Source organism: Pieris brassicae, chromosome 11 (assembly GCF_905147105.1).
Source record: "Pieris brassicae chromosome 11, ilPieBrab1.1, whole genome shotgun sequence".
Taxonomy (NCBI): Eukaryota; Metazoa; Arthropoda; class Insecta; order Lepidoptera; family Pieridae; genus Pieris; species Pieris brassicae.
The window spans coordinates 14214111-14438467 of record NC_059675.1 but is presented as its reverse complement, the minus strand read 5'-3'; the positions used below and the strand labels follow the sequence as shown (position 1 = coordinate 14438467).

General features: G+C 35.2%; 19 protein-coding genes and 1 long non-coding RNA gene across 33 annotated transcripts; 9 read left to right on the top strand and 11 right to left on the bottom strand.

Moving 5' to 3' along the window:
* Positions 1 to 10807: 10807 nt before the first annotated feature.
* Positions 10808 to 17439, top strand: LOC123716147 (4-coumarate--CoA ligase 1). Its single transcript, XM_045671727.1, has 9 exons — positions 10808 to 11444; positions 11534 to 11741; positions 11874 to 12192; positions 12293 to 12476; positions 12626 to 12771; positions 14519 to 14645; positions 15614 to 15841; positions 16048 to 16218; positions 17295 to 17439. The coding sequence occupies exons 1-9, from the start codon at positions 11322 to 11324 to the stop codon at positions 17421 to 17423; spliced, it is 1635 nt and encodes a 544-aa protein (XP_045527683.1). The 5' UTR covers positions 10808 to 11321; the 3' UTR covers positions 17424 to 17439.
* Positions 17440 to 17528: 89 nt separating this feature from the next.
* On the bottom strand, positions 17529 to 19470 carry LOC123716148 (3'(2'),5'-bisphosphate nucleotidase 1). Of its 2 annotated transcripts, XM_045671728.1 has the most exons (6): positions 19162 to 19470; positions 18978 to 19091; positions 18752 to 18896; positions 18528 to 18632; positions 17993 to 18276; positions 17529 to 17835 (listed from the first exon to the last, which is right to left on the bottom strand). In XM_045671728.1, the coding sequence occupies exons 1-6, from the start codon at positions 19279 to 19281 to the stop codon at positions 17575 to 17577; spliced, it is 1029 nt and encodes a 342-aa protein (XP_045527684.1). In that variant the 5' UTR covers positions 19282 to 19470; the 3' UTR covers positions 17529 to 17574. The 2 variants fall into 2 exon arrangements, with proteins under 2 accessions (XP_045527684.1, XP_045527686.1); XM_045671730.1 differs by lacking the exon at positions 18528 to 18632 and having other exon boundaries at positions 19162 to 19467.
* A 1418-nt stretch (positions 19471 to 20888) lies between these two features.
* On the top strand, positions 20889 to 23835 carry LOC123716280. The gene is made up of 2 exons (XR_006754550.1): positions 20889 to 21071; positions 23350 to 23835. It is a non-coding gene; the product is annotated as an uncharacterized LOC123716280 (long non-coding RNA).
* On the bottom strand, positions 21091 to 26497 carry LOC123716279 (protein suppressor of hairy wing). Its single transcript, XM_045671941.1, has 10 exons — positions 26110 to 26497; positions 25474 to 25761; positions 25156 to 25306; positions 24930 to 25039; positions 24455 to 24642; positions 24168 to 24289; positions 23557 to 23765; positions 23134 to 23310; positions 22894 to 23016; positions 21091 to 21972 (listed from the first exon to the last, which is right to left on the bottom strand). The coding sequence occupies exons 1-10, from the start codon at positions 26329 to 26331 to the stop codon at positions 21772 to 21774; spliced, it is 1791 nt and encodes a 596-aa protein (XP_045527897.1). The 5' UTR covers positions 26332 to 26497; the 3' UTR covers positions 21091 to 21771.
* A 254-nt stretch (positions 26498 to 26751) lies between these two features.
* Positions 26752 to 29214, top strand: LOC123716224 (TRAF3-interacting protein 1). Its single transcript, XM_045671857.1, has 6 exons — positions 26752 to 27099; positions 27275 to 27392; positions 27461 to 28434; positions 28517 to 28666; positions 28748 to 28959; positions 29058 to 29214. The coding sequence occupies exons 1-6, from the start codon at positions 26965 to 26967 to the stop codon at positions 29212 to 29214; spliced, it is 1746 nt and encodes a 581-aa protein (XP_045527813.1). The 5' UTR covers positions 26752 to 26964.
* A 2782-nt stretch (positions 29215 to 31996) lies between these two features.
* On the bottom strand, positions 31997 to 34964 carry LOC123716366 (DNA-directed RNA polymerases I and III subunit RPAC1). Its single transcript, XM_045672076.1, has 6 exons — positions 34430 to 34964; positions 33915 to 34215; positions 33719 to 33838; positions 33445 to 33627; positions 32311 to 32538; positions 31997 to 32130 (listed from the first exon to the last, which is right to left on the bottom strand). The coding sequence occupies exons 1-6, from the start codon at positions 34481 to 34483 to the stop codon at positions 32021 to 32023; spliced, it is 996 nt and encodes a 331-aa protein (XP_045528032.1). The 5' UTR covers positions 34484 to 34964; the 3' UTR covers positions 31997 to 32020.
* A 9868-nt stretch (positions 34965 to 44832) lies between these two features.
* Positions 44833 to 51604, top strand: LOC123716639 (integumentary mucin C.1). The gene is made up of 7 exons (XM_045672482.1): positions 44833 to 44917; positions 48323 to 48497; positions 49374 to 49654; positions 49801 to 49974; positions 50222 to 50410; positions 51159 to 51337; positions 51516 to 51604. The coding sequence occupies exons 1-7, from the start codon at positions 44866 to 44868 to the stop codon at positions 51525 to 51527; spliced, it is 1062 nt and encodes a 353-aa protein (XP_045528438.1). The 5' UTR covers positions 44833 to 44865; the 3' UTR covers positions 51528 to 51604.
* Positions 46388 to 47119, bottom strand: LOC123716642 (NADH dehydrogenase [ubiquinone] 1 alpha subcomplex subunit 8-like). The gene has a single exon (XM_045672484.1). It carries the CDS (start codon positions 47062 to 47064, stop codon positions 46522 to 46524), a length of 543 nt encoding a protein of 180 aa, XP_045528440.1. The 5' UTR covers positions 47065 to 47119; the 3' UTR covers positions 46388 to 46521.
* Positions 51605 to 51780: 176 nt separating the features above from the next.
* On the bottom strand, positions 51781 to 52553 carry LOC123716643 (40S ribosomal protein S29). The gene is made up of 3 exons (XM_045672485.1): positions 52393 to 52553; positions 52219 to 52318; positions 51781 to 51826 (listed from the first exon to the last, which is right to left on the bottom strand). Exons 1-3 carry the CDS (start codon positions 52452 to 52454, stop codon positions 51818 to 51820), a joined length of 171 nt encoding a protein of 56 aa, XP_045528441.1. The 5' UTR covers positions 52455 to 52553; the 3' UTR covers positions 51781 to 51817.
* Positions 52554 to 52859: 306 nt separating this feature from the next.
* Positions 52860 to 57596, top strand: LOC123716637. The gene is made up of 6 exons (XM_045672479.1): positions 52860 to 53111; positions 53180 to 53388; positions 53698 to 53986; positions 54398 to 54591; positions 55824 to 56041; positions 56228 to 57596. Exons 1-6 carry the CDS (start codon positions 52990 to 52992, stop codon positions 57206 to 57208), a joined length of 2013 nt encoding a protein of 670 aa, XP_045528435.1. The 5' UTR covers positions 52860 to 52989; the 3' UTR covers positions 57209 to 57596.
* On the bottom strand, positions 54608 to 55755 carry LOC123716641 (transmembrane emp24 domain-containing protein 1-like). Its single transcript, XM_045672483.1, has one exon. It carries the CDS (start codon positions 55595 to 55597, stop codon positions 54887 to 54889), a length of 711 nt encoding a protein of 236 aa, XP_045528439.1. The 5' UTR covers positions 55598 to 55755; the 3' UTR covers positions 54608 to 54886.
* A 104-nt stretch (positions 57597 to 57700) lies between the features above and the next one.
* LOC123716638 (presenilin homolog) lies at positions 57701 to 63296 on the bottom strand. Of its 2 annotated transcripts, none has more exons than XM_045672480.1 (9): positions 62924 to 63296; positions 61763 to 61974; positions 61419 to 61628; positions 60715 to 60935; positions 60543 to 60641; positions 60294 to 60398; positions 59630 to 59800; positions 59422 to 59534; positions 57701 to 59349 (listed from the first exon to the last, which is right to left on the bottom strand). In XM_045672480.1, exons 1-9 carry the CDS (start codon positions 63068 to 63070, stop codon positions 59194 to 59196), a joined length of 1434 nt encoding a protein of 477 aa, XP_045528436.1. In that variant the 5' UTR covers positions 63071 to 63296; the 3' UTR covers positions 57701 to 59193. The 2 variants fall into 2 exon arrangements, with proteins under 2 accessions (XP_045528436.1, XP_045528437.1); XM_045672481.1 differs by having other exon boundaries at positions 60318 to 60398.
* A 942-nt stretch (positions 63297 to 64238) lies between these two features.
* Positions 64239 to 65706, top strand: LOC123716221 (transcription initiation factor IIA subunit 2). Its single transcript, XM_045671855.1, has 4 exons — positions 64239 to 64430; positions 64506 to 64633; positions 64896 to 65002; positions 65384 to 65706. The coding sequence occupies exons 1-4, from the start codon at positions 64359 to 64361 to the stop codon at positions 65401 to 65403; spliced, it is 327 nt and encodes a 108-aa protein (XP_045527811.1). The 5' UTR covers positions 64239 to 64358; the 3' UTR covers positions 65404 to 65706.
* A 17147-nt stretch (positions 65707 to 82853) lies between these two features.
* LOC123716519 lies at positions 82854 to 87188 on the bottom strand. 5 transcript variants are annotated; one of them, XM_045672296.1, is made up of 5 exons: positions 84994 to 87188; positions 84599 to 84828; positions 84330 to 84524; positions 83946 to 84132; positions 82854 to 83579 (listed from the first exon to the last, which is right to left on the bottom strand). In XM_045672296.1, exon 1 carries the CDS (start codon positions 86439 to 86441, stop codon positions 85218 to 85220), a length of 1224 nt encoding a protein of 407 aa, XP_045528252.1. In that variant the 5' UTR covers positions 86442 to 87188; the 3' UTR covers positions 82854 to 83579; positions 83946 to 84132; positions 84330 to 84524; positions 84599 to 84828; positions 84994 to 85217. The 5 variants fall into 5 exon arrangements, with proteins under 5 accessions (XP_045528252.1, XP_045528247.1, XP_045528250.1 ...); XM_045672291.1 differs by having other exon boundaries at positions 84599 to 87188; XM_045672294.1 differs by having other exon boundaries at positions 84351 to 84524; positions 84599 to 87188.
* A 1642-nt stretch (positions 87189 to 88830) lies between these two features.
* On the bottom strand, positions 88831 to 110934 carry LOC123716724 (proteasome activator complex subunit 4A-like). 5 transcript variants are annotated; one of them, XM_045672589.1, is made up of 25 exons: positions 110492 to 110934; positions 109407 to 109547; positions 109191 to 109307; positions 108734 to 108859; positions 107727 to 107771; positions 107180 to 107387; positions 106559 to 106712; positions 105874 to 105957; positions 105510 to 105687; positions 103922 to 105346; positions 103421 to 103595; positions 102531 to 102812; positions 101455 to 101717; positions 100760 to 101002; positions 99269 to 99513; positions 99047 to 99174; positions 97898 to 98086; positions 97625 to 97820; positions 94542 to 94738; positions 93677 to 93795; positions 92772 to 92905; positions 91275 to 91414; positions 90559 to 90730; positions 90071 to 90441; positions 88831 to 89999 (listed from the first exon to the last, which is right to left on the bottom strand). In XM_045672589.1, exons 1-25 carry the CDS (start codon positions 110719 to 110721, stop codon positions 89625 to 89627), a joined length of 5937 nt encoding a protein of 1978 aa, XP_045528545.1. In that variant the 5' UTR covers positions 110722 to 110934; the 3' UTR covers positions 88831 to 89624. The 5 variants fall into 5 exon arrangements, with proteins under 5 accessions (XP_045528545.1, XP_045528546.1, XP_045528547.1 ...); XM_045672590.1 differs by lacking the exon at positions 105874 to 105957; XM_045672591.1 differs by lacking the exon at positions 108734 to 108859.
* An 803-nt stretch (positions 110935 to 111737) lies between these two features.
* Positions 111738 to 125746, bottom strand: LOC123716149 (helicase SKI2W). The gene is made up of 21 exons (XM_045671731.1): positions 125617 to 125746; positions 125366 to 125539; positions 124867 to 125125; positions 124553 to 124720; positions 123950 to 124245; positions 123482 to 123594; positions 122894 to 123125; positions 122304 to 122487; positions 121638 to 121775; positions 120447 to 120561; positions 120187 to 120313; positions 118798 to 118902; positions 118207 to 118363; positions 117669 to 117813; positions 116086 to 116408; positions 115257 to 115385; positions 114022 to 114154; positions 113654 to 113828; positions 112341 to 112784; positions 112106 to 112258; positions 111738 to 111914 (listed from the first exon to the last, which is right to left on the bottom strand). Exons 1-21 carry the CDS (start codon positions 125653 to 125655, stop codon positions 111768 to 111770), a joined length of 3756 nt encoding a protein of 1251 aa, XP_045527687.1. The 5' UTR covers positions 125656 to 125746; the 3' UTR covers positions 111738 to 111767.
* Positions 125747 to 133030: 7284 nt separating this feature from the next.
* LOC123715956 (senecionine N-oxygenase-like) lies at positions 133031 to 151599 on the top strand. Its single transcript, XM_045671353.1, has 8 exons — positions 133031 to 133186; positions 137207 to 137418; positions 145045 to 145183; positions 147648 to 147819; positions 148511 to 148783; positions 149869 to 150029; positions 150568 to 150711; positions 151084 to 151599. Exons 1-8 carry the CDS (start codon positions 133115 to 133117, stop codon positions 151297 to 151299), a joined length of 1389 nt encoding a protein of 462 aa, XP_045527309.1. The 5' UTR covers positions 133031 to 133114; the 3' UTR covers positions 151300 to 151599.
* A 97-nt stretch (positions 151600 to 151696) lies between these two features.
* Positions 151697 to 157773, bottom strand: LOC123715958 (senecionine N-oxygenase-like). Of its 4 annotated transcripts, XM_045671356.1 has the most exons (9): positions 157004 to 157324; positions 156699 to 156790; positions 156403 to 156605; positions 156033 to 156171; positions 155388 to 155559; positions 154174 to 154449; positions 153802 to 153965; positions 152744 to 152887; positions 151699 to 152243 (listed from the first exon to the last, which is right to left on the bottom strand). In XM_045671356.1, the coding sequence occupies exons 2-9, from the start codon at positions 156699 to 156701 to the stop codon at positions 152055 to 152057; spliced, it is 1290 nt and encodes a 429-aa protein (XP_045527312.1). In that variant the 5' UTR covers positions 156702 to 156790; positions 157004 to 157324; the 3' UTR covers positions 151699 to 152054. The 4 variants fall into 4 exon arrangements, with proteins under 4 accessions (XP_045527310.1, XP_045527312.1, XP_045527311.1 ...); XM_045671354.1 differs by lacking the exons at positions 156699 to 156790; positions 157004 to 157324 and adding an exon at positions 157576 to 157773 and having other exon boundaries at positions 151697 to 152243; XM_045671355.1 differs by lacking the exon at positions 156699 to 156790 and having other exon boundaries at positions 151700 to 152243; positions 157004 to 157322.
* Positions 157774 to 194901: 37128 nt separating this feature from the next.
* LOC123716597 (zinc finger and SCAN domain-containing protein 31-like) lies at positions 194902 to 203920 on the top strand. The gene is made up of 5 exons (XM_045672421.1): positions 194902 to 195026; positions 198910 to 199624; positions 200995 to 201189; positions 202268 to 202516; positions 202704 to 203920. The coding sequence occupies exons 2-5, from the start codon at positions 198983 to 198985 to the stop codon at positions 202878 to 202880; spliced, it is 1263 nt and encodes a 420-aa protein (XP_045528377.1). The 5' UTR covers positions 194902 to 195026; positions 198910 to 198982; the 3' UTR covers positions 202881 to 203920.
* Positions 203921 to 205720: 1800 nt separating this feature from the next.
* Positions 205721 to 217224, top strand: LOC123716596 (nose resistant to fluoxetine protein 6-like). The gene is made up of 13 exons (XM_045672420.1): positions 205721 to 206012; positions 207450 to 207673; positions 209443 to 209654; positions 210671 to 210738; positions 210807 to 210988; positions 211804 to 211955; positions 212426 to 212594; positions 213593 to 213786; positions 214156 to 214297; positions 215451 to 215634; positions 216126 to 216268; positions 216602 to 216711; positions 217007 to 217224. Exons 1-13 carry the CDS (start codon positions 205724 to 205726, stop codon positions 217104 to 217106), a joined length of 2169 nt encoding a protein of 722 aa, XP_045528376.1. The 5' UTR covers positions 205721 to 205723; the 3' UTR covers positions 217107 to 217224.
* The last annotated feature ends 7133 nt before the right edge of the window (positions 217225 to 224357 follow it).

Here is a 224357-nt window from a genome sequence, read left to right as displayed (position 1 = left end):
ATGAGATCTATTCCAGTTACTGACGTAGACCCGATCGCGTTACGTTTGTCATGAACCCCTCGTTCGCGAAACTATATTGTTTTTACAGATTACTTTTATGTTTATGCAAGATTGTGAATCTAAAGATAATTGAGCATATATCTTTCGATTAGACTTTAAAGTGAGAAGCGCGAGAGAGCGGCGACGGGCCGCCGGGCGCCGGACGTTGCGTTGAAGCGTGTAACAATTTGCAAACAATGTTAATTTGGCAGAGGTCAACACGTTATTAGTGGAAAGTGTTGTCACAGCGGGTGACAGCCGCGTGACGTGTGACACTGCGTAGACGGGTGGCCGCGGTTGGGCGGAAGGCAATGGGCGGGCGGCGCGCGCCTCCACCAAACATCACTTGATCAATAATTCGCTAACAAAATTCGCAATTTACGTATTATGTAATTAGGCACTTATTGCAAAGTAAATAGTTGTAATCGACGTATATAATACACTTGTTTTGAATGAAATTAGGTTGCTTATAATTTATAATATAATATTACTGTATTTACTCTAAAGTTTGAGGATATGATAGGAATTAGTTAGAATACAGTATTAACAATTTACTTAATAGACTGAAATCTTAATTTTGGTGTTAATATATGGTTTTTGCAGCACTCCCGATTTAAGTAAAGTAGAAATATCTTCGTCAGGGATTTCGCGTTTAATTGTTTTCAATTTTAGTTCATAACCAGACGATGTTTAGACAAACATACAAAGACAACAACGGAAAGAAATACAGAAGTAAGGAAAACAACAAAAATTAATAGATGCTTTAAAATATTCTCAAAAACAAAAATGGAACTGGGCGGGTCATATTGCACGCATGGACGAAGAAAAATTGGACACCAAGAGTGACGAATGGCGGACAAATGAAAGACCAAAAGGATTGATGAAATAAAAAGAAAAGCTGGTGAAATCTGGATCACCAATGCAAAAGATAGACAGATGTAGAGCAAAATTGAGGAGACTTTTACCCGTAGAGGGGTCCATAATGATTTATGATTTTGATTCTTTTAATTTATTTATCATTTCAAAAGTATAAACATTGTAATTATTAATTATGATTGGAATTTAAATTTAACGATTATTAATAGTGATATTTTAATTTTTAATACATGCACAGACTATGTAATAATTAATCATATGATATACTTGTTTAAAATATATTATTAATTATGGAAATAAAGAGGCTATAATAATATTAATAAAAAAACCGTCAAACTAGACTGATATGACAAGACACACGAACTAACTGTCACCGTTTGTGTGTAATCTTGCTTTATCTACGTATGTAGTACGTATACACAATAAATCATTTTGGGATTTAATATTTACGTAAGCGTCTTAATGATTATTAAGTATGGTTATTAGCTTATCTTCCTTTGCTTAATCCCATAAGAATGTTTTAAACTAAGATTTAAATTTCAATCGAAACACAGTATTATTTTAAATTGTTTATTTTAACTCTATATAGCTACACCATGTTATGTTTCGTAGTAAATATTATATTTTATGTTGATTAAAAATACTTCTGAATCCCTTTTTAAGCGTGGTATACAAACAATTAATTGCAAAGTGGTTAATTGTTGTTTAGTTCGACACAATTGGGTTAGGCAGTATCAATTGGATTACAGGAAACCCTTCGAGGTAAACCTTCGTACTCACGACACACCGCAACATCGGAAAGTACCGAATTACTCAGTTTACTACATCGACTTTTCCACGGATTTACTTGTCTCAAAATAGCTACAATAGGAGATCGTGAGGCGATACCTATCAATTCATCTAAATAAGAGATTCAACTGCTGTCGAATTTCCTCACCAGCTGAACGCCTCGTCTTATACAATACTCTCTACCTCTTTTAAGGCTTTAAGTTTATAAACGAAGCAACAGTAAAAGATATGCAATTTTATTAATTTACTATGAAAACATTACATTTATATTTTATACTATAAATGTTGATGTCTGATATGTGTTGAATTTCGTGTCCAGCTCCTGTACAATATCTACCACGAGCTGTCTATGTATAGTTAATTTGCGAATAGGTAAGAATTATTTCCCCTACAACATGCCCATGGTGTCGCATGTGTCGTTGTCGTGAACGGTTGGTATATGTGAGCACTGGTTGGCACACTTGAATTCCTGTATCACCTTGCTCTACTGTGTATTTGGAAATTAATTTCCCTGTAATGTTTTTTTTTTATAAAATAGGTGGCAAACGGGCAGGAGGCTCACCTGATCTAAAGTGTTAGTGCGTACTCCTATTTCGCCCCACCTACTGCTGAAAGACAGACGAGTGGAACCGGATGAAGGAGGCCTATGTCAAAAACAAACCTGACAGTGCAAGCATTTAGAAATCATAATTTCTAAATGTTACCTAATATTAAAAGTTATTTTTTAGGATCTATGTAAAGGAAACTTTAATGTTCATAAGTGTTGAGAAATAAAGGCTACTGGCCTATTAATTCTGCCGATAGAGACTAAACGTTAGTTTTTTTGTATTATTATAATTATTTCCATGACACGTGGAGCATGGAGTAAAGATATCATTCCGTCATTTAATTTATTTGTTTAAAATATATATATTTTAATATTTTAAAGAATTTTTAACTTATAGTTTATGAACGAAGCAACAGTAATAGATATGCAATTTTATTATTTTCTTAGAAAATATACAAATTATATATATGTATGTATGTATACCTTAAAGCAATGACAACGGCGAGAATAACAAATCTACCACAAGTCTTGTTCAGTTCGGTTTTTTCACATTTACTAAAGAACAATTGCGGAAAGGAATTTCCACTGAAACGAATGACCACATTCTTCTTTAGATAACTGCCTTATCAAAATTAAATCTTTATTAAAAGTGCTTTTCGACGACGGAACAAATATTCGTAATTTCGGTGAATTTATTGTTTTATAAGTTTTTTACCACCAAAACTTACCCGTGAAATTGAACGTTAGGTTGTCGCCCGTGAACGTGTGGCGAAAATCCAAATCAGAAGCCCGTCTCGCGCTGATCTGGCCCTGCGCCTCCATCAGCTCAGGTGACTTCCACACGCATATATAATACACGGAGAGCAGAATCGCAGCGAAGGAAACGGAGAAGAGATAAGCAAATACAGTGAGAACCCGGACCACAGTACTTGCACTTTTCTCCCGATAGTCTTTCCCCGGAGCCGAGCCGCTGACTCCGGCGAGACCACCCACAACATGCTCCTCGACGACTCCGTCTACCCCGTTCTGTCGGTTTGACATCTCGCTACCTATTCATTTCCACTTTGGCACTCTTAAAGTTACGCGCGACATCCCCATAATAGAGATACAAGACACATCAGGTGGCGGCGTGTGTTGATTCGCGGATGAGCAGAGCGAGTGCGGCGGCCGAGTGACCACGTAACATTCAATGCGCGGAGCTCCCGATCTAAACCGATTAACTATACTCCACACGCGTCATGGTTACAACGATATATATTCTCAATTTTATATGTTCCTAAAGATGCCGGCCATCATTTGCATTTCATTCATACCGCGGAAATGTCGAAATAGAATGTAGTTTAAAAGTAATAATTGTTTTTATTATGTTCTCTGTTTATGTTAACTACTTTCTTGATGTTACCTAAGTAAATTTTAATAAACAATGTTATAAGGAATAAAATGAGACGAAAAGCAGGCAATTGATCTCCATCTAGTTACCTCAATCCAGTAGATATATTTAACTAAATCGTAAATCGGACAGACTTGTTGTTTTTCTTGCTAGTAATTTTTGTGTAAGATTATTTATATTCTTGACACGTTATTTGATCCAATTGTATCCAAGTATAAGGCGTCGTCCGCGTCACAATATTATTATACTTAAATTGTATTACCGATATAAGGTGTTTATCTTCGAGACAGCCGAAATCCTTCAAACTAGAATCCATTTCAAAATAACAGGATAAGTTCTATAAGGGAACAAATGCGCCGTACAAAATACCGGAAAGAGAAATCCTCGTAATTAATTTATTAAATAAATTATTTAGTTCTGTATTAAATATATTCTTAGTTTAATTTTCATTTAAGTTATAGAACAGAATTAAATGCGTACGTAAGAGACGAAACATGAAAACGATGAAGCCCACAAATTGTTCTTAAAATGTTTACATTTTTATTTAATGGCAGCTTAATGAAACCGCAAAAACGAAGCAATTGTGCTTCAACGTGAAATGCCAATTTATCGTCTATAATTAACTAAACGGAAGTCTGATACGATGAAAGTTTTAATTTTAAATAAAAAAATATTTGAACACTGACCTACTTATTTTCTGCCGGATTTAAGACACATTTATTGTATATTAATCACGATTATTTTGTTAATCAATCACGCGTATCGTGAATGTGAAATACTAAACCGATTAGAGGTCCAAATCGATTTTAAGACTATGTTCGGTTCAGACAGAGATCGTAATGCTTAAAGAGAAACAACTATAATAGGTCGGCTCTATAAATCTTATCACATTTACGATGGTATATTAACATAATATATTCCACGAAAGCAATTAATTGCGATATTGCTGTAGATTAAATGTTTACCAAATTCAATATGCAAATCAAATGAGCATTGGGAGTTGGGACGTAGGTCATCCATTATAGATAATTGGATCGCATTATCGGAATTGAAATACAAGTAGGAGGTACTGCCATGTTTATATTGTACGGTAATCAATCATGAAACCGGATAGTATGTGTACGCCAATAAGTGGATTTTAAATGGGAATATCTACGTAAAAATTATATAAAAATCGATTTAATATCATTTTTTTACTCAATGAAATACTGGCCTTGTCCCAAAATTGTTTTTGACACTACACTTTGTGCTTTTTCTTATATTCTTTCAAAGGATGGCGATCATAGTGTAGATATCTTATTTTTAGATTCCCCGCTTCTGAACAATGGCTTTGAAATTGCGAGACGATAGTGTACTTTGCTCATGTAAAAAAATTAGGCGCTTTTTCCTTATATATTAAGAAAAATGGTTCTTGAAGAATAATTTCTATAAATGTTTGTTAATTTAACCTTCATAGTTGAAACTTAATGTTAAGTATGACTCCAGTATATATATATCCTAAAACTACTTAGCTGTTTCGAATTTGAATTTTACCCTAACCCCATCGAAGTGGCGAGTTGGACTTTTTCTATAAATAAGTGCAATAAATAAGTAGATCCACGGTTTCAGAGTGGATTAGTATCGATTATATTAAACATAGAATATTATTTTAAGCTTCGATTCTTCCTAAATCTTCCCTTCAGTGGAAAATTAAAAATGTATTGTGCTTGCATTAAATATATAAACTCTTTTGCGAAGATACGGGGACCTTATATATATACGACAACGCTCGCTCGCACCGTTATGGCGACGTGGAAGCGTACAACCAAGAAGTTGTGATGTGTCGTATAGATTGAGCAGCTCGGAGTCCTGACCTGAATACAATTGAAAATGTCTGACATGTTCGAGGGAAAAGACGAGTAAGATCAGTGCCACCTGTCACAAAAGATGAGGGAGTTAAAAAGTCATTCCAGAAAACGTGGAAATGTATTCCTCTATTAAAAATATAATGGAACGGAAGTATAGTCGTTATTTTAATCATCATTAGTATTATTTTTTATTCGAAATAGAGAAAAACTATTCTTGTCTGCCAACCACTTCATATTGTTATAAAAAAATTCAGAATTCACGCGCATTACTTTTCACGATAATAAGTAAACAGACTACGTCAGACAATGCAATTTCATGTAATTAACTAAATTCGACTAATTGTAGTTTTATAGTTTATCAATGACGCATAGACAGTAGAATACCGCCAAGTGGTTTCCCGGCATATCGATGATGGGTGAATATAGATAATAAACAATACCTGAAATTGCTTAAAGATAGATTATTTTATGGAAGCGGGGGCAAGCGGGCAGAAGGCTTTCCTGACGTCAAACCGCCGTTCGTGGACACTCTCAATGTCACATGCTCGCAGGTGTGTAATCGGCCTTTTAAGAATTGGTACACTCTTTCCTGGAAAAACCTTAGTCAAATCGGTTTGGTCATACTTTAGTAGGTAGCTGGTTCCTCATAGTGATGGTGCGACAAAAATAACGGTCAGTGCAAGCGATGGCACGGGGTGAAGTAGCGTCCTGCCTTGCTGAGCACACCAAACGTCTTGGAGGCCTTTCCTCCAAATGACCGGGAAGTTGAACGTCGTTTAATGTCAACGCCCAGTAATCCAATTCCGGCTTTAAGTAGTGTCTTCGAAGAGAGTCGACAAAGGATGTTAGCAAACGCGTTTCTTCTTGGGGTTCAATTAGACTAGATTAAGTCGACCCCTACCCATCTATGTGTATAGTAAAGGAAGGTTACCAGCTGAGCTATCACGGCGACAGCCTTTATGACAATCGCTAACCAGCTGGCTTTCAATTTTACTGCCTATCTGTGGTATTAATAAAACATTAATTTCAAAAAAAAAATCAAAGAAATTGCTGATGAAGACTTTGGCGGTACGATCAAAGTTTGCAGCGCCACTGGATTGTTTTTGATATGTTAGAACCCAATAAATTAGAAAGTCAAAATTGATACAGTTTAATACAGTTGATGACGATTTCTAACTTTTTAACCTTTACTAATTTCAGTGTTCACGTTCCTGATTTAGGCACATAGTTGTATATTATATGAGGAATTTAATCGCCTTTGTGTAAACGTTTGTGCATCTGCAATCTATCAGTTGGCAGTCGTTAATCCTGTAAGTATGTCTATAATGCAGTTCGCGCTTTGTTACTAATTTCTGACTTATTTAAATATACATTGGTGGTATTAATATCCTACATTCATAAAAACATATATATCATATAAAAATACTACGATAATGCACACATTTTAATTCTGTTATTATGAAAAAAATGTGTTTATTCAATATAAGTAACATATATAATATATGCGTTACAATTTCTAATATTTGTGACCCCTTTTAAGTAAAAAAATACCTATGTCAGGGTTCCCAGCACTTCCATAACAAACTTAATTATACATTTCTTAAAATATATTTTATTAATTTTGTTTTTGATGTTTTAACTGTTTTCAACACGCGTGAGTGCATGAGTGAGTGTGTGGGTGCATGTGAGTGAATGAGTAAGTGTATGGGTGCAAGTGAGTGAGTGAGTGAGTGAGGGAGTGCATAAGTGAGTGAATGAATGAAATGTGTAAAGTCTATGTATTAGGTCTCAGAAGCATCTCCAACACTGCGTAAGGTGTGTTCATAAGCCAGTCCTTTAATCGTATTTTTAGATAGTGAGCGGGTAGATGTTAAGCAGCCTATTTAATTTATTATACATATAGTTTGCTTGCATATTGTGTCTGACGAAGTCAGTCTTTACGGTCTGACCGACGACAACATCCCTATTTCTTTTTAGGAACAGACTACTATCATACGGGAGTGCTCTGTGTTCTTTTAAAATTACACTTAGGGCATACAGTTTCCTAACGGAAAGTTATTGGCAGAGCTAATATAGCTCTTCCGATGAGAATCTGTATGGCCTGAATAGCATTACCTTTAAAAGAGCCACATGTCGTCGCTCAAATTCCAAAACAAATGTTTTACTGGCCGCTCCCCATATGTTTCTACAATATGTTAGAACGGACTAAGCGAGTGAAATCTAAATTCTTTTCAGTATTAAATTTGATGTTACGAGTTGAATTTTTTTTTGCATGGCATATTGGATACATGTAATAATTTTTGGTACCTAGTTGGTGCCCCTGTAGCGACATTTGTCTAAACATTTTTTAATAGGCGTTTGATAAATTAATTACTGTAACTTTTTCCCTAACTTTATATTTCTATGAAACAAACCCCGAATATAACTTTAAATTTTTATCTTTTATAATACAACTAAACATGGTCAATACGGTCTTTGTGCAAGGCAGTGCCTATTCAAGTTAGTAACAACTAGATTTTGTAGGGCTACGTATCTAATGGCTACATATCGATTACGCATTTTATCTCGTGAGCGGTGAAGCCGTTAGGTATTAGCCACGGTTGTAGCGCTTCCTGAAGGTATAATAGTTACGGTAGCTTACCAAACGTGACCTCGAGGTTAAAGAATGTCCTTTTAGATTGACACACTGATCTAGTTTTAAATGCGCGCCGCACTGCAGTTTGCAAAACATAATATACCTACTACAGTTAATTGCCTCATTGGTGGCATGTACGTCCGCAGTTAATGAGCCAATGTGATTGTCGTCAAGAAATTAAAGGCTATATCAGTCTTGCTTGCTTTGTTTGTCGGATATCCATAACATCGTCGTAGTAAGAGTTCAGGAGTAGGTTTGAGTGCCTCTGAACATACTCGTATATGTTCAGAGACACACAATTGATCGTGGACACGATAAAAGCGGGTATCCTGTAAAATAACATAAATAAGAAATAATGCAGCTTTGAGGGAATAGTCTTTATAGTGACAGTGGTCAAATTAATTTACACGATTATTTTCTAAACTTCGCCACTGCTTACTCCAAAGATTGTGTAAGAGACTCAATGTCGTCGTGTGTGTATAAAGCAGACCATGTCCTCTAAAACTGCCCATAATTTGAAGTCTAAAGGATTGAGGTCTGGGCTAGATGAGGGCCAGTCTTCAGTGCCTATAAAGTCCGGAACGTTGGTATCAAGCCAGGCTCCTGATCCTGATCCGGATCCTGCTGGAAAGTCCATTGTATATTTTAAAAAAAGTGTATTACTAAGAGGTTTCACAACATGATCCATGATTGTATCTTGATACACTTTGGATGAAGTTTTCACTCCTGTTTCACAAAAATGTAGTTTTATGACGCCCCACCAAACCATCACTGACGCAGGATGATGACCAGATACGTTTTCGACCACTTGAGCCGCTTCTTTAGAACTGCGAGCGTACAATTTATCATTTTTCTTTTTGTAGTGCTCTTCAATCGTGAATTTTTTAACAGTAAAGAGGATATTTCTGTTTTTTTCACCTGCGTATCGCGACATTAGGCGTTTTGATCGATCTATTTTATTTGATCCACGTTAAAAGATTGATTTAGAGCATGTCCTGTATATCGACAGTAAGCACCGAGCTTCAGGTCTTGTTTTATTATACGCGTCAGAGTTCTAGCGGGAATCTTCATTTCTTGCTATAAGATTTTTTGCGTTCCTAATGGGGATTCGACGATTCCTGGCTTTAACAGAATTAACAGCGTTTGTAGTTCTAACAGCACGCGGCCGCCCCGATTTTCAGGGTGTCGACAGACGACGTGTTGTTCTATCTCTCGATAGTACTAGTAGTAGGCTGATACCATGCTTATAAAATGTCTGGAATATGACTCCATACACACTTTGGCCAAGGCAATAACTGCAATCCTATTTTCTTTCACACGCCATTCCCTATTGTAATTTGATAATGCACACAAATAAATATGTGAAATGGCGCAAAATCGAAAGAAGTTTTTAAAACAATATACTTGTTCCAAAGTCAAAATAATTAAAAAAAGAATAGTTTTTATATAACAGTATTTATGGCCAGTAGCCGTCTTCAATGAGACCGCTACAAAACTAGAAAAAATGCTTCACACACTAGACGGGGAATGTCAAAAAGTCGGCTATACATGAACACTACAAAAACAAGATTCTTATCCAATAGTATGTGCGAGCTAATCAGAGTAGACAGTAAACCTAACGAATATGTTAACAACTATGTATATATAGGAAAACAAGTATCTTTCGACAAGAACAGCAGTGAAAACGAAGGAAATTCTGAAAGGAAACTATAGCATACAACACAAGAAGATAATCATGGATTCAAATATACCTTGTCTGATATACACAAGTCAAACGTGGGTTTACAGCTAGAAAACAACAAGATAAATCATGTCTTGCTAGCATGCAATGGAAAGAAGCATCTTAAAGTTGAGGAGAATAAACAAAACTTACATATGAACTTCTGAGGCTTAAATGGAAATGAGCAGGTCATATCGCTAGAGTGCGGGATAAAAGGTGGACACTTGAATTAACAAAACGGATAGGTCCACCTACTGGAAAGGGATGTATGGGACGTCAAAAGAATAGATGGACAGATGACATTTCAGAACTAGCGGGGAAAAACTGGATGAATGTTGATCAAGACAAAGAGAAATCGAAAAAAAAAGGAGAAGCCTTTGCCATACAAAAACTAGACCACTAAAAAAATAATCTAACTTATATTTTTTTAAACTAATACAAATATTAAGGAATGTAAACTAACTACTTGTTGTGTGGATTAATTAATAAAGCTTTAATAATAATAATAATTTATGGCCAGACTAGTTAGATATACAGGTACATAAATGTAGGAACGTGTCATTCTCGGTCGAGTTGTAATTAGAAGGTTACCAATAACAAAAAAAATAAGCAAAATGTTTTTTTGTACTTATGGTATGGTTATATAAAAACAGAATCTAATCTAAAAGATAATTTGCTACAGGTATTGAAGTAAATTATCTTTTTGTACTTGGTTGTTGTCTTACGAGACACCTAAACCATAATAAACGTATAAGTATTGGTAGGTATATTATAAAAAATCGCGGGAAACGGTTGACGAAGATACTTGAATACATATATATATACATATTTCTTGAATATTCTACATCATCTTCAGTCTTCCTCGTTCCTACCACAACACAAAGCACCTACACAGTAGTACACTAAATACCTTGGAAGTTCTACTATAACAAGTTGTTAATCTTCTTTTATCCTTGTCTGTCGATAATAACGTCATCACTTATAGGTTATTACAACATCAGCTGATCCTGAGCTGATTTAGGCTCACCGGCGCGCGGCGATCGGCTCGCTCTTATTTATACAGTACACTATACTAAACACTTTGTCCCTTGAATAACCAAAACAACCTAGTCGTACAAACCATCCAAATATTTAATGTACATAGTTACTGATGTATACATAATAACATCGTTTTATTGGTCCGAGATGTGTATTAATAATTTATAAACTTAGTATAATATTCTAAGTGTCGTTATAATTCCATTTTATTATTTTGTTGCTATATGGTTATGTGTACGTGTTCTTTTTTTAATTAGATTTCTTTTCTTGTTTCGTTGAAATTAATAATTTATATTATTATCTACTTATAAAATTATCAAATATTAATCGCGTCATAAGCTGTACTACCTATTTAGATAAAGAAAAAATAGTAATTTATTTTGCAAAAGTATTTCTGAATACATATTACACATTGGCGATTTTCTAACTAAATTTAAAAAATGGTAATAACGGTGCATAAAAACATTGTGTCTGGACCAGAAGAGGAACCTATACCAGCGCATTTATCCTATGGACAGTTTCTATACGATAAATTTAAAAGTGGTGGAAATAAAACAGCTCTAGTAAGTTGTAAAGATTTTTTTTTAAATTAACAAAAATAGCATCTTTTATGTGACATGTGAGTGTAAAAAGGTGTATAATTATTTTTCAGGTGTGTGGTGAGACTGACAGATCTGTGACCTACAGAGATATTCTGCAGAAAAGTGTTAATTTAGCTGTAGCACTTCAAGGCCTTGGTCTGAAAAAGGGTGATGTTGTTTCACTCAGTTGTGAAAACCGCTTTGAGTTTACAGCAACATCCCTTGCTGTAATATTCTGTGGAGGAGTGCTATCTACTCTTAATGTTACATACTCACCAGGTATGGTATTGATGATTGTTATCTTAGCTGATCCACCCAACAAAATAGGTCATAAATTCTGTTTAACTGGGAAAATAAAATTATTTTATAGATTTCTAAAAATGAGACAATTTAGATTCTAAAAAATTTCAGGTGAGATAAGCCATATACTAGAAATAACAAAACCAAAGTTTATATTCACCTCACCGATAACAGCACAAAATATATATGACTGTAGTAAGGACCTGAAATATGTTCAAAAGCTTATCCTGTTTGGGGAATATGACGTTGTACCTGCACTGTTCTATGATGAATTAATTAAAAACCATGTCAATGTTGAGGACTTTACCCTAGTGGATGTTAATGGCGCTGAAGACACTGTGGCCATTATGTGTTCTTCAGGTACTACAGGATTGCCTAAAGGTGTGATGTTGACGCATGTTAACTTCCTAACACTATCATCTCATATGAGGTAAATATTTAATTACATGTTAAATTACATAAAGTTTTTGGAATTCAAGTTTTATATGTAACCATATAAAACACATATTATTTTATATATACTTTTTCAGATACTATTTAAATACATCTCAAGAAAGAAAGGGTCATATTGTCAAAAGAGGACTATCCTTAATACCATGGTTCCATGCTTATGGATTCATAACAACCCTGGCAGTTCTAGCACTGCATGTTGAAGTGGTATTCTTAATGAGATTTGAAGAGGAACAGTTTTTGGCAACTATAGAAAAGTATAAGGTATATTTAAAAACATATTAAGATTTCATATACAAACTATATTACTAAATTTATTTTCTTATGAAACTGAAAATATAAAATACAATTCCCATACACAAAACCTATAAGGTATAAATCTTGATCGACCTTTTAATGTATATTTTTTTTAGATAAACATGACAACAATAGTGCCACCATTAGCCGTGTTCTTAGCAAAACATCCTCTAGTCACTAATTATGACCTGAGATCACTCAACGAAGTGTGGTGTGGAGCGGCCCCACTTTCTAGAGAAATACAGATTGCTATCAGTGAGAGGTTTGATATTAATATTTTTTTCATTTATGAACAACATATACATATTGATTTACATTCAGTATTTAAATATGAAAATACCAATGGCAATAGTTCCAATGGTAAATGATATGTATGTATGTGTGGACTCAGTATCCGCACTTAGACTCTCAGTAGGTCCATTGTGCGTAAAGTCCTGGCTAACTAAGCCAGCCTAACTCCAAAAGCACAGAAGCCTCCTGGGTACTTCGCAGGCTTCACGGAGCGACCTCACTATTTCTGCACGTTGTTAAGCCACAGCCTCGCATTCTAGGACTAAGTGGGTAACTGATTCCTCTGTGCTGAAACAGCCTCTGCACAGGGGCTGTCCGTCGCACCTAATCCCTACCTTTTGACCACCGTTGATGTTGGAGTTCAGTAGATCTTTGAAGGGCTAAGGAAGTAGCGGATACGGAGCAGCAGGCCTCATCTCCGAACCTCTCCTCGCAAGCTCATCGGCAGCATCGTTGCCAGGAGATCCACTGTGTCCCTTAACCCACTGCAGGGTAACTCTGTTTGTCAGGGTTATTGCCTTCAGTGCATCGTGACATTCCAATATCGATTTACTGTTTGTCTTTTTGCTTACTAACGCCATCAGCACAGACGCACTTTCGGATACGAACTTAATACAAAAGTTATTAATTCTTAACCGCTGCACGGCTCTGGCTGCTTCGGTTAGAGCGACTCATTCGCATTGAAAGATCGAGCTGTATGTGCCCAAGGGTAGGTGTATGTTGATGTTGAGATCAAAAGAGTCTGTTCTCTGTTTTTGAGCCATCGGTATATATGCGCAGCTCATTCAGGGGTGATCTATCACATTTCTCTTCTCTCATTTGCACATGGTATCTTCTATTGAGCATGTTCTGATTTGCGATCCTATCACATGGAGCGGCTAGAGGTTGGTACTCTATCGCCTTGTTGAGAATCGCTGTGTGTGTGCTGTAGTGGTTTTTGCCTCATAGATCCAATACCATCAGCCTGACGGCAGCCAGTGCCGCCTCCTGCTGTATGTATAGGCCCAGGGGTATAACTTGCAGGGCTATCTCTGATGGTAAATGATATAATGAGTAATAGTATTATGGCTGCTAGTACAAATATAGAACCTACATTGCGATGTTTGTCACCGTCATCAGTCTCCATCACTTATATTCCTTCAAGTTGGTAACTGCATTCACATACTTGTATAATCATCTTAAATATTAAAGCTTTTCCACCAGTGCTTAGTTTACATTCCTTAATATTAGTTTATATAAAAGTCTCCTCCATATTTTTCCATTTATCTTTGTCTTGAGCTACATCCAGTTTTTCCCCATCTTTTCTTTTGTCGTCTTATACATCTCTTTCCAATAGGTCCAGTCCATTTTGTTATTTCTAGGGTCCGTCTTTTATCCCGCGCTCCTCATCATTTAGCTTATATAATTTAGCAATATGACCTGCCCATCTCCATTTAAATCCTTAGAGCGTGTACAAGTGCATATGTAAGTTTTGTTTTTTTACGAATGTCAACATTTCTTGTTTTATTTACTCTCCTCGACTTTAAGATGCTTCTTCTTTTCTTCTCTGCATGCTGGCAAGAAAGGATGACAGGGTTTTCTTGTTGTTTTCTTGCTGACGAACATTTATTTTTGCTTTTTTTTCCATTTGAATGGATGTGGGATTCAGCTTTAATAATTTAATAGCCGTAAGTATAGATCAGATAGAATATTGTATTAATTAGTTTTATAACTTATAGAACAGGTATAGACTTCATAAGACAAGGCTATGGGCTCACGGAAGTGACGATGGCGTGTTGTGTGGACGTCATAGGAAAAGCCAAGATTGGGTCATGCGGGACACCCGCGCCGGGAATGAAGATCAAGGTATTATATTAATTTGTGGTATATTCCAAACTTATATATATATTAAATCTCGGAGTGTCAACATTTACGATTAAAGACACTAGATGGCGTTGTCTGTCTAGCCATTTAGGCGTGTATCGGCTTGACTTATGTAAATGATATATTTGTATAAGGGAGCGATCAAGTATTACGTCACGCAATTTTTGTTGATTCTTGACGATTCGTTTTCTGTACCCATTAGTAAAAATAAAATATGTTTATTATGGAATATAAGATACAGGTATCACTTATTCCACGTCATTCAATTTGTACCGCAGACATCCCTACTCATCGGCAAAGAAGACAGAGGGTGTAGGCCGAGAGAAAAAGCTGGCGTAAAAAACACTCGGTACTCTTTTAAAATAGCAAATCATGAAACAACACTTATTTTAAAACAAATATCGCAATTTTATTAGAAGTAGCCTATCCAGAACTAGTCAGAGGCCCTTTTAACTAGATAATCGTTAACTTTATAGTAAGCCTTTTTACACAGCTTTTATTTAATACATTTATTAAAACGTTTCATGACCACCCTGTGTCTCTTTATACCTAAAAGTTAGTTATGTGGTGCAAAGTACCGAAAAGTCAAAAGTAATATAAACAATAACTCGCAATTCAATTCCCGCCTCTCATCGTAACGTCCCGGAGGTCCTGAGTTCAGTTCTGACAGCTGTTTACTTCAAAGCTCAAACATGTTGAACATATTTACAACGTAATTTTTTTTGTTTAAGAGTATCGTAGAATCAATAAATAAGATTAATAGTATTTAATAGAATTGTGATGTATGTAAGTGACGACACTGGCTATGGTTCAAAATTTAATCAAAGCTATTTCCTGTTTTCAAAGACGTCTTTTATTTACACATTAAAGGCCAGTTTTACTAAAATTTTACAGGCGTTAATTTTTGCACTTGTTAGTTAGTAGATTTATAATTTTTTTTTAACTTTCAGGTTATAGATATAGATTCCAACAAACCTTTAGGTCCAAATAAAGAGGGTGAGGTCTGGATCAAATCTCCTCTTCGAATGAAAGGTTACTTGGGAGATCCCGAGGCTGGTGATGCTCTGCTGGATAAGGAGGGTTACATCAGGACTGGAGATATTGGATACTATGATGAAGAAGGCTACATCTATATCGTGGATCGATTGAAGGAACTTATTAAATATAAAGGTTTTCAGGTACTGATATAAACATGTGACTAATTGAGACACAGACATTTATTATAAGAGACCTTTATTTTTTTTTTAAATCAACTCGAAAAAAGTCCTTGCGCTCTTGGATCTTTTTACATTGTTAAGAATATCTAAAAAAATCTTTATTTTGAAACATTTAGATCTCAGTCTTAGATTCCTCTCTTTTTATCTAAATGTCACTTATTAACCAGGTGGCTCCGGCTGAGCTAGAAGCCTTATTGCTACGCATGGAGGGTATAGCAGATTGTGGAGTAGTTGGACTCCCAGATGAAGTAGCTGGAGAGTTGCCCATCGCCTTTGTGCTCTTACAACCCGGAGCCAAGCTGACAGAAACCCAGATCACCGAATACGTCGCGTCAAAGGTATACATACATACATACATACATTATTCTAAAAGGATCTTCATAACTTTGCATAAATCAATGTCGAGTCGAAATTCAATGGTAGCTAGTGGCTAATCCCAGAAAATGTATGAAAACACAATCTTTTTGTAGTGTTATACACTGTATATATTTTATTATGTAAGTAATACACGGCCAATCAAAAAGAAAATATTGATACTTAATATTTATAAATAAATTAATGTATTTAATTTCAAACTGAAACACTTATGAACATTAGAAAAAAGTTAAATTAATCGTAAATTTACATTTACTACCTGTTCGCAAGTCAAGGGCGTGGAGCGGGCAAGAAACTTTCCGCCACGCTTTGTAATCGCTAAGTTTTGCGTCACTTAAATTGTTTGAACTGGAGCAAATCAATCCCAAGGATTAGGGTCATTTAAGTATTTATAAAAAGCTTTATTGATTACGTATATATTGAATTTATTAAGTGATAATTTTCTAATTTCCCTTGGGAGTTTGTTATAAAAACGAATACAATTTCCATATAAGGAGTGGTTTATCTTCTGGAGCCAAATTACACATTATTACATTACTTCATACACTCTAAATTAGTTCTATTTCGAGTATTATACTGTTGAAAGTCGCCATTTGTTCCACCAGTCATTCTAAGACAAAGACAGATTTCTTTCTAATTGTAACAACATTTGCAATATAATAACTTTTTAAAGATAGTTCTGTTCCCAGATTTAACTTTTTTTTGGTTACAATTATAAGGCATGCTTAAGGCTTTATGAATTATACATTAAGTAAATAATGCTTTATTTGTATAATACATAAGACTAAGCAACAAGTATCACATATTATTATCTTAATAAACCGATAAAGAGTAGATAATGTATCTGGATATAGGTATTGTATTTGTGATTATATCTACATATTGGATCTCAATGTTTAATATCACACCATATCTTTATCGATTGCTCATATTTCGTCACGATTTACTATTTATTTCACATTTCATTTGATAAATTTCATGTTATGTATGTAGGTAGTCGAGTCAGGGTGACTATTATATTATTTCAATTTTTTTGTAGGTATCGCCGGCGAAACGTTTGCGTGGCGGAGTTATATTTGTCGACGAAATACCTAAAAATCCGTCCGGGAAGATATTGAGACGAGAATTGAGGAAGCAATTACAGTCTGATAAAAAGAGCAAACTATAGTGTCATAAAATATGACCTACACAATTGTTACATATATTCAGAAAAAATGTGAATGTGGTGTGAATTAACATCGTAATATATTTATATTGAAATAAAACTATTGAATCTATATACAAACAATATATTTCTCCAAAAAATAATTCAATAAATATTAAGCAGAAAGCTTATCTTTCAACTCTTGTGGTATTCTCTGAATTGCATAGCTATGTAATTCATCATTGACAGCTGCAAGCACACCAGTTTTGTTTGGTCTTGATTCAGATGCTCCATATTTATAGAAATTACCAAGTATATCAGTCAACTTTCCCCCTGCTGCATTAAGGACAGCCTCAGGCGCACATGTATCCCATTTCTTACATCCGGGGCTAGCAAACACATAAATAGATGCTTTTCCTTCCAATAATTGTAACACCTGAAAAACCAGGAAATTGAATTTAATGATGTCTATAAAATGTAATTCATAAGCTTCAGTAGATGAAGTAAATTAGCTTGAGATAAGAAGTTATTTTAACTAACAAAAATTTCAAATGAGGGTGATTGTATTTGCATTAGCAAGTAAACGCAATTACCTTGTATCCTGCTCCACCAACTCTAAGAACTTGTGCCGCTTTCATAACTTGGAGTGCATTTTCAACAACAGGATTTGAATGGCTTCTTGTAGTTGTAATGATCAAAGATTCTGGAGGGTTTCCAGGAGTAAATCCACCAACACCTACATCCTTTAACCCCCAAATAGTGCGGCCCAATTTATTTTCACTTCCAACAGCCTTAAAATAGGGCTGATGAATAACACCTGCTATTGGTTTCTCATTTACAGAAATACCAATCAGAACAGTCACATGTTCAAGAAAACCTAAAACAAATAAGAAAATATTAATATATATGAATACACTTACATTCTTATTATGCATGCCATATCATACAAAGCCATAAATTTATTATACCAATAGTTTTTAGTCGAGATCATGCACCAAACATTAGCATTCCGAAGTATTTGTTAATTTACATAGATGTGGTGTTATTTAAAACATTTATATACATTCTACATTAAGAAACCATGATAACACTACCTAGACTAGTAATTGTAAATGCTTTTCCATTTACCATATTTTGAGTGTAGTAAACTTAAATACCATTTCATACTAATAAATGGATGAGTTAAGTACATTTTCCACCTTTCCCAAGGATCTCTCTTCAACATTAGAGCACCTAAAATGTTTTGTGTGAAATATATAGTTTCTTTTTCATTATTTTAAAGTTAAAATATTATAAAAATATACCAAAGCAAATAACTATCCCTAATGGGCCTTATTTATCAAATTAGTTACCTTGTGTGTATTCAGCAGTTCCATCAAGAGGATCAACCCAAACTACTATATCTTCTTCCTTTATTCCTTTCAAACTAGCTGGACACTCCAAGTTTAATATTTCCTTGTCAGCATCTGTTTCCAGGAACTCATGTGAGGACTGAATCTGAAAAAAAATTCATTTGGGTAATTATTTGTAATACAATCCTTGGAAACTTGATAATACTGTAATGCAGTAGATAATTACCTCATTTCCATCTTCTTCACCAATTATTCTTACTTTAGGATACTGCTCAGAAAGAGAGGCAATAATACATCTCTGAGCAGAGCGATCAGCTTCTGTTTGATAGTCATCTTTACCCTAAAAAAATTAAAACTTATAACCTTCGTCAAAGCATAAAAATTAAAGCAGACACGTCTAAATATTTTACCTTTTCCACAATGCCAAGTTCGCCTTTACTCATTATATCTCTAACAATTTTACCAGCTCTGTTGGCAACAGAAACTGATGAAGCTAACAATCTCACTATAAGTGGAGCGGTTTGCGACATTTTCACAATAAACTATAACAAATAACTCAAAAAGGTCAGAAAAGGTTACAGCTGGATGAAATATACAAACTGTAAAAAGTGCAGTAGTCGTGGTCACCGTGATGTTAAGTGTTAACTAAAATTTTATTAGACTTGTTTGCTATTAAATTGTAGTCTTTTCGGTCGCTCGCTGTCACCACAATGTCAATGCCACTAACATAGAGTACGCTATAAGTATATGTAGAATGGTAGCAGTCACGTCACATTTAGTATTTATTATCTTACTACAACGTAGTTTTACTTTAAAACTTCTCTTTGTAAAGCTATTATTAATAATAAACATTGCTAGTATAATATTACAGTATTTGATAATAAACATTGTAGTCTTGAACTAGACTCTGCGTAAAGCTCTCTGCAAATTCCCGACAAAACTACACGAAACTTCTAAAAACTACCGAATACCGGAGTGTAGAGAATAATCATCTATATTCGTGTATCTTATAGATAATGTTATAGTAGTGGAGCCCACGATGCTTAATAGGGATTTATTTGAGGGTAGTAGAGACCTATTGAGATGTGAAGCTTAGATAATAAAAAGAAAAAAATGTTATATAATGTATATTGAATAGCTTTTCATCGGTGGGGGAGCAGCTATAGATATTCTAAAATGTAAAAAAAAAACTGTGCCATGGATATACTCGAGCGAGTCAGACATTGATAGCATTCATGTCCTACGTAATTTTATTAATATACGTATGTTAATCTGAATGTTTGCATGATGGGGGTGGTCGTATGTTAGGGTTGAAAATGAAAAAAAAATAATCGAATGCGTCTCATTTATTAATCCGACGATTTGGTTCTGACGCAAACTCGCGGATCGTCGTGGATCAAACGCAACTAGCAGGGCCTTAGACTTGAACCCTGCGGAGTTATCATTTATTTTGCGTTTTTAAAAGAAAGTAAGCCTCTACCGAAAAGGCGCATTTAATAGGTATTCTGAACAGGTATTATACATGGCAATGAGTGGCTCTAATTTATTTCTAGGACGAAAATACCGATTCGGACTTATGATTAATTACACGTAACCTGTGACCAGTATTGTGAATCGAACTAGATTCAAACGTTTACAGATACTTGCTGCGAGGAGAGAGTGCGAGTGAGACTCCTCAACAGTAAGCAGAAATGCATTACCTGTATGGCTTTTGCGGCGGCAATACCCGGGAAGATTTGCATCGCCCGATTTAAATCCATTAGTTTTTTTCTTTGGATCTATTTTATAATTTATGAAAGAGAGAACAATATCGAACAAGGCAATTACGACAAAAACTCCAATTTGCTAAGGTGCAAGTTATTAACAATAGACGTGCATTCCGTAGGTTGCGTGGAAATTTTATTAGACGATGCAGATTAAGTATTATTGTCAGAGGCAGGCTTTTGAGCATTTATTATAAAATGTTTTGTTTTATTTTAACAATTATTACATAATCTTTGTTTTGTTGAAAGGAAATTAGAGCCACTGATGGCCATGTCTAATACCTTTTTAGAATCCCTATCCTCCCTCCCCTTTCTTTACGTCACTTGCAAATTGTCAAATTAGTGAATAATACACTTTTTGACATGTAATTAACTCGCCCTACTTAAATCTAACGCGCTCGAGAATATCTGATGATTATTTTTTTTACAAATATGATGCTTTATCCTTGACGGGCGGCCATATATTTGGCGGAGGTACTTCACTGGGTACAAGATAGCCTCCTGTATATTAATCTGCCGCGTTGTAGTACTCTCGAAATCGGTATATAAACAACAAGGTAATTAAAACCAGTGATATCTTATGTAAAAATCCACTTTATTTCGTAGAACAATAATATATATTTATTTACGATAGCCCAAGAGTTTGGTTAAACACGTTTATAACAGAACCCTCTCTAACTTCTAATAGTGACCCCGATCTCAATAAAGAACTTTTGTACCACGCGATCTCAAGCAACCACGCGGTCGTAGAGAACGAGAGAAATTACTCCATATTAGAGCTAAGTGACATTCCCTGTGTAACTTAAACATATAACGTTTCATTTTTAAAACATATAAAAAATCTGCACATAAAACTGATCTTTTCAACTTAATATGCACAATGCATGTAATGGAATGATTATCCGTGCCACCGAGCACCGAGATAATAATTTCTAAAAAATTATATAAAAACTGTATTAAAACTAAGCTAAGGCACATTTCAACAATACATTCTTATGCTAAACAATCGATTCATATTTTACACATTTTAAATAGCAAACCCAAAAACATTATTCTTGATTCCTCTCTATGATTAATAAAAAAATCTAATATAAAATTAATCCGAACCCTTCGTAATACATTGTTTTATTTATTTGACAAACTTCTTTTAAAAGTTATAACAGGACTCGCTCAATAATTTGCTTTTGTAAAAATAAATATAACTATATTAATATTACGTTCTTTTTATATATATATTGTCTGAAATGGCAAGGATTTTCACACATTGTCACTGACTTGCTGCAGTATGTGCATAATAACCTGATCGATGGTGTGTGTGCCGAGCATTTTAGCAATATTCTTGTCTTCAACCACGTAGATAAACAGATGCTTCGTGTTTTCCCGCAGGCACTGAACTCGAGACCACTTTTCGCGATCGGCCGGGCGTGCCCCACAGTTTTCTATCACCTTCTCTAATATCTATAACAGTTTAATGAATTCTTAAGTTTTTTTATATAATTGGGGGGGAAAACAAGCATACAGGACGTTCAAAAAAGGGCAGTCACGGCAACCCAAAAGAGCCATCTTTAGTGGGTGTGTTGCCGGCTTTTGAGGGAGGACTACACTTGCCAATAGATGGAATAGATTGAGGTCATATCTCAAAGGGAAAATGCCTTGAAAAACGAACTGCGGAAGACTTCCAGCCATCAAGATAATGCTGATTAAATTTTGAATTGATACGGCTCTTACGGTGTTGTAACGAGGCAGGAGGGATCTACCCAAACGATTCTTCAGAACGCTCACCTTAGTACATTGTTTGAAATGTCTCTGCGTAGAGAGGGAGAATTGGGGATTGACAATTCGACGAGCCCTTCGCTGAATTTGGTCAAAAGGAAGCTGGTATTCGGGAGCACCGGCCCAGAGATGTGAGCACTATTCTATATGAGTTCGTCCTCGAGCCTCGTAGAGCTGCCTACGTTTGTACCTCGAGTGAAAATATTGCTTAGCCATACCCGAAACACACCGTTTCAGAAGTCAGTTTGGCTTCTTCTTCCAGATGATTGCGTAATTGGACCTCTTTCGATATGCCGACCCCAAGCATACTGAGGCTGCGTGAAGTACTAAGGAGAGCGCTTTCAAATTTAAGACACGACAAAAAGATCTTTGTTGGCAGAAAACGAACAAACGTAACTCTTTGTAGGGTTAATCTTCACAAGATTTTGCTACTACCCACACAGAAACGTTTCAATTTGCAAAAAAAATGTTTACCGAGGGATATATAATATTATTAATTGTTGTAATACATCCCTCGGTCTCCAGACTCCTATATCTGTCGTTGATCATTTTTCATCATCGTTTTGTATGACAAGAATAATAATAAGAAATAAAAAAATAACTTACATCTTCAATAGGCTTATCTGGCCAACCGAATGCCTCGAGCAACTCTTGATCAATAAGTTTGGACAGCAGCTCTTTGAGATTTTCAACTAATTCCTCTTCACTCAGCAGTGTGTTTGGTTCATTCTGTAACATTTGTGATATATGGGATAATTGTATCATTAAAAAGATTTATTATAATATTGAAAAAAAAATATATTTCTATAAATAATTGGCCAACTATTGTGGTCAGATTTTTCACACCTTCGGTATTTCAATCTCCATTTGATCGTTTATATCCTGCAGCCCTCCGTACAGTACCCCAGTGCCGTAGTCCTCGATGATGCGGTCAGACTCAGCATCTAACATGTTCAGGATCGCATCCAGCTCGGACTTCGACACGCGGGGCGTGGTCACACGAGGCGTAGTGACGTAAGACCCCTGGTTATATTAATCATATATATATTATACGTGTTCCAGGCTAAACGGGTAGATTCAGACCAGAACATCTAGAAAAATTATTTACGGAGGCGTTAATAACATTAATAAAATCTATTACATAAGGAAAAGAAAAAAATAGCAAAATACCCAAAAATCATGAGTGTCTCTGGCTGATCACCAACTTGTCAGTAATCAAAAATGATCAAGAGAGGCAAGCAAGGGGGCAAAGCAACGGACAATACTTACGAGCACACTCCGTACATGCATCAAGCGCTGCATGAAGACGTCCGCGTGGTGCTTCCTCACGTGTCGAAGTAAATGCTCACCCCTGACGTACGCCCTCGCGTTCACGCAGTACATGCAGCGACGGGGACGGTCCAGAGCGTGCGTCGGCACGTGGCGACGCATGTTGATTTCCTTCTCAAAGGGTTTGCCGCACACCTCGCACTTGAACGCTAAAGACAAAATTACAGTTTGTGCTTTTTAATTATATAATAATGTTAGACTAATAAAAGCCGACCGAATCACGTGTGTATGTCACTGAAGTCCTGTTAAACGGCTGGACCGATTTTTGTATGCGTTTGAGCGGCGACCTGGATGTCTAAGATTCTCAAATCAGTCCGGCAGATGGCCCTGCTTTCATACTTTGTTAATATCTTAATCGCTTGAAATGTCATGCAGGAAAACGTCCGTCGGATCCGCTAGTTATTTGTAGAATGCAATTTTGAATATGTAGAAAAGATACTACAGATGTTGAGTGAAAACTATATGCCGATGAAAATCAGTATATTCAAATAGTAAGCGCAAAAAGTTTCTTTATAAAGTTGAGCATATTTTTTAATAAATTAAATAAGTACCTTGGAGGTGTTCTTTTATATGAATGGATTGATGTTCTTCATCTTCAAATTTTTTTTCAGTGCAGTCTTCGAACGGGCATGAAAGATCATTTGGATCATGCTGTCCCTCGTGAATTGTCGCCCTTTAATAAACATAATTAATATATGAATTTTGCAAAGTTGGAAAGTCTCAGATTAACAGCTATATAAATTTTTCAAATAAGCAATATTCAATTTTTACCGACTCATGGAATATGTGATACAAATGTCAAGTTGTACAAAGATATATACAAATGAAAGAAACTTACTCTTCCCTGGTCTTGAAGCGTTTTGAGCAAATATTGCAAACAAATTCCATATGTTGATTAAGGTGCCTCAAAAGCTGGGCTTTCTGTATAAACGAGTTGGAACAGATACTGCACTTGTAGGGTTTATCCTCGACGTGTGTCAACGTATGTCGGCGCATCACCTCAATCGTGTATGTGCTGTAGCCACACTGCAAATGCCAGTTTATAGGAAAGTATAATAATTAAAAAGAACTTAAACGAAAAAGCTAATATGGAAGTATATATACAAAGAAATGTCTCCAGAAAACCTTTAACCAGAAAAGTTAGCCAAAAGTGGTAATCGACAACTAGTCCTTAGCTTTAAAAAACTTACCATTAATCAACATCCACAGCAGCAAATAAAACGTAAAGGCTAATCAATATCAAGTAGAGTAAATGTAAGGCTGTATAAAAAATGTTTTTAAGTAAGTATAAAAATCACAAAAAGACCACTCACCACTTCACAAGCATATTTCTTATCACCATGAATCTCAAGATGCTTTGTCAAAGAGCCTCTAGACTTTGTTAACTTCCCACAGTGATCACATTCATATTGTAAAGGCTTAGCTAAAAGAAGATGGGTAGTTTCATTATTTATGGTCCAAGTTTATATTGTATATCTACATTACTATTAGTGTATAATTTAAAGGTTTTAAAAATATATACCTATAAATTTAACTTACGTAAATGCATTCTTTGTGAGTGAAGAATTAGTTTTGAGAAATTCTTTGTAGAAAAATCACACATCTTGCACTGAAATCTTTTGTTCATGATATGTTGTAGCCGAAGGTGTACCAAAAGATTATCTTTCCTTGAAAATTTTGCAGAACATATCTAGAAATTATAAGTTTATAAGTACAAATATATATATATATATATATAAATATCTTTGGTAACATTATTGAATATATACCATATTTAAAGATTTATTTAGGTGGTCTACAACAGATTACCAAATATTCAGCCAATGGCACCCAGCCTCTTTAATATGTTTTACTTACACCGCAAGAAAATTCCCGAAGCTTTCGGCCATCACAACCTTTTTGCAACATGTGACGAGTTACATGTGCTCTTCGTACAAAAGTCTGAGTACAGAACTGACATGAATATGTGCCTGAGTTATGTTTCTTGTCTAAATGATCTTGTAAAATTTCTTTATTTGGGCAAATGACAGAGCAGTGTTCACAGCAAACCCCATCAGGACCTTCATAATGCTCATTTTCAACATGTTTTTTATAGCTCTTCTTAAAAACAAATACTTTAGTGCATTTGGGACAGTGTAATTTAGGCTGAAACAAATATAAACAGCTCTTTCAGTTTAACTTTGATTAAACTAGAACTAAATTTCTATATTATAAATTTAAAAAGTTATAAATCATATGAACAATCATCAATTATTAGATGTGTGTGACTAGTTGCAGAGTTAAAAATATCATTGTCTATTACTTTCCAATTATACACATTGACTCCCAACTAAAATAATATCAAGAAGTAAAAATAACAATAAGTTGTCATAATTTTTCCTATGTAATATATAAATAAATAAATGATTTCAGGTTGTATTCGATATTAGATAGAAGTTTTGTATTAATTTGTTCCTTAACTTATTTTTTAATTCTTCACGTAATATTTCCTACCTTCTCTTCGTGTAAAGTATCATTCCCACAGCTATTGACATGCGCAATCAAATATTGCCTCTTCTTAAAGGATTTCTTACAATAGGAGCAAATATATTCCATAACTTCTTTGCTCAGATTTTCTGACACTTCGATGTCTTTCTCAAAAACTAAATTTTTCCTTGAGTTTAATGGCTGAGATAATTTATGACGTGGCCGTCCTCTTTTGCGTTTAGGAGGCATTTTTTTAGAAAAATATAAAAGCACTCCTAAAATAACTTGATATTCTATTTGAACAAACTTACACTTTAGTCTTTGATAATACTTTCATTCAGGCGCTATTTGCTTAATTATAGCCATGCTATACTATCCTTGCTTAAAATTTTAAATGGAGTAACCGCACAGAGTATATATTATAATAGTATGATAGAGTTAACAGACTAGAGAGGTATGGCTAACGACTGTGACACGACGATCAAAATCGAAAGACGACAACGCTAGCTAATAGCTATTTGGCTCTTAACGTCAATGAGTTACATTTAAGAGAGAATGAGACGGCTAATTTTCACTAATGTTTTTGTTTGCATGGTGGTGCGAACCTTATTGAAAAATTGTTAGGCTGTAATTATTACAAGGATTACTCTTTATCTTAATAATCTTATCTAACATATCTTATTCTGAGTTGATGTTTAAGGTGAAGTATTTGGTACATGTTTCCGTTTCCATGGTGATCGAGATTGTAAACAAACAATACTTTAGTGCCGTACTTAACCGTATTAACTAGTGTAAATAAATACTTATGTAACATTTTTGCTTTTATTAAAATACTTACAAAATAATAATCAGTGCTCAGTGATAGCTAGAATAACATGAATCATGGAAAAAGAATTAGATTTAAGCATTATAAAAGCTACTCAATTGTCTCTTGGAAAATACGTAAAACGTCCTCCACTATCCGATAAACTATTAAAAAAACCACCCTTTCGTTTCTTACACGATATTGTGACTTCAGTAAGTACTACATACAAAATATAACCTTTGTAATAATTACTTCCATCATTTATTTCTTCATGTTTCCTTTTTACGGAAGCTTCTAGAATTTGAACTTTTATTTAATGTGTAAATATGGACACTTAAGTTTTCACAAGATTAGAATTTTAATAGTTGAATTTAAAATTATTCACAGGTATTAAAATCAACAGGATTTTTTGAAGGTTTATTTGAAGACCATGAACTTAAATCTGACAATGTTAAAGACCGAGAAGCAAAAATTACTTTTTTGAATAAAGTTATTTATGTAATCAGTAAGTGTTTTTGACATAAGTAAGTAAGCATTAAGTCAGTAAGTCAAACGATTATTTCTGTTTTTAAGGTAAAACTGTTGGTAAAGAATTGAACGTAAAGCCTTCAAAGATAGTTGCTGGACAAGAACCTGAAAAAACAAATGAGCTATTGCAATGCTTGGCAGAAGCTTTAGATAAAAAACTTACATCAGAAGATGCTGTCAGAAGTTCTCGAGAAGCCACTACATCAAAAGATACTGTCAGAAGTTCTCGAAAAGCCACTGATGACAAAAAAAATGTTTCTAAAGAGAAAGAAATATCTAAGTCAAAAACAAAAACCGAGAAAAATGGGACCACATCTAATAAACGTATTAAAATAAAAGAAAATAATACAAAACAAAAACCAGATTCATCTAAAAACATTTCACAACAAATCTTAACCGATGCTAAAGATGTCAAGGGAAAGAAACATAAAGTTTTGCATGACAATAATATCAAAGAGAATATTAATGAAATAGTTCCGCGCAACGATAATCATTATAATATTAGTCCTTTTAAAGAAACTCTGCCTTTAGCCGAAACTCTACAAAATGATAATATAGATGCAATTAGTGATAAAAATAGCAGCAATGAGGGGCAAGAAAACGTTAATAGTGAATTCATAGAATTTCCAGAATCTGATATTTCTATCTACCCTAAGACCAAAAAAGAAATTCAATCGGGAGAAAATGGCGTTAATAGTAATAATTATGAGCCTGTTAATCCCGAAAAAAATGAAGTTGAGAAAATATCAGATCGTAGTTTTAATGAAAATTCAGGAGTCACAGATTATTCTGATATAAAAGGCAAAGGGGAACCAGAAAGTTATAAAAATATGGAAATTTCTAATTCCAGTATAGAAAATTATATTACCAGTAATAGACCTTCTAGTGTCAGACCTTCATCGACCCGTCCAGGTGCACCTAAAGTGCGTGATAAACAAGATTACAGGAATCTACCAGATGCTGAAAACATTGTTATTGGAAAAGTTAATATTATTTCAGAAAATATACTGCAGGAAGAGGTAGTTATAAAAGTGTTACATTTACTCTGCTGATTTTCTACACCTTTATTATTTAATTGGTTAAGCTATGACTTTATTATAGGACGAGGAATCTACATTGGTTATTGAAAATTATACTGATGATATAAAATCTCATCACACGCATGACTATGTCTTAGACCAACACGGACATTTAGTTCAACAGATTTTAGATTCACAAAAAGAATTTACTCAAGTTAATAAAACTGAAATTGTAAGTCTTGGTCATTTTATAAATACTTTTGCATTGCTTTACTTATATCGACTTAATACATGTTACATTTTTACCGTACAGGACTGGACAAGTGGATCACAGAAAACTAGAGATGATTTCAGTAGAGAGGTAGAACAAATACGTTTTAATGTTCAAGCTCTGTCTCGTGTCGCAAATCCATTGGGGAAAATTCTTGACCATATACAAGAAGACGTTGAAGTCATGCGCCAAGAATTGTCTCAGTGGTTACTGATTTTTAACGAAACGACAAAAAAGTTGTTAATACAGAAAGCGTTAGTATTTTTATACATTCATATACCTATTAATGACTTAGGATTAATAGGTTAACGTTTACCTAGATTTTGTAATACAATTTCATTTCATTTTTCAGATTGAATGAGGAGATAATAGCGCCGCTACGCATAAAGACAACACAGTTGGACATGGACATTTCAGAAAAATATAAAAAAATTGACAATATGAAAATAATTGTTTATAAAAATAATACAAAAATTGACAAGTTGCTAGCGAATGAGCATATTAAATAAAGTACTAAAATAATGAAATAAAATAATTATAACAATTGAAATTGTTGATATACACTTAATAGTTGAGGTACACTTTAGACAAATATGATACAAATATGATACGTTATCTTAAATAATTTTATTTTAATAATAATTTATATCTAATGCAAGTTATTATTTATGATTTTTAATTTTTATATTGTTAAAGACACCGAAACTTGTATTATAACAGCTTTAAGGGTTTTTTTTTCATTATCTTATGATAAAACTATTAAATATTTAGTAGGTCTAGGTATCTTATATTATTATGAACATATGAACTGTGTGGGTGTGTTTCAAAAGACACATATTTCATGCATAGTTAAACACCCAGTTCCGGATACGAACTCACCGGTACTCGAGGTGATGAGAACTTAGAGAAACTGATCGTGGTCGCTGACACAAACTTCAAAAAGATCACGTGGCCCTTTAGTTTCCAGATAGATCTATCAAGTGAAAGACTCGTCGTCTTCAAACCTGTAATAAGAGAGGCGCTGGACAGACAAACAGATAGTTCGCCCCAGATATTTCTTTGTCCTCGTTGCTTAGTCATGAGCTACCGACTGAAGAGAGTTAATTAAAATCTATATGATATTCTGAACATCCTTATTGGTGTAGTAAAAAAGGATAAACCTGACTAAGAACGCACCAACAATATCGCATGGCAAGCCACGTTATGTCGTAGAAGAAACAAATCCGGCGATTCCGATTCCGATTCCGAAACTATACATTTCTCTTAGACGCGTAAATGAAGAAAAAAAAATGCGGTTCTCACTATATTCGACTTTTGTAATTGTACATTTTTCAATTGTGTTCTACGTTGTACACAATACACAGTTTGAAAGTCTCTCGTAATGGAGCGTTGGAACTTCTTCCTCGTCGAAACTCAACGAAAGGAGTGCGTCATACTATTTATGTACATCGATGTTTATTTTAGATCGCAGTTTTCCATTAATATTAATTTTATATAAAATTTAAATAGTGGGAAATTTCTGTCATTAAAAATGGGATCTCTCAAGAAAAAGAGCTATAATTTCTGGTCATCTCAGACGAATCTTGAAAATACCTGTAAGGGGGTAGCCCTTATAACTAACTATGGAACTTTTTGTCATAAATTGTTGTTTTTAAATAATATGCTCAGTTATGCTGTGCACCGTGTGCACTGGAATTGTGGTCTGTGTACTGTTGTTGTTAGTTTATACTCATACTCTAGTCTAGTCTGAACTCTACTCCTTCATCTGTGCTGTTGTTTTTCATTACTTTGCAATCACGTATCATTGGTATATTATTTAAAGATATTAATGTCCACACTATTTTAGATATGTGATATATTTGTTATTGCATTATTATGATTTAAACCTGATTATACTTCTCAAGTTAATGTGATATAGTAAATATTGAAATAGCATTTTATCAGTATAAATCAAAAAATACTATGGGTAGCTTAGATAAAGGTGTTTTGACGGGATTTATATGCAGATTGTGTTCAGAAATGCATCGTGTAGTGCTTCATATATATGGAGAGGAAGGCATACGATTATGCATTTCCGAAAAAATTAATCGATATCTGTCAATAAACGTTAGTAGACGTTTTATATAATTTATTTACTTTAAAATATGTTAATTACTAGTGACTTGAATTGTTTTTATTTTAGGTATCTCGTTCAGATCCTTTACCTAAAACAATATGCAAGAATTGCTTGGAACGTTTAGAGAACCAACATAGACTTGTCATGCGTATCGAACAAGCAGCAAATATGCTTAAAGGCCAGAGAAGGGCCAGAGTTAGCAGAGGCTGCTATGTGAGTGTCTGTGATGAGTCAAATGACCCCTCTCACTCTCCACCTTCAGAGTAGGTCCCTATATCTCTTATATTATCAGACTTTATATTTTATTCTAAACAGGAATGTAGATATTTGAAGATAAAGAACTTTAAATTATTGTAAAAAAATTACTAATGATTATTTTTTCAATTACATGTTATTGTTATCTACTTCTTATTAAGTTATGTGTATGTTACAAAGGTTTTTCATTTCTTTTAATGACTAGGTGATATAAAGTAGGCAATATGAATGGCTTTTCAATCTTATACAGAATAAGTAAGTAAAAATAATTATATCCCATGCACCATAAGCGATAATTACAAGACTTATAACAGTACAGAAGAGAGTTATTACATAAAGATACTATAATTTTATGTTGCTGGCCAATATGTTAATTTTCCACATAAGTATACAGCAGTAGAGGACTGCATTTAAAAAGGCAGCCGTATAGTTAAACTATAAGATAATAAAATTGAGTAGGAATAATAATGAATAAAACCAAGGATAATGTCATAAACACATCTCTGTAAACAGTGAATAACAAGAAAAATGCTGAACAGGTAATAATCATAACTATCAGTAAACACAGCTGGAGGAGACCAATACCCAAGATGGGTTTAGAACCATATACTAAATACCTAACTTCATGCTGAACTTTACTTATACTTTTGTACATTGTAGTTTATATAATTTTTTATTCAAATCCATTTGTAAATATCTGTTTTTTCATATAAGGTTGGATATATTCTTTTTTTTAAACTATGAAATTAAACCATTCTAATAATGTATTATTAAATTAATTGAAAGCCAGCGTTTAGTATAAGTTACATTAATCATTGATATAAGCTATTTTGTGCGATATTAAGTATTAGGTATAAATATGATTTTACTATAATTAGGATATTCAGATGCATGAATATAATGAAATAAAAACTACGAAATCAATCGATTTTTTTCTTTAATAATTAAAAATTTGATAATTCATCCAATATTGTTTTACATTTGTCTCTCAGTATTTTAATTGATTCAGTGAAGATTACATGAGGTGCCATTGCTCCAACAGACTCAACATTGACTGAAAAAGAAAATAGTAATAACTAAATATAATAGGGGCAATTAATAAGGTCAAAAAACTTTAAAATATTGTAGTATCAAGTATTGTGAAAAATACCATACCAATTTTTATTTTTAACTAAAAATTTGCTTATAAAAGCCAATTAAGTAGTAATAACTATATTTAAAGTTTAATACTTACATATGAAATGATCCCTAATTCTGCTTAATATTACAGAATTTTTAATAGAGTCATATCTGTACACATTTCTACTACAACTATCATATCGAGCATCCTTTACAAATGCACAACCATTAGAATCAATTCCTATCACTCCAGGTGAAAAACAACTTTGTAGTAGTGTTGCATCGCCACCATTCACCTCCTGTGTTAAGGTTATTTCTGGAAGAAGTCTGTAGGTTGCTGTAGCTAAAAAAAAGTTCAGGTCTATTCATTTTTAACATTTTCATAATTTAATTATGATTTCTGTTTTTAAATTTTATTAATTTAACAGATCTATCCTATCAAATTAGCAGGGATTTATTTTTATATTATGATCAACTACCAAATAGTTTGTAATAAATAAAATAGATATAATGACTTATTCCTATCATAGTATCAGACATTGAGCTGAAAGTAATGATTTTACATTGTATGTGCATATGTAGTTTTTGTATGTTCATATGTTAAGTTGAAGGGTTGTAGTCTTTTACTCCTGCGGTGACTAGCCATATTAGGAGAGGTGGAGGGGAAAAAATTTGATGACAATGGCACAAAATAAATTAGGGTGGAGGAGGCCTTCTCCCAGACAGGGGCAGCATCTTAGTTAAAACTGTAAAATTATCATTTTTTTTATCAAACGTATGTCTTAGATATGGAATAAAGGCTTATTATTATTATTCTTCATAGCTAAAACTTATTAAAATTACTGAAAACAATGTGGGAAACGACTAGTATTTAGAATAGATACATAGGCTGCATTTCATATATCTACTTACAAAGCAGCAATACTACTAATTAAGTGAGTGATTGATTACTATACTATACTAAATAATTAAATTAGTAAAAGAAATGCAACTATGGGGTGTGCAATTAGTTAATGAAAGGACCATTGATTAATTAAGATAAAAGATACACATAATGAGCCAAGAAAACTGAAGATAAAACATAGTATAACTGTAGATGGCGACATAGTTTTTTAAAACAATGGTTTTCATATTTAAAAAAATATATATATTCATTACAATAAATATCTATAAACAATAAAATAATGTCAGTCTTTTTCTTCTGTTCCCAGCAGGTTGATGATTATAGAAAAATAATGAAATTACTAACCAACTGGAGAGAACTTAGCGTGATCCCTTCCAATTCCTTTAATCGCAACAAGATTAAGATCTAACTCATGGCCTGGTCTCATTTTTGATATCAATATATCCCCATGTACAGGCCCAACATCATTGTCTTTGTGAACAGAACCTTGATTTCCTATAGAAAGCCATTTCATTTGTGATGAATATACTAAAACAAATAACAAATACTTAGTTGTTATACTGATGTAATTTGTCTATATAAAGATAAATATGTCTATAAAGCTTTAGATAAATTTTACCACTATGATTTTCATATAAATCTTCGGGCCTGAATGAATCTTTTGTTTGTGTCTTATTGAGAGTGCATTTTACTTTCAATGAAAATTCTAATGTATCAAACTCAGTCCCCTCAGTTGCACCTAGAATGAAAGCAAAAATATCAAATATTAAACCTTGTGTGAACATGCATTCATTAATAATAAAACAACAAATTACCTTCAGGACGATATTCAAATAATCTTGGGTCAGCTTTTAGAGGTATTAAGCCTAATCTATGGGCTAATATTTCATCTTGAATTATTGATGTGTTATTTTTAATCATCACTTTTTCTATAGCCATACTAGGCACTTCGCTTAGCATAATTCTACGGAAAGCATTTGCAAATGCTGGCTGTATACCAATTAAATCAAATTCCATTTCCAGATTGTCCATTTTTACAATGACAATACGAAACCTTTCTTTAAACTTCCTGAAGTCCCATTTATCATCAGCTAATCCATAATCTTCAGCAGCGTTCTGCAATTCAATATTAACAAAGTGTTGTTTTTTTACAAATAGTAGTTTAAGGATATGAATATATAAAAAAATTGATATAAATAGAAGATAACTCTGTAGCATTTATCTTCTATCGCGGCACACTTAGTTTTAATTAATTTGTAAAAGAGATGAGATAAGAGCCAATGCTAGCAAATTTAAAAATCTCCAATATTGTTAATGAACATAACCTAACCTTAACACGAAATTCTTCTAGGAATACCCGGGGCTTTTCATCTAACTTTGGCATTTTGGACGTCTATAAAATTATTTTATTTAAGGTAAAATTTCAACAGGAGAGACACACAAACACTTTAAATAAGGTCAGAAATTCAAAACAACATTCCTCGTTCATGTGGAAAACATTAAAAAAAATCTAAATATTTTAGTTGTTTTTTAATATTCATTCGCCATACGGCTAAGCTAAAGTCTTTCGCCTTTACCAATTACCAAGACTATATGGAGCTTGAGCCAAATGCCAAACGAATTTGTATGATCACGAGACAAAGTGAAGTCATTTTCGCCCAAATTTCTTTGATGGTAGTGGGTCATCTCTATTGTGAAATTACTCTATCTCAAGCCCATGATCATATAAGACGATATTGTCCTTGTGCAATGACTACAATGTTCTGTGGTACGGTCTTGTTGCACGACACAAGGTATACATTAAAAAATTCACAATATTTTGAATACTGAATTACTTCACTTTGCATTGGCCATTGTAGGATTTCACAAGTTTGAACATCAAAAATATTTCTCAACACCACTTTTTATCTGGCTTCAGCAACAGAAGCTTAAAGACAATATGCATTTCCGAAACATAGACAAAAAAGCATAAATAATATTGTCATTATATTTACTGGTTTAGTCTACACACATTTAAATACCTAGGTAACACTGAAAGTGTTTAGAAAATGAAAACGGCTTAATGTAGAAAGTTGCCAATACTTTTATTGTTTTTCGAAGTAATCCGTTCATCTCTACACATCGTCGCATTCGATGGAACCACTGAGAAAAGCAGTGGGCCCATTCTTCCTTAGGGGTCTCTTCTATGGCATTTTTGTACGCTTTCACTGCATCTTCAGGGCTCATAAAGTGAAAAACTCGAATTTTATTTTTAGTTCTTGGGGATAAATGAAATTCGCGGGACGCCAGGTCAGGACTGTATGGCGGTTGTCTCATTATCTCGACACCGTCCGACCTTAAACCCGTGAACGCTGGGGTCCCACAAGGCTGTGTTTTATCCCCGACCCTGATTCTTCTGCATATCAATTATATGTTGCAACTTAGCAACATTAATTGCTATGCGGATGGCAGCACTGGGGTTACTCTTTATACTGGCCGGGCAGTTGTCGATGAGTACCGAAACAAACTTGTGTCTGAAGTCGAAACTCTACTACGTGGAGTTTCGGACTGGGGTAAACTAAACCTAGTTCAAGAATATACATATTTGCGCTTTTTCCGCAAAAAACAGCACCTTTGCGCTATTCCTTTTTTCAAAGACTCTTCTTAAAGCCACAGCCAGCATCGGAAAACTTGTACTATATATAGCTATTTTATGGCAAATTTTATTTTATTTTAGTGGGAGTGCCATGCTGTTGCTTTCGGGCTTCAGCCAAACGGGCAGGCACGACCGGGGCAGTACCACTGTCTCACAGAAAACCGGCGTGAAGTGATGCAATAGGTTCATCTTATTGTACTCGCGTTTCGTGCGGTGAGTGAGACTCCCGGAGCCCATCAATTCCCCCCCCCCCCCCCAGAATATGAAGATGCAGTTTAAACAGAGATTACCCCAGGGGGGTACCACACGTTTCCGCTGTGGAGAATCACCCTCTGAGCGTCCATCATCGGAACAATTAGTATTCGGTGGTGGATGCACAGGCTGCCCTTCGTATTCTGGGGTGGGCAAAAACTGCGCAAAAAACTTTAACTTTAGGTTTCGATCTCGGGGCAAACGGAAGAATTTACCGAAGGCATCCCCTTCCACGCTCTCAGTGGACTTTACCAATGTTAGGGGGCTCAACTCTAATCTTAACGCGGTTCACTTTCACCTCGAAACTGCGAAGCCGGCCTTATTCTTCCTTACTGAGACTCAGATATCCTCCCCGGCTGATACTTCCTACCTCTCCTACCCGGGGTACAAATTGGAATATTCATTTGTGCCGCGGGAGTTTGCGTGTACGTCAGAGAGGATATCTGTTCTCGTCGCCTCGGGTCGCTTGAAGGAAGGGACCTATCTAGCCTCTGGCTGCGCGTAGACTGCGATGACCATCCGCGATTCTACGCATGCCTGTATAGGTCCCATAGCGGAAATACCGAAACTGACCGACTCATTGAGCACATCCAAATGGCTACAGATTCCCTGCTCGAAGGGGTTCCTACCGCTGAAATCGTGATACTTGACGATTTTAACGCTCACCATGCCGATTGGCTGGGCTCGGAAACCACCGATCACGTGGGAAGATCCTTTCACGACTTTGCTTTAGCTTACGACCTGTCACAAATGGTCCCTGCGATTACGCGAATACCAGATATGGATGGTCATAAACCCTCTTTGTTGGACCATCTGCTGACCTCACATCCGGAGACCTATCAAGTCTCTGTTGACCCGCCATTAGGTTCATCGGATCATTGTGTGGTCCGGAGTACTGTGCCTACTACGCGCCCTCCTCGGCCCCGTTTTTCGGGTTGTCGCCGTATTTGGCACTATCGGTCAGCAGATTGGGATGGGGTGCGGTCTTTCTTTGCGTCCTACCCTTGGGTGCCTATGTGCTTTTTGTCGGATTCTCCTGACCGAATCTGGAGGAGCTCCAGATTCCGTCGCTGCCTCTGTCGCCGAAGTGGTTCTGCAGGGCATGGAACTATTTATTCCATTTTCTGCGGCGCCGATCGGTGGCAAGTCACAGCCCTGGTTTAAGCGTTATTGCAAGGCAGCATCGCGTCGAAAGCGAGAATGCTTTAATGCATGGGCGGAAGCGGCAATATCTCGTGATGCTAATACCAGCGAACATAAAAAAGCATATAACTCATCCTCCAGGTCCTTCAAACGGGAAATCGCTAAGGCAAAGTCAGAGCACATCGCCAGATTTGGCGAGAGTTTGGCCCAACTCCCTTCGGGGACTCGAGCCTTCTGGTCTCTCGCCAAAGCTGTACAAGGGAATTTTTGTCAGCCATCCATTCCACCGCTGCACAGGGAGGATGACTCGCTCGCCCACACTGCGAAGGAGAAGGCCGACCTCTTGGGCTGTCTCTTCGCGTCCAACTCGACTTTGGATGACCGAGGGGGATCACCACCGACGATTTCGCGGTGTGATTATTCAATGCCGGAAATCACATTCCGGCAACGTGCTGTTCGCAAGGCACTATCTTCCTTAGACATTCATAAGTCGAGCGGGCCGGATGGTATCCCTCCAATTGTGCTGCGTACTTGTGCTCCTGAGTTGGCTCCGGTCCTGACGCGCCTATTCCGGTACCTGTACTCGCTCGGCACTGTCCCGAAGTGCTGGAAGACCGCTTCGATACATCCGATCCCTAAAAAAGGCGATCGCTCTGATCCGTCCAACTATCGTCCAATAGCTATAACCTCCTTGTTCTCCAAAATAATGGAATCCATTATTAATTTCCAGCTCTTGACTTATCTAGAGGGCGACCAGCTAATTAGCGATTATCAGTACGGCTCGTCGTGGTCGTTCGGCTGGTGACCTTCTAGTATATCTTACACATAGATGGGCAGAGGCAATTGAGTCCAAGGGGGAGTCGCTAGCGGTTAGTTTGGACATAGCGAAAGCCTTCGATCGGGTGTGGCACAGAGCACTGCTCTCGAAGCTTCCAGCCTACGGGCTTCGGGCCTACGGGCAGCTTTCTGGCCGATCGGAGCATCAAGGTCGTCGTCGACGGAGCATGTTCCGACCTTAAACCCGTGAATGCTGGGGTCCCACAAGGCTGTGTTCTATCCCCGACCCTGTTTCTTCTGCATATCAATGACATGTTGCAACTTAGCAACATTCATTGCTATGCGGACGACAGCACTGGGGATACTCTTTACACTGGCCGGGCAGGTATTTCTCGGGTAGTTGTCGATGAGTACCGGAACAAACTTGTGTCTGAAGTCGAAACTCTTCTACGTGGAGTCTCGTACTGGGGTAGACTAAACCTAGTCCAATTTAACCCCAAGAAGACACAAGTTTGCGCGTTTTCCGCGAAAAAAATACCCTTTGTGTGCTACTCCTCTTTTCGAAAACACTCTTCTTGAAGCCACAGCCAGCATCGGAATACTTGGCGTTGACAAATCGAACGACGTTCAGTTTCGTGGTCATTTGGAGGGAAAGGCTAAATTAGCCTCCAAAAAGCTTGGTGTGCTCAGCAAGGCGAGACGGTACTTCATTCCGGGCCACCGCTTGCAACTCTATAAAGCGCAAATACGGCCCCACATGGAATACTGTTCTCACCTCTGGGCGGGGGCTCCCCAGTACCAGCTCCTTCCACTTGACCGTATCCAACGAAGAGCGGTTCGAATCGTTGTTCGGATTAATACCTGCAGCTGAGTTTCATCATCGGACGTCGAGGCAGAATACAAAATTCCACCCGTATCACCTCGACGTCCGCCGTTCCACGACTGAGCGTTTTTCAAGGCAATTTTTGCCGCGCACCACCGCTATGTGGAACCAGCTGCCCACTGAAGTATTTCCGAACCAATTCGACTTAGGGTCCTTCAAGAAAAGAGCGTACAAATTCTTAAAAGGCCGGCAACGCACTCGCGAGCCCTCTGGCATTGAGAGTGTCCATGGGCGGCGGTATCACTTAACATCAGGTGAGCCTCCTGCCCGTTTGCCCCCTATTTTATATAAAAAAAAATCTAATTATGCTCGCGAGTTTGCGTGATATCCAAATAATCAGATTATTAGATTGATGATTAGATGATTATTTATCTTATTTTAGGTTCACTTAACGTCCTTCTAGAAAATCTGACGCGCTCGATTAAGTTTTTTTCTCATTTTCATCCCTTACGTACGACTACCTGGGGGTAGATGGCATGATGGGTCATGCAAACAATCAGATTAACATACGTACATTATTAATAATACACAGAACATGGATGCTATCAATATCTGACACGCTCGAGTATGTCCATAGCACAGTAATTAAAAAAAAATTGGTAATCTATAGCCCCACCCCCTACCAATAAAAAGGTATACATGATGTAACACTTTTTTCTTATTATTATCTAAGCTTCGCAACACAATAGGTCTCTATAACGCTCGAGTGAATCCTCAATAAGCATCGTGGTCTCCTCTTACTACATGTTGCGGAGGAATTTAAAAACTTTGATATCTCATAAGATATTCATTGAAATCAAAATATGAAGTCGATAGGAAATATTATTCAAAATTAGATAAAAAATATAATGGATAACCCTTTTTGGATAATTAGATTTGTATTAATAAAAATAAAGCATTATTTTGCTTTCAGCTGATATTGTTACCAAGGGCTCGTAGCGAATCGAGTTTAAAGATAAAGGTAGCAGACCTAAAGTTATATTACTAAACGAAACTATACAATACGTGATACGTCCATGATGACGTCATTGCAGGTCGTTGATAACAAATCACCGGGTAAGCGTATGTTGCAACCGTAGGTAAGCTGAGCGGCGCTTACGCCGGTGTCACTTCGCATAGCGGCGCGTAATCCGAGTAGGACGGTTGGGAGCTCGTTGATCCAGCTTCTTGCGGTCTGTAGTCTTGCTTTTAATGCGGCTTTAAGGACACGGTGCCATCGTTCGATGATACCGTTACACTGTGCGTGGTATGAAGTTGTACGCGTTTTTTCGATTCCTAGTAAGCGAGAAAGAGATGCAAATACTCTGCTTTCAAATTGGCGTCCTTGGTCCGTTGTTATTGTTACAGGACAACCGAAACGGGAAATCCAACCTTCGTATACCGCTTTGGCGACGTCTTCAGCTGATATTTCGCATAATGGGTATGCTTCGGGCCATCTTGTTGCTCTGTCGATCATTGTCACGAGGTATCGATGACCGCTGGCCGCGGTAGGTAGCGGACCAACGATATCGATGTGAACGTGTTCGAATCGTTCGGTTGGTGAAAAAATTGATAATTGACTTGATGTGTGGCGTTGTATTTTGGCGCGCTGACACTGTAGGCATACTTTTGCCCACTTGCCGACGTCTGCGTTCATTGAAGGCCAGAAGTAACGTTGCGTAATTAATTTTTTCGTAGTTTTTATTCCAGGGTGGCTAACGTTATGTACTGCGTTGAATGCGGTACGTCGATATTCTTCTGGTAGGTACGGACGTAACTGTGAGGTTGAAGTTTCGCAGTGTAATTTGATGTTTGAGACGGGCAGGTTGACTTTCTTGAAACATAAGTTGCTCTGTAGACTGAGTGCTTTAATGGTATCGCTATCGCGTTCTTGAGCTTCTGCAAGTAGATTGTAGTCGATCGGCGATGGACAGGTGATTGCTTCGACACGTGATAATGCATCTGCGGCTGCATTTTGAGATCCACTGACGTGTCGTATATCAGTGGTAAATTCGCTGATATAAAGTAGCTGTCGGGTGCGTCTCGGTGATTCGCTGTTTGTATTTGTTTTTGTGTAAGCGAAAGTTAGCGGCTTGTGGTCGGTGAATATTATTATTTCTCGTCCCTCGAACATTTTGCGGAAATGTTTGACAGCCATGTAGATGGCGAGTAGCTCTCGATCGTAGGTACTGTAGCGAGTCTGTGTGTCGGTGAATTTCTTCGAGAAATAGCCGAGTGGTTGCCATGAGTTGTTGATAAATTGGTTGAGTGCGGCACCAGCTGTTTTGTCGCTAGCGTCGCTGAATATAGCAAGTGTCGCCTGGTGAGACGGATGAGCAAGTAAAGCGGCGTTTTTTATGCTCTCTTTACATGCTTCATAAGCTTGCGTTGATTCAGTGGTCCAGTCGATCTTAGTTTTGTCACGCTTCTTGACGTTGTGCAGGTAGGTATTTAACGGCGCTTGTATGGTGGCGGCATCTTTGATATTTTCACGGTAAAAGTTTATCATACCGAGAAAACGTCGTAGTTCTTCTACGGTTTGTGGTTTTGGAAAATCTGTAATAGCTTGTACCTTCTCTTGGGGTGGCTGTATTCCTTCCGCTGTGACTTGGTGACCGAGGAATTTCACAGTTGGCTGGCCGAAAACACATTTTGATGGGTTGATGGTGATGCCGTATTCTTCTAGTCGCTGTAATACGATGCGTAGATGTTTTCGGTGCTCTTCCTCGTCGATTGATGCTATGAGTAGATCATCAACGAAAGGGAATACGAAGTCGAGTTCGCGCAGTACTTCGTGAATAAAGCGTTGGAAAGTCTGTCCGGCGTTCTTTAAACCAGGACACATGCGCGGAAACTCGAAAAGACCAAAAGGTGTGATGATGGCGGTTTTCTCCACATCTTGCTCGCTGACTGGCAGTTGTTGGTACGCGCGATTGAGCTCGAGTGTGGAGAAAATTTTCTTCCCTGCGAGTTGGTATGTGAAGTCACGTATGCGTGGTATGGGATACCGATCGGGCTTGGTTATGGCGTTGAGTCTTCGGTAATCGCCACACACGCGTAGGTCTCCATTCTTCTTTGGCACGACGTGAAGAGGTGATGCCCAAGGGCTTTTGCTTGGTCTGCATAACCCTTGATCGATCATGTTTTGGAATTCCTTCCTGACCATTTCGTAACGATGCGGTGCAATGGGGCGTGGCTTGCAGTGAAGGGGCGGTCCATTTGTTTCAATGAAGTGTTCAACCGAATGTTTGGGACTAAGCTTCATTGAAGTGATTCTGGTTGTGCCTGGGAAATCTGCTAGAATGCTGTGGTAATTTTGCTCAATGTCAATACTACGAACTGTAGGTATGTCTGCAGTACTGAGTTGAGCGTTTGTTACCAGCTTTGTTTTCCCGTCGATCAGTCTTCTCTTTTTTACGTTGACAATGAGGTGGTGGTGCTGCAAGAAATCTGCTCCCAAGATTGCCTTAGACACATCTGCTACGACGAATTTCCATGTATATGGTCTTCGGAGGTTAAGATCGAGTTGGAGTGACTTCTCTCCGTATGTTGGAATGACCGTGTTGTTGGCGGCGTAGAGTTGAAATGGCAGTGGTTTTTCGCGTGAGCCTTTTGCCTTTGGTAGCACGGAGATATTGGCTCCTGTGTCGACCAAAAAGGTAAGTTTCGTTACCCTGTCGGTAACGAAAAGGCGGTGTGATGATTCGGTAACGCCGGTTCCCGCCGCGGCCAGCGTTACTTTTAGTTTTCCGACTGATTTATGGGCTTGAAACTGCATGGTGGTGCGCATTTCTTCGCGTCCATACCATAGCGATGATGGTAATAGCAGTACGGCATTGGAGATTTTTTCCGGCTTCGATCTTCCATCTGCGACTCTCGTCGGTTTTCGTTGCGCTTTGTTGATGCGTTCCACGAGCGTGATTGTAAATGGTAGCGAGAACGACTGTTGCGGTAGTTGTCGCGCGGTTGTACTCGTAGCTCGGCAACTTCCAAAGACAACCTTCTTATTTCACCGATGAGGGTGTCGATGGTTGGTTGTTGTTCTGGAGGTGGCACACGGAGTGACAGTGAGATACCGGAGACTTCTTGGCTCCACGGTTGTGATGAAACTTGACGCTCTGCACCGGAATTTTCTGTGTTCGTCATCTTCAATTTTCTTGGTGTTCTTCTCGGGGTCACCACTTTAGGGAGTTTTTCTTTAGGTTGTTTGGTTTAGTTTGGTTAAATAAAACTTCCTAATAATTCGTTGAGAAGAGGTGAAGATGGAATGTGGAATGTGTTTAATTTTTAAAAACTGTAGATTTATATACAAAAATTATCCTACCTGGCCACTAGTGGTAACATGTGGTACCAAGATGCGAAGGGTGCGAAGACAATAAAATCGAGGCGCGGCATACAAAGCTTATAGTAATTATTATTCATACTTATATGATATTTTAAGCGTAAATTTACAATACGGCAAAACGCATGTATCGTTTATTACATCACAAAATATGTAGTTATGCTATATTCGTGAAATTTATGCTTATCGATAAACTGCATACACAATAGATCTTACTTTTATTGTATACAACTTCTTGTCCTTAGCCACTGGAACCTTCAAGCTGGCGTGTCAGTGTTTCGACCGATCGACTTTACCTGACTTCAGGTTACAGAAACAGCAGCACCTTCCTCCACAATGGATTGTCTGAAAGATAATGTTCGTAAAACACAAACAACATATCAGTTTTAATTTCTATTAACACAGTATGAACTACCGCAACTTTTTTGCAAGCAATAAAAATTTTCAATTGATGCTATACATTATAATGCCTTTAGAATTAGTTTAACGTAACTTTTCACAACATGATTTGAACCATGACCACCTACGACCTAAACCTTCATAAATCTCATAATTCGACCGACGCGTGAGTTATATAATGTAACATTATTTAACTTACATATATATATTTTAATTAATAATTGGAAGCGCAAACCAATTGGTAGCAATTATTGAAGCCAAAATGAGCCATTTAGTATTTCCCACATCCATAAATTCTAATATAACATTCTTGTTCCCGATAATGCCCAATATGTCAACTACACTTATATTCTTTATAGGTAATAGTAATGTCAGAAATTAAGAACTCCTAGGTTTGCTATTTATTAATCAAGAGTCGCCACCCCCAGTTAATTTTAGTTAGTAGCTCATGTTTTACCCGATTAAGTTGACAACCAGCTTCAAACAACCACAAAGATTGTCATTTAACATACATTTGAAAATCCCTGCAACATCCGCCACCGAACTTAACTCGTGTAAAGTAAAAGTAGTCGCCAACTCTATTGTCTTCGCGGATCTTTTGTTTAGATGTACTATTATATTAAGGAAACAATTTCGTTTACTTCTTCGTTTTGTTTTCTTCGTTCTAGACTTCCGAGCGTTTCACTTCTATCTCACCGAACACTGTCTACAGCAGAAATAAACCTAAGTTCCATTTAAGATCACCAACGGTATCATGTGAATAATAAATATAAATTATTTATTATTTGTGCTAAAAACATTGGACATAATTCTTAAATATGTAATGGATTGTAATAATCGAAGACTAAATAATAATAAACAGACAAGTAATTATAATATCATTTTGATATTCAGATTTAAAAGTGTATAAAACCTAAATGATTCATAACGCTTTCCTTTTAAAGCGAAGGTCGCTACTATTAAAATGGCCTTAAAAGTTTGAATAACGATAAAAAAAAACTTTACATTTAATATTAACGTATTAAACAACATAATTACTACAGTGGATTATCAAGTACACTAAAACATTTGTATTAAGAGCTTAGGATAAACTCCTTGCTCTGGCAGGTAAACTAAATACGCCTTGTAAACCCATTTGTATTGGTGCATAAGCTTCTAGCGCGTAGTCTAAATACTTCACCTGGCTCTATAAAGAGTGCGATAACTTTGAGGCAATAAATGCAGCGAAAGTGTTTGTCCGCCAAATGATAATCTGTATCAACAGTCCAAGTACTTATGCAACGCTTTCGGCGCCATTCGCCAGTCTTCGCCTGTCAGTTAAGTTGATGGTAATGCGTTCAAGTGTTAGTGTTCAAAATGATTATTAAGGCTGCATCACTTTTTTTATTGCTCGGATGTATCGAAACGGGTAAGTTTATGTAACGGCTAGCTTAATTGATATTGCTTAAAACTTGGTTTACTGGTACTAATTTAATATATTAATATTTTAATGTTTTGGGTTGCTTTTAAAATCGAAATTATTGCAAATATTTGCGAGTTCTACCATAGATGCAAGTTATTATTAAGTAAGGTGCTGCAATATTGCCTGCGCATTTCAGAATTAATCCGACAAAACTATATTTGTTAAGCACAGTTACAAAACTATTTAATTAATAAACTATTTCATTACTGTTTTTATATAATGAACTTAGTATGGAAATATCGTTTACATAGGTATGCATACATCCCTCGTACATACTTTTGCTTAAAATTTCCTAGACGAGCCAAATATTTCACATTATATTTTTGTTTAAAATATTTTTTTTCTCTATTATTAAACTCCAAATAAAAATAACGTCCTGTTTGCTACTATTATTTCATGGGGTAGAATTCAGTGTTGTCCTAATGGCTTCAGCGTGCGATTGTCATCCCTCAGGTTGTAGGCTCAGTCCCCGAATGTGCATCAATGGACTTAGTCTATGTGCGTATTTTATATTCACTCGAACGGTACAGTAAAACATTGTGAGGAAACCGGAAACCCTAGACACAAATAGTAGAAGGCGTGTGTCAGGCACAGGAGGCTGATCACCTTCTTGCCTATTAGATTAACAAATGATCATGAAACAAATACAGAAATCTGAAGAGCAGACCTAAAAATGGTTGTAGCGCCACTGGTTTTATCTTATGTGTTAAGACTAAAAGACAATTGTAGGTAGGTATTGCCATACATTTTTGTCATAGATTAGTAACATTCAAGTCTCGCCTCTGAATGTTACAAAGTACCATTACATTTTATAGTTATAGTCGGGTTTTTATTACTGTTCCATTTGTTAAGGTACAATATTTCAAACAACTTAATGACAGTAAAAGATTTTAATAATATAAACATATTAACACACACCAAAACCAACCTGTCCCACAAAATATTGCATTAAAAGCACTGCACATTCTTATTACATCATAATTATTTAAGTAGGAACTAAAGTAACTTTCCATTTCATTTATATGTTTTCCTGATACCTACCGGTGTCTTTGGAGTCGAGAGCCAATTACGTATACGCAACAACTTATTACCTTGTATGGAATGGCGACATTTTTTGTTCCTGAAATATCTGGGTTATCATGTTATGATGTAAACTCTTTCAAGTGCAAGGGTTTGCGAAATACAAAACGTAAAAGTTCATCGGTAAACATTTTGTAATTTCAACGTTACATTTACATCATACATAATTAAAGATCCCGATTCAATTTAAGACGATGCGTAAATAATATTACATCTACATTTTATCGTCTTTGTCGCAACGTCCAAACAGATTGGTTCTGCGGTTGCTAGCAATTTCTTCACTATCTTGACAATCGCGTAGATTTTAATACTGAATCCCCAGTACCAACTGGGGATTCAGTATTAAAATCTAACACTCCGTGGAAAATGGCTTTTAATTTTTCGCAAAAAATAATACTATCAAGCTTTACAATTATGGAATATTCCAACGGAAAACGTGTATTCAAAATTGTATGAATTTAAATAAAAGTCTACTCCGTAATCCAATCCAATCGGCTGGAAAAGCGAGCTGCTGGGCGAGGTTTACAATCTGGCAACGACGGAGTAGGGTCAGGTACCTGCGAATGGCACGGACAGGATTCACGCGGTGCTGGCGGTATGCTTTTACTATCGTGCACACGGGCACGACAGAAGTATCCAAAGTCAGGTCTCTGCATACCCAACTTTTCCTGCATGCACCTGTCAAACACCGCTTGTGTCTTTCGACAATTAGCGAACGAATAGTCTCCGGAGCTTTTATCGATACAATAAGCATATTGATTGAACTCATGTTGACATTTACTTTTGACTTTTTTGAAAAATTGCATAGTGCAAGCGGTCACTTTTTTGCCAAGGTCCAAACAAGCCCTGGGGTCTTGGGATTCATACCGGCACAACATAAATTCGTTGTTGATTCCTTCACAGTCCTTGCCGAGGTAGGGTCCCGCAGACATAAGCGTCGCTGTTGATAAATCGACTTCTTGAACATTTAAAGCTGTAAATTCGGGAAGATTAACATCTTTTGTTACAACCATATTTTATATTTGTTCGTAATTAATATAATATACAACGAAAACAAATATTGTTTGGATCTCTTTGACTTTGATAATATATCGACTGTAGACAGCAAAGCATATAAGATCTCCTTTGATAAAAGTAGCAAACCTATCTGTGTCGCCAACTATATATAAAGGTTTGTTTTATTTAAATATATAGTCTTGTTCTAAAGTCGGTTTCAAATGTATAAATATTGGAAATAAAGTAAGATAAGTCAGCAACTATCTGTTTATATTTATACCTGGTCATTACGTGTTATTGTTAGATATTTTCCAAATTCTCTGATCTGCAAAAACCAACCTAGTAGTTCAGGCACCTCTTATTCGAATTCTTCGCGAATATAACTAATTAATATATCCAGCTCCGAATAATTATTATATTTGGTAGTGGGCTGATCAATTTTAAAGAAATCATTTCTATGTGGCTATCTCATACTTAATCTGGTGTTTTGCTGATATTCTTATTTTTGCTTAACAATAAGCAAAACATTTTTTATTATGTATATTTTGTAACATTTATGTCGCTGAGGTCGTAGGTTCGAGCCCCGGCTGTGCACCAATGGACATTATTTTTATGTGCGCATGTAACATTCGCTCGTACGGTGAAGGAAAACATCGTGAGGAAACCGGCTTGGCTTAGACCCAAAAAGTCGACAGTGTGTGTCAGACACAGAACGCTTATCACGTACTTGACTATTAGATTAACAAATTATAATGAAACAGATACAGAAACCTGAGGCACAGACCTAAAAAGGTTGTAGCGCCATAAATTTAGTTTTTTTATGTAACATTTATGTTTACCACAATTATCATATATTTTTGAAAAGATAGCTTATATCATATACTGTAGATATAAGATTATGTATGATGTGGTACACTGCAATAAATAAATAGTTTAGAAATACCTCCTTCGTCCTTTTAATATAAACACATATTTAATTCATTTATCAGTGATCTAAATTCGACTATATTATATTAAAGTTGCAGTTTTGATTGTTATTATTATTGAAGATTATTATTTGTGCCTATTTATCGACTATGTTACTAGATTATTTTTATTTCAAATAGCACATTAGTTATAATTTACGTCATGAACGGCGAAACGAAATGAAAACCAAATATAATATGATGTTTGGAATATACTCGTATATATGACATACACTGTATGTACATATATGCTTAATTTGTAATTCTACGCAAGGCTTCGTGTTTGAAAACAATTGATTTTAACTTTCAGGTTATTCACAGTCGCTGCAGTGTCCAAAGGTGCGAATAAGCAGCGGTTGGTTAGACCTATTTCCTCTGCCTTGCAAGAAAAACACAGAATGCAGTAGCGTTATGGGAAAACAGCACTTATGTTGTAAAGGATTTTGTTCCAAAGGCGAAATCAGGCAGACGGCAGAGTTGACACGGTAACTTAAAAAGAAGTTAAATACGTTACAGAGAATTGCATGGTATCTTTGCAACAGAAGCCACTGTTTCTTATAAGTTATATTGGAAATATTATAGTTCTTTAAAAAAATACTATGTCGAATGGTCGCTGTGTGAGCTTATGGCAATAAACATCGGAAGTTCCGAGTATAATACCTAGCGAAACAAGTATTGTTTCGGTTTGGAAGACAAAGGCCGATCATCTTGTGGAGCTTAAAAATAACGCCTTTATGATTTAGGTTTCGTATTTTGACTTTTTAAAAGGAATTATGTAAAATGTCAATGTAGTTAGATAACATCTAGATTAGAAGTATATTTCGTATGCTTGCGCTTACATGCCTTAACTGGTATTTAGCTTGTTTAATAATAAAGCAAAAGTGAATGGTCTGGATATTAGCGAACCTGGGTTAAGGTCATTTGCCTAGTACTTACTTAATTAATACCTAGTTAAGTGTAGTTTAAAATCTAGTGTGGCGGGTTGTCATAAGTTTTAGGCTATATATTATACGATTCTATAAACAGCTAATATAATTGAGACAGAATATTAATTATGTTAATAGTTAGGTACAACTCATTTTGCAACGTACCTAAATACAAATTACCAACTACATTTGTATATTAAATGACAAATGACATAAAAGGTCAGGAGTTGCAACGTAACACTTAAAATTTATAGTTAAAATATTTTATTTAACAGTTTTATTGCCTTTATAAATAACGGTGATTTTATAACGACTGATAAAATATTGTTCTATTTAACGTTTCTTGCTAATTAAAAATCTTCATTTTAAATTTATTAACATATAGGTAGTTGCTTGCTTTCGCTAAAATAAAATGTAGTACTTAAAATATTTTAGAAGCATCGAGACAAGCAGTAGTGTAGAGCTAATAAGCCCAGTCATGAGCACTTCCACAAGCACAACAACCACTCCAACTACCACAACCACTTCAACCACTCCAAGCACCACAACCACAACCACCACTACTACCACAACAACTACAACTCCGAGTACAACCAGTTCTACTACAACCACAACGACGCCGAAGCCCACCACAACTTCTACGGAACCACCGAGGCCTTTCTTGCAAATCTTGCCGATACAGACTACGCCAAAACCTAGTGCCCCACTGAAAAAAGGTGATTGCTTAATTTTACCAGATATCAAAGAAATTTAAGACATTGCTACATACATTCCTGTTATATATTTATTATTTTCGTCATTTTTATATATGAAATACATAAATATTCATTTAGTACCTAATTCGGAAACAAATTGTTCACAGGCAAAACGCAAAAATTCGTCTGCCCCAAATCAGTGCCCAGTGTGTTGTTTCCTATTATATGCGAGAACAACTCTCAGTGTAGATTAACTGGCGCTGACCAGGTTTGCTGTCAAGGCCAGTGTGTGAAAGGCCTCCCTGCCCCACGGCCCACAATCAAGGAACAAGCACACCAACGTAATATTGATAATATCTTAATGAATTAATATCCACTTACTTTAAACATTTATTTTCCGTTGCCGTGTTGATTTCATGTTTATAATATTACATACCTAAAGGAATAAAGATTGGTGTCTTTTATCGCAAGTTTAAAATAAGAGTACCTAAATAATATATATACCATTTAGGTACTATACTATAGTATATATAAATTAATACATAATACAAGTAAAGATATCGTAATTTAATAGTTATATTTTTACAGCCATCCTAGGTGTAATTCCACGGGAGTGTCCAGCGGCACCACTTGGCGAGTTATTATTTGAGGTGCAATCTTGCAAAACTGACGCCGATTGCTGGCCTCGCGTCTGTTGCCCTGACGGAAACCGATCTTACTGCCGTACAGCAAGAGCTCGGCTTGATTTGGTGCCAGTGGCCAACAGAATAGATGCGCGTATGATCTTTAATAACATTATCCATTTATCTAGATATATCTCTTTCGTAAAATTGTTCTATGATAGGAACACCAGGTTGGTGTTTTATGTAATGTGATTAGAACAGTGGTCCAGAGTTAAAAACAGTGATAAGAAAATATTTTTTTTAAAGATTACGATTTAGTTGTTTATTAGAAAAATCACACAATTATTTTCATTAAACTACTCATTGGAAAATTAACAGAAAGCCATCAATTGGTATGGGCTTTAAGGTCTACTTCGTTTACGTGCTTTAATTAATATTATAACTAACTTTATGTAAAAATTAGTAACGTGAAAAGGTTAAAATTAATCAGATTGTTGGTCAAGGTTCGTAGAAAAAATAATGTAGACAGTAAGGCTAAGTTAACAAATTGTTTAGACGAGCCTCTTAAGTCATGGTCATTTTTAACGCCTAGAATAATTACTTTCTAGATAATACTTGTCATTGCCAACAAGAACATACAATTTTGGAGTTTCACACCGACGTAAATATTGAGTACAGGTTGTAATAGAACCTGTTAATCCTAAAAGAGTGAACAGTTTCAATGTAGCATTATTATAACAATGCTCTGATTCATCATCTTTAATGTTGTTAAAAGGTTTCAATCATACTGCATAACCTAATATAATAAAAAAATGACCATGAAAAAGATAGAATTATATAGCCTGCCGCTGGCTTCATTAAGTGTACAGGATTTCGTATTTGATCAAATAATTTTTTTTCAGCTATCCGTATGTTAGAGTCGTATCTCCAATGTTCTCCTCCGCCACAATTCGACTCTTTCCCACAGAGTTGCAGCTCCAGTGTCGACTGTTTTCCTAACTTGTGTTGTGCAGAAGGTGGCAAGAAACTTTGCCGACCACCACTACGTAGTTTCCTTTCATTAATAGCAGGTGCAGCCCAGGTAAACCTCATAAATTCAGTCATTTTTTAAAGTCTTCTCAGTATTACTACAAAATCTAATCATATATATTATGATTTTTCTAAATTGTAACCCAGAACTTGGTCAAAAATAACTAGTTATATAGAGATAACTGTGATATTAAAGTGTAATATTCAATTTCAAAAAAATTCTTTTACAGAGACTTGGATGAAAGAACATTAACTGTCAGACAGTTGACTTAGGTTTAAGGTTGTGATGTAAATATTTTTATATAATTTATTATTTTTATACGCCTGAAGTAACTTGAATAAATAAACGTTAATAATACACTGTAGTTTGATTTGAACCTAGTAATTAATAAATTTTCATATCTTATAATTCTACATATTACTTTAAATCACAAAAAAAATGTTAGCATGGAACACCATTGTGTGTATGTTCGTATCATAAATAAAAGATTGAAAGGGTTTTTATAATTTTATTTACCTATTCTCCAAACATTTAGTCCAGCTGAAACAATAAAATTTTTAGTTTTATTAATAAGAATTATGGTACAGAAAAATTTAACCTCCAGTTACTTTAAGTTCAAAGCCATAATGCCATTAAAAAAAAGCTTGCACATTAGGAATTTAATGAGACCAGCATGTCCTACACTTAAAAGCCAACACTAGCCAGAAAACAGATCCCTTGTCTTTTTAGGAAGATGCTTGACGAGATAAATCCAGAAATTCACCACAAGACCCAAAGACTAAGTTGAACATCTAAATTATCATTATCACAACATAATAGTCGAATAGAAAATAGGTACGTCAAATTTAATTTATTACTAACACTACTATCGGAAGTAACTTATAATTGTAGTTAAAATCTGAATGTAACAAGGAACAACAGAAATAACTTACCTTCTTGAATCCGATATCATGAGCATATTCTCTGAAACATTGTCTGCAAATGTTTAATCCATATTTACGGATGAGACCATGTTTGTTGGAGCAGGCGCGGCTGAAATGCACAACACGTGTTATAACCAATTCAGTATGGTGTGAATGGAGTGATATTAATCATGACGTACATACCATGAGCGAGAACCCTGGCCGTATTTACGGGGATGGGAGTACCATATATTTGCGTGACCCATTTTAGTTGTCTGCAATTTCTAGCAAGCTAGAACTCAAAACGCGTTTAAAATGGCGAGCTTCGCAGTGGAAAGAAAAATTGACAAAGTGTATAAATATATATTTCAATGACTTTGACAGGAACAGCACTGTGACATCCGAGCGTTGAAACTGGACCACAGAGACGCTATACTATAATTATAGTTTAGAGTTGTGCAATGCACGACTTACATACACGTACTATTTAGTTATCTAATTACAACGATTATTTTTGGCGTTTTGTTGAGATTTCTCATTTTAATGTAGCAATGTTTAATGGTATATATATAAAATACAATTAAATCTCAAAGCGAGGCATTGCTTTACTGTGTACCTGTGGTGGCGTAAGTAAATTTTCAAGAAACTGACAGTGCACTGTACTGATTGCCTGACAACAAAACTTTTTTTTGTGTTTTAAATAGTTATTACTTTTTTTAAGTAATTCAACTTTCAAGATCATTGACCGCACACTGCTCCGCATAACTGTTTATCTTAAAATTAATTATTAAATCTATTACAATGGGTTTCATTGTAGGCTCTTTAAAACGAATATTAAAGTTAATCGTTTACTTTGCTTTTATTGTAACTTTAGTCCTTATAGTGCCTAATTTGCCGCCTTATACAAAGTTTTCTAGCATACAGTAAGTATAACATAACCTTCGAACCGAAAATATTAGTAGTAGAATATTTTAATAGTCATTGTTTTTAGATCCGTCCCAACAAAAGAAAGAACCGGTGAACTGACTCTTAACACAGCGTTAAATAATGCTGAAAAGTTATATGAGCATAAAATTTTGGGTCCTGAGAATTTCCAAATATGGCAAGGCGAACTTTACACATCTTTAGGTACTGGTGAGATTGTCAAGTGCTCACCAGGTGGACACGTTAGTTTTGTTACCAAAATTGGTAAACCATGTAGTAAGTACTTTTTAAATCTTGATATTAAGGGTCTTGTTTCTGAATGTATGGATAAAGTACCAATTAGCTATGCAACACATAAATTATTTGGAAGATAAAAGTTCCACATGGGAAACTTCGCGTTTCATCAGACATAACTTATGAGGGACTCTTATGTGAAGAATAGTGCTATCTGACAGTTGTGAAACGCAACAATAGTGTTAATTCTACAAATAAGTAATAAATAGCTTGTCTGGAACTTATCTGTCCATTGTGAAACAGACCTTAACACTGTAAGTTATTTTAATTATATTATCCATTTAATTCTAGCTGGATTATCTCAGGAACATATTTGTGGTCGTCCTCTTGGTTTTTCAATTGATGAAAGAAATGGATTAATGTATGTAGCTGATGCATACTATGGCATCTGGAAAGTTGATATTAAGACTGATAAGAAACAAGTATTGGTGTCACCAGATAAACCCATTGAAGGCAAGAGACCAAGGCTGTTCAATTCTTTAGTTGTTGATAAAAAAGGTGGAATATACTTTACAGATTCTAGCAGTGAATTCTTTTTAAATGATGGAGTATTCTCTAGTTTATCAGATCCGTCAGGAAGGTAATACTCACTTTTTATTATTTATAATGACTTCTTAGTAGTCACTGCTATGTACAACTCATCTTTTAAAATTTTGAGATAGTTATTGTGTGTAGTATTTAGGTGTGTTTTGCCCAAACAGCCAGGCATGCATCTCTGAACCCTTACATTGGGCATTTATATGCCAGTTTTGTATAAAAGGACTTTTTGTGAACAGTTTTCATTATAAAGAAATTCTCACATCTGATCTGCAAACAATGGGACTGGCACTGCTATAGTGTCACTGAAAGTGGTTTGCTTATACATATGAATCAAAAAAATGTTTCATATAAAATATATAAAGCCTTAAATCTTAAATATTATAATTTTTATTTGATTGATTTAAGCAAGAGAGATGAATCTTTACTTAACCAAAATTATTGTATTCAACAGATTATTTTATTACAATTCTGAAACAAAGAAAACTAACGTATTAGTGGACAATATTTGGTTTGCTAATGGAGTACTATTATCTCCAGATGAGAGTTTTGTAGTTGTAGCTGAAACATTTAATTACCGTCTCTTAAAGCACTACATAAGTGGACCAAAGAAGGGAAAGACTGAAGTTTTTGTAGATGGACTACCAGGTAGATATATGTGATTTCATTCTCATACCGTATTTTGATACATTATTAATGAGCAAGTACAAATTCCAAGACACATTATACCAATGTTTATCATTATCAATTATACTTACTTAGTGATAGTATTATTTTTAATATTTGACATTAATATGTCATTAGACTTATCAGTACCAATTAGTGTGATATTAACTACTAAGAACTGTATCCATACAACTTCGATTTTAAAGGAAGATGCTGTTGCTATTTGAAAACTTTTTATTTGTTTAACTGTGACATTAGTTCAAAAATAATAATTATTCTAAATTTTACTATGTCCATTAAATAATTTCTTTATCATATAGACTTGCAAAGTCCCAACAAAAATCATGAGAGTAATCTGACATGCTGACCACATGTCCACAATAAATGTGTCTTCTAATGCTAGGTATCCATCTCGGGTTTTTGTTGCACTGTAGATATCTAACATATGGCGGGCTCGTATCACATAGTTAAGCGTGCGTGCTATAGAGTCAATAATGACTGGCACGGGTATAACATATGTTTCACCATTTTCATCTACACCAAACCATTCAACAATTTCCTCCTCTTTATGTTCGTCACCATCTTCCCCAATAACACTCACGTCACTCTTTTCTTTTTTATCTTTTTCTTCTATTACCACATATACAAATACAAGTTTTGAATTCATTAAACTATGTGTATTGTCTAGGCAGAAAATATAATCACCTTCATGCTCCAAATCCATTATTATGGAATTTTGCGACTTCTTATGGTCAGAAATAATTTTATCACCATTTGGACTAAAGACATCCACTGATATATCCAAATCTCCATGTTGACCGTCCAGGACTTGATAAAAAAACTCCATAATTTGTCCAGACTTGCCTTTTTCGAAAATGCATGTCCTCGATCCTGCATCAACTCTCATATTCACATCCGATTCAAATATCTCCTGTGTTTTTATTAAGATAAAATGGCAAATAATTACTACAATTGGTAATCGATACATTTTGTATAAAATTGATGCTTACAAAATGATTGAAACTCTGTCAATTCTTTAAAACCTTTTTTTCCCAATACCCATCTATTAAGAATGTTTACACAAGTGTTCTTAAAAATTAACAATGGTGGACAAATATTATACCAACCTTAAAAATATAACAAATAGCTATGCATTAAACTGAATACCATAGTATTATGTTGAAATAATCAGCATATATTTTTTTTCGTTTAAGGAACTCCTGATAATCTACGGGCACTACCAGATGGATCTGGTGTACAAATTGCAATGTTTGCTGTATCTGATATTGATACACCCATAATAACAAAGAGTCTATCAAGCACTCCACACTTAAGAAAGTTTATATCTCGCATGGCACATCTTATAGAACTGCCTTTTTCGTACCTGAACCAAAAATTTCCACATCCTATTTTGGAAGACATTGTGTACTATGTAAATATTTGTTCTATTTTTTATATTTTATTTACAATTGAAGCAAGACAGCTTTAGAGACATTTGGCCTTTTATCATAACCAACATTATAGTCAATGATTTTTCATGTGTGTTTATTTTGACCTATGTATTTTATAGCATTTTTCAAAATAGTGAATAATTGTTATTGTCTATGTATGTCCACAGATTGGTTCATTTGCAAGCATATCCGGTCTTACTGACATGTCTGGACTGATTATAACTGACTGGAACGGAAATATTGTTGCATCATTCTACAATACTGACAAGAGTGTGGCCCATATCAGTGATGCCATTGTCTATAATGACAAGTTGGTATTGGGATCTCCACACTCTCAAGATTTTATTGGAGCTGTTGATATACCTCTGTTTTTAAAACAAGCATATATGGGCCGGAGACCTGAGGAACGGATGTCTACTAAGCAAGCTAAGCCTTCGGTTAAAGAAACTCCAAAGGCAGCAGGGAAGGCAACTTCACAGAAATCTCAAAACCAAGCACCTACCCAAAGACCTGAATTAAAACAGAAACAACCAGAAACCAAGTCAACTACACAGGCCCCTGAAACCAAACCAACTACGCAAAAACCTGAAACCAAACCAACTACGCAAAAACCTGACACCAAACCAACTCCACAAAAACCTGAAACCAAACCAACTCCACAAAAACCTGAAACCAAACCAACTACGCAAAAACCTGAAACCAAACCAACTACGCAAAAACCTGACACCAAACCAACTACGCAAAAACCTGACACCAAACCAACTACGCAAAAACCTGACACCAAACCAACTACGCAAAAACCTGACACCAAACCAACTACGCAAAAACCTGACACTAAACCAACTACGCAAAAACCTGACACCAAACCAACAGGCAAGCCTGTACCTTCACCAGGTAACGAAAATAAAGGTAATCCATCAAGAGCACAAGTAAAAGTATCAGAAATTAAGGTAACAGAAGCCACACCGTCTGAAAATGTCAAAGATAAACCAAAATTGAGCAAAGAAAATAAAAAGGAAGCCAAGAAGGTTGCCCCTAATCACATTCCTATTGGAGAAGAAATTATGTCCGACACTGTGAAACCGAGTAAAGACAAATTAAAAGTAATAAAGAAGAGTGGACCGGAAGAAATTCCAAATCCTCTTTAAGAAACCTAGTAACCTATAAATTAATGTGTAGTATTTTTTATTAATCTCAAAATTTTAAGTATTCTCATTCCAAGTAAGTTAACATTCCAATGTAGTCTTTTTTGGTGTAAGGTAATTTTATATTTATTTGCTTCAATATGATTAAGCACTGACAATGTGCAATAATTTGTGATCTTTTTGTCATGTAAAGTGGTGGTTGTCTTCGGCGGTTGTATGGTTAATATTTTGAATTAGTTTTTATTTAAGGTGAAAGTACCTCAATTTAACAAAGCATGGTTGTTATATCCACTAAAGATAAATATTTATATATTGTTATAGATATCATAGTTTAGCCGTTTTACAAAAGGAATCACCATTTTTTTTTTAATAAATTATATTTTTTACTGAATTTTACTTGTGCCTTAAAAAAAAAATATTTTGACACATCTAAGCGATCAAGTTGCTGTCAAAAAAAATTTAACAGGTGAAAGGCGTGCTTAAGAATATTTAAAATAGTTTAGAAACGTTTTTTATTTCTTTAACATATCACACAATTATAAGGTTAAAACATACTGGAATGTAAAGAAATTAGTACACTTACATTATTAGAAAAATGTCAAAGTAAAAGTTTCGCTCCAAAGTAAACAATTTCGTTACAATCTGTTTTTGAGAACTCTTAACAACTCGTAATAACATTTTTACATTATTAAAGTATATTTTACTAACTAATTTCTACATTTACATTTAATTAGCATTCCGTTGCTCGTATAGATTCTAACAAAATAATGAAAAAACTGAAATGCATTTATAAAAGAGACCTACTACACCGGTACCATTTCCTAGGTCGAGCGGGCCTCGGGGCGGACAGATTTGGACAGTAACACAAACTCGGCCCACGAAAGTCTCTTCAGTAGATAAGGTCCCAATCTTCATACGACATAGAATTTAGTACACGTGAACAAACAACGATTAAAGGTCAAAGCACACATTTCAACTCTGAAAGGGATCGTCACCGTATCGCCGCTCGCCTCGCCGTCGACCTAACGTATACGTAACCAAAGCGTACGTGTGCGTCCACACTGCGAGCCCAGCGCGGTCGCGACCACGGGCGCGAAGTATCAAACATATGAAACGCGAATTTGCGTCCATATTGTGGTGACTAAGGCGGAACTGCGGCTTTGCGCGACGCGCTGGCTTCGTTGTGGCCGCACTACGGACCTAATCAGCGAGCGACCCGATGCGCGAGTGGCGGGGGTAACAAACTAGCTCGGTCTTGCCGCTCGGCGTATGCGCGTCTGTATTTGTTTGTCGTAAAATGGCGGAAAATACTTAATTGTTTATATTATTCAATCTTTTGCGTAAGTTAGTATCTTCTTTTGTGATTTTAGGTGATATTTTATTTAGCACGTAGTCAAATGTTACACGGGCATTTGAAGAATTTTGTAGGGTATAATCTTAATTCTTCGTATAAGTTAAAAAAATCATCAGTTATACCTCTGTTTTTATTTATTTCTCGCACGCCATCTCTAGTGTTCAACACCTCCCATATCAGGATCGAACTGTCCAGTAAAAATAGCAAATCCTCGTCCATAGTTTGCAACACCTGAAATACGTTGAACCGCTACAAGAACTCGGGAATCACTGTGGCCACTGGCCATCGCACGCCCGCCTTAGGCTCTAATCACCGCGCATTCAGTGTGGACGCCCACTATCAGCAGCTCGTGTACGTCCACTCGGCTACGCCGCGCTCGCGGCTAGCCGACCGCTGTCTGAACGGGTTGGGAGGGGACAGGGGCAAGGGCGGACGCAGACACGTGAGTTCGGGGACGGAGAGCCGTAAGCGCGAGAACTGCAAGGTGACGCATCACGGTTTCTACGATTCCGATTAGTGTGCGCTGCAGTAGGGAGTTTCATACAAACCATACTGAACGGCTCGAGGCCATACGGTGACGATCCCCTTCCGAGTTGATAAGTCTGCTTTGACCTTTACCCGTTTCCGGTTAATCCTAGATAAAGACTTGTTCGGCGGCGAGAGCGTCGGCGAAGGGCTTCACCACTCCGCGCGTCGCGAAGTAGAAGATGAGACCGAAGGCGATCGATATGGGCAGAGCCGGGAGCGCCTTCTTGAATATCGCCAGCAGCAGCAGGGTTAGGCAGAGGCCCTGGAAACGTTTCGTTTATTTAATCTCCGAGGGGTTTCGACGGTGTAGACGACACGTCCGCATCTGACTTACGATGAGAATAGCGACGAAGCAGGCGAGCGTCGTGTTCCAATCGCCGTAGGAGCTGGCCTTGCCCACCAACACGCTGTAGAATATGAAGTCACCCAGACCCAGCTTCACGCCCTCTGCAACGATGTCGGTCATATGTACCGTAAGAAAGAACAACAACGTCCAACGTGTCGCACGCATGAGCGCACATCGACGCCGAGGAAGGACTCACTCTCCTCTTCCGACTCGAACTGCGGCTGCGGCTGCCTCTCGACCCTCGTGGTGTAGCTGACGGGCGTGGTGTCGACTCTGAGTTGTCTCGGGGCTTGTCTCGACCACTGATCAAAGCCGCCCTCGTCAGTCTCGCTACGACGCGCTGGTCCTTCGCGCCGAACTTCAGTGTCTAGAAACAATATTTATTATTCGAATCATTAATATTTAATAGATTAGTTGAATACATATTAAGTATTATGGAGTACCGCTCCAAATATATTACTACTGATAATTTTTAGACACTATTAGATTTTAATAGTCTAAATTAAATTATATACGAAGTATCAAGATATTAGGCAATTTTTGGATGTCAGTCCCAAAACCCAATCGTCAATCTATCTACAAAAAATTCCCTTCAGGACGAAATTAACATACTGTTATGGACTCGCCAAATAATAAATACGAAATAACTAAAATTAGTCTGGTTTGAGTTTATCGACACACTTTTTGTTTATACTAAATACTAATTGCAAACTAAAATATAGTAGTAAAAGTCTTCAGAGTTATACTAATTGAAGGTGTCAATGACGTCTATGACGCATGTCGTGGATTCTTTTAGCATAAGCTTTGATTTAAAAGCGAATTGTTAGATTAATGTTAGTGCAAAGTTACGAGCAACAGACCGTGCGTGAGTGGGCGCAGCTCACCTTCCCCCGCCCCGCGCTCCCCTCCTGTCCCTGATCCGTTTCCTTCGACTCCGGCTGCCACTAGGCAGTACATAACCGTGGCTGCAAACATCAAAACACTATTTTCAATCTTCATACAAATACGACAGTAAATTCATGAAAACGTGATGCATTTAAAAGTTACCTATGCAAATATTCAAACAAAAAAATATTTTTTTATAAATTACAGCAGTAAAAACTACTCACATGAATATATAAGAGCAGGAAATATAGGTTCATTTCGTTCCTGAGCCGTTTCCACTAATATTCTAAGTGGTCCTTTAGGCGTTAAGACCGCTACCAGATCTGGAATCAGTATATGTTGAATAAAATCTCTATAACAAATAAGAATTAATTAATAATGTATGTAGTCAGTTACCCCATATAGAAATAACGGCAAGGACGGCCCAAGTGGTCCACTCGGGTAAATATTTGATGAAGACCAAAGCCATTAAAGCTGCTATAAAAATCAAATACGCCTGCTGCAAACGCAATGGCCCTTTCCAGTGAATTACTATCATTCCCACTACACCAAAGTTCCACATAGCAAATGTTAAGGTGATGTAATCCATTGGTATATGGTATGCTCGGAGCGCTTCTCTAAAATAGATGATTTACATAAGATTTAAGTTAGGTTGATTTTATTAGTTTTTAATTATTGTGTTCGCACTGGCCAGACTTTTACAAGGTTTAAGCTGGTTGCAGACCAAGAACACTGAGTGGCTCATGTGGTTTTAAACTGAAGCTATCCCACCATGCATGATACCTATTTACACATCTTATGCCATTGTTATCAAGTGTCTCCAAGTGCAATGATCGATGAATATGATTGAATGAAGTGTCTTGTAGAAGTAAAACTATTTTTATCTCATAATAAAAATGAACAAACAAACAACTGTCAAACTGAATTACTGGCACAACACCAACTTTAGCTTAAATGTTACTATGCACTTAACTAATCACTAGTCTATTTATGCTAGCTACGCTTTGGCGAATATAAGACTTGGTCTGCAACCAACATAATAAGTAAAAGATGAATCTTATTTATAAGAGAAAATAAAATTATGGCTAGGTAATACTTACTCAATATATAGATAAGAAAAGAGGAAGAGCAACATCAATGATGATACAATGAGCCATCCATGTATTACTTTATAACAACGCTTTTTGTAGAGGACAATAAGGAGAACTGTCATCATTGCTATAACACTTAGAAGAATCATTGAGTTTGCAAGCGCATTCCATACTTTTGTCATAGCATATGGACTTTCTTCGTGAAAAGGTGTGTATGCTCTACAACAAATCACAACTATTGTATTTGTAAATCATTATGAAAAATAATACTGTTTTTTAACATAAATTTATCATATCTTTGTCTTAGTAAGTTCTAAAAAGAATATAATCATTGCAAATAAACTAATACTCACAAATATACATCCTTTACTGAATAAAATTGTATTGATGATATAGTAGCAACAACAACAATCATACACAAAGTAACTGGTACAAAAAGTTTTATAACATGTCGTGCACCATATTTAAGTTCCAACTCTTCAGCAGGTAGCGGAGCAGGAGCAGGTGCTTGTAAACCTGAGCCACCAGCGACACTGGAATTACTTTCTTCAGGCCGTGCCACTGACTGAAATAAATAAAGTTATGATGTTTGTGTTAGTATTGATTTAATTTAAGGTTAGTTTTGTTATTATTTTAGTATTTGTAAGGGTAAAAATCTCCTGCATATAGGATGTTATAGTTGTTTCCTTGCTAAAAACCCACATTTGACTTGCCTATGTCAAATAAGGTAGAATATTTGAAACCATAATAATCTTTTTACTAATTATAATTATTTTTGACTGAAATGTTTTTTCTGAATTTCTTTGTGGGCCCAGTACTTCTTCCACATTTTTACTTCTATCAACTTAGTTTAAATTGTTGTTCTCTGTCGAAAGATACCTGTTATTATAATTTTATACAGGTTTATTGTTTTTTTTTTTGTAGTTTCACTTAAGATATCTATGTTGTCTGTAAATCTGAATAATTTGTTTTGTGTTCAGAGTTTGTTTGATTTAATTTTTTTAAATTCTAGAATGAATTTATTTCTTCTTATTTGTCATTAAGTATTTATACATTCATTTTGTTTTCCAAGCAATGAAATGTTCTGCAAGTTTTAATGGTCTTAAGTGAGCTTAGTCTTAATATATGATCTTCAACTCATCTTTGGTTTGTTAGCAATGGGCATCTTAGCATTCTGTGTTCTGATGGGAAATTAACATTAATTCTATATTGGTTATAGATTCGGAAGTATTGCTTAGAACGAAAACTATAGTTTTTTTTTCTTTGATCAGGTGATATCCATGTCCATTTAGTGTTTTTTTACACATATTGTACTTATAAAATTATAAGCCTAAGCCTTCATCTGCTGTTCACAAGTTGTAGTATTTGCTCATTATTTCGTAATAAGAACTAAGAAATGAAAACTAAACGATTATTGTATGGTTTAATTGATAAAACTTTAATTATAATTATAAAAATAAGAAAGAGTTTCATGTACTGATTAGTCATACAAGACTTGAGTGGGTGTTACTTACTCCATAGTTACGCTGGGCATCAGCTTTAGTTTTTCTTTTCCTAGCGAGTCTCTCAGCAATCTCGCGGTCGGAGCGAGCCTCTGCTATGTGGCCGTCCATGAGTGCTGTATGCTCGGTCACTTCTCGATCACTTTCTATATCACTCATCCATAAAACTTAATACGCACTTCATATTATACAATTCATAGATGCATTTTTATAATAATGCTACTGTACTCAAATATACGTAATTATTTATTCATATTTCAGTTTAATTATACATTTCGGTTGTTGTTATTTCGTTTTCGGTTTTCAAGATTTTTTTACCTAAACTACAAATATCAACCTAAATGACGAACGCAGGATATTGACATAGAGGTGCATACTGCATGATTACTGTAATTTAATCGATTTCAGCTTTAGTCTGTGCCCGGTGGTGCTTTTATTTATGAACTACTAAAGACCTGCCATAACTCATAATGGTACTGAGTTTTTTCTTAAAGCCCGCACGGTATGTGGATTGTGGCCCAGGGTAAGGTACTGCGTTTGATACACATGAGAGAGCAATCTATAACAAGAAGTAAAGTAAAGTTTAGTAAATGCCATCAATAAAACTTGCTGCTCTTGAGTGAAGCTGGAAAAGTTTCGGGAAGAAAAAATTTACCGTTGAACTTTATTTTACTTCTTCTTCTACTTTTGTTTCTTTTTGAAGTAACTTAAAGAAATAAGTCTGTGCCTTGTGATATATTGAAGTAGTGTTGCACTAGGATGCAATTTACTTTAGAACTTGTCCATTATCTATGAGTGTTCAGTTATCATAGTAATATACTCTTAAACTTCTATATAGTATTAAACTCTTTAGTCTATTTCATCAGGTGATGCCAACTTGGGCGTTTTCCCCTTAAATTTAGGGAAGCTAGATTTTGTAAGATAATAAAATAAAAAAACCCTGAAACATATATTTATAGTAAGCCTCGAATCCAACCAACAAGCTAAATCAAATATAAACTCCAAGCGTTGCTCCTATGGGGAATATTCTATAGGAGTTGGCATCATTATTTGATATTTCAGCGATGCTAAATTGAGAATTTTTATCGCAAGATATAGTAGTAAAGAAATATGATCATTAGGTATAATAGTAGGCCATTAAGTAAATAAGTCAATGAGTAAAATGCACCTGCACAACTACTACCGATATTTTATACTATTTGAATGTATTTTAATTCATATATAAAACAATCGACTTTTATTCGATATTTTTATTAAGGGGTATTTGAAGTTGGTTTTAGGGAGAATATTTTGTTGGAGTTGGCATCACTGACTACCTATTCATATTTCATTTGTGACTTGTGTTAACACTGAATTGACAAAATAATTTCATTTCAATCTAAACAAAGAGTCACTGTTGTGAATCTTGGATAGCTTTTATTGTTTTTCAAAACATAATATTTTAGTTATGTCATATCAACTCTATAGAAATACTACTATTGGCAATACATTGCAGGAAAGCCTTGATGAATTAATTCAAGTATGTACCTATAAAATGATTAATTATGTTATTTACTATTTGCTAAAGTAATGTGTGTAAATTACACTGTTTCAGTATGGACAAATAACACCGACATTGGCCGTTAAAGTATTATTACAATTCGACAAATCTATTAATCAAGCGTTATCGAGCAGGGTAAAATCTAGATTAACCTTCAAAGCTGGAAAATTAAATACATATAGGTATGGAGGCTGTATTTTATTTACTGTTTATGTAGCAGTTACTTAAGCTTGACTTATCAATACTGTCATTTGGTTTGGATGTATAACTTTTGTCTCTTTTTAATGAAACCTCTACCTGCAAAAAGAATAAATAAAAAATAAAAATTGTCAAATGTATATAATTTATCTATTATAAAGTACATTACCAATATAAAACAATTGCTTATATAGCAAATATTATTGTTTAAACTATAAATAAATTAATAATTTTAACATATTACAGGTTTTGTGATAATGTTTGGACTTTTATGTTAAATGATGTTGAATTCAGAGAAGTTCATGAAGTGGCTAAAGTGGATAAAGTTAAAATAGTGGCCTGTGATGGCAAAAGTGAGTATGCAGATGTTTTTTAGCAGATTGATAATTCAGTTATCACCCAAATAGTTAGTCCTAAGTTTCTCTATCATTTTGGTTTCAAAACCAAAGGCTCAAATATGCTTCAAATAGAAAATAATTGTTTCTCTGTATTACTTTATTATTTCAGTCTAAAAATAATTTAAACAGACTAAACATGATAAGATTGTATTGCTATGGGTATTGAAATAAGTATATAGAAATTAGGTTTAGTTTTTTATTAATAATGTTAAAGTAATTGACACTTGTAAAGAAGCAAAACCTACAGAGTAAGGGAGCAGTAGTTTACAAATCTAATGATTGAGAAACAAATTTAAATGTCTATTACTGTGAATAACTTAATATTGTTTGTTTCAGATGTGGAGGAACGTAGATAATGTTACTTAGATTTATACTGCCCATATAAAATAAGCTATTTAGCCTTTGTCATTGTAACATGGACTTATTACCTAAATAAATTATTTAAGAATCCAAAAATGGTAATTTTTTGTGTAGTACATAGCCACAAAGAGAGTGAACTTAACATTATTTGAAGTCTTATTTAATAATTGACTCTTTATTGTCTGTAACTTTTAATACATGTCAATAAAAATCATGAAGATTGAATTAAAAGTTATAGAATTGGTTTATTTACTTTCTCAAATAAAGTGTTAAGAATAAAGAATAAAAATAAGTAAATATTTAATTGTTTTTATTAAATAACCCAGCCTTTTTTGTGAATACTTTTGTTGAGTAGAGTTGACTGGGTAGTTCGGGTTGCCTGTGTCAACACAAGTCCCGTATTTATATATTCCATTTAAAAAATATTATTTGTGGAAAATAAAGTTCAAATATATAACAATATTAAAAGTCATACATTAACACAAAGTGATAAGTACATATATAGTTTAGAGCAAAATACGTCGAAAATAGACGTAAAATAAACTGTGAACGTGACTAACTTTGTTCAAAATGACTATATTTTCTATAAATATGTGATTTCGGAAGTGTATTATAGTTGTAGTGACAATAGTGAATTGTGATACTATTGTGTTGTGGATTTTGTCGGTAGTGGAAACCAATACCTACGTGACTAATAGAACAAGTATTAGTCATTAGCACCTATATCAAATTTCAACGTAATTGATACTTAACTAGTTAGCCGTTTGCGTAAACCGTTGCCAAATAATCTCAAGTACAAATTAGTTCTTGTCTTGATGATCTTTTTTTTTTAATTAGATAATATAAAAAATATAAAATATAAAAAATAAATAGGAGAGCCAATGCAAAAAGCAACCAATCAGAAAAAAACTGATATACAGGAAATGAAAGAGGATATAAAAGAAACTATCACCCGTAATATAAATGAAAAATTTAAACAGCAGCAGCAAAAATGAACTTTTGGAAGAAAAATTGAAAGTACAACTAATAAAAATTAACCAGTTAGAGAGAATAATTAGGAGGAAAAATCTCTTTTTTAGAGTGGAAGAAAATGAAAAAACTTACGGCGACTTACAAAACAGAGTTCTTGACTTAATAAACAACATTTTAAAAGTTAAATGTGATTACAATGACATTGAATGGGTTAGGAGGCTTGGTAAAAGAGAAGAAAAAAGAAGACCAATAGTCCTAACGCTTTCTACAGTTAGACTCAAAGTTGATATCCAAAAAATAAGAAAACAAATTGATTCTACCCCATACTATATAAAAGATGACTTCCCTCCAGATGTTCTGAATAAATGAAAACAATTACAAATTGAAGTTAGCAAACAAAGGGAACAGGGGAGATTTGCGATCCTTAAATATGACAAAATAGTATGATTGAACAACCGAAACCAACAAATTTTAAAACCAAGAACGTATAAAAATAAGAACTCCATCAGAATCTCCCGAAACCAACCATAAAAGAAATAAGACTTAACCAGCACGCAAAGAAGTTACAGCAAAAAAAAATATGTCCAGAAATTTGCTCAGCTAAACCAACTACTTCACATTGCTCTCCAAATGCCACCGCAACTCAATCCCATTTGAGACAAATAATATAATACAATTACAATTGCCAGCGCCCCCTACACCTCTTCCACCACGGCCGGTCCCCGTGGGAGAGCCAGACCAGACAACCCTTCACTCCATTCTCTATTTATCTGCACGTACAATACAAGATTACTTCTTTCAAATAAGAGACTTATTGAGTTTAAAGAAGCTATTTCAAAAATAAAGTATGATATCAATGGGCTTTCTGAGATTCGAAGAATAGGATATAATATATTGGAAGACCAAGAGCATATTTTTTGTCACTACGGCCAAACTAAAGGGTTATATGGCGTCGGTTTTCTAATAAGAAAAACCTAAAACCATAGTTGGATAGTTATATAGCAATCATCAGTCAGAATCAATGAAAATGAGTATGTGTCCTAAATTTAGTCTTTGTAGACGCACATATTGCAATTATTCAAGCATATTCTCCTACTAGCGACTCCATTAATATAGGGATGTCGTTTTTTTACGACCAACTTAACACGCTATTGATCAAAGCAACTATATCTTTATTCTGATGGGAGTCTTCAACGCTTGTATCGGTCAGGAGCAAAGAAAATGAAGAACGCATTATAGGTCATTATTGTTATCTCAAAACAGAGAGATGGAGTCAATTGGAGGAGGCCTGTACTCAATAAGAGGTCCTTGAAAAATAATGTATTATATTTTTTTTTATGTGTGTGTATATTTTCTAAATTTTTCAAGGAATAAATGAGGCTTATTTATTATTAATATTAATTATATACTTTTGTTGAGTGGGTTTGATTTGCTATTATTATTATATGCATATATATATTTTTAGGTATTCATTCTCTGCGAGGCTAGCATGGAGACGTATAGTAACTTTCTTTACTTTTCAATTGTTTAATGCTCAGAATTATTATAAGTTAATGACACTAATAAAGCTTGTTGAATATTAAAACGATGGTGAGAGTGACTGTGGATGTAACTGTCCCCTAGCCTCGACAGAGTCTCATATTTTTTACTAACATGCTGCATTGTACCTCACAGATGGTCGCAAGGTGCGGACTGCAGACAGTCCAAAATGGCTCAGCCAGCAGTCAACCGGCAACTTACGAAACAACTTCTAAGCTTGAATAGAACCAATCTAAAAACAATGATAGGGACAATTACGGGCCATTGTCTCCTTAACAAACATCTTTATGTCTTAGGCGCGACGGACAGCCCCTGTGCAGAGGCTGTTTCAGCGCAGAGGAATCAGTCACCCACTTAGTCCTAGAATGCGAGGCTGTGGCTAAACAACGTGCAGAAATCCTCGGAACAGTGAGGTCGCTCCGTGAAGCCTGCGAAGTACCCAGCTTCTGTGCTTTTGGAAGGAGTTAGGCTGGCTTCGTTAGCCAGGACTTTACGCACCTATTGAGAGTCAAAGTGCGGAAACTGAGTCCACAAACATACTTACACACATGTACCTCGCAGACAAAAACACGAAAGATGAATGTAACAAGATCGCCAACTAGAAGTGACAATTTAGAAAAATATGCCTTAATATGCCTTGCTCGTCTTACATATTTCACATCAGACGGCAAACAGATGACAACCGGCTCTAGTAAATTTGAAATTCAGGGACTAGAGATTTATTTCAAATTTCCAAGAATTTAAACTAACAAATGTTTAAATATTCACGAGGGACTCAAATAAATAAGAATTTTGTCAATATTCGTGATTTAATTATTATGTATTAACAATTACATACAATTATTTACAGATTTTTATTTTAAAAGGATACGGATCTTCCGTAATCTTTTTTTGAGTGAGCTTTCGTTTAACATTCATGATGTCATCAAACATTAACATGCATAACGTTTGAATGAAGACTGGAATGCGAACTTATATATGTATATGATATTAACAATTTATGAAAAGTTTCAGCTGACGTACTTATTTATTAATTTCATTTACGAGTTTTGCACCCTCCCACAACCCTACTTGCACAGCAGGCGGTCGGTTCGCATATTAGTCATATAAGATCAATTATCGAAATTGATATCAGCCGCCTTACTACTTATACTAGTAGTTGGGATTCCCGGCGACTGCCTCACATCAAAGTTCCCCAAAAACGTAAAAATCATGGTTGGCCAAACCTAAAAAAAAAAAAAAAAAAAGTTTGTACTCTACCCCCACTAAACAGGCCGTGTGGAGTCGAATGCACTCACTCCTGAAGTGATAGCTCTAAACGTTCCAGAGATAGCTTTCCCAAAACCCTTGCTAATTACTTACTAACCTAACTAACCACCTTATCAGCTACGAATGCATCGTTATCTACTTTCCTACATTCACTAACCCGATCTATGGCTCTAAAAGAAAAATAGAATAAACTATGTCTAACCTAACCTAACCTACGGGTCTAAGCAAACAACAATAAATATACCTTACCTACATTAACACCATTATCTATAATAAAATTAGATGTAAGGGTTACATATTTAAATAAAACATTTTTATTCCAGGTATTATTCTTTTATTTATATGTCCATTATATTTCTATACAAATTTACTAGCACCGTATCATTGTTCTCTGAGTCACACGTAAAATTTCTAAGGAAGTCTTCTAATCTCATCCCCCTGAACTTGTAATATATGTATACCAAACAGTACTCTCCGCACACCGCCGATAGGTAATCCTGAACCGTAAGGCTATTGTATCTCCACATGCAACAATTCCTCCTTAAAAATCCTTCTATTGCTTCAATAGGTTTACGTCCAAACGAATCAAAGTATTCCCCAACTCTTTCAACGTTTATATGAATAGCCACCCAATGAGACCCCGGCTGTGAATCAGGGTCAAGATTGCATATGATAAGTGCTGGCACCTGAGCATACATCGGCAATCGATTTGAAGGATATACGTTGCTCTGGAGGCTGGGATGTATTCTACGAAGACTCATTTGCACTTCTAGTGTGTTCATACATTAATATGCGTTTACTCCCCTACTCTTTCACTCTTTTACTGACTACATTTATTACTATCAATTCATATTTGTACCAATGTATTTAAACACACATAATATGATCTCAACATAAGTAATGAGTCTCTTTGTAAAAAAAATAATGAAGGTAAATAAAAACCATGCCATATTCGATTACATTATATTTTATTATTCTTAATATCATAATAATTACATAAGTGATTGCTTAACTACTATAATCCACACATACATTTCTGTTCTTATCTATTTCTATAATATTTGAAAACTCTGCGTAAACTACACAGTTAATTGTTTCAGTCAATGCGCTCTCGAATCTTACTTCCATTCTTACACTACCATGGCGTACAAGATTCCAATGCACATTAGAGTTAGCCGACAAGTCAGGTGTTAAATCAAAAGCTAGTAAACAGTACCCATTTGAATATTGCTCCCTCGATATTCCATTACCTTCGTTAAGAAAATGTATACCGGTGCCTGAGTACAGGGTGTGGTATGCGCTAGTAAATACATCGTTTGGAAATGATGGTTGTAACGCTTTTGAAGGTATCTGTTGACCATCTATATATAGGCTAAATGAGCAAATACCAAAATTTTCAAAGTTGAAAGGATTTTTACCATAACTACCGTTGAATGCTGTATTATTCACAAAACCTATAATACATCTCTTAGGAACCTGTCCTAAAATATACTTCAAAAGTAATGAAGGTTAATAAAAACCTGATAAGGTTATTCGTTTATATTTTCATATTCGTAAATATATTTTATTGTTCTTAATATTATAATAATTATACGTATATGTGGTGCTAAACTACTAGATACACACATTTCTGTTCTTATCTATTTCAAAAATATTTTAAAAATGCAATGACTATTAAGATTGCAAAGGGTATTTAGAGTGCCCTTTGTATTTATTATCCACATTTTACTGATAGGTATGGATACTTGTTCAAACATGCAGTCGAGTTGAATATCGTTACTAGATAATGATATCCATTACCAGTCTATATAACCCGATACTTGTAGAAAGATTTAGTATTGTGCTCTAAGTTCGACAAAAGTGAAGTAGTTGAAAGTTTGAAATAATAAACAACAATGGAGGTAAGTTATTTATATTTTTTAAATTTGGTTTCAGTAAATTCTTTAATAATTCCTATTTATTTTTTGAAATGCATTTTGATTTGTTTATGTTATATTTCGGTCTTCATACAACCTGAAAGATGTGGAAAAATGTTTCAGACCATATCATTATTATAATTTATCTGATGATGAAGAAGAGGTTTTAAACATAACAGAAAATAAAAATAAGAAGACCAATCGTTTAGATGACTTTTTTCTTCAAGAACCTGACCGGAAGAAGAAAAAAACTAAACTTTCTTCAAGTGTTGGCCGTGCAGGGAAGGAGGGAAGCATATCATATATATCGACTGATAAAGATGATGGAATGGACGCTGACACACTTGTGAAAATGGAATTATATAGTTTAAAAAAGTTGAAAGAAATCCCAGTGGCACAACATTGGAAAAATGCAGATATTCGTGTTAAATATTACATGAAAAACGATTCCAACATTGATGTTCAGATAAAGGATATTGTATACAACATAACAAAGGGGATATCCGAGGAAGATAGTGTAAAACGTTACAGTTTTAAAAATTAGTTTCATTTAGTTTCTTCATGCTTCAGATTTTAATACCATATGTTTATATAATTAAGTAATGTTTCAGTTTTCCACTAGTATAAATACTATGTTACATTGTACAAAGTCAATCATTGTGCTTTTTGTTGAAGACCTTTGCGCATTAAGGTTAAAAGTGTGAGACAAAAAACAGTTGTGAAACGAATACATATATACAATGTCTCAAGAATGTGTTAGTGTTTTTTTTTGATGAAATGGATCATGAATTTGAAAGCTTATCCATTGATACAATTGAACTTTTCAACGTTTGTGATGAAATAGAAAGAAATGATTTAAATCACCCATTCTATGATCAAATAATGATGGTGCTATGTGATGAATTCGATGGGAAACTGTGAGAATATTTAATAATCATATTATATATATATATTTGATTTCTCTATTCACATTTCTAACAGTTAAATATAATAAAATTTGTATTCGATAGGGTTGATCAAATGGGTCGTGGAACCAAAAAGAAAAGCAGCTGTTGATATTAACTCTGCTGACATCAAAATAATAAAATCTGGATCGAACATGCATCTTTCACGGTCTTCACAAGAGCAATCAACATCGAATGAAGGTAATAATTTTAACATGAAATTTTGCTGTATTTGTAATAGAAATGTTTCCAAAAAATATTTCGCTAATCATCTAAGGAGCGATGCACATAAAAATAATGTAAATAAAATACAACATTCAATAAAACCCAATGTTAAGATAATTGAGACTGCGTTCGGTAATAGAATAATAACCTATAGAGTAACTTCAGAAAATCAAAATGATTTACAGTTTGAGACACCAGAGTTATTTCTTGCATCAGTCAAAGATACAATATTTACAATAATAAATAAATCTATAGAAGATCATACAATTTTAAAAATAAATTTCATTTTATATGGTGACTTTGTTCAGGAGACAAAAAACATTAACAACACTTTTGATTTCCAATCAATGAATTTTATTGTTTGTATTGGTGATGATTTAAATATATTTTATACAACTCTCACGAAATCTCTAATAAACTATATAAATTCATTCGAGAGAAAGGATAGTGGGTGGAGTCTGAAAAAAATTTTACATTTGGATATGAACTTAAATCAATTAAACCCTTTAAGAGGTTCTTTATTGAGTTACCACATGATATAAAAATAAAAAAAGCTGTGATCAATGTTAAAAACACTGATGACGCATGTTTTAAGTGGGCACTGTTATCTGCTTTATTTCCAATTCATAAGAATTCGGATAGAGTATCATCATACACCAAATTCAGTCATAAATTAAAGTTCGGTAATATTAAATTTCCAGTTAAATTAAACGATATACACAAAATTGAAAGTCTTAATAATATAAGCATTAATGTTTTTGGGTTAGAATATAATGAACAAAGAAAAAAACATTGTATTGTTGGGCCATTGTATTTTACAAAGAATAAAATGCAGACTCATATAAATTTACTATATTTGACACAGGGTAAAATCGGTCATTATTGTTATATAAAAAATATGTCACGATTAATAAGTAGTCAAGTTTCGAAATCCAAGGAAGCTATATATCTATGTGACTTTTGTTTACAATATTTTTCAACATCTGAACGTTTAAATAACCATCAAATAAATGATTGCAGACATATTTGTACACAAATACCAAGCTTAGATAAAAATAAAAGAAATTGGTGGGGTGATATTGTTTCTGAATGTAAATTAAGTTTTGATAAATTTCAACGTAAATTGATGTTACCTTTTGTTATATATGCGGATTTTGAGGCTTTTTTAAGTCCCTTAGCATCATGTTCAAACGATCCTTCAAAATCACATACAATAAATGTACAAAAACATAATGTGTATAGTTTCGGATACTACATTAAATGCTCATACGATGATAAATTGTCTAAATATGTAACATAAACTGGTGAAAACTGTGCTTTAAAATTTATGGAAACACTGAAAGATAATATGACAACAATTGTTAAAAAAAATTGGTTTCCAAAAAGTTGCTAATAAAATATCACCAATACAGCAAGATATACTCAGCAAATCTAATCATTGTTATATTTGTGATAAAATTTTGTGTGGGAATTCAATGATTTACTACGATTGGTTTACTGGGGAATTTGTTGGGGTCATACATAAAGTTTGTTCAGAAAAATTTAGAGTACCTTACACTATACCAGTCTTCTTGCACAATTTAAGTCATTATGATGCACATTTTATCGTACATGCCTTAAACTTTGATGAAGGTCAGGTAGAAGTTCTCCCACAAAATAAAGAAAAATACATATCATTTTCAAAGGTTCTTAAAATCAATAACAGTAATGTAACTTTACGTTTTGTGGATTCCCTAAAATTTTTACCCAGCAGCTTAGATACTTTAGCAAAAAATTTAACAAAGAATAATTTTAATGAATTATCAAAATGCTTTCCCAATTCAGAAGACTTTAAACGGCTGACTAAAAAAGGTGCATTTCCATATGAATTCATTAAAGATTTTGATACTTTAAACTACAATCAACTTCCAGATCTTCCACACTTTTACAGTACTCTTACAGATTCCATTATTTCTAACGAAGATTACAACCATGCCAAAGATTTATGGAATCATTTCAATTGTAAAAATATGTTGGATTATTCAAATCTTTATTTAAAAACTGAGGTTTTATTGTTAGCAGATATTTTTGAAAATTTTAGGTGTGTTTGCATTAAAACGTACGATTTAGACCCGGCTCATTACTATACAGCACCTGGATTAAGTTGGGATGCTATGTTAAAACATACTAAAACAGAAATTGAATTACTTTCTGATATAGATATGATTGCTTTTATTAAATCAGGAATTCGTGGTGGTGTTTCGCAATGTAGCACTCGCTATGCAAAAGAAAATAATGTTTACATGTCTGACTATAATGCGAAAGATAAAGAGTCATTCTAAATGTATTTCGATGCCAATAATCTATATGGTTGGGCAATGTCACAATATCTACCTACAGGTGGTTTTGAGTGGGTTAGTGTTGATACAGATTTTAATGTTAGTTGTTCATCGCATATAGGTTTTATCTTAGAAGTAGATCTGGAGTATCCGGTGGATTTACATGATAAACATTCAGATTTACCTCTTTGTCCAGAAAATATACCAGTTGGGGACGCTAAGGAAATTAGATTGATTCCAAACTTAAAAAATACATCCAAATATATTATTCACTATCGAAATTTAATTCAATGTTTGAAAATGGGTTTAAAATTATAAAAAGTTTATAGAATATTAAAATTTAAGCAGAGTCCATGGTTAAAGAAATATATAGACCTTAATACACAATTAAGAACTCGAGCTAATTCCGATTTTGAGAAAGATTTCTATAAACTCATGAACAACGCTGTTTTTGGTAAGACTATGGAAAATATTGAGAAACGAGTTAACGTTAAACTGTTAACCCACTGGGAAAATAGGGGCAGAGTATTGGGAGCTGGGGATCTAATTGCTCAACCACATTTTCACAGTGTTTCAATATTTTCTGATAGTCTTGTTGCAATTCAATTAAACAAAATGAAATTAATTTATAATAAACCTATTTATCTCGGATTTTGTATATTAGATATATCTAAAACGCTGATGTATGATTTCCACTATAATTACATGAAAGAGAAATTTACTTCAAATCTGAAACTACTGTATACAGATACTGACAGTCTCATTTATCAAATATTTACTAGTAACTTTTATAATGATATAAAGCCAGACATTTGTACACATTTCGATACATCAGATTATGATCCAAACAATGTTTTTAATTTTCCTCAAGTAAATAAGAAAAAATTATGTTATTTTAAAGATGAAAATTGTGGTAAAATCTTTACAGAATTTGTGGGTTTGCGATCAAAAATGTATGCATTACAGGTAGATGATAAAATTATTACTAAGGCGAAGGGTGTTAACAAATGTGTCACTAAAAAATTAACGTTGGATAATTATAAGTCGTGTTTGTTTAATAAAAACGTACAGCATTGTAAAATGTATCGGTTTAGATCATTAAAACATACAATTTTTACACAGGAAATAAATAAGGTGTGTTTATCTTTTAATGACACTAAGCGGTACATTTTACGAAACAAAATCGATACGTTACCTATATGTCATTACCAAATCAATAGTATGTAATTAAGTTAATCATTATTGTAAATATAACAAATTGTAAATTTTTATGTAAAATAAATTTGTTTTGTACATGTATAATGTATAAACGTGTACATTAATATTGTGATATAACACTTACATTTTTTGTATATTTCATATAAATAAATTGTTTTTAAAATATCAACTTAGTTTTATTCCTTTCCCTGAAGAAGACAGAAGTCAAAAAATAATGATTCATTTTATTCATCCCTTTGCTGCCATCGTAGCAGGACCTAGTGGGTGTGAAAAATCTAACTTTGTTGTAAATTTCATTAAGCATAAAAGTAGTATATGTAATGAGATTTTTTTAGAAATAACATGGTGTTATGATGAAATGCAGCCGCTATATATAGCGTATATAACATATATAATATACCCGGAGTATATTATAATATACCCGGAGTAAATTACCACCAAGGACTACCGGAATTGCATATGTTTGATGGTAAAAATCCACATTTGATTATAATAGATGACTTAATGAGGGAATCTGATGGTCGAGTGGTTGATATATTTACAAAAGGTAGTCACCATAGAAATTTGAGTGTTTTTTACATAACCCAAAACTTATTTCATCAAGGAAGAGGACAGCGCGACATTTCACTTAATTCAAGTTATATTATTTATTTTAAAAATCCCCGTGACAAAACACAAATACGATTTCTAGCTAGACAAGTTTCACCGGAAGATACCAAGTTTATTGAAGATTCATATACCGATGCTACTAAAGAAGCTCATGGTTATTTAATGATTGATTTGAAACAAAACACTGATGATGCTCGCCGCATAAAATCTAAAATATTTGAATCTAGTTATTTTTGTACAATATATGTTCCTATGAAAAGGTATAAGTATCTTTGTAAACAGCCACTCTAAGTCAGTAATGAGCCATGTATCAACGAATAACAACGCATAAGGAATTGTTATCAGCTTTACATAAATTAAAACCCAAACATCGTAGGATATTATTGAAGTCTTGTAATAATCAAGAAATTAACTGTCTATGTGAATGTATTCACAATGTTTTACAAGGAAAAGTACCTTTAAAAGAGAATACAAAAACAAAATTAAAAAAAGTTAAAAATCTCTTACGTAATCTGATCAGTAAGGGAAAAAGTTTTGAATACAGGAAAAATATATTAATACAAAAAGGAGGGTCCTTTCTTCCAATAATTTTGGGTACAATTCTAAGCACCCTTGTAAGTTGTTTTAATAAATCACAATGAACACAAAAAAAATGCTTCTTGTTGAGCAAGACTTTATTGATAAACTGAAACATCACAATGAAAATAAAGCAACACCGCAAAGTAGATTGGATTTAGAAATGGAAAAAATTATATCAAGTAAATTGGATGATCGCGAAAAATGGGCGCTTTATCTACAAATTTTACAAAGATACTTACATTACTCCATGGAAGAACGTCAACCTCAAGAAATAACAATAACTGAAAAGGTAATAAATGATAATACTAACGAAAACCGTAACATCAATAATATAACTACTAGTGAAAATGAAAAAATGCTAAATGTTAAACAACCCCCAACGGGTGAAGACATCGCATATGGGTTACAACCAAAAGAAATATTAAAATTAATTCCTAAAACTTATATGAGGAGGGGTGAATTATTGATTGATACAATAGTAAATAAAACAGATCAATTGCAATGGAATAAAATTGGAACAGTTTTCATTAGTGGACAAGAGATACCAGGGAGTAATATATAGATTTAGTGAATGACATCTTACGACCCTCGAAGAGATCCGATCCAATCGGTTGGGAAATATTCGCCAAGTTTTTAAATGATATAAATACACCGCTAACATACATTGGTAATCTGAAAAGAATCAAATATATATCTGACCTTAATAGTAAAGATAAAACATTGATTCAAGAATCACCACCTGTGGTTTCTTCAACTCCAACACAATCTAAACACATCAACAAATTGAGAAACAAAAGTGATTGGGAGAAATGGACCCCGTATTAGAGTTACATCGCATCTATTATGATATATCACATCCAGCCGGTTACAGCAGTGTCAATAAGTTAACAAAGGCAATGAATGGAAAAATCTCAAAAAGTGATGTTTCGAAATGGTTGCAGTCTCAAGAAACATATACATTACATAAACCGGTTATAAAAAAATTCCCGCGTAATAAATATATTTTATCAAATATTAATGAATTGTGGCAAGCTGATTTAAGTGATTTAAGAACTTACATACAATATAATGATGGATATAAATATATTTTGTGTGTTATTGACGCCTTTAGTAAGTATGCTTATGTTAGAGCCATGAAAAAGAAGGATTCATGCACAATAAAAACGTGTTTTAGTAGCATCTTTGATGAAGCTAAAACTGTTCCTAGACATATTCAATCAGATAACGGTACGGAATTTGTATCTAAGGATGTCCAAACTTATTTAAAACGTAAAAATATAAATTATTACACTACAAATAATCCAGATATAAAGGCAAGTATAGTAGAACGATTTCAGAGAACATTGAAAATGAAAATGTGGCGTTATTTTACACATAAGAATACTTATCGCTATACAGATATTTTACAAGATTTGGTTAGTTCTTATAATCACAGTGTGCACTCTAGTATCAAGATGAGACCATGTGATGTTAAAATGGAAAACATTATGGAAGTTTGGCGGAATTTATATTATGATGAAAAGACTTATATTTCAAGTTTAAACAAAGTACCTAAGTTTAACGTTGGTGACTATGTAAGAATTACAAAATACAAACATGTTTTTCAAAAAGGTTATGAAAGTAATTGGAGTAATGAAATTTTTATCATTACTTCCATTATAGATCGTTCCCCTTGGGTTGTATACACTTTAAACGATTTAGAAAATGAATCAATAACAGGAACTTTTTATGAGAAAGAACTACAAAAAATAACTTTTTCCCCCACTTCCGAATATAAAATTGATAAAATCATCAGATCACGTAAAAGCGGTATTAGAAAGGAAGTATTAGTTAAATGGAAAGGATATCCTAACAAATTTAATTCTTGGGTCTTACTGTCGAATATTAAAAATCTACAATGAAGGAAAGTTTCTATTTAACTTTACTCAGCAATAGTTCCACACAATATTTCCCGGGAAATGACATCAATTTTTTCTACAAAACTACCGAAAGCCATTACATTAGAAGGAGAATGGATGGTAGGTATAGTTGAGTTTCAATATCCCTCTACTATGTTCTCGGTGCAAGATCATGAAAATATCATATACATAAGTAAAAAAACTACCATCAATAACGAAGAGACCACACTAATGTATAAGAACCATATACCAGACACCAACTATGATAATATACAAAATATTCTTATTGCTTTAAATTCGAAAGAGAAAGTTAGTTTTCGCCAGGACACCGTGTCAAAGTTTGTCTCTGTTGCAGTAAAGGATCCATCAATAATTTCACTATCTCTATCACCTAATTTGAGCTTTCAACTTGGATTTGAGCCAGATACCAATTTAGTAAATCATAATATCGGTAAACGCCCTGCTAATCTACATTTGGGGTTACCATCACAATTATTTGTGTATTGCGATATTATAGAACCACAAATTGTTGGTGATGTCATGACACCCCTATTGAGAATTATACCCTTAGATCCTGCTAAATACATATATGGTTCAAATAAAATGCATATATTTTCACCACCACATTATTTACCGGTAATGAGAAGAGAATTTGATGTTATTGAGATAGATATAAGAACAACCACGGGAAATGCGGTACCATTTCAATACGGTACATCGTGTGTGAAACTTCATTTAAAAAAAATATAATCTACATTTCCTTTTTAAAATGTATACACCTCAAGAAACTTTTGTATGTCCTTATGAACATTATTATTCGCAACAAGCTGGGTCTGGTATAAATGTAATCTACAAAGGAGCCTTACATCAACGTGGTCATGGTATCGAAAGTTTTCTTGGGGGGTTATTTCGAAGTGTGCTACCTTTACTCACTAGTGGTGCTAAGGTGATTGGAAAAGAAGCACTTAACAGCGGTATTGGGCTTTTGTCAGATGTTGTAGCTAGTCGACCTATTAAAGAATCCATTAAAAATCGATTGAAAGAGGCTAGTTCTAATCTTAAACGCAAAGTTGATACCAAAATTGATAAACTTATGACTGGATCGGGTGTTAATAAGAGACGAAAATATTGTAATGAGCTCATTCGAGTTTCACCCCTCAAAGTGAAAGGCGCTTCAAAGAAAACAAGGAACAAAGATATTAATATTTCCAAGGATATATTTTCAAACTAATCATAATGTCATTTATTCATAATCATTCATGTGAGTGCGTTAAATCTGAATTGGATCTGTTTGCTCTTCCTTCCACACAAACAAGTATGGAATATGGACACTGGATACATTACAAACCAATTTCTTCATTAAGTGATGATGGACCCATCGAATTCCAAGTACCTGGTACAGGAGATGATTACATAGACCTTTCGCATACACTACTCCATCTCAAGGCTCAAATTAAAAATCAAGACGGTTCTGCAGTTAATGCAGCTAATGTAGTGGCACCAGTCAATAATTGGTTACATTCTTTATTTAACCAATTGGATGTTTACCTAAACCAAAAACATGTGTCACCCCCAAATAATACTTATGCATATCGTGCTTTCATAGAAACTCTATTAAATTATTCATCATCCGCCAAACAATCACATTTGACATGTGGTTTGTGGTACGAGGATACAGCTGGTAAAATGAATGAAACTAATGAGGCAAACAAGGGCTTTTACAAAAGACAACAACTTTCAAAGGATGGTAAGGATGTTGAAATGATTGGGCATTTACATGGGGATATATTCAATCAAGATAAATTCCTCACTAACGGGGTCGAATTATCTATAAAATTAGTTAGATCGAGAGAAACATTTAACCTCATGTCACAGAATGCAGATAATAAGTACAAAGTCTGTATAACAGATGCAACTTTAATAATACGCAGAGCAAAAATTTATCCATCAATACTAATAGCTCATCAAAAGGTTCTTGCCACTACTACGGCTAAATATCCTATAACAAGAGGTGAAGTGAAAGTCCTGACCATACCATCTGGTGTGCAGGGTAAAACACTGGACAATATATTTTTAGGACAGGTTCCTAAGAGATGTATTATAGGTTTTGTGAATAATACAGCATTCAACGGTAGTTATGGTAAAAATCCTTTCAACTTTGAAAATTTTGGTATTTGCTCATTTAGCCTATATATAGATGGTCAACAGATACCTTCAAAAGCGTTACAACCATCATTTCCAAACGATGTATTTACTAGCGCATACCACACCCTGTACTCAGGCACCGGTATACATTTTCTTAACGAAGGTAATGGAATATCGAGGGAGCAATATTCAAATGGGTACTGTTTACTAGCTTTTGATTTAACACCTGACTTGTCGGCTAACTCTAATGTGCATTGGAATCTTGTACGCCATGGTAGTGTAAGAATGGAAGTAAGATTCGAGAGCGCATTGACTGAAACAATTAACTGTGTAGTTTACGCAGAGTTTTCAAATATTATAGAAATAGATAAGAACAGAAATGTATGTGTGGATTATAGTAGTTAAGCAATCACTTATGTAATTATTATGATATTAAGAATAATAAAATATAATGTAATCGAATATGGCATGGTTTTTATTTACCTTCATTATTTTTTTTACAAAGAGACTCATTACTTATGTTGAGATCATATTATGTGTGTTTAAATACATTGGTACAAATATGAATTGATAGTAATAAATGTAGTCAGTAAAAGAGTGAAAGAGTAGGGGAGTAAACGCATATTAAAGTATGAACACACTAGAAGTGCAAATGAGTCTTCGTAGAATACATCCCAGCCTCCAGAGCAACGTATATCCTTCAAATCGATTGCCGATGTATGCTCAGGTGCCAGCACTTATCATATGCAATCTTGACCCTGATTCACAGCCGGGGTCTCATTGGGTGGCTATTCATATAAACGTTGAAAGAGTTGGGGAATACTTTGATTCGTTTGGACGTAAACCTATTGATGCAATAGAAGGATTTTTAAGGAGGAATTGTTGCATGTGGAGATACAATAGCCTTACGGTTCAGGATTACCTATCGGCGGTGTGCGGAGAGTACTGTTTGGTATACATATATTACAAGTTCAGGGGGATGAGATTAGAAGACTTCCTTAGAAATTTTACGTGTGACTCAGAGAACAATGATACGGTGCTAGTAAATTTGTATAGAAATATAATGGACATATAAATAAAAGAATAATACCTGGAATAAAAATGTTTTATTTAAATATGTAACCCTTACATCTAATTTTATTATAGATAATGGTGTTAATGTAGGTTAGGTATATTTATTGTTGTTTGCTTAGACCCGTAGTAATTAGCAAGGGTTTTGGGAAAGCTATCTCTGGAACGGTTAGAGCTATAACTTCAGGAGTGAGTGCATTCGACTCCACACGGCCTGTTTAGTGGGGGTAGAGTACAAACTTTTTTTTTTTTTTTAAGGGTTGGCCAACCATGATTTTTACGTTTTTGGGGAACTTTGATGTGAGGCAGTCGCCGGGAATCCCAACTACTTATACTATTCTTTCAACTTAAAATTACCGAGGGGACCAATAAACATTGATTTTATTTAATTTATTTTCATATAATATACAGGGGACCGAAAATAAATCAAATAAGCGAGTGTCAAAATTAAAAAAAAAATCTAAATCATTTATTCATATAGGTAACACAATGTACACTTATGAACATCAAAAACAGAGATGTATATAAAATGCTTCTAATTTTACATTTACTGCCAGTTCTCTAATCAAGGGCGTAGAACGGAAAAGAAGAACTGGCAATGAACTCTCCGTCACTCTTTTAATCGACAAGTTTTTGTTTTACACAACGTTTGTAAGGAGCTGCAACCATCACACCATGTTCCACATGACATCAGCAGGAGGCACGGTACATTCTCGTGAGCACAACACGCAAATACGTAGTCGAAATAAATAATATCACCGCATACACGAATTCAAGTAAGACCAGTCCTTGAAATGTGAACTTGGCTACATAAGAAAATAATAATACTAATTATACTGAAATAATTCGATACCACATGGATCACGGTTTGTTCCCACTTTACATTAAGAAGTGGTTGTTGACGATCGCCCCAGAGTCTGGAAATGCAGCCGAGAGATTCAGTCGCGTTACATATCTAAGCACTAGGAAATAGTTAGCTAGCGTTTAAATATTCATTTGTATTATAATAGGCCTTAGCAAGTAGCTTTACTTTAACGTACGATTTATTTTCTGACAACACTTGTATATAACCAAGAATTTCATTGAAAAAACGTATTGAATTTCCTTGGAAAGAATTACTTGTTTTATGCAGCCTTTTGGTTGGTGCTATTGAGAGTCTTGGTAAGAAACAAGTTAGCACTGTGAAAGCAAACGTCCGATGTTTTCTTCTAATATTAGAATTACTACTGAGATCCAGAATAAACGCATTAAACAACTATCTGATGGTATAAATATATAAACGTAATCACGAACTTAAATTGGACCTAGATTAGGCTAAAGTAAGAAACAATCAAAGTAAGAATATGAGAATCAGAGACACCAATTAAAGGTTGACTGTATTAAAGCCTCTCTTTATAGAATATATATCGAAGAAATTTATACTGAAGCGTTTTTTTTTGAAATTGTGGAATCAAATCTTCCATCTGCAACTGAAAGGCAAAAAAAAGATTTGGTTAAATATGATAAAAAGTATTGTCTTTTGTTAACATAGCTTTTACACATTTAGAAAACACTTTTTTACCAGATTGAAGCTATGTATTATTAAACTTATAATTATATTATTCAGTATAATTCTGAAGTACTAAAATATCCTGTACAATTGAGATCAGTAGTTCACATGTTTCAACATCGGTTTTTGTAAATGAATTGTCGGACTTTTTGAGACAACCGATCGAGTGATAGGGCTCACTAGAGAGGCATGATTTCACACTGGTTGCCTGGTTGTTGATTTCAATACTGGTGCAGAAGTGTCTCCAGCACCCTTGCTTCCCAGTCGGTGGGTTACCGATTATTACCTGCTCTATTAAACAGCTTCCCGACCTTCTTTCGGTGTCTCTCCAGTTCCACCTAGGCATGGTAAGGGGACACGACTGTTCAAAGCTGGTCAGAAGTAGGGACGTTAGGTTATTTACATGTTTGTCGATGTTTTGTACATCAATGGTGGTTGGTATCGTCAGTTTGTCTACCTCCGAGCTAATTATTCTGTAAAATTTTACCGAGTCAGTTCTCTGAGGTATACTCACTGGAAACGTGCCAGTTCTGTATGTGATCTGACAGACCAGCAGTTACCATTGTTAGATCGATTATGGTTTGCGAGCGTGCGTTAATAAAGGTTGGTTACGAGCCACTGTTTGCTAAGATAAGATTATTGCTATGAATAAAGTTAAGCATATTCTCACCACGAGCGTTGGTAGCATTACCGCATAACGCGTGGTGCGCATTGGAGTCTTCTGCGATGATGAGCTCCGGTTTCACCCTCTCACAGTAGTCAGTCAGAAGGCCGAGTTCTGGAGTGGGCACGTCCTCGTCACCCGGTAAGTAGGCGAATGCCAGGACGATGTCTGGATGCGCGTTTCTAGATAGCTGTAAGGTCCCTTGAACACAGTTCGTTAATTAGACATGCTGGTACATGTTTAGGTATGATTATACAGGTTCTTGGATTACTTACGGAGGTATCCAGTACAAGTTTACCACCGGCTACCCAGGCCGCATATCTTGCCATTCCTGATCCACAGCTCCTGGATCGCGGCGATGGTCTTCGGGTTGGCGATGGTCTCCAGCAGTCTGCGTAGGGAAGCCGACGCTGTTTGGCTGTGCTGGAGGTTGGTCTGGATAAGGTCAGTCCGGCGAGGGGGAGGAGCGCAAACAGCTGTCGCTGAATTCACTCCCCCCGGTTTCCTGAAAGAACTCGTCATCCGAGGTTAGTTGTACCGGTGAGGGTGGTTGTGGAACTGTCTCCATGGGGACGTTTGTCTCGGCGACCGCAGCTACCTCCGTCATTGACGTGGGTAACTTTGGCCCCGATGACTCCGTCCTGGCAGTGGTTAGTATAGCGACAATTACCTCTGAGGGTTCATCTTTTTCCAGAATGCGGATGTAGATGTTCCCCATCAGGTAATATATGCGGCGTTCATGTACTTTGATATTTGAGATCTTAAACTCCGGCATACGAAAGAACAGAGATACGCCTGTCGGGTCCTGTGTTCTACGTTCGTGAGTCAGGGTCCAAGATCTAATTATTGAGGTGGCGGTTCTGCCTCGTAATCAGTTTCCGTAGAGCCTCCATGTTACCAGTGAATATGCAGTAGACACGGCACTTTCTTCGGAATTGCTGATTGAGGCCTAACCATCAGCCTGGTGTCCGGTATGGGATTGTTGATGACATCACATGCTTCGGTCAGCCATCTCAGTGTGAAGGTGTCCTCGCACCAAGTTTTGAGGACACCATCTGAGAAGTGGGCTCTACCCCGGAACCTGATGTCGTTGGGTTCCATTGTCAGGGTAGCTTCAAGATCCGCCATGAGCGGATCATCTTTGATTTTACCCTCGATCTGTAGGCGGATGTTATCCGCCTGTTCTTGTGTCATGTCTATGAAGGGCTCAGTCATCACGGCAACATAAAGCTCATTGGCTTTGTAGGATGCTGCCGCTTTCGCGTAGCTGGCCGAGATCCCTGACTCCAGCTGGGGTTTGTTGGGTTTTACCCTATTACTCTCCCTAGTCGGTGTCACGGTTTCCTCCGGCCGATCGCGTTTTTGGCCCTTTATTTGTTGGTTGCTTAATTTTGGTTTTTTAGTTTGGTTATCCTCTCTAGGTCTCTTACTGCACTTAGAGCCATTAGACTTGAGCGCTGCAGAGGACCTAGTCGGTTTCGGTGCCCTTTTCCCGCCTCCTGCTGCTGTGGTAGCAGCGGGGGCAGTTCCAGCATTCTCAGTTAGCTTCTGAACGCCGGTAGCCAGCTTCCGCTGTTCCGTCGCTCTTTTGGCTTTCCTGAGCCGTCGCCTTTTTGAAGAGCTTAGGACCATTGTGAGAGTCGGTTCCTGAATTGCAGATTTCAGGGCCGACATGTCTATGGTCGAGGTTTGTGCACTGGACGTGCTCACCGTCGCAGCCTCGGTCTTCCGCATCGTTCTTGCTTCGGATGCCCCCCTTACAGACGCAGACATTGCTGTAGCATCCTTCGGAGTTGCTATCTTTGACTCGACCGACGCAGTCAACCTGGCCGCAACAGTGGACGCATCCTTGTGCGGTGGTATATGGGATACCATTGGAGGGGGTACGGTTAAGGGTGCATCCCGGTTTGGCGCATACTCAGCCGCTTCCCTCTCCTTTGGAGTCTCGGATGCTGCCCTAGTGGGTGCATCCGTGTGTGAGACAGGGGCATCAGAGTATCGTGCCATTGGTGGCTTGCACCGCGACACCTCCTGCGACGCAACCCTGGGTATGTTTGTTGTAGGCGCATTTGTGGATGCAGCTTTGTGCTGGTTTATATGTTTTGCCTCTTTATCCATGAGGTGGTATGGAATAAATTCACCGTCAGAGCTCTCCACCCGCCACGGAGCCCTCAAGTCGGGGACGCCCCTTGCTCAGCAAGCGACGTCAGAGCTACTCCTTCGGTATAGAGCCAGCGCGTAGAAGGGCAGACGCGTCCGCACGCAGCAAGAGAGTACTAGTCTATTCGCATCACGAGACGATGACGCAAACTCACCCTGAGTCCCGTACCACGCCGACGGCCTCCCCTCCACACCCCGACTCTCGCTCAGTAGCCCGCTAATGGGATACCACAGCCGGTTGACCGAGGTCAGCTAATCCACGGCCTCCCGTGTGAGGGGAAATCCAGACCAAAGAGGTGTGTTGTGTGTAGCGCACAACTATAACCGGCGCACTACTCCACTCAACCACCAGGACTCCTTCATCCCCACGTACGGGTCCCCGCGCACGGCACAAACACGCGGGAGGTCATTCACTGTCCACCGTCTTTCTATCTTGGATGATGAACTCGCAAGGACATGACCTCTACATCCCTGCAATAGTTCGCTTGGTGGTTTTAGTTACGTCTAATGCATAGGGTATTAGACCAAGAACAGGGTCGGCAACCTCGGGAAGGTTAGTCCACCAAACTTGCCTTGGGGATCACAGCGACTTGCACTACCCCCAAGACCTCGCCTCCCTACCCATCAGAAGGATGTGGTAGGATGGGTCTGCACCTATGCTACCATGCAATGCAAGCATGTCGTACTGGGAACCGTAGAAGCATAGACCCAAACCCCCCCCAGATACTGTTGGCAAATACATTACCTACTGTGAATGACAGGCCAATAAAAGTTTTTGATATGATGCGCCTGACATATAAATCTTAGTTCTCACAAGTTATTAATTTAAATTATAAAGGATCTTCAGGTAAGAGCTAAATAAGTGAAAGGACGGCGGTGAACCTAAAATAATTAAAACTCAAAAAACTAGCAAGTCAACAAAAACTAATTAAGTCGATGTTTTGACGCTCAAACCAGGCTTGAGTGGTCTTGGCTTCAATCCAACCAATCCAAAACCCTCCCTTGGTAGACTTTTGGACAGGTTTTGTACCACAATGAACGGTTCGGTGGCCGTCGATACACAATCTTATACTAGAAGTTTAAGTCCTGAGTACATACCTCGTTACCAGGAAGAAAGGCACACAATATTATCAGCCGTAAGGATTTGGAGAAATTCTATTAGTTTGGGAACAAAGAGAGGTTAAACTGATGATAGTACCTTGCCTCACGATAGTTCTCAAAAACGCACTAAACACTCACTATACAATTCTAAATAGTCGACGTAACTATTATCAATTATAATGAACAAAAGGTACATATCAAAATAAAAATGTGTCTAACGTAACCCGAGTAAATCTCAACAATGACTCAACTAATAAATGTGACGATCGGCCGAGAAAAAATATTTGGGATCACCCTCATCAAAAATTATAAAATTAAAATTTCGAAGAGGTTTTAATTTTTCCTATTTTCGCAAAAATGAACGTCAGTCAGGACACTACCAACCAGAACATTACTGATGATATCCATGATGCATCCTCGGAACTTTATTTCCAGCTCCTTCAGAAGTCCTACCGTACACTCTTATTCTGTTTATTGTACTTCAATAGCGAAAAAAGATTCGTCCGTAAAGAGGGTATCACCGTATCGGTTTTTCGTACCGCTTTAACACCACCCGCCAACTCTTAAGCCTTATTGCTTTTAGACGAGCATTAAGTGCCCAATTTTTTTTTGTATCATCGTAGACCAAGATCATCATTTAAAACCGTTTATATTGTGTGTATTTTATACCCATATGCAAAGCCATCAACTTTTGTTTTCAGGATTTCTCGTTTTTCGCGCTTCGATATCTTTGATTGCTGCTGGTGTTTTTGCGGAGCGTGGCCAGTTTTTTTCTTGTCTTCAACACGACATCGTCAGACTTCGTTGTACTTATCAATAGTACGGTACATATACCTAAGCGTTATATTAAAATTTTTGAGCAACTTGGAAATGGTATTGTCTTTGGTTAACATAGCTTTTACACATTGAAAGAAAACAATTTTTTAACCGGATTAAAGCTATTTGTATCATAGAAATGGTACTCGGCGAGTGCACACAGGGGTGCAACGCAATAATAGCTATTCGGTTTTCTTTTAATGTCCGCTCCATCGTGAAAAATTTGTTGATTGTTTTTTGTTTTAAAACAGTAGTCAAACATTCAAAAATAGAATGCAATATTTTTTTTATAAAATCATGTTCGAAATTTAAAAATAATGTGCCAGTGACAGAACTTTGGGACCAACTACGTATATACGCCGATATCATTTATAGGTAACACAGTATATCTGTAATAATGATAATTGTATGTAGTAAATAAAACAAGACATAATGCAGTTCACGTATAATGAGCTCTGTCACAGGGCAAATCCTATGCAAAACGTTATACAAACAATGATAATAAATATAGTTGGTTTTTACACATAAACTAACATTTTTACAATAAAACACAATATACATAAGAAATAATGTTTTGTCATTAGTATGATAAGGGAGCGTTAAAGTATTACGTAACGAATTTGGGGGGGGGGATTGAATTACGCGTTATTGTTTATATTATTTTCCACTTTCCAGTACTTTATCCCACATAATGGTAAGTTTTACCGGTCACCGGTTTTTTAGTCACCGGGTGGTTACGAAACGTTTTACTATTGGATACAGACGTTAAGGCGCGTTTCATGGAGGGGGGGGGGGGTATTGTGTTTAAGAATCTCCAAAATTTTAGTGACGTAATATTTGAATGCTCCTTGAATGTAAATTTGCCATAAAATTATAAAGTAAAAATATGTCTGCATTAGTTAAAATCGAACCAATTTTCGAAATGGTAAAATAATAATAATTGAGTTTCTTTAGTAACATTAACTAAATAACCATCTCCAAATGCATAATTAATAATGAACTGGGCATTTCGCCATGTCTATAACCACACCTATCACATCATGTCATTATATTTGATTAAACCGGTAAAGTTAATCTGCATCTCCATCACCTGATCATAAAGACAATTAGCACCGACACCACATCTAGATTAATCCATGCATCGTTGAGGTTGAGCACTCGGAGGTTAAATGGCCAAACATCTATCACATACGGGACTAAGCTAGAAATTGCTCAGCTATCGGCTCAAGCGCAATAGCTAGGCGGAGAAGTCAGATCGGCCAAAAGATCCAGCTCATCTTCGGTGAGTTGTTCCCTGTGCTTCGGCCAGTCGTCTTGGTGAGTCCGCTTGAAGTCCGCGAGGGCGGTTCGTATCGTGGCCGGTATGGGGTCCGGGGCGTTGGTGTGTTTCGCCAACTCCGTCAGGACGTCCCCTAATCTTGGCCCGAGACCGTAAGGCCGGGAAGACATGTAGGCGCAGAGGCCCAGGACTCCGCGGTGTCTCTCGCTCGACTCTTTGGATCGGGCGCTCCGGATCAGGGATTGGAGAGTTTTATCTTCGTCGGGCAGAGCTCGGCAGTGCATTAAGCCCGTCAACACTTTGGCGGCCGATTGTCGGACCTGGAACGGGTATTGTGATTAATTAATAAATACAAATTGTACGGTCGTATGGTATAAAGTAGTACACCGACCTCAACTCTGCTGTCCCTCATGAGCTTCAGGGCGAATGCCTCGGCTCGCACGGCCCTCTCTGGCCGGTCGCACAGCATCGGAAGGCCGTAGAACAGCAGCGGGATGGCGAAGTCCAGACAGGCCAGGCGGGCCCACCAGGACCGACCGTTCGCCATCTCCTCCAAAACGTTCAAGACGCGGTCGAAGCTATCGCCTCGGTAGTGAACCTGGGCGAGGGCCGCCAGGAAGCCCCCGGCCGCCCGAGGGAGCTCCTCGTGCGGCCGAGTGGAACCTCTGGAGGCCAAAGCGCAAGCTAGAGGCACCAGTTTGAAATGTGTCTCCAAGTTTGTGTTAACACCGCGGACCACTATGCCCATGCAACCGCTCAGTACTGGAAAAAAATATCATACAAGCAATTCAAACAAATTTTGTTGATTCACAAAACCAGTACAAAGAGAACACGGAAGAAATAAGGAGGGAAACTTTGATTTCGGTGATTGAGTTATACCCGTGGTTAAAAGATTGACAGCTCTCTCGTGAGGCGCGTGCGCAGGTGCCACGGCTTCTCCTGTAAAGTGCAAGGCAGCCTGAAGTCGCTCCGGTAACTCGGTCTCGAGAGGAGAGTCCTCCTCCATCTCCCTCAGCTGCAGTTCAGTTTCCGAGCCGCTAGGTGGAGCTGTCTGAAATATTTAACTATATTGAATACAAATTCGTATTCTGCCCCGACGTCCGATAATGAAACTCAGCTGCGCTAGAAGATGCAGAGAGACCCTTCGTTGAATACGGTCAAGCGAAAGGAGCTGGTACTGGGGAGCCCCCGCCCAGAGAGAACAGTACTCCACGTGGGGCCGAATTTGCGCTTTAAAGAGTTGCAAGCGGTGGCCTGGGGTTTTTGGAGGCTAATTTAGCCTTCAGCGAAATTGAATGTCGTTCGATATGTCAGCGCCAAGCATACCGATGCTGGCTGTGGCTTTAAGAAGAGTGTCTTCGAAAAGAGGAGAGCGACAAAGGGTGTTTTTTGCTTTGGGTTAACGTTACGTAGCAGAGTTTCGACTTCAGACACTTCATTACTTATGTGTTAGTGTATATCTGGCTTAGGGATCCGTAGTTGCTGTTAGGTTATTACATAAATATATTAAGTTATCGAGTGAAATTATCTAAAATAGTTAAAAAAAGCTATAAATGTTCTCGTTTAGTTTAATAATAATAAAATTAGAGAAGCACCTGCGGGTCTGTGTGTGCGTGTGTACGGTCCCTGTGAGCGTGCAGCACGGGCCTGAACTGTTGCATCATGGCGAAACCTGTCTTCGGAGCCACCTGGGAGCTGCTGCACGGTGTCGATATTGAAGCTACTGATTTTATTACTGCAAAGAAAATAAAAATGACATTTTGACTGTTTTTAAAGTTAATATTAGATCCTTACATATGAAATTGGCGTTTTGTCGTACTGGCCACTTTAACCTCAAATAACTCATCTTTGGTAAGGAATTTCAAATTCAGATTTGTACAGCTATTTACTCATGTATCTGTGCTTCGATGACCGTCATTCATTTGTGTTTTTTCTTATGTTTGCGTCACTCATTTTACAAAATGGAAAACTTAAAGTATCGCATTATTTACGGGTACAAGTTCCGCCGTGGCACTAGTGCTGCGGAAACGATTCGAAGGGTGAATGATGTGTATGGCGGTCATGTTGCAAAAGAAAACACAGTTCGTTTTTGGTTCCAACGTTTTCGTTCTGGAAATTTCGACCTGCAGAACAAGCTCCGTGGACGGCCTGAGACACAAATTGATAATGAAGTATTGAAGGCTATTGTGGAAGCGGATCCATCGAAAACCACGTCCGACTTAGCTGCAGGCTGCGGTGTTAGTGATAAAACTGTTTTAATTCACTTGAAGCAAATTGGGAAGATTAAAAAGCTTGAAAGGTGGGTACCTCACTAATTGACTGAAGCAAACCGGTAAACGCGTGTCGACTGCTGCATCACATTACTGAACCGGCACAATAATGAAGGTATTTTAAACCGAATCATTACCTGTGATGAAAAATGGATTCTTGACGATAATCGGAAGCGCTTCTGCGATCCTGGCCAGCCAGCCAAATTCTGCCCCATGCGAAAACTATCCCCAAAAAAGTTACTTGTAAGCGTTTGGTGGACTTGTGCCAGTATTGTTCATTGCAGTTTTCTCAAATCTGGCCAGACTATTACGGCTGATGTCTATGGTCAGCAATTGCAAACCATGATGGAAAGCTAGCGGCTAAACAACCTAGGCTGGTCAATCGCTCCACGCCACTGCTACTTCACGACAACGCTAGACCACACACAGCACAACAGACGGCTACCAAATTAGAAGAGCTTCAATTGGAATGTCTAAGACATCCTCCGTACTCCCCGGACCTTGCTCAAACAGATTACCATTTTTTTCGAATTTTGCACAACTTCTTGCAAGGGAAAAAATTAAACTCTGATGGGGCAAGCCAAATCGCCTTCACAGATTTTATTGATTCCCGTCCGACTGGTTTTTTTAGTAAAGGGATCAATGAACTACCTATGAGATGGCAAAAGTGCATAGAAAACAATGGTTCATACTTTGATTAATTAAATATTAAAAAATATTCGACTTTTTGTTCCTCCCATACAAAACGCCAATTTCATATGTAAGGACCTAATATAAACTAATAACCCTTTCTAAAGTCGAATATATAATATTGAAACTGACCAATGTCTCCCTTCTCGTCGTACAAAGCAGCCAATCGAGGTTGTACCGAGTCCAAGAAGCGCTGAAGACTCGGCGCTAAACAAATCTCTCCACCCGGAAACATTACTTCCAAGTTAAATATCATCATCAGCACACTGGAACAATGATACAATGTCAACACGCGTTAAATACATTTAAAATACCATTTTAGTTTATTATTTAGAGGTGTGTATAGACCTTATACAGATTGTTAAAAGTTCCAATTAATTAATGATTTTGAGAACCGCCAAAACACTCCTCTAGACAAAATGGCGTCGCAACGGTCCTGTAACGTAGCATGCTCGTAAACACGTTCATTAAAGTCAAACTTTTTTACAAATCATTCATCACACAAATATGATGAGTCTCTCTTCAGTGTTTTACCAAAGGACCGGAGCTTCTTTGGACATATAGCACGCAAAGGACGGTAGGAAGAGAGGGAGAGAGAGAAAGAGAGGGTGGAGAGAGAGGGAGAGACAAAGAGGGATAGAGAGAGAGAGAGACGAGACTCCGAGGCCGATCGCCTACTCGCCGGACCGACCAATTTAAGGTCATTACAGACCTGAAGGAAAAGTATTGCCAAAGACAAGGGATAATTAAGAAAGATACGATACGATAAGATACGCTACAAGCTTGGATCGACCTATGACCGTTTTGCGTCACGTGATTTATAAAAATCACATTTTTAGAATAAATTGAAGATTATTTACTGTTGTTCATTACTAATTTATTATTTTTTTATTTAGGGCAATTAAATTTTTCAATTAAATGACGAGGTCATCGCTTTTGGGCATTTTCTTAGATACAATTTATTATCAAAGATTTAATGGCGTCACAATTCATGGGCCAGACAGCTGCAATGAAAGTAGAACAATATTATAGTATACCTTCCGACGGTGGCTCGTACGTTTTCATACGGGTGCTGTATGAAGTTGGCGGCTTCCAGTCGTTTCAGAAGTTCAGCGGCCAGTGGAGCAGCGCGCCACGACAGCGCTGCCAACACGCCCTATAAGCAAGATCGTTTCCTATGGGCAATCCCAATCAACACTACGAATTCGTAGCGGGAGCGGAGTATGACAGAAATATTTCGCAGAAACGGGAAATATTAGATTATAAAAGACATACTATTTATTACTAACGAAACACACACACTGAACCATACAAATAATAATCATATTAAAAAAATATGAATAAGGTATATTTTAAGTGTGCATGGTGGTAACTGGTCCTGGCTCAGCATTATGCTGTGGAGCAGACGTGTTCCACAGCCCTGGTCATTATGCCAGAGACCTCAACAGTGAGTCTTTTTAATATCGAATAACGACTCAACAGAATGCTCGCTGGAGATAAATTTTGCGCTGACGAAAAGGCAATCGCCGAAAGCGAAGCCGATTTTGAGGTTAAAGGCAAATAGTACCAAAAATGGTATCGAAAAATTGTTTGACCGCTATAATCGTTGTATTGAACAATCAAATCAAAACCTATCAATAATATGATATTAAGTGATACCGCCGCCCGTAGACACTAAATGCCAGAGGGCTCGCGAGTGCGTTGCCGGCCTTTTAAAAATTGGATGCTCTTTCCTTGAAGGAACCTAATTGTCGGAAGGAAATTGAAGGAAGTCGAATTGGTTCGGAAATACTTGAAGCAGCAGCTGAAGGCTGGCAGCTGGTTCCACACAGTTGTACGCGGGAAAAACTGCCTCATAAAAGGCCGTAGCGGTTCACAAATTCACTACAAAGTATCTAGTACTTGAAAAACATAGAGCCTAGCGCTGGCCACGAAAGAGGTCTCCTTGTCGGGCGCGGACTCGGCCGAAGGCGGCGGCGAGCACAACTGCAGCAGTCGCTCGAGGACCTGGCCGTTTCGCACGGGGTCCATCTTGTCTACGGCCGTGGCCATCGCCGTGCCCCAGTCCTCTTGGGTCTCCGGGATCACTGCCGTCAGACCTACGATAAGAGGAACACAGACAAATGCAGCATTAACACATTGCAGTGGGAACTTTGGACCCCACTCACACTTTGGGACCGTGATACTGAATTTCAGCAAAGTCAAAGAAAAATTTAGTATATGCGGGTTTTGCTAGAAATGTTGGTGTGTATTAAACATAAGTTTCTTTTTAGGTCTGGGATTCAGATTTCTGTATCCTGTATCATGACCGTTTGTCAGTTTTGCTAGAAATGTTGGTGTGTGTTAAACATAAGTTCCTTTTTAGGTCTGGGATTCAGATTTCTGTATCCTGTATCATGACCGTTTGTCAGTTTTGCTAGAAATGTTGGTGTGTGTTAAACATAAGTTTCTTTTTAGGTCTGGGATTCAGATTTCTGTATCCTGTATCATGACCGTTTGTCAGTTTTGCTAGAAATGTTGGTGTGTGTTAAACATAAGTTTCTTTTTAGGTCTGGGATTCAGATTTCTGTATCCTGTATCATGACCGTTTGTCAGTTTTGCTAGAAATGTTGGTGTGTGTTAAACATAAGTTCCTTTTTAGGTCTGGGATTCAGATTTCTGTATCCTGTATCATGACCGTTTGTCAGTTTTGCTAGAAATGTTGGTGTGTGTTAAACATAAGTTTCTTTTTAGGTCTGGGATTCAGATTTCTGTATCCTGTATCATGACCGTTTGTCAGTTTTGCTAGAAATGTTGGTGTGTGTTAAACATAAGTTTCTTTTTAGGTCTGGGATTCAGATTTCTGTATCCTGTATCATGACCGTTTGTCAGTTTTGCTAGAAATGTTGGTGTGTGTTAAACATAAGTTCCTTTTTAGGTCTGGGATTCAGATTTCTGTATCCTGTATCATGACCGTTTGTCAGTTTTGCTAGAAATGTTGGTGTGTGTTAAACATAAGTTTCTTTTTAGGTCTGGGATTCAGATTTCTGTATCCTGTATCATGACCGTTTGTCAGTTTTGCTAGAAATGTTGGTGTGTGTTAAACATAAGTTTCTTTTTAGGTCTGGGATTCAGATTTCTGTATCCTGTATCATGACCGTTTGTCAGTTTTGCTAGAAATGTTGGTGTGTGTTAAACATAAGTTCCTTTTTAGGTCTGGGATTCAGATTTCTGTATCCTGTATCATGACCGTTTGTCAGTTTTGCTAGAAATGTTGGTGTGTGTTAAACATAAGTTCCTTTTTAGGTCTGGGATTCAGATTTCTGTATCCTGTATCATGACCGTTTGTCAGTTTTGCTAGAAATGCTGGTGTGTGTTAAACATAAGTTTCTTTTTAGGTCTGGGATTCAGATTTCTGTATCCTGTATCATGACCGTTTGTCAGTTTTGCTAGAAATGTTGGTGTGTGTTAAACATAAGTTTCTTTTTAGGTCTGGGATTCAGATTTCTGTATCCTGTATCATGACCGTTTGTCAGTTTTGCTAGAAATGTTGGTGTGTGTTAAACATAAGTTCCTTTTTAGGTCTGGGATTCAGATTTCTGTATCCTGTATCATGACCGTTTGTCAGTTTTGCTAGAAATGTTGGTGTGTGTTAAACATAAGTTCCTTTTTAGGTCTGGGATTCAGATTTCTGTATCCTGTATCATGACCGTTTGTCAGTTTTGCTAGAAATGTTGGTGTGTGTTAAACATAAGTTCCTTTTTAGGTCTGGGATTCAGATTTCTGTATCCTGTATCATGACCGTTTGTCAGTTTTGCTAGAAATGTTGGTGTGTGTTAAACATAAGTTTCTTTTTAGGTCTGGGATTCAGATTTCTGTATCCTGTATCATGACCGTTTGTCAGTTTTGCTAGAAATGTTGGTGTGTGTTAAACATAAGTTCCTTTTTAGGTCTGGGATTCAGATTTCTGTATCCTGTATCATGACCGTTTGTCAGTTTTGCTAGAAATGTTGGTGTGTGTTAAACATAAGTTCCTTTTTAGGTCTGGGATTCAGATTTCTGTATCCTGTATCATGACCGTTTGTCAGTTTTGCTAGAAATGTTGGTGTGTGTTAAACATAAGTTCCTTTTTAGGTCTGGGATTCAGATTTCTGTATCCTGTATCATGACCGTTTGTCAGTTTTGCTAGAAATGTTGGTGTGTGTTAAACATAAGTTTCTTTTTAGGTCTGGGATTCAGATTTCTGTATCCTGTATCATGACCGTTTGTCAGTTTTGCTAGAAATGCTGGTGTGTGTTAAACATAAGTTTCTTTTTAGGTCTGGGATTCAGATTTCTGTATCCTGTATCATGACCGTTTGTCAGTTTTGCTAGAAATGTTGGTGTGTGTTAAACATAAGTTCCTTTTTAGGTCTGGGATTCAGATTTCTGTATCCTGTATCATGACCGTTTGTCAGTTTTGCTAGAAATGTTGGTGTGTGTTAAACATAAGTTCCTTTTTAGGTCTGGGATTCAGATTTCTGTATCCTGTATCATGACCGTTTGTCAGTTTTGCTAGAAATGTTGGTGTGTGTTAAACATAAGTTCCTTTTTAGGTCTGGGATTCAGATTTCTGTATCCTGTATCATGACCGTTTGTCAATCTAATAGGGAAGAAGATGATCAGCCTCTTCTGCCTCACACACGCCGTTGACTTTATGGCAGGACGGTGTTTCACCATTTTTTCCTTCACCGTTCGAGCGAATGTTAAATGTGCACATAGAAGGAGAGTCCATTGGTGCACAGCCGGGGATCGAACCTACCTCCCTGAGGCATGACAGCCGGACGGTACTAGACCAACACTATCTTGTCAAGGGTGAAAAAAGGAACTGGATTTTGACATACTTTTTAGTTTTTTTAAGATATTAAAATGTACTAGTGACGAATCTAAAAAGTATGTTTATTAATGTAAAAAGGTTTTTTCAATATGCACTGCACTGTCCTGTAAGTAACGAGCGTAAGCAATTACCGTTGGTAACAATCTTCATGGCTTCCCTTTGCAAGGCCATCGCGTCCTCCCGTCTCCAATACCTCGGAGCCCGCAGCGCCGCACAGGCCACTTCAGCCGCGAAACGCTGTTTGGACTCTTCGGACTTGCTGGCGCACTCTATGGCCTCGTCGATGAAGCGCTTCGTGACACGAAGCCCGAAATGCGCGAACACAAACTATACCAAGCAAAAGCTTATTAATATCAATAAAATGAATAATTCGTAATCTTTAGGCAAACCTAACTCGGCCTCACCCGAAACATGCCAGAGCGCATCCCGAGGAACTTGTCTTTGCCCTTTTTCTCTTCAGTCGTAAAGAATTTAACCAATTTCGTGACATTCTCTTCGTCGTTGAAGAACTCGTAAATGTAACGTTCGCCTTCTTCCATGTCCTCCGGGTTTGTGTCCCAGGCATAGTTCTGCTGACTAATCGGAGCTGCCACCTTTAATATTCAAGAATATCATACGTTTAATATGTGTCATATAAACGTATATATATATTATTATAAACTTATAATTCTTTACATAATTTTAAATTTAATGTGTTTTCCGACGTTTCGCGTGCTTTACAGTGTTAACAAAAGACAATACTACAATTGACATAATTAAATGAAAAGGAGAGCAATTGGCGATTTTATTGCTTTCGAGCGATCTTATTGCTTTCGAGCGATCTTATTGCTATCGAGCGATCTTATTGCTTTCGAGCGATCTTATTGCTATCGAGCGATCTTATTGCTTTCGAGCGATCTTATTGCTATCGAGCGATCTTATTGCTTTCGAGCGATCTTATTGCTTTCGAGCGATCTTATTGCTTTCGAGCGATCTTATTGCTTTCGAGCGATCTTATTGAATTCGAGCGATCTTATTGCTTTCGAGCGATCTTATTGCTTTCGAGCGATCTTATTGCTTTCGAGCGATCTTATTGCTTTCGAGCGATCTTATTGAATTCGAGCGATCTTATTGCTTTCGAGCGATCTGCTCCAGGCAACCAATCTCCATTCTAATATTTTGTACTCTTTGGCATAAATTGATTAAATTATCATAATCAAAAACTTCATGGTAACCACAAAATCTAATGACATGACAAAAAAACTGCCAAGTCAACGTAATCATAGCTGTAAAAGGGGATATGTTCCATTTGTTCCTGGAACTTTTTTCAGTCGAAATGACTTAAAACATGACCGTCTTCAAACCAATGTTAAGTAGTTTTCAAGTCAAGTTAAAAATCATTTATTCATATAGGTACCATAATGTACACTGATGAACGTCAATAAAAAAGAAAAGTTTTAAAAAGTTGTTTTTAAATTGTCATAAAAACAAGAGTAAGAGTAAGAGTAGCTCCAATTGAGGAGCAAATGACACAATTGATTCAGAATATATTAGTAAGTATAATTTGTGCTAACCTCAATTTTCTTAGGCCACGAATAATAACCGTAAGTATAATTCCTCAGCCAGGGCTTGTCCCATTCCTCATCTGTCGTTATGACCTTGTCCTTTGACCAGACCGCCCATTCCAAGTCTTTTCTGTATCCTAAATAAAAGTTTTTAATTCAAATTTTATTAAATGATCTCTGTGAATTACCTCAAATTAACATAAATTCCTCAAGTCTAGAGGCGAGAGGTACCTGGTATGTGTGTTTCTGGCTTCTCAACTCCGGCCACCTCGTACGGGTCAACTTTGATCTTATTCAGTTTCCTCTTCCGCTGTTTGAGAGCGAAGTAGACTAGCCTCTGCGCCAATCTTCGCACGACGAAATTTTCGTGCAGCAAACACTTGGTGAAAAGGCGAACAGCCCTCGGCGGGTATTGGGTTTGAAGCGACGCGCTGAAGATAAGCATTTGCATCGCGAGCTCCAGGCGCCACCATTGGCTACATTCACAGTTTTAACGTTATCTTAAAAATGTTTTATATAAATATTTGCTATACGTCGTTTCGTGCATTCAAAAAATATCAAGTGAATATATATATAATTACCTAACAGTATTGTCAAATAAGGTTTAGCAATGGCGCGTAATTGAAAGACACGGGATTTCTAGCAATTGTTTAATATTTGAATAAACATTATTTTACTGATATAAACGTGAATTATATTATGTATATAATCGACTATAGTCTAAAAATGCATCGTATAAAGTTATCTATCTCTTTCCAGCGTAAATAGAAAGAGTTAGTTAAAGTAATGCAATTAGAATCACTCAAAACGTTCGTAATTCATTCGAGTTTATATTGCAGTCTCTTTGAATTCTCAAGAGGCCATAGATAAACTTTCGAATTACCAGTAGTTCAAATTACAAGTTTTTAACTCCAAGGGAGAAATTACGAGTTTGATCAAAATTTATGATTTATTATTTATATTATGTACTATCAATTTAATAAAAAAAATCTCAAATTTTTACTTCGTCCGAAGAAGGACGTAATCTTTGACACAGCGACTTTAACCATTTACCAAAAAAATATAGAGTGTAGGGAACCTCGGACTTATTGGCGAGCTAAATACTATTCCTTCAACTTACAGTTAACATTGATTTTATTCAATTTATCGAGTATTTCTCAAGGGAGTCATAAAACCAAATCATCGAGAGTCGACTTTAGTGGTAACTACACTCATTAAGAAGCAGTGCTGGTCTAGTGGCTTCAGCGTGCGACTTTCATCCCTGAGGTCGTAGGTTCGATCCCCGGCTTTGCACCAATGGATTTTCATTCTATGTGCGCATTTAACATTCGCTCGTACGGTGATGGAAAACATCGTGAGGAAACCGGCTTGGCTTAGACCCAAAAAGTCGACAGTGTGTGTCAGACACAGAACACTTATCACGTACTTGACTATTAGATTAACAAATTATCACGAAACGGATACAGAAACCTGAGGCACAGACCTAAAAAGGTTGCAGCGCCACTGATTATTATTATTATAATCATTAAACTACAATACAAATATGAAGATGTAGACACTTACCCACTTACCAAAGATTAACAATTTATTTTTTTAAATATTTGTTCAATTTCAGTTTTCTTTTTAAATTATAGTTTTAATAGACGTATATTTTGTTTATCTGTTTATTGTGTTATAACGCAAGATTACTTATAAATAAATACTATATGTAAAGAAACTCACACACTGGACTCCGCTATATCAACCAAATCATTGATAAGTTCCAAATAAAGTTGCTCAACGCTATCCGACGTCGCCATTTCTACTTCTTCAGATTTTGCAAGTTGTTGAACGAATGTTGGGTCACGTAGTTCATCCTCCGTCAAGAGTCGCTTAGCGGCCTCAATTGATCCATCAGTTAATGTTAATCGAGTGTTTATCGTCGGGAATGAACGGAATAAAACATCTATAAATGCACGTTCTAACCTGGAAAAGAATATACATACTAACAGAAAAGAATTCAGCGAAAGCACCATATTAAAAGTGATGTATACATCAGACACGTGACACAAAATGTTAATAAGTTAGTCGAATCGACATTGCTACATCTTGGAGTTAAATTACGTCGGAGACGAAACTGGAATTTTTTTGAAACGAAAAATAACGTGTATCTGTAAATTTAAAAACGATAAATAACACGTAAAACTTGACGTTGATTAACGTGTTTACAAGCATGTTACGTCACAGGGATTGGTGCGACGCCATCTTGTTCAGAGATTAATTTAATGGGTGTCCATGGGCTGCGATGTCTGACCTCTTTGGATGTCCCTATTATATGAAAAAAAGGGGAGTGTTTTCTCGAAATAATAAATGATTAATTTGAATTTTTAATTATTTGTAAAGGTTCTAGTCACTAATAAAAAAAATGTATATATTACCTATGAATACTAAGTTTCTCACTGAGGGGCGCTTTCAAAATTGCGGGCCACAACACTCGTATAACAGACCAGTCCTGTTTGGCCAAAAGAGGTCCCATTTTTGGCCCCAGGAGTATATAAAGCGCCCCCTTGTGACGGGCGTGGCCTTCGTCATCATTACCAATGGAGCCAAGCAATTCCACGAGCTTGGGTATTAAGGCGCGGTAGGAATAGGGATAGTTTGTAAGCATTTTGTATAGACACACCTGGGCTTGACGACGAATCTAAAGAGGAATTGTTTATATTTAGTGGTTGATAATATCTTTGTCGTAAAACTTAACTATTGTTACGAGGGCGGGTTGAAAAGTTTCTCGATTTTTCCACAATCAAGAAACGTTTTCAAAAAGGTGAAGTATGATTCACATCTATCACATAGTCTGAACATATAACGCTGTACGTCAAGTACGCAGCAATGTGTACGTTCTAGTTTTGTGCGATAAGGCTAGAACAGCGACCACTTGGTACCACTCGGTGTGGTTCACACCTGCCTAGAAAGTTTTCGAATATCGTTCAAGATTATTCCCGGGGATAAATAAGCGGGCCGAAACGCAGTTCCAGTCAATTTTGTATTGAAGAGATTTACGGATATCCGATCTCCAAGCTCGTAACACTATGGTTTCAGTAGAAATTGTAATAAGGTAGTTTTTTTTAATGTTCATAATATTTTAGGGTGTATTTTTATATTAAAAGGCAAACAGAAAGGAGGCCCATCTGATGTGGAGTGATACTGCCGCCCATAATCATTGCCAGAGGGCTCGCAAGTGTGTTGCAAAATTTCAATGGGCTGGTCATGTTGCCCGTGACTCATCACAATGAAACCTAGAAAGATTGAACACAAGGGATAGCGGGTTTGGAAAATGCTGGCGAGGATAAGAGACAAGTGGAAGAATTTGGAGGAGGACTTCACTCCGTCGGAGGCCGAGTACTAATATTAAACAAGTACTTAATGTAATCCTGATTGTTTGGAGTACGTACAACACTCGAATACAAGCATTTTTTTAATTTAAATTCGATTTGCTAAGTAAACAGCAACTCACCGTAGTATAACTATTGATGGACAGGTCGTACAAAGCGTTGAGTCCTTGGAGAACTGACGGAGTGATCCCGGCATCGCAGCTCAAATCAAGCCTCGACTCCTCTTGTAGCCTCACAGCATCAGCTAAAACCATTCGAAGTCTCGCTGCCCCCTTGACGTTAGATTTACCCCCCACCCCACCTTTGCCGTCGAACGCGCGTTCAAGCGCACCATACGAACGCAATTTCGTCTCTAACGCAGACCCACCGCGCAAGTTCTTCATAAGAAGCACGCGTTCCCATACCTAATTGGATTTTAGTTTTATTCATATAAAATAAATCAATGGCGCTACAACCTTTTTAGGTCTGGGCTAGATATGTTTCATTATCATTTTAAAATTGAATACTTTTATTCATATATTGAATTTAATTCTGATAGTTGTAAGCACAGGGCTCAGGCACGTCTTTGCACCAATGGACATTCTTTCCATGTGCGTATTTAACATTCGCTCGAACGTGAAGTATAGTGAGGAAACCGGCTTGTCTTAAACTCAAAAAGTCCACGGCGTGTGTCAGGCACAGAGGCTGATCAGACCTAAAAAAAGTTGTAGCGCCACTGGTTTTTTTTTTATATAAGACTGAGAATATTTTAAATCTGTATTTTTTTTAACTAACAAACACAAAATATGTATTTTATCATTAAGAAAAACATTTACATCTCAAAAATACATAATTGCTTTTATAAAAATGTTATATATGTTATATGTTGGTCAATGGTTTGGAACTATTTTAACTTTCATTCTGACTCTTGACTAAAAAGTCCTTGATTCCGCAATACTGTGTGTAATAGTGTGCAATATGAGTGGTGTGTTCTGGCAGCTCGGCCAATTTCCCATTCCGTAGTATTATGTACCTGCAAGAGAATGTCTAATCCGCGTGGATCCTCCGTCTTCTCGGTCAGCATCTTTGCCTGAACCTTTAGAAGAAGCCGAGTCATTGCCACCCTCATATTCTCTCCGTCCAAGAACACCTGGTGCTTCACCCCATTCGTAAACGGTATATTTGTGGCTGGCACCTCGGACTCCAAACTGACAGAGTACATTCAGAAAAATTTAACCATTAATTAATTAAAAATCCTATATCCCCTCCAAATATTCATGGATACTCTCATCTCGAGAGCAACTAAATCGATTTTAATCAAAGTTGGGCAGTTTTCTCAGGAATAATTATATTGGAAAGCCTAAATAGACCATCACAAAAAGTATTACCCAATTCCAACAATTTCAGGGACACGCAAATCAAAAGATAAAATTTTAATTCCCTTAAGAAGTTGTTAAACAGTTGTTTTGCTACGGTTTAACGATGGATACATGGAGCGCTATCCATCAACGCCATAAACGTGATAGATACTTACACTAAAACCGGTTCTTCATTGGGAGGCGGTAAGAACTTTGAACAAAAAAATGCTGAGTTTATAATGTTCAGACTTCTGAGCCTCCTCTCGCGACACATGGGACGTTCGTCACCCAGCCACTGCTGCAGCCTGACCACTTCTGACTTGACGTATCTATCTATCAGCATCTGGGCACACGCCGCCTCCTCCGCACTGGGGACGTGCCATTGAAATTTGACATCATTAAGGGAACAGCCGTTTCCCCACTCCCTGATAGGCAACCATTTCTCTGGGACGGCTCCGTAGTCCTTTGTCGAACATTTCCATTCCTTCAGATCGATCGCCGACAGGCAAGACAAAATGTTAGCCAACGCGTCGCAGGCCGGGCTCAACGCGTAAGTGGCGTGTAATTTCAACGCTCTGTCCAGAACTGGCAATATTTGGTCCATGTATTTCAGGAGGACGGTGCCGTCACACGATACTACTTCCGAAAAAAGAACGAGCCGGTAGACGAGTTCGCGAGGAGGATTCTCATCGTGTAAGGCTTCGTCGCTGGCCAGAAGCTCTCCTAAGTCTAGACAGAGGGGCGGAAGGAAGGCGGCCAGCGTCGCTTCGGGATTTATCCGCGCAAACACCTTCAAAAGCGCGCCGATCATGCTGCCGGACACGTTTGTTTCGTACGTCGTCTCGGTGGCAAAGGCTTTAAACTTCCTCAAGGCTACCTTGAAAATTTGGGGCGAACACTGCGTCAACACAGAACACACCGCGCAGGAAATACCCGTCTCCATGGCCATATCTGTCCTGCTCTTCAGACTGTCGGAATCTTTCGACTCCAACCTGACGTGTTCCTGTACACTTGACTCGATGAAGGCGAAGAGCTTGTCTAGCAGCACCAAAATGAAATCTTCGAATTGAGCCGTCAGTTCACACGTTATTTGCTCCTCCTCGGTCAAGTCCGGCCAGTGCTCGAGCGCGGAACTACAGTCGATGTAGGTGACCATGCAGCTGAACATCAGGATGAAATGTAGGGTGACAATAGTCTTTTTAATGTCGTTGGGATCGAGGCCCGGCAGGACGGCCATCAGTAGAGGCACGACGTGCGTGGGCCCCTCGGGGTAGTCTGCGTCTGCGCCGCGAAGCATAGGCCTAGCCACAGCTGCGACCGCAGACATGGCGGCGGTCACTCTGTGAGGCTCCGTCAGCGACGTCAACGAGGTCCTAAGTTTATCGATGAGAGGCGGTATAACTATGGCCGGTCTAAGAGTCGCCAGATTCTGTAAAGCTACGGAGATGTCGAGAGACCCGCTGCGACTGTAAACGGCCTGGAAAGTCGGTTCCAGAACGATCATCACGAACTCTGTGATATCTTCGTCGCGCAATTTGTATCCCTCGGGAGTTTTGTTCCCCCATGACTTTAGGAATTTCTTTTCACGCTCGAACCGGACCCTTTAAACAATACAATTATTATTAATAACTGCTGCCAAAACTGAAGGAAAAATAAAAAAGAGTGTTAAAAACTGTCGGTGTGTCGATGAAAAATGTTAAACCAGATTACCCAAGCAGATTACCAGATCTCGCAGAGCCACCAGACCAAAAATAGCCCTTTTACCTATAGAGGAATTCTCCTGCCAGTTTTTTAAGAAGATCTCTCAGTTTGAAAGACCATCGGCCGGCGTTGGCGCTGTGGAGATAACTTTCGACCCCCGCTAAGAACGATTTCAAGTGTTTTAGAACCACTCCGTCCGGATTAATCGTCCATACGATCCATTTTGCGACATGCTTCACATCTAGAAAATTACACAATCTTTAAGAACTAGCTATTCAACTTGAAATGAACCGGAGGTGAACATTTTTCAAGCTGTTTCGAGTTATGCTAAAATATTAGATACAAATATTATTGAATTGCAAAGGCCCGCGGCAAAATGTGTATTTAATACGGTAGGATAACTCGAAGCTGCTTGTATAAAACTCACCATCCAGGTTTATATTTAATAGATTTAATAAAAAGGTGGGAATTTTTTTGCAACAAAGGGCTGCAGCATGTGGAACTGTGAACACTGGAAATTAAATGAATGTTAGTGCGTCACCTTAAACGAGTATAACTAGATATATTAATCACATAGCATGCTTTGTAACATAAAGAGTACACGATATCGTACAAATACTAACGATCAATGAAAAATATAATATTGATGTAAAGAAGTTTTAAGATAAATGGACAATCAAATGCATGTTGTATAAACTACAGTGGTGACAAATGCATATATACACAAACTCTTTTGTGCTATACATAATGTAAATGTGAGTGAGAGTGTAATTGATAATATAGAACCATTAAAACACTATTTAAACGGATTGAAGCTTTGTATTATTATTAAAAACTTATAATTATTAACATAATTTTAAATTTACAAAAAAAACGACGTTTCGCGTGTTTTTCAGCTTACGTGGTGACCGAAAAGAAATTAAATTTAAAATTATGTATTTAATAATAATACATAGATTCAATCTGTTTAATAAGTGTTTTCTTAATGTGTAAAAGCTATGTTAACAAAAGACAATACAATCTAGAACCAATTTTAGTTAAAGCGTGTCGTTAGAGGCAAGCCGTTAAAGCTAGAAAAATATCATAATAACAATATTACAAAATAATCTCACCCAAAGACGCGTGTCGGCAGTGCTGCATGTCCTTATAGGAGACAGGTAAGTTTAGAGTGTGGAGGAACCTCATAAAAATCTTGGGCACGTAAGGTGTCCAATCTACTGCGCCAGGGTTATTCTTCGCCAAGTTTGCGAATAGTATGAATATGCCCTAAAATATTTTACCATTTTAATACTAAATCAGGACATGTGTAGTTTACTTTGATTTGAGGATGTGGTTATCGGATTTCAAGTCAAACGGATGCGATATCTAGCTCTCCGCTTTAGTAGAAACTCGAAAAAACTGTTAAGCACGTGATGGTTTTTTAAACATTTCTTAACCCATCACCATCGCAAGAAATTGAGTATAATCTAAACCTATTCTAGAAGATTAAGGATCACGATAAAAATGTCAAGACAAAAGGTTGATAAATAATATTAAATCACGCTAAAAACATATATCGTACATCGTTCGTTGACGCTCTTCGGTTCAGAAATCACGCGTTTGACGACGTCCCCCCCCCCCCCCCGCCCCGCCCCCGAACCTCACGCGATTAATGGACAGCACCTAAATATATAAAAATCTTTTGTGGGAATCTGGGAGGAGGAGGAGGGTCAGCAGCGGTATACACAACTTACGGGATCTCCACTTTGTGTGTTATGGCAAGTGTCGTATATTGTCATTAGCTCATTGAACCATAGCTCGTGACCTTGAGCTGCATTCTCTGGAGGAAGGCCCACGGGCAGGAATATGTATGACTCATTAGTTTCCGAATCGTTTCCCCACGGCATCACACCGGGCAATATCATCTCTAGTATTTCTTTGGTTGCTGATACTTCAAAATAACTGAAATTATGGAACTGTAATTGCTATGTGCTACGTCAATATATGACAATAACGTAGTCGTAAGCTAGTGATACAAAAAGTTAAGCTCGAAACAATTAACTATACAAAAACACAACCAAACCGTTTTTATTGTGAAATAAATTCTGGGATAAAAAAAAAAACATGAGTTCTGTAAAAGATAGTATTTTTTTTTAAATAACTGGCATAACTCATCTGATGTTAAGTAATACCGCCGCCCATTGTCACTCAATGCCAGAGGGCGTCGCGAGAGCGTTGCCGGCCTTTTAAACAATCACATTTCTCCAGACATAGAAATAAAAAGTCTTATTTAACACTTACGGTTTAGCACAGCGCACCACAGACATATAAGTTGAACCTAGAGACCTGAAAACATGAGTCATAAGTATTCGACCATTCGTAATGATGACAAAATGAATCCTCATGCAACCGTTGACAAGTGTATTAATGAAATGTACATACAGAATGTCTCAATGGAATTATGTTAGATCTATTGATCGAAACCCCCCCTGTGTTACCCCTATAACAATTAAGTAGTAGGAGCAGAAAGCAGAAAACTGCTTTATATAAAATTTACTACAATATTTACATAACCTGCTATGTTTTAGTGACTAGCGAGAGACAATGTAAATAATATAGTATATTCTCGTTTCGAATTTTTATTTACACAGTATAATAGACAAACATCCCAAGAACATAAAAACATTAACTAATCAACAACGGGTAACTCATACATATAGTATTTTTTTTAAATTTAATTTTTCATTTACTGTGTAAAAATCACGTTCCACGCTCCATTTCGCATTATATCTGCATAGTATTTACTTTTTAAATTCGCCTGCATACAATTTGTACAATGAACATGAATAAATGACAACCTAAACCCACTGCCACCTGAAGCTCCAATAGTAGGAGAGCTGATATTCTTTTGAGAAGCAACTTGAGGCAATTTACATTGTTAAATATACAACACTCGGACAAAATTATAAAGCTATGGAAATTTTAATTAGTTTGTTTTGTCTAAACAAATAATTTCACTCGTTTGGAACATAGCATTTGCGCACGAATTCACAGACGTGAATATTATTGTCATTAAAAAATAATTGAATTATAAATTCCCTCTTTAGTAGTTCGTAAAAAAATTAAACAAGTCTAAAAAATACAACCAGTGGCTCGTTTATGGTTTCTTGTATGAAAAGTAAAAGAGCAGACAAAGTGACATTGGAGGAAAACGTAGTACTCTTCATTTTGTATCCAAATAGTATGACAATAGTGCGTCAAAAAGCGTCTCAAAATGTGTACCAACTCTCTGACCATAAATATATTACGTGGGGAATTCGTCGGCCGGTGGGGCAACACCGAATAAACCAAGGATGTCGTCTAAACCGTATCCCGATATAATCTTTCGTACCATATCGAGCATAGAAGTCTCTTGGTTGCCAGATCGTTTGGGCCTGAACAAAATTGGAGTTGTTACAAATATCTTTTTTTAATTTCTCCTACCCTTAAATAGGTCAAAAGCCTACTCGAAGAAGTGACAATCATTGGTCATGGTCACTAAGAAGCAGGTTCCATAGATAGTGATATGTGTAGCAAAAAATTGTTACTAAATTACTTGATTAAAAATATTGGGTATAGATGATGATGTGGTACAGCCTAAATATACTATATTATGTATAGAAATAAATTTGTTGAAAGCCTCAATGAAATTTTTTACAACTTTATATGTGAGGAGAAACAATATTAGTTTATTTAAATAACTAGTGTTAAAATATCTATACATACGAGATATAATGGAACATTCCGATGTTTGTCGAGTTCTTCTCAAATAACCTTTTTCCCAAATCATAAAGTGGACGCCATGGCAACACCAACTCTTCTGGTGATATCAAGTGTTTTTTTCTACAAAAAACAAAAATTTATATTAATCCATTATTCTTTATCACATTTATATAGGACAATCCTAAATAACTCAAAATTTTTAATGAATTGTTAACTTACTTTGTAAGCATGACAAAAAGTGTAGCAAATTTCTGCACCTTACATGGTTCCAACTCAGGAATCAATACCAATTCATATGCTAGTTTGATGAAAGCTATGTGGTCTTCTTTTCCAAACTTCAGCCCATATATTCTAATGTACCTAAGTAAATAAGCAGTTTCATCAGCAGTAGTCTATATTAGGGCAAAACAATTTAATATATGTAACTATACAACAGCTATATGAGTTACCAAAATAAAGAAATTTAGTAAAGACCTTGATTTATTTTTAAAATAATAAGACAGACATTTGGCAAACATCTTTCATAAATTAGAAACAGAAGTAATCATCTGTAGCACTGCACATGTGTAACCATTATGTATGATTAGATTTGTTAGTTTAAATTGTTAAAACATCTTGTAGATTGTCCATTTATCTGGTAGATCATTAAATTATTTGCCCAGATACCTATTTCAATAATAACTACAATAAGTCTTAAAGGTACAATAAGTCGTTTCACTAAATATTCATATTTTTTATTATTAAAAGTATCCTAACTAAACATATATTAACACTACTACAATATTTCAGTTTGTAGGTGCATAATTTTTTTTTAATATGTAATTAATTTAACAAAATTTTTTTGTGATTCCTTTATTGTGTAAATGAAAAGATTTATCCTAGCAGTTTTCATTAAATACTCATTACTATAAATTAGGAGAGACAAAGAGGCATTAATATTTCTATTATTGTTTAATGTGTGTTATGACATCCAGTTGTAAAAGGGCAATAGCAAAATTATTTTAAAACTATACAAATCCTCCCTTGAAATTCTCCTTTGTTAATACACACATATACTTGAAAACCAACACAGCAAGTTCTGGGTTGGGGCCAGCTATTTTAAACATAGGATAGCGTGCCAAAGGTTAACTGTATTATACCCAAGTATAATTTATCATACAGTACATTTTGTATATGCTGTCTATGCTGTTTATGAATCCATAAAATTATATCTGTAGGTTTTCGTATAAACAAGATTTTTTTAGTTTAAAGTAATATAAAGATAAAAAATTAAAAAGATAAAAAATAATATTAAGCATAATTACTTTATTAATCTGGAAGACCATACGACACAAGCTGGTTTCATCTCCCGCAGTATAACAGACTTTGCAAAGTTCGTTTTGACCTGCGCAAAAAACTTATTAGATTCTTCATCGAGCTCTTCGGAATACGGGAGCAGATGGTTGGTTAAGATCTCCTTTTGTGGACGGAATCCCAGAGTTTTCACCCTTTCGTCCGTCAACACTAACTGCTGAAATTCGTCGTCTTGCAACATTTTCCCGTATTAATATTTTCTTGTGAAAAACAGGTGTTCTCGACACCTACGGTCACGATACATGTATTTCGTAATGCAACTCCCACCGGCACAACTTATTTTAAATTTCACTAAACTAATAAATATGATAAACATAAGTGGAATAAATTGAATTTACACAAGTCATTGAGTAAGCAAGAATTTTTACAAGATTTTACGTTTCATTTTACTTGATTTTTAAATTGACAATTTAAATATAATATTTATCAATCACAGATTACGTAGTGTCACTGTCATGTCTTATTTTGATGTTTGAGTTGGTAAATGGTAACATAGATTAGATTTACATTTGTTATAGTGTTACGCGGTTTTCCTTATCTTCTGTGCTAATTGTGATCCCAGACTTCCTATACTTTCAGCGGGGATTTAGAATTTACAATTATATTTGGCCACATATATGGCTTAAAATTGGATTGTTTAATATTCTCTACTTCGCTTAATGTGACACGTGCTAGTATTACTATTTATTAGGTATTAAAATAAAACCTGTTTAGTTATAATTTTTATAGCAAGTCATTTTAAGCACTGGGTAATTTTTCTATACTGTTTTATACAACAGTTACATAGTACATACTAGTGAAATGTAGGTTTAAATCATTAAAAACATTATCTATTTCTTAAAAGCTTAGCTCAGCTAAGACTAGCATTTGACTGCAAGAGAACCTGTGTTTTAGTATATGTGGTTTTACAAAAAAATATGCGACATCTTTCTTAGATAATGTATATATTAGAAATATATATATATATATATATGAATCTAATCTAACAATAGATTTCTAATATAAACATCATTTAAGAAAGATGTCACATATTTTTACAACAATATATTTATTTATTTCTTTATAGATAGTTGTTTAGTAAAATTCTAAAATATAATATACGTTTTATTATCAATCAGACTAACAAAATATGATACAATACAACAAGTCTAGAGCCCAAGGTATAAAACTGTTGAGTATAGATTATGTGGCAGACAGATGAGTCTTTTACTTAAAATAATGCAATTTTCATGTCTTAAGAGCTTCTTTTTGTGTCGTATATAAACTGGCAGCAAATACAATATCTCTCTTGATAGCTGTGGAGGCTTCCATCATCTTTGCTTGCAATTTTGGATCACCTATGGCCACCGCTGCGTCTTTTACATCTACTAAAAGCTGAAAACAAATATAACGGCTAAGATTAACAAAAATTACTAAAAAAACATATTTTTTTCTTTCCTACTTCACTATAATTCTTTCTCCTGTTTTAATTTATACGATTAGATTACTAAATATTTAAAAACTTCTGCATAACTCTCATAGTATAAAGACTTTTCTTAAGTAGAGATCTTTGTAGAAGGATGTACCTCGTGTAACTGCTGAATGCATCTAACAATAATTCCCTCTTGTACATCCGTGAGATCCATGATTTCAGCGAAGGGTTTCTCCAACGCCCATTCGTATACAACCCTCACGAGACCGAAGTTCAACCTCTCTTGTTGGCCCTCAAATTGGGAAACCTGAACGAGACATTGTGTTACAATAATTTGACAGATTACGTTATATAAGTGTTCGAGGCTAAAAATACCCCGAAAAACTTACCCCGTATTTAACCTCAATACCCGACAGATCGTCCTCAATCTGCTGAATCGCTTTAACCGCTTCATCCAGCTTTTCCGTCAGCACCTGTTCGACATGGGTCTTCGCTTGAAAAACGAAACAGCTCAACAGCGCCGCTATTTCTGCTGGATTTTTATCCGTGAAGACGTTACGGAAGACCAATTCGGCTATAATCAGCTCGTTGGTACCCATGCAACACGCGACCCTTCCTTTTAAGATGACGCTGTCGTGTTCGTCGATATAATTCAACTCCCGAAGGACCAAAAGTCGTCTCTGATAGTCCGGGTACAGAGCGAGGCTTTCGTAGGATAAAAGCCGTTTGTATTTATCGCGTTTCCGTTCCGCTTGCTTCCTTTCGTATACGATTGCGAATTCGTTCCTGAAGTTCGCGATGGCTGTGCTTTTCTTTTGAGCTTCTATTTGCGCCTAAAATAATGTTAGAAATATAAATATTTTTTTCGTAAATTTGTATCAACGCTATGATGAGAAGAGACAGAGCAATAAATTTAGGTTTATAAATAAAGATCGTCTCGTGCCTTGAAAATCTAGAACACCTCTCAATCGCACTGAACAAGAGCCGGGTTCTCTTACAGAAGTAGATTTTATTTAGGTATTCCTATACATAAATGGGCAAATGGGCAGGAGGCTCGCCGATGCTAAGCGATACCGTCGCCCACACTCACATCGCTAGAGACCTCGCAAGTGTTTCGCCTGCCTCTCAAGAATTGGTACGCTCTTTTCTTGAAAGAGGGTCATTCCAAAAAGTCGAAAAATACTTCAGTTAGCAACTGGTTTCACATAGTGGTGGTGCGCGGCAAAAACTGTCTTAAAAATAGCTCATTTACGGATGGTATTTTGTATTCACCCTAGAGGTTCGATAATGAAACTCAGCTGCGGGTATTAGTCGGAACAACTCAAGATGCAGAGAGACTCCACATCTCTACGCAACGTCAAGGTAGGAATGGTCGCCGACGATTCGAATCGCTCTTCGTTGAATACGGTCAAGCGAAAGGAGCTGGTATTGAGGAGCTCCCGCCCAGAGGTGAGAACAGTACTCCAAGTGGGGTCGAATTTGCGCTTTAAAGAGTTGCAAGCGGTGACCCGGAGTAACGTACAAACAAATAATAATATACAGTTTTTGGAATTTGAGGTCACAGCACTGCTAAACCTCTTGTGTTGACAAGACTGTTACGTCATTACATGAATACGATATATGTTAAGATTAAAAGCATGTAATTTCTGTAAATATATAAATTGACGCATAGTAAATAAGATTGCCGGTTCTCTCCGTGTACCTTGAGTTTGTTCATCTTATCGAGCGCGTGGAGCAATTCGCCAGTGGAGATATTGAGGGCTTGCGTGAGGCTGATAGTCTCCAGGGGAGTGACTTTAGTACGAGCCGCGTGGCTCAAGCGCGACAGCTCTTGCACTGCGCTCGCGCAGCTTGCACCCACTGGGGCGTCTTTGAACCTTTAAAAATGTGTATGTTTATAATATAGGTTTTCGCCTCTGATTGGCTACGTTGGTATATGAAAGCGTTTACATATAGGTTCAGGGGCAAATATAATATAATAATAGGTGTATTTATCGTAAATTTCGTCACTCTTCGAATATAAGCGATCTCTTCCAGGCAACAATAGTAAAAAAAAAAAAACTACGGTACCTCGGCATTTGTCGTTTTTCCCAATCCTGAATGATGATATTGCCATCAATCTTGAGACAGGTCCGAGTGACGGCGATTACGTTCTTCGGAGCGATGCAAAGTATCGTATGCTCTTTTGTACTTTCCTCGGTACCTGAAATTATTAATAAAAAGCTTCACATAGTCCAGATTTTATTATTCATATTTATTACTGGTAGGAGAATATATATAACCCATAGAGTAACGCTAAAATAGATTTTTTTTATAAATATTATCCTGTTCACCTTTTACATATGTTTTAATTGCTTTGTTTTGACCCATTAGTATTGTCTAAGTAACTAAATGTCTTATGTATCTTTGCGGTTCTTGAGCTAATTTTTTTCGCACAGTGGTTGGTTACTCACACTCGAAAGTTATCCATATAGTAGTTTTTATTTAATTATGTCAATTGTAATATGTTTTTGTACATGCAACGAAGTGTTAATTAAATAAAGTGTCAATAGGTCCGAATAGTATAAATATGGTGTTTTAAAACAATAAATCTGATTGTAATATTGTTGTCTTATTAATTTTTCGCTTCATCTAAAAGTGGCGAAGACTTCTTCAAGCCCTTCATTATCATGGTGATGCCCGATAGCTTTACCAAAATCTTACCACTTCTAACCTCTGATCCTTAGGTCTCTTGGTCTAGACTTCCAGTACTTATTGTTATACATTCACTATACACTGTACATCTGGTTTAGCGAGCCGTAGTTGCTGTTAGGTTCTTAGGTCTCATCTTCTCATACAGATACTTATTACATATAAATTTATACACACATTTCACTATACACTGTACATCTTGTTTAGCGATCCGTAGTTGCTGTTAGGTTCTTAGGTCTCATCTTCTCATACAGATACTTATTACATATAAATTTATACACACATTTCACTATACACTGGCAAGCTGTACACGGACCTCAAGTAAGCCGGTCACCATTTTTAAATTCATTAACAGATTTGATGTATTAATGATAACAAAATAATATATAATCGTTAAGCATATGATCATCCAACAATAAGTCACAAATACGCACTGGCGCACGCACAACTTCCAGGTTACGTGCACGCATACGTACGCGCGGGACGAGCAAAACCTGTTTTTGTGGTACCGTGAGAGTGTCGAAATATAACTATACTAATACTACTATACTTATAAATATGATGTGAAACGAGTCGAAGTTTTATTAAAAAAATATTTTACATAAAAAACTTACCGATATGGTCGTACAGTGAGGAGAAGCTCAACATGCGGTACCAAGCCTCGTCGCGGTCGAAATTGTATCGATTCGAGTCTTCCTCAACTGTGTTTAGCACTAACACCTTGTATGGCGTCTGGCGGGGACCTGGAATTTCAAAATTAATAATAATATCTATATATATGTATATTTGCAAAGAAAGTGGTACGTTCAGGTACACCTAACAATCAGCCATATAAAAAATCATTTTAAACTTAAGAAAAACGCTTTTTGAACGGATTGAAGCTATGTATTATTATTAAAAACTTATAATTATTTACATAATTTTAAATTTAAAAAAAAATCCGACGTTTCGCGTGCTTTTCAGCGTGTGTGGTCACGGTGACTGAAGACAAAAGGTGTTAAATGTCAAAAGTATCACAGCTGTAGAGAAAGTTGTGTTATCTGTATTTATTGCCCCAAAGTTGATATTGATATTTAAAAGATGACGGATTTTTGCAAAAATGACTTAAGGTGTTTACTTTTGACATTTAACACCTTTTGTATTCAGTCACCGTGACCAAACACGCTGAAAAGCACGCGAAACGTCGAAATTTTTATTTTATTTTAAAATTATGTAATTTTAACTTTTGAGTAATAATACATAGCTTCAATCCGTTCTAAAACTGTTTTTCTTAATGTGTAAAAGCTATGTCAACAATAGACAATACCATTTTCAACTTGCAAATCCTGCAACCCCAGATCGGCCCGCCATTGAATTTAGTCATAATTTGGTAACTCGTAGAAACTCCTTTATCCTTTCGTGTATTGCGACTGAAATTATTTAAATAATTCAGTATTGTCTCACCATTTCCATTCAAATAGATCCCGAGCTGATTGATGTAGGGTCCAGCCGATAGCAGCAAAATTCTTCCCGGCACAAACTCCTTACTAACTTTCGGCTGCGATAACAATAAGGGCATAATTTCCCCCAAAACCTCAACGTAGGCCGTACAGAGGTCGTAGAACGTGGCCAATGGGGCCAAATGTGGAGTCAGAGGGGAACTGCATTTTTCCGAATATTCCAATTCCGCTTTCTGAAGGAGTTTCTTATTGGTATCGGCTTGGAGGATTTGGTGCAGTTCTCGGAACGAACGCTGCATCATACCCTCAACGGACACTGTTGCCACTCTAAAATTATTTTAGAGAGATTTCATTAGTTCTATATTAATCAAAGAATGACTTTAGCCAGGTATGCGATTTCTGGAGATTCAGAGTCGAGGCTTAGAGCTAAACGCCGTATGTCAAAATCGTATTGAACATCAGACATAGAAGTCACATTGTTAACATATTGAAAGAAAACAATTTTTTAACCGGATTAAACCTATATGTATTATTATAAACTTATAATTATTTACATAATTATACCAACTCCGGGTAAAAAAATACAGATTTTTAAAAAACACAACTTTCTCTACGGCTGTGATACTTTTTGACATTCAACACCTTTTGTCTTCAGTCACCGTGACCACGCACGCTGTAAAGCACGCGAAACGTCGGAAAATTTAAAATTATGTAAAATAATTATATGTTTATAATAGTACAAATAGCTTTAATCCGGTTAAAAAATTGTTTTCTTTCAATGTGTAAAAGCTATGTTAACCAAAGACAATACTATTGTTAACAAATATTATATAAGCCCTATGAATACATTTCTGGTTCAAGACACTGAAAAATCTAAGAATATCCAAAAACAATATAATGACCATGCAGCTAATTATAACCAGTGGCGAATCACCTCGTCCACGACACATACGACAGACTCGACAAAACAAAACCTGACAATGCAAGCGAGTTATAGTTCCTAACGTTACATGCAATGTTACATTGTATTTTACCTCATGTTAGAAGTTATTTTTTTAGAGTTCATATAAATGAGACTTCAATGATCATAATTGAATTTTGGAAATAAAGCCTATTGTTATTATATCTCCACCTAAGTCTTGTTAAAGCAACGGTAAGACAGTTCGTGTCGTAGGTTCGATGTCTGGCCGTGCCCCAATTGACTTTCTGTGTGCGCATTGAACACTCGTTCGTAAGGAAACCAGACCCAAAGAGCCGACGGTGGACACAGAAAATTGATCACCTACTTGCCTGTTACAAATGATCACGGAAAAGATACATAAATCTGAGGCCCCAACCTAAAAGGTTGTAGCGCCATTGGTTCAAGACGGAAATTATGCTGGCATAAGTTAGTTTACAATTTTTTTATTTCAGAAAGATTTTTAAAATAAAATTAAAAAGTTAGTATCAAGTCAAATTTATTCACTTTTGTGCTTTGATCGAACAAATTATAATAATATCTCAACGTGTTTTTGAGGAATCGATGTCATTAAAGACAATTTTTTTTAATTATTTGAATTTACCTAAATACATATAAATTTAACAAACCTCAGAAGACTCAATATCATGGCATAGGTGAGTCGAAACTGCGAAGACAACTTTTGAGGCGTCCCAAGCATCATCTCCTTGAGCGTCATTTGATCTGGTACGCCATCCTTGCATAGAATTATCACTGTGCCCGTGTCATCCAAACCTGGAATCGTGGAAGATCTATGAAATTCTCCTCTTAAACCGATAACGCGTCGCAAACAACTGCGTGGCAAACACGCTAAAGTCGTTTTGTTTAACCAAAAACATATAACAAATGATAATTGCGACATACTCATTGATATATATATATATATAGTAAGGAAACCGGCGTGAAACATAATAATTAAAATTATATAAACAATTGGAGAATAGATATAAAGATTAGCATATTAGTATCTTCAAATTTACTATATACAAAAAATAACTGTGTATGTTATATTAATTACATTATTTTGGATATCTTTTAAAAATGCTATATCAAATTGTACATTAGGATACAACTTTATGAAATCCTGTTGAGCCGCATAGTAAAACCTTTCACTGCAGCAAGACTAACCTCGTCTACCGGCTCGTCCTGCCATCTGAATGTACTCCGCAGGAACCAAGCTCCTTGACTGGAGGCCGTCAAACTTGGTGACGTCGTCGAATATGACCGTACGGGCTGGCATATTCACACCCATCGCGAATGTCTCGGTCGCGAATAATATTTTTACCTTAAAACGTAATATTTTAGGCAAAAAAAAACTTGAAAAACATTTAACATTTACTCTCCAGTTCCAGTGCCAGTTTTCAAATCAAGGGCGTAGAACGGAAGAGAAGAACTGGCAATATACTCTCCGCCACTCTTTTTAATCGACAATTTTTTTTTGTATTACACAACGTTTGTAAGGCGCTGCAACCATCACACCATATTCCACATGACATCAGGCATGGTGAAATAGGAGCACGCACATAACAACACGCAAATACGTGGTCGAAATAACTAATATCACCGCAAACAATTCAAGTTCGACCACTCACCACAAGTAGCACCATTCACGAGTATCACGCATGGTCAGCCATCGATCGATAAACCATCAAATATCACGCTTATTATCAGCTGATATGTAAATAGAATCTTTTACACCAATAAATGAGATCGACTTACATAACCCGATTGGAACAGCATTTCCACGATCTCCTTGAGAAGTGGTAATATGCCGCTGTGATGCACGCCTATTCCGTTCTCGAGAACACGCTGCAGTCTGATTACCTACAAACGAAATTATGATAAATTTGTCATTGCTCACGCCATCCAGTTACCTATAGTGCTCTCTGTACACACCACTCAGTCTGACAAAAGTGTCATCTTCAAGTGTAGGAGGAGGTGACCATTCTATATGCTCCCGCGCCTTAGAGAAGACTAAACCGCCGACGCGAAGTCACGCGTGTGCATACGCTTCGCTTCGTTTGCTTACGCTTCCGCTTTTTGTGCTTATACTTTTATTTGTGGTCTTCTGCCACAGGTTAACAGACGGAGGACCATAGGTGAGAGGTGTTTCCATATTTTACGCCGCATTCCACTTGAACCTAGGCCTACTTTTCTTTGCCTTCGCCTCTACAGTCATAACTAACTTTTTCTATTATAACTAGTTGGAATTTAAGGGTTCGAACGTGATTCCCGGATGAGAAATAAAGGAATATTTCCTTAAAGTGAATTATCATATTTAGTAGATTCAAGTCAACACAGACAACGATCAATATTTAAGCTTTGACTTGTTTAATCACCTCCTTCATGAGCACACATGTGTGGTACACACACACACACCATCATACATCACAGTCGAATTAGGTACTCAGTTTAATTTATTTAATAATTTTTAATTTCGTAAATGTTCGAACCTTTTCGTATAGACATAGACATAACATTCATTACTAACAAAACACACACACAGAATCACCTAAAATAACAATAATCAAACATAAAAAAAAAAACACTTAACTTTTTCTTAAAAAAATTTTTAAGAAAAAGGTGTAATATACACATAACACACGTGTGTGTGTAACTGGCTCAGCTTTATGCTGAGGAGCAGAGTTGTTCCACAGCGCTGGTCATACTGGCAGAGACAACAGCAGCTAGTTTAAAGAAAAAGAAAGAAAAGAAAAAGATTCTAATAATACTAACACTGTGTTGAAACAAATAATAATAATAATAGTAGTAAAAGTTAAAAGTGTAAGTAATGAAGTCTTGTGTAAATTATAGAGATATAGATTCCATCTTTGGCTATATGTTGAGTGTATTTGTTTTTGTTATATATAATTTATGTTAACCGCAGGATTATGTATGAAATCTTGGTACCCCAAAAATCACCACCCTTGAAAGGCCAGGTCTAAAAACGAATATGGCGATTAGCAAGCAGCAGCTAGAAAAGTTTTTTCGAACCACTTCGACTTAGGGTCCTTCAAAAAAGGAGCATACTAATTCTTAAAAAGCCGGCAACGCACTTACCAGCCTTCTGGCAGTGTTACATGAAAAAAAAACGAACTTTCTAAATACCTGTGGAAGTTTCCTATCCGGTTCTTTCAGTCTCTGCAGACATTTCTGGAAGAAGGAACGAATGTGACCTTTTTCTTTGGCCGTTGTTAGGTCTACTGACATGAGATTCTCCGCGTTATGGTCGCACCTAAAGCCATCAAGGAAATATAATTTCAGTTTAAATTATTAATACAAATTTCTTAATTATATCATGTAATAAAAGCTTGCCACCTTTAATATTGATATTTAATGAAAAATTATAAAGATCGCTTAGGTCTCACCGGTTTCTGGACAAAGTGAAGGCTACGACGGGCAACTTATCATGAGACCGCAGATGGTCTATCAAGGCCACCCACATGGTTTGTTCGGCTTTCGGGTTACCGAATTGTCTGCCACCTGACAACAATGTATATATTTATATTACAGTCCCAGAAATGCATTAACGACGTAAATATCTGAAACACTTGCTTTGATAACTCTCGATATTATTGTCTTTTACACACCAAGAAAACACTTTTTACGGATTGAAGCTGTGTATTAAAATAAATATAAGTTTTTAATAATAATACATAGCTTCAATCCGTTTAAAAAGTGTTTTCTTAACTCTCGTTATTATTGTCTTTTACACACCAAGAAAACACTTTTTAAACGGATTGGAGCTGTGTATTAAAATAAATATAAGTTTTTAATAATAATACATAGCTTCAATCCGTTTAAAAAGTGTTTTCTTAACTCTCGTTATTATTGTCTTTTACACACCAAGAAAACACTTTTTAAACGGATTGGAGCTGTGTATTAAAATAAATATAAGTTTTTAATAATAATACATAGCTTCAATCCGTTTAAAAAGTGTTTTCTTAACTCTCGATATTATTGTCTTTTACACACCAAGAAAACACTTTTTAAACGGATTGAAGCTGTGTATTAAAATAAATATAAGTTTTTAATAATAATACATAGCTTCAATCCGTTTAAAAAGTGTTTTCTTAACTCTCGATATTATTGTCTTTTACACACCAAGAAAACACTTTTTAAACGGATTGGAGCTGTGTATTAAAATAATTATCAGTTTTTAATAATAATACATAGCTTCAATCCGTTTAAAAAGTGTTTTATTAACTCTCGATATTATTGTCTTTTACACACCAAGAAAACACTTTTTAAACGGATTGGAGCTGTGTATTAAAATAATTATCAGTTTTTAATAATAATACATAGCTTCAATCCGTTTAAAAAGTGTTTTATTAACTCTCGATATTTTTTTATACAGAACTGGACGGACGTTTGGCTTCAATCTCACGTGATGTTAAGTACGATGCGGCCTATTTGAAGGCACGCCTGTCCAGGAGATGCCCGTTTAGCCGGCGCTTAAGTGAACACATTAAACTCTCAAGGGTAGATGGAATCAAGCAGCGACATCTGGGAATGGGACAAGGGATGAAACTCCGGCATCAATTCCTTTCAATATTTACCTTTTGGTCCAAAGCTTTTCTTGTAATCATTTTCCCTGGACTTTTTCGCGGCGACCGCCTCGTTGTATCCCCGCAGTTGGAATTTGCTTTCTTGGTCCACGACTAGAAATCTCTCGTTCTTTGACTTTCCACCGGATCCTGTAAATTTTATGTTTACCTTTGAATTACATTAGTTAAGAAAATCGGTTGACTGACGATAGTTGAACGTGACAACGTCATAAGAAAATACTGATGCAATGGCTGCTTTTTCAAAAGAAAATTTTAATTTTATTTGTTTGATAGATATTTTGTATGGATATAGAGAAGTAGGAAATCACAATTGAATTGAAGTTACATTTGTTTGTACGCATAAATACATTTATGCCAATTTCTTTTCATCGCTCACTCAAGTAGGAGAGAGACAGATGTCGAACGCTGCCGAACTCGGAGGCCGATTGTGCCTCTTTGTCGCACGTTCCGCGCTCTCGCTCGCACTTCAAGCCTTAAATGGAACGCCGCATGCGCCATGTATTTTCGAGCCACTTATGATCCTTATAAAAAGGATTTTATTTTATTGAGACGATATCGTACGGATGGACATTTGTTAAAAGTTTTTAAATAAAATAAAATAATTAAAATTTTTTGTCAGGGATGCAGTTTAGTTTTGCGTTTAGTGATTGAACTCACCCGTATACAAGTAATGGCACAAAGGAACTGGCCGCTTAGGAGTGGACACTACATAGACCTTTCGTTTCTTCGTCCGACCGACCCAGTCCGCGAACTGGAGTGTATTTGGTACAGTCGCACTTAACATCACTATTGTGACATGGGCCGGAAGCAATATCAACACTTCCTCCCATACGTAGCCCCGCTGGAATTATATTTATAATTTTTTTTATAGCCAACTTCAAATGGGTTATTAATATGGAAACAAAAATAAAGGTCATTACTGTAAACATATATCTTATATGGGAGAAAATAAATAAACCATTTCCTTGATCTGATATAGAATAGTATTTTACTACCATCCAACCAACTCTTTATATTGGTTTTAATACAAATTTTACAATAAATAAATTTTTCTTTTGTTAAAAGTCCTTCACAAAGGATTATAATTTTTTTAAAAATGATGATCCGACTTCGTATACATTAAAGTTTGGTCTGTTTGCAAATAACTAAGGAGTGCCAAATAGACAAAAATAAAAGAAAATAATACCTGTCTATAATATTTAAATAATAAATAATAAGCTGCGAGAGCGAATAACTAAACCGTTTACCTCAGCATTATTGATATAGTGGACCTCATCGAAAATCACAAATTCTAGATCCCTTGTGACGTCAGAGCCGCAATAGAGCATAGAACGGAGAATCTCGGTGGTCATGACGAGGCAAGAGGCCGTCGCGTTTATTTGAAGGTCCCCAGTCAATAGACCAACTTCACCGAATGTCTTGTTGAAGTCATTGTACTTCTGGTTTGACAGAGCCTTTATTGGCGATGTGTATATTGCTCTGTAACGTTCGACAATATAGAATTTTAATTTTTTTGACCTCATACATAATTTACATTATAAGTTACATTTTAATATTTTTTTTATATAGTACAGTAATTATAGGTTATATCTGATAGAACTCAACCCAACTTGAGATGACAATTTCTTGTCATCTCAACTCTACTCTTAAAAGTAGAACAGAGTATAGTTGAGATTTATCCAAACTTAATTATCCATTATGAGAGTGCATTTGCTCTACTAAAATCTAGTCATTAGCTATTTGGACATTGTTTATTGTAGTACGACCTTTTAGATATATAAACAATAATCTTCTATTAGAAGTTTATAAAGATTCTGAATATCATGTATGTTTACCTTGTACAATTTCTTCTAGACATAGCGATTGCATATTCAGCGACTACGGTCTTACCGGCAGAAGTGTGAGCCGCTACAAACACATGATGGCCTTCTTCTAGTTTTAAAATTGCCTAAAATCCAAAAAATCCCAAATTGAATTCGAAACAAGAATTGTTGTCAATAATAGGTTTCTACCTCAGCTGCTAATCATTATTACAATTAGAATTATGTAAATAACTATAAGTTTTAATAATAATACATAGCTTTAATCCGTTCAAAAAGTGTTTTTCTTAATGTGTAAAAGCTATTTTAACAAAAGACAATACTATTATTACAGTTACAAATCCACTTTCTGTTTTGATATTAAAAATGTATCAGCGCTAATCTACAAATATACTAACTTTCATTTTAATAAAAGATAAGTAAAATAAACCTCAAATAACACTTTGTGATAATTTTCTATGAATATATTTGCATTGTGTATACCTGTTTTTGGAAGTTATCCAATTCAAATGGATAAGCATGGGCCAAATCTTTGATTTTTTCTTTAAATTCTGGTACTGGCTGGGAAACATCAATCATTTCTGCCCATTCTGTGGATGTAACACCAGATTTTACAGAGGCATTGGTAATATTCAGCACTGGTATTTCTGGAAGCACCACAGGTGGTTTGATAATCGTACTCTCCAGGAAATTATCACTGTCCTCTGCATCTATATCAATGTTTTTTGTAGGTATTGGTACCTTTTGATCAGTTGTTTCATCGTCATCTTGCCAAAGACCTGAAAAAAGTTTTTGAAATGTTGTGTTTGAAATGTATACTATTGTATATCCTTACAATATGAAAAACATATTAGAAAATAATAAATGTACATGTGTTTTGTCATCTTAGCTCAATTCTAAAATGTGTAATATTAGCTATTACGTTTAATCAATTCAAATTCGGACGGCTGACGGCGACGAGTGTCTTGTTCGTATACATATTATATTGTGTCTCATTTTAAGTTCTTTAAACATTATTTCCTTGTATATAAATACTGAAATGAAAATAAATGTATATTTAATTTGAGATTTAGTTAAGCACATTACCTGCTAAGTGTGTGTTGTTATTAACAACTTCCTCTAAATTTATGTTGATTTGAATGTCTTCTAGTTTGTCTTCTTGTTTGTTTTCATCTGTTAGTTGGTCTTTCAAAGTGAATCCATCACTTGAAAAGACTACATTTTCTTGACAACCAGGTGGGGTACATAATATATCTTAAAATAATAGACAAATTATTTTCTAGCACATAGAGTTAATCAAATCATAAGGTAAGTTCACACATAGTTTGTGACTGTCACTTTCATAAGAATTGAATTTGATATCAACATTCAACAACAACTCAGCTATCACTTAACATTACCTTCACCCAAAAATTTTCCTGCTTCATCATTATCAAGATTTACTGTAACTTCTCCTATTTTAGTTGCTTCTTCTAGCATCTGTTCTAACTCTTCTTCAAACCCAGCTGGTAAGAATGGATTTTGTGTAATCGTCCCTCTTGTAGCCAAGCCTGGGGGCAGTGGTGTTCGAGACATAGATAAACTGTCTTCATCATCTTCCAATGGTACACTAACTTCCTTTAAACCTACTATTTCACCTGTCAACAAATCTCGGACTACCTGTAATTTTTTTTTATTTGTGTAATTGTGCTTATTATTATATTTATTTAATAAGAGTTTTAATTTTTTTTAAATATTTTTTGGTATAAAAATGAATATAGTAATTTATAACCAAAGAAGCCAAACATGATTTAAGTACAATTTATGTTTGTATGCATGTATAACTGACTAAATCTGGTGTAATTTAATTTTGCTTATTTGGCAAAGGAAGTACAGCAAGCAAATATCTAAAATAGCTACCTCAAGCGTAGTATCTAGGCCAATATCATCCTCATCAATTCTGAACAAGGAATCTATATCTGGAGTCCTATGCCAATGATTTTGAGAACGTTCCCATTGGTGTATTGATAGTCTCTCCGGCTTTAGTAAATAATCCTTTACACGTTCATTTAAATCATCGAAAATTGGTGGCGGCTAAAACATAAGGACAGGCGAGTTGAAAATATATTTTCAATAGTATTATAAGATGATATCCGCTAAAATCAGTCTACCTTGATGAAAGAAAATTCGTCATCATTTTCTACGGGCATTATTAGAAGCCTCTTAATTCTTAAAAACAGTTTATACAATCATTAATTGCCGAAGTATGCTATTTGTTTTGGTTTTCAAATCAATTCTTCGGCTTCTGACTTTGGCATAAGAAAATTGGCAATTTACCGTTAAACTTGCTGACTTTGCCACTTTTTTGGGTCTAAAAAATTATGATTCGCTTTTGTCCATTAAAATTCCTTTTCCTACTTCAATCTCTATCCTTCTATCTAATATAAATATTGATGTATATAGAATTTTAGCCAGTTTAATTTTTCATAACAATATAAAATTATAATCATTTATGTACTTATTATATACATAATTTATCTGATCCTTTTCAAAATTCGGATCCAATTTCCAAACCAATAAAATAAATCTAATAACACACATCCTAACTTTTTTGCATGGCTGACGCACAAACCTTGCAGGCCAAGAAAAGGAAAAATATGATTAGATTTTTTTATTAAAAAATATAAGAAGATGCTAAGAGTTACTTATTTCTAAATATATATTTTATCAAGAGCAAATTCTTCCTATAATTAAAAAAATCATTTTCATTATTAAATGCCTAAATAAAAATGTGCCCAAGTCTATGATCACTACTGCTAAGATTGCCAAACGAAAATAAAATAATATTTAATAGGAAAATTGCATTCGAACAAAAATATATAGCAGGACTTGGCCTCTATCCATCAATATGAAAATAATAAAATCACATTATTTAGCACTGGTAATATTTTTTCTAAGAAAGTGGCAAATTCACCAAACTTTTCAAAATTCTTCATACAATAAGGAGAAAGATATAAGTGTTGTCAAATGTTTATTTAGTTTTTATGAACTTGAAATGTTTAAGATAGTGATTCCTTGGTGGGTATAAAAGTACATAAATGCAATTTACAAGCGTAGAAGTCTACCTACATAAACTTAAGAATCTTGTTTGGACCGCGTCAATGCACCGTAGTGTTGCGCACCTCGTACATGAGGCACCTCAAATGTCACCACACACTCAAAGTTGTGAAATGTCGCATCACCTCAAACACACATTTTGTACCGCTTCAAACTCTTTGAGGTACTTTGAACACTGGAGAGACGCTGAATGTAATTGAGGCAGTGAGTCGTATGTCATGAATGAGTGAACGGGTGAGATGGATTTTTTTCCTTACTCTCCCATCTCATGTAGGAAAATGATAATAATTAACAATCGAGTCAGATGAGCAACTGATTGAAACGATATCTGAATGACGACAGTGACTGTTCACTGTGACATGACATTATTGTAATTTGTTTTTGTATGCATAAATAACTTGATTTGCGCGTTCGTATTTCTTACTTTCGCACGGATTCTTTTTGTTATTGTTTTAATTCTGTTTGAGTTATTAATTTGTTGTAGTTGTACCCTAATTGTCCCTAAAAAGAATTATTAAAGGTTCGAATTCTTTTTTCTTATGTAACTATCTTCTTATCAATACAATTATCACACGGACGCTGGTTTGCCGCCAAAATTTGTTAAAACTTAAATAGAAGAAGTGTATGGGAAATTAATTTTAACTTTTAGCATGTGTGCATGTATAAATGTATAATATGAATTAAATTAATTATAAATGACGGATAATATGCCTACACTGTACCGGAGTATACATTTATAACTTATTATAAATAAAATTTAGTTATTTAATAAAATCAGCGATCTACGAATACATGCATTTTTAATCTAATGGTGCTGTTATGAGACTTTTTTGCTTTATAAAAAAAATGACGGACTCTCGTGATACGAGATCTTCTAGAGCATGGCAATATTTTACCGATTTAAAAACGTTAAGGCTAAATGTAATATCTGCGCTAAAGTTATGTCTTATAAAGGTGGTGGTCCTTACAACTTAACCCGTCACACAAAATCCCAACATCCCAGCGTATTTTTTGCATCCCACCAAAACAATAATAAAGAAACTGAAGGTGACGTATCGCAGCCTTCTACTTCTAATTCTCCGCTGCCTTCTACTTCTGGCCCTTCACTGCCTGCCAGTTGGCACCCAAATATTGCTTTAGATACCGCTTCTTTAAATTTTGGAACTACCATAGCAAAACCAGTCAAAACAACTAATACAAAATGATTATTTATTTTAAACCACTGTCTGCCAAATAATTTAAACAGCTTAACAAGAATTTAGTAGAACTTATTGCTAAAAATGATTTGCCACTAAACATTGTTGAAAGTAACACATTCCGTAATTTTATTTATGGACTGAATCCATACTACACAATACCTTGTCGCAAAACATTATCAAATGCTCCTTTGGTTAACTATTATAATATCGAAAAACAAAAAGTTCAGAAATGCCTGGTAGACACAGATTTCGTTTCTTTAACAATAGATGGATAGACTTCAAAGCCAAATAAACACTTCGTATCACTTACAGCTCATTTCCTTAATAATAAAACTGAACTAGAATCAAAAGTATTAGAATGTTATCAGTACTCGGATAGGCAGTCTGCAGAAAATTTTTAAAATGAAATATTGAGAATGTGTGAGGAATCTGGAATATTACAAATAAGATTGTATCTGTAACAACTGATAATGCTAATAATATAAAAGCAGCCGTAAGACTACTGAAGTGGGAGCAGATTCCTTGTTTTGCTCATATTTTAAATACGTAAAAAGAAAAGCGTTAAAAGAAATTAAACTCACGCAGATGAAAATTAAAAGCATAGTAGAATATTTTAGACGAAGTCCACTTGCGTCGGAAAGACTAAAAACTATGCAAAAACAAGGGAAAAAGAGTTGAAGCTTAAGCAAGACGTCGTAAACCGCTGGAACTCAACGCTACATCTGTTCACTGGAGTGCTCGAAACAAAAAAAAAGTCTTATGTCTGTAATAACATTGGAATATCCCGAGATAACAAACATAAATAATGATGATATAGAAATTATGTCATTATCAAACCAAATTTTATATTTTTTTAAGGAATTCATGGAAGAAATGAGCTCTGAAAAGAAAGTCACAATTTCTAACGTGATATTAATATCTAACGCCTTAAATAAAGAATGTCGGAGATTTTTTATCCCAAGATATGGCATAGCCAGTCAAAAAAATGACTGATGTATTATTAAATGACGTAAAAACCAGATTTCTTAATATCAAGGATAATAACATATTTGCGGACCGTACATTATTAGATCCGAGGTTTAAAAGACATGGATTTTATAACGAATTTTCTTACGGGCTACGTGCTTGTACGAACTTAAAACTTTTGATCGCAAATGTAATTTTACGATCGCAGGCTGAAATTTTAATTGAAAATCCAGTAGAAACCGTAGTTGTTGAGCCGATGACGAAAAATCGTAACATCTGGTCCGATTTTGACAGAGAAGAAGACGAATTCATTAAAAATACAAATCCTGAAGTGGATGAATATTTAGAGGAACCACTTTTACCACGAAATAAAGACACTTTTAAATGGTGGCAACAGAAAAAAACTGCTTATCAGCGATTATATGAAATCGTAAAAAGAGACTTTTCATATGTGCTACGTCAGTTCCATCCGAACGTGTATTTTCAAAATGTGGCCAAATACTTTCAGAGAGTACATAAAGGTACTAATAATACAAAACAGAATACTCAAATGAAGTGGTACAATGTACCAACTCATTTTATAAAATGCGGTGGGACATACAAACACTTCAATTTCGTTTGTCCAACTCACTAACATTTAGATTTCAGTAGTATTTCAATTTATGTTCTTGTATTTTGCCTTTATGTGTTGCGCTCATAGGCACCACGAAAGAATAAAACGTGTTTATTGCGGGGTGCATATCAGTTTAATTAAATAATACAAACATAAAGTACAATGTATTACAACAACAGTAGCTTAGGAACTTATAGCAAGATTAATTAGATGAATATTCAAGATGTTTCCCGGCACTAAAGTATATTGCACATTTTAGTTATGTCTTAAAACAAAAATGAAATACTTATATTAATTAAGTAAAGAATAAATATAAAAATCTTTTCTTTGGCTATAAAGAAGAATTACGCTGAAGTGGTATCGGCAAGAAATAATTTGAGATTTCTAGGACTTCTTAATAACAATACAATTTATTAAATTATGTAAAAGCAAATCAGCAACATCCACCTGAATTTCTTTTCTTGAGAATTTGAAAAAAATCGTGAATAACGTAATTACGAATACATATTATTATGATAACAAGTTGAACAAAGGTTCAATGTTTCATTATGTTAGTTTTGAAATTATTGTTAAATTCCGAGCCATCAGAATGTCCTTATGAATATTGCTTCTATATGACTCATTTATTGGACATTGTACTTTGAGTAATCAATATCCTCAAACGTTCCCCGGCGACCCTCTCGAGGGTTTGTTAAGACCACATCGGATTCCAGAATAAAACTAACATCATTCACGTCAGGCCAATAAAAAAGGTCCGCCTTCTTTATTCTCATAAATTTAACCAGCATTCGCGAATTTTCCGTTAACTCTAAAATCTTCCCAACATACAACGAATAAGTTTTATGTTGTGAAGATCTTCTTATTCTCTAAATCTGTCGAGAAGGAAACTGTTAATTTGTTTCTCTACCATATTTTCTGAAGAACTTTGTGTTGTTTTTTCTAAATTATGCGTTTCAAATTCCTCTACTCTATGTATCGCTTTCTTCTCATGTAGAAATAAAAGTTCCATCATCAGAAGACTCTCTTAATGAATACTCAACATCACTGCCCTCATCTTCTAATAACCTTTTTTTATTATGAGTAATTTTTTACCAAGTTTTCTCTTTCTGATTAGATAAAGTCAAATCAACTTTCCCCGTGGAAGTCGATGCTACCGGGTTGTAATAGTCAAATAATTTTAAATCAATTTCTGTTTTGAAATAATGATGAATATATATAGTGAGTTTTATCTATTACATGCAATTGCAAATTACTTTTTTAAAATCAGTGTAAGTACGATTATATGGACTGAATTTTATTTCAGATAACATAGTTACTTTTTCTCCACCTGACATAGATGTAGAGTCGAATTCTGGTGTTTTATTCATAATAGGTTCTGGTGAAGGTACTAGGTTTTGAAATTCGCATTCTAATCCGGATGTAGTAGGATTCAGAGCCTCAGCCTTCAGTTTCTTTATTAGACCTTTTTTATTCGATTTTCTTTCTGTCATTGGTTTATTTGGTTAGAAGAAACTGATGCACCGGGTTCAACAATACTGACTTTTTTATTTATAGTTTTCTTAAAAGGATTTACAGAAGCTTCCTTAAAAAAAAATTCAGGGTTAAAAGGACTATCCCTGTAGCCTTAAAGCCAGAAATTATATTTTCCTTGCTTGTCACGTTTATTGCGTCTATGAGAGATTTAAGTAATAATGGGAAATGAGTTTTATTTAACTGACTTTCTGATTTTGCGAAACAAATAGTAAATTCATTGACAGTTTTCGAACTTTTTTGATATTTTGTGCCGCTCGGGTTGTTAGTTTATCCTTATGGCGAGCCAGATAATTATTTATCCTCCATTTACCTGGCGGTTTGTTATTAAAAATAGGTTGTTTATTGTTTCCTTTCAAGTAATTAAATACAACAAAACTTAAATCTAGTTGTAAGAGGGGAGCGCTAGAATCACCTGCTATTAAAACATTTACTATCTGTTTTCCTTCAGAATAGGTAAGTCATTGTTGCCCCCAGGCTTTTTATTATGTTTATTTTTATACTTTATTTTCGCTAGTTCGGCGTGGTATGTGGAATCGTTTTGAGGCTTATGATTTTTGTATGTGGACCGATGTGTTAAACTGAAATCTTCCATGTTCTAAAATAATAAAAACAAATATATGAATTTAAGGTTTGATTGCATTATATGAATAATATTTGTGTACGCGATCCGGGCATTTTGCACTTTCAGTAAGGCACGGGCATAATTGGCAAAAAAAATTGAAAATAGGTATGCCAAAGGAGACAAAGACGCATTACAGGTTAAAAGTACAAAGGTGCGATATGTTTTGGTATAGTTCGTCTAAGAAATTAAAGATTTTAATTTTCAATTAACATATTTCAGCTTCAACTTTACTTTTACATAAAGATTCGCAGAATAACCTAATGGATAAAAATAATAAAACTGATCTATTTAATTAAAAAAATGTGGCAGCCCTAACCTCACACTAAATATGACCAAGTTACACTGAATTGCGAATTTCTTGTAGCTTGCAGCACTGCAAATCAATATGATTTCAATAAAAGAATATTAGTTTAACGTAATATTAAAAATAAACTTACGTAGACGAAGTTTATCGTAATTATTTTAATAAAAGTACTCCCAGTACTTGATTGTACTCCTGTAGATCAGTCAAGCAAGAAAAATTAACAGAAAAAATGACATCGACATGACGTAAGGGTTTCCATAAAGAATTTGGTGTTGCCATTTATAAATTCAAGTAATCCTAAGGTGTTTTTGATTATAGCAAAATTAGTAGCAATTTCGCAAAGACAGAAGATTTTACGGTATCCGATATGGCGCACTCTGAAAGACGTCAGATGAATAAAAATTACAAATAGTTAAACCAGATTTTCGTAAAATTACCATCACCACAACCACTTTTAAGCATAAACCGTGCAGGCCAAGAAATTAAAAAAAAAACACTCTTAAAGCACCTCGCTATAGTAAAGGGTATGTGATCATTTCGATTCTATACTATCGAATAAGATTTTTTAATAATATAAGGTTTAGCAGCAAGCGACTACGCGTTATAAATATGAACTGCTATTCTATATAGCCAGGTGCTAATTTTTGGTTCATAATAAACTTTAAAAGAAATATATTCAGATTTATTATGTTTATGTAACAATGGGTTAAGTTTTAAAATTAATTGAATAGGAACGCTTGCGATCGTCACTTAAAAACTGCATTTGCACGTTCAATAACGCGGCCCTATGGAAAAAATTAAAAATATCAATAGTATAAGTAAATACTACCTAGAATTTTTTTATAGATGAAGAACCTTTTGCAATCAAAAACCGGTAAAACGTTCTTCATTTTCGTATATGTATTTCCATTTAAACTATTATTTTTAAAAACGTCAAGCTTACGTTCAGTCCTGACCTACATTGTTTTAAATATGTATAACTTATTTCATTTAATATCACGTCACAAAAAAGGACCTCAAAAAGTTCATTAAAGTAAAAATTCACCTCGAGTTCTACATAGTAGGCGTAGGTATACCTAACTACGTAAACCTTAAAATAAGTATCTCAGAAAAATAAATCATGCAAGATATAAATAAAATTCCTAAGTAGAACTTCGTCATGAGTTATCTAAAATAAATTAACAAATTCGTAACTCGTGTGTAACTTAGGATTCCCCAACTCCTCACAAACCTGTGCACAAACCTCATTCTTCACTTGCGGTCTCTGCACGTCTCTGACTCGCCTCTTTCGAATTTCGTAATTTGTGAATAAAAAATGAAGAGCTTGTGGACATGTGTAATATTTTTGTTCAATATTTATGTTCATAGTGCAACGATTGACGATATGGTAGGTATTTTTATTTCTATAAGAGATTTTCAAAAGCTTGCGTTATTTTCTTTTAATTAAATTTGTTTTTCTTATATATAATCCTTGATAATGTAGATTACCTTTTTTATAGCTCATTTTTCAATTAATAATATTAACTTTAATATATTATATTTGAACAAAACAAAAACATTGAACAACATATATTAGGTTTTAAAGTACGCTAAAAATCTATTTAATTTTATTTTATTAAGGTATCTAAATGTTATATAAGCAGGTAAATAATTTTCTATATAGTATAGTATTAATTATTCCTTCCAAGATACTATCGCACGAAGTTAGTAACGAGTAATTATGCATTGTAAAGAAAGTTGTAATATTATGTATGGGAAACGTTTCGCAACCGGCTAGCCGTATCTCCAAGTTAGAAAGACCTGGGTAATCAATATATGCTTGCTTGGACAGTCTAAAGTCATCTTGGATTATGAAACCTTATAGAGAGACTTTTTTAAATTCACTCAACAATTAGTTTTAAATAACACGATATGACGGCATTGGCGCCGGAATAATAATTATAAATATCTACCTCATTATATTTACTATTGACTGTGGCCAACTTTATTGTTGATTTAATTAATAGGTATAAAATAGTTATTTTCATATGAATCCAGTCCAATTTTTAAATATTTATATCTAGATATACCTATTATTAAAATCATATTAAAATAATATTGATAGAATTCGATTGAAAGGATCACAGCAATATAATAAATGCAATTCAATGTTTATTTATGTTAAAAGCACTTAAGATTGTTCAACAGAAAACTTGTTGAACAGGAAATTACGTCACTACACTTAATAAAGCTCGTTTTAAGATTAATTGTTTGGCTCAAAATTATAACAAAGTTATTTTCCTTTCACGTAATTGACGTCGAGCATTATATATTTTAAAAGATATTCTTGTTATACGTTTTGTCTTTACTTATAACCGTGGCATTATATGAGACAAAATTTGATGAGGCCAATAAAATGTTATGCATTTTACGAAATAAATGCATGATCATAAATATTGACGTAAAGGTATACGACTGTAGAAGCACCATTGAACATTGGTGTCATGGACGACTAATGGCACGATGCAGGTTGATTCATAATTAATATTTAACCTACTCATCGGGTAATATTTTTAATAGGCCGGCGAAAGTAGACATTGAGTGTATATCCCATGAGTTACATTATAAGGGACATTACAGTAAAGACTGTGTCGGGGCTGCTTAGGTCTTTGTTTTGTTTTTATACAGTTGTTTTGGCCTTGTTAAGCACGACTCGCAACCTTGTAGGTGTGCGTTCAAACTCCGGCTGTACACCAACCAATGTTTTTTCGATGTACGGTTAAACATCGTGAAAAAATAATAGATCCTTAAATTTACGAAGTGGTTATGATTAGTGACAACGTATCTGTAACAGAAATACATTAACAGTTAACAGTCTGTTTTTTTTCCATTTATATAAAATATGTCACAAATATGACACAATGTCAAAACATTATAGATCTCAGTCCCAGATTTTTGAATCTGTTGTCGACTTGGTTCCAAAGCTTGCCGATTTTCTTAGGATGTTTTCCATTATCTTACGAGCGAGTGTTTAATGCTCACACAGACAGAAAGTCGAAACTACGATCTCAGGGATGAGGGAAGGACGCTAAAGCCACTAGGCAAACACTGATCTACCATATTTATTCATCACACTTAACTAATTAACAGGATCTTTATTTACGTTCAACGTTCTCTTAACATTTTATATGAAACTAGCGGACCCGACAGACGTTGTCCTGCATGATATGTCAAGCGATTAGGATATGGAGTATGAAAAGTCAGTGTCAAACTATGAAATGAAAGCAAAATAATATAATCATTGGCTCAGACTAGGAATCGAACCTAGATCGTTCGGATAAGCGCCAAGAGCTCTACCAGTTAAGCTATCCGAGACTCTTATCTGAAGTTGAGCTATTTATTTGTATACACAGTATAGATAAATAACTTATATACCGACTGCAGGGCTATCTGCCGGGCTGATTTGTGAATCTAAATCAAACAAAAAAATTCATTTAAATTAGTCCAGCCGTTCAGTAACATACACCCGTTCCAAGTCTATATTCTGTTACAGCGTGGATTTAAAGAGGTTAATTTATGGTAAAATGCGGGTAACGATTGAACCGTTATCTTAACGAGTCGTAAGCCTTGACTGCATTCGTGTCCATACTTGATGCATTTTTTAGCACTTTACGTCATGTATCCTAATGAGAGGTGTAAAGTCATTGTTCGACAAAAAGTGGGTAATTGAAAGTAACAAAGGGAACGTAGATCCGCGTCCTTCATATTTGATTTAAGTACGTGTCTGGTTATTACAATTATTTAATTATAATACATAATAGTAATTATATAGCTTGAAATTGTGTTACGCTTCAAGGCCACACACATAAAAAATAATTAAGATCTTTTTCTCATATATATACCGCGTCTATTTGATTGAACTTAATTTTATCTAAAAGGAAGTAGGCTCAAATCAAACCAATGTTTTTTCTTTTAGAATCGTACCTACGATATACGGTTTTGGTTATTAAATACGTTCACTTCCTAACTAACCTTTTTTTTTATATATTAGGTTATTAACTAAATATGGCAGTTTGAAGGCTTAAAACAATTTCGATGTTAAATTATAAAGATAATATTGTTTTTGGTTTACACGAGTACTAAAGATTTCGTGAGGCGGACAAGGACCACCACAGCATCCCACATAGACCGAGCGTTGGTGGTATCGTGGTGTTATTCACAATAGTGATTCCCACATAGTGAACCACCAACCTATGGATAAAAAAGAGTAGCTACTAACATTGAAATTGTCTTAAATAAACAGATTTAATCGCGAATGTGTTTTTACTATTCGCGAGTCGAGTAATGCAAACATTATATAGGTAATATATTAATTTACATTACTCTTTTCACTGTATTATGTGATTTGAGGTGAGGATATGTCTAAATATTTTGGCATAAGTATATGTAATTACTTATATTCAGGAGAAATGTATTGGTTTTGCCCGCTTCTAGGAAGAAATACGTTTGCATAACATTGTGCAATATTTTATTATTATAAATGACATTCGATATAAAATACATCGACATTTGTCGAATTCCGGCGTTTAATATTATGTACATATATATTAATAAAAAACATAATGTATAATTAAATTTAATAGAAACCTGTAACAATTGTTTTTGTAGTTAATCACGGTCATACACATTTTTGCGTCTGCATTATCTTAAACTTGGATTAATTATTAGTTTAAAAGTAAGTTGGCTGTTCAAGTCAGTGACACATAAACGAGGTGTTGCATTGTGAATCTAGGCAGGCTTGCTTGGCCTTAATGAAGTGTGGTATGTGCCTGCGCATTTTGATACCACTATATGATATCTAGACATCTTGTTTACGACAACAAACTGTCAGTTAGTTTAAAAATTGTTTTCTACTATTGTCATTTCTATGGATTTCCTTTTATAGTATGTTCGTTTCTTATACAACCATATACCTTTACGTGCATATTTAAGCTTATTACAGTACTAAATTAAATCTTAGATTGTTTTGAAAAGTATAGTATTTTCTGTTCAGTTTTCACTTCAGTCCAGGCTCGTTACTGTTGTAATGTTATCCCCATTTTACTATATTTAAAACTATAGTTTTTTTACGCATGACCACAATTATAAAAATATATCAAGAGATTATGCTCAAAAATTTCCGAAAAGGTTAAAAATATACACGAGCGTTGTGAATCAATTAACTATGTACCTATGTGTAGAAATTGGTAATAATTAAGTTTTAAAATGTAACAATTATCAACCATATTAATCATTAGAATAGAAAATTTGTGTTTAAATCTAATCAATTTTAACTTTTTGTTGATTACATTTCGACGTTGTGCTTTACACATATTAAACGATTGTATTGTTAAATAAAATATAATATTTTTTTTTCTTTTTATTCTAGACGCTGTCTCCGGACCCACCTCAACCATTAACATGCGTGATCGGCGCTGGCTTCTCAGGATTAGCAGCCGCAAGATATTTAAAGGAATTTGGTCAGAACTTTAGAGTGTTTGAAGCCTCAAGCAATATTGGTGGCACTTGGAGGTTCGACCCCCACGTTGGATATGACGAATATGGAACACCTGTATTCACCAGCACCTATAAGAATCTCAGGTGAATTATAGTTGATAATTTAATACCACAGATAACAAATTGCAATTACAGATTTTTTTTATTATGATTTTGGTAACTTTGCAATGCCAATTTTTGACACCAGCTAGTGAGGTTTTTATAAAAATAATTTAGATAGATTGAAAAAAAAAATGTGGCGTCACAATCCTTGGTTATGGTTCCCGATTTTTGTATCTGTTTCATGGTGTTATTTTCTTTCTTATTAAATATGTAATGTGATTGATTCAGTTCAATAAAAATTCCATTATTAGAGACCGAACTGTGCCTCATTCCCTATGCGCCTGCTTTTCCAAACTTAATATAAAAGTACTAGGTAATACATTTTCTTTGATAATTTTTACCTTTGGAAATGAGGATTTCAATTCGAATTCTAAAATAACCAAAACCTTAAGAGATATTTATAAATATTTCACTTAATTTTTTACGAATTTGAATATTTGCACTTACACTTGATTAGGAAACACCGTTAAACAGGTTTTATCTAGGTTTGACTTAAGTAAAGCATTTGAGAGGTTGACCCAGTATTTGTGAGTTTTGCGTTTGTGCGCTTCATTTGGTGTATCATTATATCTGGGGTGTAAACCAGCACCTTGGGGAAATGTATGGACTGAACTTTGTAGTTTAACTCGTATTAGTGAATATCAAGAGCATTGCTCTTGGCACATTGTTTTTGGACTTCCGACCGGTTGGACTTCCGACATCCAACTGGCGTGGACCAAAACTGGTGGGCTCAGGGCGTGCCCCCGGTTCAATTTTTGAATCGGTTACGACCGGTGTTGTGTATTTTTATTATTATTTTTTTTTATACATTTGTAATGCTCTGCATATGGTGGATGACCTTCTAGGTCTGTGGCGCGACGGATCTGGTGGCTGCGATAAGCAGTTTCCGGGTGGGTTTCGACTCTCCGTCGGGCAACCTGTTACCTCCTGCGTGTGTCGTTGTCATGTCTAGCGTCATGCTTGTGGCCAGGGGGGCTTGCCTTAATTGGTCAGCCTTGAGAGAAAGGAAAATCTCAATAAAAAAACCCTTAAATTCCCGACATTGGGGCGCCTTGTAGGTATTGCGCGGTGTCGGTTACCTGTGTTAACAGGTGGCTGGTGAGTAAAGTCAGTCGCTAGCGGCCATCCCTCGGATACCTCCCGTCCTCCGAGTGGTATAAGGGTTACCTAGGTGCAGGGGGCACCACCTGGGTGGACTATGTTTTTCCCCCATGGAAAAATAATTTATGAAATGACAACAAGAAATAATCTAAAAAACAAAAAAACCAAATCAAAAGAAGATGTTAGTGTGGAGATGCCGTGTGATGCGGCTGAGCAGGAAGCTGGAGTGGCAATGGCGGGCGATCATTTTGTTTTGGCAGCGCCCCCCGGTGATATTATGTTGGAGTGCCCTGAGATGTCGGATTCTTCCACATACTCAGGTGTTGTAGCAAGGGAGTCTTTGACAGGTTCATCGCGGTTTTGGAGCTCCCGGAAGCGTTTCAGAGAAGTCGCTGACACCGATTCAGATATCGCAAGAGAGGCGTCTTCAAAGATAACGCGGCGTAAAGGCAGAGGTCGGCCATCCACTAAGGGCGAGAATGTGGATTCGGTTGCTACTAACAAGTCTGCCAAGTTAAAAGAATCAAGAGCTGAGAAAAAGGCTCGAGAGGAAGAAGAGCTTTTAGCATTGGAAATTCAAGCTCGAGAAACACGATGCACTTTATCTTCTGTCTTGGTGTCGGAACAGGGCGAGGATATGTCATTGGATTTAGTAAAGAGGATTAAGGCTAGCCTGGGAGTTGTTGAAAAGGTTGCCACAAAATCGTCCAATATCAAAGGACAATGGGTCCATATGGCAAAAAATGCCATTGCGGACATGCGGAAGGATATTGGGGTACTTGCTCAACGTTCAGTTTCTGAGGAAACTCGATCTCTGCGTGAAGACAACGAGCGCCTTAAAAAGCAAATTGAGATACTCCAGCAGGATATGACGGATCTTCGGAAACATATTGGAGTTAATTCAAAGGAGCCATTGCTTACTCCTTCTCTCCTCGAGGAATTTGAGGTGAATCTGATGCGCCGTATCGGGGATAGATTAAATGCGCGGATTGAGAGTCTTGAGCCTAGGCTTAATCCTGCACCTGTATTAAGGCCTTCTCTAGCTGCGGACCGATGCAAGATCGTTAGGCCGCCTAGATTTGAGCCAGATCAATCCCAGAATAATAGTCAGGTGAATAGCAGAGGCTTGGTGCAAGAAGCATTTACTAATTTGCCCCAAGTACCATCCTCTATTTCAAAAAAGAAGAAAAATAAAAGAATTGCAGGAGATGAAATAATGGCATTGAAAAGGTATCTGCTATTGCTCAGCCCTCGCCTCTGCAATTGGCTTCCAACCTTTCTAAAGAGCATTGGTTGATTGTTGGGAAAGGAAAGAAAAGAAAAACGAAGAAAAGGGAAAGGTCGGGTGCTGTGTTAGCTCAACCAATAGTAATAGGTTTTCAGGCACCAGTTAAAAAGCCAAGACTGCGTACGCCCCGTACAGCTGCTGTTGTTGTAACTGTTCCGGCGGAAATTCTGAAAAAAGGCGTAACATATGCGGAGGCTATTAAAGAAGCGAAAGGACAGAGTAGGCTAGAGGAGTTGGGAATTGAAGCAGTTAGGTTTAGACGTGCCGCAACTGGTGCTGCCATTATACAAGTCACTGGTGAAAGTGGAGGAGAGAAAGCAGATGTTCTGGCTAAAAAATTAAGGGAGTGCTATGGTACGAAGGGTATCCTTGTGTCGAGACCTGTTAAATCTGTTGAAGTAAGAGTATCAAGCTTAGACGATTCTGTTACTGCTGACGAAGTAAAATTCGCTGTGTGTAAGAAAGGGGAGTGCTGATCCGATCATGTTAGAGTTGGTGAAGTTCGTCAAGATAAGACGGGTCTCTTTGCGGTGTGGGTGAAATGCCCGGTGGAAGCTGCAAAGAAACTGTCTGAAGGTCGTCTGCTTGTAGGCTGGTCTTCAGCTAGGGTGACGGTGCTGCAACAACGAGAACTAAGGTGCTTCCTCTGTTTGCAAGCTGGTCATGTTGCAGCTCGTTGTACGGCGGAAATAGACCGTAGGAAGTCTTGTTACCGGTGTGGCCAGCCAGGTCATTGTGCGTCTGTTTGTTCATCCAAACCGCAATGTCCTCTGTGTATTGCGGCAGGTAAAACAGCGGATCATCAACTGGGAGGGAAAGCTTGTACTGCTCCCAGTCAAAAGTTGCCGAGAAGATTCAACACGAAGGTTTCAGTAGAACCATCTTTGTGCAGTGACATAATGGAGACCCAAGATATTGTAATTAGTTAGTATGGATCTACGTTTTATTCAATCTAACCTGAACCACTGTTTTTGTCCGAACTGGGCTGTCTTATTTCATGCTCGATCTTATTGTCGCTGGAGACTTCAATGCTAAATCTACAGTGTGGGGGTCTCCAGTAACTGATGAACGTGGTGACGCTTTGTTGGATTGGCTAGCTGCTCAAAATTTGGTGTCTCTGAATCGGGGTAATGTTCAGACTTGCGTACGTGTGAATGGTGGCTCTATTGTGGACGTTACTTTTTCAATTCCTGCACTTGCAAGTTATGTTTATAGATGGAGGGTGTTGTCAGATGTTGAAACTTTATCAGACCACAAGTATATTCGCTTTGACATCAATGATTCTTCTGTAAGTATTCCGGGTCCTGCTCCATCTGAGATAGGTCCTAGATGGTCCCGAAAAAATCTAGACAAAGATGCGCTTTTCGAGGTATAACGATAGGTAGAAGCTTGGAATCCCAAACCTTCAAATATTACAATTGATTCTGAGGTGGAATGGTTTAGGAACTCACTCACTCGTATCAGTGACGTTGCTATGCCCCGGATCGGTCCCATCTCACCTAAGCAAAGCGTCTATTGGTGGTCATCCGAACTAGCCCAACTACGAGCGGAGTGTGTTAAGGCACATCGCCGGTACACGCGTTTTAGAAGAAGACATCTCAGTTACCGTGATCAGGACGAAGAGGCAAGTTTATATTCTTCTTATCAAGAAGCAAAAAGGGCTCTTCGGATGGAAATAGCTGAAGCAAAGCATGGAAGGAGCTCCTGAACTCCTTGGATCGTGATATTTGGGGGCGACCATGTAATATTGTCATGAGTAAACTCCGTCCCTGGAGGCCGCCGCTAACATCCACAATGGAGCCAACGTTTCTTGAGATGGTTGTTACATGGCTGTTTCCTTGTGATTCTATTCCTTTTATTAATGTCGACTTTGATCGTTCAGAGGATATTCCTGAGATGTCAGAGGGTGAGTTAGGGGCAGGTATTTTTAAAATTCAAAACAAAAGAACCGCTCCTGGTCCTGATGGATTGCATGGAACGGTTTTGGCGCAATCTCTTAATAATGGTTTATCTAACAGATTTCGAGATCTCCTTTCTGATCTTTTGAGGAACGGCATATTCCCTAGTAGCTGGAAAGTCGGTCAATTGCTTCTTCTTAGGAAGTTCGGGAAACCGGTAGATTCACCTTCGGCATATCGACCTATTGTTTTACTTCCTGAGGTGGGAAAACTGTTTGAGCGAATAATTGTCTCGCGCCTCGAGAAGCATCTTCTGATCGTTGGTCTAAATCTGTCTGATTCTCAATTTGGTTTTCGGCGTGCTCGCTCTACAATTGACGCCTTAGCTAGGTTAAGGGACTTGTGCGAAGAAACTGTCTCTGGTGGTGGGGTTGTGTTGGCGGTTTCGCTAGATATTGCAAATGCATTCAATACTATTCCCTGGAGAACGATTATAGACGGTCTCTTTTATCATGGTGTGCCTGTTTACTTACGACATGTAGTAGGAGCTTATCTCTCTGAACGATCGATCATATATCCAAGTCGGGAAGGTTGGAGATGTTATCAGGTTCGATGTGGAGTTCCCCAAGGGTCGGTTCTTGGGCCCCTTTTGTGGAACATTGGATTTGATGCAGTCCTTCGAGGTAGACTGATGCCAGGAGTAGGCTTAATATGTTATGCTGACGATACCCTTGTGACGGCCAAGGGATGTAATTATCAAGAGGCGAGTTTGTTAGCTGCTGCTGGAGTAGAACAAGTAGTGACTCGTATAAGGCGACTTGGTCTTCGAGTGGCTTTACAAAAATCTGAAGTCATTTGTTTTGCTAGGAGGTCTCCACCTAGAGGCGCTGAAATAATTGTAGATGGCGTTCATATGGCAGTAAAGTCGACTTTGAAATACCTCGGGTTGGTTCTCGATGCCCGTTGGACTTTCAAAGCTCATTTTGCAGCCCTGGCACCCAAGCTTGAGTCAACTGCAATGGCTTTGGGTCGTATAATGCCAAATATCGGTGGGCCAGGCGAGGGCTGTAGGCTTCTTTATGCTGGTGTAGTACGTGCGAAAGCTCTTTATGGTTGTCCGATATGGGCGGATAAGTTGACATTTTACAACAAAGGTATACTGAGGCGGTCACAGCGTAAAGTTGCCATTAGAATTGCGAGGGCATACCGTACAGTATCATGTGATGCAGCATGTGTCATAGCCGCCACTCCACCTTGGCACTTGGAAGCTCTGGCTTTGGGAGACATTTTTTGGTGAAGAGCTGAAGCCAGGAGTGGTAGTTTTGACCCACCTCTGGAGGTAGTCAAGGTGTGGAAGGAGGAGTAACGCCGCTTAATTTTGCAAGAATGGAGGGAAGAGTTAAGTGAATGTCGGTTTGGTTTACATACCGTTGATCTTATTCGTCCCTTTTTGAAACACTGGGTGGACCGACGGTGGGGATCGCTTTCCTATCGGCTCGTGCAGGTTCTCTCTGGCCATGGATGCTTCGGAAGTTATCTGCATCGAATCGTTGGAAGAGAGGCGACACCCGCTTGTCATCATTGTGACTGTATAGATGATACGGTGAGGCATACAGTGGAGGAGTGTCCGGCTTGGGACTACTTTCGCTCGGTGCTTGCTGATAGCATTGATGGCAATCTGTCGCTTCCACTAATTATTCAAAGAATGGTGGAAGCTGACAATGACGGTCCTTGGAATGCCTTCAAGGCTTTTTGTGAGGCCGTCATGAGTCAGAAAGATAATGCGGAGCGTCAGCGTGAAAATGATTCAGATGCTCCGCCAGTAAGGAAACGACGACCGGGGCAGCGACGCCGTGTTTTCGCACGTCTGCCCTAAGTTAAGATTTGGAAGATTTGTGTGTGAGAGGAGTCATGTGGCATTGTGGCATTCGCGTTTGGCGGGGGTAAGGATAGGGCTCAGCTGTTGCCTGCCGTCGCCCTTTGGCGAGCTGAAGTCATCCGTCAGGTTTTAGTGGGTAGGGTTCATTAAGTCTGAGTCCCACATAATCCCTGCTGGTGTAAAATACCGTAGAGATATGCGTAAAAGCATTTCCTGACGAAAAAAAAATTTATAAACTCTAGAACTTTGGGTTATTAAGTGAGGATCTACAAGTTTATAAGTTGTATGTTTTCTTTAAGTGGATATTATTTTTGGAGTTTAGTCCTTAAGAAACGATTTGTGTTATAAGGCCCGGTACGGAAATTTTATGAGGAGTAAAATCAAGTGTAACACGAAAAGTTGAGGCGTTACGTAGAAAGAGACAAACATATATATCTGTAGGATTGAACTCATTCTCTCTCTAAAATTGGATTTGTATAAATTGAACACAATTATTATTGTTATTATTATTTATTTATATTGTTTTGTAACATACTTTATGTAATACGCTTTATTGTTATTATTATTTATATTATTTTGTAAATACTCTATGTAATACGCTTTATTGAAGTAATATAAATAATCCGAATAATTACAGATATATGTTTGTTTCTCATTTTAGCAGATGCGTTCATTTACCGTTTTTTTTCTATTCGATATATATCATAATTATCGTTCGTAAGGAGTAAACTCCAATCGTGCGTCGTAGCTGACACACACACACATTTTTTTCTATATTGGACAAATTCTTAATCAAAACCACTTAATTTTCGGAAAATTTGACAAATCAAATTTTCCAAATTTGAATTTGGACCAAAGTCCATTTAAGTAAATTCGTGTATCATATGTTATCGTATTTTTTAAATTAAAAACTTTTATTTATCAATAGCCGGATAGCCGCGTCTCGCGTTAATAAAGCGAGATCTCTAAGAATAGTCCTTTTAGTTATGACTATGGGACTTATTAATATTCATCAAACGTTTTAAACTAGTAGCGAAGGTCGGAATCCGTTTTATCGAAAGTGTTTAGTATGCATATAAATAAAGCTTAGGAAATCATTCTAACCAGGCCAAAATCTATTAACATTTTCAATGTATTATAATTATATATCATTTTGTAATCTAGTATGAAGTCTCGTAACTCCCTAATAACTGCGGGACTGTAACATTTTTGTATTTATTATATTCATCATTTCTCAAGGGCAAGCAGTTAGTTAGCTTATCCTTCTTTGCTCTTCAGGGTCTAATAGTAAGAGTCTCTAAGGCATTAGACATGTCGTTTTCCTCACCGCGTTTCCCCTTCACGTGTTAAATGCGCATATAGAAAGAAAATCCTTTAACGTTCACGCCACGCCATGTTAAAACATGTTTAAATTGGAAATATCATAAAGTAATTTTTCTCAGGACAAATACCCCGCGTCAAACGATGGAGTATAGTGGATTTCCGTTTCCGGACTCTACGCCATCTTACCCGACGAACACCTGCTTCTACAAATACCTGACGTCCTTCGCGAAACACTTTCAATTATTGGATAACATTCAAGTAAGTGATTGTTCAGGTTAAATATTTTTCTAATGTTGTTGCAAAATACCTCATATAATGAAATAGTTTTCGTAAGGTTAAGTATGATATAATCATATATGTAACCGAGCGTACTGTTAACTGGAACACAAAATTTTAATGATTTATTGCGGACTGTTGTATTTTTAAATAAGACAAAATTAACCAACGTACTTGGAAGTTTCTTAATACATTTGTACTTTTTATATAAATACCTCAACAAAAAACGTAATTATTGAATTAAATGCTATTTCAGATTTATATTATATTAAACTTCGATACAATTTTGCACATATTATTTGAAGAGGTCAATTAGGTGTGCAACTATTTAATCAATTACCATTAATATTAGCGCGTTTAACAAATTCAAAAGGGCATTAAAATACATGTCAGAGTGAATCTACTAGACTGAAATTTGGACGTGTATGTCGCTATATACATAATGTTTCTCATGTAAATAAAATATATTTTTGTAATGAGAAATAAAATTCTTTAAACATTAATCAACTTACCTTGTAATCCATATTCATGATTATCCTAATAAGCACATCCGTATTTGCAACAAAGACACACGAATAAAACGATTTACGATTGTTATTATCTGTCATAATTATAATCTTGTTTTGCATTGTGAGGTAATAACTATTAATTATTAAACAACCTGTTCAGGTCACCGCGATGAATAACTAACATAACTATATCCTTAACAATCTAATACTTGATATAAAATACAGACGAGTACATATGCCTTCACAAGCATAAGTTACTTGGCTCATTCTTGAATTAAAAGGAACTCGGATAAATATTTTTCTTTTATGAAGATGGGTAAAAGATTAGGCAGCACTTTAAATTGAGAGCTTAACATGGATATCCAAACTCTATCAAACAAACAAACACATCAAAAAGAATTAAAGGCGAACATCTATTTAATTATGAAGATATAAACCAATTAATGATAGGAAGAAGGAATTGTAGATTTATGCACGCGAAATAGTATTGCGTAGTCAATGTCAGGCCAACTAGCTTAATAAGCCGTTCAATTAACAGCCTAGCCTTTTAACTAAACAGTACCGTTTAACTAGCGGCCTGAAAGATATTCAGCCGTACTGTTTATAAAATTTAATTAACTGGCTGGCTAATGCCATTCGTATGATAGAGTGACCATTTGGCAGAAGCAGACAATGAAGGAACATATGCAATAAAAAATATTTGTTTAAAAATTAAATTTCTTCAGCCAGTCACAGCCAAATTCACATTATCACCATGTCTTCCATTGTGCTTGTTGTTTTTCATTTAACTTTGGTAAACACCATCAAAGTTGTGTTTTGCCGACGCTATATGGACAGTTTTTTTTATGTAATAGGAGGCAAACGGGCAAGAGGCTCACCCGATGTGAAGCGATACCGTCGCCCATGGACACTCACATTGCCAGAAGGCTCGCAAGTGCGTTGCCGGCCTTTCAAGAATTGGTACGCTCTTTTCTTGAAGGACCCTAAGTCGAATTGGTTCGGAAATACTTCAGTGGGCAGCTGGTTCCACATAGTGGTGGTGCGCGGCAAAAGCTGCTTTAGTTTTCTACGTTCAGTTGTGGAACGACGGACGTCGAGGTGATACGGATGGTATTTTGTCATTTTTGAAGAGTTTTGTTTCGAGTACCAGAATGGCAGAAAGTGGAACTAAATTAAATGAACAGTCAACAGGCTAGGCAAGTAATGAAACCTGATCGATGCATGTCATTTGCCTAGTTGTATGATCAACTGGCTGAATATCTTTCAGGCTGCTAGTTAAACGGCGCTGTTAAGTTAAGAGGCTAGGCTGTTGATTCAACGGCTTATTAAGCTAGTTGGCTGCGACAAATACAGTGATTAATACTCCATCTGGATCTTTACTAGAGATTACGATGAGTATTAGTATGACATCAGTGACTGATGTTTAATTCTGTTACTAATATAAGCTTCAATTAATAAATCTTCATATATTCAATTAATTTAATTATTGTAGTTTATCATTCATCATTGTGTATTTCTTAAAGAAACGGAAAATATTGTTATTGTGAAACAAGGTTAGGTTAATTATAAAATGTAAATGTTTTGAGGAAATATCTGTCAAATACCGTTAACATGTCAAAAGGATGTCTAGCTGCCCACGACACAGGGAATCCTCACGAACTTTCTTTTTAACTAAATATACTTTTTATTATCTATGTATAATAAAGTATTTTCTTTGTTTCTTTATATAATTAATATTTACTAAAGAACGCTATTTTATATGCAACGGTAATTAATGTATTTCTCTTTTAAATTATAGACGTAAATATGTAACTTCTGCAATTGCAACTTATTAACTAGTGATTTAAAATACGAAAAACTTTAGTGTTGACTCAACACAGACGCTAATGTAAAAACTTTTAATGATTTGTATGATCACAAAATATATTTTGTTAAAGTTAAACAGTTTCGTCCAATCGGTGAAACGGGCAGGCAAACACTGGAACTTGACGTATACTCAAACAAATGAACGCAATAATAATACAATCGAATGTGATTTCGTTGTAGTTGCTAATGGGCAGTATGTCAAACTGAGAATGCCCAAAGTTCCAGGGATGAATACTTTCAAAGGTAAGAAAAACTTTGTAACATTTTTTTATAGAAAAGTGCAAACGGGCACGAGGCTCACCTGATGTTAAGTGATACCATGGAGACTTTTAAAAGTGGTACGCTTTTTACTCGAAGGATCTTAAGTCGAATTGGTTCGGAACTACATCAGTGGGCAGCTGGTATTACATAGTGGTGGTGCGCAGCAGCAAGCCTTAAAAAACGCTTACTCAAAACTCTTCTCTTATTAATGAAGATAATAATGGTTTCAAGTGCTTACAAACATTTTGTAAAAAATACTTGATTTAAAAGAGTGTCGGAGCGGTAATTCTTGATTTGGGAACTGGTAGTAAATGTAAATTTTGAACCAATTTTTTACTGCCACAAGTGTACATTAAATTATATGAATAAATGATATTTAGATTTTTATTTCTATATATAAACAAATGTTGCCCTATGAAAGTAAGAGTAAATTCGAAGACGACACCAAAGCCTGACACACATTTTTTGTATGCATTCGCCTTCTGCTATGATTAATTAGGAAAAGTGATGAAGATGAAGACAAGCATTTCGTAATTGTATTTTCAATGAGTGATGACTTTGATTTTATAGTATGGCGTAACGTTATAAATACTTGATAATTAACATTTACGCGGCTTTTAATCGCGTCGAATTCGTGTCTTCTTTTGTTTTCTTAAATCCTGTTTTTTTCCAGGAAAAATTATGCACAGCCACGATTACAAGGGGCCGGATCCGTTCAAAAACAAAAAAGTCCTCATTGTCGGCGCAGGAGCCTCCGGCCTTGATCTCGTGACTCACCTAGTGAACATCACAGAGAAACTGGTTCATAGCCACCACATAACATACAACCAACCGAAATTCCCAGAAAACTTCGTGAAGAAACCCGATATGAAGGCGTTTTTGTCCAATAGTGTTGTGTTCCAAGACGATACGAAAGAGGATGTAGATGTAGTAATATGTTGCACAGGTAAACTTCCTACAATGCTATGTATGTAATCATTACAGTCCTTTATATAAAGGCATGTCATTGCCACATTGATTTATTTAATTATTTTTATGGAGACAGAGTAAAAGAACATGCAATACTTCTCTCTCTCTCTCCCTCTAAACTCTACCAAACAAATAAACACGTCAAAAAGAATTAAAGGCCAACATCTATTGGTATATGGCACAAGAAATGTAGGCTTAATAGTCTCGCGTAGTCAATCTTACAATAGTTGGATACAGTGATGTGATTTCCACTTTAATTTATTTATTATTAGCACTTTAATGGTTAGAGCTTAAAGCCTTAAACGTAAATTAAAATTTAAACACAATAACATAACTGGCATAAAGTAAAAACAATATAAAAACAATATTCTAAAAAAGACTCGCGATGTACGAAAATTGTTTCGGTGATCATAAATTTTAAACATAATGTTTGTGAATATGATACCTTTTACCATTAAAAGGTGACTGAACGTATAATGAAGGTTTTTGAATCGATTTAAAAACCGAAATGATTTTTATAGTTATCGGTTATATTCGTGTATAAAGGCAAGTATTATATATTCATCGACCTACGGCTGATTTAAACCTGCTCGATATGGTCTTTCATAATGTAGTGTACATTTATACACATTAATAAGCTTAACACACATAATGATGTGTTCACAAAGTATTCATATGTCATTATATGTTGCCGAACTAAGCATATGGTGAAAATTTTTATCTCCTATCTTATACATATATTATTTAATAATAAATTTTTAAAGAGTTGGTAAATACGTACTGTAAGTGAATTAACAAGGAAGTAGGAAAACTTCGCGTAGAGGTTGAGCGTCGTCTCGCAACCCTGATGTTACGCGTTCATACCCTGGCTATATTCAATGGATTTCTTATTATATCTGCGCAATTAAGACTTGCTCGTGAAGGTAAACGACATCAATGATGTATGGATAGATGGAAATCAGAACAATTTAAGCCTCATCAGTTACTTTATTATATAGAAAGATAGCTGTTAAGCTAATACGATAGAAAAATCTAATATACATACTTATATTGTATTTTTAGGGTACGAGTACGACCATCCATTCTTAGACAAGAGTTCAGGTCTCACTCTGACCGGGAAATTCGTCCTCCCTCTGCATCAGCACATCGTAAACATAAGACACCCTAGTATGACTTTTATTGGAATCGCGAAGGGAATTATTAACAGAGTTTTGGATGCACAAGTAAGTTAAAAAATATTTTTAAATCTTGTACAGTTGCTCCTCGTAACTTAAGGATCCTGTATGACTGACCTTCCCAAAGGCCCCAGTAGCTAAAGTCGAGAATTTGTACATATCCTTGATGACCGGAATAAGTTTGATAGCGCGTTTCAGGACGTCATCGCAGATTGTAGATGTCGCTACAAAATATATGTTATAACGACAACAGTTTTTCGAGTATAGTGTTGGCTTCAGCTTGCGACTCTCATCTGAGGTCCAAACCCCGGCTCTGGACTATGCCTATTAGCAAAATTATATGATCACGAAATGTTGCTGTGACCAGTACCAACCCATCCCGTAATAATAGTAAATATTATGTACTTTTGCACTTCTTGCTTCTCCTTATTTAATTTATAAATAAATCCTTACAATGTTGGCCTCGAAAGCGATAAGGCCGCCAGACCATAAATAAGAAGGAGGTTGACTCCTTTGTATTTTGATTGTACTGTATTATTTGCAGTAATACCAGACCGCTTAAACCATATACATACTGAATTTTTAGGCAGAATACATAGCGGCACTAATATCCGGCAAGTTTGAGTTGCCCTCGCAGGAACTGATGCTAAAGACGTGGCTTCAGCATGTATACGCACTACAGGATAAGAACAAGAAAATTGTTGATGTGAACCTTGTCGGACCAGCTATGGTGAGTAGGTTTTTTTAAATATACGATACAATTTGAACCAACTCGAGTTTTTTTTAAAAATATTAATTGAAATTTAGTCTCTAGAAATAACAATAATTTTTAATTATTAAATGATTTGCACATAACACATTTGCCGACCACCCTCGCTGAAAAGTACCTACTCAAAGTAAATAATATAACAAATTCGTGTTTATACATTTTACTCTAGAATTTTTTAGTGCTTAGTGCGGAGATATCATAACTTTATAAACAAAACCTCCTTAGCTTACAAATTACCAATTTATATAAAATACGTTGATTTTCTTGAGAGAGCGCAAAACCACTCTTTTACACGACTTCGAGTCGATATTGAAACCGAGTGTAACATTACAGGACCAATATTTCGCCAACCTAACACAAGAAGCTGGCATCACTCGTGCTCCACCTGTCCTCACGGATATCAGAGACTTCAATGCTAAATACCGATTGGAGGATTTATTGAACTACCGTGATTTCGACTATGAACTCACAGATCCCTTCCACTACAAGCGTTGGTACAACGGAGGCGGTAAGAGGGCGCAGGATTGCCCGATTGATGTCGAAACATAAACATTTTTAAGGTTTTTTACAGTAACTATTTTATACGATTACTGAATGTGTTTTAGTTTAGCAGGAAATAAATCGTGTAATTAGTTCTCTTCGCCATAACGTAATGTAAATGATAATAGGATTTTAATCATAACTATAATGGAAATTGTCCGTTTTTAGACATGTTTGTAGAATAATAATGATAACTCTGTGATGTTTAGTTTTAATAGATATATAAAAATACATGAGCATTTGGTTTATTTTCCGACAAAATAATAGAATAGGTGTAAAATAAGGACTCGCCTATAAAGACTATTTTTATTTATTACATATAAAGGTATATTAATTTGTATAAATATTATATAACAAGTATGTATATTAAATAAACGAAATAAGTAGTGTTTTTTAACTAAATATACAAAAAGTTGTGTAGTAACTAATTAAATATTTAAAACTAATGTTACCATCATTTACACTAATCATTTCTGACAATAAATATTGAAAATAAACAATGATTTTATTGTAACATCACTCTAAATTAGAGGGAAATGACAGGTTTTTGCTGTTTGTCCAGGGCTATTCAAAATTCAGCAAAGCAGCTACTCCGCTGATTCCGAAAGTTTTGGTTTACCTTAACACGCTCTTAAACGTGATATAATGAGGCAAGGTTTACTCTATAAAGTTCTCTATGGATGACGTTGAACAGTGTATTTGGAATATCCCATGATTCCGTACAATACCTATAAAAATAATGTATGCCCGGTGTCCAGACAAAACTAATGTGCTTCAGTATCGCCTTCTAGTCTCCTCAGAAACGTATTGTCATCAATGATTTCGTATACATAATTTCGATAAGTGTACAAATTATCAATCTTCGCCTGTGTGTCTGTCTGGCGGATTTTGTAAATAACAGGTGGTACTCTATCTATACCGGATTCTTGAGATAATTCTTCATAATATTCATCCTGAAAAGAGTTACGTCAATTAACCAAACCAATTCTGTCTTGGCCTTATTATAAGCGTATTAAAGCCATATGTTACCATGGTAACAGATCATTATGCAATAGGAAACTGTTTTGGTCATGTAAAAATATTGAAAGTTGCCAGAACCTAACATGCAGATACACGAAAGCACATTTAGCATATAAATAATGTTTTTATCACGTATATAGTTATTGACATATTGTTATTAGAGATAAAAACACATACTTCACATAATTCACTTGAGATATTAACATATTTCATTTATTATTATAATAGGCGTACATTAAGATATTAAGACAAGGAATATGTTGAGATATAATATGTTGTGTGCTTAGAGATTCTTTTTGTAAAGAAAATAAAATGAAATATTGAGAATATAATTTCAACTTTCTTTTATTTTATTTTAACGTCTGTCTGGAATTATTTTAATTAATTACAATATTACTGAAGAATTAAATATAATGTCAACAAATTAACGTACCTCTTTTTCCGCTAAATAGTGTAACTTTCCATGGGTCAATCCTCGCTCCGTACATGCATCAGCTCTCCGCTGCCACTCCTTCATCATATCCTCTTTTGAGGGTAAAGAGAATTTGCCTTTCACTAAAGCCGCGGTGTATCGTGCCTATAAAATAATAATATATATGTATATCCTTATAAACAATCTGACATACGGGGCAGATTGTATGTATAAATACAAATATACGCTGCCATTATAAATTATTAGATTGTTGAGATCTTAAGCCAATTGCAAAGTTTTAATCGACAGTTTTAACAACAAACAGCATATTGTATGTGATAAAAATACAATGGAATGTTCACATTGTCTTTTACAAGAGACGATGGCGTTTTGTTTTGCGCTTTTGTGTGAAAAGGAGAGAAATATCGTTATCGGCATAAGGTGCCGCGCAGGCCATCCCTTGCCCTGCACTTTTGACATCAGTCGATTTGTCAGCGTGACATGCCTTCGCTGTCACGCTGAAAAATCGACTGATGTACAGCCGTGCGGTGCAGAAACTTTATGCGTGCGTATTAATCTTAAGTCTTACGAATAACACTATAATAAAATGCGATAACGTTTTATGTACGCGCGTTTAAATTAAATTTAAAAATTACTCGGCGTTACAAACGAGTCGTCGCATTATAAAATACAAAAATGAAATAAATAAGCATTTAAATGGATTAATGATTATATTCAAATCATGTACACATACGGTGCTCCTGTTCTAACATGTTCAAAGATCATTATGTTTTTAAAGTAACTACGGAGCTTGGATTTTCCGAAACTGTTTGTTTATAATACACAGCTGGCATAGTAGTATAGAGTATGTGTCACCACATGGATCTAGACTTTAGAAACAACTCTATAATGAATGTTCTAACATGTTCAAAGATCATTATGTTTTTAAAGTAACTACGGAGCTTGGATTTTCCGAAACTGTTTGTTTATAATACACAGCTGGCATAGTAGTATAGAGTATGTGTCACCACATGGATCTAGACTTTAGAAACAACTCTATAATGAAGTTCTGTAGATACCTGAGCTTCCAGTGCTTTCGCAAGGCATGCCTTCTCAATGAGACCCACGATGATAAGTGTGGGTTCGTTGATGTTCACCATGAACTTGTGCAGCGGCATCACGCTCTTGGCGCTAATGTTTAAACCTGCACTCTGGTCCAGGAATGAGAAATTAAAGAGGTATCCTGAAAGCGAATTTATCAAATCTTTATACCGTACATTGATGACACAAGTCTTAGATTTTTGGGTTAAAGGCATGTGCATAACAAAAAAATAACACATCTTATTGTAAACCTCCTTCGGGAATTTAGAAGTGGGTTAAAAATTGTGGTGAACGTCGTTAAATGGTAATAAACAAATCTATTTACGTGTGAGACTAAATGTATTACATACCAGTGCAATAAATAACATCGTCAACATCGGCGTACGTCCCATCAACGAACAGAACTCCAGTCTGGTTATACTCCTTTATGTCTGGCTTCTTTACGTAGTTCGGTGGAAATTGTGTTTTAAAGTTCATTGGTGAATGGTGGCTGTGGTAAATTGTGTCTGCTACAGTGGCGATGTCAAGAGTTATGTCCAGCCCAGATGGACCTGCTCCGACACTGAGTACTTTGCGACCTCTGTACGAATCTGGCTCTCTATAGTCGTGACTATGAATGACATTACCTGAAAAATAGTGTATAAAAGGCTCCACTTTATTGTGGAAATATCATTTAGGAGGTTCTACTGTCTATGTCTACGGTCTGCATATGACATTTTGCATACTGATCACTTACTCCAGTGGGGCTCACACATACAGAGTCTTTCGAATAGGCTGAGCTCTGCAGCATATGCAGTAAAGAAAATCCGCCAGCTTACTGATATTCTACTGTGGGGTGCTCCTGCAGAGGTTCAATCTATATTTGTGCTGCAAAAGCGGGCTGTTTAGAGTATTTGTTGTGTATATATTTTTGAAGCCTTGTTGTATGTACAAAAAAAATGTAAACGATTTTAAAATAAATGGTAACTTTCACCAGTACACTACTCGAAACAGAACCAATTTGAGTGTACGACCAACCAGCCTCCAGAAAATGAACCACTCCTTATGTGGAAATTGTATTGGTTTTTACAAAAAACTCACAAGCGAAATGATCACTAAGTAAATCAAATTAAAACTCTCGTTAAACGTAAATTAATCAATAAAACCTTGGGATTGATTTGCTCCAGTTCAAGCAATTTGTGTGACGCAAAACTTGGTGATTAAAAAGAGTGGCGGAGATTTCCTTGAATCATCTTTTCTGTTGACGTTCTTAAGTGTACTTATTTACCTATATGAATAAAGTTATTTTGAGTTTGTGTTGATCAGCTATGGGTATGGTAAATACTAATTCCAGTTTTTGCAGTATTTTGCTCAGAACTCATGGAAAGGTTTCGCAAAGGTGACTTTTGGAATATCGGATTCGATTCAAAATGCTAATTATAACTTAAATGTATTTTTCTTCTCAGCTCAGCTCTTCTTGGTGAGTTGTGATCGTCACAAGTATTTTAATAATATTATTCATATTGTAATACCTTGTAACACTACAGAGTTTTCATGGGTTTAATTAATCAGTTAAAATGTTCACCTTTAAAAAGATGCTCTCCGTTTACAACAGGTCTGTTAGGTTGATTGAAGTGTCCCGTACCAACGATGACGTAATCGAATTCATTTTCTATCTCATCACCAGTAGGAAGATATTTGTGCCGCACTCTCCAGACACCATTCACCCGGGAGACACGCGTTACATAGTGTTGAAACTGTAAAAAAATATTTTGTCTAATACAATGCTATAAAAATGTTTTAGGTTTATAAAATAAAATATTATCTCGATACCCCTCTCACTTGAGAGTTGAGAGTGGAAGTATCCTTCAAGAATGACCATGTGACTCCACTGTTAAAATAGTTTGTTATTATATTCTATTATAATGACATATAGCCACTTATTCTACGAAGGAAAATGTTCAGAAGTGTACAACAGAAAAAGAAAATAACTTACATGTATTTTGAGACTAAAACGTAACAATGGAATCTTGTTATTAGAGTACTCTTTCTTCAACTTAGAAGTATCAGCATAACAAGTAACAACTGACTGGCCAGCGCACAGAAAATTGTATATTTTAGCGATGTAGGTGTCGCTACAAACGCGTGTTTTGTTTTTAATGCAACGTGTGGCAGTTTCTTTAGCAGCGTTTTAATATTTAACCGATTGACGCGAACATCTACAGCGTACCTGCATATATTTTTCTAATTGAAAATACTGTACATATCGCTGTAAATATTTGTAGTAGACCTCCCATGTGGGGAAAGACGGTACATCATCAGGTATCGGAAATCCTGACAGTTCCATTGTGGGCTTTGGTAGATTAGTTCTGAAATTAAATAAAAAATTCTGACTTGAAAAATATTAAGTTAAAATTTACAATAGGCCACTTTATATAATTAAACATTTATAATATGTGATTATAAATGTTCTAAATTGAACCATGTAATATTGCTCTAAGTTCGATAATAACATCCGAGATGGCGCTTTGCTAAATAAAGCATGATAAAGCAAGCAGAAGAATGCGAGCAATATTAAAATTATTAATTAATTACGTTACCTTAAATGTTTATACATGCTTGAGAACACTGGAAGGCCATTTTCATACACTCCCACTCTTGGTTCGTATCTCCAAGTGCCTCCGAAAGTAGTCGTAGCTTCTAAAATGGTGAAATTGATTCCCTGATCTTGTAAATTTTTTCCTGACGTTATTCCGGCAATACCTGCGCCGATTATACATACTCGTGGAGAACTTAATTGAGGCTGAAATAAATATTCTAATTAACTTAATTAATAATTGATAGTAAATTTTCATAATAGAACAATTATTGTCAGATTTGTATTCGTATAACTTACCATAATGTGAACGCATCTTTAATTTTGTGTATCGATTGTCAAAATTTGGGAGATGTCATACGTCATGCCTTGTATAGTTGTCATGGGTTTATCTTTGATGAGGTTAAGATGTTTATTTATTTCGTAAAAGGATAGATCTTAAATTGCGACGTAATATAATAAAATTGTTCATGTTATAACATTAATTTCTAAAACTATATAAATTTTTGATGTTTTTCTGGTGTGTCATAAAAGGATGTTTCTATTTTATAATAATATATAGGAAGATTGTAAAGTATTCATTGTATATTAATTTATTAACTTACCATAATGTAAAATGGACCTTTGTTTTTAAGAAGCACCTTTTCCACTTTAACAATATTAATGTTAATTCTGTTAATTAATGCTTTAATTCGATATTTAGAATTTCTTTTGTTTAATGTTGACCTCGTTAGAACATTACCTAACTACTACTGAGTACTGACTGTCAAAATGATAAAGGAAGTAGATAGGATGAAAGAGACGTAAATTTTTATGATAATATTTTGGTAGCTGATGCTGGCACGATGCTTTCGACCTTTTTAGTTATGTTCTACATTGATATAGTCACATTCGTAATAAATTGTTATCTATAGATGTTATAAATTAATGCTAACACAATGATTCTTAATTATAAATAAAATAATTTAAAACTAAATAATCTACTATTTTTCGTCTTCTCTGTAAATAAGATTGTCCTCATGGCTTAGTTGTCAACACATGTCACATTTATCTCTTAGATTGGGTATTGTTGAGTATGATACATTTAATGAATTTTGGAAACAAATAACATCGACAACTAATTACAAAATTGTTCAAACTAATTCAAATATTGGATTAAAAAAGAATCTTAACTTACCTTAATTAGGTTACTGTTTGATGATCTGTTAAAAAGTAAAAACAACAATATGGCAAACAAAACCATTTTTAATGCCTCGTAACGTAAGTATAAACGTAACCTATTCGTAGATACACTGTTTAGGAATACACATTACGCAAGAACATCATTGACCTCCGATTAAAAATTACAAAAGGTTAACGTTATAATATTACTCCGATTTATTTGAAACACAAATATACAGTATTTAGAATATTCTTAACCTACATAGTGATAGGGTGGACTAGTGGCTATAGCAATTAAACAAAACGTAAAGAATACTTGAAAACGTTGTGTTTAAAATATATAATAAATCTATAAATCAAACGTAAAAAAATATAATCTAAATTCAAATGCAGTGCATCATAAACAAGTGTAAGTGGACAGCATCACGACCTTCCAACACATAGTACCTACATAATTATAATCGAAATTTATAGTTATTAATAATTAAAAATTAATAAATAGAAAATTAAAACCAATTTACACGGGACCTGTGCCACATGTGGCAGTGTACCTATAAGCTGGCAGCTTTTCCTCGCTGTACTGCGATACTTATCCGTTGAGCGAGGAAAGCACCAGCTCTGGGGTCACTGGTACTATTTACCATGCCAACTTAACTTTAATTACTGCTTGTGACCTTGGACCACACGGACCAAGAGTCTACTCCAAAGGGAGCAAAATTGATGTTGGAGGAAAACTTTACTCTAATTTACTTTTTTTATTTAACTGAACGGGGCACACCGGCTGGAGGCTCTTCTGATGTTAAATGATACTGCCACGCGCATGGGTAATGCCAGAGGGCACGCGAGTGCGTTGCCGGCTTTTTAAGAATGCGTACGCTCTTTTCTTGAAGGACCTTTAATCGAATAATTTTATTCACAATCGTATAAAAAAACAACTAGTGTAATAAGTACGTAATGGAAGTGAAAATTACATTTAAAAAGGGGCCGTTCATGCGAAAACTGAATTATGTTTTAAATTGACCATGTCAGAGTCAAGGTGAACAGGACACATACATTCTATTGGGGTTAAAAATTCTTTTACGATACGTGTATGGTTAATAAACAGCTTTAAACTATACTAAAGTTAGGTATCAGCCAATAATAAGTTGTGGTTTCTAATGGTTACGGCAAACGTTTTTAAACTAACTTTATTTTAGGTATAAAAATCACGAGTTCCTGGTATTCAAGACTTTATTTGTACATAAAATAAACCTTTGTAATTCCAAGAAAACCAAACTTGAAGTTTTGATTATGATAGAGATGGGATCAGACAGTGAAACAAAACAATTTCACCCCTAATTGTTCTCATTATATTGTTTTCCCTGCAAATCAAACTCACCATGCTATGAGTTCGGGACAGCCTCCAGTCTTCTAGGATATTTGCGTCAAAATCAAAGTATACTAGGAGGACTTTTTTAATATCTTATCAAGTAATACACAATCAATAACCATTGCTGAAGAAAAAAACAGTGGCGGTTCAGTTTTTCTCTAATAGGCAAGTTATGTGATCAACCTGTTCCGTTCTTGGCTGTTCTGTTTTAGGTCTATGCATGCCGCTTTCCTCACGATGTTTTGCTTCACAGTACGAGCGATACATACATACTGAGGTAGAAAGTCCTGCGACCAGGGAGTCCCACGCATATCGAAAAGCATTCGAAATATGGAGTTATCTTAGTAATGTAATAATTTGCGTTATTATTTGTTAAAACAGTTTAATCAAATTCTTTATTATTACAGAAACTATTTTCAATGTAAAACTATGTCAGAGACTTACGCGCCTGGAATCAAATACATTAGGTACTTTTAAATGAAAATTGATATTTCATCTACGTCCTTTGAGTCAGTCGCTCGCATACTAAAGGTAATAAACGAGGAATTCACCCCAACGCCGATGGCTGGATGCTGTCTCTATTAAATTTCGTGTTAATTGATAAATACTTGACCAATAGCGTGTGTAATCGAATGTTCATACATATGAAATTGGCGCTATATTCCGATATGAACGTGCTAAATGATTAAGTTTAAGATGTTCAATGGATTGAGAATTTATAAAAATATTTTTGGGATTCGGTGAAACTAGTTTGTGGCAGAATCTTTTAAAGATTCATCACAAATTCGGATTCCTCTTAAACGATAACTTTTTCTAATGTTCGTTTAGCAAGGGTAAATAATGCCTGTGACATAGTTACAGTGGTAATCATCTGATTGATTGAATTTTCTTTATAGGCAAGTAAATCACCGTTTTTACCACTACCAAGTTTTATTAGTACTTGCATACATAGAAAGAAAAATATAATGATGTCGACACGGTATTTGAACTATAATCTCCGAATGAAGAAACGCTGTTGAAGTTTTTTTAATAATTAATTAAAAAACTTCAACAGCGCCTTTGTGCCTTTTAACAAGTTAACAGACAAGTTTATATTTTGACGTATTGACATAATCTTTATTACCTTAGTCAGTGTTCATTTTTTTGATGAATGCTCTTAAATATTAAACATCATTTCCAACCTGGCCTATTTGATTTAATATTTTGTTTTCTTACGAATTATATTCATATCATTAAGAGTACGTAAAGTAAAATAGATTTTAAGAAAATACCAAACAACTTTTTAAAATAGTCGATTTGTGAAAAGCGAAAAGACTTCTGCCCACTGAAGTATTTCCAAACCAATTAGACTTACGGTCCCTAAAGAAACGAGTGTACCAGTCATTAAAAGGCTGGCACCACACTCCGTGATATTCTGGCAATGTGAGTGTACATGGTCGGCAGAATTAGTTAACATAGGATGCTCACCTCAACCTCAACAGTTTTAACTACCTTATAAACGGTAATTTATAATAGAAGTATTAATTTTAAATTAAACACGTACATATGTGTGAAAAATACAAAGCGAAGAAACAATTTCAAAGTTAGAAGGGCCATTAAAATGATGACGGTCATGCGTACGACTGAGAACTAACCACACCTTTGTCAACTGTCCACTGACCGCTTGTTAAAGGAAAACTTCATACAAACAGGTGTAAAATAAGTCTTTGAGCCAGCGAAGTGTAAATATTAAATTCTAAAACGATACACTTACAACACGAGCCTTTTATTAAGGCTATGAATGTTGTAGGAAATTTAACCGACTTTTTAAAAGAATTTCAACATATTAACTTAATTAACCAGTGGCGCTGGCGTGACCAGAGGCATAATCGTTTTAAACTGTAGTTAAATTTAATTTAATAATACAATTAATAAATCAAATGGTCAGAGAAATGTTTGACAATGTTTATTTTAAATTTTGTTCAAATATAGGTTGAATGAAACTTATATGTATTACATTTCGCCTGTCAAAAAAAGAGGAGCAAATAGTGCTCGTATCTAAATGAAAATATAATTCGGAAAGGAACTTTTAATTGGTTGGATTTTTGGAATAGACTTTAAAGCATTGCACATAGGAATTGCAACCGGTTTTTAAGCAAGATTTGTTTCCCGGATTTACAATTATTATTCTGGGCTATTTATTTATTAAAGTACATCACATCATATATAATGCATTTCCTATAGTATCACTTACAATCTATCTATTATTTATAAAATACGTAACAATTATGACGAACATAAGTTTTGCAAAAAAATAAAGAAAATATTCCATTTTCAATTTTACTAATAATTTTTGCTTAACAATGCTGATTACGTACCAATTAGGCACTTATCAACGTTTTTTATATATTGATCAGTTCTCTACCGAATAATGTGTTACATTCACGAAGAATTCGATTGAGACGTGCCTGAACTAGGTTCGGTATTTGGAAAATTCTGCTGATTTTGGCGCTTGGGAATAAGAGAAGACAATGTTAATATTTTGTATTTGACCATTTAACAATTGGTATAAGAACGTAACACCGGCTAGAGATCTCCGATCGTTCAGTAACATAATTTTAAATATCCAAAGTCGGTGATGGTTCTTAATAATAATTGATGTAAAGTTTTGTGAATTGGGTTAGTAAGTAACAAAGAATTAATATTATTTGTTACTTATAGACTAATAAAAAAGTCCCTGTATAAAAGATTTGCAAGGAACTAATAAATAATAAGCATCCGGGAAGATTCTGCATTATCGAGGCGAGGGTGCAATTTTTCCCCGTAATGGAAAAATACCGTGAAAATCGGTTCGCGCGCTTCGTCGCACCACAGTAGTTGACTTTATTTTAAACAGTAACTAAATTTATCTACAAACGGAATAACGATTTAGTATTCTTCATGGTTACTACATAAGTGTTCCTCAACTAATTTTGTTTTTTATTATTTTCTTTGTTAGTTAGCCTGGTTTAAAATCCGACCAATCCATCTAATTATTACGTACTTATTATATGTGAAGATTTTTTTTTTGTCGTAAAATGTTGTTTATGTATTATTAAACTGTAACTGTAAACCTTCTTTAAAAAATATATGTCTATAGTTACTTATAATAACAATTACATGTTGTAAAATTCTAAATTGTTATAAATAGCAGTTTTGACATAAACTGTTATGTTGAGAATACACACATATTTATACATATTAAAAATGTCTGACTAGAGTACGCAGATAGCTAATTTTGTTTTCTAGATAATTATCTACAAATAATAATTGACTAACTTCATGGCTGACAGCGCCAAAGTAGTAGTAGGCCAACATTGCTCTTGTTGTGGTAGTTGTAACACAGTGATATTCTTTGGTAAGTTTTTGTCGCGCTAACAACCTCTAAAGTCAACGTTTTATCTATTAATTAATCTACGTTTATAAGTATATGGTGGTGCTGGAGGCGAATGCTAAGAACGCCGTGGACTGCGAAGCGCACCACTACATCGATCCTGACCCAACAATACGGACTCGCCTGTCTACGATATGCCGACAGCGAATTATATCATTTTTCGGCCATACATTTTTCGCAGAGGTGATGAGAACCAGGAAAACCTGATCGTGGCTAGTACACAGAAAGCAAAAGATCACGTGGTGAAAGAAGTGAAAGTCTCATCGTCCTCAAAACTTTTTAACTACAACAAAACAAAACAAATAACAACAGTTGAAAAACAACTACCTTTTTGTCCAGATGTTTTCTTTCTGACCACGATGCTCAGACATGAGTTACCGACTGACAAGAGAGATGAGAATACGGTTTTTATTGAGGCACAGGAGGCTGATTACCTACTTGTCTATCTGATAAAAAATTGATGATGAAACAGTTACATAAATCTAGGGCAACGACCTAAAAACGTTGTAGTACCACAAAAAAATGTTTTTTTCATAGAACAGGGGGCAAACGGTCACCTAATGTTTAGTGATACCGCCGCCCATGGAATCTCGCAATGCCAGAGGGCTCGCGACTGCGTTGCCGGCCTTTTAAGAATTGGTACGCTGTTTCCTTGAAGGACCCTAAGTGGAATTGGTATTGAAGTGGATCGGAAATATTTCAGTGGGCAGCTGGTTCCACAAAGCGGTACGCAGCAAAAACTTCCTTAAAAACGCTTACTTGTTGTACGACGGACATCGAGGTTTTACAGGTGGAATTTCGTTGTCAGCCTCGACGACCAATGATGTAAGGGATTTTTCTACGATACATTAACTTGTACGCTTTTTATAAGTTATCATGTCACTGACGGTGTATAAACTGTTGTCCAGGCAATGCAATCTTGATGTAGATTTCATCTTGTTTTGCATATAAATATAAGTGTTTTAGACTCATTATTGACTAATGCACCGTGATTTAGTGATGAAGTTTTTCTGTTATCTTGTCTATATAAAATCACATATTTGTGTAGGTACTCACCGGGAAAGAGTAAAATATTAGCTTACAAGGCCGATATTAAATAGCCGCTAGACCTAGCTCTCCATATGAACATATCTCTCTAGAACTCTCCACACATTTCTACACCTCTATAGAACTCTCCACTTTAATGCAAAATTTTTATTTTTAAAGACAGAATAGTTATATAACACAGTGTGGGTTGTGTTTTACTAAAGCCGGTTTGTTTTTTTACTAAATGATAGAATTATAATATGAATTTGACTTGTTTGATTAAATGCCGTAAGTTACGGATCGCCCAACACCCAAAGCGTGATAGTGACAAAACTAATTTCTATCAGCTTTAATAAATCAAGAAAATTCTGTAACATTTCCCAACAAAGGTTCCTTGATTCCGGTATTAGGAATGCCCATACGAAGCCAGCTTAAACCAAGAATCCCTGTCGGACACGACTGAATGAGTTCCTCACCTTATAAGATTACGCTACACAAAGACTGGCTTATTGGAAAGGACTACAATTTTTAGGGCTTACTTTTGTCCATCTCTTTTCATTCGAACAATGGCCGCCCACAATGTTGTGAATTGTGGGCTATATAAAGCTTCGTACGTACACGAACTATGTATAAATTTAATGTAAGTAATCTTCAAAGATAAAAGCTTGTATTTATGTAATTATACATGATAATACCTTTATATATTCCACAAAAAATAAAAGCAGTGTTGGCCTAGTGGAACAGCGAGCGAGGTTCAGGTTCCTTGAGGGTGTAGGTTCGATTGCACTAATAGACTTTTTGTCTAAGTGCGCATTTAACATTCGCTTGAACGGTGAACGAAAACATTACAACGTTAGGCACAGGAGGCTGATCACCTGATCATTAAACAGGTTCAAAGATCTATGTCCCAGACCTATAAAGGTTGTAGCGCCCTTGGTTTTTATATCCCTAATTGCAAGAAATTAATAATAAATACTTAGTTTCTTGATTGAATTCATTATATATTAAATATAATATGATAAACTAAAGATGATTGTAACCACATTGATCTAGGGATAATCGCGTAATTCTCATTGCCTATTATTGGGCACATTACAGCCGAGTGCGGAGCTAATACGAAAGATCGAATCGCGTATTATATTCACTAATACGTAATGCCTCAAAGGTTCCCTCGGATAGGGCGAAAAAACGATGAATAGAGCTTATGGAATCTAATAAAGCGGAACATTCTTTGGAGATCGCGTCTGAGCTAATTTCGCTCTTGGATCATTGAATATTACCGATAGTAATTGAGATATTATCATTACTATTTTTAAAAAATCAATGACGCTTGAACTATTGGTTTTGGCCTCTTATTACTGTGGCTGTTTTTTTAATATATTTTATCTTAATTAATAAAGCCTTCTTTAACACACCCCGTTGGGTAGTGTGTCGAAGACATCCGTTTGACATTCGAATAAGTTATGGTTATCAGAAATGCTAATTGGGTGCCTGATAGCCGTGGTCGAGTTTTGAGTAAGAAGTAATGGTTTCCTTAGTAATGTTAAGGTATGAAATATGGCACAAGTGCCCAAAACAGCCTGTGGCAAAAAATAATTATTATCTGCTGGAAAAAAACTACATAGCATTAAATTTTGAGGTTGTCTCTATGTTGTCTGTGGACCGTAATATTAGTGACGTAACAAAGGAATGGCAACATTTAGCGGTGCCACAATCCGCTTATGTCGGCGAAGCATTAAGCTCATATAAAATATTCAAGCTCCATCACTCACATACATCCCTACAACACATTTCGTTTGGGAATATGTATTCACAAAATAATGTTATTTATTTTTAAAATTATCTGTCAGATTTAAGTCGTTGACAATTTACAACTGATTCTCTTGTCAAATTCATTCCGTGCCTTTACCTGAAATATGTTAAGTAATTCATTGTGTAATGTAATATATGCTGTCTAGCTATAAGTTCTGTTAGAAATGAAAATACATTTTTTTCAACCTTTTTATTATTTTGAATTTGGAGCCCATATATTATTTTAAAAACTTCTTTCTGATTTTGCGCCATTTCACATATTTTTTCGTGTTAATTATCATATTACAATATGGAGTGTTGAAAAATATGGTAGTATGGAGCCGTCGGTTATATTCCAGACACTTCTAAAGCTTGGTATCAGCCGTATGTTCGTTTATCGTACTATCAACAGATACAACAGTACTTCGACTGTCACCAACCGGGGCGGGCGCGTGCTGTTAGAACTACAAAGGCTGTCATGATATTAAAGCCAGAATTCGTCGAAACCCCATTAGGAAGTAAAATATCTTATCGCGAGAAATGAAGATTCCCGCTAGGACTTTGTCGCGTATTATAAAACAAGACCTGAACCTCGGTGCGTATCGTTGATGTACAGGATATGTCGCAAATCAATCTTTACAATTAAAGTGGCTGGATCGATCAAAACGCCGTCTGTCGTGGTACGCAGGTGAAAAGCACAAAAATATCCTCTTGAAACCGATGAAAAAAATTAAGCGTACGCTCACAGTTCTAAAGAAGCTGCTCAAGTGATCGGAAACGTACAACCTGGTCATCCTGCGTCAGTGATGGTTTGGTGGGGCGTGTCTTATCTAGGAGTCATGAAACTATATTGAAAAAGGAGTGAAAGCCAAGCTGCATCAAGATACTGTCTTAGATTATGTAGTGAAACCCTTCAGCTTCACTTTAAAAAATTTACCGTGGCCTTCCTGAAGGATTCGGCACCTGGTCACGAACTATCCAAGCCTAGCTTGAAACCAACGTTCCGGACTTTATAACGGCTGAAGACTGGCCCTTATCTAGCCCAGACATCAAACCTGGACTTCAAATTATGGTCACGTTTAGAGGACATGGCCTGCTCTAACCAACACGGCGACATTGAGTCTCTTAAAAAATCTTTGGAGCAAGCAGTGGCGAAATTTACCTAGTAAACAGTACGTAGATTTGTGGCCAAACAGATTAATGGGCTGTGTAAAAGCAAAAGGTGGTCATTTCGAATAGGATTTTTTTATTGTTTGCTAAAAATTTAATAAATATGTAGGTATAAATTTTACGGAACCGACGTGACTTACCAGGCCTAAAAAAACAATCGGCAATGCGGCCACTTAATAATAATTCATAGAACAAAATTTTGATAAGTATGGATAATAGACATCATTTATTTCTTAATAATGATATACACATAGCTACATAGTAAGCCGCTACAGTAGAAACCAAAAGCAGATGATAAGCGGCTTGTGGTAATGGGCGGGGACACAATCCACCACTCAGATATTACTGGGGCGGTTTGTGCATATTTTATTAGGTCCTTTGTACCTGCGCCTAATGGATTATGTTGACCATAGTGTCTTAAGCTTTTTGCAGAAAGTAGTTTGATGACGACACTTTTTTCACGACATGTATTTTTTTAATAATTTGCCTCCTCGAGTTTAGACTTTATCGATTTATTTCTCTTCAAACTGAACGAGTTTAACTAATGTTATTTACCTTAATTAATATATAATCAGACCTAGCATCAATGTCGCCGTAGTGGCTTTAGCGTGAGACTCTCATCCCAGAGTTCGGAGGTTCGACTCCCAGCTGTGCACGGACGGTGAAGGAAACTATCTTACCTTAGAACCAAAAAGTTGACGTCGTGTGTTAGGCACTGGACGCTGACTTACTTGCCTATTAGATTGATTGAGATGATCATGAAACAGATACAGAAATCGAAAAGGTCTAGGCGTAAAAATATTGACTGTTTTTTTTCTCTGAAATAAAAGCTTTTATTTAATATTACTTTTATTTACCCTCTAGAAAACAATACACACAACCAAATAATATTGAGTGTATGAAGTGCATGGCTGAGACACTGATATCACATAGGAAGCTATGTACAAAACGTAGGGTCGTTAAAAACAAGGCAAGTAAACAAAACGCGGGAGTATCAGCAATTCCCTTGATAGTTATTTGATATGATTTATTCATATGAATACATCTCGTTTACGACATGGAAGTTTATTTAATAGAAAATACTTTCCGAAATCTATTTATAAAGCCATTATGCTTTTTTATTTTAAATCTGTTGGTGACGCGCTTGTTATGCTAATGAGCGAGGGTTGAGAATGCTATCCAACTTATTTAACCACACTTTGACAATACTTTTGCGATTTTGTTTGTGTGCAAGTTACGGTAAACGTTGATTCTGATGAAATTTCGATAAATATTTGTCTGAAGCTGAAGACTTTAGTTAGCGCTGATTCCAAGAACTATAAGGGATTGATTATTTTCCTAATTATTATTTTAAAACATTTACATTTCAAAATGTAAAAGTATTTCCCCAATAACACCTGTTGGTATCAATGGCAATCCTATCAAAAGTCACGTATCGATCACATTTATGTCATTCAATTCGTTCTTCATTGAATTTCTCAAGTAACGCTGAAAGGATCCTGAGGGATTCCAAAGCGAACACCTATGGAGCTAAGCTTCTCAACGTCTGATTGACTCTGTCATACGTGTATGCCCATTTTTCTAAAAAGACGAAATCTAAGGTGGAACTTTGTTATGATTATGAACCTCTTTCAAACAGTCACTTCTAAAGGAAGTTTACAAACTTGCTACTAACAATTTCGATATAGACCTTAAAATAAAAATAGACTAAACTGTTAGCATATTTATATGTATAGTCTATACAGTAATAAATAAATAATTTTAAAAAATAAAAATAGCCTTTATTCGTCCATGTCGTTTATGTACTAGTACGACGGAGTGAAGGCCTCCTCCAAATTCTTCCACTTGCCTTGTCAATTTCTCAGGATTTGCTCTGGTCTTTTGTCCCGATTATCACCATTTTTGACCTGTTCTGTAAAAGATCTTCGACATTTGTAATCTCTTTGATTTTCACTTTCTAAACCCAACATTTTTGGCATGTGTGCAACAGACGGACAAATCCAATTGATTACTAAGGAAACACACAAAAAATATGGTAAAAAAAATAAATAAGGTAAGTGTGTAATGTGTATGCGTTGTAGTGGTAACTGGCCCTGGTTCAGCATTATGCTGTAGAGCAAACGTGCCCCACAGCGCTGGTCAATCTACCAGGGACCACAACATCGAGCGGGGTTGACATCCGCAAGGCATTACAGGACACATAATATAGTGGATAAAAATTTTTTAACCTTATTTTTAACAGCAATTTATTCCTTCATCTTCACACAAAGTATGTCTATTAGTTTTTAACGTTAAATGCATGTTTGATTCAAATTTTATTTAAACAGATCCATAGATTTTACTGATGAGCGATGAGACAAAAGGGTTTTTGCGTAACCTACCTAAAAACATTTATAAGATTAACGGTTAAATAAATCAAATTGTACATCAAAAAATTTGCTATGAAATAGATATTTTCTTTATATCAAACGGTTCTGAAGTTGCATTTCCTATGACGTTGACGTATCTCAATTTTAACAACTGTTATTAGGATAAGTATAATCATTAGCTACAAAATCGGAGTGTGCCTGACATGGCATACAATTACGAGACTTTCAAGTTTCTAATTATTCACTGCCTGTATTCGACATCCTATGGTGTGAAGATTTTAAACCGACACTATTGTCCTACAAGATCTTTTTATATATGTGAAAACGCCTACATGTGTGATAAATATAAAGATTTCATTGGACGAATGTGTATGTGTGTGACCAATAAACTTATTTATCAATTTTTAAGCTTTGCAAATAAAATCCTACTGATTTTAAACAACATTATGAGGGCTACTTTCTAAGATAATCTATCCCCTTCAAAGGTTCGTTCCTTATGATGTAGGGTTGAATAGGTGGGAAAATGTGGGGAAAATCGTTCATGAATATTTTATTAAACTTATTTCGATTGCGAAATTGGATTTTACTAATCAACTTACCTTAAATTGTGGTTAAAATTACTTTTGTAATTTACATTGTTTTTATTACGCAATTTAAGAAAATTTATTTTATACATAGTTGCCGATTAAATACTTTTTATATTCTTAAATTAAATATTTGCCTGTACCAAATTATATTACGATCTAGATTAGCTTAAGACTAATAAGTAATTTAAGTCTAACCTAATTTACTAAAACGGATATTTAACATAAGAAAATGTTGAATAACTTACTCTACTAAGTTAAAGTCAAAGTCAAAAATCATTTATTCATATAGGTAACACAATGTAAACTTATTTTACGGCCAGTTCTCAAATCAAAGGCATAGAACGTAAGAGATGAACTGGCAATAAACTTTCCGCCACTCTTTTTAATTTAGAGGCTGTAAAACCAAAAAACTTGGCGATTACGGATCGATCGATCCTGTAAATTACAGGGGAAGACATTTTGTTGTTGTGTTCTTTTTTTTTCGCTTACCACTGTTAAGCAATTAAGACTAAAGTAAACTGAAACTAATTCAAACGATTTTGTCCTTTCTAATCAAAGCTACGTTAATCTAAAGACTTCTGTGACAGTAACCTGCTCTCTTGTGAAAATGTTGTGAGTAAAACAACATTTGAATAAACAAATGAGTCCATTCATAAATGAATCGGAGTGTAATTGGTCGGATCAAGGGCTTATGTTTGGCGTGAGAGTGAAATGGTCTAAGGGTCGCGATTTGTTGAAGTAACACTCGATTTGTCAGCCTCGGGGATGTAATCTCGTTGTCGCCCTCTCAACTCTGTTAAAATCGCAAGGCTAATAAAATATTTTGACCCTTTTACTAAAGGAATACGCCCACTTTGGAGTACAGTCGTTGTTAATACCGCTTTACAGTTTGTTACTAACCTTAACTTATGTTTCATCGCCTACATTACGTATCAACTAATTTCTAAAGGAAATCTCTAAGGGGTTGATTTTGATAAATATTTAAACACCTTTCGAAAACGGCACACATGTCGCAATGTATGAAAATAATAAATGAACTGCGTAGATGAACAGACGTTTTTAATTGTCCGTTGAGTGAACTGACAGAAGGTTTGCTGTCAATTCCTATACTGTAGGAAATAGTTAGTCTTTTTGTAAATATTTTAATGCATTAATGTTTAAAATTGTGTTGTTATTTCTACCATAGAAGCTTATTTTTTTAAATAAATGTCCAATATTCAAAAAAAACCTTTTAAAGGTTACATAATATCTTCACCGTCATTGATAAACCCGTTTATATTTATTACAGTTATATATAATTAATGTTTGCAAAAGAGTTGTCTCTGGAATGCAACTTGGTAATATATAATATAAATAATTTTATTCTCCTTTAGTCCATTTTTAAAGATGACTTTTCCATTCGGTTGTACCAAGAACCCCAACTTAACTATTCGGATGCGACAATAATTGAAATTTGTGCCCGGAGGCATTCATGGCAAATAACTTTATTCAGCATTTAGCTTCCAATTTGGGAGGCGATGCAAGGGCCCCGGCATGAATGCATTCAAGTTTCATATTTTGAGAAATTTTTACCTAAAGAGAATCCAGCTTAGAGCTAAAGGATATGGGGATTACTGGAGAACTACGTATCATGTTTAAATGTTACGACTTTTAAGTTCACTAACTTTGAATAAACTTGTTTGTAATTAATGAAAATCAATATTACTATCAGTCTTGTGACGTTATAAAATAAAAAAATGTGTGTGTGTGTCAGCTACGACGCACGATTGGAGTTTACTCCTTACGAACGATAATTATGATATATATCGAATAGAAGAAAAGGGTAAATGAACGCATCTGCTAAAATGATAAGAGAAACAAACATGTATCTGTAATTATTCGGATTATTTATATTACTTCAATAAAGCGTATTACATAAAGTATGTTACAAAACAATATAAATAATAATAATAACAATAATAATTGTGTTCAATTGATACAAATCCAATTTTAGAGAGAGAATGAGTTCAATCCTACAGATATATATGTTTGTCTCTTTCTACGTAACGCCTCAACTTTTCGTGTTACACTTGATTTTACTCATAAAATTTCCGTACCGGGCCTTATAACTCAAATCGTTTCTTAAGGAGTAAACTCCAAAAAAGTCAGTGGCGCTACAACCTTTTTAGGCCTGGGCCTGAGATTCCTGTATCTATTGCATTTAATCTAATAGGGAAGCCTCCTGTGCCGGACACGCCATCAAAATTTTTGGTCTAAGGCAAGCCGGTTTCCTCAAGATGTTTTCACTCCACCGTTCGAGCGAATGTTAAATGAAAATAGAAAGAAAACCATTGGTGCACAGCCGGGAATCGAATCTACCACCTGAGGGATGAGGCTCACTGGTGCCGTTATAGTATACGATAATAGTAGCGATGAATAAAAATATAAAACCCTGTCATAGAACCTGCCGGTATTTAAGAAGTCTGGAAATGGTTGAATCATACGTAAAAAACAGGTTAGGTCCTGGAAAAATCCAATCCTGAAAATACATTTTAAGAATTATGTAAACATTTTAAACATTGTTTATAATTTACATCGACGCTTCATTTGTATTCATCAAAGTCATAGTCATTGTTCTCGTTAAATTAAGCGAATTCTAGGAAACGTAAGAAATAAACAATGCAATTAATAATTACATTTTACAAGCAACACTGTAATTTTTCACGGTACATTGCACCACGTGACGTGAGTGCCGTCACATGGAAAATTGCCGGGTCATGAATCATAGCAATTATGGTTTAAATATTAATTTTGAGCTGTAAGTATGTAACGCGTCTTTAAATTCGTGGAATAGTAAATAATAGAAGACAAACATGAGGCAATTGCCAGTTCTATTGTCTATTACATGTTGAAAAGAACATCTTGTCAAAATTGATATTTTGTTTTTAAGATGAAGGAAGGGAAAGAAAAAAGCGTTGGGCGACGAACGTGTTTTTTTGGGAAGCGTTTAACGCTTCAACATGTAACAGACAATAGAAATGGCAATTGCCTCATGTTTGTCTTCTATTAGTTACTGTTACTAAACGTTGTGTAAAACAAAACTTGGCGATTAAAAATAGTGTCGGAGAGTTTATTGGAGTATCTTCTCTTCCGTTCTACGCCCTTGATTTGAGTACTGTCAGTAAACGTAAAATGAGAAGCATTTAATGAATATTTCTTTTTTTGACGTTCATAAGTGTACATTGTGTTACCTATATGTATAAATTATTTCGACCTTTGAGAGAAGCTAGTGTTTAAAGAAAACAAAAACCAATGGATTTTTGTTTCTTTGTCTTAAACAGACAAGATTTGCTTTAGCGACTAGGCTAACACCGCTGCATACAGGTTATTAGTTGTTTTATCCTATCTAAGGTATGAATTTCTTTAAAATACTAGATAGAATTAGTAAATATAATTTTGAAAAAAAACCCAAAAAAAAAATCTAACTTTGCCCTGTCTAACTCAAGCGTTATTTCGTCTCATTAAGTCAATTTGTGTTTAGGTTAAGATTGTAAGGGTGATGAAGATGAGTAATTAAATCTGTGTAATAAGAGTGATTTATTCTTCATAAGGCATGTGTCTTCTGATGTAACATAATTTTCATACTAATTTTTCTGAACTGAATACCGTATGAGGCCGTTTATTTTTTAAAAGATGATTAAATGCAATACAAGCATCCCCTTGTCGAAAATATCTAAAATAGCCGAGCTAATTGTTCCTTGTTTATTGGTTCCGCATAATTGGCTCGATTATGACGGGTCCGCCGTCCGCCAGCGCCATCTACTTCAAACTTCCTAATTACCGCCTTGCTGTTACGGATAGGGATGCCTTTCAATGGATGTAATATTTAGTCGTATAATAATTTTTCAATAAGAACAATTCAGTCTGTGGGATTTAGACGTCAATTTTAACAGGAGTTCACTGAAGTATGCTGTTTTGTTACTGTTTTTATATAGAGACGGCAACCCTGGAAATATTGGTACCATGAAGATAGACGCAGACAAATACCTAAGAATAACTTGTGGTGTAAGGCTATGTATTGATCATTTGTGTTGAAGTTCGAGAATTTTGAAAATGATAAGAATCTTTCAAGAAATGTCTAGAAAAGTATCTTGGCATGACTTTGAGGGTATTTAAAAAACAAAAAACATGTACCATGTGCCACGGAATAATTGTTATCTAGTTACTCACAACCCAGGCAATATATGAATTTTGTCATAACCGTTTTGTCATAAATAAAGTTTTTATTGTAAATCTTGTAGAATAATAAATCTTGACTCATCGACACTTCATACCTCACTAACACTTTTTAAAAGTTTAATAAAAACATTATTCGCGAAGGCGTCAAAGAAGTTGGCTTAATTTAATTATGTTCGTACTTTAATAATGAACTGGGCTACTCTTACAGCTAATATCAATTATATTGGCCTTGTCTTATATTTAATTTTTGCCCTATTCATTTGGGAACATCGCAGTTAATAAACAAATATAATTTAGATGGCAGTATGTGAAAAATATAAGAAAATTAATGATTTTCACTACCTAAGATAAGTTTGAGGAAGTTGTTTAATCTGTGACTATGATAGGAAAAAAATATCCTGTATTTTATTACAAATTTTTATTTTCTTATAGTACAGGGAGCAAACGGGCTCATCTGATGACCAGAGAGTTCGTTGCCATCTTTTAAGAATTCGTACGCTCTTTCTTTAATGACCCTAAGTCGAATTGGTTCGGAAATACCTCAAATCAAGGGAGTAGAACGGAAGAGAAGACCTGGCAATAAACTACTCCTCCGTCTCTCTATCTCTCTCATTTTAATTTGACACTTGACTGAAACTGACAGTAATGTTAACTACTATGTATGTTTTGTTTTTCGAACGTGTACCTGTTATACAAAAACATTATCCTTACAGACTATGCTAATACGATATTGTCGAGAAATAATAATATAAAATATTTTTATTTATCGTCTGTGTGTTATTTATAAGTATTATAATCTTTCGTTGGAGACAGATGCATGCTACTAGTGTTAAATTTAGTACTAGGTGTGATATATTATTGCGGCGGATAAAGGGATAATGGTCTCTGATCCTTGTCTTGCCTTACAATGTAAAGAAGAATCACTCACGCGCATGCCATACTTGATTTACCACATTAGGTAATTATAGTAAATAAATGTGCATATAGAAATAAATTAAATTATTGTTACACATTCTGCCATTTGGAATGCATTTATTATCATATACGTTGGAGGCATTTAAAACAGTTTTTAACCAAGTTATGTTAAGTTAAGTTTAATCCTTGTTGGTCAAGTACGATCGGGGATCCTATAATAATAATAATTCATTGCAAAAATATCATGGTGGTACAATGGAAAGTTCGCAAATTCTGCCACACATAATGGCGTGCAAATGTATGTTAAAAATAATTTTACAAGTCCTATTATGAGTGATATCAATAAGTCAACCCTTATATTATTTATAGTGATAAAATATCACATCATTAAAATATATTATTACGTTATCAAATTAATATTAATTATTATGTTTCACGCAAATGATGATTAATAGAATTTAAAAAAATCCCCAAGTGATACACAAAGGCGATTTTTAAAGACTCTAGTAGGAAGATCTTTGGATGTGGTTGGTAAATAAACCATGATTGCCATACAAAAAGTGTTTTTCCTATAACAAATCAATTTATAATTAGATACAGTTATTTTGTTTTAATACCCAATATCAGTTTACGTCGAATCGGGAACTAATCGAGTTTATAGAATATAATTTTCAGATTAACTTAAATACAGCCACCCTGCATCTCACTTCCCATATATGCTCAAGGCAAACATTATGGTGTTGTATTACTTATTATGGATTCGCCTGCAGCTGGCAAGTGAATATTGATTTCAACAAATTGCATTTCCCTGTACGTAAAAATATCATAGTCGAAATGGTAATTGTAAAAACAGATATATAAGCTTTAAACGTGTACGTACTTGAAAAAATGTTTTTTTTGCACTATGTGGACTTGATTTGAGAACTGGCAGTAAATGTAAAATTAGAAGCATTTAATATTTATATTAGTATATTTCTTTTTTATTGACGTTCATAAGTGTAAATTATGTTACCTATATGAATAAATGATTTTTGATTTTGACTTTGGCAATCTTGGACTCTTATATGTATATGACATAGTAATTATTGCCTCTAACTACTACTCTATATTTAATTTTTAATATAAAATACCAATTAAACTATATATATATAATAATGAAATTATAGTTGATCTTTACTGCTTGATTTCCTTGCTATGTGGCGATACTTATTCGTTGAGCGAAGAAACGCCAGCTCTCGGATCATCGGTACTATTTACCAGGCGTCAACTTAAATCTTAATTAGCGCCTGTACACTTGAATCTCTCGACCTAAGACTCCGAAGGGTACAAAATCAAGGAGGAAAGACGAAGATGTTTGAGCCGTTTATATTTTTATTATGACTATATAAGTTAAGAATATTGTAAATACTGTATATTTGTATCTTAATAATAATATAAAAAAGGGTTTCATATTAGCAATGTTTGTCAAGCAAAGTCATACATGCTGTCATAGCTGTGACAACGTCGACGGAACCTGTCAATAAACCAAAATATAACGAAAATAGTTAGAGTATAACCATATATTGTCGGCTGCATGCATTAAATGGCTTCCGTGTACATTTTGTAGGTCAAAGGGCAATTTGCAGCTTGCTTTGTTTCCGCCTGGGGTACAGTACACACATCATGAAAGGGTATTTAATGTTATTGTTAATATATGTAAAGGTTGGATAAGGAATATTTTTAACGAATTCACGGTGTGCGATTCTCAAACTCGTAAATATATTTATTTGTGCGCCATTAATTAATACACCAAAAAGCGTCGGTGAAAAAGAACCTAATTGTCTATAAAGTAGGAGACAAAACAGTTGAAAATCAAGATGAAGGGTTGTTGTAGGACTTTTAATAATATATAAAGTTAAGCACGGCTACATAGTCAACATATAACATAGCTTGTTTCAATCAATAATCAAATTTATACTATAGTCACAAAATATAACGATAACGTGGGTGTCAAACAATATTATTCTTCGGAACGCAGCGCGCAACGCAACGCGGCCTTCTGCGCAGTCAGCGCACTGCAACTTTTCAAGAAAATGAATACATTATTAGATTAAATAATAAAAAACACTCAAGTATAATAACGTATAATTAAAAAAATAACGGAGCCCGATAGTTTATTAAGTAATCGACGATGAATCACGACAACATTATAACCAACCATTGTTATAATTTATCTTTCAATCTTTATGGAAAAATACAGGTGAAATAATTATTCAATTATCGTAAGTAAACAATAAGTTTAGTCGTGTTCGTAGTTCAATAGATAACTTATTGTTTTATGCTTGACGTTTAATTTAAAAAATCTTTTATAAGGCTACATAGATTCATAGATAATGTATGGAGGTTAAACTGTTTCCAAAATTGACGATTGAGCTAAAAAATATTATAGAATACAGTAAATCTTTAAGCAGTCTCCATTCAGTGTTTTAGGAACCACTTTACTCAAAGTTCTCTTTTAAGTTACTTGACTAGGACCTTCAATGAGTTCAGTGAGATTAACTCAGTCGCGAACTATGACTATGTTACGTCAAAACCACTGTTACTTTAAAAACGAACCTTTGAACGTTTATATACGATAAGATCGTCGGGAAGTGGTACCGAGCACTTCCGTCCACTACCATACACAATTGTATTTGAAGGCTCGGGTGGCTATGATTTTTACTATACGACAAATTATAAATATAAAAGAAAAATGTCCGTCGAATCGGTTACAAAGTAATAAACAATTATTATCAATGAAGGTATAATGTTTATTAAAACCTAAACATAACAATAAAATGTACAGGATTGATAACTTTCTATAAAAATAATTAAAAATTAATAAAAAGAAAAATCTTGGTCCCTGTGGCACGCTACGCTGGCAGCATTTCCTCGCTGTATTGCCATACTTATTCGTTGAGCTGGGAAAGCACCAGTTCTGGGGTCACCATAACTATCTAGCAGGCGCCAACTTAAATCTTTAATTAGCAACTTTGCACTTGTACCCCACGGACAAGAGTCTCTACTCCAAAGGGAACAAAATCGAAGCCGTTTATTATCAATTACTTTGTTCTATTACAAATATTATAAACATGTTCATTATTAAAATGATAAATAACTCAATTAAAAAAGGTAAACTTAGGGAGTTTGAAAATTAACCTCTTATCCAGCCTAACTTATATGCTTCCTAGTTTCCTAGTCTTCCCTAGGGACAGTGGCTAATAGTTTCTTTGGTCACTTTTCAAATAGATTTCAAGGGGATGCTCTATCTTCGTTGACTTTGCTATTAAAGTATCTAGACAATGACCCTACATTGATTTCGAATCACAGCGTGAGCTTTTTATTTCAATATTGTGTATGACATTTCATGGAACGGAAATTGCTTTCGAATCTCTATTAAATCAAACGAATACAAAACACACTTACAACTTAACCACCGCCAGTGGTTTATACACCTGGCGTTTGACCGAAAATCTCAAGTTACCGGTGACAGATCTTTCTGGTTGGAAGGCCGTAAATTCACTTTATCCTCGATAAATATCTACACTTTTTACCATATTTTCGTAAGTAATCAAGATTTCAGAATTATTAGCGACTCCTGTAACTACGATAAGATGATATAAACGCGAATAATAATAAAAAATAATGTTCTAGAAACAATACTATTATATTCATTGCTAGACATTTATTAGATATTTATTTATTATAGAAATAGATACATTATCCTTACAGACTATGCCAATACGAGAATGTCGAGAAACAAAAAAGTACATATAGAATATTAAACACATAATATACACAATATCGCTACTGTGAATACACTTTGCAAATATATATTACAAATATGTTGATAGTGTCAGAGACAGTATTCATCAGGCGCAACGTCCTGGATAATAGGGTTCTATGCAACAGACTATTTCTTGCCCATGGTATCGCAAGTAACCTAGGCCTTTGCCATCGCACACAGGTACTAAGAAACCAAGTTCTTGGAGTACACTTGGGTTGCACACTACACCCCTCAAGACTTTCATTACGTAGCAGGCCAATTGTATCTGTATCATATCCCGTCTGGTTTCCAATTTATTGTACCCCACAATCCCTTAGACAAACAATAATGGGTACATTAAACGATAGTAGGGATAAACGCCATTCAGTCTGTTGTAGAGGTCGTGTGTTCTGTATGAGCTCCAACATATGACAGCATTTAGCTTGCGGAGCCCAAACAGACGAGTTACACTCTAACATACTTCTAACCAAAGTCTTCCTGTAAGCAAAGTATGCATCTACCTGCAATCCGGCGTTCATAATAAGGATAACATAATTAATTTCGTTCAGTAAGTTGCTGTTTGTACTATGCAAGGGTTTAAAGCTATGCTGGCAGTCTGACAACGGTACTGTTCAGGACAAGAGTACTGTTCTACTTGTTGTAAAACGCAGAGCTCCATCGAATATTACAGCGGGAGTCGATAATATAGCCACTGCACCGGTCTTCCTCCACAGTCTGCTTCCACAGTCTTTTCTATCGCTTTTATAGGATATATCGAGGATATCTAGGAGGTTGTCCTGGCATAGATTGAAAAAATAGGCAATACGCATCTCTTACCTTCGCTGATGCCAGGTCAAATACGTGCACGTATGAGCCGCTCCCGGTACCCGCTGCCATCCCTTCCTCAACATTCAGCCGCGCGGTCTCCCCACTGTAGACTGAGTAACAAAAGGCCGCAAATTCAGCCGCACTATTCGTATCTGATAGTCTCAACATGTTTTTAAATATAATTTTGATGTGCAAAATTACTATTCCTCGCCATAATACCTAGTCTAGCTATATTGGGGCGTAATACTATGCTGCAACAGCATAAATACTGAAACAAAGTTGAAAATAAAATTCGGGCCCCTCTTGTTATGTTTACGGTTTTTAAGTCCGAAGACATTTGAATCGGAGATGTTTCCCTGCCTCCCTTTCTTCACCACAATCGAAGGAACTACGTCTAGACACTTTGGCATTACTACATTTAAACTGAGAGAAAACAAAAAACACTTGACTACTGAACCTCCTACAATCACCGTCGTCACAGATTCATATGGAATTTTAAATAATTTTTAATTTTTATATACATTTTGTCAGCCATTTATGTCGTAGGTTTTTGGGTTTTGAAACATGTCGGTTACCTCAATATGATTGCCTTCACTGAATTCGAACGCACGATCTCAAAGGTTGCCTCGCAGACTGAAGCCACCGGGCCATCACTGTCGTAACAATTAACTATAATAGAAAGATGTGTTTAATTGGAATAAATGATGAGAATCAAAATATTAATAATTCTATATTAACTGGACAATTAAAATCGTTCTCTCGTCGATATTCTAGCTAAGCATTAAGAGCAGATGTTTTTTAATCGGCGAGCATCAATTATTATTGAATTGGAAATGTTTCGTGGTTATTGGAAAATTAATTAATTGTCCTAAGTGTTCGATACAATAATTCTTATATATCTAAATTCATTGCTAGTCTTTTGTCTCCCTAACAATCGGGAATGGCTGATCTATATCTTTAAATATTTGTAGAAGTTCAGCGATGGTATAAACGGTGGGAAACATACATAATAAGTAAGAAAATAGTAAAAATTACCATTTGATGACTTGTCTTTTTAGAAATATAAAATACATTTATACGACGATTTCAGAATGATGTTTCATAGCTGTAGTATGAGATCCGATCTCACTGGTCTGTTTTAAAAATGCTGTATTAAGTTAATAGATATTAAGCCACCATAAGTAGGTGTCACGAAGTTCAACGAGTCATCTAGTATTATAAAAAAATATAAATAAATAATTTTAAATCTATGTACCTATTAATGAATTTCTTAATGTGTTTCAGTCTTTGCTTTAAAAGAAACCCATCGTCTAAGTAGCCCCTTCCTTACACCTTCTTTCTTTTGCCGGCAACGCACTCCTGACCCCTCTGGCATTGAGTGTCCATGAGCGGCGGTATCACTTAACATTAGGTGAGCCTCCTGGCCGTTTGTCGGCAAGTAACAAAAGTGTATTTTTATAATATTCCAGTTCTCAACAACGAACCAAGACACCAGGTCATCGCGACTTGAAAACTATGAACATAAAATCAATCAATCAACAAATCTTCTATAAATGTATACATTTAATAACACAGTTTAAAATCGATTTGCGTTTAGTTTTTATAATTTAATAGTTTTGTTTCTTATATCTGAATGTTGTATTTTAATGTTCTTGTAGCAATGTACCAGTGTACTAGCTTTTATAAATAAATAAATGTATGTCTGTTTGTATCGGAAATCGTTGTTAGGAAGAAGGCTTAAAATCGATCTCCTGTATTCTGTAAGTCTTCTTTTATTATTTAACTTGCCTAGATGCAGTTAAATTCCTGTTAAAGTGGTCTTTACTCATTAATGAACTAATGCCGTATCTTATTTTAATATTGCCTACAACAATTGTGTATTTTATGATAAATAGATTCTGAATCCGGAACTATACAGGTGAGACAAATTTCACATAACCACAACGATAATTACCGCACCTGTGCGTTGGAAAAATAGCTCCATAATTACAGCAATCATAGCTAATTTCATTTCATTTCGTTTTTAATCGCAACGTATTTGCAATACTTTTTATATAGAGCAAAAGTCTTAAACGATGTTAGGTGATAGCGCTATTGGACATTCTAAATGCCGGAGGGTTTTACTCTAACTGCTAAATTTAGCCGCTTTATGATATAATAGATATGAGCTGGGCCGATGCTTGGATCCTTAACTTATTAGAATGGTTTCAAATGGAATACAACCTAGGAAGATGTAGAGACCTAAGAAATTGCTGCTGAATAGTGTCTATATTTCCATGAAAATCCCATCTTTTTTAATATTAAACATCTAATAATTTTCAAAGTATATATGTATAAATAATAATATTTTCCTTTATGGTTTACGCCATTAATTTAAAGGCGATGTGTGCACGAGCGGTACGACACGCGCACGCGCAGATTTATCAGCGCATAATTAAAACGTACCACATTAGTGTATGAATACGCGAGCGACGGGTGCGCGCGCGCCGCAGCTGTCGCGTGTATACGGCGATGGAGATGTTTGATACTTATGAAAGGTGTATATTATGGATTATGTAGGTGTTATATAAATAAATAAACCTTGATTCTAAAACTTTAACAATAATTTTACTTATTAACCTTGCGATTATAATATTAACGATAAAACTACAAATTCGTGATATAAAGAGTTTTATGATTATTAATGTTTATGAAGTATTTTGAAGAGTCATTTTCTTATGGAAGGATAAACTGCTTCGCTACATAACGTGTTGCGGCGCCAGCCTGTGTAGCTTCCTTTTCTCTCACGGATACGGCAGCGGTAGGCAGGCTCCTCATCTCTCCCTGTAAACCTTAGAGCTCGCCGTATTTTGGACAGACGCTTTCTGTACTCAGTGTTTAGTGTGCATTAGGTATTTACTGTTGACAGTGAGCATGTGACCTCAAATTATCACCGTTTTTAAAAATGATTCTAAAAATATGACGATTGACGAATGAAACAGAAGATGATCCTCGAAACATTACAAAATTACATAGTTCAACTTAGTATATGTTATGACTTCTGTCGGGCGTCCAGAGACGCATACAGTTTTTTAAAAGAAATTATTCAAGACATGTTTAAACTACTAATTGAATATTAGCTAAGAGAAGCAACATAGGGATTTTAAAGAAAAGAGCATTCTCTGAAAGACAATAGATAGCTAGCTGCAGCTGTTATCTTTAAAGTGCCTGCCTAATGTTTAAAGTATCAAACTGTTTGATTCGCGCTTGATAAATCGCGTGACGTATCGTGATTGTCTGAACCCTGACAGATGTGTGCCGGAATGTAATTGTTGGCCGTAACATTAAAACATTTTATATCATTCGGTAAGCACCCCAATGTAAATTCATTCACCTCGTCAGATGTTCAATGGGGCAAGTTCGGGGGTCGGAAGTTGAGTTTTTTGCGCAGAAAATGGTTTTTATAAATTTGATTTACGATACGTAAACACAGCAGCGCGTTACTTGTATCCCGAATGCGAAGAAAAGTAATATTACACGACTACACTTTATATCTTAACTTACCTTCCGACTTCTGATCATAAAACGAACAAACACAAGAACTGAACATTTACAATGGATGAGGGACAATAATGTATGTCCTGATGAGATTCCGTGTACTGATTAGCGCAATTTTGACATTATTGAGTTGTGAATCTCTATAGACAGTTAATTAAAAATCTATATTTAATCAAGTCGCTAAAGTTCCGTCAGATAAGTGAGTGAACGAAACGTTTAAAGAGTTTCCTTAACGTTTCTAGGCAACAAGACTAACCTAACCTAACCATTTACAATAAAGCAAAACACGGAATTTCCAAGCTCTCAGTTCTTCACGACCTTCACGAATACAATAATCATGGCGGAGTCTTGTTTTACATTGTTAATCAACACGCTGGCTTTTGGTCAGACAGATAGTTAAATGTTTTCGACTCTGCTTTATTTAAATCAAATTGCGATTTGATTGAATATAGATTTTTAATTAACTGTCTAGAGATTCAATTAACTCTCTGATTTAACTACTTTACTGCGATGTATATTGATATACGATATATAAAAGCTGAGCTGAGCTGAAAATACGCAAATTTGAGTAATAAACACATTTTTGTAATACCAAATACCCGACATAGCCATGTGTCACACATGATAATTATTTAAAATTATGAATGCTTATCGCCTAACATTACATGGAATTTGTTAACTTCATTAAATTTGGATGGTAAACATAAAAGGTTAATTAACGACAGCAGTATTAGATAAAAAGATTAATTTAATTATTATTTAACAAGAGGATAGAGTTATTTTTATATAAAAATAGATGAGTCATGTTGAGAAATAAAAACAGATATTTTTTTACTAAACTATTTTCCTTTTATGTTTTACCAACAAAAAGGTAAATCTAAATATTTACTTACTCAAGGGACCTAATACAAAAATAACAAATATATCAATATCATGAACAAAATATCGAATTAACTTTAAATACTTTATTTTTAATTGATATGACAATTAGTCAAAGAAATAGTAAATAAATAATGTAAAATTCCTATTAAGACAAATTTGCACGCCATTATGTGTGGTAGAATATTCGAAATTTCAATTGTACCACTATATTAACATATTCTTGCAATAAATAAATAATAATTATTAGCTGGCACTGTATATAATAAATGTAAATAATTATAAGTTTATAATAATAATACACACCTTCAATCCGTTTAAAAATTGTTTTCTTAATGTGTAAAAGCTATGTTAACACAAGACAATACTATGGATACATTCACTAACAAATATAATGTATATTTTGACTCAGATGTTCAGACTCGTATTAACTACTATTTGAAAAGTTTAAGACATATCTAAATATAGCGTAATATATAATTAACGCAAAACGTGTATAAGATATTGTATTTAAAAAAAAACATCAAACAATTGAAGAAAGAATTTGTCGTCTAAGATTCATGTATAAGCTTATAATTTATTATAAAATTATCCCTTTCTGTGTCTGACATTAACAATGTTGCATTAAAAACCTGTTAAAAGGATGTAAGGTGTCGTAATAAGGAACACGTAGCGCACTTCATTCATACCCCGCAAGTGTAAGACGGCACCCCAAGAAGGTCACAACACACCTGTTACACCCTCGTGAACTTCGACTCAAGGATACGAGGGCTGACATAATATCTGACGCACGTTTTAATGAGGTCATTTGCGGTGATTTCTTTTTTAATCATATAAGAATATGGATTCTCAATACGTTAATCGTAGCTTTAGATATCCTGGAGAAAAACCCGATAAATTAATGGGGTTTGGGCCCCAGCCGTGTACCTATTGAAACATACTACAATAATCATTAAATCAAACGTAGAAATATGTCAGTCGTATGGTCATTTTTACGGTATTACTCAATTCCAAGGTTTTAAAACATACGTATAAACATATTCATTATGTATGGTTCGTATGTTAACTTACAATATATATGTGGGTTCGACAGAGGTATAATAATGTATGGAATGCATGCGTAAAAGCTTTGATGCACTGTAATATGATATTCTTGAAGTACAGTCATTAGTGACATGTCGAGTTGGATATACCAAATATTCGTAAACCCATATCAAAGGGAGCTAGGTTAGCCGAATAAATGCCGTGAACCGCTATTTACATTTTATTTTCAATATTTAAGTACTCACAAATGATATTTATTAGAAAACCATCACCATATGAGTCATTGAATTTAAGGTAAAATATTAAGCGTTGTACGGTTCCTAGGTCATCGGGGTTAAATAATAGAGGATTTCCTTTTTACTGTATATTAACTATACTATACAATAATAGAATATAAGCAAAATAATTAAATATTAATTGCTATGCTATCTAACAGTTGAAGAGAGTGCCTGGCGTCTGGCTATACACTCGAAGCGTAACTCTGATGACTTAAGAAATCGCCACGCTTATAGAACTAAGAAAGCCTGAGTGAGCAAAATTTACAGCCTTGGCTCGTACAAGCATTAAGCGTTAAGTACTTTAAGTAGTAGAAAAGTAAGTAGGCATTTTCACACAATCAAAACCTTGATTCAATTGTATGTTAATTATATATATCTAGTGATGGGTGCCACTTAAAGTAATATATACAGCTTTATTCGTTATCGATTGGTTTAAGAAGGTTTAGCTTGCAAATAGAGGTCTGTCGTAAAGTAAATCTATTAAACCAATGTATGTCATCATTTAGAAATAGGATATTTACTACATATACTATTATTTCCAACTCAAGGAAATAGAGCGCAATAATGCTTAAAAACACACAAGAAAAGTAGTTACTTATATAAGGTATTTCCTTGTTAAATATTCTACATCCGCCATCCTTTACTTGAATTATTAAGAACTAATTTAATAATACAAAGTTACAAACGCTTAGCTTAATATTTAAATATCTGCTAATTGGTTTCCGGTCTCTCTTAATCTAGTTCTCTGACTCATAGCGCAGTGAGTTCAATCCACCGTAAGGCATAGTGTCATACCAAAATATAATATATGTACATACGTTGTACTAAACCATTTTCTGGATACTTGATACATTTGAAATGGTGGTCCTTAACCGTTACGTTTTGCCGATCTCAAAGAGCATCATATGCAAAATGCCATCAAAGTCTTTGATTCAAAAGGGCCATGTATTGTTCGCACCCAGTTCTATGGAAAGGCCCGCATACTCAGACTGCATTTAATAAGCAGGTACTTATTAGTACTCGACAAAATACCTATACTGCCATAAGCACACTTTGTTTTGTATTAACTCAACTGAAAAACACATTACAATTAAAGTGTTAATGTATTATGAAAGCTATATATATATCCAGATTCATATAATTGTTACGTATTTTAATTGTTATAATAATTTTCAGATTAGAAAACTTTTTTTTAAAGTTTATATATCCCAGAGGCGGTTATGACTGTAAAAAGCATTCCAAAACATTTTAAGAAACTTAATAGAAGAACAAAACGGCTGTATCTTGCACGTATTAAAAAAAATATTACATTAAAAGCTATAGATCACCGCCGTATATTGCTTTCAAAGGAATGTGATTAAATTTTTAAGGCAAGGAGCCCTTATAGCGCGTATTATCAGTATCGTAATTATCAGTTCTTATTATTATGACATTATGATAATGAATATGACATTTGCGTGCATATTTTTATATGGCTGATCGTGCGGTCTTTTTTAAATTAATCAATCTGAATGTACCATTTTCTATGGAAATAAACAACATATTATTCTTATTATTAATATAAAAATTTCAATCGACAGCCCGAAGCCTTTTTATTGTGTTGCGCTTTTGACCCTCGGGCGTAGGTAGGATATAGGTACAAATTTAACTGGACTTATCGTGATTTTTGTATAGAACCCCAAAAGTTCATTGGCACAAACGCACCCTTGTCTGCGTACACCTGCGTATATCACGGCGCGCGCCTGCGCAGCTGCTGCATGCTATCAACCGGTTCATACGGGTGAGATACACATAACATAGATAATGCACCCGTGCCATTCAGCTCTCTGTCGAATGTCCCACATCTTTCAACTTGCTATTCAAGAGCTTTTAAATTGTATACAAAGTTATAATAATTTATTTGCACGGCGGTTCGAATTTAACGGTTTTTTTTATTGGGTCAAATAGGAATTGGTTACGATTGCAAAAATAACTATGTTATCTGCCGACCAAGTTCGTTATCACAACAATGTACGAGCTAGGCAGGATATTATTATTATTATGTAGATAAACACTAGCAGCCCAATAAGCTTTAAAAGAGTTCAATACTTACACTTTCCGGAAGCCTATTCCTGTCACTATTCGGTTTGGAAGCTGAAAGTTCTTCAGGGGATTTGAATTATATTGAGTAGTCTACAATTTTAAAGAAATGCCCCCCAAATTGTGTATTTTACACTTAAAATAATGAGCACCAATTCCTGAAACATTATTGTGGTAAGTAAGTATTTTATAGGTTTCAATGAGATTTCCTCTTAATTTCTATTTATTCTCGTGGCTTTTAAACCCTTAGAAAATACATTGATATTAAAATAAAATAAATATTGTTCATAAATTTTTATTTTTTACGAACTGGTCCGTTGAAGTTCTAGTCAGCTTCATATAAAGCTATAACCTTATTTACTAGTATAAACAGATAGAATATATAAACCGGAAATATCTATTTAATGTTTTATTTAACTATCATATATAAATAGTACGATCATTTGGATTAAAAACAGTTGAACAAAGATAATATTTTAATCAAATCTTTACGAATTCAATCATTATTCAACGTTACTTTTTTTAAATGAATTAATTTAATAAACGAGCCTACGGGACGCCCAAAAAGTTGATTAATCGCAGCCCATGGACATGTATTTTAGTGGCTATGTGGATGGACGTTTATTGTATGACCTAAAAGTTGTCATAGTCAATATTTATTTAAGGACGGATCGAAATGTGCAATTACCTCAATTAAATCTCGTAATAACAGAGCCTGTGTCGGCACATGTAGGTGTTCCTTGAACCCTACACTTTGGAGCATACGCCGAAAACACAATAAATTAATCCTGCATTGTGTTAGGTTGTGTTATGGTACCGTCAGCATATGTTTGCCGGTTGTAACATCCATTCCCTATACGCATGTAAGGATTTAGATTTAGATTCAGGATCTTTTTTAATCATGTTTATAGCTCTTCAAACTTTATAATAATATACTACATAATTAGGATTGCATTAAGCTGATGTCACTAAAATTAAACATACGCGATCTCCGACGGAGTGAATGTGTTTGTACTTATTGCTCATATTAAGATGAAACTAGGCTTATATTTTCCCGACCAAGAGAAATTATTCTTTTGATACTTGTTTTGCTGTTAGTAGCAAGGTGCATAGGGAGCGTGGCTTGCGCGTGGCAAGCGCTATGCGCACGCGTTCAATTTCTGCGCTGTCATGGCCGATGTGTTCAGGTACTGTGCATTGTGCACCAGCCTTTCAACTGTGAACTTTACGTATTATTCTATTAATTCTAGAGGGATGGAATTTTGTAACGGAAAAATCGCTTTAGATTTGTATGACTTTCTCATGTATTATTATTATTATATTTATTTCAAAGTAGGAAGGTTCAGATCCCTAGGAAATCAAAATATTACTAAGTTCTATCGACATTTAATTATATGTATAACAGAAATTCGACGTTATAACAAATTTCAATACTAAAATTTTTTATATCATCTCGAAGGCACAAACATGTTTGAAGCCTTGCAACATTAATTCCTTATCTAAATAGCAAGTTGTATTGACAAGATTCCATCTATAGTTATCGTGAGGGTCCGTCAGTTACAATCAGTTGATTAAATCCAAGCACACCTGCGGGATGTTCTGTATCCTGGCAACACCGGTAATAAACATTTTAAACGCTCGTCCGTTAATGAACCATCCCCTTTTTTAAAGGAGGGAAAACGCTCTTGTCATAGGGAATTTTTATTTATTTTTACTCAGTCTCATTATTTATAAAACAGCTTACTTTTATAATACATAAATACACTTTGTCACAAATAACGCTCTTACATGATTTAACATTGACAAATCGTAATCATACGATATGTTTAAGGAATTAAATATTATGACATTATCTGGTCAATGTATTCATGAAGCCTTGTTGTATGTACAAAAAATATATACGATTTTAAAACAAATGGTGACTTTCACCAATACTCGAAACAGAACTAATCAAAGACCAACCAGACTCCAAAAGATAAACCATTATATGGAAATTGTATTCGTTTAACAAACACCCAAGCCAAATTATAGAATTATCACTGAATAAATTCAAAACTATCGTTAAACGTAAATAAAGCTTTTCATAAATTTGACGATTATTTGAATTTAAAAATTGGGACTGATTTGCTCCAGTTCAAACAATTTGTGTGACGCAAAACTTGGCGATTAAAAAGAGTGGCGGAGACTTTCTTGCCCTATGACTTACGAACTTGTAGTAAATGTAAATTTAGAATCAATTGAACAGCCTTTCTGTGGACGTTCATAAGTAGACTTAGAACTATATGAAAAAAAGTTATTTTGAGTTTGAGAATACACGAAACACCGAAGTATCTTATGTTTTATAAATTGTAAAAAAAATGCAATACTTGATGCGCATTTCTGACTGATTTTCTTATTGATTAGTTAAAAACTGGCACCAATTGTACGTCTGATAAAAATACTTCGATATAATTATAGATTAAAAATAATGTTAATTTAAGGTACCTGATGAACAGTTGTGAGTAAAAAATCACAATTTATTACTCAATTAAAAACTAAAATAAACAAATCAATGGCGCTACAACCTTTTTAGGACTGGGCCTCAGATTTCTCTATCTGTTTCATGATAATTTGTTAATATAATAGGCAAGTAGGTGATCAGCCTTCTGTGCCTGATGCACGCCGATGACTTTTTGGGTCTAAGGAAAGCCGGTTTTCTCACGATGTTTTCCTTCACCGTTCAGCGAATGTAAACTGCGCACATAGGAAGAAAGTACATTGGTGCACAGCCGGGCATCGAACCTACGACGTCAGGGATGAGAGTTGCAAGCTAAAGCCGCTAGGCCAACACTGCTCCTAAATTACTCAATTACTACAAATTTAATAAGTTAAGACAATATACAAAACAAAACTTATTTTCCGTCTTCTGTCTTTAATTATTGCTACGATTCTAAGCTACGCCTGTCTACACACTGCTACGATAACCTTAATTAACAAATATAAAAAAGGTGAACGGTTATACAATATAATAATAATACCTACCTTGGTTTTTATAAAATATATAGCAATAGTTACTATGAAAATAAAAATAAATGTCTAGTGTGGCTATTTTGACATAGTATTGGTGAAAGTGCTTTCTGACATGACCCGTTGGAATACACATGTTCCCTCTCACGCCACCCTCTGCACAACAATCCTGCGCAGAACAATAGCGCACGCGCATCTGCCTAACTCAACTTTGTGATTGGTTGATAGGCACCCTCGCCACTGATTTTCATTACATCGATTTAACGGTAAAATCGATCGTTCGAAAAGCAAAAAATAATATAAAAAGCAGTTAAAGTATTATATTGTTCGATGCAACTAAAGTAGATTTCCAACACTGGACTAACAAAAGAAGGAAGCTTTTATTGCTTACTAGATAACCCGGTAAACTGTGTATCATCTACATATATTTGTGTCAAAAATTTCATACAAAAATCTCAAACAGACCAAGGAGATTGGACCTCATACTACACCTATGAAATACAAATTTCTGAATGTATCTTAAATATATGACAAGCAATTGACATTTTTTTATTTTTTCAATGGAAAATTCATTTGTCATTTTTACTCCTTTTTATTACTTATTATTTATGTTTTCATGAAACATTCCCTGAACATCCAAAAATATTTCAATTTTTTAGGAGTTGTAGCAATTCATTTTTATATATGTAGTCAATCATTGTGTGCTATCACAAAACAAGCAACCTATATTTAAAATAAATAAACATATCATGGAGGGAATAAATAATATCATTAGAAAACCCAAAGTATCCAGAATGAATTAAATTAAAAAATAAATGAATGGCACTACAAGCTTTTTAGGTCTTGGCCTCAGATTTCTGTATCTGTTTCATGATCATTTGTAAATTGAACAGACAAGTAGGTGATCAGCCTTCTGTGCCTGACGCACGCCGTCGACTTTTTGGGTCTAAGGCAAGTCGGTTTTCCTCACGATGTTTTCCTTCACCGTTCGAGCGAATGCTAAATGCGCACAGAGAAAGAACATCCATTGGTGCGCAGCCGGGGATCGAACCTACGACCTCAGGGATGAGAGACGCACGATGAAGCCACTAGGCCAACACTGCTCTAAATTTAAATTAAAAACAATGTAACTAAATCAGTGAATTTTACAATAGTCAACTTTTTCCCTCCGAAGTTAACAATCATTTGTTTTAGAGGGGTAATAACAAAAGGCTCGGCCGGTGTCAACAACATACATCCTTCCGATCGGTATCGAATTCCCACACCTTTTGTTGAACTAGGATCGCGTTAACACTATTTTCCTGTGTTTAACGTTACTAGATACTTTGTCCCGTGGTTATTTTAGTGAATCTACATATATCAGAGATTTTTTAAAGTACTCAACTGATTTGTGATGATATGTGGCTGCCCTTCCTAGTATACAACACAGTATAAAATATAAAATAATATTATTTTGTTGGAAGAGGATTCAGTCTAGGGATCAGATAATTCTTGAATCTTATTTAGGAAAAACTTTGAAATAACATACACAAATCGTTGATAAAATATATATTTTCATTTGAATACAACAAACTACTTAAAAAACTACATTATAAGCAAATAAATAAGACTTACATTTTTCATCAATAATTATAAATCCATAAATTTCACTTAAAATTGTGATAATTAACATCGTGTGAATAGAACATGTGTGTTTTAGATACACTTAACCCATGCTACACTTCCCTATTGTTACCTGTTCGTTCCCACACCGCCATGAGAATTTTAGGGATGGAAATATGCCAAGCCTTTGCGTAAAATGTTGAACTTTAAATACTACACAAAAATATAAACTTTAACAAATTCACCTCAATAAGGTATAGTAATAGTCAAAATATGTCATTATTTATAATTAAAAATTGATTAATAGAATATAAAAAGCAATTTAAAAGGGACCAACCTATGGCAGTGTACTTTTAAAGCTGGCAGCATTTCTTTGCTGTATTGCGGTACTTATTAGTTTTTTTTAACTCTATTAAAGTGGGCAAACGGGCACGTGAGACCGTCGCCCATGAACACTCAATGCCATAGGGCTCGCGAGTTCGTTGCCGGCCTTTCAAGAATTGGTACGCTCTTTTCTTGAAGGAGGAAAGCACCAGCTCTTGGGTCACGATTAGGTACTATCTACCAGACGCCAACTTAAATCTTTAATTAGCGCCTGTACACTTGAACCCCACAGTCTAAGAGTCCAAAGGAAACAAAATCGAAGTTGGAGGAAATTGCACTGTTATATTTGAGCCGTTCATTATTAACCGCCGTCCGAGGGAGGTGAGACGGGGCTAACGTATCAACAATACACAAGAAGCATCCCATACCAAAGCCCGTCCCATCCTCCAAGGGATTAACGACATCCCATCCAGCCAATTGCCAAAATGGTTGGAATATCGACGAAGGCAAGAGAGCGGGGTATGATGTCGTTGAGCGCGGCGTGGCGAGAAAAACGACCTGCACTCTGTTGGCAATGGAGGCCATGGTGTCCAAGGCTATTTACTTTAAAGCCACAGCCGTTAGTTATGTTATTCTTGGTCTTTTTGTAGGATTTTTTTTTGTTGTAAGGTTGGCACTGCTTTTCATATTTTAGTATGTACGTCAATTTGTTTTTTTTGTGTCATGTGTGTCCAAGATTTTGTGGTACAAAAGTAGAAACTATAAAAATTATACTTTTATTTTTATATTTAAGACATTTTGAATTAATCGATTAAAAGGCGTAACTTGTAATCTGACTTTTAAGAATTTTCATTATTATTGGTTACTATTACAACTAGAATAGAGCTTCCTTAAACATTACTACGTATAGTTCTTAATTTAAATTTTTACTAATATTCGTAAGTCACCATTATCTAGAAATTTAATATAATTCTTTTCCGCAGAGCTAGATGTCAAGATGATATTCACTTACTAGTAAACGTATCATAATACAAGTTCAATTACCGGTAAGTGATACTACGAGTATGCGCCGGCGCATTACTTCCTGCGCTCGAAGGGCTTCAGTTCCGACGTCCGGCGCATGCGCATCAAGAGGTCACGTACTACTAGGGGTAGACGCTTCATTTAAATCAATTAATAAAATTATGAAACTTACAATGATTATTGGACACATTATCGGATTGACATATGTTTGAATTTAGTAATTTAGTATAGATAACTGTGAAATTGTTTAATGTGGTAAATATATTTTTTAACTTCATTGAATAATTACAAAATAAGCAGCAACTTCTTATCCAAAGTATTTATTTATTTATAAACATCTTCAAAGTATTTATTTATTTATAAGTGTCAAGAACAGGAAGAGCGAATCTACGTTTTTAATTAGTTTTAGTTCAAATATGAAATATGTTGTAAAATAAGACATATAGGGACTATAAGCTAATTTTTCTGATACTCAGATGAACGTTGCATTAAAAATTCCATAGATTACAAACCTTGTACAATTTTGGTTGTTCCTCTCCTCATGTAAAATAACCTACAACCTAGCACAGTGATAGAGATTCCATTACCTATCATAAATAATTAAATCAGTGGCGCTACAACCTTTTTTAAGGCCTGATGTTTCTGTGTCTGTTTCATGGCCATTTGTCAATCTAATAGGCAAGTGTGCTTGACACACGCCGACGACTTTTTAGGTCTAAGGCAATCCGGTTTTCTCACGATGTTTTCCAGCATAGAAAAGATAGAACATAGAAAAAAAAATCAGTTGGGGATCGAACCTACGACCTCGGAGATGACAGTCGCACGCTAAAGTCACTAGGCCAACACTAGGCCACGTCCAATATTATGTAATATTAATATCATCGTAGATTTCTATGTCACCCGACTGTGCTGGTGATCGAATGTACAACCTTAGGGACTGAAGCCACTAGGCCAACATTGCATAACCTATCTTATCATCTTAGAAATCGTTGAGTGACTGCGATTTAACTTAAGGATCTATAGTAATTACAGCAGATGAAAGATTGTTTGTGCCATTATTGAGTTGGCTTTGGTATAGAGCTTTAAGGCTAAGATAATTAGAAACGCAAGTTTACATATTTATAAAATAATAGGAATAACAATATTTTGTAGAAATTGGAGTGTAGATATGTCTTCCTGAATACACATAATGAAGTTATATGAAATTTAACGTCAAAATTCTGTGAATTCAAACAATGAGCGTAATTACGACACCCGACTTTATTAATTGAATGATGATTCAATTACATTCAATTATTTTCACGCTTTGGGCGGTAATTGGGCGGAGCTACGATTGGGCGGCGCTTGGGCGGAACCGCCCAGATGGAGATTTATCTTTTATTTCACATCTCCTGATCTCTTCTGATGCTATCATATCTATATATAATATATGATAGTATACGTACGTACTTTAGCAAAGTGTGCAGTATAAAACCTATTTAAATCTCAAATACTAATTAGGTATTTGCTGATACTGTTTACCTCGAATGTATCAAGTTCGGAAAAAATATATCTATTCGCGTTTGTTATATGAAATAAGAAAGAGACACGAAGAATGACAGTGAACTAACAAGTGGCAAGGTGATGTAAGATGCGGGCCTTATCTTTAGCACGGGTTAAAAAACTTCGTAAACATAGCTATAGGGGTATAGTACACGCTTCAGTGGCCTACACAGGTTGTTCCGGAAGTGCTTTTAACTAAACATATCTTCCTACATTCAAATGGGATTAATCGATACCACCAACATCCAACCAACCAAAGTTAGAATGGAAGGGGCATTTACGTAATTGTATTTAGTCGCCACATTTCAAATATCAAATTATTTAACATCAAATCAAATTGATTATAAATATTGAAATAACTTATTGTCTACGCTATCACAAGCCAGTAGCTCCAACCACAATACAAATAGCAGTTAATAATAATTCGTAGAACATCCTGTAGGAGGGTTGAAACCCGTGCCGACCGCACGCGCCGAGGTAAGCACCCTGCAACCACTCGTCAGTCCTATCCCGAACGCGCCCCAGAGCGGACGTCGCGCACCCCTAACAAATATACTGGTCAATTATACATCGCAACTTAAAAGTTCAAAACATTCCGTTTTCAAATCACTAAAATTAAGGTAACTGAGTTCATTCTGTGCTTTCCAAGGGGTGCCGGCTTAGTCACCAAAGGATCAGGAACAGGTATGAGTCACATTCACTTTTTCGCCATAGTAACACCCTCACGCACCTGCGTTTTCCATGAATTAACCCTTCATGACATTGACCGCTTTTATTCTGTAAATTACTTCACATAAAATCATGTAATTTTTTTATACAAATAATCCTTATATTAACGTACTTTTTGTTCGTAATAATGTGTTATGTCACTATGTACAAGTAAAATCATAGAAACATTTCCACCTAGAGTGACCAGTGCTACAAGCTTTGAGATAGGCTTAAATTAAATACAACAATTGTTATAATTTATTAAATTAAAAAATATATTGATGACGCCTATAAGAATTTGTATAAGCGTGAATAAAATTGCATATACTTTAACTAACGTAATTTAATAACGTTTTCCTGAAAGATTTACACTATGTATTATTATAAGTTGTCCGTGGCTTCTATATTGAAATTTCACCAAGGAAAATTCCGATTAAGCTGTACTAAACCTTTACGATACTGTCAATTAACTTTATTCCCGGAATAAAAATAAAGTCGCACAAAGAAACTTTGCTTTTAATTACAGCTTGCAATTACAGTATGGGTTACTCGTTCTAAAGCTTAATAGAGACGTTTTCGAAGTTTCTTAGACAGTATCGTTTACTCAGGAAGCAACTTGTGGTTCTTCATACGCGTTGAACTTTGCGAAACATGAAACTATTAGAATCATACGAAGATGAAGATGCAGGGAACTTTAGATAGTTTAGTATGAACCTGTGGAAGTACTAAATAGAGCTTGTCATAGATATATTTCAATAATTATACACAGCTAAACAAATACTAACGAATAGTTTTAAAATAAAAAATAATACTAACAATGTACCAGTATGTGGATATTATAGTAGAATTGCTCAAAGGGTTTATGATATTCAAGTGTTAATAATGTTTTATCTGGGCACGGCAGAGCGCGCGCCAAGTCGAAGTGGATGCCGTCCTCTTCTCGAAGCAGGTCAGACCACTGTCAAGCCCCTATAACTTCGTTGTGGATAAAATTAAAAAGAAAAAAACAATGGTGCTACAACCTCTTTAGGTATGGGCCTCAGATATCTGTATCCGTTTCATGATGATGTTAATCTAATAGGCAAGTAGGTGATTATCCATCTGTGCCTTACGCACGCCGTCGACTTTTTGAGTCTAAGGCAAGCCGGTTTCCGCACTAAGTTTTCCTTCACCGTTACAGCGAATGTTACATGCGCTCATAGAAAGAAATTCCATTGGTGCACAACCGGGGATCGACCTCGAACCTCAGGGATAAGAGTCGTACGCTGAAGCCACTAAGCCAACACTAATCTAAATTAAAAGCCTGATTTAAAAATAACTTTACAAAAAATTTAACATAAAATATTTGTAATACTGGTATGGTCACTATAAGACGTTGTTAGGTTAGCAAATTACGTTAGAACTTAAGACAAAAAGTTCCTTAAGTAGGGACTGAATTAACCGACTTGACATTAAATGGATGACACAATTTTTTACGGTAGAAGAACTGCCTTGGTTGTATATTACACCGTACTAATGTAATAACTCATATAGAATCTGAGTATATGATTTTCGGTAAAATCATAAACATTGTTTCGGGTAGGCACGAGAGTAACATAAATTAAAATTAGTTTATGTAACAAGGTCATTTAATTAAAATAAATCATTTTAAAGTAACAAAATAATAATAGTAATAATTGAACGCGGAAACGCCTATAATTATACGTTAACTAAATGGGTTATTAAATGAAACCATCACTTTACACCGACGGTGTTAATAATACACTGTCTGATCAATGTGAATTAATTTTAGATTGTCCCCTTGTAATGGAAATTAAGTTTAAGTCCCTTTATATTTTTTATACAAAAATTAACAACTTTCATTAATAAATAAATAAAGAAAATATGTTTATTTTGGAATACAAGATACATGTATAACATAACATCTTTTAAAATAGCAAATCATCATACAAAATGGCAAACAACACTTATTGTAAAACAAATATCGCAAATTTATTAGAATTAGCCTGTCTAACACTAGTCGCAGGCCCTGTATCAACTAGATAATCGTTAACTTTATTGTAAGCCTTTTTACACAGCTTTTCTTAAATTTATTAAAAGGCTGGGAAAAGAGCCTCTGGGATTTTATTAAAGTATCTCTTTTCCGTTAAAAGAATTGCTAACTTTAGATATTCTAGTACGAGGAAATTGCAGCCTGCGTTTGTTCCGAGTATTAACATTGTACATATGTTCTATTCTGGTAAACTTATTACATAATATTTTCATAAACATATTTCATTTCTCTGATGTTCTGATCTGATGGGTTGTGCCTCATGGTATTACTTGGGGATTAGGTCATAGGAAGGCTTTCGCAATAAATTGACTAATAAATTTTATTTATATTAAATAATAACGTTATTTTATACGTACAATAATAAAATATGGTATACACAAATATACCAGACAAACAATAGCTTGCATATACGTTTATCCTGTTTATTCATAAACCTACCTTAAACTGTAAATAACTATTTAATATTTTGTGACTATTGGTTAATATTCTCTTTTCTGATAAAGAAACGTAATAAATAATATATATATATATATATATATATATATAAGGCAATATACAATTACAATGTAGTTGTTCTACTCCATTCACGTTGTTAAGTTACAATTTCTTTTTAACATTCATTAATCGGTATGTAGGAACTAGGATATATTATACGTGATAAATAACTACGTATCATTTATAATAATGACGCTATATAAATTCATTATTCAATTATATGAATATTTTATTAATCTGAGAGAGCGCCGCCCGCCCAACGCATCCGCCCACTACATAGTACCGCCCAGCCTAAGTATTATCATAAATGACGTTACTAAATATATACTTACTTTTTTCATTATTTGGTCAAGCGATGTTTTTTAATTGTAATTATACTGCAATACACATATTCACATAAATATAACGGATAATAATAAAAGCAAAAATGTTTTATTTTCCTTTATGGTATAACGATTAAATTTAGAACACATTCTTTCTAATTTAAATATCTGTAACTAGTTTTTACTCAACGACTTTGTATATAGAAAATAGTATTCTTTAACAATAACATATATCTCGTCGTAAAGTGTCCTTAATCCTGGCAATTTACTGTCTATTGCGATCCTGATACGCGGCTTAGGAGTTAATCCGTAACCAAGGAATATTAACATGAATTAAATAAAATATATTATGCTAATTACAAAGTAAAATTAATAAAACCTTATACAGATCGTGTTTTGCATCATCCCATGAGACAATTATTCTTGTGTATACAATTCACCCATAATGCGACCATTAAAACATAACTTATTCATGTTGTTTGCTTTAAGCTTAAAAAAGTTTGCTTAAAAAGGGTTGGTTTGAGGGCGACATAAATGGGGTGACCGTGAGAGCTAACAATGACAATTTGGATTTATATTTCATTTGCTAGCTTTTTAGTAAATGTGTAGTGTTCTATTACTATAATTAAGCGAAACCTAGTTCTCCGAAGGTCGTATAGATAATAGAGTAATAAAATATCAATTTAACAAACTTTTAAGTAAAATGTAAAAGGCTTTATTTATTTTTAATAAAATAAAAGAAAATGGAGAAATACTTGAATCAGGAAATTACACATGTTATAACTTGATAATTTTTATAATAAACTCTGTATGGTTTAGACATATAACTATTGCAATCTTTACAGATAATTTGTTCGAAAATCGTATTTCTCACCACTAACGTTGTTACAATCAGTGAAATGGTCCACTTCTGTGATTGAACAACGGGGGCGGTCTGCCTTTCGTACGTTTTTGCTACCTATTAAATAACACATTTTATTTGTTACAGATAAAATGATTGTAAGGAAAGTATTTACGAAGGAAAAATAATGATTATATCTCAATAACAAACAACGGCAGATATGGAGGCAGCTTTGCCGCACTTTCATCGCTTAGCTTCTTCAAGATTCTACCAACAGTATGCAGCTCCACCGGTTCATATATCCAGTAACTATCTCCACGATCTTGTCCCACAACAGCATCCAACGCTGCTTCAACAATATCTCTCGTACTACCATGAACCATCGTTACCCCTCGATCTCTCTGTTAAGCAAACCACACCGATCACTCCTCCATGTACTCCACCACCTCAAAAAAGAAAACTTACCGAGACTAAAGCACACAAACCACCTAAAATATTTCGTCACTTTGAGGACGACGAGACGAAAGATGAACCTGAAGACAAAATTAAACGAAAAATTGACGAAGAAAATTCGAACGACAGCGATAGCCCCGAAGCTAAAAAATTAAAGTTTACAAAACAGTTTTTCGATGAATTGCGTACTTGCCTCCCAAACGATGGAGAAAAAAGTGGTAGAAGTTCCCCAGAAATTGTTGAGATCAAGGATGTCGAAGAGCGCCCCAGAAAATCACCGAAACCGCAACAGCCATTGAAAAAAAGCAAAGTTGTCAGGCGATTGATGTTTGACGAAGATAAGACCTCGCCGGTATCAGGGACTATTATAAGAGATCTTGATGAAGACGAGACATTAGTAGTGAGAAAGGTAAATTAAGTTTTATTCATAGCATATATAGTAATGTGTAGCCTGAAGTCTATTTTAAGGGTAAAGACAATTCGTACGAGAAACTTTTTTATGACTGCTATATTCCTTGTAACGCTCTCGAGAGCAACTATAACTATTTGAAGACAAACCTTTCTTGTTCACCGTCACTATCATGCCAATCCGATGACTGAGCTATAATCTCGAGAATACTTCAAAATAAATCCATTTTAATGGTTTTTAACGTGCTAGATAAATATTACACAACAAAATACCACCGCAACAATCGCGAATCGTTCAAAGTAATCGAAATTTAGATTGCTAAATGTCAAAATTTGATTAGTCGAATTCAAAGACATTTTATAGAAAGTGTGGATCCGTCTTTTTTATACAAATATCAATCAGAAAATACAAATACCAATCGGTCATCCCAAAGATTGTTAACAAAAACAGATTGACTCTGATACCTCGATTATTGAAAAGTATTTTTATGAGAAGTGGATTATATATATATAATAGTAATAATTGGAATCTCTAGTAGTAATAATTGGGATTGATTATAGTATAGATTTATTTCTATGTTAGTGATAAATTCATCTAAGTAAGCTTTAGAATTTAGGTATTATACGAAAGCATTTTAAAAAGTACATTGAGAAATATCAAGACAAAAGCGAAATCACACGAGCTGTTAATTAATAGTTCTCACCATGGAATTACTGTGGGTCGCGGGTGACTTTTCTTATCGTGCAATTAAACGGTATTAAATCCCGTACTGTTGTATTTTGTGCTAATAACCGAGGGAGCCGCCCCATTAAGTGCTGGAGCAGTTAGAGACATTTCATGAAATAAATCCCGTCTTTTGGATTTATCGTGATTTTTATCGCGGCTCCGTCAATTTATGCCACAAAACGTGTTATTTATAAAAATGTTACGTCCGGGCACGATTAAATCTCAAAATTCATTCGGGCACGCTTATACTGAACGACAGTATACACACAAAATACCTTATAAGACTTAGAAGAAAACCTACAACTAGGGATTTTTGCATCTGATATTAATAATAAATAATATTGGAAGTTGGCCTAGTGTTGGCCTTCAGCGTGCGAGTCTCATCCCTCAGGTCGTAGGTTCGAACCCCGGCTGGGCAACAATCTCTTTCCCGCCGAACGGCGAAGAAAAACATAGTGAGAAAACCGGCTGATCACCTACTTGCCTATTAGATTGACAATTTACCATGAAACAGATACATAAATATATGGCTCAGACCTAAAAAGGGTTTGATTTTTGTTTTATATTGGACGCGACTAAGTAATTCATATTAAATTTTAGTTTTATCAAAAGATGAGTCATTCAGTTCAATTTTTTATTTCTAGGGTGACATAGACCCCGCATTTAACGTGGTGGAAGTGACTGAGGAGGCAAAGGCTTTAATAGCAACGATCGAGAATCGTTTAGGTCGATACATCTGCAGACTGTGCAGGCGTTTGTACAATGACGCCTTTGCCCTGGCCCAGCACAGATGTTCAAGAATTGTCCATATTGAATACCGATGTCCTGAATGCGATAAGGTGAGTTTCTTATTTTTCTAGTTCGGTATTCATTGTTTTATTTTACCAAGATTTAATTAATAACTTTCTTTGGCAATTAAGTACTTGTACAACTGTGCGGTACATTTAGGATTTATATAGTAGGATATATAAAATCCGAAGCTTATTGATTGACATCAAGAATTTCACATAAGAATTTAATAAATAAATATACATGTTTTATTATTAACTATACCATACTATCAAAGAGAAACAATATCAATACAAAATTTCATCAACATCACCTTGATGACTGACTTCCACAGTCTGTTGCACAAGGCATTTTAAAAGTAAGAGTGTACTCCTCCATCAAAGGCCGGCAACGCACCCACTGAAAATGTTTGTCCGTGGGCTGCGATGACAGCCCTTTTTAGGCGTCCCTTAGGCTCGTTGGACCCCTACTATAATATATAAAAAAAACTAATACAAATTAACATCTTTCTCTCTCCTCCCAAAGTTAATAAAATTATTTTATAATTTTAAACTATAAACGTTTAAACTGTAATAAGCTCCAATATAATTGTCCCCGTTGTTCCATAATCATTCTTATTATCAAATTGATTTTATTGACATGTCCCGTTCGTGGGAACCCATTTTTAGGGGATGAACACTTGGCATTTTTCCATGGGAATACACCATTAGCAAATGTTTATTTTAATTGACAATACTGTGCGTGACGCTGATCATTAGCATTTATCTTATTTGATGCAACTCACCGAAGCAATTATCTATACGTAATTATGCAACAAAATAGGTCTAGGATTCCTTGATTGATGCGCAATACAACCTATACCATAAACAATAGCGATTTTATTCATTAAATGGTATTTTAGGAAATTACTTATTTATTTATTAATTTTCAATATCATAATAAGTACAAATAATTCAAAGTACGAAAGTAAGTAACTAGATTCTCTCCGACATTATACTTTTGTAATGTACTAAATAAATGAATGTTATGTTCTGGTACGAATAACATTAAAAGCTTATACAACAATTTAAAGCACATTTTAAGTTTAAGGGGGTAATATTTTGTGTACAACATAGTATATGTTTGCAGGTATTTAACTGTCCAGCCAATCTGGCTTCGCATCGTCGATGGCATAAGCCGAGGGTACCTGGAGCGACCAAACGTCGAGAGCCTGCGAACACAGAGTCCGGCCGCTTCTCTTGCGAGAGGTGTGGAAAGCTCTTCCGGAGGCAGGCGTATCTACGGAAACACCTTTTAGCTCATGAACAACCAGACAACGATATCGATAAGGAGCCATCGGCCTTCCGTCAAGTCCAAGTTGATTATTCATATCAACCGGTACGTTCAACACTTAAAATCGCAACGTCCTTGTTAAAGAACATACTTCGAACTGATTTATAAGTTGTAGTACGGTTGATAATATTTAATGATTAAAAATCCATTTTTTTAATCATTAAATCTAAACAATATATAGAGACATTAATAGTTTAGATATTTTTTAGTTTAAATATAATATGTTTCATAGGAAATCGTGCGAGACAACAATTTCAACAACTTCTGGAGTAAGATACCGCCCCTGCAAAGAGAGACGAGCTGGGAGGATGTTCGCGCCCGCTGTCCTTCAAATTACTCCTCTGAGGACTCCCGAAGCCTCGATGTTACGGGATCGGAGGACGAAGGGGGCGGGACGGTGGATGGCTGACGTCACATCCTGCGGCCAGTGCCGCGTTTTCCGTACAACCTTGGCTCTGCCTACCCCTATTCAGGGCCGTATGGAGACTCTTTCTATTTCTCCTAAAGGTACTTCTAGCATCAAGATTCTGTGTATAAATCGTAAATAATAATCACGTAGTTTAGGTATAATGGTGTATATGTGTGCTTTAGCTAATTACGAATTGTACAGTGATTTATTGATTTGGAAATTTTTAAGTGTACATTCTCCTACAGCAACATTCCAAAATGATTTGAGACGATGTCAAACATCTCATGTGTAAATAACATATTTAATATAACATAGTCATATATATGAAGTAGCTTAAAAATCAGTATATCATGTAGCAATCTCCTCCAGAGAAGTTGAAAATGCGTTTTGATGTCCAGATAATTTCAAAAGGTTCGAAACCAATTTATACATGTCTAACAATTGAAATGTCACCTATTTAAAGGTCATTTCTGTATTGAAATTACAAAATCAATAAGTTTGTGCATATTTTTAGATGCACCGCATCGATACTTCACATAATTCTTTCATTGCCTCCATGGCGATTCTCGGGGGTCATGTCCTACTTATGACACTATAAATAGAGGTACAATGTACGATTATTAGTATGACTTCTAGTCTTGAAACCAAATAAAAATATTTTGTAAACTTTCATTTAGATTTTGTAAGTTTTAGTCACTAAAACCAAATATTTAATCTAAGATCTCAAGTATAATCTAGTCAAATACTTATAAAATATATTTTTGCTCACTTGATGGGCAACAGCAAATAATCCCGAAACAACAAACAACAACAAGAAAATTATTATTAAAATACGTAATCAGAAAATAGTTGTTTCTATTTTTCTTGAAGTCTCGAAGTCATGATTTCTCGAGAAGAATAACGGGAATATTTTTCGGTCAAACAAATCCTAGTCAAGCATAACTAGTCAAGTATCTTTAGGTCTCAATATATTCTTATAAAGTTTTGTCTAGTCATTTTTTCATTAGTCACTATAGTTAGCTATTTCGAATAAAAGAAATGCAGAATAATAATTAAGACAAGCTATTTATTTTTATCGTAAATCTAGTCAAATTATAAAAGTAGTATACTTTCTAGTCATTTTTAATATAAAATTTATTTTTACTATATAGTCAAGTTTTATTTACAACTTTATTTTAAAATTCAAATTTATTTATCTACATAAATCTATATGTTGAGTACTCGATTTTTAAGCTACTTCTAAAATTTTATCATAAAAACGTATAACGTTATCATTATATTATGAGTTTATGGGGAGTATGACAAGCAAAATGTGTTGCACCCCTAATTAGTTAAGATATATAAATAAGAGGAAATATAGAGTGGAATCTAGTCAGTGTGTTCTTGAAACGCGTTCCAAAGATGTACATAAATGGCGCTATATTTTAAACTTAATTAAATATATTTAGATTTATATATATTATAATTTTAATTCTTAATTTTTAACATTCATACCCAAAATTATTGTCTTCTATGCATTTGGTAATAATAAACATATTGGCGATCTCAATTGAAAGTATAATCAATATATATTTGTGTTTTGTGTAATAGTAGCATTTATAAAACGTATGTTCAATGTTTAGAAAAACAAATAGGGAAAATTGTATTCAAAATGTTATTTCAAATTAGCTGTCAATTAGTTAACTGACTGTGACGTATAGAAATAGGTATATAATATAAAAAGGTATAATATTATGCAAAAATAAATGTGTGTTCACTTTTTAGTATAGCTTGGGCACTGTTTGATATTTTTTAGAATAAGTAACTTTAAAATTTGTAAATTATAAGCCTTGTATATTATTTATTATATTGTCAATGTATGTAAAGTTAATAAATGAATTAAATTGTAGCGTAAAATGCATTTCATTTCCTTAATTGTGCAATAATCATCAACAAAACAAACATAACACTAGACAAACAATAACCGTTCAATACTTTGCCTAGTGACTATATTAAATTGACAAACAACTGTTTATATTTAATGTTTATCATAGTTCAAAACGATTTAATTATGAATATATATAAAATTATTACCTATAGGTTTCATTTCTTGAACATCAAAAAATAGGAAGACTGAACAAAAAACATTTTTGTTTTGTCATTTAACACATGGCTAGCGCCATCTCTGCCAAAACATTTTAAACCTCAAAATAAATACTAGAACCTGTACCTTAAGAACAAGGGTTGTCAAGTTATCCCTGTTCCAATAAAATGCCGGAGCCAAAATAGGTGGCGCGCAAACACTAAGGTAAAGGGAATATAGAAACATTCTGTAATGATCTGCATCCAGCAGAACTAGCATTCCTATATTTGGTTTTCGCATCCCGCAAAACATAGTTTGCGTCACCAGCGCTACGGATATATTCTGATTGAGTATATTTTCGATTGTTTAGGATTATGTCATAAACATTAAATTTTTAACTTCATTATTGAAGTCGTGTTTACAGACGCCCGTTTGAGAATACCATTAAACATGTATTATTGATTAATTAAATTTAGGAAAATGTATCGTGGGAAATAGACTTGGATATTTGTATAATAAACTAGAATCAAAGAAGACATACGGCTCTTGATGGATTAAAAATTGTAAATAACATAAGACTTATTTTAATTTACATAGTATTTGAGTTTGCAGATTTGCTAAAGGTACCTTGCGTGCTCGCTCCCTGCCTGTTGTAATAAATCTTTATTAGAACACAATGGTAGGTATGTATAAGTGATAATAACTCCTCATTAATTATGCAATTCCACTTCTTTTATATTGTATCATCTTGGCCTAAGCTTCAGTTCGTAGACACAGAGACATGCAGACAGTACAGAGATTCACGGTGCTACTTATTATTTCAATTAATTTTGTTTTAAGTTCAGGTGTCGTTGCAAAAAATGTCGGAAGTGGGCCTCATAAAGAGGAGTCGAAAGGAAAAAATAATGGTATTGCAAAGACGTTTCTTTTTAACGAAAGTTACGTCTACCTTGAGGATGTGTTGTTTGTTTTAAAAAACCAAAATTGGACCCAAGAGGAGCAACCGTGCCTGCAACAGACGTTGTTGCTGCTTCGAAATCTGCAGAATTTTACGCTTTGGGCCGTTTGGAGTAAGTGGAATTCAAATATTTTTCATATATTTACCAATAATATCTTGGGCACTCTGAGTAATTTTTTTTCGACGAAATTGATAAATTATTGGTCGATGATCCCGAAATAATTAATCTTTTTGTGTATATTTTTTTTAATATTCAGGGTAAATTTCATAACTAGAGATGTCGGCAATTTTAAATTAAATCTTGTATAATTGTATACAAAAGTTGTCGACGCTTCGAAATTGGATATTTTTATTATTAAATTTAATCGATTCTGTATTAAAGTATTTATTCGGGTGAAATCGATTGTAATTCACGTATTTCCTTAATTCATGAACCGTCAATACCGATACACTTTTGGTTTTTTGTATATTTTATGAAGTTTTTTTATTTGAGTTTTTTTCAGTGTTACTTGTAATTTTGTTTTTTGACCAACTTCTTGCCTAGTATTTTTGTCTGGAAGAGATTGCTTGTTAGCAATTAGGCCGCCCGTTGCATCCCTAATTTATGTTATTTGATTTTATTTTAATGTAACGTATATGAAATAAATATAAAATATATAGTCTGTTGCAAGTGATTCAAATATAATTACAAAAGGAAAACTCGTTGGTAGTATAAAAACAAATGGTCGTTGGCATTAAAATTGTAAATCCAAATATTAAACGACTCAAAATTAAGTAAAATCACAAAAATTATACTTTTTTTTTAAATCAGCATAAATATATTTTCAAAAGGTTGCGTAATACTTTCTAAAATTAAAAATTGAGATATTAATTGGGACATAACCAAGATTTCTATATAATTACTTGCCCAATTAATTCTTTTACGTGAATAATTATTGTGTGCGAAATTACTAAGATTCAAAGTGGTTCGGAATTGTTATTCAAGTTTCTAAATGGTCATGACCTGTGGGCTGTTATAAACATTTTTATTGAGTCAAATACAATTTTGTCTTCTGAAATTGTAAATATTTTACCGTTGCAAAAAGTGTAATTTAAAGTTACATAAGAGCATATTTAACATTTCATAATCATGTTTTAACGAGGAAAGTTATACACAAACACATTCAATTAGTAATGAACTGCAGTTTTAACATATTTCCGCATTGTGCATGCACACTGTCGTTACCATATTCAGCCGATATTTTGCACACAATGTCCATTCAAATAAATGTATTGTTCAGAAATGAGTCAAAATTCGTCACAAATGACGTCGATGTTGGGTATAAATATTTAATATTAATAAAAAAGAAGCACGCAGTAATCTCCAATAAATTTCCAAATTTAGTAGATAGAGTTAGTCAACAATATGCCAAGCGAACTGCAACAACTTTTTTTAAATAAAGTTGTTTTTACAATATTATGTTTATAAATGACAAACCAACTTGCCATCCAAAGTTACACGGTAATATTTATAATGGAAACCTGCAGTTTCACACACAATATTTTCCAGATTGGGATTCTATACCCGCGGAGCCACAGGGTCTTTTATATGGCAGTCGCTTCCAGCTTGGTAACTACGATGAATGTATGGACGCGCCGTGGTACGAAGATCACGAGGAGTTGCGGGCTCAGTACTGCTTAGCAGAGATTGTACTTGAAAGAACAGACAAAAATGCTAAGAAACGAAAGTTAAACCCATATGATCCCCACCAGTCAGCGTTAAATTTGCTTGAGGTGAGAGGACGTTTTTTGTAGTTGTATTAATAATTTAAATTATTTTTTTTTCTCTTTATTATACAAAATAATATAATATAATCAGAATAAGTTACATTAGAAAACCGCTGTGGTTTGTATTAATGTAACCATAGCAGTCTTGTTTAGGAGCGCGACAATTGCATATAAAAGTAGTTTTTAATGTACTGTTTATGTTGGTTAGCGTTAGGCTATCTGATATCTGATTGGGGAGACCATTTATTAGCCTCGGTAGCAAATATCTTAACGTTCTCTCGCCATACACGTTGTTTGCTCTCGATGCCGAGCCAAATCTGCGTTACCGCTCGAGTCTCAACATCATGCTCCACTCGTTTTTTATGTCATCCCGGAAAAAGTGTTCGACTATAAGACATTTATTTACTTAATTTAAATAAAACCTATAGGGAAAATTAAAACATGGCAAAGTATCAAGATATTCATATAAAGAGTCACCTTTAAATAGTTTTCAAGTAAGTTCGAGAACGAGCCTTGCAGAAGAACTTCTATTTTATACTTTTTCAGTGAAATTATTTTCTTACTGAGACACTTTGACCTATTTCAAAGCGCAAAAGATGTATTACAAGATTTTTAAGCGCGCATTATACGTGGATGACACTGAAAATGTTTAGAACCGGCCAGTTAGAAACATTGCTAATGAAAACTTTTTTTGAATTTAAATTTTAGAACTCTTTGGTAACCTAGTGTAGTATATTGCATTCATCTGTCATTTGTTTTTGTGAATTGGCGCCAAATCGAAAACTCTTGTTACACGTGAAAATGAACTTAACGCGAGATAATTTTCGGTCAATGATTTATCATGGCTTTCGTTGTAATCGCTGCGATTAGCATTGCTTAATGAAGCCCCATCTCGTGCCACTTATCACATGTGGTGTAACATGTTTAAGCGTGAACGTAGCAATCTCAATGATGATCCGCGTGAGGGACGTCCTTTAATAGCGACTACTGAAGATAACATCAGTGCTGTGCGACGCATGATACAGGACGATAAGAGAGTGACCTATCAGCAGATACGGTAAGCATTGGTATGAGTCAAGTTCAAAAAATATTACTCGAACCATTAGGCCTCAGGAAGACAACTTTAATGGGGAATCCATCTGGTATAACGTCTGCGACCAGTAACGCGAAGGGCATGGACTAGTTAATATTTGACTATGGCAGGTGTGGAGATAATGAGTCATCAGCCATATAGTCCTGACCTGGCACTCTGTGACTTTCATTTATACACAAGAACTAAAGATAAAATTCGAGGTATTCGCTTTAGGAGCCCTGAAGATGCGGTGAAAGCGTACGAAAATGCCATTGAAGAGACTCCTAAAGAAGAATGGGCCCACTGCTTTTCTCAGTGGTTCCATCGAATGCGACGAATAGAGAGCAACGTAGATTACTTCGAAAAACAATAAAAGTATTGGCAACATTCTACATTAAGCCGTTTTTCATTTTCTAAACATTTTCAGTGTTACCTACGTATATATTAATTCAGAGCAGTGTTAGCCTAATGACCTCACTCCAATCTCCGGCGGTAGCACCAATAGCAACCAATGGTAGCACCGCCTGCCTATTAGATTGACAAATTATCATGAAATCGTTGCAATTGTGAGCCCAGACCTAAAAAGGTTGTAGCGCCACTGATTTATTAATAAGAATATTGTAATTTTAAATAATAACCGTAATAATAAAAACCGGTGACCTAAAATAAATGTATAACTACTATATACGTGATATTCTTTCAGTACATTGGGCCCTACGAAAGGCCTCTAAACCAGCTAACGTGGGGTGTATGTGTGCCAGCAATTTGTGAAAAACAATCGGTAACTCGTTTAATGGGAATCCTCTTGTCACACAGCCACCTGGGAACAGCAGGTCTTAAGGCTAATGTGGCTGTAAGCAGCTGCGAAAAAACAAATCAACGTTTGGAGTATGATGCCCTATTTTATTCGTTTATGTGAGTAAATCTTACAAAGTTATAGTAATAGTGTAAATCGGGAACAAAAATTGAATGTGTGTTTTAGACAAAGTTAAAAATATTATCTGTTCCCGTACGCGTATCATTATGCATTTTCTGTATGAAAGTATAATGCGGATAAACAGGGAGCTGTGAATGTTTGAATCAATCCAGGATTGTTTATAATCTTAGATTGAGGATACATTATGAATTTTGGGCGTTATACAACAAATATTAGGTCAATTTAAGCGAACTGAACTGATAAAATTATATAACACTAGCAGACCGGCAGACGTTGTCCTGCATGATATTTCAAGCGATTAGGATTTTAAACAAAGTATAAAAGTATTGACTGCAGCCCCAACTGATGGGCTGATTTGTGAATCCAAACCATCCAGGGCGTCACTCAAACGCATACAAAAAATTCATGCAAATCTATCCAGCCGTTTAAGCTGAGTTCAGTGACATATACACGTACTGTAGAATTTTAAATATAAAAAGATGACGAGTCGGTTTGTCTCCTTTTTACGCAGATTTGGGTGTTCAATACTTTCTTGTTATTTAGCAAATAAATAGTTATTTTGTAACTAATTGAGTTTAAGTTTACGAATACCTAAAGTTATTAATTAATTAGAGCATGAAAAATGTTATGTTTATTGAAGGATATTTATTAATTTATTTATAATTAATAAATATAGTGTATTTACAATATTCATTCGCTACATAAATTATTAATAATATAAAAATAATTGATAAATAGAAAATTAAAACAAATTGAAAAGATGGTGCCATCAGGGGCAGGGCAGTGTACTTTTAACACTAGCAGCAGGTCCTCGCTGTATTGAGATACTTGTTCGTTCGAGTGAGGAAAGCACCAGCTCTGGGATCCCCAGTACTATCTAATAGGAGCCTCACGGCCCCAGAGTCTACTCCAAAGGAAATAAAAGCCCAGATGGAGGAAATATATTATAAGTAGATATTTATTAAGATTAATTATTAAATAAAATTATTTACAGAGCATTGACTGTTGGTCTCCTGGCAATCGCTCTAATAAGCACGAATTTAAACAAAGGCTCGAAATACTGTAAGTTATAAAATGAACTGTCAATTGTCATTGAAAGATGTTTTTATTGAAATAATTTTTGCTTTTAGGTAACTTTGTAACCAAAGCTTTCGATATAAACGAGAATGCGAAAAATCTTTTAAAATTGAAGAAAGAAGGCATCGAGGTTCTGTACGGGATTCGATTTTTTACAATTTGCGTCATAGTTATAGCCCATCAGTTTGGGATGAGCAATTCAGGGCCAATGAGTAACGGATACACCATTGATAAGGTAACATTTTGTCTAAATAGTATCCTAGAGACTAAATTCAATCTGTATTTGTCAAACCTTCTTATTTTACCCAATAGTAGGGGAGCCCACGATGCTAAATAGAAATAGAAAGAAATAGTATTTATTTTTCTCCCATATAACATTTTTTCTACCAATCTCTCCCAAATTTTTATTTTTCTCCCAATCTTATTTATTGTTGTAAATTTACTCGAGCGTCATAGAGAACTATTGGTTTGCGAAGCTTAGATATAAGATTATATAATGTATACCTTTTCATCAGCTATATGTTGTGCCATGGACATACTCGAGGGCTTCAGATATTTATAGCTTAAGACACTCATATTGCCAGAAGGCTCGCAAGGGCCGGCATTTCATAAGTTTTCTAATACAGCTGTGGACTTTGTGCCAAACAAGCGTTGAACGTGAAGTAAGACATATTGAAGACGTTGGCTTCACTCAGACGCGATCGACATGATCTTAGGCGTGTGAATTTCGTCAAAATCTGAACAAAATATCTAATCATATTAATAAACTAAGTGGCATGCGCGTGCGACACTCATCGCTGAGGGTGTGTACTCGCTCGTAACTAGAAAAACATCGTGAGGACTTAGACCCCTAAGCCGAAGACTGATCACCATAGTTGGTGATCATTGTCAAGTTGGCCTCATTTATTATTCTATTCCAAGTACGTAATGAGCTAATCTTGTACGAAATATATCGCGGATATAGGCTTGTCACCGACTTTACTTTACTAAACACGTTTTATAGCGCCATCGTTAATTAACATGATAGATTAATACATTTCATTATTTCAGCATGCTCTATCCGTGTATGGAATGTTTATTTTACACAATGATCTTTCGGTGGATACATTTTTTTGGCTGTCTGGCTTTCTAACAGCTAATATTTTTACGAGACTAAAACGAATTCCAAGCTTGCCTATCGCTCTTATTAAGAGATATATTCGGTAAGTATTGATATTATGTAACGAATAACATTATAGATTTCTATATTTGTTTGAAGTCACTGGCGAAAACATCGCAGAGGACGTTACGCATATTTTTTTTTTAATTTCAAATATAAAAACCTTAACAACTACTAAACGCTTGGTTAAGTAATTAATCTAAACCGTATGTATATGTTATTATATGAATTAAACAAAACATACAATCACATACAGAGCGAGGTTTATTTGGTGACGATTTCACGATTTTTTTCCAATTCGTAAAAGAACAACTTTGATCTATAAAGACGTTCAGTTGGGCTTTGACATCTCCTTATTATCAACCCTTCATTGTCTTGCGCGCTTTAGGAACTTTAAGTATGTTTAAAGATTTTTCTTAAACGAATTGAGTGCTGTTTTAAATCCAAACAACTAAACTTCGAAATCACTATTGAATAACAATATGAAATAATTTAAAAAAATGTTATTCTCAGATTAACAATAGCGTATGCTTACGTCATTTTCTTCACCGCCTCGGTCTACCCCTACATGGGATCCGGGCCTTTGTGGAACAGCTTTCGGGAAGCTGAAACAGGCACCTGCCGGAAAAACTGGTGGTTGAATCTATTGATGCTGAACAACTACGTTGATACACATAACTTAGTAAGTAAATGTTACATAATTTTAAATTTATATTGTTTATTTTTTACTTAGTACCATAACTTTTTCATTCACAAAACATTACGAGTACAAAATTGATTCATGATTTAGTATTCAATTGAGGAAATTTCCAAAATAGTTATTATCTTATAAAAATTATCAAATAACGATTGTATATGCATGATATATGCTGCTGAGAATTAGAGAGAGGCTTTTATAAGGAGCTTTTTTAAACCTTTAAATTTCTAGTTTTAGTACAAATCCTTTTGTATTCATACATCTAGAAGCAAAAGTATAACTAATGCTCAGAGTTCATCTCTCATTCAAATTTTCGCAATTATGACGGATTAAGCGGTCTTATCTGCAGAAATTTCAATTTTAAAGAAATCATAGTTACGTACCTGATCTTCTGTGTTGCTGGTTATTTTGTTGTATGTTAAAGATTGTAATTGTAACATGTATGTTTACCAAAATTGTCATATATTTTAGAAAAGATAGTGTACACTGTAAATATAGTATGATGTATGTGGTAAACTTGAATAAATGAATAAATGATTTACCCTATGAATATTATAACACGAACGCAAATTCGGTATATTATTTTTAATATCATATAATTAAAATAATCAGCGTGTTGGTGGAAGGAAGAAGTCATGGCTTCGCAATGTTAGGGAGAGGACGGGTTTTGCAACTCCAAGACACGCTTCAAGAGACTGACGGCCAACCTCCAGTAACGGAGAGGCATTAAAAGAAGAAGACAAGAAGATTTTAATAAGAGAAGATTATAATAAAACAATTATTTCCATGCCTAAGCTTCGGATTTTTTTTGAAATAGAAGGCAAACGGACTAGAGGCTCACCTTATGTCATGTGATACCGCCCGCCCATGGACACACACATTGCCAGACGGCTCCCAAGTGGGTTGACAGCCTTTCAGGAATTGGTACGCTCTTTTACAAGTAATAAAAGTATCGCCACACTTATTGATTCACATCTTTACAGTGCTTGATCGTAACCTGGTACATCTCCTGCGACTTCCACTTCTATATAGTAACATTATTAATGTACTGGGTATACACGAAATCTTCTAGTTTGGGTCGAATTGGAATGTTTCTATTAATGATAGCCGCTATCATCATTCCGGGCGTCATTACATATTTGTACAAGCTGCCTCCGGTTCAGTTGTTTACTTACAAGTAAGTGTACCAGCTTTAACTAATTAGGATATTTAATTCGGAGATAGAACTTACTCATCATGCAGTGAGGTCGTCACTCCAAACAACAACATCAGTGTACGCAAAAACTTAGTAAGTTAAAGTTAAAGGATTAAGTGAACAGATAATATTGTTAAATATATTAGACAATAGTGATATATGTTCATTTCTCACACAATAAAAAAACGCTATCAGTTTTATATTATTAATACATACCTCCATGAACATACAAGCACCCTTATTTTAATAACAAAACCACATCCCAAAGGACGTTGTTGCGTTTCATTTTATTGTGATTCGTCAAACGGAAATGTGGATTGTATGTGATTGACCTTTCATTTGTATTTTTAGCTTTGTGGTAGACCCTCGTCGTCATGAGCAGTTCCATCTAACCTATATAAAAAGTCACACCAGATACGGCGCATATCTCGTTGGCTTTCTCACCGGGCATGTCTTTGTGTACTATAGTACCAAGCAGAAAACAATTTCACAGGTAATCAAAGTAAAAAGATTAGTACTAAGCTAGTGTCTACGACCACCTCTGTGACACAGTCACTGGTAAGGGGAAACAATTTTGAGTACAGAGTTCATCTGTTAAGACATTTAGACATTTGGCATTTCGTGAGAAAGCTTGGTGAGCTCAGCAATGCTTCTACCCCATTTATCATGGGGAGTGTTCAGAGGAGTTGTTCGGATTAATAACTCCAGCTGAGTTTCACCACCGGACGACGAGGCCGAATACGAATTTCCACCCGTATCAACTCCACGTCCGTCGTTCCACGAGTGAGCGGTTTTTAAGGCAGTTTTTGCTGTGCACCACCTGTATGCTGCCCACAGAAGTATTTCCAAACCAATTTGACTAAGGGTCCTTCAAAAAAAAAGAACGTACGTACGTAGAGCCGGCATCACACTCGCGAGCCTGGTGTTGAGAGTGCCCATGGGCGGCGGTATCACTTAACATCAGGTGAGTTTGCCCCCTGTTCTTTAAAAAAAACTACGATATAAAAAGGCGGCAATTCGTTTTTTGTAAGTAGCAAGACATAAAAAATTGCTTATTAACATCAACTTAAGTAATAAATACATAATAGTATCTATAAGTTTTTCATAAAATATTTGCGCAAATTATTGAATTTATTAACTAAGAACTTTACAGCAGTGGACAATAAGAAACCGTCGATGTACGTGTTTATATACGATAAAGAATTCTATTAAAACATTCTTGTGTATATAACGTATCAATCAACATATATTAAAACATACAACCGAGTGACAGCTATGGACGCAATAAGACGTTATACTATTTGCTATAAAGCAATTATGATAAAAGTTTTTGTATGTTATATTTTCTCCTATAAGCCTAAATTGTAATCATCAGAAAACACGATAAAACATAGTTTCATTATGTAAATTGTTAGCAATTATTTACTGGTTTTTCTTGACACACTTCATTCATATTTTAGAATATTCGAGAATACATAAATAGCAGTTTCATATATATATAAAAGTGTGATTATTAAAAAAATTGCGATACGTATGAATTGAGATTTGGTGTTTAAATAAGATCTTTTGACTTCTTGAGTAATCAGTCCAAGTAAGAAAAACCGAACTTTCTCAAAGAAAATTTCTGCAATAATTTTTTTCTTCAGAAATGGGCAACAATAGGAGCTGGTGCTGCAGTAATATTAATGGGGGCGGTTTTATTCTCCGGCCCCCCTTTCCTATGGAGGGGTTACACGGTTGCTGAAAGTGTCATATATGCCGCATTAAATAGACCAATTTGGGCATTCAGCATTTCCATTTTTGTCTTAAGCTGCGCCTTTGGACACGTGCGTAAGTGTCTTAATATTTTGACTGTTTCAATGTTGTAATAACAGCTGTTTAAGTATTAAACGACCAGTAAATTAGTCAATGACGGGCAATTTACAGACTTGTCTTGATATTAAAATTTGTCACACAGTTGACAATGTAATGTCCTCCAGGATGAGAGTCATACGATGAAGTCATATTCCTATTTCTTCTTTCTATGTGCGCATTTAACATTTGTTGAAGGAAAACCTTGTGAGGTTCCCGGCTTGCCTTAGACGGCGTGTATCTGGCTCAGGATTAGATTGACTGATTCATTCATTCATTCATTGATTGAATGATTCATTCATTGAATGATCATGAAACAGAAATCTGAGGAAACTGATTTATTTTATTTATGTGTAAAATGACAACAAAAGCAGCTCTTCTAATAATCAAAACTAACAGTTTGCATGAAGATAGATGTTTGTATGGAAAACTTGTTCAGTGTACATATTAAACTTTATAATCTATTTTAGCCTTGTTAAAAAGCTTCTTTAGTTGGCACGTCTGGGTGCCTCTAAGCCGATTAGCTTACGGCCTATATCTCGTACATTCATTGTTGATCATCAGAAATGTTGGAGTATCAAGAAATCCACAGCACAACGATTATATAAGACAGGTAATGTTTGATGACTTGCATGAGTATTTGTCGTTTATATCTTTGTTTTTTTTTTATTTCTGAATGTTACAACTCTCTCCATTTTTAAACTATCTTTTAATACAGAAATAATTTTATTAGACAAATAAATATCAAAAGTTTTTGGTCTCATTTATGTATCAAATTTACTGAAAGATTTACTTTATATGAAAGTAAGCCTGCGCTTGATATATCGTTAATTCTTTGTACGAGCAAGATTTAATTGCCAAAGTATTCGCTGTGAAAGATGAACAAATTTTAATTAATTAACTATGCATATTTAACCATTTGTATGTATTTTTACCAAATTTTCAGTTCACATCAGCGTTCGGGGTTATATTAGTAGGATGCCTCGCGTCTCTTCTCATCTGGTTGTTGGCTGAAGGACCTTTCAATAATCTATGCACCTATATTTTCTCACCAAGGTACTGACTATTTAATAAAACCAAAGAAAATTATGTTTATACTCTTTAAATGCAATTTGTATAATATAATTAAAATTATTAAAACCGCCGAAATAGCAAAGTGGACAAATAGTCTAAAAATCGGAAAAGTCCCGGTTTGTTATTGTTTTAATTAATGTTAAATTAGACCATGGATCAAATACATTTTAAGTTATATAAATAAATAATCACTGTTTTGCACATGTCAAGAAAGCGTCCAGTGTCAATAAAACATAAACATATAGTTTTTTAAAACCACGTATTTTTTTTTCTTCAGAAAAATAGCGCCGTTGGACGAAAGAAAACCTGAAATACACGGCCATCTTCAAGATAATCTACCCCCATCGATTGATATTGTATCATCTTCGAAGATTTAATATTAAACTCCAAAGACACAATTATGCATTAAATTATTTTTTTCGTAAAGTGTATAAGACTGACCTTTGTAAAATATTCTTAATGAAGATGATATTTTTAATAAAGAGTTATTTTATATTTTTACATATGTTTTTAACTTTTACTTAAATAAATATGAAAGCCTCATGGCTCATACAATTAACCATTGAGAAATAGTCTAAATATAGCTCTGGTGTATCTTGTTTATCAAATTGTTTCAACTGCCATCTGTTGTTATACATATGCACTAATACAATTTAACCCAGATTGACAATATTCATATTAAATTAAACGAAAGAAGTTGTTATAGTTCAGTACTCAAATGTTAGGTGGCGTTGTGATACATTTATTTAAAATTCGCTTAAGTGGCAATTTTTTTATCGCAATGAGATACAACGCAAATAATTTGACTTTAATCATTTAATTAATGTAATCAATTACTTAATTAATCATCTACATAAACAACATCATTAGTTTCTCACTGAACTTAACAAATACTATCCAAGTAAGGAAATAAATAAACCTTTTAATCCACAACACATACATATTTTTTTATAATTGAACAACAGCAGCTCCAAAGGGTAAATAGCTGTGACCTACGGCTATTCTTTATATATGTATACCTATCTTAATAACTAGTTTGTTACAATATTTGTGGATATGTTGTAACCAGTTGGGATTACAAGCATACGAGTATATTTCCTACAGGACTCATAGGTGAACAAATATGTTTGCTATAGCTATGTATGTGTAAAGCATGTTAGAAATCAGGATCCATCTCCAGCAGAGCGCGACTGTTTGGCAACACAACAACAGCAAACATAATGACATAATTGGCGGAGGAATCGAGGGGCGACGCGACGCGGGGCGCATGCGCTGCTTTGACGGCCAAGGTCGAGGCCGCGCGATTCTGCTGCGCGCCGCCGCCGCGGCCAGTCCAACTATCGCGCCCCTTTCTGAAAACTAAGTCTATAAAGGATTTATGCGCAAAACGCGAGTGTTCATAGTGCTTTACCCGGTTGGATGAAAAAAGGTAAAAATAGTATAATAATGTACACACCTATCGACACCAAATCTTACATATGGTTTCATAGACACGTAGGTATATTACGTACGTACCTATAGCTACCTACTTATGAGTTATGAAATACCTTTACGGATATGATTGAACCAATACGATACTTCCAGCGTCAAATGTGAATTCTATAAATAGGCTATATTGCATCGGCTTCCTTCGGATTACGGCGTAAACCACAGCTAACAATGGTTGTCATCAGGTATTCTTATATGATTGCTTCGACAGAAAATACTTGTGTCAAAGTTTTAGTATGTTTAACGTCGTCAGCTCCACTTAATACAAACTGAATACTAAAGGACAAAATTAAGTTTTCAAAACAATCATAAAAATTCTACCTTAATCGATTCGACCGTGATGATTTGTGATGTGGAATTGAAAATAAGCATTGCTTAAGATAGCTATAACATTGTTTTTGCTAGGTATTTTTCTTTGCACTCGTACTTAGTACTTGATTCCATGCGGACTGATATTTATAATTCAGACTGTTATTATAAGGCTTTATTAATAAGCGAATACTGTAGCACGGCATAGTGATACCAGGTCACGACATAGAGCTAGTCATTTCGAAGATTTAACATTATGATGCAACCGGCTATTTATTAAAATGGTAAATACATGCTGGTCACACCAAGATGTGGTAAGCCAGATCAATGAATAATTAACGTTTAAGGACATACAGAGCGCATGACAACTTCATGATAAGGTCTAACAGTGAGTGTGGAGAAAAATGATAGAATTGTTACATTTTCTCCGCTAGAGGCGCTTATAGGCGCTTTAGCATCATCGCGGCAAACAATGAAAAAATTGTACAGGAATAACAATAGCAGCGGACCTGCATTTGTTTCCAAAGAGTTTTCATGGCTTCGCTCCCGCGTTGTGTTACGCAAAAGAAAAAGATAAATAGTTACATTAATTAATAAAAACACGATCTGCCAAGTCAACGTAAATTATCTTAAATTTCATGAAATGATATTAAATCACGAATCAAATCTATGTTAGCTTAAGGGCGCTTTTCGCTATGTGAACTAGGAACTTCGGCATGTAACAAAATAAATTATTACAATAGTTCTAAAATGAAATGAAACGTATTTATATAACCAATATTGACTTAACATTCTCTTGTTTCTCTAAGCAGTTGCCCTAGTGGCTTCAGATTGCGTCATTCCTGAGTTCGTAGGTCTGAACACAAATGGACTTTCATCGGAAACTGACATCTCTTAGATCCAATGGTGTGTGTGGCACCGAAGGCTGGTCGTCTATTTGGCTATTAGGAAAAAAAACAAACAACATTTTCGACAATTAAGTTTTAACAGTTGCCAATGAAGTTAAAGTATTATTTATTTTACGCTACGTCATAAAACTAAACACAGAACCTTTAAATTTAAATAATTAAGCCTTAATAGCATTGAAACGATTTCTTTCAGTTAGAAAATAATATTGAATAATGCGGTAAAGAAGTTCATATAAATGATAAGAAAATGTTCAACATACAATTTCATCTAACACAGCTGACTAAACCTATAAATCGTCGATGTGATGTTTCGGTTTTCATTTTGTTTCAGTTCGTTTAAGAGTAATATTTAAGTATTTAAAAGAGGAAGCAGCTGGAAGAGGCCTATGTGTCACAGGACACGCTGATCATCACACATCTGATGTATTAGATTAAGTTAGGTTATGTAACTAAAACAAACATTTATATATATGATACTGTTAGCAATAGTCTTAATAATAATAAATTAAGTACTAAGTAGTATCAAGAGGTCGATTCAGTTAGTGTAATTAGGACCAAAATAAATGCGTAATTTTTAAACTGGAAAAACTTTATATGTAGTTTTATGTTTTTATAGATAAAAACACTAAATCATTAACGTTTAATTATAATGAAGTAATAATAGTATAGTAATAAAATGCTGGATAATTGTATGAACTGCGTTTTAGAGATACCTTTTTCATAGTTAAATTAATCCGTTAAAACATATCTTTCCATCACAGTTAATCCTATGTGACGAAGAGAAATAAGTACTTTAATTAAAACGTTATAACCATATGCGTTGGCTATTAGTAACATAGTATTTATATATACATACAGACATAGTAAATATAATGTATCCTATGGCAAAACATCCGATCAGCTGGAAGGTCGACATTTGATATATTTGATCTTAGACACACTGCAAGATAGCGTGAAACCGTCTTACATCAATTGCTCTGTTTGGTCACTTTTAATATAATAACTTTATTATTTGCCAGTTGTTCTTATTCCGTCTACGCACTTGATTTGACAGGCTGTTAGCGAAAATTTAGCTTTAAAGTTAAGCTCGACGATAAGGAATTTTAAATATATATTTATAATTAGTTATTTATTTATTTATTAAGGAACACCAACAGATTACATGTATACATTTTCTAATTAACAATATTGGGTTTTAATCTAGCATGCAATCTAATAATAGGTGTACACAACATTGACTCTAATAAATGATAGCGGACAGAGTTACTTAAGTATTTGTATCTTTAAACATAAATAAATTGAAACGTGGAAAATATTACATGACTTATGGCTGAGATGACTGAATTTTTTTCTTAAACTAGGAAGTGAGTCATAATACACGTCAAGACCATATCTAGAATTACATTGGTTAAAATTCCTAAGTATTCTACTGAGGGGCGCATGTTTACCTAGATTGGTTAAGGACTGTGGAACGACAAAAGTATCAGTCTGTCTTCTTGTTGCGTTGATTCTAGGCACTACGAAGTAAATCTTTTTTAAAATATCTGGACAAATAACCTAGTTATGCATTGATACGACATTAACGAAAACGAATATAAAACCAAATCAAATTTGGTAAATACGAATAATTCAAGCCAATAAATAAACACACTATTATTTACTACGATATGTAATCATTGCAATTTACGACTGACAATTTTTTGTTTAAAAATCACATTAGACAATTTCTTGTTTTTGTTTGTACATTCCCAGTGGTCGATAATACTCCAAGCGGTGAGACAGGCTTAAAGATAAATACTTTTGGGCCAGTTTTGGTTGGAGATTGGGTTGTTTTAGCTTCATTTCTTTCAATTCTAGTTTTATAGGTGCGTTCGGATACACGGTGCAATTCAATTCAATTCTTGTCAGATATTCAGTGACTGCATAACTATTTATGTTTTAGTTGGCACCTGGTAGATAGTACCGGTGACTCCAGAGCTGGTGCTTTCCTCCCTCAACGAATAAGTATCGCAATACAGGGACGAAATGCTGCCAGCGTTATAGGGAGCAAACTTTTTAATTTTGTTTTCATTAATTATTTTTATTATTACTACGTAGGTTAAGAAAATTGTAAACATTTTATAATAATTAATTCATAGAATTTTCCGCATTAACCTACAATCGACATATTTATATGTTCGCAGCGTGAATTCACAGTAGCGATATTGTGTGTATGTGTTTAATATTATATATATAAAAAAGAATCAATGGCGCTACAACCTTTTTTAGGTCTGGGCCTCAGATTTATGTATCTGTTTCATGATCATTTGTAAATTGAACAGACAAGTAGGTGATTAGCCTTATGTGCCTGACGCACGCCGTCGACTTTTTGGGTCTAAGGCAAGTCGGTTTCCTCACGATGTTTTCCTTCACCGTTCGAGCGAATGCTAAATGCATAGAAATAAAACATAGAAAGAAAATCCATTGGTGCACAGCCGGGATCGAACCTACGACCTCAGCGATGAGCGCCGCACGCTGAAGCCACTAGGCCAACACTGCACTGCTATATTAAATAAATAAATAAATTTTAAATACACTATAAATGATATGACTTAAATGCTTTTATTTATCGTGATTTTGAGATAACATATGATAATATTTACGTAAAAAACCATTTACTAATTCATCTCAATTCATGTATCAAGTTTTGATATCACTCACGTTTAATTTACCCTCACTACATAAGTATTACGCGTGCGTCCCACCCCACATATAGGTCAGGGGAAGAGGCGCGGGGTATGGGGCTAAGGGACGTGGGCGGCCCATGTCCCTATCGACCGCACCCCGGAGTAGCATCCACCCACAGATAAAAAAGTTTGTAAATACATAATAGACACCCATTTTAGTGTGCAATTCGTCGGTCGTTTTGATTTATGAGAAAAAAAATCCAGCTTTCATAACGTTTTTATTAAGTACCTACTTGCTTTAGTAAGACTTAGATGATGAAGGAAACTGAGGGGGACTGATCTAAGAAGGTGACAGTTGGGTACGATTTTAGAGGTATGGAATACCATACTATACACAAGTCAAGTACAGAGACCTCCAAGACTTAAAAAAAAAGAGTCTTAATGACAGGGTACTTTTTAAAATTTTAATACTTATAAAATGTACAAACTTCGATATTATGTCCGAGTAATGGCGCTGGTATCAGCTGCCATTGTCATTATAATTTAATAACATCAAAGTCAAATTAGTTCAAAACTGTTTTGTGGTTTATTTGATGTGCCAATAATTATGGATCTCCAAATTTACAGACTATTTGTTAAGTCTTTAGTAATATAATATTTATTATTGATTTAAGACCAATGGTGTTTGTATTAACGACATTACTGTTCCGACATACACAATAATCACATAAATCCGGCATGACAACAGTAACATTGATTCATTACACAAATAACACGGTGTCCTCGAAATAGTGAATTCATTCTTTGTTCGCGTGTGCCTGTTTTTTGCTTCTCTTAAAACTTTGTAATAAACCGTATGAGCCAAAGTAAGTATCATTACGTAGGTAGGCAAAACAAGTTACGCGTCAATATATTTCAATATGTTGCGATCTTTAATCGAAATCTATCTAAATTAGTCTAGTACAATTGAAAAAGCGCCATTGTATTTTACGAAAATTGTATGCAAAGGAATGATTGCGTTCATTCAAACCTAAAAGTGATTTCGACTAGAATTTATAAGGTTCAAATTCTGTATATTTGATTAGTTTTAGGTTTCATTCTTAATCAACATTCAAAATATTCATAATTACGTAGGCTACAACTTACTTATAAAGTGGTCAAGTTGTTAAATCTGACAAGTTCTCTGAGATGTAATTTCATAAACATAACCGACTTTTTATCTCTCGAATATAATCAAAAAATTCTCCAAGTCTCTCGTTCCTCGTGGCTCGCAGTGCCACGACATACATGAGTATGTTTATACAATTAACGATCCACTTCAACATAATCTAATCTTGAGATGGAATTTACCCAATTAAGCACACAAGAGTACAGCTATAGATCCTTTTGTGTGCCGTAAATATTGTTTACGTAAGAATCTTATAGACAATCGAGCATTTGCGACTAGCTGAAGACGTGATAGTCACGGTCAATGCGGCCTTCCGTGGTTGGCTGTTACTGAAAAATGCAGTCGAACACGTTTCGAACGAAATTTGGCCCGGAATGCGTTCTTTTTATAGATTTATTCAAAGCATTACAGCATTTTAGCGCATTGGAACAAATCCTCACCCATAATGTCTGTTCAAAGAGTTGTTATATATAAGATTGAATATCTTTTTTACAAGCAAATTAAAATAATTTACAATTAATTAGATATCATCCCAAACACCGCCCACGGATTGTCTTGCTGTCCAGTATGGGCTTGATCTGTCTTGCATACCTCATCTATGTCTAATCGTTTCTGTAAAAGTATCTTTTTATCTACAATTACGGCAATATTCTTGTGTAATCTTCATAACTCCACGGGCTTTTGTTAATTCTAATGAAATATTATGTATTATCACAGTAGTATCACAACTTCGTCTATATCTACTTAATACAATATATTTTTTAAATACCTTATTGTCTTTTATATAATTTATTTATTTGTTATCCGTTAATAGATACGGCACTAGTAAAAAAATAGCTTAGACGCTGCAAATTAAATTTAGTATAAGCCATTTTTGGAAATGGTTCATATCACAATCTAGCTTTTCCAGGACTGTCGGATCTTTGCCAATTTTTATGAACAATACTGACAATGGGGCAAAATATTTATTTTCTCTCATCCCAACTTATGCTATAAATAGCTTTGCTAAGCTTCTGCATCTATAGAATTTGGCTTCCTTGACATGCATGGGAAGCTAACATTAAATGTCAAATTATATACGTGCCACAA

What these genes read in the sequence shown, in the direction of transcription:
- LOC123716147 (XM_045671727.1), top strand. Translation starts at nt 11,322, where the DNA reads ATGGTAATAACGGTGCATAAAAACATTGTGTCTGGACCAGAAGAGGAA. An exon ending in CGCCGGGAATGAAGATCAAG is followed by an intron (nt 14,646 to 15,613) that starts GTATTATATTAA and finishes TTTAACTTTCAG; the next exon opens with GTTATAGATATAGATTCCAA. An exon ending in CCGAATACGTCGCGTCAAAG is followed by an intron (nt 16,219 to 17,294) that starts GTATACATACAT and finishes ATTTTTTTGTAG; the next exon opens with GTATCGCCGGCGAAACGTTT.
- LOC123716148 (XM_045671728.1), bottom strand. Translation starts at nt 19,281, where the DNA reads ATGTCGCAAACCGCTCCACTTATAGTGAGATTGTTAGCTTCATCAGTT. An exon ending in AACTTGGCATTGTGGAAAAG is followed by an intron (nt 19,092 to 19,161) that starts GTAAAATATTTA and finishes TAATTTTTTTAG; the next exon opens with GGTAAAGATGACTATCAAAC. An exon ending in AACTGCTGAATACACACAAG is followed by an intron (nt 18,633 to 18,751) that starts GTAACTAATTTG and finishes AAAACATTTTAG; the next exon opens with GTGCTCTAATGTTGAAGAGA.
- LOC123716279 (XM_045671941.1), bottom strand. Translation starts at nt 26,331, where the DNA reads ATGCCTCCTAAACGCAAAAGAGGACGGCCACGTCATAAATTATCTCAG. An exon ending in ATACTTTACACGAAGAGAAG is followed by an intron (nt 25,762 to 26,109) that starts GTAGGAAATATT and finishes TATTTGTTTCAG; the next exon opens with CCTAAATTACACTGTCCCAA. An exon ending in TGGAGATTGAAATACCGAAG is followed by an intron (nt 23,017 to 23,133) that starts GTGTGAAAAATC and finishes CAAATGTTACAG; the next exon opens with AATGAACCAAACACACTGCT.
- LOC123716224 (XM_045671857.1), top strand. Translation starts at nt 26,965, where the DNA reads ATGGAAAAAGAATTAGATTTAAGCATTATAAAAGCTACTCAATTGTCT. An exon ending in TACACGATATTGTGACTTCA is followed by an intron (nt 27,100 to 27,274) that starts GTAAGTACTACA and finishes AATTATTCACAG; the next exon opens with GTATTAAAATCAACAGGATT. An exon ending in TAAAGTTATTTATGTAATCA is followed by an intron (nt 27,393 to 27,460) that starts GTAAGTGTTTTT and finishes TCTGTTTTTAAG; the next exon opens with GTAAAACTGTTGGTAAAGAA.
- LOC123716366 (XM_045672076.1), bottom strand. Translation starts at nt 34,483, where the DNA reads ATGCCAAAGTTAGATGAAAAGCCCCGGGTATTCCTAGAAGAATTTCGT. An exon ending in ATTTGAATATCGTCCTGAAG is followed by an intron (nt 33,839 to 33,914) that starts GTAATTTGTTGT and finishes CTTTCATTCTAG; the next exon opens with GTGCAACTGAGGGGACTGAG. An exon ending in AATTAGGGATCATTTCATAT is followed by an intron (nt 32,131 to 32,310) that starts GTAAGTATTAAA and finishes TTTCTTTTTCAG; the next exon opens with TCAATGTTGAGTCTGTTGGA.
- LOC123716639 (XM_045672482.1), top strand. Translation starts at nt 44,866, where the DNA reads ATGATTATTAAGGCTGCATCACTTTTTTTATTGCTCGGATGTATCGAA. An exon ending in GCTCGGATGTATCGAAACGG is followed by an intron (nt 44,918 to 48,322) that starts GTAAGTTTATGT and finishes TTTAACTTTCAG; the next exon opens with GTTATTCACAGTCGCTGCAG. An exon ending in CAGACGGCAGAGTTGACACG is followed by an intron (nt 48,498 to 49,373) that starts GTAACTTAAAAA and finishes AAAATATTTTAG; the next exon opens with AAGCATCGAGACAAGCAGTA.
- LOC123716642 (XM_045672484.1), bottom strand. Translation starts at nt 47,064, where the DNA reads ATGGTTGTAACAAAAGATGTTAATCTTCCCGAATTTACAGCTTTAAAT.
- LOC123716643 (XM_045672485.1), bottom strand. Translation starts at nt 52,454, where the DNA reads ATGGGTCACGCAAATATATGGTACTCCCATCCCCGTAAATACGGCCAG. An exon ending in GGCCAGGGTTCTCGCTCATG is followed by an intron (nt 52,319 to 52,392) that starts GTATGTACGTCA and finishes TGTGCATTTCAG; the next exon opens with CCGCGCCTGCTCCAACAAAC.
- LOC123716637 (XM_045672479.1), top strand. Translation starts at nt 52,990, where the DNA reads ATGGGTTTCATTGTAGGCTCTTTAAAACGAATATTAAAGTTAATCGTT. An exon ending in ACAAAGTTTTCTAGCATACA is followed by an intron (nt 53,112 to 53,179) that starts GTAAGTATAACA and finishes CATTGTTTTTAG; the next exon opens with ATCCGTCCCAACAAAAGAAA. An exon ending in TTATCAGATCCGTCAGGAAG is followed by an intron (nt 53,987 to 54,397) that starts GTAATACTCACT and finishes TGTATTCAACAG; the next exon opens with ATTATTTTATTACAATTCTG.
- LOC123716641 (XM_045672483.1), bottom strand. Translation starts at nt 55,597, where the DNA reads ATGTATCGATTACCAATTGTAGTAATTATTTGCCATTTTATCTTAATA.
- LOC123716638 (XM_045672480.1), bottom strand. Translation starts at nt 63,070, where the DNA reads ATGAGTGATATAGAAAGTGATCGAGAAGTGACCGAGCATACAGCACTC. An exon ending in ATGCCCAGCGTAACTATGGA is followed by an intron (nt 61,975 to 62,923) that starts GTAAGTAACACC and finishes TATTTATTTCAG; the next exon opens with TCAGTGGCACGGCCTGAAGA. An exon ending in TTTTCTTATCTATATATTGA is followed by an intron (nt 60,936 to 61,418) that starts GTAAGTATTACC and finishes CATCTATTTTAG; the next exon opens with AGAAGCGCTCCGAGCATACC.
- LOC123716221 (XM_045671855.1), top strand. Translation starts at nt 64,359, where the DNA reads ATGTCATATCAACTCTATAGAAATACTACTATTGGCAATACATTGCAG. An exon ending in GCCTTGATGAATTAATTCAA is followed by an intron (nt 64,431 to 64,505) that starts GTATGTACCTAT and finishes ACACTGTTTCAG; the next exon opens with TATGGACAAATAACACCGAC. An exon ending in AGTGGCCTGTGATGGCAAAA is followed by an intron (nt 65,003 to 65,383) that starts GTGAGTATGCAG and finishes TGTTTGTTTCAG; the next exon opens with ATGTGGAGGAACGTAGATAA.
- LOC123716519 (XM_045672291.1), bottom strand. Translation starts at nt 86,441, where the DNA reads ATGGATAAAGAGGCAAAACATATAAACCAGCACAAAGCTGCATCCACA.
- LOC123716724 (XM_045672589.1), bottom strand. Translation starts at nt 110,721, where the DNA reads ATGTTGCAAGACGACGAATTTCAGCAGTTAGTGTTGACGGACGAAAGG. An exon ending in GGAATGTTCCATTATATCTC is followed by an intron (nt 108,860 to 109,190) that starts GTATGTATAGAT and finishes AATTTTGTTCAG; the next exon opens with GCCCAAACGATCTGGCAACC. An exon ending in GTGGTGCGCTGTGCTAAACC is followed by an intron (nt 107,388 to 107,726) that starts GTAAGTGTTAAA and finishes CCATAATTTCAG; the next exon opens with TTATTTTGAAGTATCAGCAA.
- LOC123716149 (XM_045671731.1), bottom strand. Translation starts at nt 125,655, where the DNA reads ATGCCCGTAGAAAATGATGACGAATTTTCTTTCATCAAG. An exon ending in TCTAGAAGAAATTGTACAAG is followed by an intron (nt 123,126 to 123,481) that starts GTAAACATACAT and finishes CGAACGTTACAG; the next exon opens with AGCAATATACACATCGCCAA. An exon ending in GAAAAACGACAAATGCCGAG is followed by an intron (nt 113,829 to 114,021) that starts GTACCGTAGTTT and finishes ACATTTTTAAAG; the next exon opens with GTTCAAAGACGCCCCAGTGG.
- LOC123715956 (XM_045671353.1), top strand. Translation starts at nt 133,115, where the DNA reads ATGAAGAGCTTGTGGACATGTGTAATATTTTTGTTCAATATTTATGTT. An exon ending in AGCACCTATAAGAATCTCAG is followed by an intron (nt 137,419 to 145,044) that starts GTGAATTATAGT and finishes AATTTTTCTCAG; the next exon opens with GACAAATACCCCGCGTCAAA. An exon ending in ACCTTGTCGGACCAGCTATG is followed by an intron (nt 150,712 to 151,083) that starts GTGAGTAGGTTT and finishes GTAACATTACAG; the next exon opens with GACCAATATTTCGCCAACCT.
- LOC123715958 (XM_045671354.1), bottom strand. Translation starts at nt 157,641, where the DNA reads ATGGTTTTGTTTGCCATATTGTTGTTTTTACTTTTTAACAGATCATCA. An exon ending in AATTAGAAAAATATATGCAG is followed by an intron (nt 155,560 to 156,032) that starts GTACGCTGTAGA and finishes ATTTTTTTACAG; the next exon opens with TTTCAACACTATGTAACGCG. An exon ending in CGAAAGCACTGGAAGCTCAG is followed by an intron (nt 152,888 to 153,801) that starts GTATCTACAGAA and finishes ATTATTTTATAG; the next exon opens with GCACGATACACCGCGGCTTT.
- LOC123716597 (XM_045672421.1), top strand. Translation starts at nt 198,983, where the DNA reads ATGGAGGCAGCTTTGCCGCACTTTCATCGCTTAGCTTCTTCAAGATTC. An exon ending in AGACATTAGTAGTGAGAAAG is followed by an intron (nt 199,625 to 200,994) that starts GTAAATTAAGTT and finishes TTTTATTTCTAG; the next exon opens with GGTGACATAGACCCCGCATT. An exon ending in GATGTCCTGAATGCGATAAG is followed by an intron (nt 201,190 to 202,267) that starts GTGAGTTTCTTA and finishes ATATGTTTGCAG; the next exon opens with GTATTTAACTGTCCAGCCAA.
- LOC123716596 (XM_045672420.1), top strand. Translation starts at nt 205,724, where the DNA reads ATGCAGACAGTACAGAGATTCACGGTGCTACTTATTATTTCAATTAAT. An exon ending in CAGCGTTAAATTTGCTTGAG is followed by an intron (nt 207,674 to 209,442) that starts GTGAGAGGACGT and finishes ATATTCTTTCAG; the next exon opens with TACATTGGGCCCTACGAAAG. An exon ending in GCCCTATTTTATTCGTTTAT is followed by an intron (nt 209,655 to 210,670) that starts GTGAGTAAATCT and finishes AATTATTTACAG; the next exon opens with AGCATTGACTGTTGGTCTCC.